Source organism: Panthera onca, chromosome B2 (assembly GCF_046562875.1).
Source record: "Panthera onca isolate mPanOnc1 chromosome B2, mPanOnc1 haplotype 2, whole genome shotgun sequence".
Classification (NCBI taxonomy): Eukaryota; Metazoa; Chordata; class Mammalia; order Carnivora; family Felidae; genus Panthera; species Panthera onca.
This window is the reverse complement of record NC_138343.1, coordinates 17,196,885-17,485,242: the sequence shown is the minus strand read 5'-3', so window position 1 is coordinate 17,485,242 and position 288,358 is coordinate 17,196,885. Positions and strand designations below refer to the sequence as shown.

General features: G+C 43.6%; 2 protein-coding genes and 2 long non-coding RNA genes across 7 annotated transcripts; 3 read left to right on the top strand and 1 right to left on the bottom strand.

Annotated features, from left to right (window-relative positions):
- Positions 1–4,600: 4,600 nt before the first annotated feature.
- SMIM13 (small integral membrane protein 13) lies at positions 4,601–32,507 on the top strand. The gene is made up of 2 exons (XM_060614807.3): positions 4,601–4,706; positions 28,129–32,507. Exons 1-2 carry the CDS (start codon positions 4,631–4,633, stop codon positions 28,314–28,316), a joined length of 264 nt encoding a protein of 87 aa, XP_060470790.1. The 5' UTR covers positions 4,601–4,630; the 3' UTR covers positions 28,317–32,507.
- A 41,522-nt stretch (positions 32,508–74,029) lies between these two features.
- On the bottom strand, positions 74,030–256,190 carry NEDD9 (neural precursor cell expressed, developmentally down-regulated 9). Of its 4 annotated transcripts, none has more exons than XM_060614802.3 (8): positions 255,993–256,190; positions 190,333–190,518; positions 102,269–102,715; positions 82,877–82,978; positions 82,046–82,147; positions 79,868–81,103; positions 78,436–78,525; positions 74,030–76,362 (listed from the first exon to the last, which is right to left on the bottom strand). In XM_060614802.3, the coding sequence occupies exons 2-8, from the start codon at positions 190,342–190,344 to the stop codon at positions 75,853–75,855; spliced, it is 2,499 nt and encodes an 832-aa protein (XP_060470785.3). In that variant the 5' UTR covers positions 190,345–190,518; positions 255,993–256,190; the 3' UTR covers positions 74,030–75,852. The 4 variants fall into 4 exon arrangements, with proteins under 4 accessions (XP_060470785.3, XP_060470788.3, XP_060470789.3 ...); XM_060614805.3 differs by having other exon boundaries at positions 190,333–190,451; XM_060614806.3 differs by lacking the exons at positions 190,333–190,518; positions 255,993–256,190 and adding an exon at positions 126,187–126,310.
- On the top strand, positions 160,039–165,789 carry LOC144616354 (uncharacterized). Its single transcript, XR_013555506.1, has 2 exons — positions 160,039–160,092; positions 165,737–165,789. It is a non-coding gene; the product is annotated as an uncharacterized LOC144616354 (long non-coding RNA).
- LOC132666743 (uncharacterized) lies at positions 166,321–199,900 on the top strand. The gene is made up of 3 exons (XR_009604817.3): positions 166,321–166,405; positions 198,203–198,276; positions 199,709–199,900. It is a non-coding gene; the product is annotated as an uncharacterized LOC132666743 (long non-coding RNA).
- Positions 256,191–288,358: the final 32,168 nt, after the last annotated feature.

Here is a 288,358-nt window from a genome sequence, read left to right as displayed (position 1 = left end):
CCGAAGTCGGATGCTTAACTGACCGAGCCACTTAGGCGCCCCTTTATCTATTTTTTAAAGTTTATTTATTTTGAGAGAGAGAGAAAAGGAGCAGGGGAGGAGCAGGGGTTGGGGGAGGGGGGGAGAGGGAATCCCAAGCAGGCTCCACACTGTCAGCACATAGCCTGATGTTGGGCTCCATCTTACGAACCGTTAGACCATGACCTGAGCTGAAATCAAGAGTTAGAAGCTTAACCAACTGAGCCACCCAGGTGCCCCATACTTATTCTATTTTTGTATGGCTACTGGCAAGCTCAGTACCTGGCACAAGGAAGTCTTTGGTAAACACTTAATTTAGAACTAGGTTTTCCTTGAGGGCAGGAATCTTAGTTTGTATCCATTGCAGTTAGCATAATCCTTTTCACAATACTTAGAAATCAAATGACTAAAATTCAGGCTTACTGCCATGCTTTAGAGATAAAAAATTTGGACCAATCAATATCTGACAAGCACCTACTAAGTGGTAATACATACATGCTGAATTCATGACCCCTTTTCTTAGTTATCTTAAAAACAGCATGGGATTGCTGAGACGGAACAATGAACAATGTGGTTCAACTGAGAAATTAAAAAAAAAAAAAAACCAACAGTAAGACATGTGGAGGCCAAACGTCACCTTTACTAATAATAAAGACTAGGTCAGAGAACACATAAAAATGTGAGAGCCGGTCAGGCCTGCTAATTAAACCCTAAGTTGAGGCAATGCTGAACTAGTGTGGCCCTCCCTATGCTGAAAGCCTACACAGTTATGAGGCTTAAGGCAGCTCACACCCTAGAGGAATGTGGGAGGAGCCAAGCTCAGCAAACCCACTTTATTTCTCCTAAATGCACCAATTAGATAAGTCACTTCTCCCTGGACCAGGGACACAGGGAATAAAAGAGCACAGAGAGACTGGACCTATTATTACCAATTGAGCTTCCTCCCGTATGGAAGGAAATGGCAGGGGAGGAGTAAGTGTTCTTTTCTAAGCATCAGAATGTACATATGCATATGTGAAATATTAAATACTATATATGTATACTTTAAATGCTAAATATATAATAATATAAACAATCCAAGGAATATCATAAGGTAAGTACTTAATTTATTTCTGAATATAGTTTATGCCAGTGTTTCTCAATGCTGACTGTGCATCAAAACGTAGAGGATGTTACACAGTTACAGACCCTCTGTACCTCCCTCCCCACCTTTCATATGCCTGACATGAAACCAGAGAATCTGTTCCTAAAACTTCTTGGATAACTCCAACGTGTAAGTAAGGCTGAGAACCACTGGCTTAGAGGAGCTAGACGGACAAGTGACTGGAATAGGAAACCAGGAGGTCTTACTGCATAGACCTCCTCTTACTGAGGAGGAAATTGGACCGACATCTAAGGATAAGTAGGTCAGAAAGGAAGGGGCGGAGCATTTTATACAGGGATGAGAACAGGAAGTAGGAGGGCTCCAGAAATGACTGTGGCTCAAGAGTAACCTCAAGACCCTATACCTGAAAATCCTTACAGAATTAATCCTTGAAAATACAAATCAATGCTAATATAGCAAATGAGGGACCCATGGCAGCATGATTTAGTGGAAAAGCCCTTGGACTTTTGAGAGTTAAGAGACTGGTTCTTGGTTGTGTAATTTTACCCAGTCACCAACTACAGCCTTTGCCCAGGCAGTTAAGGATTGTTTGTAAAGACAAGAGTCCGTAAAGCATTCTGGGGAGATGGCTGCATCATCTGACCTTTCAAGAAAGGGCACATTCATTCACCTAGAAGCCCAGGCTACAAACCCAGAAATCATGTTTGATTTCTTTTCCTCACCTGTTTTCACATCTAATTAATGTATCAGCCAATCCCGATGCAGTTCTCCTTCTAAAACATATCCTAAATCTTTCCACTTTTCACTGACTCCATTGATTATGACCCTTATCATATGATTAGGGTCATAATCAATGGAGTCAGTGAAAAGTGGAAAGATTTAGGATATATATATATATATATATATATATGATTAGGAAAGATTTAGGATATATATATATATATGTATGATTAGGGTCATAATCAATGGAGTCATATATATATATATGTATATATATATTTATTTATTTATTTATTTATTATTTTTTTTCCTGGGATTACCCCAGAGTTTTGGGTTAATAGGTCTGGCTGAAGTAGGTCCTGAGAACTTGGAGTTCCAACAAGTTCCCAGGTGATGCTAATGCGGCTCTCATTCTTTGAGAGCTTTAGAGCAATGGTTAACCACGGGTGCACATTAGAGTCACTGGGGAGCTTTTAAAAAGTACTATGCTTGGCACTGACCTCTAGAGATTGAGTCATTTGGTCCGGCCATTTGTAAGTTTTAAATCTCCCTAGGTCATTCAGAATGTGCACCTGGGGTTGAGAACTACTACCAAGGTCTAGAGGAATGGCTGTTTGTTTGCTCCTTGTGGTTTCTGTACTAGTTGCTCCTGTTACCTAGTACACTCTAGGTATTTCCATAGCTGGATCTTTCTTGTCATTCAGGTCTCAGATTAAATGTCACTTACTCAGATAGGGTTTCTCTGATGCCCCCCAATCTAAAATAACACCCTTATCTTTACCCCACTGTCCTGCTTGTTTTCATTATAAGAATTAGCGGTTTGAGATTTCCCTATTTATGCTTATTGTCTGTACCTTCCAATATAAGCATCTTGAGTATAAACGCCTTGTCTCGTTCACTGCTGTGTTGCCAGCATTTACAAGAGTGTCTGGCATCTATTACTTACGTATTCAATACACGGGAATGGAAAATAAAAAGCTTTACATTCTTCCAGTTCTTGTGTTATTTCAACTATTTAATTGGATTTTAACACATAAAATATTTATGCAATAGAATTAGACCATCTATTTTTTAAAAAAAATCATTTTTTTTTTTTTTTTTTTTTGGCAAATGCATCATAATTGCACTGGATTCATTTTCTTCATAGGAACCCTGTATTAAATCTTCCGCAAAGTCATTATCCCATAATGTATTTTCATATGCAGTATTTGTTCATAATACTGCTGCTTAGGGAATAGTTTACAGAGTGAGACAGCTAGGTTATGGCCAGGATATATTTTTTTATTTTTTTGGCCAGGATATACTTATTAAATCAAGAGATTTCTGCTCAGATTTTGCCGGCTTGTCTTTGGAGACAGAGAACAGGAAAGGAATTCGTGGAATGGAAAGGTACTGCAGGAAGCAACAGAGTGGCAGGAAAACGGGAAGGCTATTTACGGTACCCTCTAAAAGTGGGCTACGTATTTATCCTCTCCTCTTCGGGGGGCACCTCTTTAACGAGTGAATATAATGGGGCGGAATTGAGGAGATTTGATTGCAGGTAGAGACAGAGTACTTGAGATGATTAAAAACTGTCTTGTTTCCCACTGATTTGTTCAAGCCATTGCGGCAAAATCTTCAGCTCTGGGTCCTAGGTCGCTTGGTTTCAAGGAAGCCCCTGAATTAAATTTACAACTCAGGTGAATTAAGGGCTAAGCAGATGTACTGAAGTCCCTCGCGCACCACTTTTGAATACATTACTCATGAAAACATAGACCAACATCTGTTACAGGAGGAAAAGGGAGATTCCGTTCTCTGGCTCGCCTGTCTGGCACTGACGCGGGTATTTCCTCAAAAGCCCAAGTATCCAACGTTTCCTCCCAGCACTGGGGCTAGGTCCACCTGCAACCAGTTTTCCAGGCAGCTGCCACCGCTTTCTTCCCTTCTTCGTGCTTCGTCGATCATGGTTTTAAGGAAAAACGATTTCACGTGTGGAGTAATGGTTGCGATCACCCTGGCGCTGCGCAGGAGAGGCAGCCAACTACTCGCATTCCGAGAACACCAACCCGCAGTCGGTAGACGGAGGCGGCGGCTCGAGAAAAACCGAAGGCAGAGGGGGCGGCGGGGAGGGTGAAGCAAAGCTGCCAAATGGGCGGTGCATTCTGGGAGTTGTAGTGTCCGCGGGGCGTCCTCCTCTAGCCTCCACCGGGCTCTGCACTCCATCTCCCAGCCGGCCCCGCGCCGCGGAGGAGACGAACGGTGGGCGTGCTCGCTGCCGGGCTGCTGCTGGGGGAGGGGACTGGGGTCGAGAAGCTGCGGCGGCCGCCTTCGGGAGACGTTAGGCGCCGTCCGCGCCGGCTGAGGGACCCCCCCCCCCCCCCCACTCTTCTCGTACCACTCCCCGGGCGGGTGACGACGAGGGTCGTGTGTCCGCCGCGCGTCCCCGTGCTCACCCTCTCTCCTGTCCCTGGGCGCGCGGCGTCCGCCATGGAAGCACATCCGGCGGTCGCCGGAGTCTCCGGGCGCCGCGTCCTCGGCTCCCCCGAGCGATGAGAGGCTAGAGGCGCCTCTCCGCGCGCTCCGCGGGCCGGGGAGCGAAGGAGGGTCCGCCGGGCGGGCCGGCCGCTGTGCCCGCCCCCGCGCCGCCCCGCCCCGCCCCCTGGGGGCGCTGCCGAGGGGCGTCCGCCGCCCATGCCGCCCCGGCGCTCCGCCGCCCCCGGCGCCCGCCGCTGAAGCCCAGCACGCGCCGCCGGCCCGCCCGCGCCCGCCGCCCCGCAGCCCGCCTCCGACCGCCGTCCTCTCCCCAAGATGTGGCACAACGTCGGGCTGACCCTGCTGGTGTTCGTGGTCACGCTGCTGATCGTCCTGCTGCTGATGGTGTGCGGTGAGTGGGGCATCCGCCGCGGGGCAGTTCCACACGGCGGTACACACGCCCGCGCGACTCGGGGTGCTCGCTTGTTTTCTCTGTCCCTGTCTCTTTCTTTTTTTGGTTTTAAATGTCGTGGATGGACAAGTGTCTTAAAATCATCCGCTGCCCACGTCGCTCGGGGGAGATGTGCCCCTGACCCAGGACAGGCCCTCTGGCATCCTGGAGAGGGAAAGAACAGGTTCCAGGGCTGGGCATCCTGACTCGGGGTTAAACCAGATACTGCTTGCTTCTCGGGCAGCGTCTGCTCCTGATTGCCGTTCTTACCACTGTCTGCCCAGATTTTAACCTTGGCCTGCATTCGAAGGTGAAGTGATTGGTTTTTCCTTGTCCTTTTTTTTTTTTAGAGGTTCGGGCCCTGATGATAATGAGAACTTTCCGTTCCTTCATTGAATCAGGGGGTGGGGACAGAGTTGGGTATGAAACCCTCCGTGAAATTGTTTACTTTGAGTTCAGGCTCAAACTAGATTCCCGACAGAAATGTCTAGGCTAGGCAGAACTTAAAAAAAACCCCGGCTATATTAAACTTCCAGGGTCAGGTAACCTAACTCTCAGTTTTGTAATAATGGTGCTGTTTAGTTTGCTGTGATTTTTTGACTTTCTTGGGTTGAGACGACATAAAACTTTCTTCTCAGGGTAATATTAGCGTCATTTTAGATCTTCTTGACTTCTGTATGTACAGTAACTGATAACCACAGGTCTCTGAGCAAAGTGGCTGAGCAGTTGTGAAAATTTGGGAAGTAATTGAGAACCAGATGTCAGTAAGTTTAATTTTTCATAATTCCAGTATATTGAAGAATGGGTTCAGGTTGATGCAATAACTAAGCAGAAATAAAAATAAATACATTCATTACATGATGTACTAAATGCTCAGTATCAACTGTGTTTGGAGAAGATATGTGTGCACTAATGCAAATGCCTATATATGTATTTGTTTTTTTTTAATTTTTTTTTTTTTTAACATTTACTTATTTTTGAGACAGAGAGAGACAGAGCATGAGCAGGGGAGGGTCAGAGAGAGAGGGAGACACAGAATCTGAAACAGGCTCCAGGCTCTGAGCTGTCAGCCCAGAGCCCGAGGCGGGGCTCGAACTCACGGACCGCGAGATCATGACCTGAGCCGAAGTCGGACGCCCAACCTACTGAGCCACCCAGGCACCCCTGTATTTGTTTTTATATACGTGTGTGTATATTTTTAGTTTTCTTGCTTTAGGAAGGAACCGGAGTTAACAGCCTTTCTTTTCTGATGATAAAACAATTGAAAAGCCTTTCTCGGTTTCCTGCTTGCGACGTCAGGATTTGGGGCTAATTGTAGATACGTGAGATTCTGGAAGTAAAGAAAAGCAGATCTGTGTGGTTTGTTTGCAGGTGGGGAAGGAGGAAAGCATGCAAGCATATGCTTTCTTTTCCAATCTGAAGATGTGAGCTGCCTGCAATTGGGGATGTGACACATAGACTGTACAAAACCTTGGGTAGAACGTTTGCCCAACTGGGGGCATCAAAATTCCCGATTGTTACTACATCATACTTGCTCTCTCAGCTCCGGAGAGCTATTTAACTTTGATTTTACTCATTTTTCTGAAAATATCTTGCCTTTGGTTTCAGAAAATAATTGTGGAATGAGAGGTGAGGTGTGGTAAGTAAAAAAGAACATCTTATTTTGATTGGAATGGTCCAGAACTAATAATAGCTTTATGAAGAAGTAATTCAAGCACTTTTTTTTTGTTGCTGTTGAGAGAGCTAATGATGCTCTAGCTTCATGGTTTGACTAGGATGGACCTGGGGGGCTTGGGGAAGGATGAGAGGTTGGGGGGAAGGATCTGACCAGACTTGAGGCTCGAGAATCTCAGGCCTTGTATTAGTTTGCAGGGATGCCATAGCAAAATACCACATACACTAAACAACAGAAATTTATGTTCTTACAGTTCTAGAGGCTAGAAGTCTGAGATCAAGGTGTCAGCAGGGTTGATTTCTTCTGAGGCCCCTGTCCTTGGCTTGTAGACGGCTGTCTTTTCCCGGCTGTCTTTTCCCGGTGTTCTCACGTGGTCTTTTCTCTGTGTGTGTCTGTGCCCTAATCTTTTCTAGTAAGAAAGCCAGTCATATTGGATTAGGGCCTCACCCTTATGAATTCTTTTAACCTTAATTAAGTCTCTAAAGGCCCTATCGCCAAATACAGTCAACATTGGAGATTAGAAACCTGTGACTGTCCCAAGAAACTGGTAGCCTACTTTATTTTAAAACTCTGACTGGCTCTTTCACATAGTGAATTCTGATGTTCAAATTTCAGGTTCCTGGGGAGGTTTTCTTTCTCTTGTCTGTATTGGTTGTATGTACTTTTTTGCCTCTCATCCACGCTAAAGTGTTTTCCACTACCACTGTTCACTGAAGTGGCCCTTGTCAAGGTCAGCAACAAATGGTCTCCGTATTACCAAGCCCATGGTCACTGGTCACTTAGTCTTAATTGTATTTAACCTCTCATACTCATTCCATATTGGTGAGCATTTCTTCTACGAAGTATTTCTCTTGGCTTTTGTACACTATACTTTCATAGTATTCTTCCGACCACAGCGCCTAATTGTTTACCTTTTTCCTGGCTTCTCATCCCCTAGAATTTCTGAAATATTTTGGATCACAGTCTCTGATAGGAAATACATTTTACATTATTCCCAGTACATTTATAAGTATACAAATTACATATGCCAATCTGTTTATTTATATACATTTATCTATCTCACTATCATCTTTCTGTCTCTGAAATAAAAATTTTATGGACTAGTACTTGCCCTTACTCTGTGAAATAATGCATGCTATTTTCTACTATATTTCTGTATTATAATACAAGTATGTATTTCTATTCCTTTTTCCTTCTGGTCTTTCCCTATGATAACCTTATCTAGTCCTGGAGATTTAAATATTAACTGTAGCTAATGACTCAAATTGATTATCTCCAGCTCTCACTTTTTTCCTGCACCCAAGGCTCATGCATCGAATAGTTTTTCTTAAAATTTTTTTTTTTTTAATTTTAGAGAGAGAGAGAGTGAGCTGGGGAAAAGGAAGGGGAGAGAGAGACTGAGAATCGTAAGCAGGTTCTATGCTTAGCGCTGAGCCTGATGCAGGGCCCCATCCCACGACCTGTCATGACCTGAGATGAAATCAAGAATCAGACGCTCAACCAACAGAGCCACTCAGGCACCTCAAGTATTTTTTCTTTTCTTTTTCTTTTTCTTTTTCTTTTCTCTCTTCTTTCTTTCTTTCTTTCTATTTTTGAAAGAGAGAGAGCAACCATGAGCTGGGTAGGGGCAGAGAGAGAGAGAGAGGGAGAGAGAGGGAGACAGGATCCAAAGTCAGTCATGACCTGAGCCCAAGTCAGACGTGTAACCAACTGAGCCACCCAGGCGTCCTCCCCCCGCCCAAATGTCTTTTCTTAATAGCACACTTGGATGTCTAAAAAGAATCTCAAACTTAATACAGCTAAAACAGAACCCCGCCCTTTTTTTTAAGTTTACTTTTGAGAGAGAGGGAGGGAGAGCATGCCAGGAAGAGAAGGAGAAAGGATCCAAAGCAGGCTCTGGGCTGTCAGCACAGAGCCCGATGTGGGGCTGGAATCCACAAACCATAAGATCATGACCTGAGCCGAAATCCAGAGTCAGCTGCTTAACTGACTGAGCCACCGAGGCGCCCCTTCTCAAGTGTTTTTAACAAAAGAAGCAGTTTCAAAAGTCAATAGCACTAAAGGCATAAAGTAGTTCCCTTCAGTCCTCTGTTTCACTGTTTTGCCTATTTACTTTCATATTCGTAAATAATTTATTCATAGCTAGTTCTTGATTTTGCAACGTAGGCATTATTTATTAACCATGGTAGAGTCCCCACTTCTTTCCTTGCATGCCATTGGTAACGACAGCCTTTGGCTCATTTGAGAGTCAAGATTTATATTTTAACTGTGTAAATAGTCCCTGCTGGTCAAATGATGTAATATGACTTCACTTCCTTTCTTGTATGGTTCTTCATTTTTCCTGAAGTTAACAGTTGCCTTTTCAGTTTACCTCCTAGTCTTACTTTTTTGCTGTGTGCACACTGTTTTTGCCCCTTGGTCTCGCTCTGCCATCCAACCCCAGAGCTCTCCTTCCATCTCGCCTCCCCTTGACTTTCTCTGCTGGCACCCTGGTTTTCTGGATCTCATGTCATCATCATTCTCAATTTATAATCTTGTTTTGCAGGAGCACATTTTCTGGTCGCTTTCTGAGAAAAAAAATGCATGGAAAATAACCTTTTTGAGCTAATAATGCCTGCCTGAACATATCTTTCATCGATGTCAAAATGTCTTTCATTGATGTCAAAATGTCTAGACAAACTTTCCACCTTTATACGTGATTGATAATTTGAATAATTGTCAGGTGGTAGATAATTTTCACCCACATTTTAAAAATGATTATTGATTTCTAGCTTCTTAGGCCTGATTTTAAGAAATCGAATGCCCTCTGTTTCTTTGTCCTTATAAGTAACTTGGTTTCTGTCTCTAGATACTTTCTGGTAGTTTTTTCTATCATTGTTATTCTGAAATGTCATAATTATATGCCTTGGTATATTCTTTTCCTTCCATTTTTCTGGGTCCTCTCAGTTAAAAACACTTCTGTTAGTTGGATGTTGGACCTCATGGGCTGGTTCTGTAGTGTTACCTGTTTATATCCTATTTTTTATCATTTCTCCTTTCCCTTTTGGGATATGTTTTGGGTTTTATCTTCTATCTCTTATGTTTTTATTTCAGTTACCCAGTTTTTAATTTCTGAACTTGTTCTCTGATTGCTTCTCCAGAACCTCTTTTTGCTTTATGCTTTTATATTTTCTCTTTATAAGCATGTTAGTTATGCAGTTGACTCTTGAACACAAATCCCCATTGAAAATCCACAGGTAACTCTTGAGTCCTCAAAAACTTAACTAATAGTTCCCTGTCGACCAGAAGCCTTATTGAGAACATAAAGAGTCAATTAACACATATTTTGGGTATGTATTACAACTGTATTCTTTCAGTAAAGCAGAAAAGAAAATGTCATTAAGAAAATCATAAGGAAAAAACATTTATAGTACTGTATTTATTGAAAAAATTCTGTGTGTAAATGGACCCGCACAGCTCAAACCTGTATTGCTCAAGGGTCAACTGTAGTTTTTAATGAAGTGTTTTTCTTCTCCCTGCATTGTCTTTGTTTCTTCCATATCTTTTCTTTTGGTTTGTTTGCTTTGGATTCTTTCTGCGATTGGAGATTTTGACAAATGTCTACTGCTCTGTTCTGTATTCATGTTTAAGGGTGAGGAAGTAAAAGTTGGTAATCAAGTCTTAGTGTCAGTTCTGGCAGCAAGTTCTTCTTCTCTAGGAGAGTCCCCAATTGTTGGTGGCTGGAGGTCTCTTCTCCATGGGTATTCTGTGTTTTCCGAGGAGAATCCTCTCATTTTCTGCTTGGGTGCTTTACACTTGGCTGCCTGCGTGTCAGCTTTGCAAATAGACTTTCCGCCAGTCCTTTTTTCTTTCCTCCTCAACCCTCCTGTCTTCCCATCCCAAGTCCTGATCTTTTCCATAGTTCTTGAGTAAATTTTGGCTCCATTTGATATTCGTCTTTCCAGCCGTCCAGACTTTTGTTTCCTTTGCTCTGCCAGATCATCTTACCACCCTTTAGAAAATGTCACTCCTTGCTTAAAACCTATCCTCCTGTGGCTTCCCGTTTCCCTTGGAATACAATCCAGATCCCTTGCGGTGGCTACAAGGATCTGCCTGATGTGGCCCCTCCTGCTTCTCCACTCACCTCTGTTCTCCTCCCCACTGCTCTCACCTTTCTACCAACAGGCCAGCCTTGTACTCTCCCCAGGGCCTTTGCCCTCAATCTTCCTCTGTCTCTTCACGTGGCTGGTTCTTCATCCACGTTTCACATCCGCTGCTGTCGCAGAAGAGACCTGCCCCGTCCGCTTAGGGTAACTCACCCAGTTACTTTTTATCTCGGTGATCCTTGGTTTTCTGAGCTCTTAGCCCTTTCTGAGGTGAGCTGTTTTATGAGTTTGTTTTCCCCAGTTAGGGTATAAGCTCCATGAAGACAGGGACCTTGTTTGGCTGGTTCACGGCTCTGTCCTTGGATTTGAGAGTAGTGCTTGGCCTGTAGTAGACCCTCCTATATTTGAAGAAAGAACAAAGAAAGATTCCCCAGTATAAATTATTAAAACTGTTACCGACAAGTCTTCAGGGTAGTACAAACCAAGGTGGTCTCGAGATGGACAGCCCTCCTATTACTCAAAATGCACTGAAGGAACTCATTCATGTTCAGGTGCTGTGGCAGTGCTTATGGGTATCCACAAATTAATGAAGCATAATCCATGCTCTTGAGGGCCTTTTACTCCAACGGGGAAGACACTCATACAAGGTAACCATATTAGGGAAAGATAGGATAAAATAGGCAGAGAGGGAAAGGTCAGGTAGGACCTGAGGTCTCTGGCTGGGGAAAAACACAAATTTTGGAACAATTATGGGCGGGTCTGACCACAGCAGACTCCTTCGGGCATAAGGTTCCTCTGAAGAATGTAACAGACCACATACTCCCCCTACCAGGAATTTGACAAAAGACCTAGCTAAAAACGAGTAGTAGACCTTAAAACCTTATGACCCACAGGGAACAGGATGGCCACAGACCGCCCCTCATACAATAGAAAATAGCCAATCAAAAAGGAGTGAGTAGGCTTTTAGAGTTACCCAGGCAATAAAGGTGGCACCTGAGAAGAAACTCGGGGAAGCAGAGAGGCCTGAACAAAACCCTGTAAAACAAAGTCCCCTGCTTTGGTCACAGGCATTCACTTTCAAATGCTCCTTCTCTTAGAGAGCTTTCATACTATTCTTACTTTCTTGCACCCTAATAAACTTTTCCCTGCTGTTCATTTTGTGTCCACCTCTTTATTCTTCGAAGTGGCAAGACAGTGAATCCCAGGTATTGAAGTTACAAAAAAATCCTGCAATGTAACTTGAGTAAGATCTAGGCTTCTGAGCTCCAAGTTCACATACATGACTCTGCTCCTTTTTCTTGTTATTTAATAGAGCCCAGAATCTTTACCCAAAACAACTCCTTATTTTCAGTTTATGCACAAAACCTTAGGCATTGTTTTTACCTTTCTCATTTATTCCCATTTATGGTCAGATGTCCTATGCCCTTTCTTCCCTCAAATATTTGAACCTGTCTTATAAGCATGGTTCTGAGATACAAAGATAACTACCAAAAACCTGGTTCTACCACTAAATCACAAATTCTGGAAGAGGATACAAATTAGTTGTTACTTTCAGCAACAAATTTGTAAGAATCTAAGAAAAGGTCTAAGGTAGGCACACTGTATTTTACATGAAATTCATCAAGTTGGGTGTGTGTACTTATTCCCTGTTGTTACCTGATTTTCAAAGAGGAACAAATGTTTTCTTTGTCCTGTGGCTTGAAGAGTAGTCATCAACTAAGGAGTTCAACTCCGTGGGATAATAATATATTTGGTCTTTGTCCTTGGTCTCTGGCAAAAAAGTTGCCCAAACCCTTAGAATTTTTGGGGGATAGGAGCATCTTTCCTTATTCATAGCATCTTTGGACCATTGCAGGGAGGTGGCTGGGGGTGGGGCCTCTAGGTGGTTTGAGGCCAGGGGCTGGTCATTAAGAAGAACAAATGGGATTAGAGGGTGGCATGTTTCAGCTCCACCCCCTGACCTCCCCACCTCGAGGAGGGAGGGGACCTGGAAATGGGGTCATAAAAACTCTCCAACAACGAGTATAACAAGCATATCTAAAAGCGCATTCTTGATCTGGGAGCCTTCTCCATCTCAGTAAATGGCAACTTTGTCGCTGTCCTTCTAGTTGTCAGCGAGGCCTCCCTAACCTCTCTAAGATACCCGCCTTTCACACACCTGCCCCTTTCCCTCACAATACTTTATTTTTGCCTAGATTTCCTTATTGGGCCAATATGTTTCAGTAAAGATGGTGTTTGGCACAAGGCAGGTGTTTCACGAATATTCGAATGAATGAGTAAACGAATGAACGCTTAGTCCTTGAAGCACTGGCTAAGATGAGGTTGTAGATGGAGGCAGGAAGCACCCAGATTGTGGCATTTTATATGCATCGCCTGCAGAATTTATGCTTTCTGATAGACACTGGGGAGCTGAGAGTTTTTTAGCAGGAACTCAGAATTTTATAGGCTGTTCTAGCTACAGTGTGTGGACTGGGGAGGCTAGAAGCAAGGAAAGCAGGTAGGTCAGTATTTAGGGTTGGAGAGTTTGAAATCAGGAGGCCACGGTGCAGGGGCTGGGAGTGGTCGTGGCCTGACCGTGGCATGGCCTGACAACTGTGATGCCACTTCGTCTGCTCTGTCTGCCCGTGTCTGAAGAGCGTTTGAGATTTGAAGCCGTTAGGTCACGGGAGAGCCTCAGTGGGGGCCTGCAGGAGCAGAGAGAAGCAGCTGTCTGTCTCCGTGGGCACATTCTCCCTTCCCTAGGGGTTGGCTTCCTTGTGCCTCGTGGTTGAACCTGGCTCAGCAGACCCCAGACGGACAAATCTACAGGCCTGTCTAGTGCCCAGTCCCGGGTTCCTGCTGTGCTGTCTCCCTCGTCAGGGAGCTAGTGAGCGGAGTTGGACTCTGGCTGATCCAGCTTTAAAGGCAACCAGCACTGCCACGTACTTACTAGCTGTGATTTGAGCAGTGCACACAACCTCTACTTTTAGCCGAGTGCAAGTAATAGAATCTGGGAATACGGAGGATCGTATTCGTGAAGAAGTATGAATTAACTGATGTGTGGAAAATAGATTTTCAAAGGTTAAGTCTGGTCTTAGACACATAGACTGTCCTTAGATTGAGATGGATGATAATACACAGTTCAAAGATAGTGAGAGAATAAGGTAAAACATGTCTGTTGGTCACAGAAAAGGAAGGACGAAATTTGTTGAGTTTACAACAACAACATGTATACAGTAGTGTGACCACCACCACACCCAAGATACAGAACTTTTTGATCACTCCAGAAGGTTCCCTCATGTCCTTTTGTAGTCAGTTCCTCAAGCCCCTGGGAACACTTGCACTGCTTTCCATAACCATAATTTTGCCTTTTCTAGAATTTAATGTAAATGGAATCATACAGCATGTCTTTTGTGTTTGACTTCTTTTCCCTTAGCACAATGCTTTTGAATCCATCTGTGGTGTTGTGTATATCAGTGATTCAGGTTTTCAGTTGATGGATAATATTCCATTGTATGGATGTACCACGATTTGTTTATCCTTTTGCTGATTGATGGATGTTAGGATTTCCAGTTTGGGTTGATACAAGTATTACTATTATTATTAACATTCATTTACAAGTTTTGGTGGGGTATATGTTTTCATTTCTCTGTGAGAAACTGCCAAACATTTTCCATTGCCAACAGCTCTCTTGTCAAGTGTCTGTTTACATTTTTTGCCCATTTAAGAAGTTGCATTATCTTTTTATTATAAAGTTGTAACAATTCTTGTGTATTTGGGGGGACAGTCTTTTATCAGATACATGTTTTATAAATATTTGATGTGTCTTGCCTTTTAATTTTTTTTTTTTTAACATTTATTTATTTTTGAGACAGAGAGAGAGACAGAGCATGAACGGGGGGAGGGCCAGAGAGAGAGGGAGACACAGAATCTGAAGCAGGCTCCAGGCTCTGAGCTGTCAGCACAGAGCTGGACGTGGGGCTCGAACTCACAGAGCGCGAGATCATGACCTGAGCCGAAGTGGGATGCTCAACCGACTGAGCCACCCAGGCGCCCCGCCTTTTCATTTTTAAGTATCATTAGAAGAGCAAATGTTTTGTATTTTAAGTTCCATTGATCAGTTTCTTTTATATTTCATGCTTTTTGAATCCTAAGAAGTCATTGCTTACCCCGGGGTCACAAATACTTTTTCCTATGAGTTTTATAGTTTAGGTTTTACCTGTAGGACTGTGAACTTTGAGGTGATTTTTTTGTGTATGGTTTTTTGAGTTAAGGATCAGGGCCCTTTTTTACATAAGGGTGTTTTAGCATCTTTTGTTGAAAATGATGTTTTAGTGTCATTTATTGAAAAGGCAGTTGCTGACAATCAGTTGACCCTATATATGAGTTTATTTCTGGACTTTTCTGTTTCAGTGACATATATGTATCCTTATACCAATTGCGTAGGTTATGCAGTGTTACTCTTTTCAAAATGTTTGCTATTCTAGATCCTTTGCATTTCCTTAAGCTTCAGAATCAGCTTGCCAGAATAGACCTATTGAATCTGTAGGTGAAGGTAGAGGGATTTGACATCTTAAGGTTGAGATCCATGACCATATTGTATCTCTCCTCCTCCTCCTCCTCCTTCTCCTCCTCCTCCTCCCCCTCCTCCTCCTCCCCCTCCTCCTCCCCCTCCTCCTCCCCCTCCTCCTCCCCCTCCTCCTCCCCCTCCTCCTCCTCCTCCTCCTCCTCCTCCTCCTTCTCCTCCTCCTTCTCCTCCTCCTTCTCCTCCTCCTTCTCCTCCTCCTTCTCCTCCTCCTTCTCCTCCTCCTTCTCCTCCTCCTTCTCCTCCTCCTCCTCCTCCTCCTCCTCCTCCTCCTCCTCCTCCTTCTCCTCCTCCTTCTCCTTCTCCTCCTCCTCCTCCTTCTCCTCCTCCTTCTCCTCCTCCTCCTTCTCCTCCTCCTCCTTCTCCTCCTCCTCCTCCTCCTTTTCCTCCTCCTCCTCCTCCCCCTTCCTCCTCCCCCCTCCATCTTCTCCCTCCCTTCCTCCTCCCCCGCTCCTTCTTCTTCAGACTTCAATTTCTCTCAGCAACATTTTACGTATTTCAATATATAATACAATTCTTGCATTACTTTTGTCAAATTTAACTGTGAAGGTTTCATATTTTTGGTGCTATTGTGTGTGGTACTCATTTAATATTTGCTGCTGATATGTAGAAATATAAATGATTTTCGTATATTGACAGTGTATTCTGCAATACTGCTGAATTCATTTAGTTTTTGTGAATTCCATAGGATTTTCTACCCAGAGATTCGTATTAAGTGCACATGAAGATTATTTTACCTATTCTTTCCAGTATCTGTGTCTTTTTTAGTTTTTGCTTCATCGTACCTCTCTAGTATAGCATTGAAAGAGCTGAGAGCAGATCTTTCTCCCTGATCTTTCGGAGATAAACATGTAGTCTTTCACTGTACAGTGTAATGTTAGCTGTAGGTTGTTTGTAGATATTCTTAACATTTTTTTTTAACATTTATTCAGTTTTGAGAGACAGAGACAGAGTGTGAGTGGGGGAGGGGCAGAGAGAGAGGGAGACACAGAATCCGAAGCAGGCGCCAGGCTCGGAGCTGTCAGCACAGAGCCTGACACGGGGCTCAAACTTCCCGGACCATGAGATCATGACCTGAGATGAAGTCAGCCACTTAACCAACTGAGCCACTCAGGCGCCCTGTTTGTAGATATTCTTTATCAGGTCGAAGAAGAAAACTTTCCTTCTTTTCCTAACCTGATGAAATGTTTTAGAAATCAGAAATGGATGTTGGATTTTTTTTCAGATGCTTTTTCTGTGTTGAGATGATCATGTTCTTTAGTGTTTAAGTCTTAAGTCTTTAAGTGTTTAAGTCTTTAAGTGTTTACATGGTGTCTTACACTGAGTTTTCAATGTTAAAGCAACCCAACGTTCCTCAGATAGACTCTTTTTATATGTTGATGGTTATCTTTTTCATATGTATCTTTTTTGTGTATTGCAGAATTTGTTTCATGAGGAATATTTGTAGCTTTCTTAAATGCTTTTATCTGATTTTGTCCTGAGGGTCGTGCGAGACCTCATCAAAAGTGAGTGGGGAAGTGTTTCTCTTTTATTTCTTGGAAGGAAGAATTTACTTAGAATTAGGGTATTAGTTCTCTCTTGCTGCATAACACATTACCACAAACTTAACGGCTCACAAAAACATAATTATTTGTTCACAGTTGCTGCAGGTCAGGAGTGTGGGGATGGCTTAGCTGGGTCTTCTACTGTCCGTCTCACAAGTGCAGTCAGGGTGTTAGCTTGCCTCTTACGGCTGTTGGCAGAGTTCAGTTCCTTGTGACTGTAGGACTTGTGGTGGCTTGCTTCTTTAAGCCAGTGGGAGAATCTCTCTGATACCAAGGAAAGGCTCAGTGTCTCTTTTAAAGACTTAACACTTAATTCAGTTGGGTCCTCCTAAGATAATTTCCCTTTTCAGTAACTCAGAATCAGTTGATGGGGACCTTAATTGTACCTGCAGAATCCTTTTACATGTGTCTTAAAACCTCATAAAAGGAGTAACTATCCCATCACCTTTGCTGTATTCCGTTGGAAGTAGGACACACATTGTGGCCACACTCATGGGGACAGGTCACACAAGAGTTACACGGTGGCTTGACTTCTTTGAGGTTCCTAAGCTGTGTCTGCCACAGTTCATACTTTCTTAAATGTTACGTAGAATTAATCTGGGCCAGAACTTTTCTTTTGGGGAAGGTTTTAACTACAAATTCAATTTTTTAAATAGACATTGGGCTACTCTCGTTGTCTGTTTCTTCTCAAGTGAGCCTTTATAGACACAAAGTGGACATTCATAGAATGAGTATTCTCTCATTCTTCTAATATCTGTAGCATCTGTGATGATGTCTTCTCTTTCATTCCTGATATTGGTTATTTGTGTCCTTTCTCTCTTTTTTCACATGATTAGTTTGGCTAGAAGTTTATAAATGTTATTGATCTTTGCAGTGAATCAACTTTGGTTTCATTTTTTCTCCCTGCTATTAGTTGTCCATATTCTATTCCATTGCTTTATGCCGATATCTTTATTTTCTTCTACTTATCTTTTTTAAAAAGTCAATCAGCCTTTTTTAAAAAAGTTTTTTATATATTAATTTTGAGAGAGAGTGAGAGAGTGTGTGTGGCATGAGTGGGGGAGGAGCAGAGAGAGAATCCCAACCGGGCTCTGCTCTGTCAGTGCAGAGCTGTACGTGGGGCTTGATCCCACAAACAATGAGATCTTGACCTGAGCTGAAATCGAGTTGGGTGCTCAAAACTGAGCTACCCAGGCGCCTCTCTTCTACTTACTTTGAGTTTAATGTGTACTTCTTTTCCTAGTTTCTCATGGTGGAAGCTTAGATGATTGATTTTAGGCCTTCCTTTTTTTTTTTTTTTTTTTTTTTCAAATGATGAAATAAATTTCTTTTCGGGTATTGCTTTTGATTAAAAAAAATTATTCAGTTCAGACTAATTTTAGTTTCGCCTGTGAATTCTGGTTTGAATGGATTATTTAGGAGTATGTTGCTTAAATTTTGAATATTTGATTTTTTTCCATATATCATTTAGTCATCCATTTCTACTTTAATTTTTGTTATGGTCAGAAAATACATTTTGTATCATAAAATTTAAGAGAGTTTACTCTTGGGTGCCTGGGTGGCTCAGCCGGTTCAGGGTCTGACTTCTGCTCAGGTCATGGTCTCGCGATTCGTGGGTTCAAGCCCCATGTCGGACTCTGTGCTGACAGCTCAGAGCCTGGAGCCTGCTTCGGATTCTGTATCTCCCTCTCTCTCTACTCCCTGCTCGTGCTCTGTCTGTCTCTGTCTCTCAAAAATAAATAAATGTTAAACAAAAAAATTTTTAAGAGAGTTTACTCTTACATTTATTGAGACTGATTAATGGTGTATTTCGGTGAGTGTTCTATATACACTTGAAAAGAATGATTATTCTGCAGTTATTGAATAGAATGTTCTGTACGTGTTAGGTCAACTTGTTTGATAAGGTTGTTCAGTATCTTTAAGCAGTTCTGTCCACCTGTAACTACATTATGTAGTAGGCATCTTCAGAGCCGTGAAATGGGTTAATTGGTGAAAGTCATTAAACCCTTAAACTCATGGGTGGTTTTGTCTGTGTGTTGGGTGCTGAGAGGATGGAGGCTGGTTGATTTGATTTGTGTATCTACTCTTTGCCAGACACGCTCAAGACATAGGGAATAGAGTGAAAGACACTGATAAACCATACCATTTCCTTGTCTTAAGAAACTTGTGTCTTGGGGGGAATGAGAGACAGTCAGTTATTAATGCAATGAGGATGGAAGTGAGCCCCCAGTGTTAAAGCCGTCACCCAAGATAGCACCACACTGAAGAGACAGTGCAGTAGGAAGGTTTAAAAGTTATGTATCAATGATGCTTAAAACCCTTAATAACAGTGGTAATAGCCCTGCATCTATAGAGTTTGCCCTAGAGAGGAAGAGACTGGAGCCTAGGCAATAGTAACAATGGTAGTAACAATTCATATACGTTTATTATGTGCCTGGCATCTTTTTAGCCTACTGTATATATTCTTTTTATTATCAGTGTCACTCTCTGAGAGTAGGTACTGTTCTCTCCACTTCACAGAAGAGGAAACTGAGGCACGTAGAGGTGAACTGGCCCAAGTTGCAAGTAAGTTGTTGAGTTAGGATTCATGGCCAAGCAGTGCGGCTCCAACATGCATATGAGCTATAAGAGATTATGCTGATAATCCAGTTGGCAGATAATAAGTTTTGATCTGGGATAGAAAATGGCATTGGGAATGTAGAGAAGGAAACAGATGGAAGAGGGTTTATTGAGGTAGAATATTATATAGCACTGAGGTAAAGTAGAGGAGGGACAATGTGCTGAAAAGGAACTACTGCTCACCAGAGGGATGAGGAGGAGAGGATATAATACCCATTACAGAAAGAAGAAAATCAGAAGGAGCTGTTGTTCAAGCCAACCATTCCTCCCTCGGGTTCAAGAAAGGTGGGAGGCATGGAGGGAAAATTTGGTTATCGTTTGTAATAGAGGTAATATTTGGATCTGTGAGAGTGTTGTGGTCACCAACGAAGAAAATAGGAAAGAGGAGAGGTTTTAAAAGGCAACTTAAAAAATGTTGTGTTTATTGGGTAAAAGAGTTTTGAATGTGGAGGTATTGGTGGTTCAACCTTGTGTTGATTCAGTAGTGGTATTTCCAGGGGCTTATGACTTAGCGTTGCCCAGTGGGTCATTACCAAAGGGGCGGGCGGTAGAGGGAGTATTGTGGTAAGAGGTGGAAGAGCATGGCTCTATTTTTACTTAGCCTGTGTCCATGGCCTTGAATATATTATCTTAGAAGTGAGCCTTAGCTACCTTCAGATTAAACTAAAAATCAGTCATAGGGTTGAAAGTGGAAAAAAGCTTTGTACACATTGAGACTGGTATTGAGCCAGGTAGTTAACCACTTCGATACCATCACGAAGGTGAGATTATGCAACTCCATTGGACTGATTCCACCAAGACAAGAATTTGTGATTATACTGTAGCTGCGCTTTTGACCTGAAAAGATCTTGGGTGGTGATATCAAATTCTCATTCTCTAATTGATGTTTTGTGTTTAAATCTGAACTGGTGATTCTGTCCTTCGGCCGTACTTTCACCACAAAAATCTGTGATATTTGATCCACTTTTAAAATTCATTGCTCTCTTTTGCCTAGCTGGCTTTCTTCAGTGGTTGAGTCACTTTCTCTTATTTTCTTATCTAGAAAATAGGGGTAATGATTCCTAGTCTCATTAATTCAGAGTGTAATTGGGAGGATTAGAGGAGACGCTGAATAGAAAAGCACTTTGTAAAGGGAGAACTCTATAATTACAACCGTCCCTTGGGCTTGTGGTGTGTTGATGGTGTTGGTTCATCACTCAGGTTCATCTGCTATCACCACCCTTCTGCTGCCAGCACGTTTATCTTGCACAGGAAAACAACGTACGATGTGTTTCGTGAAATTCATCCTTTGAGCTAATAACGCTTAATTGTTGGCACACGCAAGAGAGTGCTCATTTGCTTGTCCCAGAATATACACCCTGTGTTGCCAGCCAGTGTTTCTGACATACAGTGCTTACCAGTGTGAGACCAGCAAGGTGCAGACTTGCCTTTGAAACTGTGAAAAACTGCAGCACTCGTTTTAACATGTACACATCTAATTGTGGACAATTCTCCGCCACTTCTTTTCTCCCTTCCTCCTTCCCATTTCTCTCTTACTAAATCCCAGGACAAGGCACAAGACACGCATCCCATAGAGTAAGGTTAGGTAGGGAGTTTGTGGTACCTACATATCAGGTCTCAGTGGGAGGGATTATATGAGCTGTACTCCCGGGAGAGTTCCTGTCGGCTGCAGGTGTGCAGGGTACAAGGGTAAGTCCTTTTCAGTAAAAGATAGCCTTCGTAGTGATTATTCTTCCTTTTATCCCACTCCTCCACGAAGATACATACACGTATCTGGTAGAAGTTAGTCACTAGGGCCCAGAGTCCAAATTGAGCTGGTCTATTAATATGGAAAGTCACAGTCGTAAATCTGAACTGTTGATTCTGTCCTTTGTGTCTGTGATGCCTTTCCACCTCCCGGCACACACTCCCCTCTCCTATTCGATACTGTCTTACATCAGTAACACGTAGATAGAGTGTGATGCTTCATTTTATGTTACGCAACTTCCCATTTGTTTTCTCTTATGTTCATAGTATACAACAGAATGAACTTCAGATTCGTAAGTGTTTCATTAAGTCATTCTGTTAACCGGGTCGTAACCGAATTCTACTTGGAGCAAAGGTATGATTGTTCTTTACGTCCAACTTCCGACCATCCGTTACATCCTTCATTACACATCCATCATCCTTCTGCAGCATCGCCCCCCTTACCAGCGATGCCTGGGAAAGTTTCTTTGTAGCTCCCCCTCATACACTTACTTTGTCCTATTAACGGCTAATGTGGCTCTTGTGGCCTTTTCTCAAGTGCGATCTTCTCTGTTAGATGGTCTGCTCAGCTGGTTTCTTGCCTCCTCCCCACTGCTGATCCACTGCTCATCTTTTTTTTCCTTTTCCTTGGCTCATCTCCATATTTGAGCTGCAACAGCACTCATGTGTCTTCTTCATTTCTTTTTTCCAAACCTGCATGTGCATCAGAATCATTTAGGGAGCTTTAAAAAAAATGAGTAAGCGCAGTCCTTGGGGTATGATTTATCTGGCATGAGTCTTTGGGAAGCTGTAATTTCTCAAAGCTTCCTAGCAGAGTGTGATGAGTGGCCAGTTGGAGTGATTTTGTTGTGAATGGCTGTAATGTGGTAGTCACCTATCGTTAACGAGGGTCATTCCATTGTATAATGAATGCTTTTGAACTTGCCTTGCATTTACATGTGTTCTTTTCTGTAAAAGGGAGAATATGACTCCCAGCCTTCTCTGATCTCACTCACCCCTCCTTAGGTAAGTAGTTTCTCATTTCAAGAGGTTGAGGACTTCTTGCAGTGTGGACATTCATTAAAGGTTGCACTGTGTTGCAGTTTAGAAGGAATCAGGGTGAGGAGATTGAAGGTTTTGAAGGAATCAAGGCAAGACTATTGAAGGTTTTGGCTAGACTTTATCCTTATCCATCAGAAGAATTGTCTGCCTAGCTCTGGGATGTTTTGTTTTGGAGTGACTCATTAGTGGAGACTGTCCTCCAGGACTCTGTTGCTAATGGAAGTAGAAGTGACAGCTTTACTGGCTTCTTTCTCCAGGCTATCCCATCACCCCCCTGCTGTCACTAAGATCACACAAATTCTACGTGGTAGGCCTGACAGCCACATTCACAATACCCAACTGAGGAGATGCACACTGGCCCTGGGGCTGACATGTGACCCAAGTTGGGATAGAGATTCCAGGGTTTTATTTTATTTTATTATGTTATTTTATATATATATATATATTTTTTTTTTTTTTTGACGGTATGAACTGAGAAGTCTTTCATAGAACTGGGAAGAAGCAGCTATGTGCAAGATAAGCCGAGAAGAAAGTGAAGCAAGTGTGTAGAGGGAAACAGATAATGCTGTGAGAACTACCTCAGTTCACAGGAGTCTTCTTGTTCTGTCCCCAGTAAGGGTGCTTCTTCCCATGCATTCTGAGACTCTCCTGTAAGCTAACAATAAATTCCCTCTTTTTGGTTAAGATAAGCCAAGGTTTCTGTTACTTGAAGGAAAAGCTGCTTTATTAACTTAAGAGGAGAGGAATGTGTATATGCCTTTCTACTTTGTATTGGTCGTAAGATCAGTACAAGTAAGGTGCTATAGATGAATAGGTCAGGGCCCCGTTAATCAGCTACCAGGAATACGTGAAGAAACAGTTTAGTTAAACTGAGTGACAGTTTGGCCATTAAATATGTGCAAAGCGTTTCCTTATAGTACCTGTCCCCAAGTCGGACAAAAAAAAAGTTAGCTAATATGATTTCCATGTCTAATTAACACAGTCAGTGACTATCTTGTTAGTTTTATCTGGCACGGTGATAGTACCTCTCTTAGTTTTTTGTTTGCTAAGTCATGCTTTTCCTGGTATATACCCACTGGGGTTTTAATAATGGTTCTTTTTCTAAAATAAATTACAGCCCGTGTGATTGTTTTTTTGTTTTTGATCAAATTGCCTGGAATTTTTGGTGTCATCCTTTGTTCAGACTACTAATACTCTTTGTAGAAGCATGAGATGTTACTATTCGTAAGTACTGTGATATGGAAACTCCCTTCCCCCACATCTGTCTTCAACAAATTCTATCTCTATCTCTGTAAGAACGTACTCATTTTACTTGGAGAACAGCTTGTTGAACTTCCCTCACTTTAGTGAATACCACCGCAGTTCTTATCAACACTGCAATTTCTCTCTTAGCTTTGCATTCCTACCCTGTCATTATAGTAGCCCCTGAAAAACAGGCACGGTGAGTATTTGTTCTTTGTGGCCGGCCAGCAGATGAACTCCGTATCTGGAATTCTCTACCTCACGATTTTTTGTGGGAAGCAGTGTCACTACCCACATGCTCCCCCCTCCACTGCCAGCCCTTGCATATCTTCCACCCAGACCAGAGTGGGGAGTTTTCTTTTCTCCAGGTTGGGGGATAAACATTAGAGGTGTGAAATTGAATGGCTTAGCTGGTGCGGGTGAGGAGGGGGTGCTGAGCCGTAACTTACTGCTCTGAACTCAAGCGTCTCGCTGGCAGCCACATTCTGAATTTTGACTCGAGATTGAATCCCTTACATAGGTTGTTGGCAGAGATTGAAAACATTTTTTTGTTTTCTTAAAGCTGAGTTTGTGATCTCGCTGAATGCTTTTGTAGCTTCCCGAACTGACTGTGACGGCTGTCTTCAATTCCTTATTTTGTAGATTTCTGTGCTAGGAGACTTCGCTTTGTCTTAACCGTCGCAAGGGCACTGTAGTGTTTCATGGTGGAGTTCCAGTCATGCCAGCCCTTCACTGTAGTCTCTTTTTAATAAAAAAATTTAAACCTGTAACCCTTACGTTTCTTTATGGTCGTTTTACACCTTGCAGCCACTGTTGGAATCTTTGTGTTTTATGAGGTCAAGACTGTCATCTTCGATAGTCACAACTAATCCAAGAGTTACGGGTTTTCCTTAGTATTTATTGAAATGAACTGGCTCTGTGATGGGCATTGAGGAGGGCACTTGTTGGGATGAGCACTGGGTGTTGTGTGTAAGCGATGAATCACGGGAATCTACTCCCCAAACCAAGAGAACACCGCATACACTGTATGTTAGCCAACTTGACAATAAATTAAATTAAAAAAACAATTTAAAAAATATTGAAAATAAAAGAAATCAACTGGCTTTAATAATTTAGGCCAATTAATGGCATTGGCATGTTTAAACCTACACATCTGTAGAGTGTTCATGATTTACTTATAGTTTCGGACTTGTTTTTCCCCTGATTTTCCCGTTTATCAAAACCCATGTGTGTCTGTTGTAGAAAAATTACATTCAGTACAGGGAAGTATTAAAAAACTGTGCAGGGCCTCCATGTCAGTCTACAGATTCACTGTAACCCCTATTAAAATTCTCACGGCCTTTTTTGCAGAAGTCCACAGTGCAATTCTAAATTCACATGGAAATGCAAAGAACTCAGAACAGCCAAGACAACCTTGAGAAGAACAAAGATGGTAGACTTTCAGTCTCAATGTCAAAACTTAATACAAAGCTACTGTAATCAAGACGGTGCAGTACTAGCATAAAGATACTGGTCATTTGACTTTTTTTTTTTTTTACCACCCCACCTCCTTATGGTCATTTGATTTTTAAAAAAAATTTTTTTTTAATGTTTATTTATTTTTGAGACAGAGACAGAGCATGAGCAGGGGAGGGGCAGAGAGAGAGGGAGACACAGAATCCGAAACAGGCTCCAGGCTCTGAGCTGTCAGCACAGAGCCCGACGCGGGGCTCGAACTCACGGACCTTGAGATCATGACCTGAGCCGAAGTCGGACGCCCAACCGACCGAGCCACCCAGGCGCCCCTGGTCATTTGATTTTTAACAAAGGTGCCAAACAATTTAATGGGGAAAAGAACAGCCTTTTCAACAAATGGTTCTGGAACAACTTGGTATCCATATGAAGAATGAATGAATTTGAATCTCTCACACCAAAATTAACTAAAATGGATCGGACCTAAAACTAAAACTTTTAGAAGAACACAGGTGTAAATCTTTATGACCTTGGGTTAGCCATTGGTTCCTTAGATAGGACACCACAAATAGAAGCAAACAAAGAAAAAATAAGTAAGTTGGATTTCATCAAAGGAAAAAAATGATAAATTAGGCTTCATCATCATTGAAAACATTTGTACTTCAAATGACATTGTCAAGACAGTGAAAAGACAACCCGCAGAATGGGAGGAAATGTTTGGAAATCGTATCTAATAAAGGTCTAGTATCAAGAATATATAAAGAACTCTTACAAGCTAAAAAGACAAACAACCTGTTTTAAAAAGTAGGCAAAGGAATTGAATAGATATTTCTCCAAAGAAGATACGCAGATGGCCAGTAAACACGAAAAGATGCTCAATGTCTTAGTCACAAGGGAAATGCAAGTAAAAGCCACAGTGCTACACCCACTAGGATGACCGTAATGGAAAAGAAGGTGGACAATAAAAAGTCTTGGTGAGGATGTAGAGAAAGTGGCGCCTCATGCGTTGCTGGTGGGGATATAAGGTGGCACAGCCACTTTTTGGAAGACGACTTAGCAATTTCACAAACGGTTAAGCACAAAGTTACCATATGACCCGGTAGTTGTACTCCTAGTTGGACTGTTGGGTGTCTAAGAAAAATGAAAACATGTCTCTTCAAAAACTTGTACACAAATGGTCCTTGCACCCAAAAGCAGAAACGTTTTTTTATACCAGCCCCAAAGTAGAAGCTACCCAGATGTCCATTCACTGTTGAATGGTTAAACCTAGTGTGATGTGTCCATGCACTGGAATACTATTCAACAATAAGAAGGAATGGAATGATGGTGCCTGTAACAACGTGGATGATGAACCTTGAAAGTATACGCGGACGGGAGGAAGCCAGACAGAAGACTACATATTGTGATTCCATTTATATCAAATGTTCAGAATAGACAAATCCGTAGAGACAGGAAAAAGGAGACAAGTGGTTGCTAGGGGCTGGAGGGAGAAGGACATGGGGAGTGACTGCTGATGGATACGGGGTTTCTTTTGGGGTCGATGAAAATGTTCTGGACAGACACTGACCACGGTGATGGTCGCACAACCTTGTGAATATGCTATAAACCACTGAATTGTATACTTTCGAAGAGGGAATTTTATGCTATGTGAAACATATCTCAATTAAAAAAAAAGATAATTGACAAAATAGAAGGCACCTCAGATCCCACTGCCCAGGGACTACCACAGCTTAGGTGCACGAAGCATTTTACAAAATGCTTACTTAGTGCTGGACTCCTGAGCCCTGTATGTACCTTCTCATTTAGTTCTTACAGCAGCTTTGTGAGTCTTCTGTCAGAACTGGGATTCCTGACTCCAGAGTTTTTTCTGCTAATTCTCTGTGCCTGTGTTTACAAAGAATTTTGGGTAAAGACAAGAGCACGCTACTTTGGAATTTTATTAAAATACTGTTTTACAGAGTTCAATGCTTAACTCACAGTTGGCCCAAATATATTTGTGGTGTGGTTTGGTTGGTTACCATTCAGTAGTTTAGGAAAGCGAATACTTGGGAAATAGGGTTAAATCCCTGAAGTTATTAGTCTTTTAATACCAAGGAGCTTACCTTGATCTTTTTTCTTTCTTTCTTTTTTTTTTTTCCTTCAGAGATTGCAAGAAAGTAACAAGTAGAATTAGAAATTTCCTTCAGTGGCCATTCATCCTGGTCTGGTGTAATGCTGGGGGTAGAAGAGGTGCTTGGATTTTGTTTTCATAAAATGCTCCTCATCAGGATATGCTGTGATCAATTGCTTTTCTGCTAGAGTGTATAAAGTGGAAGGCATAGTGAAAGGCACTCGCATGGAAAGCTTTGTTACAGTGGTTACTTTTGTTTGTTTTCATATACTCTTAACATTTCAGACCAACTATCATGGGTTCACAGGTTGTATCCTGTGCACTCATTTATTGATTGATCCTTATTCGTGGGCACCTAAAACGTAGTGAACTTCAAACTTCTCGTAAAACAAACAAAACTTGGTTAGTGATTTTTTTTTTTTATTTGTAAGTAGAGTTGTTCAGACTTTTTAATGACTCTGACATGAAAATGCCATGTTTTTAAAAACCTTGAGCCTCGATAGTGGTGCTCTGGCTTTATTCTTTTGTTGTGTAATGAAAGAAAATGTATTAATTTTCTTTGAAAGTTTATTATTTCTAGAAACTTATGAGTAGCTTGAGTCTGACGGAAGTTCATTTTTGTTTTATTTGTTGATTTTGAGAGAGAGAGAGAGCAAGAGAATGAGCAGGGAGGGGCAGAGAGAGAGAATCCCAAGCACACTCCCCACTGTTTGTGCAGAGCCCGATGCGGGGCTGGAACTCATGAACTGTGAGATCATGACCTGAGCCGGAACCCAGAGTCGGACGCTTAACCTACTGCTGAAGCCCCCAGCGCCCCTGACCAAAGTTCCTACTGAAGTGCGGGTGCCCCTGCCATGGCATGGCCTTCACCTTGCAGTTGAAGGAGACTTGGTTTTAGTAAATATTAGCACTGAGATGTGAATGTCCAAGGAAACGCAGAGTGTATTCTTTTTTCCCCAGAAAAGTGCTCTCAGGAATTTGACTCTAATAAAATAAACACTTGGACGTAGATATCATAATCTCATCATAATTTTAATGTAGATGGACCAAGCTTGGATTCTAAATTCCACGAAGGCAGAAACTTTTTACCACCCTTGTATAATGTAAGAGTTTATTCTTACTCCTTGTCTGTAGTAAATGCTTAGTAAATGCTTGTTATATAAAAATATATTTGTAATCACATATATATTGGTATTTTACATACTGTTTGGTGAAATACCCCCATGCCTATACAATTAACTAGAATGTTCTCAATTGATAAAATTGCTTGTAATAATTTTTCTTAATGTTTCTGTCTCTTTTTAGGTTGGTATTTTGTATGGCATCTTTTTCTATCGAAATTCAAGTTTCTGCGGGAACTGGTGGGAGACACAGGATCTCAGGAGGGAGATCATGAGCCATCAGGCTCTGAAACAGAAGAAGACACTTCGTCATCCTCACACAGGATCAGATCTGCTCGCCAAAGGAGGGCGCCTGCTGATGAAGGCCACTGACCCCCAGCCCTCGTCTTGTACTAGTGAATGATGAAAGGCAGTGAGGAGCCTCTGTCTTTAATGACTTGGCTTTGCATTTTTTTTACTTGGATTTTAAGTCCAGTTGGAAAAAAAAAAAAAGATTTATATGTAAGCCATATGAAAATAAAGGGAATTAAATAAAACCAAATCAGACCATTGCAAATTCCATCTTAAAGAATAATCTTTTGCTTCACTAGCTTTCCACTTACATACTTACTACTCTTTGCCTCCTGGGCTTATTTTCTTGCACTGGTGTGAATCTGGTAAACATCACAGGCTTGAAAAACCATATTTTATTAGTTCTATAATGTATGTTGTGTTTTTGTTTTTGTTACCACATGTTAACCTTGTCTGAAATTGGGATGTAGCTCGTGATTACCGTCAGCCGGGAGATGGTTATGATGGAGTTACCCAACCCGTGCATGTGTGCACGTACTAACAGCTTGTCCTAGACAGCGTCATCACTGTATCATCGGTGTCAAATGCGTCAGGTTTAAGAGGCATTTAAAAATGTCTTCCAAAAGATTGCACTATGATTCAGCATTGAAACGAAAAGTTATCGTGTACGCAGAAAAGCATGGAAACAGGGCAGCCGGGCGCACGTTCGGTATTAGCGAAGCCAACATCCGTCGCTGGAGGAACGACCGTGCTTCCATATTTACTTGTAAAGCGACAACAAAATGCTTCACGGGGCCTAAGAAAGGAAGATACCCACAAGTGGACGAAGCTGTACTATGTTTCGTTGGTGAGATGCGTGCAAAAGGATTGCCTGTCACGCGCCAGGCAATGCGATCGAAGGCGGGAGAAATTGCCAAAGCCCTGGGAATAGACGAAACAAAATTCAAAGCAACGAGAGGCTGGTGTGATCGATTCATGCGCCGAGCAGGACTGTCTTTAAGGCGTCAAACATCGTTTTGCTCCAAGCTGTCTGCTGACGTGAAACAGAAGGCCACGGTGGAACACCCTTTCAAGAAACGCTGCCTCCCCAGTGCTCTGGGTGACACCAAGGGTGCTGTTCTGTGGAAGCGAGCAGACCTCCGCGGCTGTGGTTGGAGAAGTGATTCAGAAGAGTTGGACTCAGAATATGAAGTTATAGTTATAACTTAACCAGTTAATTCATACACTTTCTTCAGGTATGTGCAAGATCGGTGTGATAAAAACCCGTTTAACTCTAGAACAACGTTTCAATAAATACCAACATTCTACATGCTGGGAAGGCATTGTGTCGGTTTAATTGCCTGGTTTTTCTTAGTGGTACACATGGTGCCTCCTACAGTTGATGGTATCTTAGGTTAAAAATAGTTTGTAAATTTACTTTTCTTTGTTGGATAGCGGTTATTTATTGGGGAACTTCGTCCTGACTCTTAGGCTGTTACAATGGTCCTCTAGGAGATACAGTTTTTTTTTTGCAACCCATTCACGGTTTTAGAGTAGTAATTTAGGCATCTAAGAACTGTCTTCTACTTCAGGAAGAGGATTAGTTTCTCCCTTTTGTGTGGGAGGACTTCATGCTCAAGGCATGCGTTGTGGAGAAAGTACTTCTTCACAAACGATTCAGTGACAAGACCTCAGAGGTCCTGGGTATTGAGGATAAAATAGAGTGGTGACCATGCCCGCCTCACTGGAAAATGATCTGCCGGGTGCCCGTGTTTGTCTTCACTGGACTTTGGACTGGGTGTTCACCAGGGAAGAGAGATAGGAATTCAAAGACCCTTCCCGTTCAGTGTTACCTGCTCTGTACAAGAATGAACTGCAAAGCCGGTGTCTTGTATTAATCCAAGTTCTTGTTCGGTTTTTCCCCTTTTTTTTTTCCTCAAGAACTAGTCATCATAGACGCTCCCCTCTGTTTTACAACCATGTGGAACCACGTCTGATACCTCGTCTTTCACGCCCATAGTTGGTTTGTTAACAGGCGCACTTGCTGCGCCCCAGCTTGTATTCCTGAGGTTTGCCTCTGCCGTCATTGTAGCCCTTTGGATAAACTGAAAGGGAATCTGCAGACCATAAGTGTAGTTTTCAGTATTTGCTAGGGGAAGATCCCCGGCAACCGAGAAGAGGCACATACTCTTTCTGTCATTTCCTTATTAGATGCAGTTTTCTGTTTGTGACTGTGGCGATTAACAGAACCGTGACACAAGTTGCAAGCATTAATTTTTGTGCTTCATACTAGCTGCATTATCACGTTAAAACGGTCATCAGCTAGAAAAGAATTAATGCCTAAAAGCTTCTTGGTTACTGGGAGGATATTTAAAATAGGTCTTTCATAGTCTAATATTTTGAGCTGTGGATTCTGCTTTCTAGTGTGTACCTTAGGTTTAGATACTAATCATAGTTGCTGACAAACATTAAGTAGCCAGTGAGCTTCTGTACTGTTTCAGTATTAAAGAGCGATGGCTGGTGTAACTTCATAAAATCTGCAGGGGTCATCCACAGGTGACTACAAATGAATCCATGTGAAGGTGTACATGTTGGTATTATTTACATTTATGCTTCAGGGATATCTTTTTTAGTAGGATTTAGGGAAACGGTCTGTTGAACTTACTTAGGAAATACATCCAAAAGCATATTAAGCAGCTTACACCCTACCACCTTTTAACTCTTCGGAGTGCAGAAAGAAATCACTGATGCCAATATGAATGTTTTGCAAACCAATTCCTTTGTTTAAAGCTTTTATCTTTTCTTGCATCCCTTTTCCCCTCGATACACTCACCGTAATACGTATTTCTAAGGCCGCCGCTCAGATAGGCGAGAGGAGTGTTAACACACAATTATTTGTGTGGGGTAATGTTTCTGTTCCCATTTCTCTGTTAGTGCTTTTGTAGCTGTGCTTAACCATCACTTCATACGTGCATTTTCATTTTCTCAGTGGGAGACTGACTAGCCTGTGGTTAATTTTGAAGCTTAGAAGGTTCCGAGCATTAAGAGTGCATTCAAGTATCCCATCTGGTCTGAATACTCACAGAGATGGTGACCAACTATGCCATCTTTTGAGGATTAATTCTAAAATTGAGGACTCTGATAGGTTGTTTCATTTCCTTCCCAATCAACCATTCCCACATCTTTTTTTGCCTCTGATGACACTTTTGTGAAAATCGCCTATATCAAGCGTACTGGTTTGCATTGCTCTGATTCCAATGCCAAAAAACACTAGATATTTGTGTGGCACTGTTCAGTGAGGTTTTTAATATTTACATCAAGCTAAAAATAGAATTCATCCAATGGATTTTGTAGTATTGTTTTCATGGTGGAAACATTAAATACCTAGTTTTTGGGTGAATAGCTAATTCGCCTATGTGCTGACCCATTTCTTTAGATGATGCTAGGCTTAAAAACAAGTTCAACTGTTATTTTGCTGAAAGGTGGGAATATATTTTGCTGGAAGATGGGTGAACCATATTAATGGCTTCACAAAATGTTACTTTAAACCAAAACGTGTTGAAAGATTTGAAAGTAGTGCTCTTTTATTTTTAGGAGCAACGTAGTTTGAAATTACTTTAAGTCAACAATGCAGTATTTTTTTTTAAAGTCCGTTTTTCTTAGAAGTTGTGTTTTAGTGTGACATGTAACCAATGTAACGTTAGATTTTTGACTGGTAAACTTCAGGTGCTTTTATATTTGAAGTTGACTTTTAAAAGCTAATGAGCAGTACTCAAAGGTTGTAGACTTTGGAGCAGCTAATGGAGTCTAGAATTCGAGTACCTAGTATCGTCTGCTTTCAAAGTATCCTATAGCTTTTAACTTAAAGCATAAAGAATAGCATTTTATCTTATATTACTAAAACTTCCATTTTCCATTTCTTAATGTACATGGGCTGCCTGCCTTATGACCAGTGTTTAACAGTAGGTACCCTTCCAAGTCAGTTCTGTGCATAACCATCCACCAAATATGGCTTCTCTGGTTTCTTAAAGGAAACATTTTGTGCTGTGCTATGATGCATTGCCATCCTGCTGCTTGACAAATAGGTCTATGTATAAGGAATTAGAAATGTGTGCATCAATAGTACCATTATATAATGAGATGTAAAATTAGAGTTAAGGAATGTGTGTAAATGATCATTCACTGTTTTTGTTTCAAAACTGGTCAATACTATATACCTAAAGCTTCTGTGGTTTGTTTGATGTTTTAACTTTCACTTTAAACTGCAAAGAATAAATTAAACTGAAAACAAAAGTTTGGTATGTGTCATTGATAAAGTATAGTAAGTATGAAGGGTACCTGGGGCATGAGGGGAGTTGAAAGCAGTCATTTTTCCCAGTGGTCCACGCTTCACCACATTTTTCACACTCTAAGAGTCTGTAAGAATTAAAGTAACCACGGTCCTAGTGCCATGAAAGTAATTGACGTAGAACCCAAAGGACATAGGGATTTGAGCTAAATTGCTTTGCCCATGTATAGCCTTTGGCTCTCTTCTCATATTTTATCCAACACCCTCAAGATTGTTTTGATATTCTGTTTACCGTAGGTCATGTCTCACATTTTTGTTGGTATTAACCACCCAGAGGACTGAGGACACGGACCAAAGCCCAGTAAAAAGATTGAGGAATGCCTTTGAAAACCAGTTTGAGATGGGAAATCATTAATTGTAGAGGCTAGGAGTCAGGTTTTTTAATTTTTCCTCAGTGATGCTTAGCTGCCAAGAAGGTAGAGTGGGGAAAAAGTGGTTTTTGCCAGGGTCAGGCTTCATAAGGTAGGAGTGTCTGAAGGGCAGGGCCATTAGAGATTACTGTAGATTGGCTGTGGATTTGGGCTGGGTTGTAAGAGAAGTCTGATCAGTAAGACACTGATAAATTGGGTGAATGGAAAGGGGTAGAGATTGAAGATAAAATGAGTGTGACATTTGTGTATAATGGATAGAAGGAAGTTAGGGGTGGAGATCAGAATTTTAGAGGTGAAGCAGTTCTGAGCAGTGTCAATACTGCCATCCAAAGGGAATCAGAACTGGGACTCATTCTAGGGGTTCTGGGGACTGTCACCACGGTCACTGTTACGTGCTGGCTGGAGTTGGGATCGAGAAGAGGGCCATGAATTGGGGATTAGTTCAGAGACTTGGGGTACTGATCTCAAGGTCTAGGATGTTAAATGGCTCTCAAAATGTTTTTGGAGAGCTCTCAGAATGATTTCTCTTCACTCTGGCCCCCCTGGCAGCTCCACAGGCCAGTATATGATTGTTGCCTGCAAGTTCAAGTGAGTACTTCAGTTATAAAAAATGATGCTGTTTATGGAGAATGTTAGAGGGTGGGGGGAGGAGCATGGAGGAAAGGACAGCAAAAGCTTCTCGAAAGATCTTGGAGGAGTGGGAATTTTCTGGGTAGAGGAGGAGACGAGGAATTCTAGACAGAAGAAAGCATGTGCAAAGTCAGAGTTAGGGAAAGCTGCTTTGTTTGGAGAACTGGAGATGGTTGGTTATTCCTGGAATAGAGAGTGGTTAATAGGGCACAGTGGTTTTTCCCACAGAGGTGGGAAAGGTCTAAGTCACAAAGGACCTTGTATGCAAGGGCAGGGGCTTTGAAGTGCATGCATTTGTGATGGACAACATTGAAATACTTGGAATTGAGCGAGAGCATTGATTCACTTGTTTAACGTGTATTGAACGGCTATTCTTTTTTTTTTTAATTTTTTAATTAAAATTTTTTTTAATGTTTATTTTTGAGAGAGAGAGAGACAGAGTGTGAACAGGGGAGGAGCAGAGAGACAGGGAGACACAGAATCAGCAGCAGGCTCCAAGCACAGAGCCTGACGTGGGGCTCGAACTCACAAACCACAAGATCGTGACCTGGGATGAAGTCGGACGCTCAACCGGCTGAGCCCCTGCTTTTTTTTTGTAATATGAAATTTATTGTCTAATTGGTTTCCATACAACACCTAGTGCTCATCCCAACAGGTGCCCTCCTCCATACCCCTCACCCACCCCCCATCAACCCTCAGTTTATTCTCAGTTTTTAAGTCTCTTATGGTTTGGCTCCCTCCCTCTCTCTCTCTTTTTTCCTTCCCCTCCCCCATGGTCTTCTGTTAAGTTTCTCAGGATCCACATAAGAGTGAAAACTTGGGGTATCTGTCTTTCTCTGTATGACTTATTTCACTTAGCATCACACTCTCCAGTTCCATCCATGTTGCTACAAAGGGCCATATTTCATTCTTTCTCATTGCCACGTAGTACTCCATTGTGTATATAAACCACAATTTCTTTATCCATTCATCAGTTGATGGACATTTAGGCTCTTTCCATAATTTGGCTATTGTTGAGAGTGCTGCTATAAACATTGGGGTACAAGTGCCCCTATGCATCAGCACTCCTGTATCCCTTGGGTAAATTCCTACCAGTGCTATTGCTGGGTCATAGGGTAGACCTATTTGTAATTTTTTGAGGAACTTCCACACTGTTTTCCAGAGCAGCTGCACCAGTTTGCATTCCCACCAACAGTGCAAGAGGGTTCCCGTTTCTCCACATCCTCTCCAGCATCTATAGTCTCCTGATTTGTTCATTTTAGCCATTGAGTGGCAATTTTTCCAGGCACCTGGACTGAGTACAGATGACTCAGGAAGCTCATGCTAGCTGTCAGGGAGGGCTACTTTGGAGGCGCAGTGGAAACGGCATATCTTACTGTAGTCCAAGTACGAAAATAGGAAGCTAGTGGAAAGAAGTGACAACCATGGGAGTCAACAGGACTTGAGATTGGACTGTGAAGACAGGTGAAGAAGAAGGGTAAGTAAAGGATGGTTTCAACGTTTGAGTTAGTTTGAGCCTGGTGACATTGAGGGATGCAGATGGAAGGAGTAGGTCTGTGGTCGGCCACGGGGAGATCGAAGACGAGAGTCCTGTTTTGGGTGTCTGTATTTGAGTTTGATGTGCTTATGGGCCATTAGCTGGACAGCAATACTGAGCAGTTGTAAAAATGGTCTGAGGGGCTGGGTTGAAAACATAGGCTGTGATCATCAGTGTGAATGCAGTGAAAGCTGTAGGCAAAAATCGTATCTACTGGGGGAGGAGGCTAGCGTAAGCAGAGGCAAAGAAGTGGCCCTTGAAGAGCACCGATATTTAAGAGTCTGGCCGAAGAAAAAGAGACCATGAGGACATTGAGAAGGACTGGGGAGAAAACCAGGAAGCTAGCTGGAGGAAAGTAATGTGCTGGAAGCAAACCAAAGAAAGAGCTGGAAAGCAGTGCAAGCGTTCAACTGATACATATATGTAGAATGATATTGCTCAGATCTGCCTATTAAGAAATTGTGGCAACAGGAAACTTGCAGTAATCCACGCAAAGGATGCTGTGAATCTGTGCAAGGCTGCTGGTAGTGGAGACAACTTGAACAAATACCCACGGGAATTGATTTGACTGGGGTTGGTATGTGAGTAGATATGGGAGGTGAAGGATAAGGATGAGCCAGTGGTGGGTGGCTGATGGGGGATGTGGATGGGGCACGTTTGGGGAAGAGTCCAGTGGAAATGGCCCATCTGGAACTTAGGATACAGTCAGGAGAACTGATTTCCTACCTTAATGCTTTATCTTCATAGTTGGTAGTTTATTTAACCTATTTCCTGATCTGCTGAATAGGAATGATAACATCTAGGATTATGGTAAGGAGTACATTTTTAAAAAATCTGACTCTCTCTCTCAAAAGTAAATAAACATTAAAAAAAAACAATATTTGGGGCACCTGGGTGGTTCATCGGTTAAGTGTCTGGCTTCAGCTCAGGTCATGGTCCCACGGTTCGTGGGTTCTAGCCCTGCGTCAGGCTCTGTGTTGACAGCTCAGAGCCTGGAGCCTGCTTCGGATTCTGTGTCTCCCTCTCTCTCTGCCCCTCCCACTTCTTTTCTGTCTCTCAAAAATAAATAAATGCTAAAAAATTAAAAAAAAAAATCCGAGCGAAGCATATTCATTAATGTATGGTAGGCAACCCATAACTTAACCTCCCTCTCTTCTTCTTTCTTATTCATTTTGGAACCATAGAAACCTTCTGAATGCCAGCTTGGTCTAAGAGTTGGTCAGTCCATTGAAAAAGTGAGTTGAAACGGGAAATCATGAAAACATATACATTCATCCTACAGTATTTAGGGTAAGACTAAGGCGCTTTTTGTTTTGTTTTTGTTTTTTAGTGATTATTGATCCATTAGAGTTTCAATCTCATTTTCTTTCTTTCTTTTTTTAATGTTTATTTTTGAGAGAGAGAGAAAGAGCACAAGTGAGGGAGGGGCAGAGAGAGGGAGACACAGAATCTGAAGCAGACTCCAGGCTCCTAGCTGTCAGCACAGAGCCTGATGCGGGCTTGAACCCACGAACTGTGAGATCATAACCTGAGCTGAAGTGGGACGCTCAACTGACTGTGCCACCCAGGCCCCCCAACCTCATTTTCTTTGTAAAAGCTTAGCCTTAATAATTCTATGATTTCTCGTTTTGTTCTCTTAAAATTGGAACAAGAACAGAACCTTGCAGAACAAAGATTTTTACTATATTTTCCCATCTTTTATAATTGCCTCTCTTGTTCTAGATGGACAGGATTTTTAGCATCTTGGCTTTATCAAATAAATTTTCATAAAACATTCAACCAAGCTTACACAGAAATAGCAATCCTTCTTTTACACTTCTACTTCGTTGCAGCGTTTAATTATAGAATTACAATATCAGAGACAACTGAAATAAGCAGGTAGACCCCTCTACCTACCTGGAATAATCCCTCCTCTTGTGCTTTGGATCCTATTCTCCCCTTTTCAGCAAATTGACACTGTAAATTACAGTTGACTCTGGAACAATGTGGGAATATCCGCCCCCCCCATGCAGTCAGAAATCTGCTTATAACTTTTGACTCCCCCAAAACTTAATAGCCAACTGTTGACGGGGAGCCTTACCAATAACAGAAATAGTTGATTAACATATATTTTGTTAATATGTTATATGTATGCCATATTCTTATGATAAAGTAAGCTAAGGAAAAGAAAAGGTTGTTAAAATCATAAGGAAGGGCCACCCTCGGTGGCTCAGTCTCTTAAGCACCTGACTTCAGCTCAGGCCATGATCTCATGGTTCCTGAGTTTGAGCCCCACATGGGGCTCTCTGCCGTCAGGACAGAGCCCACTTAGGATCCTCTGTCCCCTCTCCCTCCCTCCCCTTCCCCCGCTTGCACTCTCTCTGTCAAAAAAATAAAACACTAAAAAAATTAAAATCATAAGGAAGAGGAAATACATTTACAGTATGGTACTGTATGTATTAAAAAAATCCATGTGTAGGGGGGCCTGGGTGGCTCAGTCGGTTGAGCGTACGACTTCGGCTCAGGTCATGATCTCGCGGTCCGTGGGTTCGAGCCCCGCATCAGGTTCTGTGCTGACAGCTCAGAGCCTGGAGCCTGTTTCAGATTCTATGTCTCCGTCCCTCTCTGCCCCTCCCCCACTCATGCTCTGTCTCTCTCTGTCTCTCTCTGTCAAAAATAAATTAAAAAAAAAAATCTATGTGTAAGTTGACCCACGTAGTTCAAATTTATGTTGTTCAAGGGAAAACTATTTCTTCTGTATATTCAGTCACTTTGTCAACTGGATCATTCTCTTCAACATTTAAACATATTCATTAAGCATATTATGTCTCGGGAGAAGAAAAAACCTGTTCTTTCTTCCCTCAGCTGCCAGCCACCCTTCCCTCTCAGCAACAGACTTCTCTGGGCAGTTACCTCTAGGACCCCTGACACAAGATCTGAAGGGCATTTTTCCAGTCCTCAACTTTGCCTGACCTCCCAGCAGCATTTGTTGTGGCTGCTCATCCCTTCCTTGAAACATTCTTCTGGTTTCCATGATACTAAATTCTCCTGGCTTTACAGGTTTTAATACTGTCTGTCTGCCCCCACCCCCTTTACCTCGTTTACAGTTATTCTGCAATTAAATGTCCGAGTTCCCCAGGGCTAGGTTGTAGCCCTCTTTCCTTACCTGTGCTATTTCTTTACTTGTCACTTCAATTACTATCTCTTCCACCAGTGGGACCACATTCCTGTCTCTTGAGCCAACTGCCTTCTCAGTATCTCCTCTTGATGGTCTTAAACACTGGTCAAACTCAACACCTGCAAGGTCAAATCTGTAGTCCCTTCCGAGCCTGTGTTTTTCCAGTGTCCCTCTACAGTTGCCCAAGTCTACAGCCTAGGTACACTGGAGCTCCCTTTCCGGCCCCCTATTTAGCACGTCATGTCTTGTTGGTTTTACTTCTGAAATAGTCCTGAAACCATCTGTTTTTCTCCATTTTCTTTTTACCATCTGTAGGCATCATAGTGTATTGATCATCAGGGTGGCTTCTGGAATTAGACTTCTCTGTGCCCCATTTTTTTTTTAATCTGTAAAATGGGTGTAGTCATAGTAACTATCTCATAGGGTCTTTGATAGGAATGAGTAAATCCACGCAAAGCATTTAGAACAGTGCCCAGCATATACTGCGTGTTCCCTACCATTGTAATGGTCACATGGATCACTGCACAGTGGTTGTCTTAAATCCATTATAACTCTTCACAAGTCTTTCCCCCTTGTCACCAGAATGATCTTTCTGAAACTCAAATATGACCCTGCAGTCTCCTTGCTTATAACATGTAAATGGTTTCCCATGGCTCCTTCTAGAAAATGGGTTCAGAATCCTTAACACTCCCAGTGATATGTTGCAAGATCTCATTTACCAGTCTCGTCTCATACCACAGCCCCCTCACTCTCTATCCCTGTGGCAGTGTAGGCCAACCCCCAGTTGCACAAATACCCACCTCCACCCCCACCATCACTGGACCCTTGTCAGGGCTCTTTGCCTTGACTTGAACACTTGCCTCACTTCCCCTTGTCCCCTGGTCATTCACCAGATTTCAGCTCACAGGTCACTTTCACAGGGAAGCTTCTCTGAACACCACCCTTCCCCTTTCCAGGGAGGTCATTTGTTACATAGACAATCTTCCTCTCCTTCGGTGGCCCCACGGAGAATTAAACATTCACTGGTGGATTGATTTGAGTAAGCAGCCTCATCCTCACTGAGTTGAATTAGTCAGTATTTCAATATAAGGCAGAACCTCCATCGAAATACCATTCTAACCCACAGGCTGCATATATCCCATCTTTTAGTTATAATCTGAGTCTAAAATCAGAGGCCTAATTCCTGCCTTATCTACATCTCCTGAAAATGGTTACTGTTTTCTTTCAGGGAGAGCACCAAAGTGTATGTTAATGAGATGCTTATTTTGCAAGCCCCTAATTCTTTCCCGGATTCTGTGTGGGTTTGCTCCACAGTCCCTTCTGAAAAGGTCAAAAGATCTTGTGGGTGGAATGGCTTTTGACCACAAGATGGCGACAGATTTCAAGCATTCGGTGAGTGTTTGCTGTTCCCGTTAGGGGTGTGCTCCTTTAGACTAGTGTCCATGGGCTTGGTAATTATGTGACATCCTGTTTTACAGCACAGGTATTTTACTTAATCCTCTTTACCTAAAGCAGCCAGGGCGTGAACATAAATTAATCAAACTGGAACACTTTAGAGAGTGAAGGGGAGAGGGCAGTTTATTCATCACTGGGCCAGGACCACAGATACAAACCAGGGCTGTTCTGGCCACACAGGGACATCTTTTCTCTCCATCTGAAGCTGAGGAAACAATATTTATAGTCCCTCCGATTCCTACTGATAAGGACTTGAAGTCAGAGAAAAAAAAGCGCTCACAAATTTGAACTTCACTTCCCAGTTTCTGACCCCAGAAATAGGACCATTTTAGAAAACCAGTGATGGATTGGTGAGATGTTATGGAAACACTAAGCCTTTGTGTTCATGGTGCCTTCAATGCACACAATCCTTTTTTTATATTTTTGCTTTCCTCGAACCCCACAGCTTTGCGGGGCATGAGGAAGGCAGGGGAAATATTCCCTTTACTTCACAGGTAAAGAAATTGAGGTTCAAAGTAGCTTGGCCATGGGCATGGTGAACACCACACCCCAGGCTTCTGCCTTGTTGGTTAGAGAAAGGAAACACAATTTCTTTGTTACATAAAGCACCGAAACAAAACGAAACAAAACAAAAACCGAACAAACAAACCCCAATCGCCTTAGGTCATTTAGCACAAAGGGAAATGGATACGTGTTTGAATGCAAACACTAGGTGAAGCCCTAATTTTTGTGAGCGTACACGGCGGGATAAATTGAGAAAGTCATGGTGTCTGTTTTCTCTGGTTACCTCCCCAACCCCCAGTAGAGCTACGGGCCCCTGTGTCCTACAGTGCTGGGTTTCCCTCGCTGTAGCAGGGACTCAACAGGTGTTGGCCCATGGGGGTTCCAAACCTGGATGGTCTGCTAGGGAGCAGCACTTTGCACAGGGTTGGTAGGGAAAAAGACATTTAGGGAAAGTGACCCAGGGGCCGGTGGAGAATGCAGTTGGATTGCCAAGGATTGGGAAGTAGAAATTTCACCCTCTTCTTCCAGGGCCCTGGGAGGTGGCTTGCAGCTACTTGGGATTTGATGGGGATGGCTTGCAGCTACTTGGGATCTGAGCTCTAAGCTCTGGCTTTGAAAAGTGCAGCCAGGTTTTCTGTGGTCCAGAGAGTGATGCCGGTGTGGCTCTCACAGGGGCTGAATGATAAGCATCTCAGAGGCAGCCCTGTTGGACTGAAGGGCAAAGTCTTTTGCTAGCTTTTCTGGATTGCGTAGGACCCTTTGGGCTCCCAGGGAGGGAGATGTGTTTGCCAATAATGACTAATACTCACCAACCCTGGCGAACAGATCCAGAGGCACAGTTCATTTGATTTAGGCACAATACAATTCAAAACAAAATACACAACAAATCTTGCACCCAGTGTTGTCGCGTTAATGCGTCCTCATTCATGATGGTATGTGAAAACAGGCTTCTTAGCGCTCCTTGGCAGACCCAGAAGGGGAGCACAGAAAGAAAGTCAAGGCCCTGGCCTCTCTGACCTTCCTCTTTATCCCAGAACATGGATTCTTTAGCCCTGTGCTCTGTGCTGCTGCAAACACCTGTCACCTTGTCTGGAGACCTCTGTCCTTCTTCTCCCCCCTCCAAAGCCACCTCTTCTGTCACCCTTCCCTGCACCCTGTGCTCCTGTGTCGTTTCCTCTACTGGAGCACTTCCCATTTGTGTGTCCTGTTCCACCTTTATTGTTGACAGGGACAATCACGTGGATGCTTGCTAAATGCAGATTCTTGGCCCTTCCTCATTTTAGTCCACTGAATCAGAATCTTGGGAAGGTTGGAACTAAGAATCTACATTTTTAAAAATTTTTTTATTAAAAAATTTTTTTTTAATTTATTTTTGAGACAGAGGGCACAGGCAAGGGAGGGGCAGAGAGAGAGGGACAGAAGATCTGAAGCCGGCTCTGCACTGACAGCAACCAGCCTGATGTGGGGCTCAAACTCATGAACTGTGAGATCAGGACCTGAGCCGAAATCGAGAGCCGGACTCTCAACTGACTGAGCCAACCAGGCACCCCAAGAATCTACGTTAAAAAAAATTTTTTTTAACATTTCTTTTCGAGAGAGAGTGAGTGAGCAGGGGAGGGGCAGAGCGAGAGGGAGACACAGAATCCAAAGCAGGCTCCAGGCTCCGAGCTGTCAGCACAGAGCCTGATGTGGGGCTGGAACCCATGAACTGTGAGATCATGACCTGAGCCAAAGTTAGTTAAGTGTCTGACTTAACAGGCGCCCCAAGGATCTACATTTTTGACGGATTTTCCCTTTAGGGTTTTTTTAAGCCCCCCTGTACGGGGTCAAATATTTCTTTCCAAAATTCCTGTCCACCTGGAGCGTGCACATGAGACCTTTTTTGGAAGTGGAGTGTTTGCAGATGTAATCGTGCCAAGATGAGGTCATACTAGATGAGGTCGGGGCCCTGGTTCAATGACTAGTGTCCATGTAAGAAGAGGGACATTCACACACGCAAAGGCGCAGAGGCAACACCATGGGAAGGTAGAGGCAGAGATTGGAGTGATGCATCTACAAGCTGAAGAACGCCTGGGACTGCCAGCAACCTCCAGAAGCTAGCAGAGAGGGAGGCATGGAACAGCTTCTCCCTCCGAGCCAACAAAATAAGAAATCAGGCCTGCTAACCACTTCCTTTCGGACTTGTAGCCTCCAGAACCTTGAGAGAATGCATTCCTGTTGTTTTGAGCCCTAGGAAATGAATAGCACCCTCCCCTTTCCTACCTTCCATTGTCTTGATGAAGTGGCCTCGCTTCCCCTTCCCCACGGCGGGAAGTTACACTTCTCACGCAAATGATTTTTGTGTTAGGGTGCGCTTATGTGAGGTTGTTCACTGGGCCCGTGGGGGCATCTCTTGGGGGATCTCAAGAGCCCAAGTCTCTCTGTAAAAGTGAAAGAGCTCCCTCCCCCCTGTGCAGCTTTCCTGTGTAACATCCTCACCACCGGGGTGGGAGCTCGTGGCCCCATGGAGCCCCAGGAAGCCCTCCCTCTGGGTCAGCGGTGTGATTCCCCCAGGAGCACCGGCAGGGGCTCCGGGGTGATGCAGATGATGCCACAGTGAGGGCAGCAGTGTTCTCACCCGGCCGGCTCTGCCTGAGATCAATCTCTTTCCTGCTCTTGTCAACCCCAGTTGGTTTATGTGGGCATCTGTATTCTTCTTTCTTTTTCCATTTTTTCAAAACAAGGATGTTTGTTCAACAGATTCTAAAGATAGACAGTAAATTCCCTCCCCAGGGGCACGACCTTGGTAAGTGTTCCATCCGTCTTTCGTGTTATTGTGGTTGAGTAAATTACTATTAGCCACTCATTAATCATCATCGTTATTATTTTAGCTCGCAGCGTTTATGCGACTTTCGTTATACCAACATATTTACCGATTTCTTTAGTCTTCTTGTTCCTTGCAATCCATTCTTCTTTCTGGCTTCAGTCTTTTCACCCAAGACCTTACCTCCCTCAGAAGCTTCCTCGGTGAAGGTCTTTGCGTGGTGTACGCTCAGTCTTTGTCCGAATGTATCTTTATCTTGCCTTCTTTCATGATGTGAACTGGATATAGAATTTTAGATTGGAGGTATTTTCCCTGAGCACTTTCAAGTTATGATTCCATTGTCTTCTGGCCTGTATTGTTGCAGGTGAGAAATTAGGAAAGTTATCAGTGATCATCCCTTTATAAGCTATGTGTCCCTACCTCCCCCAAACACACACCAGTTACTCTGCTGTCTTAGAGTTTTACTGCCACGTTCCTAGGGGTAGATGTGTTTGATTCATGTTGCTTGGGAGTTATGGAGCTGCTTAGGGCTTTCTTATTTCTGGAAAATTCTCATCCACTGCCTTGAAATCATTTCTTCTCCATCCTCTCTAGTCTTTCCTGGGCCTCTAAGTAGACCAATGCTGGATCCTTCAAATTTTTCTACTCTTTATCTATGTGCTCCTTTTTACTGGATTTCTTCATAGTTCCCCGTGAGTTTATTAATTCTCTCTTCAGCTGTGTCCAGTTGGTTTGACCTGTCAGTTGAGTTCCATTTAAGTTGGATTTCATTGTCTGTTTATATGCATACACAAAATTATATTTTATATAAATACATAAATGTGGCCTTGTCAAACGTGTATGCGTGTGTGTGTGTGTGTGTGTGTGTGTGTGTGTAATCTTTTTTCTTTCTCTCTTTTCTTTGGCTCTTTCTTCCAGTCTTCCACTTTCTTTATCCTCTCCCTATTCTATGTAACTCAGGTTAACAACGCAGTGTATATTCTCTCATGTTTTTGCCTTGGTTAAATCATCTTTTTAAAAAAATGTTTTTTAAATGTATATTTTTGAGAGAGAAAGAGAGAGAGAGACAGAGTGTGAGCAGGGGAGGGTCAGAGAGAGAGAGGGAGATACAGAATCTGAAGCAGGCTTCAGGCTCTGAGCTGTCGGCACAGAGCCCGACATGGGGCTCAAACCACGAGCTGTGAGATCATGACCTGAGCCAAAGTCGGATGCTCAACCGACTGAGCCACCCAGGCACCCGTCATCTTTTTTTTTTTTTTTTTTTTTTTTAGGGAGACAGAAGTTTATAGTTACATTATCTTAAACTAAGCCTTTATATACAAATATATTTGACATATAGATTGGTTATTGTTTATTTCATGAAAGTAGAATTGTACATATGCTTCTTGATATATTATTCAAAGATACCTCCTGGAAATCCTTACGAATCGACTGGTAAAATGTTAATTCATGTTTTTATTTTTTTAAATATTCATACTGTTATCTAATAGGTTTTTAAAAATAGTTATTTATTTATTTATTTTGAGAGAGAGCAAAAGAGAGAGAGCACATGCACACAAGCAAGGAAGGGGGAGAGAGAGAGAGAGAGAGAGAGAGAGAGAGAGAGAGAGAGAGAGAGAGAGAGAAAGAAAATCCCAAGCAGGCTACGTGCTGTCAGCGTAGACGCGGGACTCCGTCTCATGAGCCATGAGATTGTGATATGATCTGAAATCAAGAGTCAGTTGTTTAACTGATTGAGCCACCCAGGCACCCCCAACTCATTGCTTTTAAGACTTACTGTTCCATGGTATGGACATATTACAATTTATGCAGACACGTTCTAACAACGGACTTTCATTTTGTTTGTCCTTACAAGCGGTGTTCCAATATACAATGCTGTACAAAAAGCTCTATAGACTTGTGCTTTTATTTCCATGGGATGGAGCAAGGGTCAGCAAACTTGCCCTGAAAAAAGCCAGATAATAAATATTTTAGGCTTGATGGGTCACACCATCTTCTCTGACCCCTGCTTTTGCCCTGAAGCAGCCATAGATAATATGTAAACAAACGAGTGGCTGTGTTTCAATAAAACTTAATTTGTAAAGCCTGGTAGTTGTTTGGATTTGGCCCATAGCCATAGTTTGCTGGCCCCAGGGATGGATTATCAGAAGTGAGATATGAAGTATAGTTTTAAAAATTGTAATAGTAACTGCCAGATTACTTTCCAATAAAGCTGTAATAATTCACATGTTCCTGAAACCATCTCTTTTCCTGAATCCCAACAACAAATAGGTATTATGAATATTTAAAACTTTTGCCAGTCTGATGGATATGGAGTAAATAGCTCACCGTAAATTTAGTGGGCATTTCCAATGGTATTAGTAAGTTTGCCCATTTTTTCATACGTTTGTTGGCCATTTGAATTTTTGTCACCTGTCAGTTATCTCCATATTATGTGTCCTTTTTCTAGTTTTTGTTCCGTTCTTGTTACTCAATAAGGAATGCTTGTATACTGCAGTTACTAACCTTTTCTCCTCTGTATTGACAGAGTCTATTTTTGTTTATTAATTTTGTTTATGCTACCTTTTGTCATGAAGCATTTTAAAAGACTAGAGAGCCAAATGTATATCAGTCTTTATTAAGTAACTTGTGGGTTTCCAGTATTGGTTAAGAAGATCTCTGCCATCCTTACTCTAAATGCATAGTTGCCAAGGATTTTTCTTTAATTTTTATATTTAAGCCTTTAATCCGTTTTGAACTTATTTTTATATGGTCGAAGATAGTGCTATGGATTATGTTCTTTCATACCCACATATGGAAGATGCCTGAGGTTTTTGATTCCTCAGGGTAGTATTTTCCCCTACCCAAGATGCATAAATGACCAAATTTCTTGTCTCTTTCCTGGGCCGATGTGCAAAAACTTCTAGTCCCCCTTTCAGAAATGAGGCTTAGTGATTCATGCCTCTGCTTGGTTCCAGTGCCTCTGCCCCCTGCCGTTTGGAGCCCACGTCTGCTGCCCGCATTGTCAGGGTCCCAGGGTCTTTGTCAGGACCCTGTTGTTGGTGGGCCTCCATACCCCAGTGCTGCCTCAGCTCCCTCTCGCTTCTCCAGTTTTGATTTCTGTCTTGGTTCCTGGCTGCTAGTTATCTCCCCTTCTTTCTTTGTAGCTGCATTATGAAATACCGCAATTAAAAACAACTATTACATCTGACGGTTCTATGTGTTTGCAGTGAAAAGGAAGGCTGGTCTGCATCACCTAGGTAGTCTTTTGTGTTGCCAGAAGAGATCCCTGGTGATGGATGTATATTTTGAACGTTGGAAACCAAATATGTAGCACCTCTGGGCCCTGCCTGAAATGGGTCCATCTCTCCTTCCCTCCCTAGGTTCCCTACGGTTGCTGCCTTCAAGGGCTGTTTTCTGCATTGCCAGTTCTCATTCAGTGTCAGATCCTATGCCAACTATATTAGCCAACCTGCCCAAGAGACTCGTAATCTTCTGGGTAGTTGCTTTTTAAACTGTTACAAAAGTATTTGGTTCAAATTCTTAAGTATGGTTGTTAAACCAATGAGTCATGCTTTTGAGCTCCTGAAAGAAATGAGATCGAGGAACTTGGGGATAGAGTCCCACTGAAGTACGTGATCCAATCAAGAGATCTCACATCATGTTATATTTGGCGCAGTGGTAAAGGAACAAAGAATTAGAAATGCCTTATGCTTTTTCTGTTGTTGTTTTTTTGTTTGCTTATTTTTTTGCTTGTGCATGGGAAGAGAGTGATTTCCATGGAAGAATTTGCTTAGGCAACAGATAAGAATCAAGGAAGAGCTCAGCATTTTCTTTCTTTCTTTTTTTAATGTTTATTTTTATTTTTGAGACAGAGAAAGACAGAGCATGAATGAGGGAAGGTCAGAGAGAGAGGGAGACACAGAATCTGAAGCAGGCTCCAGGCTCTGAGCTGACAGCACAGAGCCTAATGCGGGGCTCGAACTCATGGAGTGTGAGATCGTGACCTGAGCCGAAGTCAGATGCTTAACCGACTGAGCCACCCAGGTGCCCCGAGCTCAGCATTTTCTGAGCGTTAAGTGTTTTATAACATCTCATGTGCCTTAAGATAAGCCTAGGAGAGCTTAGAGGATGTGTAAATTACATAAAATGTAAGGTATGACTATGAGGTTATGCTACTTTGGGGGGCATGTTGTGGACGTAAATTTTGTTGTTTTATTACTTCTTAGTCATAAAAGGATATCACAACCGTGAGATTGTGGCCTGAGCTGAAATCAAGAGTCAGATGCTTAACCACCTGAGCCACCCAGGTGCCCCTAAATTAATTTTTAAAAATCTTTTAATGTTTATTTATGTCTGAGAGAGAGACAGATCGCAAGTGGGAGAGGGGCAGAGAGAGGAAGACACAGAATCTGAAGCAGGCTCCAGGCTCTGAGCTGTCAACACAGAGCCCGACATGGGGCTCGAGCCCACGAATCATGAGATCATGACCTGAGCCAAAGTTGGACGCTTAACCCACTGAGCCACCCAGGGTCCCCTAATTTTTAATTTGTTGTCATCAACTAGGTGCGCTGGTTTTGCTAACAGAGAACGAGGTGATTCAGACCAACCTTCTTGCTAAAGATAAAACTAAAGCTAGATAAAATATAAATTCGGTTTTAAAATCATCAAAGAATTAAGGTAGTGAAAAATTACTGGTCAGGATCTGGGAGAAGACGGAAATCAAGAGTGAGCTTAGTGTTGGGGCTACTCTTGTCTGGGGAACATTTGCAGATCTTGAACAGGGAACTGAAATATTGAGCTACACTTTTAAAAACTTCTTGAGGCTATGAGAAAGAGTTCTGGGTCCAGAGCTTGCCAAAGTTGGAGACCTTGGGACATACCCTGTACTTTGGATCAGAGTCATGAAGAGCTGCCCCCTAAAAGTAGGGTGGACTGGAATTAAATGGGCCCCCTTATGGAACACAGCCTCTTTTCAAGTCATTTGAAAGGGCCAGAAAATCTAAAACCTAAAATTAGAATAGGATTAGTCTGGATTATTAATAGTGCCCCAAATTATGGCATAAGCAACAAAAATTCTCTCTGGAGCAAACTATATCATCCTAGGCCTCATTTCTACAAATAATTTTTCAAATGCAAATGCCCAGCATATAATGAAAAAAATAGCATGGCAATACTATTTTTAACCTAATAAAACTGTGTGTGTGAGTGTGTGTGTGTGTGTGTGTGTGTGTGTGTGTGTGTGTGTGCATATCAGTCCAAAATCCAGCTTCCTATGTGATTGTCAAATGTCAAACACTTTAGGGAGGCATCTCCTCAAAGTCAGGAAGAAGAGGAGGATACCCACTACTTCTCCAGTTGTTTAACATTGCATTGGAATGTTAGTTACTCCCATTAAATAAGAGAAAACAATTAGATTCCTGAGAACTGGAAAGGAAGAGGCAAACCCTTTGTTGGTAATGTCTGGAAAAAACCAAAGGATACGAATCAATGGACAAGTGCTACCAACCATAAGATAATAAACTAGTATGATATAAAATGAGAATACTGGAATCAATAGCCTTCAAATATATGAATGATAAGCAGTTTGAAGATACAATGGAAGAGAAGACCCTGTATACAACAAAAATTTAAACACCTACACAGAAACCTAAGAAGAAATATGCAAAAATAGTAAAACTGTAAAGCATCCTTGAAAGATATTAAAATAGCTTTGAACAAATTGAAAAAAATACCTATCCTTCAAAGGGAAACTTAAGATCCTAAAGATGCTATTGTCTCCCTAAATTAGTTATTTAATTAATGCAACCTCAATAAAAATTTCCTCAGACTTTTTTTTTTCCAGAACTAGGTAAGTCGATTATGAAGTTTATGTGGAAGAATAAACAACAGAGAATAGCCAGGAAATAGTTGGAAAGAATATCTAATGCGTAGCTAATCCTCTTAGAATATACCGAGACACTTAAAATCCTCTAAATTAAAGCAGGAAGGTACTGGCTCAGGGAAAGACTTAGAAACTAACACATTGCCCAGAAATGTAATTAAGAAAAATTTAGTGTGTTACAAAAGAGGCTCTGAATCAGAGGGGAAAATTAACTTTAAATTGTGGTGGAGCAAATAGGTAACAGCAAGGAAAAAGAAAAATATTAGATCTTTTTCTCGTAAAGTAGTCCAGGATAAATTACAACTGTGTTAAAGATCTAAGTGAAAACAAAACAAAAATGGGGAAAAAAAAACACCCAAGTACTGGAAGAAAACTATGGGTGAATCTTATTGTATAACCTGAATGGAAATTTCTAACTGAAAAAAAAAAAAACAAAATCGATTCAATAAGAGAAGAAATTTGACAACAGTGCAAACAAAACAAAATAAGTGGAATCACAAGATAATTACAAATTGGGAAACATTTTGTAACTTACACTAATATGCTCAATGTAATAAGGATTTCCTAAAAATTGAGAAGAGAAAGATACACAACCTGATTTTAAAAATAAGCAAATGTATGAATAGAGAGTTCACAGGAAAAGTACACTAATAGCCTTCATTCTCAATAAGAGAAATGCGTGTCAGAACTACTGGGAAACTGTCTCTTATCTATCAGGTTGAAACAAAATCTCCAAAGTTTGACAATGTAAATTTTGGCAAGGCTATGTGAAAACAGGTGCTTTCACACAGCGTCGGGTAGGGACACAAGACAGTACAACTTCTGTGAGTGAAATTGAACAGCTAGCAAAATTTTATATGCATTTGTCAGATACTCAACTGCATATATATGGAGATATATGCAGAAGGCTATTCACTGTGAATATTTTGCTTATTTGTTATAGCAAAAGGCTGGGACAACGGAAGTGTTTTTCAACAGAGAACTGGTTAAATAAACTCCAGCATATCTACAAAGTGAAGTACCACACAGTTGTCAAAGGAAACGGAGGGGCAACTCCCATTTCCAGATATGATGGAGTAGGTAGCGGAAAACTGCTGATTTTCACTGAGAACAACTGACAGAGATGGACACAACTGAAATGGATCTTTTTGAGTTTTTCAGGGAGCCACTGGGACAGCCTGGAGTGGAAGGGTCAAAGGATCAGAGAGAGGGAACCTCACTGAAGTAAGCCCAACATCCTGAAAGCTGCTTTTCTCCTCTTGGCATCGATGATCCTTGGCATTGAGAAAGAAGCTGAGAGATTTGGTCGAGGGGGGGCCGCTAAGAGGCACAGAAGAGGCAGAGCCCTTGGCAGTCTCACAGGTCTGAGGAGCTAATGCTTGGAGTGGGTTCCCAAATCAACCAAGATTCTACAAGCCCAGGTTCCAGAAAAAAGGGGAGGTGCAGAGAAGTGAGCCTGATATGTGGTGGTGTTCTCTTTGAAGGACTTGGGGATTCTTAGTCCATAAAGTGAAAGGCTATGAAGGCAAGAAAAGCAGCTGGAGTGCAGAGTGGAATTTTTAGGTTGTTGTGGAGATACAAACTGGAAATCAGGATCTAAGAGGCAGCAAGCATCTAGTAAATGCCCTAGACTTTCAGTTGAGACCCTTATGAGGGGGTACATTAGGGTAGAGCAAACCTTGTTGCAACTCAGTCCCCCATCGCGTTGAGATAAACTGTCCGTACTCTAGCTGCCTGCCAGACCATAGATTGAATTCTTCCTGCAGGAAAATCGCTTCATCTGGAGCCTCTACACTCTTTCAGGCACAGTGATTAGCGTTCAATCTAAAAGTAGTAGGATCTAAGAAGTAGGGGCAAGAGGAAAACATAATAGAAATATACTCAGAGGTGTTCCAGATGATTACAGTTATCAGACACAGATTTAAAATAGTTCTAATTAATGTGATCAAGAAAATAAATGGAAAAGGGAAGAATTTTGTTAAAGGACAAGAATCTAGACATTTAATAATAATATAGAAATTTTAGAACTGAAAAATATAGTAATCAAAATTAGCATGTTGGTTTAACATGCATGTTGGACACACCTGAAGAGAGAGCTGGCAAGCTGGAGATAGGGTAGTAGAAAAATCCTGACCGAAGTACTAAAAGGATAGAAAATACAGAAAGGAGTATAAGAGACATAATCTATCATATGAAACATTCTAACACATGTAATTGGAATTCAAGAAGGGAAGATAATGTGGCAGAAGTAATATTTGAAGGGACAATAACCAAGACTTTCCCAAAAATGATAAAAAATTTTGAGTCACAGAATCAAAAGTTACTAAGAACCTTAAGCAGGATAAAGGCAAAGAAACTACACACTTGGCACATCATAATCAAATTGTTAAAAATCAAAGGCAAAGAGGAAATGATAAAGGCAAGTAGAGAAAACAAGATGCAGTATTTTCAAAGAAGCAACAAGACCGAAAGTTAACATCTCAACGGAAATTATGAAAACCGAATGATGGAATGACACCTTTAAAAGGCTGACAGGAAATAATAGCCAGTCTAGAATTCTATATCTGGTGATAATAACATTCTAAAGTAAATAAAGGTATTTCCAGAAAAACAAAAGCTGAGGGTATATATTACATATGTCACTGGTAGACTTAGAAGAAGTATTAAATGGAGTTTTCATGTACTGCATCACAATTGTGGTGGTGCATACACGAATCTATGTGTGCATTAAGACTCAGGGGCTCCTCAAGTGGCTCAGTCGGTTAAGTGTCTGACTTCGGCTCAGATCATAATCTTGTGGTTCGTGGGTTTGAGCCCTGTGTTGGGCTCTGTGCTGACAGCTCGGAGCCTGGAGCCTGCTTTGGATTCTGCGTCTCCCTCTATCTCTTGCCCTCCCCTGCTTGTTCTGTCTCTCTCTCTCTCTGTGTCTCTCAAAAATAAGTAAACATTAAATTTTTTTTAAAAGATTAATAGAAATATACATCAAAAAATCAATAATTATTGTTAAAAAAGAGTGCCTTCAGCACAAGGAGAAGAGTCCCAGATGGAAATGAAGATATGTGAAGGATTAAAGAGCAATAGAAAAGATATATAGGTAAATGTAAGTGACTATTGACTATACAGCAATAATAACATGACTTTAAAAATTTACATTGAATCAAAACATAATAAAACATAAAGAAGGATGGGGGTAAAGAGAGAAAAGTGTTCTAAGGAATGAATATTTTGGGGGAGTGTAAATACTAATTTACATGTTGCAATCTCTAAGATACTCAGTATAACTATAACCTGAGAAATACATTATGTAAGAATAGTAGAAGAAATGCTTCGTTTAAGAATAGTAAAAGAATGCATAACTGAAAAGCTAATGGAGAGGTAAAAGTAAATGATTCTTTAAAAGAAGGGAAGAAGGGAAAGAAAAAGAAACATAAAACAGGTAAACTACATAAACAACAAATAATTAGTGATTACAGTAAATATAAATGTACTAAACACTCCAGTTAAAAGACAAAGATTGTCAGAATAGGTTTAAGAACAAAACATAACTCTATGCTGTTTTGTTTGGGTTTATTCCACGAACAATGCTTGGTTATTATTTTTAAAATAATTAGTTTAATTCACCACATAAAAGGAATGAACAAAGAAGAAACACTCATGAACTCTTTTTATGATGCCAGCATAATTTGGCAAGAAAATTGCAAGAAAGGAAAATTACAAGTCAGTCTGTCTTATGGATATGGATGCAAAAATTCTAAACAAAATTTTGGCAATTTGAACCTAGTGGTATAGGAAAATGGTAATATAATACAACCAGTCTATTGGGTTTAGACAAGAATGCAAGGTTGTTAACTATTGCCTTTTCTATACTGTGTGGGGATAATTTTCAAAGGAAAAAAAGTTACTTACAGGGGAGTGAGGGAGTAGGATAGAGGGGAGATGGATGGAAGCAAACCTTTTGTGAAAATATCTTCTTCAGTAGTTTTGATGTTGGAGAACTATAAATGTTCTATGTAATTAAAATACAAAAATTAAAAAGGAGTGAAAGCAAGCAATAAAAATAGTAAATGAGTGGAAACAAATAAACCTAAGTGTATATCAAGTTGGTACCATAATCACAAAGAGAAAAGAATCTCTAAGTGACTTTACATTATACTAATTTGTCTGTACATCTCTCATGGGATATATTCTAGCGACAAAAATAACTACCAAAAAACCTCAAAAACCTTGAATGGTATTCAGTATTTAATTTTCAGTAATACTATTGATGTTATTACTTGGAAGCTGTTATATTAATATTATAAGATAAAACAAATATCTAATTATATCACCCTTAAAAGGGATCAAGATTTTCAGTGTAAGTGAAATGAGATAAAAGTGTACAAAGAATTTAAGTAAAACCTTGGAATTTTATATTTAAATTAAAAATATAAATGTGAATTTGTGACTTTTTCCTTTATTACATAAAAAAATCTTATTTCCTAGTTCTGTCAACTATAGGGACTAGAAGAAATGATGAATCATAGGAATAGTTACCCCTTATGCCCAGACTGTGGTCTCTAAATATCATTTCCCACTTAAAGGAGAGCATTTTTAGAAAACTTGATGATTCCAGGACCAGGGAAACACTAGTTGGATCCGGGACATCTTCTTATATCAGAAAGTGAGAAAGCAATCAAAGGCTAAAGCCTTTGTTAAAGGTATTTGTTAAAAGCCTGTATTAAAAGTTCACAGGAATTAAGTAGAAATAGACTCCCACTGACCAAAAATGGGAAAATTTTAGCTCAACAAGAGAATAATGGCTACAATTGATAGAAACACATCATATAAAAATGTGTAAGTTCAGAATAAGACAAGCTTGTCCACTCTTGCCTCTTCAGTATTGTACTAGAGATTCTAGCCAGGGCAAATGGGGGGGGGGGGAGAAAGAAGGAAGGAAGGGAGGAAGGGAGAGAGGGAGAGAGAGAGGAATGAATGAAGGAAGAGAAAGAAAAAGAAAAGGAAGGAAGGAAGGAAAGAGGGAGGGAGAGAGGGAAGGCGGGAAGAAAAAAAGGAAGGAAGGAGAAAAGCATTCCTGTTGGAGAGAAAGAAGTAAAACTGTTTTTATTCACTGCTAAAAAATGTTAGAACTAATAATCAGGTTCAATATAAAAATGCATTTTTATATAGTAGCAATAAACAATCTGAAAATGAAATGAAGAAGATAATTTCCTTTACATCAGCTACAAAAACAACAAAATACTTAGGAATAAATGTAACAAAATGATGCAAGAATTGCACACTGAAAATTACAAAACAATGTTGGAAGAAATTAAAGAAGATTTAAATAAATGGGAAGACATCCTATGTTAACAGATTGGAAAAGTTAATATTGTTGAGATATCAATATACCCATTTTATCTATAGATCTGACACAATCCCTGTCAAAATTCCAGGTGGCTTTTTTTTTTCCAGCAATTGATAAGCTGATCCTAAATTTGTATGGCTATGCAAGAGAATCAGAACAACCTGAACAATCTTGAAAAAGAACAAAACTTGTGCACCTACATTCCCAAATATTCTCAAATCATATATCTGATTAGGGACTTGTATTCAGAATGTATAAGGAATTCTTACAGCTCCATAATAATAGACAGCCCAATTAAAAAATGGGTGAAGATTTTGAGTAGACATTTCTCCAAAAGAGATAATGAATGGCTAAAAACATGTAAGACCATGCTCAATATCATTAGTTATTAGAAAGATTTAAATAAAATTAATAACGATATATCACTTCATACCCACTAGAATGGCTATAACAAAAAGGACAATGATAAGTTGATGAAAGTGGGGAATCTGGAAACTCATATGCTGCTAGTGTAAGTGTGCAAAGTGCTGTCACTTTGGAAAAGAGTTTGACAGTTCCTCAAAATGTTAAACACAAAGTTACTGTATAACCCAGCAATTCCCTTAGGCAGTTATCTGCCCAAGAAAATGAAAACATACGTCCACATAAAATCTTGTATGCAAATGCTCATACTAGCATTATTCATAGAGCTAAAAGTGAATACAACTTAATGTCCATCAACTGATGAATGAATCAGCAAAACGTGGTATATCCTTACAATAGAATATTATTCAGCAATAAAAGGACTGAAATACTGATACAGTATTGGATACAGTACATGGATGAAACTCAAAAATATGTTGCTAAGTGGAAGAAGCCAGTCACAAAAGACCACATATTGTATGATACCATTATATGAAATACCCTAAGTAGGCAAATCTACTGAGAAGAAAATATGTTAGTGGTTGCCTAAGGCTTGGTGGGCAGAGACCCAGCAGAATGTGAATGATTACTAATAGGTACAAGGTTTCTTTGGGTGATGATGAGAATATTCTACAATTAGATTATGGTGATGGTTGCACAACTCTGTAAATATACTAAACACCCTTGAATGTTGTAGTATAAATTGTGAACATTATGGCATATGAATTTGTCTCAAGCTGTTTCAAAATTTCGTGAGTGTATATAATGCTATACATTTAAAAACAATGATTAGCGTTGGAGATTGCTAGGGTATCAACTCTTACTCTAGGAAGAATAAAGCATTTTTCCTGTTTTTCCTTTCAAACTGAGTTTTTATGTAACAAAATAGTTGGTGAAGGGAAAGTATTCATTACGGGAGAATTACAACTAATAAAGGCAGAAAGATACAGAAATAGAAAATCACCATATTGAAACTCTCATCAGCAATTTCAAGAACTGAGGGGTGCCTGGATGGGTCAGTTGGTTAAGTGTCCCACTCTTGATTTTGACTCTGGTCATGATCTCATGGTTCATGAGTTTGAACCTGTCCTCAGGCTCTGTGCTGATAGTGCAGAGCTTGCTTGGGATCCTCTCTTTCTCCCTCTCTCTCTGCCCCTCCCCCACTCACATTCTCTCTCTCCCTCCCTCTCTCTCTCTTTCTCTCTCTCTCCCAAAAATAAACTTAAAAAAAAATAAAGAAGGAACTGAAAAAAATAACCATATTTTAAATTCACAAGAAAAATTAATGGAAATTACAGAACTGAAAAATAAAATAACTAAAATTAAGAACTCAAAATAGTATAGATACAGCTGAAGAGAGAATTAGCAAACTGAACAGCAAGGCAGAATGATGCATAGAAAGACAAAAAAAAAAAAAAAAAAGAGAAGTACCTCCCAGAGGGTAAGACACATATATGATCAAATGAGAAAGTCTAACAGACATTTAAATGGTGTTGCAGTAGGAGGGGAGAGAGAGAATGGTGCATAGCAATATTTTAAAAGATAATGGTTGAAAGGTCATACAGTTTTTAGTGCTGAGGCTGCCATTTGGAATAAGCATTGTGGATCATATAGAAGTAGATGAGGTAGTAGATTTTCTGAGGACGAAGAATGAATAAAATCTGGGATCATGCTGCTTCTAGAGAGACAGGCAGATATTTAAAGACAACAGTTCGGTACAGGGATTTTTTCAAGTCTTACTTTTAGTCCCTTGTGATGTCCATCTGTATTTCCTATTCTTTGGTTTCCTTAATCTTTATAATAAATCGCCTTTCACTTAAGCTTTTCTTGTTTAAAGTAAATTTTTAAACTCAAAACGAGTATCTTCTTACTGCTTTATTGCACTGGTTAGACATCCTTCTCTTATTTTGTACCTTTGTGGAAATGACACTATTGTTTTATTAACATGTATGCTCTTTGCTTTTGGTTTCAGATTATGGAAGCATCTTTCTAGTCCAATATACAAAGGGCTTTTGTATGTTAGGAATGGATGTGGGATTTTATTGGATATCTTTTTTGTCTTTATAGAAATGGTCATATGGATCTTTTTTTTTTTTTTAACTTATTTTTGTGGTGGTTTACACCAACAGATTCTCTACTGTTATAGTAGCCTTATCTAACTGGACTAACCCTTACTCAGTTATGGCACATGATTCTTTTAATGCACTAAGGTATGCATGTCTTTCAATTTATGAATATCCTTTTAGAATCTGTGTCTGTTTCATTCGTTTGGACACTGGTCCTTATTTCTCTTTTTTTCTCTTGTTTTGGAATCAAGATTATGCAAACCTTGTAAGATGAATTAGAAACTCTTCATCTTTTTCTCTATTCAGCAATAGTTTTAATTCACATCAGGATTATATATGTCCTCCTCTGGACTTTGATAGGACTGTCTTCAAAATCTATCTGAATGCAGTGTCTTATTTTGGAAATAGTGCTTTGAAACTTTTTCATTTTTTTTCTCCGAAGGGTTATTTTTCATGAAATTTTCTATCTCTTTCTGGTTTTTCTCTGATGATTAAAATTTCCAGGCACTGTCCTATTTCATCCAGATTTTCAAACCCACTCACATAGAGTTGTATTTAGTAGTTTTTCCTCTATGCTATGATTATATCTCTCTTTTCACTTCTAATGTTATAGACTCATGGTTCTTTTTTTTTTTTTTTTTTCTTTTTTTCCTGCACACAGGCACTGGGAATTTGTGTTTTTTGCTGGACATTTGAAAGCCAAAAATCTTGATTTTACTTATCGATTCTACATTTTGTTTGTTGTTTAATTTTCATTGCTTTTTGCTTTTATCTTTATAGAGAGATGAAATCCTCTTTCTCCACTTCATTTTGGTTTATTTTGTTCTTTTCTTCTTATTTTTGAATGCAAATTTTAGTTTAGTTAGTTACTTAATTTCTAATTGCTTTATTTTGATGCTGTTCTTTATTTAAACATAAGTATGAAGACAGACACCTTCTCCAGAGAACTGAAAATTCTAGCAGTGGCTAACATAACTGTAGTATGTTATCTTATTCGAGGAATCAATCTGAGAGAATTCATATGAAAATATGCAGTTAGGGGGCTCCTGGGTGGCTCAGTCGGTCAAGTGTCCGACTTCAGCTCAGGTCATGATCTCGCAGTCTGTGAGTTCAAGCCGTGCATCAGGCTCTGTGCTGACACCTCAGAGCCTGGAGCCTGCTTTGGATTCTGTCTCCTTCTGTCTCTCTCTAACAACCATCCCCCAACTTGCACTCGGTCTGTCTGTCTCTCTCAAATATAAATAACATTTAAAAAAATAAAACAAAATATGCGGTTAGATCTGCAAGAGAGAAAAGATTGTTGTTAGTCTCGTAAATTAAAAAGATGTCTTTCTATGAAAACATAAAGAAATTTGATGACCATGTTTCTCTTTTCGTTTTTGCCACTTGAGCTTAGGATTATCCAAATTCCCATTTCCTAAAACTGCTAATTCAAAAAAGGTATGTTCCCCCAAGGAGCATCTTTCTTTTAAAAACCTCACCCTGCTTAACCAAAATCTTTATTATTAATATTATTTGACAGCTCTCATTTCTTTCTGACCAACCAGTTCTCCAAGTTCAACCAACTTTCTGCATAAACATTTAAAATTTTTCATAATGTGGAAAAGTGATTCATTTTAATTGAAGAGAGCTTGTTCAGAATTTCCAAAATGAAATTTGAGCTTACACAAAGAAAGCCTCAGACTGAAAGGCTAATTTTTCATAAACTACTGAAAAGCGGACACAGAATGGATGTCTGTCTGTGACCTTAGCATTTGTGGTTTCTGCTGCTGAGCTGAACAGCCATTCTTTATTGTTCTGTGACTCAGCCCTTGTGCATGAATACTTACATAAAACAGAGGCACACAGCAGGGGAGTTCTTCACTAGTTTAAATTGTTTATGGTTTCTTTTGTACCTATAATTCACAATTTAAGTATTCTAAAGTGCATTTGTTTATATGTTACTCAGGCTCAACAGTGAGGCTTTTGAGAAATTCCTATGCACTATTACCCTATGAAATGTCTGCTTAGCATGGAAAAGAAGGCAGTGGGGGGATGGAGAATGTGACTTTATGCCCCCGGAACATGTTCAAGAAACTCAGACTGTTGATGGGAATCTGAGGAAAGAAATGATTCTTGGAAAAACTGAAAGAGCAGTGTGAATCAGGTGCTCCAGTAGTAGAGAAGATGTGCAGGAGGAAAGAGCCTGGGCTTAGGAATTGGACGGAGGCACGAGTAACTCCCGAGTAATGAAGAATTAGGCCAGTGAAGAAACGTGGCAGTTGTGTGCTTGGTGGAGAACTGGAGTGAGCAAAGTTAAGAAGGTGTAAAATGGCGTGAAGAAGGGCATGGCTGAGGCAAGTGTGGGCAGGACAGGGTGCAGGAGACGAGGCTCCGGTCAAGGAGGACCTTGTATGCCACACCAGGAGGACACTGGGGTGTCCCCGAGAGATGACATAATCACACTGGAGTTGGAAGAAAGTTACCCTGAATGCAGGACGGAGCGTGGATAGAGACGGGCAGGGTGCACGCAGGCAGATCATTTAGGGGGCCCTTGCCGTAGTCTAGCTCATGAAGATGGTCCCTGGCAATGAAGGACTCGCCATAGGAGTGGCAATGAAAAGCAGACAGGTTCTACGATACTAGAGGCCAAATCACTCTGGAGCTTGAAAGAATGGAATGGTTTTTGGCTTCTGGCTTCACCAACAGGGTAGGCGGTAGGTAATGCCATCACTGAACAGACCGTGTCTACAGAGGCTTCTGCAAGGTGCAAGCTACATAGTTACGCATCATGGAAGGCGTGAGGAAAGTGGAGAAGGCCTGAGCTAGCCACCTGCACAGTGAGTGAGGAGGCTGGCCAGACGCTTGTTAAGCAGTATTTGTGTCCACCTGCAGGTGGGAACCACGAAGGGAACTGTGTACGTGGTTGTATGATTTTTTTTTCCCTGACCTTTGGAAAGAAGTGAATGCTGACCAGTGCCCTGACGTGGTCAGATGACCAAAGCAGGGAACACGTAGGTGCAGAAGTGTCCCATCTGACAATAAGCAAGGGACGGAAGAAGCCCAACTGGCTTTACCAACGGATGAATAGATAAACAAAATATGGCACATACATACAATGGAATAATATCCAGCCTTATGAAGGAAGGGAATTCAGATGCATGCTACAACATGGCAGGACCTTGGGGACATGATGCTGAGTGAAATGAGCCGGCCACAAAAAAAGAGAAATACTGCGCACTTCCATTTATATGAGTTTCCTAGGGTAGACAGATTCATGGACAAAAAGCAGAAAGGTGGTTGCCGGAGGTTGGGAAAGGTATGGGAAGATAAAAAGGTTCTGCACAATGTGAATATACTTAGCACTAGTGAACTGTGCACGGAAGAATGGTTAAGTTGGTAAATTTCGTGTTATATGGTGTGTTTTGATGTGTGTGTGTGTGTGTGTGTGCTTGCCACAATTAAAAAAAAAAAAAAAGACATACCATAAGCAATAAAAACGTTTAGCCTGATTTACAATTTAAAAAAAAAAAAAAGGTTGCCTCATCTGATGAGGCTGAGCAGGGTCAACCCACCCGCTCCTGTCACCTCGTTCGCCTTCGCTGGTCCTGGGGCCAGCTCAGCCTGGTGTCTGCTCCCTTAACACCTGGTAACTGACATCGGCCATGACCTGAGGATTCACACTGGCTTTCTGCAGCGCACTTTATTTTTCTCATGGCCTCCCCAGCACTGACTCAGATAGGGAGGGTGTTGGGTTTTGTTCTCAGCAGCTTGTGGTTGGTGAATGACACAGGTGACTGATTCCTCTTGTTAACCACACAAACCTATCTTGTAACATTTAGCAGAAGTCCACCTCCATGGTTCATTTGCACACCACCACATTTTATTAGGGGTTGAGGGAAGCTTAGTGGCGCATGCAAGCCCTTGGCACCTACTGTTCAAGATGAGCAAATTGGTGCCAGAGGAAAATGAGGAGAGAAGCATGAAGAAACTTCAGAGTTAAGGATGTTTCCCCGAAGCGCATGCCGGAAGGTCTGGTGCGGGTGGGAGTGCGCCTCGCCTTTGACTCTGAAAGTACTGGGGATCCCAGCTGTGAGAAAAACGCATGGTTGCAAAGTCTACCGCGTTCCTAAGACTCTTTCAGTAAATACTTATTAGCAATTATCGTGCTGCAGCCGCCATTTGGCTCTGAGAACACAGCAGTGGACAAGATAGGAGGGGTTTCTTCTCCCAGGGGATCCCATTTTAGGTGGAACTAGAGAAAAAAAAAAGCAAGAAACAGAAAAGCTAGTAATAAGGGTTCTGAGAGGGTTAAGAGAAGTGAATGTGCTAGAAGGTGGCTGGGAGGGGACATTCATTTGGAAGGTTAAAGCCCCTGAGCTCTGGACAACCACAAAATGCCTGATCTCAACCATCCGGCAGGGAGCCTCAGGGCAGCAGGACCGATGGTACCAAGGAGTGACTTTAGCTTATTTGAGGAACAGAAAGGAGGCTCCTGTGGTTGGAACGTGGGAGGCGAGGGTGAGTGCGGTCTGAGCTGAGGTCAGAGGTCAGCACTGGTCGTGAAGGGCTTTATAAGTCAAGGTTTGAATCAAAGGGCAAAGAGGAGGACTGCAGGGCAGCAGGGGGAGGGGGGGTAACAGGATGTGATTTATGTTTCTAAGAGGCCGTCCTGGCTGCTGTGTGATAATTGCATTGTAAAAGGCGAGTATGAGAACAGGGAGGCTCATTCGGGGGGCATTTGCTACCATCTAAGAGAGAGATGACTCTCGCCTGGATTAAGTTGATGGGGCTGGGTCGGATCCCTTAGGGAGAAGGGTAGGGCATGGGACCAAATGCTGGGCCCTTCAACAACCAATCCCTTACTCAGGAGACCTTAACCATTTCTAGGTCTGAGACCCAAGAGAGCAATTTCTCAGGGAGGCCTTATGAAAGGGACACTTGGGAACAGCAGAATTCTTCTCAAAAGCATCACTGCGTTTTCCCTTCTTCCCCCGGCCACCCCCTGTCTGCCCCTCCTGGAGCCTCTCTTGTGCCACAGCGACTGGAGAGTGTCCAGCACCTGCCATGGCCGATGCAAAACCCAAGGCAGGGTTGAGACAGGGAGCGGGGAGACAATTAATTTAAGGAGGTGGGGCAGGTCGTTCTGTTGGGGATTACGAGGAGTGAGCACTAGCCAATGAATAAAAACCTGTGAATGTCAGGGTTTGTCACTGAGGAAGATCAAATTCCAATTTGATGGGCAATCAGCGAAACCAATGCACCTGTGCGGTGGAGACAAAGGATGACAATATTAAGTGATGTGCTCCTTCCCTCCAGAACTCAGACGAGAAGCCATTCTCAGTTGGAAAAGGGTGGTTCGATTCCACCACACCCTGACTTGTACTCCGTCCTTTTCCCATCTCCTTTCTTTTGTCGTACGTCAAGTAACTGGCTTTTGTGACCAGGTTTATTGTGTTATTATTATTTTTTTTTACTAAAGGGTCATTGATGTATTCTGTTGACATCCAAAGGAAATGGAGGGGAGAAAAAGGTTTCTGTAAAAAGGCTCATTCAACTTTTATTTATTTATATTTATTTATTTATTTATTTATTTAGTGTTTAGTGTTTTTTAGTGTTTATTTGTATTTATTTGGAGAGAGAGAGAGAGCAGGGCAGGGGCAGAGAGAGAGGGAGAGAGAGAATCCCAAGCAAGTTTCATGCCCAGCTTGGCACCTGACGTGGGCTTGATCCCATGATCTCAAGATCATGACCTGAGCCAAAATCAAGAGTCAGATGCTTAACCAACTGAACCAGCAAGGAGCCCCACAACTTTTATTTTTATATGCCATTAAATTATTTTGCTTTCATTGTTTGGCAAGCAACAACAACAACAACAAAATCCTTTGCATACTTTATCTGCTTAGAGAATTCCAATGGATTTCCTTTATCATTGTAAAACCAAGGACAACTTAAACATTTTACAGTCTTTTGTACATAGCTGTTACATGCGGGGAATCTGTTTTTAAGTTGGAATACATTTCTCGGAAGGAAATGAATCCTAAGTAGCTTTTCTTTTAACTTAAGTGTCTTATTTAAATAAACTTTTTGTTGAAAATAATATTAAAAAGCCCATCATTGCAGCAGGAGAATGGTGAGGCTGTTTTATCCTGGCTTGACCAGGATAAAGTTTGGCAAAGCGGGAAGTGTGAATAAGCTGCTTATCTCTGGGGTAGCCCAAGCGAATATTCATCACCGTCTCCACGCTGCAATCACCTTGACCTGCTGGGTTGGAGGCACACCATCCCTTGGTTGCTGTAGGTGATCATTGTTTTGGAACCCGGAGGATGAACCAGGTGGCCTTTTGAGGCACCTTGCAGCCCAGGGATGGTTGGAGAGAGAGCTCACTCGGGCCCTGTCGACAAGAGGGCTTCCTGACAAGAGTCTTGAGGAACTTTGCAAAAAAGTCTCCTAGTTGCCCTAACTCTGCTGTCTTCCAGGAGAAACAACAGTAGAGGCTGAAAAGAGGAGATTTTTACCTTTCCTTCATTGGGTTTTTGGTGTAATAGGGCATTCTCCTATGAAGTTTGAAATAAGTCATGGCTGTGAGGAGACCATTTCTGACTTTCTGCTTACTTTGTGTCCCCAAACAAGGCTGGACCATCTAAATTCTTTTTTTTTTTTTTTTTTTTTTTTTTTTTTTTTTTTTTTTACATTTACTTATTTTTGAGACACAGAGAAACAGCATACGTGGGGAGGGGCAGAGAGAGAGAAGAAGACAGAATCCAAAGCAGGCTCTGAGCTGTCAGCAGAGAGCCCGACGCAGGGCTTGAACTCACAAACCGTGAGATCATGACCTGAGCCGAAGTCAGACGCTTAACCAACTGAACCACCCAGGCGCCCCAAGGCTGGACCGTCTAGGATGTTATCGTATTTCCTGTCCCCCTTTATGTATTGGAAACTCAATATAATACTCAAATGTGTTCAGTTCAGTTCAATGAGTACTTATTTTCTCTGTTTATTTTATTTTATTTTATTTTATTTTATTTTATTTTATTTTATTCTATTCTATTTTATTCTATTCTATTTTATTTTATTTTTTTCACTCTTTTAAGTGTTTATTTTTGAGAGAGAGAGTGCAAGTGGAGGAGGGGCAGAGAGAGAAGGACAGAGGATCTGAAGCTGGCTGTGCACTGACAGCAGAGAGCCCGATATGGGGCTCAAACTCACAAACAATGAGATCCTGACTGGAGCGGAAGTCAGACGCTCAACTGACTGAGCCACCCAGGTGCCCGTCTCTGTGTTTATTTTAACTGAATATCTGATTTGTAATATATTTCACTGTTCTTATAAAAGCAAAGTTACACAAATAGCTTAGGCTCCCCCCGACCTTTCTGACCTTACTCGATGAACCGTATCTGTCTGATTGGCCACCTAGCAATTAACACACAGTTCAGGCTAAGTTGTTGAAAACACTGATGTATTAATTTAGTCAGTCAGTGGATCCTAAGAGGGGATATTTAGGTTTGGAAAAAGCTGTTTTGTGTGTTTGTTTTGTTTTTAACTTCAGAATTGTGGTGACACATTTTTTAAACAATTGCATGACGCTGACTGTATGCCAGAACCTGTTCTAAATGCTTCATAAACATTAAGTTTTAATTTCAGCTTTGAAACAAGCCTCCTACACAGCAACTATTATTATGCCCATTTTACTGACAAGGAGATCAAGCTTTGCAGAGAGTAAGATCACCGAAGATCCCACAGCTAAGAGGCAGAGATAAGATTTAAACCCAGGTTCTTTTGCTGAGGCCAAGATTGAGGTACTGTTGTTGTTTTTAAAGTGTTTTACTTGGAAATAATCCCAAATTTACAGAAAGGTTGTAAAGGAAGGTGCAACAAGGAATATCACACTTCCTGAGATTCTTTGTTAGCGTGTGTAACGTTCTTCTTCTGAGACGCAAATACCCACACGGTGGCCCTTTACCCTAGAATATGTCAGTGAGTATTTGCTAGGAATAGGGCTGTTCTTTTGCGTAATCAGCGCATGTCTCTCTTTCGTAAATGTAGCACTGATGAGATACTTCTATTCGTTTGCTGTCTATATTTCAATGTTGACAGTTAACCCAGTAATAAGGTCTTTTCTCATTTCCGCCAGGACGGGCTCCAGACTAGTTCTAGGTATTCTCGTTGTCAAATCTCTCTTTCCTCCTTCATCTGGACACATTTCATCCCCTTCCCGTGTCTTGTGTGACCTTGATATTTTTTTTGCAGAGTATGTTTCCCCTCCTGCCTTCAACAAAATAGAACAAGCATTCTTCATCTTGTGTTTGATGCCTTGTCGCGATTAGGTAAGGAGATTCAGTCCTACATAGGAGACGCGGTGACCGGCTCAGGATCTTATCTCTGGAGACACACGATATCTGCCTGCCCCTCGCTGGTGGTGGTGACTCGGATCACCATGCTCCATCAAGCGGTTGTCTGATTTCTCAGACAAAATAATTACTATTTTCCCCTTGCCGCTAATAAGCCGTCTGGGGGGAGGCTAAAGGATGTTCCTCTGCCACTTGGAGGCACCAGTCATAGGGAGACGCGTATGCGTGTGAGGGTGGAAGCAAGTTCTTCCCTTCCCTTCCGCGGGAATGTTACAAGCGGGGAATATGTGCTCCTTCCACCTGCAGCTGGAAAGTCCGCACATCTTTTGTTGTGATTTCCAGTCGTCACAGGGCATTTCGTTAGGGCTGAGTTACTGCTCGCAGGTAGAGCTTTGGGGCTTTGATGTTTCTGGGCCCTGATGAGTCAAGCTTGCATCTGTGAAATGATAAAGCGGCTGAGATGCCTCCCGAGAGAACAAGGAATGGGATCCTCACCCGTAATGTCTGAGACCACATTTCAGGAAAGGGCACCGGTTCCTTGAGGGAAGGCAGACAGCAGCAGAAATGGAAATCTGGACTGACTTCACATCCAAACCTGGGAGACGTTGCAACGAAGGATTGATTTAGGGTGTCGGAAATCGCCAGCGGATCTGGTCCCAGCCCAGAACCCTGGGCAGTAGGCAGAATGGCTGTGAGCCCAATAGGACTGACCCAGCCCATCCTCCTAGAGAACATCTTGACTCTGCGGAAGGAGAAGCAGAGCCCTGGTTCTTTACACACCCATGAGCATCTGAGCTCTTACACAGCCAAAATATTTCCCACGAATACATGTGATATTAAAGATAGTATGCTAAAAAGAGAGGATAACGAATAATCTAGGTAGAGAAGATTAGACGAAAAGTTAGAACCCATATACTCAAGCTGTAGGTTACTAAATAGTTACTAACACTGGCATCGAATTTGTCTCAGAACTTCTCTATGGGAAAGGCAAAAAGGAAAACGTGATCAATTAGTTAAAAAAATCTCACTTCCATGACAAAAAACTGATCAGTTACTCAGAAGAGACAAAACATTCCCGATGCTTAAACGTGAATACGTCTGTCTTTGCTTTGCTCTGCTTATTGGTAATAGAGCTTTTCTTGAACACTTAGCCTCTTGTCAATTTTCTCTGTAATTGATTTTTACTTCCAGGTCCCGTGGTTGAAAGGTCTGTAAATGCTGTGATGTCTAAAGATCTGAGTACCAGGATGGGGAAGAAACAGAAGTGGCGAGTCCCATCGAGAGAGCACATAAGGTAACGTAACAACACAGTTAATCCAAAACCACGGATTCTAAATCCAGGGACAGAGGGTTTGGCCTCATTACACCAACTTGCAAGGGAGTGCCCTGGAGCTGTGCCCGCAGGGAGCTAGGAAACAGGAAATCCCACCTCAGGAGATTGCTGGCAGCGAAATGGCAGTCACCCAGCAACAACAACCACCACAACAAGAAGGCACTAAAAGGAATGATGGAAAATCACTTACATGAAGGGAAACAATGCAACCGGAACTTATGAGTACTCTAAATCCTGCCCTTTGGAGGGATTTCAGATTTTATTTGTGATCTTTAAGGATCCTGCAAAGTCCTTTTGGTTCAAAGGGCTTCTCCAGTGTGGGACTGGTAGGAGACTTTCGGGGAATAGATTCATTCATGTGGTCAGTTAGCCAGTCAGCAAACATGACTTGAACTCCAGGCCATGAGATGGAAAAGAAGAACTCCAGATGCCCTATGTCTGAAATATACAATAGGATAGGGACAGGTGCAGGCAGAGAAATAAGAGCAGTGCTATGTGTTTCTAGAGCACTGCAGAATTCTTTTAAAAGCTTTATATTTGTAGGGCGCCTGGGTGGCTCAGTCGGTTAAGCGTCCGACTTCAGCTCAGGGCATGATCTCCCGGTGTGTGCGTTCAAGCCCCGCATCGGGCTCTGTGCTGACAGCTCGGAGCCTGGAGCCTGCTTTGGATTCTGTGTCTCCTTCTCTCTCTGCCCCTTCCCTGCTTGCTCTCTCTCTCTCTCTCTTTCTCTCTCTCTCAAAAATAAATAATAAAAACATTTAAAAAAGCTTATATGTGTAACATCGAACAAGGTCTGCGTTAGCATCTCCTGCAAAAGCAGGGTGATGGCAGAATCTGTCAGAAAAGCCAAATTGCCCTTCCGGACTCTTTGTTTTCCCAACTCACCACAGGGAGGTGCTGTGTGAGGCTACCCTGAGGGCTCCCGAGTGAACTCTGCTTTAGATCAGCAAAATGGTAGGCACTAAATGAAAAGCTTCAGAACCATCGTAGGTGGTGTCCAGATAAAGCCATTGTTACCTGGAGTGAATGAGCGTAGGCCATTTGCAGTGGCAGGGACATAAAGGACTCTTGGAGGGCCCTTTCCAATAAGGGCGGCTGCCTGGGAAGTGTAAACACGCAAGTCTGGTCCCCTTTGCAAGCGACAGGACATGCTAACTTTTCTCCAGAACGCTTTCCTCCACACAACAGGCCCCCACAGGCCCTCTTCTGAAGGTTCTTTGCAGACCTTTTGTTTTCTTGCTTGTTGATTTTCCTTTTGCAAACAAGACTGGGGGACCCATTATTCAACTAAAACCTTCTTTTGTCAACTCTTAGGTTTTCTCCCTAGTGTTGATTGGATGTCTAGACAGATAGGTGGAAATAATTGCCCAGGGGGAAGGACAACCTTAACTCAAGTGGTCCATTTACATTTTTACATCCTCCTAAAAATACACCACACCAACCCCTTTGTCTTGGTAGTTCAACGTTGTGCAAGACTCTGGAATATGTTGCTTCTTTTTGCAGTGTTTAAAATGTCCCGTTCAGAACCATTGTTCTTCGAGACTTCAACTTCTTTGATAGGGATTTAAATCACAAAGGGCTCAGGCAGTTCTGAAAAAACCCTCTGTTATGCTCCCTGGGTCATAAAGGAGACTCATAAACTGCTTTTGCGTGGTAACTGTTGTGGGGGAAGTGTAGATAGTGTCTGACGTCTGATGGTATCCTAACTGCCAGGCGGGCCGGAGAAAATTAAGGGTATGTTTTCATTTAACATCATTCCTTGCTGACTCTTGTCTCCCTGGAAAATTGTCCACGAGGAGACAAACGAGGGTGCCCTTTCTGTTAACTCAGTTTTCTTAATTATAGTTGGTAGGAGATGGGCTTAAATCGTGTTGTGAGGTATGGGCTCTGTCTTCCCTCCAGGCGGTGGAGGAATTTGTGTCAGAGACTGGTAACAGTAAACCCTGAGATAAAAGTCAGCCTGCCCAACTTTTTCTGTTGCCCCTTTTAAAGGTTTCTCTCCGGTGTTCTGGCCTCTACTCATTAAAACCCTTTCAAGGTTGTTTTTTCTTCTCTTTTCTTGCTTTCAAGCACAAAATAAGCGTGTGCCTACACGTTCAGGACCTGGGAGGAAAGAAGGGTGGGCTGAACGGAGTCTTCCCGTGGTACTGTTTGGGGTTTCTATGGCCTTGTTTATTCCCTCTTTTGCCTAGCCTCGGGGTTCAGTGCCAGGCTGGGATAGTGTTCACCCCAGGCTGCTTTCATGGAGACGTCCAGAACTGTGGTGCTTCCTAGTTCAGAATGGGTCCACATCCGTCCCGATGCCCAAACCAGAAACCCTCAGCATAGCTACCCCTGCATCAGGTGCCATGTGCAATTCATCAATCGTGTTGATTCCCTCTCCTATACACCTGGAGTCTGTCTGCTTCTCTCTCCCTTTTGGCCCAGGCTCCCTTCGCCCTTTCTCCTACACGGACACGAGGGCTTCCTAACTGAGCTCTCAGGATCCTCGAGGCCCGTCCTCACCGCCTTCCACCCTACCAAGTGCTGTGTTCAGAACACGGCATCTGTTATCATGACGGCCGCCTTTTCGAGAAGACTTCCCAAGTGTTAAGCAAATGGGAATCCTTAGAGCAAATCCCCGGACAGGCCAGGCAATCTTTGACTGTTCTTTCTCTTTCTCTCTGTATGGATTTCATTGTCCTCTCACTTTCTTGGGTCCCGTCTAAAAAGTACTTGTATTTTAAAGCTCTTCGTACAAGATTGACCTTCACTTGGGCTTTTGTCTGTAATCTGCCTTAAATTGTTTCCAAAGCATGTTTACTTTTGGCTTCAAACAAAGCAAAGCAGAGAGCAGGACTTCCATTTCCTTCCTGCCCCCGCTGGGGCACCACACATTTGCTGAGCAGGTAGAGACCCTGGCTGGGAGGCTGGGCGACTGCTCGGGCTGGGGCCGCCCTTGCCTTGATGGGCACAGCCGATCCGTGCTGTGGCGGCCAGGCAAGAAATGTTCAATGAATGCATGAATCCTTGTTTTTCATGTCCTCTGGTGAATGGCAATTTCTTTTGTCATCCTTCCTCAAAAACTGTGAAGAATGTGGATGTGGTATGTGGGGAAACATCTAAAGCCCAGACAGACTTTTAACTGACTAGGGGAGCAGGAAACTGTCTCTGTCTTCCTGGTGAGTCTTGAACTAGCCCAGGGTTGTCACTAAAAAGCTGAACTTTCTTATTTGCCCTTTTTTTAAATTTTTTTTGGGGAGGGGCTGCCAGCGTTTCTGGTGAATTAATTGGCAGTATTGGTTTGACAAAAAAATGGAACATTAGAATCAGTTGGGAAATGCCTTACCTCTTTTGAAAATCAACTTGATTGAGCTAGACGTACCTGTGATGACATGCACCCGTTTTGAGTAGATATTAACATTTCCATCGTAGAGCGCAGATATAACACATATGTATGGCCCTGAAATAAAACGTGTCCGTCACACCAAAAAGTTCCCTCGTCCTCTTTTCCGAATTATCCCCAACTCCCACCCTTGCAGGAAATCACTGATTTGATGTCTGTTACTGCCAAGTAGATCTGTGTTTTGTAGAACTTCGTATATATGTACTCTTTATTTGGGTGGCTTTTTCTCAGCAAAATGTTTCTAAGGTGGATCCATCCATGCTGTTACATGTGTTGTTAATTCACTCCTTTTATTTATTTATTTTTGTTTTGGTTGCTTTCTTTTTTTAGAGTTAATATCGCACTATGTTAGTTTCAGGTGTACAATATGATGCGCCAATTCTGTACGTTACGCAGCGCTCATCATGATAAGTGTGCTCTTAATGTCCTTTGTCTGTGTCGCCCGTCCCCACACTCACCCCCCTCTGGTAACCATCAGTTTTTTCGGTGCGTCTCGTTTTTGATTTGTTCATTTGTTTTGTTTCTTAAACTCCACATATGAGTGAAATCGTACGGTATTTGTCCTTCTTTGACTTATTTTGCTTCCCATCATGCTCTCCAGCTCCATCCATGTTGTTGCAAATGGCAAGATGCCATTCTTTTTTATGGCTCAGTAATATTCCTTGTATGTATACCACCTTCTTTATCCATTCATCTATTGATGGACATTTGGGCTGCCTCCATAATTTGACTATTGTAAATAATGCTGCAATAAACATAGGGGTGTATATATCCTTTTGAATTAGTGTTTTTGTATTCTTTGGGTAAATACCCAGCAGTGTGATTACTGGATAATATGGTAATTCTATTTTTAATTTTTTGAGGAACCTCCATACAGTTTTCCACAGTGGCTGTACCAGTTTGCATTCCCACCAACAGAGCACGAGGGTCCCTTTTTCTCCACATCCTCACCAACACTTGTTCCTTGTGTTTTTTATTTTAGCCATTCTGACAGATGTGAGGTGGTATCTCATTGTGGTTTGATTTGCATTTCCCTGATGAGAAGTGGTGTTGAGCATCTTTTCATGTATCAATTTGTCATCTGTATCTCTTCTTCAGGGAAATGTCTGTTCATGGCTTCTGCCCACTTTTTATTTGTTTTTAGAGAGAGAGAGAGGGAGCAGAGGAGAGGGACTGAGGGAGAGAGAGAATCTTAAGCAGGCTCCATACTCAGTGCAGAGCCTGACACAGGGCTCAATCCCACAACCCTGGGATCATGACCTGAGATGAAATCAACAGTCGGGTGCTCAGCCAGCTAAGCCACCCAGGCGCCCCTTGTGCCCATTTTTTAATTGGATTATTTGGTTTTTGGTATTGAGTTGTATAAGTTCTTTATACATTTTGGATACTAATCCTTTATTGGATATGCCATTTGCAAATATCTTCTCCCCTTCTATAGGTTGCCTTTTTGTTTTGTTGATTATTTCCTTCAGTGTGCAGAGGCTTTATATTTTGATGTAATCCCAATAGTTTATGTTTGCTTTTGTTTTCCTTGCTTCAGGAGACATAGCTAGAAAAATGTTGCTATGGCTGTTGTCAGAGAAATTACTGGCGTTCACTCCTTTTTATTAATGAATACTGTTCCATTGTATGAATAGACCACAATTTATTTATCCACTCACCTGTGGATGCCATTGGATTGTTTTCCTTTGGGACTATGATGAATAAAGCAAGTTAGTTTTTTGTGTGGACATACATATTTTAATTTCTCTTGGGTAAATATGTATGATTGGAATTGCTGGGTTATATGGTAAGTGTATGTTTAACTTTATAAGAGATTGCCAAACCATTTTCCAAAATGGTGGCACCATTTTACATTCCTACCAGCAGTGTAGGGAGTTCCAGATGCTCCCTGGAATAATCTTTACCAGTTATTACTGGTAATTGTTTACTTGTTCTATTAATTACTGAGGCAGGAGTATCTAAATCTCCACCTTTAATGACAGATTTCCCATTTTTCCTTTCAGTTATATCAGTTTTTGCTTCATAAATTTTGAAACTTTGTGATTAGGTACATACAAAATAAATAATTTTTTTTATGAGTTGACCCTTTTATCTTGCAGTGTCCTCCTTTGTCCTTGTTCTCAATTCTTTGTCTGCTAATGTAGCTGCTCCAGCTTTCTTTTTAAATCAGAATGTGCACGGTACATCTCTTTCCATCCCTTTGCTTTTAAACTTATATGTATATTTTCATTTAGTGCAGGTGTCTTTTAAATAGTATATAGCTTAGTCTTGCTTTAAAAAAAAAAATCCAGTTTGAGAATCTGACTTTTAATTGGTGCGTTTAGATCATTTAGTTTTTAAAAAGTCATAACTAACAAAAGAATAAATCATCTGTATTTCAGGTGTACAAACTGATGATTTGACAGGTGTATACCTGTGAAGCTATCACCATGATCAATAAAATAGCCATTTTCATCATTTCCCCAAAGTTGCCCTGAGCTCCTTTGGAATCCCTGTCACCCCTCCTCTTTCTAGGACACCACTGAGCTGCTTCCTGTCACTATAATTTGCATTTTTAGAATTTTGTGTAAATGGAAACATACCGTATGTAGTCTGTTTTGTCTGTCTTCTTTTATATGTCGCAATGGTTTTGAAATTCAATCATATTGTTTTTGTTTCAATTTTATCGTCCCTTTTTATTTCTGTGTAGTATTCCACTGTGTAGATACACAATAGTGGTTTTTTATGCATTCACACAGATGGAGATTTGGGTTGTTTCTAGCTTTTGGCTATTACAAGTAGAGCTGCTGTAAGCATTCTTCTTCAAGTCTTTGTATGGACATATGCTTTTATTTCTCTTGAGTAAATACGTACGAGAGGGTTTCCTAAGTAATACATTAGGCATACATTTAATTTTTTAAGGAACTGCCTATGTATTTTCCCAAGCGTTTGTAGCATTTTACACTCTCACCAATAGTGTATGAGGGTTCCATTTGCTCCTGTCTCGTCAACAGTTGGGATGGCTTGCCTTTTTAATTTTATTGACTCTATTTGGTGTGTTTACATTTCATTTACTTATTGCCCATTCGTAGGTCTTCTTTTGTGAGCTTTCTGTTCACATTTTTTGCCCATTAAAAAAAAATTTCATCATCTCTTCATTCTGATTAATGTCCCTGGTGGATTTATGTGATACTTTCTCCTGCAAATATTTTCTCCTGCTTTGCGGGCTGCCTTTTTGTATTTTTTAATGGTCTCCTTAGAAGAGCAGAGTTTTTAATTTTGGTAAAGTCCAAATTATCGATTTTTTTCTTTTATGATTTATTCATTTATTTAGTTATTTCATTACTTATTAATTTTTTTAACATTTATTTATTTTTGAGAGAGAGACAGAGACAGAGAGACAGAGCATGAGTTGGGGACGGGCAGAGAGAAAGGGAGACACAGAATCTGAAGTAGGCTACAGGCTCTGAGCTGTCAGCACAGAACCCAAAGTGGGGCTCAAACTCATGAACCGGAAGATCATAACCTGAGCTGAAGTCAGACACTTAACCAACTCAGCCACCCAGGCACCCGTTATTTACTTACTTATTTATTTTTCTATCTAAGGAACTTTTATCTACCTGAAATCACAAAGATTTTCTCCTATGTTTTCTTCTAGAAGTATTACATATAAGTCTATGCTCCATTTCAGTGTTGTGTAGGCTGTAAGGTAAGTCTTCGTTTTTTTCCATGGAGAGATCCAGTTGTTCCTGTACGATGTTTTCAAAAGACTTCAGTCCCCATTGAAGTGTCTTGACACTTTTCTTAAAACTCAGCTCATGTTTATAGATGTGGACAAAATGATACAAAATATATACAAATAACTTCATCTGTTAATCTCACAGTTAGGATACCTGTGTGAAAGAGGGGGCTAAACATTAAAAATAATTTACGTGGATACGAATGTCTAATTTTCATCAAATCTAGTTTTCTTTTAACTGTTTCTTTATGTCTCTTCCAAAATGAATTAAGCAACTCTCTTTGATTCTAAAACCTCACAAATGGTATCATCCGTATTATGATGGTAGAAATCATCGTACCCATGATTTAAATGGACAGGCTTTCTGGGGAAGCCAAGCCTTGTTCTAGATATTTGGGTTTGGCAATGTCCACAGATCGCAGAATTTTCTTCATATGTAAATACACTCTGAAGTGACACCAAGTGAAAGAATACACAACTCTCAATTCTCCTAAAAAAATCCAGATCTCTAGTATTGCTCTGTGACAAAGACAAATATGGAAAAGAAAGCCCAGTGCCTTTGGAAATCGAGATCTAAAAATTTAATGTTTTAAAAATAACCTTTACATACAAGATGGGAAAGAGTAATACAGACTGAATGTTTTGGTTTCGAAAACGTGAAATGTCACCATGTAGCTTAGAACAAGTCTGTCATCTCCTAAGAAATACACATTATTATACAATGGAATCTATAGGGACACTTTTGAACTCCTGCTTAGTTGATTTTCAGCAGTCTCCTTCCTCCCTACAAACTTACTTGTCATATAACCATACAACTTGTAATCATCTTTTGACAGAGAACTTGGAGAGCTACAATTACGGCTGTTTTCAAAAGCACCTTCTATGATGTTTCACTGATTTTTTTTTTTTTTCCATCACACTTAGATCGCACATTCTTCTCTCTTAAATCCCTTCCTGTTCCAATGATTTGGCTTTTAAAACAAGCAAGCTTAATTAAGTCAAGGCATATATTGCAAAATAAAAACGTTTTCCAATAGGCTAGACTAGAACCATTAAATAAGAACGGGACCAAAAGCCTATAGATAACATGCTTCCTGACTTGGTAATGTGAGAATACCTTTACCCATTGGGTAGGAAAGGTCTCATCTGCCCCAAGATGAATCTGATGGCTTGTGTTGTGTCTGTACTGTGCCAACACCATCAGGTTTAAGGGGGACGGACTTTGCTGAGCTGTGAGATGGCAATGGGCTGTTTACACAGGGCCGTGGGCCAGACAGAATTGTAAAGACTCGATGGGCTCAGTGTTGGGTCAGCAGCTGCATGTTTGAAGAAGGGTGCGAGATCAAGCAATGGATTCTCATAGAGTAGGATGTGGCCTGGAGGCTCTTAACCTTTAAGTGACTAAGAAACTGGTCAGTTTCCCTCAGGTACTGACGGTGGTAGCACCCAAGTGAATGTTGAGAGTCCAAAAAGGCCTCTACTTAAACCTGACAGAACGGAACCATCCCTTCTTTTTGTGGACAATTGTAGTCTGATATGTCTTTATGAATTCCTGCTGCAAATAATCTGGTCTTTGCAAATTTAAAACACCCTCTGGAAAGCCTCATGGCCAAATCACTCATAAACGCAGATGATCAAAAAGCCCCGGGGAAACATGTGCTCTCCTTTTATTGTGATGTCTTCTCTGTTTTGAAACAACCCAGCCCCAACTGGGGATATGGCCTTGAAATACTTCTAAAATATCGGTGCTTGAATCAACATACACTTCCTGAAACTTCTAACAGGGCTTCCTCCCTCAGAAGTGCGGCATTTTGCCACAATGTGCCCGAGAAGGTCAACTTTGAAAGGGGCCTCAAAACAAGAACAAGTCACATCATGCCTCATTATTGGAAGGTGAACATTTGCATGTATACGTGCTTCCCAGACTTGGAAGTGACAGGCTCAGGATAATTGCTAGTATACATATAGCAATATTACAACTAGCTGGTATGTTTTCTAAAAAAAAAAAAAAAAGAAAAAAAAAAGGAAAAAATGCAGCATTAGGAGGTGGTTACTAAGGTGCTTCTTAATTCATGTTTTCTAATGGAATGTCTCGGACAGACGTCTACAAACGAACGTGCATACACAGGCATACACACGCACATGGACACGTTTCTGTACAGCTGATGCCTTAGATGCTTACGTGTTTACATAAGAACCACACAGGAAAAAAAAAAAAATTCCCCCTCGAGCTCCCTGAATTTCTGAATGTCATCTAACCCCATCAAATGTTAAAATATTTCATTTTCATATAAAATTATCTACAAAAATAGATAACATTTACAAAAACCAGATAGCATTTCCAGTTTTCCTTGGTGGCGCGCTCAGCTCCCCCTTCTTCCTGCCCTTCTCAGAAGGTTGCCATCTCCAGCAAAGAGCGCTTGAAGAGCTGGGCGTTCCTGGACAGGTCTGTCACATGGTGCACCATCTCCTGCAGGGCCGTGGTGCTGGGGTAATGGAGGGCGGCCATCTTGGTCGCCATCACTATAGTCTTGAGCTGTTCGCAGAGCTGGTTGCTGGAGTTCATCACTTTGTGGCGAATGTCCTGGGTGGCCACCTGCCTCGTCAGCGTGTCCCCAATGAACACCAGTTTGTGTGCGCTCAGGATGACAAACTTGCTGTGGGCCACGAAGATGCGCGGGGGCTGCGCGGAGCTGACACAGCTGAAGAGGGCGTCGATGGCATTGAGGAGGGAGATGTAATGGGTCTCACACTGGTCATAGTAGAAGTAGAGCAGCTGCCTATCCTGAGAGCCCACGCTGCTGTTTGTGGTCGGGAGGCTCTGAGAGGGCTTCCACTTGGAGATGTCGTTCTCCACGGGCTTGGTAATTTCCTGTTCCAGCAGCTGGAACTGACTTAGCTGCAAGGAAGCAAAAAGCAGATTTCCTGAAGGGTAAGGCAAGTGCGCTGTGCCGGAAATGAACCCCGGGGCTTGGAGTTCAAGGACAGGGATTTTAATCCCCAACAAGAGTCAAGTGCTCATTAGATGGGAGGCCTTGGTCAGGTTGTCTGACTTTCCTAGAGTGTGAAACGTAGAGGATCCCTAAGGGATCGGCCAGCTCAGGCCCCTGTGACTGCGCATTGGTCTCTTCTGCCCTAAGGCTGGAAGGCAGCTCGCCCTTAGACTCAGCTCTGTTACCTGCACCTTTATGAAGGTTAAATGAGTTAAGGTTTACAGAGTGCTTAGAATGGTGTTTGGTTTATTGTAGCCTCTGTGTAAATGTTTATTGAACGTTGAGTGGTGGCGAGGGAAACTGAGAGTTGGTTCCTTCTCTGGGAAAGCCTTGACTCTGTCCCTTCCAGACTCTTAGATAAATGACAGTCTGTGACCCCTTTCCATTTCTCCTACTCTTTCAGTCAAGATCCGTGAATGTTATTATCCAGCACTACAGGAGAGACTAATGCACGTAAATACATGTACATTGTGGAGAAGAGCGTCTCTATGGGAATCTGAATAATTGTGCATCATACCATTTAGCTGCTCAGAGCTGTTGAAAGAAAAGCTCCTCACACACAGACTCAATGAGCTTTAGCTTTTTTCTTCCCTTCCTGCGTCCAGCTGGTGTATTATTTAAGCTGCAGTGATAATAATTTCATGCTATTCTACCAAATCTCAGGAAAGACCCTTCTTTTGCAGGTGAGGACTATTTGTGACCTTAGCTTAGTACTCAGTGATCTGCTCCAAGGTGGGGCTCAGTCAGAGTAGGGATAGCCTCGTCCAGCTTCCCCCACAAGAAATGCACAATGAGCTTTACTTTTCAACCAACTCTGCTTTCCTCTTAGGAATTGCTATGGTTTCAACAAGTTCCCCAAAGCCCTGCTGTCCTACTTGGCCAAATGCCAAAGTGGATATAACCAGGTACAACGTGATGTTTGAAGTTATCTCGTTTATGCTGTTGCAAATATGTTCATAAATGTATCATCTTATTAGATGGAGAGCTGGGGGTATCTTCTCATTTTATACATAAGTAACTGAAGTTCACGGAGATTAAGTGACTTGCCTGAGGTCACATAGTTGGCTGGTCCGAAAGCAAGGACATGTCTCTGCATGCCATTTCGTTTCAATTTAAAAGGCTTATAAGTCCTCAATCCATTGCTTTTTATTTTTGTGCCCAGTTACTAGCAATACCCATCATTATCAGCCCCACTCATGCCCAACTGTTGAGTGAACCTGCCCTGCCCAAATCCCTTGTTTAAGAGCTTGCATGTCATTTGAAAACATTTGATCCTGCCCTCGTTCTCTTCGATTGGACCAAGAACAAACAGCCAAGCCATAGGCTTGAGTTGTAGGAGAGAGAGAGATAGAGATGACCCAATTAGGCTCTTTTTTTTTTTTTTTTTTGAGGAATTTGACGAACCACAGTAGGAAACCATCAGCTGAGGAAGCTGAGACGAAAAGCCATCTGTAGAAAGGACTTTGAGTGGCCATTTATGGGTTCTGTAAAGTTAGAGGGGCGACAAATGAATAGATAAGCAAAGGGAACTGCTAGAAAATAGAGAAGGAAGCAGATTTAGAGAAAAGCAAAGGAAGTACAGGAGGAGAGAGAATTTATAGTCCTAGCTCTCATCAGACCTGGCTGTATCTGCATTTTCTGTTCTTGCATCCCCCTACTATAAAACCTGTTTGCCTGGGCTGGCTTGAGTGGGTCCTGCTCCTTGAGACCAACAGCTTTAACCCAAAGAGTCCTAATATGTTAGATATACAGAATTAGCCCGGAAAAAAATGGCTGTTTGGACATAATCCAGGAACACCAGCTGGATTACCAACGCTATAAACTTTCTCTTTGTTCTTATACCCTATTATATGCCTTAGAGCCTATTTATGCCAAAGTATGCTGGAAGGATCAAAACCATAATCTTTTGAAGTAACACCTTCCTTATTAAGTGGGAAATCTTTTCAATACCCACTAGGTTTTGTTCTGAGTGAACTTACCTGATGATGTTCCAGCTGCATCTTGTTCTGTTTGATGATATTTTCCTTTTCCAGCAGCTCTTTCTGTTGCCTCTCAAACTCCTCCTTGCCCTATTATTTTCCAACACAAAGAAAACATTACATCACCCCTGTGATTCACTTATGCTAACAATTTCATTGACAAACGTGTAAACACCCTTTCATTTTCCAATGCCTTGGTGATTTCCCACAGGCCCAGTTAGGCCCTGTGAACCCCAGGCCCTGGTGTGCTTCTCTGCCAGACTTCCAGAGTCACCATGTAGGTCAAGGCTGAAAAGTAAAGTCTGTGTCCATGTGAGAGGCCACCATCTCTGCTCCACTTCACCATTCTTGGAGACCCACAATCCCCTTCAAACCTCCTTAAGCAACACTGTTTCTCGGCGTTCTAATGGGATCCACGCTGCGCTCCAGGTTTCGTTGAATCATCTATGACTCTACACCAAGTCGGTATTTGCAACAGACAGAGCTGGACAACCCGCCATATGAATGGTGAACGCCCCCATCTACTCTCTCTCCACACCTTTCCTTAGCACTGGGAGATGGGGGAGGGAGGGCGGGCTCAGCTCTCTCCCTTCCCCAGTCTCTTGCACCCAAGGGAATTGTGGTAGTTCATCAGTTCTCAGGATAATCCATGCCTCTCAATCAAGTGAAATAAGACAGCACACCAAATTCTAAATAATGGACCTGGTAGAATGTCTGAATTCCCCAAAGTGAAAGGGATCCCAGGTCAGCTTCGTAGAATTTCCCACTTGCAGGAGGCCAACTCTGCCTGTCCAGCTTCCCATGTGCTGGTTAAGTTCTACGTCAATTGACAAATGCCCAGTGTTCCTTAAGGTAAGCCTGAGGTCGGGTTAAGTTTTTCTGTAAGTAATTAAACACACACACACACGCACACACACACACACACATTATAGAGCTGAAGGGACCTTAGACATGCTTTGGTATAGAGGTTTGCGTTTTTTTTTCCTTAACGGTGCCTCTCTCCTTTTTCAAATAAAATACCACGCAGAACTATATGACAGAACGCCAACAGAAGTGGAGAGGATATGATTATCTGGGGGCCCACTCTCCTACTTGGGGAGTCTCTTTCTGCTTGCCTGAGGCATATCAATGGATCGCTCCAACTCTGTGCTTCATTCATGTTGCAAATGAAGAAATTACAACCCTGGGAGGTTTGAGAAGTCAATCACACTTAGTTAGTGTCGGGGAAAGGTCTAGAGCCGGGGACTCAGGACTCTCCGGCCAGTGTTCTCCCAACAGTACGATATCGCCTCCACCTGTGAACTACTAATTTTGTTTGTGAACCAGTAATCATGTTCTCCCCTCCGGCAGTCCAGCCTACCAGTCGTACAGGTATCAATCCCAGGCTCTCTGGACACGAGTATAGGTGCTTTTATGGGTCTGGTTTCCTTACCTGTAGGTGGACGTAATCATAATCATCCATCCAGCTCCTTTCAGACCCATCGCTGCTGCTACAGTCAGGAGGCTGGTCCTTGCCTAGGCTCGGGGGCAATGGCTTGGTGAGGGCTTGGGCCTTGTGGTCCCCGGGATGCAGCAGCTGCATCTGGGACGCAGCGTGTGGGTACTCAGCGGAGTTCATGATGTTCCCAGACCCACTCTTCACGTGCGAGCTGCCCGCGCCTGGTCTAAAGAGGGCCTCCGCGTTGGTGTTGATGGTTGTGGTGAGCTGCTTGGCATCGTCGGGCACTGTCTTCGCCACCATCACAAACCGGTCCAGATCATCGCACTTGTTCTGGGGCTTGTTGATGGCCAGAATGTTCAGGGACCAGCTGTGCTCGTTTAAGTCATGGCTGGTCTGGCTCAGAATCTGGTGGGAGTCTTCCACTCTTTGGAGCTCCCGCTTCATTTTGTTATGGAGGACGAGTTCGGGGAGGCAGGAAGCGTTTGCTACAGCTCCCTTGGCAAAATGGAGGTAGTCCCTCACGAACAGCTCCACCTTGTCCACCGCGGTGCGGATCTCGTTGACGTGTCGTTCCATGTACCCGTAACACCGCCAGTCTGTGGTGACCAGCGCCATGAGGCTGGCGACGCCCGTCTCCAGGGTCTGCTGGAGCCGGTGAAGTCTCTCGATGGCTGTGTCTGGATCCAGTAAGAGCCTTTTGTCCTGAGACGGGGAGGCTGACAGTGAGGAGTCCTTGGAGGTGGTCGAAGACGTGGACATGTTACTCCTGGTGCTGCCCGTGCTGGAGAAAGATAACCGGTTGATACTGTCCACCACGTCCTGCGAGGCTTTGACATCTGCTGGGTTGTGCAGAGGGACGTCGTACACGCCGTCTCTTTCTTCGGGGTTTGCTTTCTCACCGCTTTCTGCCGCTGGCTCCAGAAACTGAACCCCTCGGGGGACATCATATGCATCGTTCTGGGCGCCCAGTGACTGTCCCAGCTGTGGGTGGTTCACCGAAACGCTTTGGTGTCTTCGTGTGGCCAGTTCAGCGGCTCCCGGAGCATCACAGTTATATTTTATGCGGAGGTCCTTCCCCACTGGCTTGGTGCTGGCTGGGGGGATGTCATAAACGCCCTCTGGTCTGACGTCCAGCCTTCCCGATTGCCTCACCGGAGGGGGGAAATCATATTCTTTTTCCCTCAGCCCTGCCTCGTCTCGGCAAGTAGCGGGTGAAATGGCATATACCTGAAAAGTAAAGGAAGCAGGAGCTGGTATTTGTTTGCTTGGCGCATACGAACATGCAGAAATGGAAAAGGACATTAAAATGAGGCTAGAATTCTCAGGCCGCCTCTCTGGCTCCTTGTTTTTCACCTTCCACCCACTTGACGGCCAGTGTTTCCCAAGGCTCTGCTCGGCTCTGTTCGTCCCTCATCCTTTGACAGGATCATCCCGCCCCGTGGCCTCTGTGCCGCCTGTGTGTGAGTTGTGAGCCTGGCTGAGTTGCCCTCCCTGGGTCCCAGTCCCGCGTTTCTGACCACCTCCCGGGCCTCCTTCCTCGGTTGAGCCGGGCTGGGCAGCAGACTACGTGTTAACACACAGGACTGGGTGTCGGGAGACCCAAGGTCTCTCCCTGGACCTGTCGGCCGTGAAATACTGCGTAAGTTGCTTAAATGTTCTGACACACAGTTCCTTTATCTGTACTTCTTGTGCAGGCATACCCCAGCAGATAACAGAGTGCATCAAACACACTGACCCCTGTCTATGGGCCGAGGAAGCTGTAACACTTTCCATAAATATGATATGTGTTAGTTGCTTGCCAAAGTGAATTATCGTACCTTCTTACTGGCTCTCCTTTACGGACTACCTCGTTTTTAGCACAGTCCCCTAAATATGGAATCCTCAGACTTATCTTTGAGGTGGTTTTTTCCTTTCACTTTTTTTTTTTTTTTTTTTTTTAAATAATCTCTATGTCCAGCACGGGGCTCGAACTCACGAGATCAAGAGTCGAGTGTTCTACCAACTAAGCCAGCCGCGTGCCCCTGGAATCCTTAGACTCATCTTTAACTATCGCCTTTCTTTCCTCTTGTTCACTCTCTCAGAAAGACTAGTTTTTCCCCTTTGGTTTGCCCATCTTGTTTTATTCCAATAAACACACACACACCCCTTCTGGGCTGCTCTGTCACTTACCCCTTTTGTAGGAGGGATGTCATAGACTCCTTGAGGTTTTATTTCTCCCACTGGAACTGAAAACACAGGGACTTTGACTGATGATGGAGGGATGTCATATACCTGAAGAGAAACACTTGAGTTACCCATAACAGAAATGTCGCATACTTGTCATTTTTTACACTACTGAGCCTTTCCTTATGGATTTATTTGCCAGGTTATGTATACCTTGGCTCTTTAACTGCATTCTACATAAGAGCTTGATGGAATTTTGCTTTTTATATTTCATAATTTTCGACCCAGACTGCATATAAAAATGACATTACGTGAAATATCGACACTGTACTTTCAACTGTGGTTTAAAATTTATACTTCCTGAAACAAAATGATAAGCAATAAAAGCTTTGTCAAGTAAAAGCCTATCAGGATTTCCTGATAAAGCAAATCCAGAAAACATAATTTATTAAAAAATTTTTTTAATGTTTATTTTTGAGAAAGAGAGAGAGACAAGAAGGTGAGCAGGGGAGGGGCAGAGAGAAAGGGATACATAGAATCCCAGAGCAGGCTCCAGGCTCTGAGCTGTCCGCACAGAACCCGACGTGGGGCTTGAACTCACGAACTGTGAGATCATGACCTGAGCGGAAGTCAGATGCTTAAATGACTGAGCCACCCCGGCGCCCCCAGAAAACATAATTTACATAACATTGGCTAAAATGGCTTCTGGATGGGTGAACTTAATAATTCTTCACGTGAAACACACCTAATCTGTGAACTTCCCTTTGCTCTGTAGCTTTGAAGGAATACCACCCTGAAGTGGTCCCCTCTGCTGGTGACCAGGGCCCTGGTACATACCCCTTGAGTGGTGTGGGAAGGAGGGATGTCGTAGATATCCTTTTGGTATCTGGACGGGTACTCATACACGTAGCCTTGTCCTGTTCTCACGGGGGTTATCACCTGTGGGCAAGAAGACACAGAGGTGTAAACTTCCGAGCCCCCGTCCTACTATATCTCTTAGCCTCTTAACCAGGCACTCCTCCCTCACCTCTCCCCCATAAACAAAGAACGGAAGACAGAAAAGGAGGGAGACAAGGAGACATCAAGTCAGAACACTTTTAAATCCCCTCTTGTATCCCAGCAAAGAACAAATCCCTGAAATAGCTCCAACCCTCTTCCTCATGGTGACAAATCATCTCAAAGTAGGTCAAAGTCTCAATTCCCAGGATGCAACTTAAGGGAGAATCATTTTTAAATTATGAAGGTCCTAGATCATCCCTTTGGAGCACCAAAACCACAGATAATGGAAAAAAAAGGTGCACTTTTTTTTTTAAAGGCTCTGAAACTATTTGTAAAGTGAATAATGCAAATAGAGAGTTCAGCTACTTAAAATTCCTCTCATACCTTCCCCAGGATGCCTCTTCATGTGACATTATTATTATTATAACTAAAATTCCATAGGTCACTAGAGCACTTTTATGAAAGTAACGCTCAGACAGTGGTGCTCTCAGAAGCCTCCAGGAACTTTCAATCTAACCTTTGGAACAAATGACAGATGGACCTGTGAGCCACCCGGAACAGAGGTCATGTGTCTAATCATTTTCTTGTTTCCACCAGGGAAGCAGCCATCCCAGACAGTACCTATGTCCAAGGGATGTGGGAAGTCAAACACACTCATCACAACTGTGGCATCTGGAACCAATGCCAGTGAAAGGAATCTCACCCGACAGGCTGGGATTTTTGTATCTACAGCCTTCCTTGTGTCCTAAGCAAGGGTAGAGAAATTATTTTTGAACTTCAACTCATTTGGAAGCCTATTTAGTCCCCCAAGGGCTTCTAAATTACCAGGGTCTTGTTTCTGCCTAACCGCGCCCCCCCCCCCCACCCCCGAATGACTAATAGCACCCACCTTAGCATCACCCATGATGGTTTTTTTAGAACACTTTGTAAATTAGGATGAGTTGGTTCTTCCCTAAGAAACCATCATCTTTTATCCTTTCTCTAATGTGAACATTTCTGGCGTCAGGCTGCCTACAAAACTATGTGAAAAATGCTCACGTTCATCTTATGCTGAAGTGGGTGGAACTCAGCCAAATGCATCAATACCCTTCTCCCCGGGGGAGCTCTAAGACGCTTAAATCCCGGTGTTTGCAGTTGATTACTGCTCGAGATGAAGGTAAAGGGGATTAGTACACAGTCACCATCCCATCAAATCTCTCCGCCGCCTTGGGTTTTAAAAAAAGAATCTATTGCTTTAAGGCTTGTTGGCATGGAGCATACAGAACCATTTATAGAGTGGCCACTGTATTGTGCATAGCAAATCTTCCTTTTAAAAGCGGCATGCCCTTTGCTCAAGAAAAACACACTGTGTTCCTAGTGCCCTTAGATAATTTTTCCCCCCCACTCACTATTGTCCAGGAGAGAAATGAAGTATCTTCTTGGAGTCTATCTCATCAGCCTCTCTATTTATAGCTCTCTATTTTGGCTTTGTAATAGAACCTGTGCAACAACACAGCTTTTGTTCAGTCTGAAAGTTGCTCAGAGTGGATTCTGCCCAAGGTTGCCAAGATAGTAATAATGCTAATGGAAAACCAAGGCTGGTTATGCTGAAGGCCAGCTGAGTGGTTCCATCTTTAGTTTAAAGATGGGAAGGGGGAGCTGGGAGATAGAGGGGGGGTGGTGCCGGTGTCTGAAAATAGTCCCGGGTGAAATGTAAACGTATGGCAAGACGTCGGAAAGGCAGGGTCATAGACAAAGCTTTTCCTTGCCTCTGTGGATTTTCCCTGGCAGTGAGCATTAGTGCTTCCCGGTATTTAACATCTCACTTCCTGACAAATGTCACAGAACCTCAACTCGCTCTCTCTTTCTCATTTAGAGGATGCCTGTGGTCATCTGGTTTTTAAAAACTTTGCATTCCAAACCAGTCATTTGCCTTGTTTATGCATTAAAAGAAACAGATGGTGAAAACCACAGGGGGAAGAAGCCAACAAAATACAATCTCTCCCCCCATTCCAGCATTCCCCATGGTACCATCTAATTCACACCGGTCCACAAATAGCCTTTAAATGGGACCCGCGTTCTGCATCTGGTCGGACACATCCACGGCATACCGCGACCCACTCTGTGACGTCTGCAGGAACGAGGAGCTGGAAGTCTTCTACTTTTGGACACTGTCCTCCTCAACCCGTTGCTTGGGCGACTTTGATGCCAATTGTGTGTTCTCTCCTCGGAGGAAAGTGCTGACTGTTCTGTACCTTACAAAGTATCCAGTTTTGTGGTCATAAGACCTTTTCTTCCCGCTTGACACAGTACAAAAAAAAAAAAAAAAAAAAAAAAAAACAACCTTTCTAGGGCCCCAGAATTACTGAACCTCAGCCTAGGAGGAACACCAAGGTCTAGCTAAGAGGATGTGAATTTCGGAGGCACACTCCTGGGCATTTGCACGGCAAGGCTTTGATGGACAATGGGCACAAAGGGCACATCAAAACTATTTTCCTCAATGAAATGAAGTCAGGCTTTTCGTTTCCTTTTTTTCCTCCGTCAGTTTTTCTTTTGTGCATTCCTTTTATTCTGCACATTTATCTCTAGTTACAAGGGCTTAGCCTCAGGAGCTACCCAATCGACCCCTTAGTTCCTTAGAGTTGATGCAAACGGGGCTAAAAAGGGGAATTCTGGGGCTCTCTGACAATGGCTACTGCCACCCCTTTCCCGATGACCTTGGCAGAGGATTTGCATTTCCCAACTACGAATTTTCTGTCCCATGAGGAATCTGATAGCTTCTCAGCTGTTAGTACTCAGTTCTTGTCAACTAACTGAAGAGTCTGAAGGTGGACGCTTTGAGAAGAGTTCTGAGGCAGAGAAGAAGGGGCAGATGTAGACAGTTAGGAAAGGAATAGCCCGTTTAATAAATCTCCCAGGCCGGGTCCTAGCAGGGTGGTATCCAAAGTCCAGGGACTGGGGTTAGGTTCACTCTCCAATGAATGTGCTTTGCATAAAAACAAGCAAACACAGGGCACACCCCACCCCACACTTTGACCCGTTGGATTCACACCGTTTTCAGCATCAGATCCTGGGCGCCAAGAGCTGCTTTCAGAGATGCTGTAAGTACCTCCAGGTCTCATAATTTTGAGAGCCATGCATGCTGACGTTTTAGAGCAGAGGAGCCTGTGTTTGGGGTGGCAGCAAGGGCCAGGGAACACTAACAACCAGCACGTGTGAGTCAGAGAGCTGGAAGAGGGGTCCTTGGGCAGCGCCACTCACACCTGACAGCCTTTGGCGTGGGCTTATTCCTACCCCTGTAGCCAACGAGGGCCTCACACTTAGATACCTGCGGGGCTGAGCAGGTGTGGTGAAGGAAGAAACAGGCTGGGATTCTGTGCTGGGGAGACAGAACTCACGCCCTCCGGATGGAAAGCGGCCATTGCTTGGCTCCCACCAACCGCCACCCTGAAAAAATGCACCCCACGTTGCCGAGTCTCTCGAATTTTCAGGAGAAGCCGGAAGTCTGGATTATTATTTTTTTTAACGTGAAATCCGATTTCCAGAATTGGCTCAAATATTTCAAGCGGCGTCTTGGCCAAGCTAAACATATCTCTGGCCCCCAGGGGGCCGCTCTTGCCTTCATCTGTGTATTTCTGCCATCTTCCCTTTAATATCTTGAAAGCCTCTGAGCGCAGGGCCCAAAAAGCTCTTCACGGACTCCATGCCTCGGCAAGACAGAACCACACCGTTTCGTACACGTGCCCTGCGTGTCGAACCTCTGTGCCTTCACCCACGCTGTATCTTCGTGCCAGGTGTTCTCCTTCCTTTCCTCAAGTTCAAATTTCATTCAACCTTCAAGGCTAAGCTGAGTGCCTCTCCCATCAGGGCTTTCCAGACGGACATAATACCTCCCTCCTGAGAACTCCCCAAGCATGTTATCCATGCGTCTCCTAATGGTACTTATCACTCGTGGTCTGTTTCATGGCACCTCATTTCCTCTCTCAGCACGGTGGAGACTGCAGGGCCTGTACAGGGCCTTGACTACAGCAGGCCTTGGATAAATGCATTGGCTGAAGATATTAACAAACTACAGGAAAACTCAAGGCTTTTCTTAAGCAAGATGGTGTGGAACTGGCCAGGGCAGAAAACAAGGTCTGCCTGTATGGGATAAGGTTGGTGTCCAGGTGAGTCAGCTCGAGGATGAGTGGGACTCATGGGATAAGGGGCAGAGCTGGCTGGATCAGCCATGCAGTAACGTCAGGCAAGTGAAGAAGCCAAAAAAGCTGAGTGAATCTTAGATCCAATCGAGAAATCAGAAACCATGGAAGAATGATCGCCTACACCACTACTTGGTACAAACCACAACTGGAGGCCAACAAGGACTGCTAGCTGGTTTCCTTTTCCCCGGTCTAGAGCCCGTGTGTGACATGAACATCTGCGTTCTTCTCAGCCACATGCTAGAAACATATGGCGGGTGGAGGGGGGGGGAGGTCTGGCAAAAAGAAATCAAAACAAACTCTGCATTTTACCTTAATATTGGAAGGAAAATACAATGGAAAGGAACAGGACTTCTGACATGTGTCACGAGAAGCTGAGTGTCAAAGGCCATGGCCACACTAGGTCTTTAGCTCCTTGAAAGAAGGATTAGATCTGATGGGGGGAGTGACTGAAAATATAAGCTGGACTCAGGCAGGCTGACTCTAGCACACGTGAGAGCATGACCAAGGCATCTGTCCATTTGAAGCCAGTTTCCTTATTAGTAGAATGGAAATAATAATACTTATAGCCTATTAGTGTATTAAATGAGATCAAGGACATAAGGTACCCGGCATAGAGTAAACCCCTTAAGCCTTAGTTGTTTTTATTATAATTGTCACCTGGATTATACAGATTCCACTTTTGGACTTAAATTGTGGACTAGGGAATTCAGATCAATCATCCTACTGAAGACAGCTTTTAAAAAAATGAGGAAAAGATACTAAAAATCTTCTTAATAGCATTAAAGCACTACAAGATAGTAAAGAGTTATCAGGTCCAAATTTGGGAGTAGAGAAGGAACTCATAGAGGTAAGCCCCAATTTTTTTTTAAAGTTTATTTATTTTTGAAAGAGGGAGAGAGTGCACGCATGTGTGCATGCACAAACCAGGGGAGGGCAGAGAGAGGGAGAGAGAGAATTCCAAGAGAATCTCCAAGAGAGAGAGAGTTCTACGCTGTCCGTGAGGAGCCTGACGCAGGGCTCTATCTCACGAACAGTGAGATTGTGACCTGAGCCAAAATCAACCATTGGATGCTGAAGTGGCCCCAGAGGTAAGCCCAAATTTTGAGGCTGCTTTTTTTCCTGGTGGCATTTGTTGATCTGGGACAGGCGTCGGAGAGGCCACAGTGTGTCTTTTCACTGCTTCTTTGGGTGAGTGGGGTATCAGACTCTAGGGCTCACCAAGGATGAGACTCTGATACCCATCCCCTCTTTGGGTTGGGATCCTAAGGGCTGCATGTAAAAGTCAGAGTTAACCCAGAAGGGAACCCACCCTTGCACCAGCTAAAGCCAGGTTTTCACTCACTGGAGTTGGTAAGAACATTTCAAAGCCTGAAGTTAGATTTATGTGTGGCTGTGAGGCTGGCAGAAGGAAAGAAAATCCTGTCTGGAATTAGAGAACATCTTTATGGGCTTTAAATTATTCCTTACAAATATTCAAAAATACAATGTCCACTATGCAAAGATAACCAGGAATACAGGAGACAAGACAATGGAAGAAGAGAAACAACAGAGGATTCTTGCTTTCTTCCTTATATGATGAGGATGTGGTCTGTGTCTTAGTGATCACAGACTTCGAGGCTGTTTGCTTTCACAATGTTTTATGATTAAACCACGGGAGCAAACAAGATTTAATCAGTGAGATATAAGTCAAATAGAAATAAATTAATCTTTACAAAGCATAGACTGTTCCTAGTGAGGTCTATGAGGCAATGGGAATTTCAAATCAAAGCAATAAGTGACAAGAGACTTTGGTTCTTGATGACCATCAGTAGATTTACTTGGGTGACCATTTTACTGTGGTCATATCAGTATTGTCATTGTCACAGTTATCACCATAACAGCCCAAGACACTTCAGTGGAGAACCCCAGGAGAAAACACGCTTTATGAGACTTCAAAATAAACCTACTATCCAAGAGAAACATGGAGGTCCCAAGCCCAGGACACCTTATTGAATTTTTCTTCAGACAAGGTCTTTTCAGTGGAAGATCACAAGCCGGGTTTATCAAGAGGATCTCACCAAGAAGTAGGGCACATTCCCAACTGGAATGTCTAGAAGAAAACACTTTCTCTCAGAACAACTCCTGCTCACATGATATCAATAGGGCCAAGGTCTCAGCCAGTCTATTTGGGCATCCACTCTACCCCCTGAAAGGGGAGCCAGCTGGCAGGTGCCTGGGAGTGGGGCGTAGCTGCTGTGGAGGCCCTGGGGTGAGGGAGATGTTAGCTTCTCAGCTGCAGGCCACCAGTTCATTGGCACGCCATGGGAGGCAGGAGGGAACAGGCTGTGCCAATCATGAAGGCAGACCCTCCTCGCCCTGAGAATCCTATGGGAGCCGACTAATAGGGTCTCAGTTCCTGCCATGTTCTGCCATGCTTCCTTCTGACGCCAGCCCTACTGCTCACCACTTATGGCAACTTCTCATCTCTCTCCTCCAACACTCAACCCTGTTTTGTTTCCTTCCCTCCTGTCATGCTACCGGCAACCATAAGGAAGAACAGAAACAGTGCAAAGGAAGCGGAAAAATCCTACTGTTTGACAGAAAGAATTGGGTGGAACAGATGAGGGACTGAGATAGGATGGGGAGGAGCACAGGTGAACTGTTCTGGAGTATTATTACCAATATTATTGCTCATACTTCTGCATTTGAGAGATGCCTGTTTCAAAAGTTACAAAAATCACAAAAATGTAATTTTGTATAGCTTTAACAGAATTTTCTTTTTCACCTTTTCTTTTTGAAATGTTTATTTATTTGAGACAGAGAGTGAGCATGGGAGGGCAGAGAGAGAGGGAGACACAGAATGAGAAGCAGGCTCCAGGCTCTGAGCCATCAGTCCATAGCCCGACACGGGGCTCGAACTCACGGACCGTGAGATCATGACCTGAGCTGAAGTCGGATGCCTAACTGACTGAGCCACCCAGGTTCCCCAACTGTAACAGAATTTTTAAAGAATAACAGGAAATCCCGCGTGGAAGGGGAGGGAGGCATCTTTTGTAACTGTCCTAGTTGCTGTGTCCCATGATTTAATTCTCTGGGTCTAAGTCTCTACATTCCAAAGCAACATCAGCAATGGCCAGAATGACACAATCCTTTCTCCTGATATCCAGATAATGCCTTGAAAATTGACCAGTGGAGTTTTCCCATCAATCTAGCAGAGCAGGAACGTGTGGAACGGGCTCCTGGTGTTCCGCCCCAGGGCCTAGTCAAGAACTAGGCAACCCAGGTGGTGCTCAGGAAATATAATGAGTAATCGAGGAGAAGTTAAAAAGTACTGCTGTGCCATAATAATTACACTACAGATTTATAACTTCACCGTTAACAGTACCTGAGGTTGTCTGAATTCAAAAGTAGGCCTCACCAATTAGCAGTCAGCCATTTGCATTTTTTCTCTTTGTTTCGGCTTATGTGGAAAGCAAAATTAGATTGCTTCCTTTCGAGCTCTAGTCTCCCCGAGCCCCCTGTTTTATTTATACTATCTCTGGGTTTCATGCATTAACGAGAGTCTTTAGATTTCTCAGACTGCTTGCTGGAAAGGACTTCTTTCACGTAAATGCCCTTAAAAAGCATGAACAGAACCCCCACAGTATTTATGAGATCTTATAACAACCTCTTTGTCTTAAAGCCCATGAACTGTGTGACCCTTTCCCTTTAAAGAAAACCCTTAGGAAGAGAAACATCACTATTATCACTGCCTGCCCATTAGAAGTTGGATCCAGGTTTCCGAAAGTGCAAAGTTATAGAGGTCTGTCTGTTTAAAATCCAAGATTACTAGTTTCTTTTCTATGACGGGAGGAAAGACCACATGTTGCCTACACTGGATTTATTAATTCTCTATAAATTCTCTCTGCCCAGCTTGGGTGTAGCAGTGAGCTCATTTATTATTCGCACAGCAACAATATAATGAAAACGCAGTCTGGCCTTAAAACTACACCCTCACGGGCCAAGTGCACAGGTTACCCTTCCTAATGCTTCTCTTGTGCTCATGGAGGTTTCTCCCCCTCTGTATTTGGGCGGTGATTTACTTTCCTTTAAAGGCATCTCGACATCTGATTTCATGCGAGAACCAAGCCTTTTGCGAGCCAGTCTACGTCGCGGCCAGTCTCTTTTTCCAAATGAGGAGAAAGTCACGACCGAAGGCTCAGAAGTGGAACGGGGCTCTTGGGTCACTTTCATTGGACACAGCATTGAGGAGGCCAAACACTCAATGGAAACAGTGCCCCGATTGTCAAGCCTCTAGCATGCCTCCCCTGCTGCTTTCTGGAAGCTCTTTGTGCAGCAAGTGCTAAAGCAATATTTAGTTATGGAGGGACCAAACGCCAAAGAGCAGCTAGAAGGATTTAACGTGAAAGGACATGGTGGGAAGTGACGTCGGGGCTCCTCAGGGGCTGAGGTCTTCCTCTGGACAAAGCCGAACGTGACCCGTGACAGAGCTGGGTGCCCCAGTCATTTTTTATATGCCGCGGACCGAAATGCTCTTTGAGAACTGTAACGGCATGGGCATTCTGGTTCTTTTGATGTCCAAATAAATGCAACAGGCCACTGAGCACTAAATCTAGATTTTGAAATGCATTTTATTTATTTTATTTATTTTAAAAAAATTTTTTTTAAATATTTATTTATTTATTTTTGAGAGACAGAGTGAGACAAAGTGAGACTGGGGAAGGGGCAGAGAGAGAGGGAGACACAGGATTGGAAACAGCTCCAGGCTCTGAGCTGTCAGCACAGAGCCTGACGCGGGGCTCGAACCCACAGACTGTGAGATCGTGACCTGAGCCGAAGTCGGACGCTCAACTGACTGAGCCACCCAGGCGCCCCTGAAGTGCATTTTAGAGAGATGCTCATAGACCGCCCTGAAGAGGATGTGATTATGGAAAGGGATCAAGGCATGAGAATTTCTAGACCCAAATGCCTAGCGCTCTCGGTTCCTCCCACGGCTTCACTGGGAGACGAGATGCAATGGCTGATGGAACAAACCACGCACGTGGCAGAACTTGGTTCTGCGGCAGGGATGTCGCTTCGAGAGACACCTGACCCACCAAGGGCCTCTGCCTTATTCGAGAAGATTAAACACAGGAAAATGGGAAGAAAATGACAAAGTCTAGGATGAAACACTCTCTTAGCTTTTGGTAGCAAAGCAGGGAAGACAGTTCTCCTTAACAAGACGCTCTCTGGAAATGTTCCCACGTAGGGGGACAGGGTGAGAACTCTGATTCTCCCTGGCTCAGCATACCCCTACCCTCCCTCCTGTGTTCCACCTGTTCCCTGCCTTCTGTCGCCACAGCTCAATCTTCTAGAGGTGACTGCGATTTCTAGATGGGAAGGTGGACTGCCTCCTACAGGAAGAGTAAAAAGATTGGCCAAAACGTAGGGAGTCAGCTCGAAATTTATATCAGTGCCTGCGTGTCTTGTTTTTGTTGTTGTTGTTTTGTGTTGTGTTTTTTTTTTTTGTTTTTTTTTTTTAACGTTTATTTACTTTTGAGACAGAGAGAGACAGAGCATGAACAGGGGAGGGGCAGAGAGAGAGAGGGAGACATAGAATCTGAAACAGGCTCCAGGCTCTGAGCTGTCAGCACAGAGCCCGACGCGGGGCTCGAACCCACGGACCGTGAGATCATGACCTGAGCTGAAGTCGGACGCTTAACCGACCAAGCCACCCAGGCGCCCCTGTTTTGTGTTGTGTTTTAAAGAATCTTGAGGTCAAGTCATTTTATTAAACTTTTCAAGTGACTCTGGGAAAGAATCAGATAAGGATATCTGGATCATAAAATTTTAGCAAAGACCATTAGAGACAATTCAACCCTACTCCCCATTTCACAGTTCAGGGAACTGAAGTTCAGAGAGGTTATTCAGACAGTTAATGACAGCAAAGTAAATGAGAACCTGGTTGGCTGGGCACATACTACTTTTCTCAGTGTTCCTGTTGCTGACATTAGCAAGACAGATTAGAAATTTACTAGGAATTTAGTACTTTCCCAATTTCACAAAGAAACTCACTTCCTTGCTTGAGAAGCAAAACTTGAAATCTGGGTATCTTAAATTTTGGGGGGGGGGGTCCCCTCTCCCTGGCAAGACCATTCTGGGAGATTTAACTATACAGCAGTCTCCCCTCATCCCTTGTGAATGTGTTCCAAGACCTCCCCCCCCCCCCCACTACCAGTGGGTGCCTGAAACCATGCTTAGTACCGAGCCCTATATATATACTATGTTTTTCCTGTACATACATACCTATGATAAAGTTTAATTTATCAATTTGTCATAGTCAGAGATTAACAACAACAATAACAAAATAGAACAATTATAATGATATGCTATAATAAAAGTTATGTGAGTGTGGTCTCCTTCTCTCAGAATATTCCTATTGTACTGTACGCACCCTTCTGAGAATGATGTGAGATGATAAAATGCCTACGTGAAGAGATGTCAGGTGAGGGGAATGTCAGTACGTGACAAGGAGGATCATTTGCTTCCGGACCGTGATTGACCATGGGTAACAGAAATCGTGAGAGCAAAATGGTGGATAAACGGGGACAATTGTGTCTGGTTACATGAAGTCCTCCATTTGGACCAATTTGAAGTCATGTGACAAGGTGGTATTTCCAATGAGAGAGAAATCCAGCACAGCAATGTTCTCGGTGGTACCACGGTCTTTACATCCCCTTAATCATCTGCTCAGGACTTCTGGATCAGCCTGCCATGAAACTGACCACTGTACCTGGGTGGTGGGAATTTCCCACCTTCCTAAACCCACATTCCCTCAGCACGGAGGCTACTCTCCTGATCTGGGATGGGAGCCTTCCAAAGTGCCTTTCATTCTTCCTGGCCCAGTGGATGCTGTTTAGCACCCAGGACTCTGATGAGCTGGAACTGCTGATAAAGTGTCCTAAACATGCCTTCCTATTTTAGGGCTGGGCAACATCAACCGTTAGCTGGACAGATGTGAGTTCAAATATCAATGCTGCCTCTTACTAGAGGGATGTCCTTCAACAAGTTAACTAACCTCTCAGACTTCAGATTCCTCCCCTGTAAAATGAGGTCATAATGAACATCTTATGAGGCTATTGAGAAGATCAGATGAGATTATGGATATAAGGTCCCTAACAAGGAGCCAGGGCTCCAGGGCACTTTTGGGTTACCCCCACTTTAGTTCTACAACTATCTTGAAAAATGAGCCACTTGATAGCATGCTAAAGGCCATGCAGTCAGTTGGTGGTGCATTTGAAAATAAATAGCTATTATGATAAATAATTCGTTTAAGCACACTCTGCTTTAAGAAAACCAAATAAAATTTACTCCGATAAATCAGATGTGATTATGGCATTGCCGAAGATTCTTTGCTTCAAGAATGGACCTTCTCTGGAGTCCCTTTAAACAGAGGATTCCTTGGCACTCTACAGATATTACTGGAGTTACATAGAACTTTTAGAGGAGACACATTGTCCTAAGTGAGTCACACCCTGACTCCTTCAACAGGAGCAGCATACCTCTCTAGAAGTGTCCCTTGACAACTGGGTGGGTGGCACTCTTGAGAAGCAAGTGTACTTCTGACGGCATCTAGCTTTTTCCACAAGGCACCCACACGAGGCTGTTATTTTTTAAGTTTATTTATTTTGAGAGAGAGAGAGAGCAGGGAAGGGGCAGAGAGAGAGGGAGAGAGAGAGAGAGAGAATCCCAAGCAAGTTCCTATCTGTACAGAGCCTGACACAGGGCTTGATCTCGCGAACCATGAGATCATGACCTAATCTGAAACCAAGAGTGGGACGCTTAACCGACTGAGCCACCCAGGCACCCCAACATAAGCCTGCTTTTAAAGATGCGTTCAACCAATATTAAGTCTCGGTTTTATCATCAAATCAAATAAACAAATGCATTCTTTCCTTTCCCTCACAAATACAGCATTATCCACTCAGCCAGACATCATACCACACACAATATCTGACCTATTCACTGTGATAAGCACATTCACATAGCATGAAATCATTGAAAAAGGAAAGAAAATTACCTTTGTTTGCTTTGGTGTGGGTTCCTAAGGAGTTGCTAATGCATTCATAGAAATATATACTATCTCTAAGCTTTGTGACAAACTGCAACTGAGTTAGAAGGCCTTGGCATTGACCAAACAAACAAAAAAAAAAAGACCTTTGTACATTTTTAGGGAGGTGTTACAGTTTGCTCATTCCCCTGGCGTGGGTGGCTCGGCTGGGAGGAGAGACTTCTCATTTTCAAAGTAAGCTCATAAAGTCCTGCCCCTAAGTGCTCAAGGACCTCCAGTTCTGTGTAAGATTTAAAATTCATCTTGACCCTTGTGGGTAGGGATTTTAGATGAACGTTCACTTCTCCACACAGACCCTGGAGCCATGTATTGAGGGGGAAAATCGTTTAAATTTGGATTATCTTTATATAGCAATGCACAATTCTGAAACATAGTCATACTTCATTGAGTTTATAAATGAAGAAACCAGATGTACCTAGTGCCCTGTCAAACTCTGATTCTCCCTGCTGTTTTTCAGGGTGTGTGTGTGTGTGTGTGTATAAGAAGGCAACAAAGGAAAGTGAGGTGAAGTCAGAGTTTATCTTCCTGGGGAGATTTCATTTCCTCTAAATCTATTTTTACTTGTTGATAGACAAATCATACTGCTAATATATAGGAGTTAGTTGGCTGGTAACGGAGTGTTGCCGTGAGCAACCAGATTTCACAATGCTTCAAATCCCAATATGGGAAATCCTCGGTTCCCTAACCAATGGCTTTGGGTTAGAGTGTGTGTGTGTGTGTGTGTGTGTGTGTGTGTGTGTGTGTAATTCATGATGACTCAGTGTCTAAGAAGGTACAAATATTGTAGTGAATCTATTTCTGGTTCTTATGTTACCTTTCAGGAATGGACCCGGAAGACCTGGCTAAAATCTTTTCATCATCTCCTGCCAACATTCAGCCATGTCCCATTTTGGGAGGTAAGAAATGGTTTTTAGAGATGATGTAATGGGGTCTAGATAAACCTTAATGTTACTTGAGTTTTCTTTAATTTTTTTAATGTTTATTTATTTTTGAGAGAGAGAGAGACAGAGACAGAGACAGAGTGTGTGAGCAGGGGAGGGGCAGAAGAGAGAGGGAGACACAGAGTCTGAAGCAGGCTCCAGGCTCTGAGCTGTCAGCACAGAGCCGGACGCGGGGCTCAAACCCACGAACTGCGAGATCATGACCTGAGCCTAAGTCGGACATTTAACCCACTGAGTCACCCAGGCGCCCTGTTACTTGAGTTTTCTGAGTGCTACCACCAATGCATTACTAGCTCCAGCCTAGCCCATCATACACATTGTGATGGCAGGCCATTAGTGTTTTGATGAACCCATGAGCTCCCTTGAGATTAAGTGAAAAGTACAACATATTCTGGGGACCACAGAGGAGGGAGAAAACTGCTGGTGTGCAGAGAGGACGCTCCGTAAGAGGAGATGAACCTTGAAATGGGCTTTAAAGGATGAACAGGAGTTTACAGATAGAATAGAGGAGGGAAGGCATTCTCAGTAAGTAACAGAATTATGCAAAGGCAGCTCTACTCCTCAGTAAAAAAAAGTGCAGTTCTCCTCTTTAGGTGAGGACAGAAGCGTTAACTAATCTTGTCTCCGCTGGGCAAAATGTGTAAAAGCTAGGCTCTCAGACAAGCTGAACTTCACATCATTCATGCTTTGAATGCTCACTTGTTGTGTATAGATGGTTATAATTCCAGAAAAGAGATGGTGGCATTCTCCAAGACACTTCTAGGGGGAAAACTACCATATGGAATCTGACACATAATCACCACAGATGGTAATGAGCTGGGTGATAAGACTTGAACAGTGCGTGATAGTCCGATGGGTGATAAGATCGGAACCGCTTTTCAGATTACTTAAAAGTCAACGCAAATTAGACACTTCGTTTCTTGCTTCCGCCTTGTTCATTCGTTCAGTGGCTGTTAGCTGTGTGCTGACACTTGGCTATGAGCTCAGCCTATAGCAGTAAATGCTGTATATGTAAATGACATAAGTAAATGGCAGCCTTGAACCCTGCCTGCCTTTATGGAGCTTATAATTTAGCTCAAAACTGATCTTCAGAAGGATGCAAAACAGACCTAATTCCATCAGTTGGGAATAAAAGCGACATGTCCAGAAAGTAATCAGAAACACGCATAGTTCTCGATTCCGATCAAGGCACAGAATGGACCAACTCAGATGGCAGTTTAACTGATCTGTGAAGCAGAAAAACGAGGCTATTTTAGAGGCTTTTAGACGTGTGGGGGCTCCACTCCCAACCGTAGTCCCTTATTAAGTAGAACTGTCACTTGTAAAAAATTGAGAACATGAAAAAATACACACAGTTTAGCTTTCCAAATGATTGGACTATGAGTAACTCATTTAATTTAAAATTGCCTGTGAGTTCTTGGCAATCACAGGGCATATTTAGAAATCTTCGCAAAGCAAGAAGAATCTAACCTACAAATTGTTTTCAAATATAATCAAATAGCTATGAGCCGTAAATGTAACAATTAATGAGGTTGACCTTAAGTGGCTTTCTGCACATTTGTGTAAATGTTTATTGATTTACACTTTGCAGTCTTGGTGTGTCATACCTAGGAGTCAATTTTTTTTCTTTTTTTTTTTTTTTTTAATCTGAGCTCTCAAACATTCTTGTAGGCCCTGGGCATTCTGCCCGCAATGCCTCATGGATAAAACGGCACTGCACACAAACGCAGAGTGAAAAAGGCCAATGAAATTAAGAAAGGTGTCAGTGTATATGGTTTCCAGATAACTTTAAGCGTTCTTTTCTACTCCGTGCAAAATTCTTGTAGAACCAAAGAGAGAGCCACGCGCTCAAAGGAACAGCATATGTGCTAGCAATAAAGTACGTGCCCATCTGATGTACATTCAGAAACACAAACAGGGCTGAGGCCCTTCGAAACAAAGTCTGAGAAAAGGAAAGACAAACAAGGAAGAGGAACTGATTTTTTTAAGCCCCCTGCTATGTTCAGCTCCGGGCCAGATCCTTTCTGTAGACTGTTGTATTCAATTCTCACAAGAACTCTGTGGGGCAGTTGTGATTGTTCCCATTTCACAGATGGAGAAACGAAAGCCTGGGGAAGTTGAGTAACTTGCCAAGGGATGGACAGCTATGAAGGAAGAGAGCCAGGGGTCAGTCTAACGCCAAAGACCACGCTCTTGGCACAACACGGATGCTGTCTTGTTTCGTAAAAGGGTGGGGATTATATCCTTATCCTTCTTTTTCTAGCCCCTGACGTAGTAAGTGGTGCATGTCGCGTAACGTCGTTGGGATGGGTAGAGGTTTCTTAGGTGGGTGGAGGCTGCAGGTTGCCAAAGAGCAAAGCTGAAGTGATAGAAGGCAGAATTTTGTCTTTCCTCTCAAATGATTCATTAGTGGATAAAACTCCTGAAGCCCATATTCTGTAGCAACATCAAGGGAATCTTTAACTATGGAAAGTCCCGCATCACAATCAGATGGGAACACAGCCAACTGCCCTCATGGTCACTTCACAGAGTTTCTCAAAATGAAGTCCTGGATCCCCTCTCTCAGAACTAGTGGAGGAGCTCACCCCAGGGCAGATCCCAGGCCCCAGGAATAGAATTCCTGGTGAGGACGGCCTGGAAATCTGCATTTCAACTCACCTTCCCTACCTCTCCAGATGATTCTTTTGTTCCCCAAAAGCTCTCTTTAGTGGTTTAGAATAAGCTCCACTGCCCTCCTCTTTTTCTTCTGGAACAGCTTTTAGGGACCATCGCTTAAACTACCAGAAACGTCTAGTGCTAGGCTCACCACCCTTTAAAAGATGGGAAAGTAAAGAGAAAACTTGTAGCGAGTCAGCTACAAGGAGAACTCAAAACAAAGACAAAACAAAAACAAAACCCAAGAAGCCCTCCTGATTCTTGCTGCACTCGGATTAACTCCTGGGGCCTTGGCTTAAGTCAGTACTGTGATTCTCACCCACTGATAAGATTCCTACAGAGAGGCGGATGTTGACAGAGGTTTTTCAAGCAGCTATTATTGCCTAGAAGGTTAAAATTATCTTTTTAGAGCAGCCAAGCCATCTCCACCAGGAGGGAAGAAGGAAGGATGGAAGGATGGAAGGATGGAAGGAAGGAAGGAAGGAAGGGGGGAAGGGGGGAAGGGAGGAAGGAAGGAAGGGAGGAAGGAAGGAAGGGAGGAAGGAAGGAAGGAAGGAAGGGAAAGAAGGGAGAGAGAGAAACAGCAGGAGCGAGAGCAAGCAAGAGAGAGAAGGAAGGGGGAGGGAGGGAGAGAGAAGAGGAAGGAAGGAAGAGAAGGAGAGGAAAGGAAGGAAGAGGTTCTTCCTCCTCAAGCCCATGGGGGTTCACGCCAGTGGCCCAGTGGACAGGATGGAGGCAGGCAGTGTAGGGAACCAGAGTCACTAAAATGACTTTCAAGGTGAGGCCAAGATATTCTGTAGAACACTTGGTGTTTGTCAGGGAGAAGCCAGGACTAGTCCATCTGTGTGGCCACGTTACCACTTCAGACCCCCACTGGTCGAAGCTTAGCACTGCAGTCATTGTCTACTCCCCAGTTCTGGTAAGGTCTCCCCACCCCCCGTCTGGTTGCACCCCCTATATGAACTGGCAGAGGTCCAATTCAGAAGCTGGCTTCCTCCTACCGGAATCGCCTACTTCTTGCTAAACATAAAATGTCCCACAGATTTTGGAATTAAGCAAACAAAACTCTGAGCTCAAGCGCACACCCCAGCATCAACCCAAGGGAAGGCGTGGTCAAAGTGTCTCCCCTTTAAAAGGATGCAGGGCCAGGGAGCAGGTCTGCAGTGCAGTTACAGCAAATAAAATGGGAAGAAGTCTGAAGGACTTTTCAGACTTGGAGCTAAAAAAGGTTGAGTCTAAAAAAGGAAAACATGTCACCTTCCTGCCAAAATAAACTGTGATGAAAGTTTAGACCCCACCACCTTTCAGCCAAGCATTTCCTGTTTCGGCCTCCCTTGTCCGCCTCAAGCTAGCTCAGATGAGGGAGAGCTATTTTTAAGGTGCAAACAACCAGGAATAAGAATGAGAGAAGCTATTTATTTAGAGTTACACCTTTCAACTGTTCTGTTTTTCCCTCTGGAGCTGGAGGCTTGGTTTGGCTTTCCCTTTGAATCTAAAGCTCCTGGGGTAAGAAGGATTTTGAAAGGTCATGGTGAAGTCGCCATGCCTCCAGACAGCGATCATTGTCTTGGAAAAGACAAGTGCCCACTTCTTGAGGAATTTCTCCTAATATACAGCTACTCGGCTTATGCAACACAGGTGCTCTTGAGCAGTGTTTTTGTTTTAATTTTTTTTTACTGTTTATTCATTTTTTTGAGAGAGAGAGAGAGAGAGAGACAGAGCGCGAGTTGGTGGAGGGGCAGAGAGAGAGGGAGACAGAGAATCTGAAGCAGGCTCCAGGCTCCGAGCCGTCAGCAGTGTCTGACACGGGGCTCAAACTCATGAACTGTGAGATCATGACCTGAGCCCCGCCACTTAACTGACTGAGCCACCCAGGCGCCCTTCCTGAGCAGTGTTTTGTAATACATTCCTTTTGTATAAAAGGTGATTTGGAAATACACTCTTGGCTTTGTTATTTATGGAATCCAACAGTGATTCTCCCCCCTTTTTTGTCCAACAGAGCATTCCATTATCATGCAAATAGACATTCCATAATTTACATGGGTTTTAAAAGTCTTTGTATTAGATTTTCTTGAGGCAGGGGACACGTATACGTAGTGTTCTTGGAGCCAGCAAGCTCGTTCTGCTATCTAACTGCGTCTTCCCTTATTTCTTATTCCACTAAATCAGTCCATTCTTAATACCAAACCTCAAAGGACCCATTGTAGACCCTTGGAATTTGCCAGTAAAAGAAAGAGAAAAGCCTCCGTTGTACTGTTTACATAAGCGTGGCCTTGGTATTGGCTATCACCCCCATAGTTCACCAACATTATTTTCTTTCCCATGTGTATTTCCACCTGACATTACAGTTTTTTTGTTTGTTTTGTTTTTTAATTTGGGCTCTACAATGTAAGCATCGTGAAGGCTTTGTTCACTGTTTAATTCACCAATGTATCACAAGCATCAAAAATATACTAAATGAAAGGAGCATGTGACTCTTGATCTCGGGGTTGTGAGTTCAAGACCCACACTGGGTATAAAGATTACTTAAAAAAATAAAATCTTAAATACACACACACACACACACACACACACACACACACATGCTAAATACTTAAAATTAATTCGGTTAACAAATTTCTATTTATCTCAAATTATTGTGGCATTTTGAATTATACAGAGTGCTGAAGACATCCTTCCTTCCTTCCTTTTTTTTTTTTTTTTTTTTAACATGATGCTTTCCTAAAAATTCTAGCTCTCCTGTTTTCGCCCACCGGCTCAAGCATTATCATAGGAATTACTTGAAGGACAAGAGGATGTCTCCTTTCTAAATTCACTAGCATTTCTGTGTTTTAAATGGGTCAATCTGGAAGTTAACAACTCTGTGGGACAAGTAGGTAGGTATGATCTACTTCCAGCTCCTTTGCTCCCTTTACTTCTGGTGGGTTCTTTGTGCAGCCAAGCAAACAGGGTCATGATTCAGCTTTTGGTGAAAGGAGAGTCCTTTCTGCATCATTGTACTTGTACAAAATTTGGTGCCTTGTACCACTCAAGGAAGAAACAGAAAAGACTGGAAACAATTTGAGTGCAGAGCTTAAGTATAAAAGCAGATCTATCAGAAAGAGAGAAACAACTGAATGATCCAGTATGATCTGGAATGATGCATGAACTTATCACGACACAGGAACAAAGTTTAGCTGACCAATGAATGGAAAATGGCGCAAAGCTGGTGCCCGAGATCAGGCATTGAGGTCTACTTACTCTTTGGAAGACATACTTCCTTCTTGGCAGTTTCAAGTTCTTGTTTTGGGAACATTTCAATTTCTCTGAGTGCAACGGAAACATAAATAAATAGGAAGAAAAATCCAGTTGGTCGCTCACTCACCTTTTTGCTTAAGTGGGGGCCGTTAGCCCCCCCAGTGCTTCTCTGCACGGATGACGGTAATTGATACACATCCTGTTCCTGGGTACCATGGCTAGTGGGGACTTGGTAAATCCCCTGATGTTGGTAGGAAGGTGGCACTTGGTAGATTGTGTCTCGAGGGCCGCCATGTGGGTTTGGCGCTTGATAGAGCTTCTGTTGGCCAAAGGTCTGGTGCGTGAGTCCAGAAGTAGGCTGGTCCTGACTGGAGGGGGTCTCCTGAATGGGGCCGATCAGAAGCTTCACCCGGTTGCCGGGGACAATGCCTTGTCGACCATGTAAGGAGCAGAGCCACCACCCTTCCAGTCCTCCTGTGTTCTGTTCTATAACAGTCAGGATATCTCCCTTGCGGAAGGCCAGCTCCTCGGCACACTCCGGGACGTTGTCATATAAGGCCCTTGCCATGAGATTCTAGAAGAAGAGAACAGATGGACATCGCGTTAGAATTCTAGCTCGGTCCTTTTTCACACCTAAATCCCACGCTTTTATGGAGAGGCACACTTCCTGGAAAGGAGAGAAGAATGAACGTGAACAATAGTCTGTAAGGAGAAGAACAGATGGTGCAGACAAAAGACAGATACATACGTACTGCGTCTGCCACCAATGACATCAGACTGCCTCCTCGGAAAAGCCCAGAACACCACAAGAGTTCTTTCCTCTAGCGGTAGCTGCTGTGCCAAGGAATTATGGGCAGCGCCGTTAAAGAGTTCACTATGCAAAACATTTTTCTTCCTTTCTTAAAGCCAGCTTGCAGAATAAAATACTCCAAGTGCTACAGCGGACGCTTCTCATTTTTTTCCCTTCATATATTGGAGGCAGAAAGAGTCAAAGAAAAGCCCAAATAACAAGCAGTACGAGTGGCATTTCTATTTGGTGTGAAAATGGAAACAAACGTACAGTCATATATGCCTTGCCAGCGCTTAAAAATTCTTACTCTCAGTTGATCAAGAAGTCCTTGGATACAGGGAGAATCTACAAGCAAGCGTTTTTGGGTTTTTTTCCCCCCCATGGAAATCGAGCCTGGTGCATGGCGTGACAGTAGTCTCCACCTCTATATTTGATGGCAGGGAGTGATGGCAGAATTTGCCACACGTAGGTGGATGCCATCCCTTTCTTTTTTGCTCTTTTATTTGTACCTTTCCTGAAGGCCTCTCCTCACGCTGCCACTTTTTCCCCCACTTCTTGAATCTCGCCATTCACAACAGAAACGCTGTGCCTTCCCCTTTCATGGGCCCAAAACACTCTCTCCCTTTGTAAGAAGGCCTGTCTGGCACATTCAGTACTAAGCAGACAGCCAAAGTAGGCATTCAGCAGAGAGCGGGCAGGCAGGACGTGCTGACATTCTTGGAAGCCTTTCAAAGGCTCCGAAGATTTCATTTCTTGGCGTCAGTAATGTTTCGCAGTACGATGGCAGCCATCGCCACATGCCTGCTCCTTCCCAGCACAGAGAGGAGTCGGGATGCTATAAATTCATCACGAGCACTTGGAAAACTAAAAGTGATCTCTCTGGTGCTTCCCTAAAGTGTCTGGATGCACTTGAGTCACTGCAGTGGTGATCCTTTGTGGGAGGAGGGACAGCCTATTGGGCGGATCATGTTTGGGACTTTACATATTCGTGGAATTTTTGGCAGTTGTTGTTTGGATTTCTGCCCCCTGTTTGCTTCTCTAGAAACATGGACTTGATCTTTCAGCCTCGTGCTTTTCATTCCTTTAGAACTGACATACATTAATCATCTCCCCCTGTACTATGCCTCATAACCACAGGCTTGTGCTGTATGCTGGTCCTCTCCTCTGGGGGGCAGGGGGGCTGCGTTATGTAAGGCACCTCCCCTCTGGTCAGTACCTGGGAAGGGGTCTTACTCTTGCTGTTAATCCTCTTAGTGCAACTATTTAACCTAAGAAAAGGAGGTCAAGCCATACCCAGGAAGCTTGATGATGCTTTTTAAGAATAAGGTTGCAGGGGCGCCTGGGTGGCTCAGTTGGCTAAGCGTCTGACTTCGGCTCAGGTCATGATCTCATGGTTTGTGGGTTTGAGCCCCACATTGCGCTTGCTGCTGTCAGCACAGAGCTTATGTCCCCCTCTCTCTCTGGCCCTCTCCCACTCTCAAAAATAAATAAACATTAAAAAGAAAAAAGAAGAAGGTTGAAGTTCTTGTTCTTGGATCAGCTTTGAGATCCAAGAAGTCTGTGGTGTGGACAGGTGAGCAGTCAGGGAAGCTCAAGGGAAACTGGGGGGGGGGGGGCGGGGGTTGTGTTCTAGGTGAAGGTTTTACTTAGAATTTATATGCTAGGAAACTTTGGGATTTTTTTCTAACAATTAGAAGTCCACATACATAGAGATAGAATCATGCAGCATTTTATCCTGGCTTGAGGAACCATTTCAGGATGTGTCATAATCCCCAAATCTCTGTTTCTCTTCTTCCGTCTTTGGGTGTTCTGTAACTTAGAAGAAAAGTCGTAGAGTTATGGATGATAAGATTCTGGTCCTTTGTACCAAAATAATCTGAAGGAGATCACTCCACCAGAGTTCTATGGTGATTATAGGGTAGGGAGAGAGCCGAGCGCTCTCATCTCTGTCCCTTGCTCTGGGGACCATGCAATGACTGGGGATGGTTGGTACGAAAGCTCCAAGATAAAATCAGAAGTGGTAGAGTTAGGACCAGTTCTGTGGGAGCTGAGGGTGGATAGCTGTATGATTCTAGCGGCTACAAAGAAGGGAAAGAAGAGAAACAGAAAACTGTCTCTACTGTACTCTGTAGAAAGGCAAAGGACTACAGACCTAATCAGCATAAATAAGCTCAAGGCATGTAGAGCTGGGTCACTGCCATGGGACTCCATGAAGCACTGAAGTGGAGCATTGGACCGTGCTTGATTAGAAGCAGATAGAAATCCCCGTGTGAGAGCCGTTCTGGATGTTCTTTGTCTCTTATCCCAGTGACTTTCCCACCACCTGGTAAGCACCATGCTAATGTTTCAGATGTGTCTCAAGAACAGTTTCTCTGGGGCAACTTTCAAAGACTGTTGTCTTCGCCAACGGAGGCACCAGGGGTGAGTTCTCCTGACTCTTTGTCCGTGATTCCCCAGCAGGCCTCCTGCTGCCCACACAGATGAGGATTTAGGAAGAAAGCTTGGCATGACCATTGATGGCATGCACCCCAGTGCTAGCCTGACATCTCACACACAGATATTCTCAGCCTTGGCTGAACAGGAGTGAGTTGCTTAATCTCTATACAAGCTATATAGAGAGAATCAGTGTCTACACCCATCACTCTCCCATACAGAAGGTTACATACAGTTCCAGAGACCTTTAGCAATGACCTGAACCCAGTGTCCCTGTTTTATAGATAAAAAAACAGGTCTGGGAGGCCAGTTTATCATTTGCCCAAAGCCACAATATTGGTGTCAGAGATGGGAATGGAACTATGGTCTCTTGGCTCAATTCTCTTTCCAGAACTCTTAAGCTGTCTTAGCTCAACTACACGCTGTCCTCCAAACTGGGCTCAATTCCATCGTATAGTGAGTTCTGAAGATGACAATTCTTGTCATGTCTATAGAATAAATAGATCATTTGCCTTTGTGCCCTAACTTCCTCATGTGTAAAATGAGAGTGAGGGTAACACTACCCATCTCACCGGTTTGCTATGAGGATTTAAAGAAGTGAATCCAAGTCAAATACCTTAACACCGCTGGAGACTTAGGAAGCCGTTATGACAACTTATTTAATTTGCTGGGTGGCACTTTGGTCTTGGAATCTCTCCCCACTTGGCCTCCTGTCATCAAGGGTTGAGTTCTGCTCTAATGATGCTATTATAGATATATTTATACATAGCCGATCTTTCTCTTGTTCAGTTATATATCAGGAGAACTGTATCTGTCAGTATTTCTCTGAATTAATAATGAATTGTGGACACTTGCAGCCTCTTGTGGAACATTTGCCTGTAAATAGCAATAACGGAACTGTTGGTTGCCCTCAAGAGACTGAGACAAAACGTTATTATTATTACTACTACCCTGATTATTATTACTGAGTGAATTATGGCTACATGTCTTGAGATTCCAACAGGATACAATCCATCAGAGAGTGGGGGGGAAATGGGTGAGGAGCTCGGCTTTTGAAAATACTTGGCATTTTGGGGTCAAGAGTTCATTCGAGAAGATAACAGCAAAATGAACGTCATCCAGAACACAAACCATCTCATGCAAAAGTGCACAGAGTTGGTGGCAGATCAAGAGTTAATTCCTCTGCCTAGGAGAAGGTGGACAGACCGCCTCCTTCAGTGTGGGAGGTGTGATTCCTTAAGGCCACAAAGTCAGAAGAGTGATTATCTGAATATCTTAGAAAAACCCAGAAGAAGCAGTTTGTCTATTGAAGATCTCCTCTTTCTCCCACCCGCCCCAGGATATTTATCTCCCAGGCAGGAAAGGTCAACACAGAAACAAACCCAGGAGAGATAAGAGAGCTATGTCATTCTATAGCCCGTTGGATGGTTAGCCTCCGCAGGGTGGCAGTTAGAAATGCAGCTAGGGCTTGGCAAAGTGCCAGAGCAGTTGGGGCACTGAAGTTGAAAGCCAGAGGAACTTCAAAAGATTACACTCCAGCTCCTTCACCTTACAAATGAGAGAAATGAGGTTTGAGGAGTTAATGATTTGCCAAGACACCTGGCAAGAAGGTCATAGAGGTGGAGCAAGAATTTAGGTCTCTTGTCTCCAGCTCCAGAATTGGGACAGTATTTAACGAAGTCAAATGCGCATGCTACCAAAACTGTGGTTCTCATTAGGATTAGAAATCAGCATTGAGAGTTATAAATCCCATTTGAGGGAACCCTAATTGTAACAGTCTCTAGCACTGACCCCCACCCCAATCCTTCTTGAAACTCTCTTTTGGCTTCCACGCTTTCATGATTTCCATGAACTTCACTTCCTGGTTTCTTCTCCACTGTTGTTCTCATGACCACTCATCTTCCTTGTTCTTCACAGACTAATCATGTAGCAAAGGGATCCCCCCTGTGTTCTTTGCTCTTCTTTACATGCTCGCTCTCTATGGAGAATCTCATCCAGACCAATGGCATCTGAACACACAGATAACAGATCCATAGCTCCAGCCTAGATAGTTCTTCTGCACTCCATTTCCGTATTTCCAACCAGCTAATGGGTATCTTCACCTCTAACGCAACAGGTACAAAAACCCCTTTCTCCTGCTTTATCTCTCTTAGTTAACAGCCCAGACACAGCTGCCCAAGGTAGGAAGAAGCCTCAGAGGTTTGCTGAGTCTCTTCACAATCTGGAACCCAATCAGCTTCGACCCCGCCTTTCGCCTCACTGCCTCTCCTAGTTCAGGCCCCTCAACAACCTTTTATTGGGAGTACACAACTGCTCCCCAATTGGTTCTCCTCCATTCACCCTCTTCCCCTTCAAAATCCATCCTCCATCTACCCAGAGGAGTTGTCTTTCCAAACCTATCCAGTTGTTTCCCTTTCCAGTTCTCCGTAATAGTATTTCTTATAGTATGACTTGTATTATCTCATTCACGATTGTCAACTCCTTAAGTTCAGAGAGGCTGCCCTATTTTTTTTTTTTTTTTTTTTTTTTTTAGCATTTCCAGAACTTCAGTCCAGTGTCTGAAGCAAAATGCACATCATTAAATGTTCGCTAACCTAAAATGGGCTCCGGACTCTGTATTCCTGGTTCTCCTGGGTGAAATTGTTTTCTAGAGAACTGAGGAGAATATTTGGTTAAAATTTTATACGGACTTGGGAAGGTGAACTAACGAAGCCTGAAAGATAAATAGCATGTCCAGACGTCACAGCCAGAGAATGTGGGAGATGGCAAGAAGGATAGTGCCTGCCCCTCCCTATTAAACAGGATAATGACGTAGACAGGGAGCTTGAATCTAGTGTCCACAACCACTGAGCAAACAGGAAGGCCAGGAGGAACTGACCATTAAATGATTAAATACAGTCATCTCTGGAAGAGCTTTTTCTTCCTTCAGTGCAGCGACCTCCATCTGGCAGCAGGTGACTGAACACCATTCATACTTTGCCAGGACGTTGGGTTCTGCTGTTCCTGGTTCCCAAACTATGTCTAAGGAGTGGGAATAAAATACTGGGCAACTAGCTAGTCACTGGGCACAGAGAGCTCTAGGTCATGTGACAGCTTCTACACCATCCCCCACTCTCCCCTGCCTTTTTTTTTTTTCCATTGCTATCAAAATGTCAAGAAAGCTTATTACTCCTACTGCCAGGGAAATGATCTGCTATTCCAAATACAGAGAGGTGTGACTTATAATTTCCATGACCATTCATGCTGTTCTTTGAAGAGAAATGCGACACAATGGCTGATGTGTCACCCCACTAGGACTGATAGCATCATCAATGGCCCAACTTCCTCTTATTATTTTTACTTCATTCTATATTTATCATGTAGGAGTTCCTGCCAAAGACCTTGGGGCTGCCACATGCTCAACAACATGCCTTTCCTGTACCCAAGTTCCCAAGCTTTAGCCCTGGACTCTGGTAGGGTGCATGCGTGCTCGTGTGCGCACACACACACACACTGGACAGATTCTGAAAAACAGACACAGTAAAGAAGGAAATGGTCATTGTCAAGGAAATCAGTCCTAAAGGAAGTAGCTAAGGAATGAGCATCATCACGGTCAGTCTCAGGACACACTGGGGAAGAGAAAGAAAGGCTCATGTGCTTTTGTGCCTGCTGACAAAAATCAGCTGAGGGCGATCAAACTGCTTCGGCTTTCCCCCATCGTCACGTTTGGGATATAGGGAAATGTGGGATTTCCTCAAAGCAGGTAATAGTCAGCCAACGTGGATATCTATCTACAAGTGTCTGGATTTCAATTCTTGGAATACTTGGTTTACACCTGGGTTTTTTTCATTGGATGATCTGGACTGTTGAATGTTTGGAGTTGAATTCTCTGGAGGCTGTTTAGTGGCAGACATAAGACTTTCAAGTTGAGGCGTTAGAAGATATGATACATATCACTTCTGGGGTTTATTTCTCAGCAATATGTGTCGACTGCAGTCTGACATGGTGTTTGTTATGGGATTTGAACAACCCACGGCAACGCAGCAGCAGAATTTCCCTAGTTATGCTTCTGATACCTTGTATGGGGTGACGAACATATGCCACAAAGATCCCTCTGGCACCAAGACCACATTTCATCCAATGATATTCATTTTCTGGAAAGTGCTTCTAAACCCCTATGGTGGTCACAAAGCTTCCATGAGTGTCTTGAGCTTTCTGAACATTCATGTCATTTACTCTGCCCCAAGTCCTCACATTTTCTTAGATTTTCTAGCCTTGTGAACTCTACCCATAGCATTCTCTTTTAAGCATTTCTGAATGGAAGATGCTTGAAGAAATCTGACATTAGATACCTGTCTCCCAAAGGTACTCTTTGACATACAGCAGCCCTGACAGGCACCTTGGGGCTGCACCCTGTGCGTGGTCACCCCAAGGCACCCAGATTTGGGAATCTTAACGTCTCTTCCTTCCATTATTGGCCTATTCCCATTTGATGAGGCATCATTTAGAACCCGTATTATTTTGGTGGTTCAGTACCAGAGTGATACCAATTGACGATTGGTGAGAGAAAATGTGAGCTTCTTTGCCAATTTGGATATTTGGATCTCAGAAAGAACTTTCCATCTGACCAGATTTGGTCACATCATATGGACAGCATAGCTGTGATTTCAAATCAGTGTTTCTTCAGATGCTAGTTTCTCTTCCTTCCCTGCGCTAGAATGAATGCTACCTATTTTCCCTTGATTTAAGGTTGATATAGGAGAGAAACATCCATAGGACAGGATTTGTTTATCATGAAGCCAACAAAAGCCTGGAGCAAATCCTTTGTTTCATCTAAGAAAAATTATAAATGGGTTGTTAGGGAGGCATGCATGCGTGTGTGTGTGTGTGTGAGAGAGAGAGAGAGAGAGAGAGAGAGCGAGAGAGTGAGAGAAACTTCATAGTCAACTTCTATTATTTCTTGGCCAACTGTGGAGGATGAATTTGAATCCTGACAGTTATTTGAGAAAAATAGTGAGAAAGGAGCATTTCCTCACAACTCTGATGATCATAAATAATACATGTGTCTTCAGGAGCTCAATTTTCCATCCTCCGTGGTCTTTGAGATTGTTTAAAGCAACTCCAGAGGGTCTTAAAGAAGGTGGAAGGGAACCTTCTATGTCTTAGAACCAGAAGTCACCCATAGCTTGACCAGAACCAATTAGACTAGAATTTTAGACTAATAAGATTCTAGAGATCATTCTAGAATCTTGTTTTACAGCCCCTGGAGTCACCTATGATATTAGCAGCAGAGCCAGAACTAGCATCTGGTTCCCCTCTTAATCTAGGATTTTTTCCACTGGACCAGGATGTGCTTCCCGAGAACCTTCTCCATCTTAGAATTTAGTACTGTTGCTATTAAGCCTTGGAATTTATAAGCATTTGTCCCAGGTTGCCTGGTTTTGATAGATTTAAGTATAGTATATTGGCAAAGGATCAAAAACATGGGGCAGGCGCAAACTCTTTTCAGGGTTCTGTCCCTAGATAAATCTGACAGGCGCCATATAATGATGAAGGCCTGACACCCACTCACCCAAAACATAGGTTTTATTAACAATAAAACAACCATCTGGATTTCAGCCAACATTACAGTGTTGGCACGAGATCACATCTATCTGCCTGTCTAGACAAATCCGTTCAACATCCAGGTACTTGGGGGGAAGTGAAATGAGAATTAAGTTATAAAGGAGTAGGAGACGCCAGTCCACTATATTATCACTATTATAATACCACTATTATATTAGTTGTTTATTTCCCCAAACAGGATCATTTCTTAAAAGTCAAAGCACAAAAGCTATCACATCTAATAAATTATTTGAAAGAAGGGAAAGGTCTTACCATTTTTTACATTCCCACATATCTTCCGGCACCAAGGGATGCAGCTCTCAAGGTATGATATCTAAACCCACCAATACAAATATGTACACATTCTGGCAACTCTGGTCTGTCTCCCAGCTAGAACCCAGCTGACACCTCGGATGCCCCTCTCGAATCTTTTAGATGTCACCTCACCTAGGTCAGCTGCCTGAATGCTATTATCCCACTTCACGTGCGAGGTCCTCAAAGAGTTTTTAAAGATGGATCAGTATACTTGGCTGAAAGGGTATCTACAACCATATGCTGTCAGCATTGCACCTGCAGAGAGGTCTCCAGAAAGAACCTTCAGATGCTGTAGCTTCTCAGCTAGAACAGAGAGGAAAGATGGCAGGAGCAAATGGAACAGAAGAAAACCTCTAAATGAAATTCTTCAGCGGCTAGGTATATAGACAAACACCTACATGTATGTATTATTTACCAGTTTATTAGAATAAGAGAGCTTTCTTCAAGGTTCAGTGCTAAATGCATGTTTATTATTATATATATGTCAACATAAAATGATACATATGCATTATATACACATGCGTGTGTGTGTGTGCACACACACACACACACACACACACACACACAGCAGAGGAAGCCTTCAGAGAACTAAAGTTGTCTTAGAGACAGTCTGATGGCTTTATATATGGCCCGAGTGAGACCCCGTGCTTCTTAGTATTTGATGGTATTCTCATGAACAGATTGCGGCTACGAATTTAAGAGGAAGCTCCCTCTTGCTTAGGACCTCTTACATGAAGCGCAACCCCGATCATGGTAAAATTATGGCAAACAGTTCTAGGGCTGTCTTTTTGTGCTTCTGTCACATAAAACCAGTAGGGCAATTATTTTTAAGCAGAAGGGAGGAGGGGAGATTAGACTGGTGATTCCTAACTAGGGGGATTTGGGGATCTGGCAATGTTTGGCGACATTTTTGGTTGTCACAATGTGTGTGTGTGGCTGGTAACCAGTGGGTAGAGGCCAGATGCTGTTAGACATCCTGCAATGCACAGGGCAGTCTCCCATAACAAAAAATGATTGAGCTGTAAAAGTCAACAGTGCTGAACGGAGAGCCCTGGATAGAGGAAGGGACACTCACTGAACTGAAGGAACCTAGTCTCAGGCCTCATACTGTGAGATCAATGGCAAGGAAATCACACCTTTTGTGCTTCTGTCTCCCCACCTGCAAAATGGGGATAACGAACATATTCTTGATATTATGAGAAGTCACGGAGTCATATATGCCAAGCGCTCTGATTTCTTCAGAAGAAAGGCTCTGTCTAAAATCAAAGCACAGTTATTATCACTGCATTATTATGAGCTCATGAAATGGTGTCTCAAGAACTGTAGTCCTCCCTCTCAGAAAAAAAAAAAAAAAAAAAAAATCCTCCGGGAAAAGAAAACAAACCAGAAATGATCTCATCATGATTACACCTGCCACACCAAAAAACAGACATAGTTCAGAGAAACTAAATTCTTTCCCTGCAGCAATGAAATAAGCTGCGTCTGTAATTAAGATCTTAATAAGGGAGGCAGGAGGATTGATGCAGACACTGCAGGCTATAAGGCACAGAGCTACCTGCCAGGTTTAAAGCAAGAACAATTGAAATACAACACCCCTCACTGCTTAATGCTCCCAGGTGTTCTCAGTACAAGTCCATATTTCAAAAAGGGTTTTCCTTCATTTCTAGAGATGCCTGTTTCTGCAAGGAAAGAGAAAAGAACCAACCAATTATTTATAAGTAAATATTATTGATGACTCTCTGTGAAAAAATGTGTCTGAATTCACTCTAAAAAAAAAGCACCTCTTAGATAATTTCCTGTCAAAGGGCTGACATAAGGGAAAAGGGATAATGCCTTCAACAGTTGATTGATCTCTGGAACAGCCCATGTTGACTGTCTCGAGTGACCATGTGTTCCTGAACTTTCTAAGACAGTCCCAGTTTCAAATATCTTTCCCATTGTCAGACCATATGTCCCACGGTTGGGTGTGTGAAACATGGATCCATATCCACAGAAATTATATATATTTTACACTAAAAATAAAAGATAGGCATGCAAGTATATACCTTGCTAATGGGTCTGCCTTGGTTGAGTTTAGGATTTGGGAGGAAAAAAAAGGTGCCGATAAGAGGCTTTGATTCAGTCAATGGACATCTTCTGTAATTGACAAGCTGATCTTTATAAGGAAATGAGATATATTCCGAGGCCATCTGGGCCTCTGTGAGATTGTCTAGAAATCTGGCTTCCCAGCGAGTAGGGTTAAGAGAAGGAATGCCGTTGGGCTGACTGTATTCTTTTTGCTCCTTCCCCTGACTCCCATTTAAAGTCACGCTCGGGGCGCCTGGGTGGCTCAGTCGGTTGAGCGTCCGACTTCGGTTCAGGTCATGATCTTGCGGTTTGTGAGTTTGAGCCCCGCGTCGGGCTCTGTGCTGACAGCTCAGAGCTTGGAACCTGCTTCAGATTCTGTGTCTCCCTCTCTCTCTGCCCCTCCCCTGCTCACGCTCTGTCTCTCTGTCTCAAAAAAAAAACAAAAAAACAAAACATTAAAAAAAATAAAGTCACGCTCAACACACTTAGCTGTGAGTGCAGAAGGCTGGAGAATCGGAGAAGAGCACGTAAGTTCTAGCCCAGAGGGGCACTCAAGGAAGAGAGGACTTCAAAATTTTGCTGTGCCAATGCCGTTGTCATTGGTAATGCAGTACTGATGGCCCACTATAGCCCATTTCTTGCCAAGCTTCGACCCATAACACAAACAAGTAGTAACCAAAAAACAAAAACAAAAAATCATCACTGACCTGTCCTGATAGACACTAAAGATTCTGAACTCCAAGAAGGCTGGAGTGTTTAGAAGTCTACTACACTGGCTTCCCAGTGTGCTGGTCTTGCTTGTTATGGTGATTTGGGGGTCGGGTGGGGGGTTGAGTTCCAGCTCATTCTTTTGGTAGAGTGCAGGGCTGGGCAACAGAGAAGCCTAGATGAGTCCTGAGTTAGCCACATCCCCTGTGGGAGTGAGGTGCTAAGTTAAGAATAACGGACTGACTACCACAAATCAATGAGAATAAGGCTAATTCATATAAGAGCATAAGGGTTCCACGTAACTAAAAAAAAAAAAATCAGAAAAAATATTAAGGGCACATCATTGTGTCTAAATACATATTGCTTTAATAAATAGAAAGATCTGGTTTAAATCTTAACCTTATATGCTTTTTGATTGCCGCAACTTTCTGTCTAGCTTCACAAATAATCCCCCTTCAAACACACACACACACACACACACACACACACACGAGTAAAGAAAGGAATTAAACTCAAATTCAGAAGATCGTATCAAACATTTTTGTGCCATGCTTGCATTTTTACGTATTCACAGTTGCTCAATCCTTATTTCTGGTAAGAATAGGCATCAACATGTCATTAAGGAACATTTCTGGTAACGTAACTATTACCTTGACATGTTAGAAATATCAGGAGGAATTTTTATTTTGCAACATACACACCATGATTTACGAAGAGATACGACATCTCCAAAGCCAGGCTGAGTCCTTGGAATGAGGGTCCTGAACTGTCTATTTAAACACCATTTAGCACCATTAATGGTGAGGGAGGAGGTTGGGAGGAAAGAGATGAGCTCTTCTTTAAGAATAAACTGGCATTTAGGAGCCCATGACAGGGTCCAGGCGGATGTGTTGGAATGCACGTTACCGGTGATTTTAGCATCTCCCAGGTCAGCTGCCCCAGTGCCACTTCACGTATGAAAAGTCACCGTCACACATCATCGCAACTCACGCCTCTTCCATTTCCCTCGGAGTATATGTCTCAGTCCACCTCAATCTCATTGTCTACTAAAACTACCTTCTAAAAGAATCACTCTTCCCAGTGGATGGTAGACAAAGTTCACCACCAAGGCCATTTATCTTAAAACGAAGATTCTTCAGGAAGATAGTCTTGCAGCCAGGCCATAATGTTCCCCAGGCGTGCCTCGTCCTCATTAACCAGTAAGAATGACCGCGGGGAGATGACTGGAATGCTCTAAGTAAATACGATGGAGGGGATGCCATTGATGGAGTATGAACAGAGGGTTTTTTTTGGGGGGGGAGGGGAGTCCCCTTCCATGCCCATATTCTTTGCAATCATCCATCACCTAGGAAACCAGCAGCTATTCTCCTGCACTTTAAGTGGGAAATACAGTACTTCTTCCCAGTGGCCCTTCTTTATCTCGGCAAGGAGGCTTGGTAATTAAGTCTATATGTTCCTGCGGGGTAATGCCAGGGGCCCAGTGGTTGGCATTTCAAACCAATTTGTTTACGTTTCTTTCTACCCCTAAAATGATCCCAAAACAGATCACCAAGGCCTCTTACTTTACATCTACATCACTAAGTGGCTGCAGTGGGATGAAGGATATAGTTTCCCCTGAACTTCTGTGTCCCTCCAATCACCTCCTTCACATTCTACTGTTGATTTTGTACACTGATAACTTTCTCTTGTCCTGTGGTATTTTTGGTATGGATAAGCAATTCTAGTAAATGCTTCCTCTTAAAATTTATCTGTATAATGTTTCTATACCTATATATTACATATGTCTTATAATGCATATTATAATAGCTGCCATTTTCAAGTGCCTATGGGCTAAAAACTAATGATTTCCATATATCATATCCTTACCGCTATCCAGTAAGATGCGTATTATTACTTCCATTTTATAAACAAGGAAACAGAGGCCTGAAGTAGCAAAAGTGGGATTTGCAGCAAAACCTGGGTTCTTTCTGCTATGCCATACGGCATTAAGACTTTTTTTTTTTTTTAATGTTTATTTTTGAGACAGCACAAGCACGGGAGGGGCAGGGAGAGGGAGACAGAACATCTGAAGCAGACTCTGTGCTGACAGCAGTGAGCCCGACGTGGGGCTTGAACTCGTGATCTCATGACCTGAACCAAAGTCAGACACTCAACCGACTGAGCCACTCAGGTGCCCTACATGAAGACTCTTTTTAATGGCTCTTTGTATAAGTTTGTTAGGTCACTCAACATCCAGTTCAATGTTTCTAGAGTATTGACTATGAGCAAGGTCCTGTGATCTCAGGAATATCAGTCTTATGAATAACAATGATGATACCAAGTCATTAATTAATTAATGTGCAAGCAGGCACATAAGTATGCTGGTAAATCCCTGTGGCTGGCATCTGTATTTCATGTAACACCTCCAGGCCCATGGAGCACTAAATAATGCTCAACCACCTTTACCTAGTAACTGGGGTTTTGACATAGTCTTGTCACCGAGTCTTGAGTCCACACTATCCTTTCAACATCCATCAGTGCAAAGAGAGCGGAGGCTGACTAGCACTGTCTACTTACTACATGCCAGGAGCCAGGGTAGGTCCTTTACATGCATGTATTATCTTACTTAGGCCTTAGAACAATAGTATGAGACAGTTACTCTCCCTGTTTTACAGATAAGAAAGCTGAGGCTCAGAGAGGTTAATTTGCCAGAGGCTATATAGAGCAATGAGTCACAAGAAACAGAAATGCCTTTCTCCAAAGCCCACATTCTATCTTGTATCTACCACAAGAACATATAAGATCAAGGCTGTGCCCCCTCCAGGCTGTAAGAGATCCTAGATCACACTTTTTATTCAAGGACTTACTTGTCTAACAGTCTCTCTCTACCCACAAATAAAGGGTGGGTCTCTCATTTTCAGTGGGGCTTACCGAAAACTAGACAGCCCCAGTGGGCAATCTATGGGAGTTAACAGCTATCGTTTAGATAGCGATTTGATTAAAAGGGTTTAATAAGTAAGGACGTGCTAACAGAGCAGGGCAGAGGTGGAAAACATAAAGCCTGTTGTAGGGATTATAGGACAGTCAAGGAGACGAAGCTGTAGGCTTTTGATGGTTTTACAGAGTGGATGGATGAGGAGACCCGGCTTGTGGGAAGTTGACAGACTAACCAAGTCAGGTAGGCGCAAAGAGACAGGGACAAACGAATGGGAGCAGCAAGAGACCAAGATTTCCCACGGCAGAGTCAAAAGAGAGAAGAGAGGTAGGGGGTACAGGGTGTGCTTAAGAGCATCATGTCTACGTGGGTTGGGGAGGCGAGCCATACACAAGTCTGGTGTTAGAGCAGCATAAAGACTGCTTAAATGAGAAAATGAAAGAAGATGAGGTCATGAGGGCACAAAAAGGGGAGGGAATTTGTAAAGGGGAAAAAGTGGAGAGGAAGTTTTTTCAGAAGTCTGGTGGGACGAGTAGGGGCAGCAGACAGGAAGCCACTGATGAACTCTGAGAAAAGGGCTGACGTATGTTACAGTAAGGGAAGGGTGCCACACAAATCCTTGGCATGTCCCACACTGTGCTAACTTTGGTATCATCGGAACACCCCCAGTTCTCCAAAGACCTTCAGCTCTGTGCAGATTGCCATTCAGCCCCCAAAATGGGTTTGCCCAATAAATACATGCATCCATAAACAATTAACATCTTTTGGTGTTTTTTAAATTCGTAGATCTCACCTAAGATTTAAAAAGGAGATACCGTATGTTTTCACTCTTATGTGGATCCTGAGAAACTTGACAGAAGACCATGGGGGAGGGGAAGGGGAAAAAAAAGTTAGAGAGGGAGGGAAGCAAACCATAAGAGACTCTTAAAAACTGAGAATAAGCTGAGGGTTGATGGGGGGGTGGGAGAGAGGGAAAGTGGGTGATGGGCATGGAGGAGGGCACCTGTTGGGATGAGCACTGGGTGTTGTATGGAAACCAATTGGACAATAAATTTCATATTAGAAAAAAAAAAAGGAGCATGAGGCAGGGCACCCGGGTGGCTCAGTCAATTGGGTGTCTGACTCTTGATTTTGGCTCAGGTCCTGATCCCAGGGTCATGGGATCAAGCTCCATGTCAGGTTCCACGCTGAGTATGAAGCCTGCTTAAGGTTTTCTCCCTCTGCCCCTCTCCCATGCTCTCTCTTAAAAAAAAAAAAAAAAAAGGATCATGGGAGACAGGAGTCTCTGGTTTGGATTGAGCACAGCAAATCATATCCAAGGGAACAAATAACCTAAAACCAAAATGTCAAAGCAAGGCAAGAATTGGTAATTATACAAGTCACAAATGACCACGTTGATTTAACTGAAGTCCCTTGATCATCTCTTCTCAAACTAGCTCGGGAAAATAAAAGTATTTTCAAAGTCCCCCCAAAAGCTTTTAATAGGACACACTTTGCCCGCATCCAGCCAGAACACAGGGCTCAGAATTTCAGCATGTAGGTTTCTTATTTGTATCATGGGTTCTACCTATTCTTTTATCTTCACTCAAAACGTTTAAGAATGAATTTGTTGTCAACCATGCTTCAATTAAAAAAAGAATTTGTTGAACGGGAGACTAGATACATCATTTGGAATTTTCGTGTAGGCACACGGGGTTCAGAAATTTGGCAAAGCCGAAAAAGCTGCTCAGCTATTAGAGATCAGACAGGCAGTGCCTGCTGAGCTCTGACCAGGCCTGGGCCTGCACAGAGTGGGCGGGGTCTCAGGCTTCTGCTCAAACACAGCTGTGCACGGATCCTTCCATCACCCTCCTGGCAGACAGCAGCAACAATCTGCCTCCAGACCCCTCGGAAGGGGAGCCTTCACTGAGCAAGCCACGGCCATTGAGGCACAGCTCCTTCAACGACCCTCCCACCCCCCAATTCAGGACATGCTTTTTGTATATTCCGAAGAGCTTGTGGAAAACTCTTAATAAGTGAAGGGCCTGTAATTTACTATCACAGAACCTCAAACTGAATGAAGCCTTTTAGGAGAAACGGAGCATTAAGTGCATAGGAGACAGCAGCCTTCCCATGAACAACAACCACAAAACATAAAATGAAATAAGGCTAGACTAGTTGTTGCTCACCAAAAAGTTTATAAGGCATAGCTTACGCTCCCGGGTTCTCCAGATTATTATAAATGCATTAACTGGCTGGCCTGGAGCTATGTGTCTAAGTGCAAATGAGTGGAGGTTAGCCTGTCTTCTGGTTACGATTCCTGAAGTAGCCAAACCAGATAATCTGGTTAAAAAAAATCTTATAGTGGCTGAATTATAAATCTCTTGGTGAACAGAAGTCTGACTGTGCTAGGTTTATAGTGTGTAGAGCAGCACAGTGTTTAAAAGATCATTCCTGACTCCAGGATTTTACAATCTAATAACTATCTGGTTTTATGCCCTAAGTGGCTCAGATTAAACAAATAACTGCCAAACGTGCAATTCACTTTGCTTTGTAGAGTTTCTATGTTAAAAAAAAAAAAATCAATCCTGCAGAAATACTTGAGATGAAATTGTTTTAAACTTCCTGGGGGACAAAACCACCAGTCACACAGAGCATTTTAGGGAGGTCACAGATGATTCTTTCTTTAAGAGTGGCTTAAAGTCACAAGTTCTGGAGCCTGATCCCCTTGGGTCAATTAATAGCTCCACCATTTTTTTTTAGCTGTGTGGCTTTGGATAAATTACTTAGCCTCTCTGGGCCATAATTTCTACTTGAAAAATGAGTATATAATAAAACCCACCTCAGAGTTTTTGGAAGAGTGAAATGTGACGATCTTGTATTATCATGGTAATTCTTAATTGATATTATTTACCACTCTTCTACCTTTGCATCATTTCCTCTACTTAAAATGACAAAATGGTCTCCTGAAATAGAGCTGTGCATTATTTAAAAAAATTTTTTTTAAACATTCATTTATTTTTGAGAGACAGAGAGAGACAGAGCGGGAGCAGGGAAGTGGCAGAGAGGAAGACATAGAATACAAAGCAAGCTCTAGGCTCTGAGCTGTCAGCACAGAGCTGGATGCAGGGCTTGAACTCACAAACCATGAGATCATGACCGGAGCTGAAGTTGGGCGCTTCACCGACTGAGCCACCCAGGCGCCCCGAGCTGTGCATTATTAACTAGAGAGAACCCAGGCTTTCTAAGAAAGGGACAGCAGATTGCTTCAGCTACTGGTTTATTGTATAGTCACCACAAGGTGTCAATCTGACATTTGGTCGGTCAGAGAAGTCAGTATTTTTTCTGGTGAGCTAATAAAGACCCTATATTCACATCACTCGGTAAGGGTGTTCAACACTGGTAAGACCCAGCAAAACAGGAGGGTGAGGGTTTTTCCGTGAATGCCAATCGCAATTTATTTCGTCCGTTGCCATGCTTTGTTTCCCTAAGAGCAAAATCAAAACATAATGAGGTCACTGAATAAAAGTGACTTTAGACTTTGTCACTTCTGTCACTTTCTAGATTGCAGCGCTCAATATTGATTTCAGCCATTTATACTTTCCAATAATGAATGTATGAACCTATTTTCTCTTTTATTTTTTCCCTGCAAGCTGGTTATTATGAAACTAAAGGCATTCAGTAATAGGGACCGGAGGGAGCAAAGAACTACTACAGGTTAAGTAACCACTATTCTAAACAAGAGACTGTGGAAATACAGGGCGAGCCACGTCAAGAATGGGAACTTTCCTGCCAGGTAGAAGGATTTGTTTCTGGTCGCATCCTAAAGTCAAAAGCATTAGGAATCGTTAGGATTATTCATGCCTCTGATCTTCCCTCTGGAGGCAGATAATGGAAAGCTAACAGTACAGTGATAACGAATACCTGTGTCTTCAGACAGTTGTAACCTTTCCGAGGAGAACCAGAACTCATGCATTATAATAAAGACTTTCAGCATTTAGAGTTAGAGCTTTTGAACAAGATTTATAGCTTTCGAATAAAAGATTTATCACTGAGGTTAGCCAGTGGCTATTAGCTGGAACCGAGTATTTACAACCTCACATTAAAAAAGGATGGGCCAGAAGCTAGATAATTCAGAAAGGAAGCAAAATAACTCCCAGCTAGCACAATCCCAAAGGTCAGACAGGTAATACAAATTGTCAGTCCAAAGCATAGCCACCTTGCCAACATTCATTTTAATAATAGCACCGTTGTTTAAAATCATTAGGTCTCAGGTCTCTTCTAGAAGTCACGCCCAACTCACTGCAATGTGCTTCTAAGTACAGTGTCTCTGGAAGCTGCTTGCCTGATTCGATGGGGGTGCCTTAAACAAATGGGATATGCCGAGCAAATTATGATCCTTTAGCCAGGAATACGTAAAAACAATGGTGCATAACGCATGAGAAAATAATGTATCCTGAGCCTCTGTACGCTTCGGGGACAATAAGCTGACTGGACAATTCAGACTCTCAGCCCATTCAAACGCCGCTAGAAGTGTTTTAAAGAAATGGCAAATGCTCATTCGTTCTTACATCCAGGATTCATTTAAGGACGTCAGCATGCTCCATCATGGGCTGCATAAGAGTACCTCGGGCTTTTAATTTCTCCCACCAAAAGTGCATAAGGCAACCCGCTTCTCTTACCAAATGCTTAAAGCAAAGGCTGAAAACTGCCTAAGAGCCAGTCTGAGGGGACTCAGCAGTTCTGATTCCTCTCTCATTACGGCCCTCGGCCCGTGGAGGCCAGGCCTAGGGGAGCCGCAGAGTCTTAAACTCCGCTCCAAGTTAGACAACCTCTGAATGCCAGTGGCTCCAGTGGCGGCTCCGATCAGACTGATTCTTAGTCTTTCAGTGGAGATGGGCCCGGGTATGCTGTGCCCTCCCGGAGTGGGTCTCAGAGACTGGGTCTCTGCCTGCCTGCTTGTATGCCAACCTCGGTGACTGAGACCCCCTCTCTCTGGGGCACAGAAGGGGTCCCTGCAGAGGAGTTGTCACGGTGGGCGACACACACACGCGCGCGCGCGCCAACCTGACGGAAGAGGCACCCTCTTACCTTATACTTCATCTCGGCGGCGGTGGGTTGAGCCGTTTTCCTACCCTAGTCAGCCTGCATCAAGCGCTGGCGTGTCCGCCCCTCCATGGAGTGCAGTGCTAAATGAAAGTGAGATCGTCCGGCCCCGGGCGGCTTTGCCAGTCGCAGCGCGCCAGCTCCCGCACAGCCTCTGAGCTCACTGTTTTGATGGAGCCCGGCCGAGCCCCGACCGTATTTGCATATCGCCAGCCATTGGCTGGCCGGCGAAGGTAATGTGGGGCCCCGCCCACCTCTTAACTTCGGAGAACTGACAAAGAACTTGTAATGTGGTCATTTCTTTTTTACAGGAGCCCAAAGGGTGGAAAATAAAACGAAGTGGGGAACCGTCTCGAACGTTACTCCCCATCCCCTCAGCCCCCCCCCCGACACCCCCCCCCCCAAAAAAAAATCCCCGGGCAAAGGAGATTCTTTTTTAAGATTAACCTAAGTTTTAAAGAAATTGAATTCACAAAGCAGTCTGACAGTCGTGCTTCCTGTGACCTAGCAACTCCTTCATAAACCCATTTCATTTCAAAGCCATTCACCTCCCAATCTCTACATGAAACGAATTCGGGGAACAAAAGGTTTTCTGTCTCCGGGCCCCTTTTTACTAACTACCCCTGCTGATATCTCTCTCTCTCTCTTTCTCTCCTCCCTCCCCTCCCCTTTTTTGTGGCTGTTTGCTTTTTTTGTTCTTTTCAATGTTCAAAGTACTTGCAACGTCAGTCTGCGAGGAGCCAGAATACAATTCTCTCTGTGAAAAGGGACTCCGCCAGCACAGGCACCAGGGCTTTCCTAGCCGGCTTCTCACCAGGGCCTCCGAGAGTTGAGTGTCAGCCACATTCAGTGATCTCCTCTGGCTTTGCTGAGGATAAAGGTTAGATGTGACCCCTTAGATGAGGCTGGCCGGTGCATGCCCTATACATCATGGCTGCCCACTGAGTAGTGTGTTCTTTGATGGCTGGCGTTGCCAGCTCCAGCTTTGAACACTGCAGTGTTTTTCCTTCTGACCTCTCTCCTGAAGATGACCCATTAACCCACCAACACTTATTATCGGGGAAACAAAAAAAATGCCCACTGTTTGAGGAGCCTGGTTTAAAAGACCAGTCTCTCCACTGAAGCACAGAACATTCGGTTCAGCCTCATGATTTCTATAGAGAAAGACATCACCCAGGAGAAGACAGAAAGGGTCACCTTTAGTGACTCTTCTAAAGGATGAAGCAGAGAGAGGGGAAAATTCCTTTTCACTGGGTCTCAGGATTGAGACTCGGTGATTTCAGACAATAGCTGTCCCTGAGTGGGATGGACTCCAAGCAGACTACACGACCTGGATGGAAAAATCATCTCTTTTTTTTTTTTTTTTTTTCCTGACCTAGTTGGATCAGAATCAGTTTGATTCCCCTGCCCCCAAAATTCCCAGTGAATTAAACTTTTACTTTTATGATCCAAACAAATAGAACAGGGGAGCAGCTACCCTGCAAAAGTGGCTTCCAGATACAAGGCTCCAGATCACAGTTTAATAAGGCACCGATTCCTTGGACGTGACCCCCTCCCCCCGCCCCACTGGTCATAATGAGGTTGATACACCCATTCAGGCCTCAGACTTGGACTTTGCTTTTCCTCATTTAGCTCAATAAGCCCGAGTGATTTTGCAAGGTCTTTCTGAACACAAATTAAGCATGCAGCATATTGTACTACAAGGATCTTCCTAACAGTCCTACCGTCTTATGGGAGAGTCATTAGTTTGCAGGAAATTGTTTTTGGTGTCTGCCTGGATCAGTCAAAGTCCTTCCCATCTGTAAGATGAGTCTTGTGGCCTCCAGAAGATCTAGATAACATTCCTTTGGCTTCCTAAGCAGTAGGGCTGAATCTGCTTTCTGTTCTGTTTGATGAGTACCACTGAATAGGCCAACACTATCTCACCCCCAAATGCTTTCAGTTTCCAAAGCATTTGCTAGGGCTTTTTGTCATTTCATTCTCTAGCTAGAAAGTTTAAATCGTACTAAGTGGCCCCCTTGCTTTCCTGCTTCTCTCCTCTTCAGTAGACACTTGGAATCTACCTGAAGTTCATTTCAGGGGAGTTTGGATCAGCGTTAGTCACACCGCAGTCGGGTATACTGTGATAGTCTCAACAAATGTCTTAACTTCTTGATTCTGGTGCCCTGAAGTATGACATGGAGAAAATAATAATGCCTACCTGCTAGGTTATAATGAGTATTAAATGAGATAGTGTGGATAGAAGTTAATACTACCCAGCACAGAGTAAGATCTTAATAAATGTTCACTTATTAATGTTCCATTATTAAGTATTGTTTTAATATCTAAATGCATCATATATTATTTTATTACTATAGTATATGACATTATTATGATATGTTATGTAAGCATTAATATTCACTTAATTTTTAATTGTAGCTGTTATTACTATTAGACTCTTGTCAATATTTTAAGTGTGGTAGGCATTGAGAAAAAGGCAGACGGGTGCCCTCATCCGTGTGTCATTCTTTCGCAGGACACTTTGTAATTTAACAAATATCGATTGAGCACCTACCACGTGCTGGGTACCGTTCCAGGTGGGGAAGATACAGGAGCCGCCCACACAAAGCTCCTACCTTCATGGAGCTTACGGCTCACTGGGAGTGGAGGGCAATAATTAAATGAATATGTAATACAGTTTGGAGTGATAAATGCCACGAATTAAAGTTAAGCAGGGAAAATTGCTAGAGGGAAACAGAGAAGGGTTAGCAGGTGTGTGTGTGTGGGGGGGGGTGTCTTAGTTTAGAGCGTGGTCACGTAAGCCCCTCTAAGGAGGTAATATTTCTGCTTCAATATGAAGGACATGAGGGATCCATTCAAACATCTGGGGAAAGAACATTCCAGATAGAGGAAAGCGCCTGGAGTGGAAATGAGCTGGGTGTGTTTAAGAACAGCACAAAAGCCAGGGCGCTGGAGTTGGGCTCCTGGGGGGATTGGGAAACGGGTGGGTGAGACTCAGACAGGTAGGCAGTAGCACTTGGATTTTCTCCTGACTGCCACAGCAAGGCACTGGAGCGATTTGAGCAGAGAATGATGTGATCTGTTTCTCTGTTTTTACCCTTTGTTTAAACACTCAAGGGCAGCAGGCTATTAGTTAAAATATTGAGCTCTGGTCTTAACACAGCTTACATAATGCAGATAGTTGTCATGACTTTATTAATGTTTAGCTGCTTTATTAGTACTTAGTTATTTAATATGTTTCCTTCAAAGCCCCCTGGGGAAACACAAATTCTCTCACTGAATAGAAAACAGCCCCATCCCCGCCTATTACCTGAGATTTTTGGATGCCAAAATCACTGTTTAACCTATGCTGTGTAAACATTGCCGATTGGTTTATGGGACCGCCCTCATACCCCCACGGGTAGCCTCCTAAAATGGGCCGGGATGCTGGGGCTCGGGTCCTACCCTGTGCTCGCCAATACTGTGTCCGCCCGTCAGCCTTGCCACCCGCCTGCTTGTCTGTCAAGGGCTCTATCTCCCCAGACACTGATACAGGCAGGAGCGAGGGGGAAGTGGCACCAGATGCTGTCCAAATGATTTTCCAGCCGCCATGGCCATGGGCATGGATATAGCAAAAAATCGTGTGGATGCTAGAGAGAAGAGATTCTCCTATGCACAACTTGGGGGGAACCCATGTGGCTGCTCTCTAAAAGTAAGGGCAAAGTCAGAACAAGTGAGGGCAGGAAGTGACCTCGGGAATCTAGCACAGTCACCTCTAAAGCGGACGAAACTGCTGCTCTGAGGGCTGGGTGCCTCACACAGGGTGCCTCCAGGTTGGCCGGCTCGTAACAGCGATCAGCGTTTCAGGTCCATTCTCTGTCTCTCTTGTCTGATCTATTCCAGTCATTCCTTTGTAGTTTCCCCGGCCCGCCATCTCTCCCTGCTGGAATCTATATTCCACGTTGCTACCTGTTTACTTTCTAGAGTACAGAGCAGGACACGTTGCTACTATGATTAAAAACCGCTGGGGATACTTCAACGCCTTTACAAACAAAATCTGCAGACTTTTTGGCCTGGACTGTGATTTGGGCCCACCCTTCCTTTCTGGCCTCATCTTCTCCCATCCCCCCTACCCCACATCCCACACTCCAGCCAAACAGGGGGGACTCACCAATTCCAAGACACCCTTGTACTCTCCTGAGTTTGCACAGATGGGTTCCTCTGCCTGGCAAGTCCTCTCTTCTCACTTCAGCTGTCAGGCGGAGCCCCCACACGAACCCTTTTGTGGTTCCTTGCCAACCGCCCCCACTCTGCCCACGTCCTCCTTTCAGAACTAACTCCTCCCTCCCTTCGCTCTGCCCCCATTGTACTTGGAACACAGTCCTCTTATAAGGCCTTTCCACATTGTGCCATAATCCTGGTTGATCTCTGCTGTCCCAGCTTCAAGGCGAACCCCCCAGGGACAGGGTGGTATCTTGTTCATCTCTGTGTCCCCTGCAGGCTTCTACTTTGCAGGTACTTACATGCCTGCTGAGTGAATGAATGAATGAATGAATGCGAGGACAGAAGTAACATCAAAGGATGTGTGTTATCTTGAGGTTCTGTGTGATGCTCAGGAAAGGAATGGAGAAAACTTTGAGGGCAGTCGTGGGGTTTGCATTTGTAGGAAGTGGAGCTAAGATGCAACTTTCCAGAACCAGTTCCAGGCCTATTGCCAGTTCTGGCTCCCGGACATGTTTTGGTCTGAAAACTATAGCTTGTAGGCCTCCTGTCTTTGTACAACCAATGAGCTAAGAATAGTTTTTACATTTTTCTATGGTTGGAAAAAAAAAATAGAAAGAAGAATGTTTCATGAGATGGGAAAATCCTGTGAAATTCAAATTTCAGTGTCTATAAATAAAGTTTTATTGGAACGTGGGCACCCATTCCTTTACATGGTATCTTTTGAGCTCTAATGGCAGACTTGGGTGGTTGTAAAAGAAGTGGTAAAGGCTTCAAAACCAAAAAAAAAACCCAAAAAACAAAAAAAAAAAACCCACTATTATTTGCCTTTCCACAGGAAACGTTTATTGACTCATGCCCTAGAAAAGTGCAAGATATATCTATCCTCGGGTTCAGACTGGAGTAGAGGTCCTTGTATATCCACAGAGAAACAATCTAGAAATACCCATTCTAGGGCCATGTTTCACCATTTCTAGTTTGCTATCGGTTAAAAAAAATTCTACAAAAAACAAAGTTATTTCCAAAAATAATTGGAGGCAGCAACTTTTCAATCCTGTAAATCTCCGGAAACCTTCTCAAACAAAAGATGAGCCACGGAGAGTTTTCCAGCTGACCTTTCAACCTTGATTGTTGAAACCCCCCACAGGTGCCGGGCCCTATGCTATATATCACAAACGTGATTTCATTCCATATTTATCTAATAGGGCAACCCTGCGAGGTAGTTTGGAGCATCCTAATTTTACACGTAACATAACTTGAGACCCAGAGAGGTCATACAACTTGCACAAAGTTACAGGCAGATGAGTACAGGTCCTGTACATGGAGACAGGCTCTCGGGCTCCCGAGTCTGCGACCTGAACCACTGTGCATACTTCTCCCCAGCATCCTCTAACCCCATTTGTCAGTCAAGTCACTAAGGTAGCTTCTTCACCAGAGCGGGACTGAACCCAACTGAGGAACGATCTGTACATTCGAGCCCCACTTGTGTGGACTGTCCCCCTTTATCATTGTGTTTCTCTAGATCCCATCTTTACCCCGGCTTGTACCCTGTCTCCTTCATGAGACCTTTCCTTTCCAGTGTTGATCTCTTCCTCACCCCACTCTCTCTTCCCTCACCTGTGCCCTAGGTTGCTACTTCCCTAACCTGACCTCCCTGAAAAAGCAATTATGAAGGCTTAGAGATTCAGTGGACCTGAGGTGGGGACTTGGAATCTATCCATTTAAAAAGATCCTCAGATGATTCTGTACATAGCTATATGGGTACCGCTTGTCATTTAGTGCTTAGGTACTGCCTTTACTGTTTCTCCTGCGAGGAGGCACTTCTTCTCCACAGTGAGATTTCAAGCGACTTGTAAAAGGGGATCCTGTCTTGTTTTTGCTGTCTCCCCTTCTGCATTTATGCAGGTAACTGAGTCTCATCGTACGTCTTCTCAAAGCCCTGAATCATTTCCATGCTCACAGCCTTTACTGACGTCAACGTGGAAAAAATAAGTCACTTTTCAGCAGGCAGAAGAAAGAACATCTCTCACTCCAGGCAATCGCCCTTTTTTTATCTGTTGAGCTGGTCAAGCTCTTGGAATGAATGAAAGTCTATTATTAGAGAGATGTTCCAGATACAGTTTCTAACACTTGCTTCTTCGTGGGCTGGGGAAAGGAGATCTCATTCACTTTCTCTCCACTAATAGTCGGTAAAAGAGACTCACGAAGGCCATCCCATCCTAACCCTTCCCCCCACTCCCCTTTAACAATTATTAATATTATTGTTATTATTATTTGAAGTTTCTCTTCCTACCCCCCCCCCCTTTTAACAATAGTGTCTAAGAGATCCCCAAACTACTTCTGACTTGGTGCCTCCCTGACTTATTTCTTCTTCTCACTCAGTAACGAGCCACCTGGGATGGGGTGGGGCTCTAAACAACAGAGAATAGGAACGATTCCTCTAGATTTTCTCTTTATTGCATGACACGGTGGATTCCCACACTGTGACAGCTTTACGAGGTCTCACTGCCCCCTTTTATTCAGCCAAGTTTATAAGTGTGTCATTGTTATTGCCCTTTTAAAAATATGCCATCCTCTCCCTCCCCCCCCACCCGCTTTTCCCACTGCCTTCTGCCCTCCATCACAGATTCTTTGAGGTGGCTTTTAATTTTCCCAAGGGGGAAGTGCTAAAATGGAGAGTGTCTTAGACCCCAATCAGTCCTTGATAAAGCATGAAAAAAAAATACATGTAATCCTGTGTCACTCACATGCTACTAAAAACCTACAGAGACCCCTGTATATTGCCCCTGGCGACTAGACTTTTGAAAAACTGTGTAATTGTGACGCTTTTGGTGTTTTATACATATAGACATAATAGTGTTATTATAACTTTGGAATCCTTAATTACTAACCCCCCCCCCCCCGCAAAGAACTAAAAAACAAAACAGATTAAATTACATGTCAAGTCAACTTGCTCCACTGTAGTAAAATATGACGAGCAATGATGAGGCCCTGCTTGAGCATTTAGCATTTTCTTTACTCGAAGGATTTGGGGGGTTAACTCGGGGGTGAAATTATGAGAAAACCAAGTGGGCAAAGGTTTACATTTCTACTATTTATATGTATCCCGCTGGGCACAGGAACAATGTTCGGCGGAGCAAAAGGACTTTATTAGTTAAGATTGTGCAGACTGCCTGGCACGGCGTTCTCCTGTTTTCTCTACCCGCGAGGTATCCCCTTATCGCAGGCTTTGGTTCATCCGAACAAACAATTTGTTGTCCGAAACTGCCCCGCGAGTCTCTTCTGCTGGTAGAAACTGCAGCCCGTGGATCTTTACAAAGGTCAAGGTGATCTGCCACGACCCAATAGACAGAAATCCCCTGCCATGGTGGAGGATGGCCTGTTCTTCCTGAAGGCACCGCCAGACACAGTAACATTGCTCTGTAGTTCGTATTCAGTAAGAGGGGACAAACGCACCAGGCTTCCTTCTTGCTCGTGTCTGTTTGTTCTTTGTTCTTAAGTTTGAAGTCTTCCTGTCCTCTCCTTGCATCTGTATCTAAGATGTGACGCGATGTGCTGGCGCTTTGCTGTCCCCTCTCCCCTCTCCACTTTCTGCTCCTGTCCAGGTGTGGTAAACAGAGGGGCTTGTGGACCACGTGCCTGGATGAGGCTGGATGCTCTGTTTCCAGTCTACTCTTCCAGGCACACGGCCATTAAGGTTCACCTTCCACATCCGGCATCCAGCGTGGCTCCAGGTGGAGGTGGGGGCTGGAGATGGAAGCCGAGGTGGGGGAGGGGGGGAAAGAATCAGGGAGCATGGCGGGAAGGAAGGTGTTTTAAAGACCAGATACCCGGTATTGAGGAGGGCACCTTTTGGGATGATCACTGGGTGTTGTATGGAAACCAATTTGACAATAAACTTCATACACTGAAAAAATAAATAAATAAAAATAAAGACCAGATACCCACTTTCCTGGAGGCACAGGGGAAACTATTTCTTCAGGGTTTGGAGATGCATTTCCCCCTCCCCCCCCCACCCCCACCCCGCACTGGCCCCTTAAAAGGGACCAGCTGACCCAGCCCTCCAAGGAAGCCGGCCTCCTGTCCCTTGCTGCCCTCACCAGCTGAGGCCAGCGAGTGGCCAGTGGGCCCCGTCCCAGGGCATCGGGCCTGTCTGGCCAGCCCAGGCGGCCGCCAGCTGGCGCTGATGAGTGAGGGGAAGGAATCTGAGTAATGCAGGGCCTTGGGGGGTGGAGGGGGGAAGACAGGATAAGAGGAATGTGGGGACACAGCTCACCCGGCACTGTTCAAGCCAAGCTTTTGAAGAGCTTGATTCATTTTAGAAAGCAAACAAACTTCTCCAGTTCTCAGCAATCTTTTATTTTGTCTGCAAGACGAATGCCTCTCCAGCGTGGGCGGGGCACCGGGTCGTGGTGGCGGAGACGAAGGCGTCCACCCTTGCCATGCGGCGTGTGGACAGCGCGTTCGTTTCCGCCCACTGGGGCTAAGAAATGCAGAGCAGCTCTCTTCCTGGTACGAAAAGCCGAAGGGGAGCCCTGCTAATCAATGAACGTGTCCAAGACCTTAAGGCTCACTTGCTCGCACCGCTAGGGTTTACAGATGTTGAGTGTAAGTTCCCTTAATTTGCTTGTGTCCTGGCACCCTGTGACTTCCAACTAGGGAGTGGAGAAGAGGGGGTGTTGCAAAGATTTCCTCGAATGCCGGTGCCTGCGGTTCTCTCGATTCATGCTCTAACCAGCCTTAGGAGCTGCTGGTCTTCCGAAGGGTGGAGAGCCAGGGGACGAAGCAAAGCTTCTTCTGCAGAACCATTTCCCCCGCTTTAGATTTTGTGGTCTCAGAACCCCTCTGCATCTTCAAAAGCCATCTCCCGTGCAGTTTTGGTCGCTGGGAAGACAAGTATCTTTGCTCCTTACTCGGACAGCGCTGGGCATTTTCTTCTCTTCCAAGCCCACTCTGGGACTCAGCTTCCTGCTCTCCCTTCTCTCGTCTTTACCCCCAGTCTTTCACATCCTGCTCTCTACACACACGTTCAGGTCTTCCTCATCCCAAAGACAGATCCACAGTTCCTTTGTTCAAAACCCTGGAGGTCAGACGAGTTTGTGGAATTCTGAATATTTCAGGTTTTAGAACCAGACTTACCTATCCCCCATACTACGCAACTCCCGGTGAGACCTGGGCCAGCATCCAGTCTGCAAACTCGTTCATGTTCCAGCAGGAAGACGTACATATATTCATGCCAACTGGGGTAAATGAAGAATATGCACTGCCTCGGGCCGATCCAGGTCGGGTATTGCCACCAAATGAGTTATGAAAGAACTGTAGACCTTTATACCTGATAACGGTGGATAGGCGAGTGTGGATACAATCCAGTTCCTCCAAATCTTCCCTTTGGCACCTCTCCCTCCCCCAACATCAAGCCGGGCACTCTCTCTCTTCCACCTGCCACAACCAGAGGGCCAGAGTGAGCAGTCTGAGGCCTGGCCTCCCGCCGGACCTCCTCTCCTCGGCCTCTGCCATCCATCCCACGGACCACCCTTCAAGCCGGCGCCTCTCAGGCCGTCCACAGAGAACCACCCGTGCCTCCCATGTCCCAGTCCATCACGGGTCAGTTGGACTGTAAAATACTTAACGCGTCATCAGAAAAACGGAGTACAAGAGACATACGACGTACAAGCCTTGTCCGTTGTCTTTATAATTAAATCTAACGATATAAATGGCCCCCGTCTAAAAGCTGTCAGGGCTGTGAAGTACTCGCTGGCCGCCTCACTCTCGCTGTGGACCTGTGCAGTGTGCGGCCTGGCGGCTGGGGGTCTGCAGGTCACATTTGGAGGGCCCGTGCAGGGGGCCCTCCTGGGCCCTTGGCCTCCCCTAGCTCCTGACATTTCCCGTCCCCTCCCTCCCCCCACCTCTCTTGAAGCGGCCTCCTCTCCTGGCCTCCACGGCAGCCGGCTCTTCTTCCTCTTCTCCTTCCCTCACCAACACTTCAGGCCCTTTTCCAGGTAGGCTCTCCCCCCCAAGTTCTGTCCTCACCCTGCATTTTCCCATTTTCTATCTCTCGTTCCTACGTAGATGAAAATCACGTCTCCTGACCTGTGTTCTGAGTCCCAGAATCTCACCTCTTACCGCACCCAAATAGTCCAGAGGTACCTCACTCACTCCTCCAAGTCACAGATTGCGATGGTTACTTTTATATGTCAACTTGGGTGGGCCACAGAGCCTAGATACTTGGTCAGATAGTAGTGTAGACATTGCTGCGAAGCTATGTTGTAGACGAGAATGACATTTAAGTCAGTAGACTTTGAGTAAAACAGGTTACTCTCCATCCTGTGGGTGGGCCTCATCTAATCAGGTGAAGTCCCTAAGAGACAAAGTCCCCCTGGGAGGAGGGAATTCTGCTCCAGCCTGCCTTTGAACCTGAGCTACAGCATCAACTCTTTAACTCTTCACTGGGTCTATAGCCTGCCGGCTTGCCCTGTAGATTTTGGACCTGTCAGCCTCCACAATCACGTGCCTGTTCCCTAAAATCCATCTTTCTCTCTCTTTCTCTATCTGCACACACACGCGCGCGCACACACACACACACACACACACCTTATTGGTTTATTGGTTCTGTTTCTGTGGAGAACTCTGGCTAATATTCATATGAACTTGCTATTGAAACAATGTCCGTTTCCAACTAATCTGCCTCTATTTATGATGCTGCTTTTGTCTAAGGTGCCTAGAATTGAAAGTTCAGACTGATCTTTTGATTTTTTTCCCCACTGTCTTCGCACATCCAATCAGCCCTGTCAGTTTTACATCCTCAATATTTATGGCATAAATACCCTCCTTTCCATTTGTCTGCTAATGAAGATTCCCCAACAACCACCCAGACCTGGTCTGTCATAGAAGATATCCTCCTTTCCACAATGACAGGCCCAAGAAATTGGCATGTGATTCACAGAGTCAATCTGAGATCTTTGAGATTTTGCAAATGAAGCTTGGGAGATAGGGGACCTCTCTTTCTTTGGATCATAGTCTGTAAACCTAGGTTTGGTAGTGAACTTCTTTTCCTCATTGTGCAGAGTGTCTATAGTAAGGGAGTGAGTCCACATGAAAAAAGAAGCAAAGATATTTGGAGTAGTGGAATAGAGAGAACCCTGATGCTGTTGTCTCTGCCTCTGGATCAAGCGATACCTGATGTCCATTCTTAGACAACCCAATTCATAAGGCAATAAACACATTTTCTCCCTAACCTAGTTGGAATTGAGCTTCTTTCATTTTCAATGACAGTGTCCCGATGAACCCTTTTGCCAGAAAGTATCCTCCTAAAGGGCGACGACTATACCTTATTCATGTGTATCCCCTAAATGTGGCACCACATTTAGGAACATCTTGGTCTCCGTGTTGCACTGATTCCCAGCTTGTCCTTCTTAAGGTACCAGCTACGTTGTGAAATTGTGTGTGAGAGGAGAAATGACAGAAAGGAACATTTTCTGTGGCTCCTATGATGGCAGAAATAGAACAGAGACTTATAGATGAGGAACTTCCCAGGGTGATGGTAGCTGGGGGCGTGGTGGCCCAAATGAGAAGCAGATCCACCTTTTGATTTTAAATTCATTGATTGAGATGCACACATTTCACTATGAAAGGAGAAGCAAGATATATTTTTACTGTGAGGTGTGGGGTATCAGTGTTTTGTCTACCTACAGATCCGTATAAATATTTATTTTATATTGCCTTTCCAATTAACTTGTACTTGCTAATCACTGCTGCGATTTCACTCATCCGTCCACCAGTGCTTACTAATTGCTCAACAGAATGCTAGGCATCATGGGAATTACACAGATGAATAATACCCAGACGCTGCCCTTCCTTCTTAAATACCTATTACGGTAGCGGCCAAGGGAACTTCATGAAGATAAACTTGTGTAGAAAAGAAAAATCACACCGTAAAGTTATGTAAGTTTCTATTTTAAAATCATCTGGTTCTAATTTACTAAATTTAATGCTTTAGAGTCAATGCCAAAGTGCTACATTTGATTTATGGAAATACTTTAGCACATTTTTCCATCGCGCTCTTGTACAATACATTTACCGCTCTTTTGTTATGGTTAGAAAGATTATGGATCTTAAAAAAAAAGCCCTCTTTATGAGCTTGCTGATATTTTATTATAAAATACCATAAGATGGAATAAGCAGTCTAGTAAATAATAATACTGACTTAGGAGCATTTCACATGGTTTAGCTTTATTTGTGTGTGTGTGTGTGTGTGCGTGTGTGTATATATGTATATATGTATGTATATATATATATATATATATATATATATATATATATAAATTTATCAGAGAGGTCTGGAAAATGGGTGTTTAATAACTTTGACTTTATGCTAAACCACTTCTTTTCTGGGTAAACAAGTACTTGGCGGGGGGAGGGGGTGGGTAATATAAATGGCAGTCATACTCTTACTACACCACTAACAAAATAATAATGTTAATACCGAAGGATACAGAATGTCATAGACTCAGACTTCTATCACCCCAAAGAAGGGGCTTACCAGATATCCCAGCCAAATGGAATTTAAGAATATGGACATAAACACCATTGGTGTCATTGACCCAGGGTCCCACACCTGCCAGCAGGGCAGTGGCGTGAGGTTTCAGGAGATGCCAGCTTTCTCTGTTTCGTCTGCCCTCTCTGACATGTTCCCCCACTGAAGAGGCAAAGATAGATCTGCCCCAGGTTCCGGAAATGAACCACCTCTATGTGGCCTTCTGGGCTCTGGGCTCGACCAGCTCATCCGGCATGGCAGTTTGGTGACTCCCCTGTGACATTTTGCTGAAAAACCAAGACTTCGTGTGTCAGCCTTTTCCCTGAAGCCTCCCAGACATGCCAGCAAAGGCTGCCCTGGGTCTTCAAGGTGGTATTTAAAGCCCGGGTATATTCATTTTGTTCCCGCTTTACCCTGGCTTCTCTCGGCTTGCAAAAAATGAAGGTTTTTACACTTCACACCCACATAAAATAAGATGCCTGCCTAGGAATTCCCCCTGCACCCTGCAGCTTTGTATTTCTTTAAAACAAAGAAACCTCACTTCTCTCAGAGTTTAGTCACCTCTCGTAAATGAAGAATTGCAAAGGCCAGGCCAGTCAAAACGTTTCCTTTCCAACAGGCGATCTTTACGTCGTTATATCGTGGGCCACAGGGGTTCCAATGAGTCGGAATGAATGGCAGGTCACTGTCCAGCACGGCTCAAGGGCCTCGAGCTCTGTCCTGCATCCTCCTGCGTCCAGGCAGAGCTTGACTAGCAAGAAACGATCGAATGTGGCACTTCCCTGTCTGGCCAAGACCTGTTCTCCCCTGTCCTCTGCCCTGGTGTCAGCCTTCCCATCTCTCCTTGAAAACACTATAATAAGAAATGAAATGAAAAAGACAACAACGAAGCAAAGAGAACAACGCGACCTCTGACTCCTTCTGGAGGCTTCTCTGGAGTGTGTCTCACTTTACCTCTTCAAGCCTATCAATTGCTCCCTGACACTAAGCTCAAGCCTCACCTTCTCCTTGAAATGTACTCCAGCCTCTATGGATGAGACCTTTTCCAGGATCCGTGCTACGTTCAAAGGTGGGTGTGACACATCCTGGCATCACTGGGTATCACTTGGGAATCCCTAGCTATGCCTTGCTTGGTGGCAGGTGCCTCACATCTGCATGACAGTTGACCTTGGAGGTAGGCAATCCCCTCTGTCACTTAGCCAATAGTCACAGGTTTTTACTGACACACAATTCACATACATACAATTCGCCATTTTAAAGTGTACCCTTCAGTGATCTGGGGTATATTCACGGAGTTGCAGCACCATGGTCACTGATTCCAGAACATTTTTTATCACCTCGAAGAGAAACCCTCTCCCCACCAGCAGTCACTCCCCATTTCTCTCTCGTCCAAATCCTGGCGACCATGACCAGCCATCTAATTTCCGTCTGGCAAGAGCAAGTGATAACTGACTTCATGCATTTTTTTTTTTTTTCCAGCACAATTCCGAAAGCTGGCACAAACACGAGATTGCTCATTAAAGTCTCTGTCTGCATTTAAAAGGATTGCTTCGGTTGCGTGAACACATACATATTTAATACTTGCAAGGGAATGTGGAGTGATAACAACCAAAAAATGGTAATTAAATACAGAAAGGGAAAGCAGAAGTTGGGAGGGGGTGTTGGTGAGTCGAAGAGAGTTGGGGAGTGAAAGCTTTGGAGAGAGGAGAGAAATAGGTCTTGCAGAGACAGGGAGGTTATTCTCTTTGTATTTACAACGTAGGGTCTGATCATGTGCCAGATAAGAACATTATCTAATCTCTGCAACGATCAGGCAGGAGTTCAGAATCCTAGGCTATCGATGAGGAAGGGTCCTGATGTTCAGAGAGGTGAATGCTTTGCCCAGCACCACCCAGCAAGTGGTTCATCAAAGCTTGTTGGCTTCAACTCTCACGCTCTTAATACTTTGTTATTTCCTTTGAACACTGTGGGTCTACGGATCTTCCAACTGGTCCTAAAAAAGTACCCTGATGAGAAAATTGCTATGCTATGGAAAACAGCCAGGAAACAGGGACAGGTATGCAAACATTTTCCCAGCCTGCACAGGAAAGGGCGTCAGCTGTTCTCTTAGGCTGCCCAGGTCCTCAGGCTCTGTGGCCTCTGCAGAAAAGCCATCAGAGCTTCTGGCCTTCTGTATCCCTGAGGCCGCTCTCAACCAGAAGCAGCTTCTTCTGGGCCCCAAGACCAGCTCTCTGGTTGGCACTAAGCCTCCTGAGTGCCAGAGTTCCTTGGATTTGCTCCAGCTCTGCCAACTTACTTGATGGGACACAGAGGTCCCAGCTTGCCCCTTGGGTGGCCCAGCTACCTGCACGTGGCTCTGCGATGGGTTGGTCTCTGAGGACTTGGTCAAGTGACATGGCGGTCTCTCCTGCCAGCTACCTGCTGTCACCTACACCTGGCCATTAAATAGTGATGCTCCTCAGGGCCCTGCCTTTCTCCCTTTGTTTTCTCTCCCCGGACAAATGCCACCCACTCACCATGCTTCCGTAGTCACCTAACCACACGCCAGTGACTCCCCAGTTCTTATCTCTGCGATGGGTAATTTTGTATGTGAACTTGGCCGGGCCACCTCGTCCAGATATTTGGTCAAACATTATTCTAGGTGTTTCTGTGAGAGTGTTTACGGTTGTGGGTGGGGTTCATGTAATCATTTGAAGGCCTGAGTTGAACAGAAAGCCTCCGTTCCCTGGGCAAGAGGGATTTCTAAGACTGCCTTTGACTGCACTGGCTTTTCCTGGTTCTCAGCAGCTTGTCTATGAGCTTGAACTACAACTCATTTTCCTAAGTGTCTCCCATCAGATTGTGGCCTAGCCACCCTCCACAAACACGTAAACCAAGTCCTTCAAATAAGCCTCTTTCCGTGCACACACACATCCTATTGGTTCTGTTTCTCTGGAGAGCCCTGAGGAGTGCAATCCCCTCGCACGTATCTTTCAAACTATTCACATCCCTTTGCACTGTCTGTCCCCAGCCATACATCCCAGGCCACCGTCGTCACTCCCTGACAGCTTCCCTGAGCCTCTGTGCATCCATTTAGGCCTTCTATGCGTTCTCTTCACTGGGGCCACCGAGACTTTTTGAAATGGCAAATCCCACTACGCTTTTATGCTTAAAAGGGTCACATCCCAATTTTATCAAGGAAAAGTAACGACACAAAAACAAAACAGAACCTAAATCTCTAAGCTGGCCTGTAATAGTGCTTCTCAAAGTCTCTCAGGCACGCCTGTGTCCCACAGCTCTTGTTTTAACGTTTATTTATTTTTGAGACAGAGAGAGACAGAGCATGAACAGGGGAGGGTCAGAGAGAGAGGGAGACACAGAATCCGAAACAGGCTCCAGGCTCTGAGCTGTCAGCACAGAGCCCGACGCGGGGCTCAAACTCACGGACCGCGAGATCGTGACCTGAGCAGAAGTCGGACGCCCAACCGACTGAGCCACCCAGGCGCCCCCCACCCCCACCCCCGCAGCTCTTGTTAAAACGCAGCTCTGATTCCACAGTCTGGGGGAGGCCCAGGAATCTGCATCCCCCACAAGCTCCCGGGGGATGATGGAGCTGTTGGTCCATAGACCACTCTTAGAGTGTCAAGGGCTCAGAAGACACAACATGGTCGGGCCCCTGCCTGCCTCTTTGGTTCCCTCCCTGTGCCTCTCCTTGAAGGCAGGGCTGCGGACATTGGCCGTTTTCAGTTCCTCCGGTGCCACACGCTGTCTCTCATTGCAAGGCTTGAAGCATTCTGTCTCCTGACTCTTGCTCAGAGTTCCGGATCCATCTGAAGTACCACTCTGCACATTGTGTTGGAGCTTCCTGGTTATACACCACCATTGCACACCACGCTTCTCACGTTCATCACACATATTTCTTGTTCAAAGTCAAGCTTTCTTGCAAGGTTATAGGCACATGAGGGCTGGAGCCATGGCTGTGTTATTATGGGGTGGGGCTTAGCATAAAGAGCTAGGCACCAAGATATATATATATATATATATATATATATATATATATATATATATTTAATCACCCAGTAGGTCAGTTGGTCACTCAGTGAGTATTTATTGAGTCCTATAGCACTAGGTTTGACTGTGAGTGACAGAAAGCCCTAGAAGGATAGGCTTAAACAAAGTAGAAGTTATTTTCTTCTCATTTATTAAAAGTCTGGAGGCACCCAGGTAGCTCAGTTGGTTAAGTGTCTGACTCTTGATATCAGCTCAGGTCATGATCTCACGATTGTGAGAGTGAGCCTCGTGTTGGGCTCTGTGCTGAGTGTGGAGCCTGCTTGGGATTCTCTCTCCCTCCCTCTCTCTCTGCCCCTCCTCTGCTGGTTCTCTCTCAAAATAAATACATAAACTTAAGAAAAAAAAAAAAAAAAGATCTGAAAGAAAGCAGCCCAGGGCTGGTTGAGGGCTTAAAGACTGCAGGGACTCAGGCTCTTCCTATTTTGTGCTTTGCTGTCCTCAATAGAAGGTTCAAGCTTGCTCAGCTTCTAGCCATAGATCTGCACTCCAGTCAGCAGGAAGGGAGAAGGAGGTGAAGAAAATGTGCCTCTACTCTGGAAGATGCAAAGGGACCCTCAGCTCATATCCCATTAGCCAGACCCTGATCCCATGATAACAACTACCTGCAAGGGAAGCTGGGAAATGTAGTTTTCATATTGGGTGGTCATTCCATGACAAAGGAAGAGGAGAATGAGCATTAGAGAAAGACTGTTAGTGTCAGGCACAAGTACCTACTGCATAATTATGTATAGTAGGTGTTTAATATCTATTTGCTAAATGTGTATGCGTCAGGCTTTGTCTGCCTGTCAGGATAGCCCTCTGCTCATGACAGATAGTCATACTGGGTCAGTAGGTTGTATGTTGCATTTCTTTCCCCCTGCCCAGAGGTTGTGTTCTTTCTGCTGGTGTGGGCTTCCTCTTAGCTCCTACCACTGGGTCTGCCTTCCTCGTGCACAATGTGGTGAGTGTAGGCATCATGGTGAAGGGCCTGTCTGAGGCTCCAGCCAGGACTGGGTCTTTCCCAGCTTTTTTTCAACCTACAGTGGTGCCTGTGCCATGGCCAGCTGGGTCCTGATGCGGGCCATGAGCCCTTCCTCTTCCCGTCCTTCTACATGAAGAGAAGTACAAGTGGATTTGGTGTGACCAAAGAGTAGCCAAACATCCCACTCGTATGTGTTTCACAGATAGGAAGGGAGGGAAAAGCCAGGACTTCAAGAGGAAAGGGCCCCTGCTGGTCTTTTCCCCAAATGGCCATTATTCTTGGAGGTCAAAGACGGTGTCAAGTTGTAAAATTTTGCAAAATGTTGGTTCTGGATGACAGGTAAAGCCCCGTGACAAGCATAGTACCCAAATCCTAAATTCAGTTTGACACACCATGAAAAGAAAGACAATTGTGTGCTATTCCTTGTTGGAATCTCCACCTGCCACCCACCATGAGTCTCCTTCTCATGGTGGGCTCCATCAGGTCCCCTTTTCCTTAGCACATCATGTGCGTCCTTAACACACTGAGGAGGAGGGAGGCTGCTAGTGCCTAGAATCATTCGGAATCTATCAGAGGGTTTTGCTGCCAGGCTTAGGCCCACAAGTGCTCAGAAGCCTCCTCCCCAGCATGCTGACATTCACCCAGTGGGCGGCCCTCCTCCCCAGGTCCCCAAGAGAGATCTGCTGCTGAGTCCAGCCACAGTTCGTGAGTTTGACAATGATTATTCCCTGGGGGTAAGTGCGTTGAGGAATTCATTGTGACTTTAGCTCCGAGATTCTAGAAGGTTCATTCCCACCTCTGCTCTCCCAATCCTCTGAGCACTGAAGCCTTTCTTTCTTTCTTTCTTTCTTTCTTTCTTTCTTTCTTTCTTTAAAAAATTTTTTTAATATGAAATTTATTGTCAAATTGGTTTCCATACAACACCCAGTGCTCATCCCAAAAGGTGCCCTCCTCAATACCCATCACCCACCCTCCTCTCCCTCCCACCCCCCATCAACTCTCAGTTTGGTCTCTGTTTTTAAGAGTGTCTTATGCTTTGGCTCTCTCCCTCTCTAACCTCTTTTTTGTTTCTTCCCCTCCCCTATAGACTTTTCTTAAGTTTCTCAGGATCCACATAAGAGTGAAAACATGGGGTATCTGTCTTTCTCTGTATGACTTATTTCACTTAACACTCTCCAGTTCCATCCACCTTGCTACAAAGGGCCATATTTCATTCTTTCTCATTGCCACGTAGTATTCCATTGTGTATATAAACCACAATTTCTTTATCCATTCGTCAGTTGATGGACATTGAGGCTCTTTCCATAATTTGGCTATTGTTGAAAGTGCTCCTATAAACATTGGGGTACAAGTGCCCCTATGCATCAGCACTCCTGTATCCCTTGGGTAAATTCCTAGCAGTGCTATTGCTGGGTCATAGGGTAGGTCTATTTTTAATTTTTTGAGGAACCTCCACACTGTTTCCCAGAGTGGCTGCACCAGTTTGCATTCCCACCAACAGTGCAAGAGGGTTCCCATTTCTCCACATCCTCACCAGCATCTATAGTTTCCTGATTTGTTCATTTTAGCCACTCTGACTGGCGTGAGGTGATATCTAGGTGTGGTTTTGATTTGTATTTCCCTGATGAGGAGTGACATTGAACATCTTTTCATGTGCCTGTTGGCCATCTGGATGTCTTCTTTAGAGAAGTGTCTATTCATGTTTTCTGCCCATTTCTTCACTGGATTATTTGTTTTTTGGGTGTGGAGTTTGGTGAGCTCTTTATAGATTTTGGATACTAGCCCTTTGTCCCATATGTCATTTGCAAATACCTTTTCCCATTCTATTGGTTGCCTTTTAGAGTTTACCATCCCTCCACGTTTCAAAGTTCTCATTTGCAGATCAGTTTAATAAGGCCTTTGGCTCAGCCGCCTGGTTAACGACATTGAAATGGCCCTTCTTACTAGATTGAGGAATAAAACCACACACCTGCAAAACCACACACAAACTTTAACTCTGACTATAACTGTGAGTCCACGTGCTGTATTCTAATTCTCTAGGTACTGTGCCCAGATCTTCCACCTGCGGAAATGTCTCCAGAAATTTCCCACTCTAAGGACATTTTAGGAGATGATGGGTTATATGATAAGTGTCTCTTTAACTTGGATTTTAAAGGAATATAACCTATGATGGGAAGAATAAATGAAATCCTGTAAAAAATAAAGCCCTACAAGAATTGTCTGGCTATTATTCCATTCTTTCAATCTGAATTCTGCCAATATGAAAAAGTTAATTCAAGCTTAATTAATTAATTCAACCTGATTCGAATGTTTCGGGGAGGGGGGAAGGTTTTCAAGTCCAATAAAGGAGTTTTGCTGTTATGGTTGTTGTTTTGTTTAAATCACTTCTCTCGGTCTGTTGCCTTCTCTTAATGGGACACCTATGATGGGGACTGATACTAACATCGGGGTCCAGGGTAGTTAAATGAGGAGCTCAAGTCCATGCTGGAGAGGAAATAGCTTCCTTCCTTGTGAACAAGTTACGTCCGGAAGCACCTTCAGCTCTCCAGGTTCTGTCCTCCCTCCAAGGTGGGCCAGACCCGTATCAGGAGCCCAATTTTGGGGGGTCAAACAGCTGAAGGCTGCTCGTCCTCTGTAGCATTGATTTCCGCAGGCAGCAGGGCCGGCTGGACCCTGACTCTACGCTTCCCAATTTGGGTCCAGTTCCCTCCTACTCAGTAGGTTCCAGTGCCCCGTGAAAGTACTAAGCCTCAGAGACAGGCATTCACCTCTGCAGGGATTCAGAAGCAGAGCTGCAAGGGGAAAACAAGGCAGAACTGGGAATAGGCCTGGTCTCATGGAAGAATATGGTCCTTTTCCCAGGTGTTTCCACAAAGAAATGGCCCTTTGTATATTCTAGACGTCCCAGAGTCCCCCACTAGTTTCTGTGACCCAATTCCAGGGGTATGTTTGCCGTGGGCCCCATGATGCTTCCTGCCTCAACACCAGCATGCCACATGCGTGCGCGCATGCACAGGTTCATGCATCTGTTTGTGCAAATGTGCATGTGTGTGTGTGTATGGGGGGGCGAGATGAGGGGCACAATTCTCTCCTTATCTCCTGCTCTCATTTCACACAAATGCCTTTCTCATATTGTGTGCTTCCTCTCTGCCCCTTGGTTTGAGGCTGTGTTATTTGATTCCTGTCAATCACAGGTTGCATTTCGATCTCCTGCCCTGAATTAGAGCCTCATCCGCTATCCTGGCCGTGGTAGGACCACCTCTGCCAGATCTTCATTTCAGGTCTGGCCTGGGAGCCTTGGCAGTGGCTGTCAAGGCCTCTCCAGAGACAACTGGTATTCTCATTTTCTACCAGCCCAAGCATGTCGTGAACTTTCCGGCCCGGTGGCAGCTGAGAATACAGATGAACACAAAAATCAAAAAAGGTCCTTGGACGCTCTAAGAGGGTGCCAATCAAGTAAAGGGGCAGTTGGTTCCTTTTGAAATATCTGAGCCAGCTCTCTGGTCCCTACCTCGTGGTAGCTCATTTATCTCTGTTTATTTGGAATGCCTCAGCAAACCTGTGCTAATACAATTCTTTGAGGGTCTGAGTGGGCCAGTCTCTTCCTTTAAAGGGAGTGAGACAAATTAACACATGCACACAGGCGCCCCCTGCACCCCACCCCACCCCCGCCCCAGCACACACACAATCACAGATACGCACTAAAACATGATTCATTGCAAATTGGCGTTAAAGACCCTGGAAGTTATGGTTGACCTTTCCCAGGCCTCCTAGAAGCACCCCCTCCATGGTCAAAGAAACTCTATAGAGAAATAGACATCTTAGTTCCATGCCACTTACACTGTTTAATTGTGCAGAACCTTCTACACATGCCAAGCATTGCTACCTTAATATGCAAAGTTGGAAGTGACAAATATTGAAGAGAAACTCATTCCTAGCCTGGCCAAGTTCTAATTTCCAGAAAAGAGCTCTGTTTCTCAAGTACATGGTTTGCTTTTGTGTGTAAATTGGCTTTGTACTCTAGGGTCAACATATGCTTGAAAGAAAAAGAAAGAAAGAAAGAAAGAAAGAAAGAAAGAAAGAAAGAAAGAAAAGAAGGAAAAGAAAAGAAAGAGAGAAAAAGGGAGGGAGGAAAGAAGGAAGGGAGGAAGGAAGAAAGAAAAGCTAAAGACAGAGATGATAAGAAAGAAAAGACAGAGATGATAAGAATACATTTCCCCCCTCAATTTCAACACAGAAATCATTTTTTTTTTTTTTTTTTTTTTGGAAAACTGGTCTTTGAACTAGATGTTTTTAATGCTAGCTGATGGTCACCTAGGAGCATTATCTTCTGGGGAAACAGTAGGAACACAGGAATGTTTAAGATTGTCTTAATGATCTAAGATTCTTGCGCACAGCTGAGTCCCAAGGAAGCCGGGACATGTTCTTTCAAGAACCTGTAGACAAGGATCAGGTTATAGTCAAAGAAAATGCACCGACTTCAGTCCTAATAAATTCTCATTTAGTTTCTCATCCAGGCAATGCCCTATTTTGGTTTTTGTCACATTCACACATGAGTATGGTCACTCAACTCACAAAAACTTGTCATATCAAACTGAGTTTTAAGTCTTGTTAATAATAATTTTAAAAATGTCTCACCTTGCAGGATCATAAGGGAGGAAAAGATAAGATGAAATCAAACAAGACCTCCCCAATTGTAGGAACATGGCCTCCTCCACTGAGGTTGTGAGGTCCACTGTACCAGTTGTGATTTCTGAAGGACAAATTTGATCAGGGTAGACGGCTCCTTCTTCACTTTTATTTCTTCCTCCCTGAGAAGTCTTAGGTCTCCAGGAAACTTGCTGGAGAAATATGCTTTTTCATTTCCCTGCACAACCCCATGTTCTGGGACAAACACAAGTGATGGTGAGCTACATTGTGAATATTCGTGCTCACCGACCCAGAATGTTCAAAAGTGGCTTCCACTTTTCCACTTTTTTTAATGTAAAATTTTGCGTATGGGAAACTACGGGATGATTTTGGAATTTAACTCTCCATCTTCTGGAGGAACATTGTAACAACAATCACCAAAGGCTATTCCCTCCTCTCAGACATAATAGGCAGTGACCTGAGTATGCGTTGAGTGCATATGTAAATATGTCATCCTGAGGATTGTATACAGAGAATAAAATAGGTCCATTACCCTCCCTTTCAGACAATGGTGATTCAGGCAGGTGATATGGCAGCCATGGTGAATAAACATTGAGAAGGATTACATTCATCTGATCACTTTGTACTGGTATTGATTTTTTTCATGGATTGTCATTTGGAAGCACCCGCTAATACCATGGAATCTTCGACCGTATGTTAAAAGCATACAGTAAGGTTGTTAGATAAAATACAGGATGACCAGTTTCAGTGGAGTTTCTGATAAATTATGAACAATATTTTAAGTGTAAGTAGATCCCATTTAATATTTGGGACATATTTATGCAAGAAAGTATTTATTGTTTACCTGAAATTCAGACTAACTGGCAGTCCTGTATTTCTGTTTGCTAAATGTGACAAGCTTACATGCAGAGAACCAGTGCTCTGCCATGACAGCCATCTGAAACAAGAGGAGAAATCCCACGGGGGCCTCACAGATGATAGAAACTTCCTGGTAATCAGAAGACGCTCACAACATACCTAGTCTCTCTCCTGCCGCAGGGAGAGAACTTCTTCTCATGTCTGTTCTGTATCCTGTGTGAGTAGCTGAGTGCGTGGATCAGCACTGGCATTAATGTTAGAGTTGCTACTTGTGATTATTCCTGTCGCCAGAGCTTTGACAAGTGGCATTTCGGTTTACCGAATACTTATTGAGCACGTACAACTTTGCAGAACGGTGTGCTAGGAGGAGGCTCTTTTCTCAAGGAGTTTAGAATCCAAAATGAAGGGTAACATGTTGACAACTGATGCCAATTTAAAGCAACATGTGAGGAGATACAGAGGAAGTGTGATGGGGATGAGTAAATTCTGTGAGGAGTGGGAGATGAGAGAGGGCTTCATGGAGGAGAGTAGGTGAACTGAGCTCATGGGGAAGGAAGAATCTTGTGTGGGCAGATGTAAGCCAACAACCTCCAGTGCCGCGAAGATAGAACCACTAAAGAGACAGAAATAGGAATGTGTGGTCAGAGTCCCTATTCCACCCGAGGAGGGAATGAGTCATTCGTTTGTTGACTAGATCTTTATTAAACACCAATACATACATTAATGTAAAATTGCACTTGTGTAAACAGCAACGAAGAAGAGACACACGGTCCCAGGAAGGGTAGCGTAGGAGGAATGACCCAGTGAGGGTGGTCGGACATAGTCTTTGTGAGGGAGACAGTGGTTGAGTTGAGCTCTGGGAGGAGAATAGAATTAGCCAGGTGACCAGGGGTGGTGACGGCCTGGGAGGAAGAGGGTACACGACAGATAAAATAGTATGTGCAAAGGCCCCGTGACAGAAGGAAGCGGGAGGCATTCAAAGGACTGAAAGAAAGCTGCTGTGTCTGGAGCATAGAGAGCATGGTGGGATATTATGCCTGCCAGGGAGTAGGTAGCAGCTGGATCCATGCGAGGCATTTTGGAATCTTTTAGGGAATTCTATCATAACCCCCTGAGCCCTATAGAGTCATTCTATGCTTCAAGTAGGAATGTAACATAACTGATGTTGAGTGGGAAAGAATGACTGGCTATACTGGTGAGAAGAGACCGGAAGGAAACCAGATAGCTGTGAGGAGACCAGTTAGGAGAATACTTTAGTAATTTGGGCAAGAGTTGAGGGGAACCCATATACCCCAGCTTTCCTGATGACTTTTTTCTGCCTCATTTTCAGAGGAATCAGAAATAGCAGCATGAGGCCTCCAGTCAGCATGGCCACAGAGCACATGGGGCTTGATGGCCCAGCAAGGTGGGAAGAATTCCACAGGTCTCCACGTATCATTACTGCTGGAGGTAGGGCGTGGGGTATCATAACTGAACAGTGGCAGTTCAGCAGAGTCCCGAGTGGATATTTTAGGTCTCAGAGGCATCGGCTGTTGGCTGTCAGAACCACCTTTCCTAGGCCAAACACCTGCCAAGGTAGAGCCCCAGGTGCTTACGCTGTTGAGCCTCCTGTTGAGGCCTTCAGAGTCCTAGCACTTTGCCTCTCCCATTGGTTCCTCTCTTCCCAGGTGTGTCTGTGGCAGGAGAGCGGGATGGTTCTATGACTCTTGGAACCTCTCCAGCCAGTTCTAAAAGCACAGGGGCACCTCTGCTGTTCTCGGCCTTATTCACCAAACACTGGTGATGCAGGAGGCATCTCTTTTGCAGCATCCTTGGATAGGTAATTCGTACATTACATGCTTGTTACAAACTCTGGGAATTCAAAAGAACCCCTTGAAGTAGCCTTTTAATATCCATAAGCATGAATTGATGTAGGTGACATCATGTGTTGTTCACACTCGGAGCGGCCCCCGTGTGGGTGACATATTTGCTGACCTCCCAACTTTACCACAGGCCAAACCTCCCTTTGAGTAGCACTGGCCAACCTCTGGCTATGTTGGACTTGTGCTCATGAATACCAGGAAAGAAGGCAAAATTTGTTAGTACAGTGGGTCACATTGGCTCCCGGGCCCTTGGAAAAAATGCAAAGTATGGCTGTTAGACTGCTGGTTCTGGACAAGTCCTATTTTGGGCGTTCCATCAACCACATGGATCTTACTAGAGGTTAACAGACCCTTCGAATGGTGCAGCCCAGAGTTTTTCAATGTTGACACTAGGACATCCGGGCTGGGTAACTCTTGGCGGTGGGGCTGTCCTGTGACTGTAGGGTGTTTGGTGGCATCCCTGGCTTCCTCCCAGTTCTGACAACCAAAACTGCCTCCAGACATCAGCAAATATTCCCGAGAAGGCAGAATTGCCCCTAGTTGAGAACCCCCATGTACTCTACCTTCCTCATTTATGCCACGGGAAAATCAGGACCCGGAAAGGGAAGGATAGCTTTGGAGGGTCCACCATTCCGTAGAAACAACCCTGGAACGAACCCACAGGTCTCTGGAATCCTAGGCGGGGTCTATCTCCAGGGCCCCCCAAACAGATGATTATTCTGAACAAGGTTGTGTATTTCTGTCCATGTCCCCCCTCTGGACACTGCTCCTTTCCCCTTCCCTTTTGTCCGAAAATCTTCTTGTGTCCTCTTGCTCCTGAGGTCTTACTGGAAGCAATGAGATGTTCGCTAAGTTGAATTTCAACCCGACAGAAGAGTAGGTCCCAAGTAACGTTCCAAACAGGATGAGAACCGAATCCTTTCATCTCTGCCTTGCCAGCAGTCCAGCAGCCCACCAGGCACAATATAGCTGCCGGGTGTGTACTTAGTGTGTGTGTTTTGTGCGTGTGTGCGTGCGTGTTAATCGGCTAGCATGACAGGTTATCTTTATATTCCTTGTCTCGTATCCTGGTGAGTGAGATCTCGCGTGTGGACAAGTGTCCTTCTGTCCGTCTTTTGCTTTTAGAACTGACTCGTGTAGTCTTTGTTCACACGAATGTATAAATAACTGGCAATAACTGCAAGTGATCATTTTCTACGGAGTTGGTATATCCCAAAAGAGGAAGTGTACAACTTCCAGTGGCGCACGACCGCGGACCTTTTCTAAATGAATCATGTCAGAGCAAAGCCCAGGGTGAAGGCCGACAAACTCAGACTGCACTGCAGCAAGCGTGTTGCTGACACAACAGTCCATTTCTTGGTGTAACCGCATTTTTACAGGACTCAGGGCACGAGGCTATGGGATGCTCTGAGGGTGCTATGTGCCGAGCAGGGAGGCTCAGGGGGTCGCCCTGGCCACTACTCCTCGCCTCTCGGCATTTTTCTCATGTCAGGACCATGTGAGAAAGGGGCCCCGGCACCCCAGATGGGCCCTGCTCTAGAAGGTGTCATTGCTCTTCTCTGAATTTCACCAAGAGCAGGCCTCACTTAATAATCAAACACGTTTGCTATCCAGAAGTTGAAGGGAAGTGGTTTTGTGGCTTTTTGTGCATTCTTTACATTTAAGTTTTGTGTCACTTGGTTATTGACATGAAGAAGCGTTTTTGCTGTTTGACCTCTTTAGAAGCTCGTTCGCTCTCTGTGTGCTTCTCCCAGAATCTGGACCAAAGGTTGAAGGTTTGGAACCACCTGAAGCCATGCAGGCAACGTAGGACACCCCCTTGGTGACCGTGCCCACACTTCCCAACCAGGGTGAGTGTGAAGCCGACTGAGGTCATTAAACTCTCAGAAGGGGTAATGTCTATTCAGATTGCAGGACACAGAGTCATAAACCTTTCAGTGCTGATTGTGCCTCAAAGTAACGTAAAGCTGGTGACCGTCTGGGGGAAAGGTTATTTATTACTTCATAGGCTTCTGGCATCGCCGATGTTATTTCTAGAAGAGCTGCAATATGAAACCAGAAAACGCACACCTCATTTCTCTCTGTTGGCACTTGGTGCTGCTGCTGTTTTTTTTTTTTTTTTTTTTTTCTGGAGGGGGGCGTCCAGTGGAGTCTCTTTGTGCAGGATGGAGGGGGGACCTGGAAACACGACCCAGATCTGGGCAGTTTGTGTGAAGGAGCCAGACACGGGAAGGAGGTTGGGAGGGAAACATGCTTGGCCTTTTGTGCTCCTCCAGGTAGGTAGGGTGTCCCTTCCTCCCCTCTTCCCATGTCCCCAGGCAAGCTGAGAAGCCTTACAAAATAGAACCCTCTGCCAGCCCAAGGGATCCTCCCATTACCTTTGCTCTGAGAGCCTTGCAGGGAGTGCCGTTTCTGCAGGGAAGGTATGTGTGGAAGGCGCTCTCTCCCTGGAACCCTGTTACTCAGAAACATTTCCCAGTTAACCCAAGTTTAATGACCTTTCTGCCCCGAAGGCCCGCCTGGAAGAGGGGCAGAAATGGCAAATCCCAAGCTTTTCAAAAAAGCAAATTATTGGGGCACCTGGGTGGCTCAGTGAGTTAAGCATCCGACTCGGTTTCGGCTCAGGTCATGATCCCACGGTTCGTGGGTTCGAGCCCCACGTAGGGCTCTGTGCTGGCAGAGCAGAGCCTGCTTGGGATTCTCTCTCTCCCTTTCTCCCTCTGCCACCTCTCCCACTTGGGTGCTCCCTGTCTCTTTCAAAATAAATAAGTAAACTTAAAAAAATTTAAAACAAAAGCAAAAAACTTTTTCAGATTCTTGTAATTCAAGTATCTGATCCTTGAAAACAACAGAAACCCATGAAAGCTCGGTGTGATAGGGCAGACTTTGAAGGTGAGTTTTTAGTCCTGTCCACCCCAAAACCAGCCTTATAAGGGAGTGCCTCTGTGAATAATGTTATGGGTACATACAGTAATTTAATATTAGAGCTGTAGGCATGCTTTTCTATTAGCAAAATCGACTGTATATACAATGGAATTTTGTTTGCATGCTCTTACTCAAACCAAAAAAGATACCCCACAGAAATAACACGCAAACATGTGTGGTCTGAAACACATCCCCTCCCCTTTCCGTAACACTAGGAATAATCGACATAATTTCTGATTTGCTGAATGATAGGGGCAGATACTATTTTAAGACATACTGAGCAAATATTAATATTAGCCAGCCATTTTTACGTTTAGGATGAGGACATTGAAAGCAACACCAACATGTCAAAACTTTGAGAGGTCAGGTTGGATGGTCACCTAAATGGTGTGGTGTTTAGGAGCAGGGTTGCAATGATGGCCCCTTTGAAACAAACAAAAACAAACAAAAAACCCCATAGAAACAAAGCTTCTTCCCTATCTGCTCGCCTAACTGTCGGGGATGGTACCATTAGGAACTCTTTCATTTAGCTCTTCTTTTATTTTTTATGTTTATTTATTTTTGAGAGAGAGAGAGAGAAGGAGAGAGAAAGAGACAGAGCGTGAGGAGGGGAGGGGCAGAGAGAGAGGGAGACACAGAATCTGAAGCAGCTCCAGGCTCTGAGCTGTCAGCATAGAGCCTGACGTGGTGCTCGAACTCCCAAACCACAAGATCATGACCTGAGCAGAAGTCAGACACTCAGCTGAGCCACCCAGGTGCCCCGATTTAGCTCCTCTTTTAAAACACAGGTAACCCAGGGTGCCTGGGTGGCTTGGTCGGTTAAGCATCAGACTCGATTCTGGCTGAGGTCATGGTCTCTCATGATCATGATCTCACGGTTATGAGACTGAGCCCCACAACAGGCTCCAGGCTGAGCATAGAGCCTGAAGATTCTCTCTCTCCCTCTGCCCCTCTCCCTCACACATGTGCTCTTTTCTCTCTCAAAAAATCGAAAGAACAACAACAACAAAACAAAGGTAACCCTATAAAAGGGCTAGTAGTCACTTATATTGTGGAAATACCGAGTTCTTTCTATTTCTCCAGGCCTAGCATAGTCAGCCATATGTACCCAAGAGTTTAATACGAGGATTAATAGTCATGATCACGAACAGAGTGGAAGATGTACATTGAAGAGCTCCCCAAAGGCCTTCTTCCCCCTTGCAAATCTCTGCCTTAGCAGACCCCCAAACTGCCCTGTGGTAGAAACACCTGGGAAGGCAGTAGTAGAGCGAGGCGGACTTAGAATCAGGTGGAACAGGTTTTCAATCCAGACTCTCTGCTTAAAAGCTGTGTGCCTTTGGGTAGAAGATGATGATCTCTTGCCCCACTCACTGCCTGCCCCGCTGCCGGCTTTGAGCAAAGGGCTTGCATCAACCAACTGACTGACAGGACTGGGGCAGGCATGGGAACACGTCTGGAGGGTTCTTGACCCCTTGAGGACCTAGGCATCTGGAAGTGGTGTTGAAGAGGAAGAAGATGCCGTTGGCTAGTCATGGAATATGAACTATTTCTCAGTTATCCTGGGGGTGGGCTTTCTTCACACCTATCAGCAAACATTCTCAGTGCTGAAGGATATGTGGTATTGGGGTGTGTGTGTGTGTGTGTGTGTTGCTGAAGAATTCTTCCTGGAGTTGGTGCTGTATAATTTCCAGCATTTGATTGTGCCCTGGTTGTCTCACTGCGGGGACAAAGCATGCAGTGTTATGAGTTGTTTCTTCATTATTATAAAAACAAAGCCAGTTGGAAAGTTCAGACACAGCCTGAGATTTGTTGGGGCTACTAGCTATGTTCTTTTTGATGAGATTTGAGAAGCTGAGCACCCCGGGGGTGTAGGACCGTGATCATTAGTGACCATAATGATAAATAATGATAAAAATTTTTTAAACCCATGATAAAAAGTTTACATTTGCATTCCTCTTTTCAAGTCTCCTAGCATTTTCATTCAGTGTCTTGTTGGTTTGTGTAACAACTCTGTAACATAAGCTCAGTAAAGGAAGTTAGTAGCTCCATTTTATAGATGGGAAAACTGAGTCTTTGGAAGGCTTAGTAACTTTCTCAGTAGTGCTTTGCAGGGCTAGGATCAGAAGCCAGATCTTTGGATGCTTAGTTTATGCTAAAAATCAGTCATTGAGGTAGAACAGCTTATTCATTTTTTAAATCCTATGTTCATTCAACATATATTTTATTTGCCACAGGTCATATAGGGCATTAGGAATACAAAGATAGGGGCGCCTGGTTGGCTTAGTCGGTTGAGCATCCAACTTTGGCTCAGGTCATGATCTCACTGTTTGTGAGTTCGAGCCCTGCATGGGGTTCTGTGCTGACAGCTTGGAGCCTGGAGCCTGCTTCCGATTCTGTGTCTCCCTCTCTCTCTGTCCCTCCCCTGATGGCTCTCTGTCCGTCCCCCTCTCACAAATAAATAAACATTAAAAAAATTTTTTAAAAACACAAAGATGAATGCGTCACAATCACTGTCCTCAAAGAACGGTTAAATCGTATCCTCTCTTTTATAAACCGTACCTGGTCTATAACTTTAACTTTCCTAATTGAAAAAATGGAGGCCGACTACCTGGCAGGTTTGTCTATTTTGATGGGAATGACTGGAGAGATTACATGGACATCGGTCATGGAAGGTCCAGGATATGTCGTGGTTGTTGATAACTCATACCTTGTTTTTATCTCAGTTTCCCTGCTTCCCCGAATTCTTGCTCCACTCAAATCCCCAAATGGGCTAAGTGTGGGGAAGGAAATATCACACCAGCTCAGGGATGAGGCCTACAACCCACCACACAGCCACTGCTGTGATCCGTAAGACTCTTGTCTCGTCCTGAGGACGTCACATTGGGAGCTCATCCCCTTGGAAGACACCTCCACCTTAACCACCTCCCCAATTCCTCAGCTTCATCTGACTTTGAAGCATTTCTTTTAAAGAAATAGACAAAGCAAAAACCTTCAGTATTCTGGAGAGTTCCCCAACATGGAAAATTGGCAGCAAATATTTGCCCGGACCAGATTTGCAAAGGGCTGTGGTTTAATGAGTCCCTTTGCCTTGCAGCCCGCTGGCCCAGATTCTGTTTGCTGTGAGTCCATGGTGCCTAAGCTCTGGCTCTCAGATGTCCAGGGTAGGGCAGGAGGAAATTAACGAGAAACTTCCCAGAAGAGAGAACCAAAGGGGCTTTGCTCTGAAGATTTCCTTTTTCTGCCCCTTGAAAATTTCTGGCGGCTACATCGCTGACAGGCTTGTGGCAACATTCTTTTGGCCCAGGTAAATGTTTGCTCTCTTTTTTTCTTCCTACTTTGTGCGTTCAAGAGCATATGGGTCTTGATTCCCTCCCTGCCCTTAGGTGGAAACACGCCGTCTACCCTCCTTGAGTGTAGAAGGAAAACATAGACTTTGTTCACTCCTCAGATTCTCTGCTTGAAGCAAGTTTCGGAATGTATGTGTGGTTAAGACTATTCTGGAACCTGGCTACCATTCCACAGTTGCAATTTGGCTTCAATTGTTATCTCAGGATAGTGTTCTTGGAGAAAAGCATTTCCATCCACACAGCCCAGAAAATCAAAATAGAAAACTGTTGAGCTAAACACAATATAGATTTGTTAAAATAATAAAATAATTTAAAGCCTAGCAAATACATGGAAAAGAGGTTTGTGGAGGAGCGAAGAAAAGTGACACTCCTGGACTTCAGATAGATGTGGTTTTGTAAATCATGACATCTGCTCTATCTGAAGGTCATAAATAAAATCAGGTGACATTTTAACATATAGAATCATCCATTAAAGTGTAAACTCTGTGCCAGATTCTCATCCAATAAAATTAGAGGTAAATGATAATAGAAAATAAGTTATTCCATTTTTTCCCATTGTATTCCTGATGGTGAAAATCTTGGATAACTAATAGCGGAGCAGGAAATCTAAAGGAAATGAACAATAAGTCCTTGGCTAATTTTTAATTCTCATGATTGCATGATATGCACAACGATTGCATTTTTGGTTTTGAGGCCATTTTAAAACGATTAAACATATGCTCAGTGTGGGGCATGTATTCCAGATAAACCATTGTTTCAATGTTTAAAATCATTTAAATCAGATAATCAGGCAGGATTTTGTAGCTTTTTTTTCTTTTTCTTTTCTTTCTTTCTTTCTTTTCTTTTTTTTTTTTTTGCAGGGGGTGGTGGTGGTGGTTCTGATTAAATGTAAAACAATTCAAAGAAGTTCAAGAGTCTGGTCTGCATGATTAATAGTCTGCAGTGGATATTAGAAATCCAGACAGACTAAAGGCAAAATGCCTTCCTCTCGTAGACAGACTGTATTCTAACCTCCAAGGACCCTGCATATTTAGTCACTCTCTCAATTCAACTGCCTTTTGCCAGCCCGGGCTTCACTGGATTAGAGAGTAGTGGAAAAAACCCCTCCCAGGAGTGATCGTATCAAATTCCCCGAGTGTTTAATCTGTCTGGCACATGGATGGCCCTCTTGGGCTGTGGAGAATGCACAGCACAGAGCCGTCTTGGGCTGGCGTGCTTGTGCTTGGAAAGTGAAAGCAGGCTGTTATTTTCTCCTCCCCAACTCGCATTCCTGGCCTTCGACATCATGAGGCCATCGTTTGGTTGGAATGGAAGAGTGTGCGTTAAGGTCACACGTGGAAAGGTTCATTTCTGTCTGGGACATTTACACAGGAAGCCTCTAACCAACCTCTTGTGGTAGATGGAGGCCTGTCCTCTTCACAGAAAGGAAGCTCATTAGTTCTCACCAAAATTTTAATTTATGGTTCCTTACGCCTGTACCCTTGCAAACCGTAGTCAAGATGAAGAGCAGCCCATTTTCCCCAAAATAGTCCACGTAGAGCATCTCCTACTTTTAATGGGTTCAGGTCTAGACTTTGCCGCTTATTAGCTCTGACCCTGGGCAAATACCTTGATTTCTCTGTGTCTCAGTTTCCTTATCTTTCAAACAGGGACAATAACAGGACCTCTGTCCTAGGGTTATTGTAGAAATTGGACAAGACCACTGTGGGTACAACTTAAAGCAGTTGCCGTGTACGTAAGAAGCGCTCAGTTAATATTTATTACTATTATTATTAAAGCCCTATATCCTGATCTTTCACTTACTTTTGGTATTCCCTTACGCATCCTTTCGTGAGCCCTGGAACATATTAATAGAATTCTCAATATATCCCCTTTATCAATAAATATTTGCCAAATGCCATCATGCGTAGGGCATTCTGTTTCGAGAGGCTTTTGGACACAATCTACCAAGTTAACTATTCATGCAGTCTGGCCTTTCCGTGTGTATGGTAGATCGAAAGACAGTCAAAATTTGGGGGGGAGGGAGACAGTAGGCAAGAGTAAACCGGGTGACACTTGAAGAAGTTGGGAGTTATCTGCCCTGAAGGAGAAGAGCTTAATACTGGAACGTCAGTATGGAATCATGGGATAAATAATCCTTGGTTATTTCATATGCACATATTGGGAATGAGTGGGGATGTTAAGAGTATACAGGGGGACCTTTTGGTACCCATTAGAGTAATGAGGTGCACCCAAAGGGCGGAATTCAATTACAGGTCCTGAGTGGGGAAATTAAGCAGAAGGAAGACTGGAAGAGACAGAAATGTTGGCTAGGAAAGGGGAGGAAGAGATGGTCCTATGCCTTCTAGATTCCATGGGAAGAGAATGGGAAGAAGGGAAAGAGTGGTCACCAGTGTTCCTTGGAGGTGAACAAAGGGCGGTGGGAGAGGAACTACGGTCTGCTCCTGTTGTCACTGTCAGAGATGAAGAGGTGACTGTTCCTGGTACGGGGTAGAAAGGCAAGAAGAGACTGGCCCCAGAGCCTGCAGGCTTCCTACACCTTCTGAATGGCAGCAGTGACCACTAGGTGATCACAGCAGGTGTGGGCTCTGTAATTGACTCCCTGAGAGAAGGAACCAGGGTGCTGGGTGGAGCCATCCGTCCCCAGCATCCAGCATGGGCTCAGAGTAGGAACCAGCCATCTACTCCGGTAGTCATCACAGAATGGTGTCTGTAAAGCTTGAGGGCAAGAAACGGTCACCCAAGAATTGAATCTCTGGCCAAATTGTCCTTTGAGTATGAAAGCAGCAGGCAGAGATCATCAAGGGTTGAAAAGCTCAAGAAATACAGCATCTGTGGGTCCTTTCTGCAAATAAAAACTGTGTCTTGAAAACCAATCCAGCCAAATAAAAAAAAAAATGAATCAAAATAAAGAACTCAGGAACTGAGAGGCTGTGGATTCATTTAAAATAGAAGCGAGACCAAACAACCGTAGGAAGTATGGCTAAAGAATAGAACTAAAAGATCACAGGTAAATATTATAACTAATCCAATTGGGGATGGGAGGAAAGGGGTAGGAAAAAATATGGTAACTTCTTTTCTCATCTTTTCTGTGAGGGAATCAGTAGGTGCGACTTCACGTTGGAAGGGACAGCTTAAAAATAACAATAACATCAGCTCTTAAAATTTTGCATAAACATTTTCTTAATTTAGGGAGCTCTTTTAAGATGGTGAAGAAACATTGATCTGAAATTCATCAGCCACTTCAGTTTTTAGTTTTTCATCTGAAAACTCAATCGAATCCTTTAATTTAAAACTGCATAAGTATAATCTCATTTTGTAAACGTCAATGTGGAATCATGGGATAATTTATCCTGGGTTATTTGGGATACGAACTTCCATATATTCATCTGGCTTTATACCTGTATAAGTACCTGGAAAGATGTCTGGAAGAATGCCCACCAAATATCACTAATGGTGATTTCTGCCTGGGTAGATTTTGGGTGATTTTTAAATGTTACCAAAATTGTTTCCTACATTACTTGAATTTTTCAAGGGTATTTGCTGGACTTTAACTTGTATTTCATTCTTTCAACAAACCTCTACAGAGAGTTTTCAATTTTAGTTCTCTAGTGTGTGTGGATGGCAAAACTTTTGTCTTAGAGCTATAACCTGGGATAGTAATTTCAATCAATTAATGTGTTGTCCTTATGACCAGTCATGTTGGCGGGGAAGTTGTTTAAACTAAAGCTGGTCATCTTTTTGTAGAACAAGAGGCAATTCCTTTGGAGGGCTTAAGAATAAGAAATTGGGGGAGAGGTGTCATTGGTACAGATGAAATGTATTTACTAAATAATGCCCTAAACTAGGCATTGTTCTCAACTGGGTATGATTTTGCACTCTCTCCCCTCTGGGGAACATTTTAGATTGTCATAACTGAGGTGGGAGGAATGTATGGGGTCCAAGGATGCTACTAAACATAAATGCACAAGACAGCCCCGACAACAGAGAACTATCTGGCCCCAAGTGTCAATAAAGCCAGCATAGAGAAAAACCGCTCTAAAGTCTTAGAAAAGAAACCGTTATACAGACAACTAGTTCACTCACAAGAGTGAGCCCAGAGGCAAAGGATCCTATTTGAAGATGAGATCTCTCTAAGAAGCTAAGTTGATTCTTTCTGGCCACTAGAGTTTTTAGCCGAAGTACGTTTATTAAAAACAACCTCTCTGCTGTTTATTGGGCCCTAATTAATCCTTAATTACAGTATCAATTTGTTTGTCACCGAGGGATGAGAAATTGTCATTGTAATCACGGGAGTAAGTCTAACCAAGGGTCGATGTAGTTTTCAGTGGTACCTTTAGTACCAACTCGACTGAGCCGGTCTCCGATCTTAATCTTTACAAGCCGAGCAAGCCCAGCCAGGCTATTGAACATCTCTGTGAAAACAGCGGATGGTCCAGATCGGTTGCAGGAAGCAGGAAGTTAATGCAGGAAGACTGGACCCATTTTGATATACAAGCATACCCTCTCCTCATTCGCCATAAGGACGAGCCATCAACAGATGGAAGCAGGTTGGCATCAGTGGAGTAGAGATTCTGCTCTCAGCCCAACAGCTCTTACAGCACCCGTGCCAAAGAAAACCTCTACATGTTGGAATTACCTGTCTGGCTCGTGACTACAAACAGCCCTCACAGAAAAATCTCAGCATCTCTGGCTGCTGTTCTCGGGACCTCTTCCTGAAGTCAAGATTCCTTGAAGTCAATTCCTTTATTTGAGCCACAGTCATTTCTCTCTGGCCAGTGCTTCCTGCAGATGTGTCTTTTCAAGAAACTAACCCCGGAAATGGCTTGTGACATACCGTCTGACTCTCACGAGCAAAGAACAAATTGGCTCTCGGGCTCGTTAGATGCCAGATGAACTGATGAACTGAGTTTTTGGTCTGAAGCCTTGATAAGGTCAGACGTCTTTGCAAAAAATAAAAAGCTACCACTTCCTTGGCTTCAGGCAGGTGGTTTTCAAAGATCTTTTCATAATGCCTCCACACCTATACATTGACTCAACTCTATCGTATGTAGCTTAAGAACATAGACTTGGCTTTATGATAATATAGAGTCCTTTGGTACTGGGGAGCAACGTGGGTATCCAGGGTTGTCAGAGGCATTGGCTTTCAGCTGCATATGCCGATTGCTATGTACACTATCAATTTACAACAGAGGTCCTAGGGGGCAAGAGCATGGGTTGGGGGGGGGGGGGGTGGGGGCAGCACTGAGGAGCCAGGACAAGAAAAACATGCAGCTATTATGATCAATGATTATTGAGATATGGGTCTTGTCTGGGGGGAGGATAATTGCTTTTTTTCAATTATCTTCCAAAAACTGATCCTATCTGAATATTTTATCTGAGGCTGATGATAAAGCTTATTTCTAAGCATATGCCACAACCATAGATTGCATTTAAGTAGAGAAACGTAAGAAGGGTAAGGGGCTTTGCCTTACAGGAGTCAGTGCCCTCGACCACAGCAGTGAGCCTCAACTCTACAGTCCCTGAAAACATTCTCAGTTCACCCTGAGCCGATGAGGCTCAGAAGACAGACAGTTCCGAAGACAGAATGAAAATTAATTTAGAGCAAGAAATATTATTGCGGAGGAAGTCAGGACTCTAATCACATCTGTGCTCTGCTAGTTCGTGGGTATGTGTAGCTGCGTTTGTTTCAAAACATTACTGTATTTTGGCGGGGGGGGGGTGGTTACTACAAGTGTATTTTGATGAGCCTTTACTATTCTACATTGTATTTTGGCCCTCTAAATGGCCTTTTGGGCACGCCGTTTAGACATTAACTGACTAGCACACCCCAGGCTACTGCATGAGGATGTTGCCTACCTCAGCTGTTCAGTTTTGGTGGTGTTGTCTTTTTGCACTGATACTTGTGCAATTGTTTGACTTTTTTTTTCAGTTTCAATCTTACTATTTTACGAAAAGTGGAAACTGAAGCGATACGTGACATTTGAAACTAGGAGCCACACACATAGATGTCGTTAACCTAATGCAACTGAGTCTTCGGACCAAGCGGGCACAACTTAGGCTTCCAGTAGGCACTTGCCATGAGAAAGAATGAAAACAAAGAACATGGATGAAATGCTGAAAATATGCTGTCAACTACCGGGCTAAAGGATTTTCATAGTAAACTTTAGCTGCTTGAGAACAACTTGCTCCTCATAAGACAGAAGTCTAATGTTGGGAATTTTGCAGGCAATTTTTAGGAACAATTATATTATGGGCAAATCTTAGAGCTTTCTAGGATCTAAACAAACAAACAAACAAACAAACAAAAAAAGCCCCTTCTCCCCTGAAAGTTTTCTCCCATACTCAAAAGATCTGAAAAACAGTGGGATCGTATCCCTCTAGTCATATTTCAGACAGAAACCTTAAGACAGATTCTTAGGGCATTCTTTTCTCTCCGTCCAGTATACTCCCTTGCCCCCCGTGAATGGACAGGGACACATTCTTCCACTCCCTGTATCCAGACCCATGAATTCTACCATTCTTTTGCAGACTGGCCTTTCCCCGGCAAGATGCAATGTAATTGCCAATAGTTGCAAAGTGATATTTCCTGGACAGACTTCTGTATTTCCTAAGTCTCCCTTAGCACACATTTACAGCCTCACTCAAAGATGGTTATTCCTGGTCATGGGTAAGTACAAGCATTTTGTGTTGGTTTTCACTAGATTTTCTTTCTTTGTTTCTTTCTTTGTTTCTTTCTTTCTTCCTTTCAAGTTTATTCATTTATTATTTCTGAGAGAGAGAGAGAAAGCACAAGCAGGGGAGGGGCAGAGAGAAAGAGGGAGACACAGAATCCAAAGCAGGCTCTAGGCTCCAGGCTCTGAGCTGTCAGCACAGAGCCTGATGTGGGGCTTGAACTCAAAAGCCACGAGAGCATGACCTGAGCCAAGTTAGACACTTAACTGACTGAGCCATCCAGGCACCCCTTCACTACATTTTCTAAGAGCATCACCTTTCCTGACTTTATCCTTAATTTGGATTCATGTATCATTGTTCTCTCTGGCCTGACTAGTCCCGAAAGAAATGTTAGTTTCCTACTAAAGATGGAAAGTGCTTGTAACATTTGGAACCTCAGATATTTTATATTATCACTAACAAAGACATCAGTTATCACTAATTATATTACATTTGTGTAGCACTATATTATTTACAAATCATTTTTTAAAGTTTATTTATTTATTTTGAAAGAGAGAGAGTGAGCGAGCAGGGGAGGGACAGAGACAGTAAGAGATGAGGGAGAGGGAGTGAATCCCAAGCGGGCTCTGCACCATCAGCATGGAGCCCCATGTGGGGCTCGAACTCACGAGCCCATGAGATCATGACCTGAGCCGAAACCAAGAGTCTGACACTTCACCGACCGAGCCACCCAGGCGCCCCACGAATCATTTTCACAGCCAGGCCTTCCTGCTCTCTGATTTTGTATCTGGGTACAGGGAAATGGGAAAGAGGCAAAATAATCCCACCATTCCCTCCAACAGTCCTGGTGTTCGTACCAGCAAATGCCCCTGCCCTCGGGTTAGGCAGTCATCCCTCAGCCCCATCTAGCTCCTCTTCCAGCAGCGGTGGGGAAGAGACAATCTTACATGGCATTTTTGAGCTATTCTGCTGAGTCTAGAGAACCTAGAAATAAGCATACTTTCAAGTATTCTGGATTCTATGTATTGATCTTATAATTTAACTCTCAGGTGGAAACCTTCTTTTTCTGATTTTCCAATGAATCTAGGGCACCTTTCAGGAGATCCCACATACTCGAGACATAAGCCAGTATGTCAATTTACTAATTTGCCATGTTTTTATTCCTTTCTCAGTGACTTGTCTATTGTTTGGGGGCATCCCTTTTTCAGAGTGGGGTATGTGGGTGGAAGAATCAGGTATCAGGGACATGTATGGAATTGGGGAAAACAGACTTGATTTCAGGCTCAGAGAGATATTTGACCTGAGCCTTTGAAAAACTTAACGGGAAACTCTTGAGCTGATAACATACCTCTCCAATGCAAAAACACTTGAAAGAGATCTGTTCAGAGGGCCCCATGAAGGATGTTGATTAGTCTTAGAGACTTAGAAGAAGGACAATCAGAAGTGTGATCCCATGGGCTTGCCCACTGTCTGGGGGAAGAGGGGAGCAGCTGGGCACTCTGGGACTTTTCAATTGCAAAGAAATCCATAATGTAGAAACAGCTAATGGGAAGAGTATAGTTATTAGACTCTATTTTTGCCACTGTTGGTAAAATTATTCCTATTATCAGATGGATGCCTTGGGATGTTTTGACCCAATTCTATTAACCTTCCATTGATTGAGGCCTCTTGTTCTGATTCCCAGGACACCCATTCCCCTTCTGGTTAATACTTGGCTTTTCCCTGTAAGTTTTCAGGTAGGGATGATGTGAACGGCCAGCAACCTGTTTCTTATGGCAACAGTTTCTCAAGAGGAACCAACAGATCGGCTTCTGATTGTGGCAGAGCTTCCCATAGAGTCCAGGGAGATAATCACACCCGTGTGGTTGCTTATTCTGGTCCATTGTATTTTTAGTAAGTTTGTCATTCTAGAGGATACCCTAAGCACATCTGCATTTTGGTTGATGTCACCCACGAACACAGATAGGAGCAAATTTCTGGGATTTCAAAGCAGAGCACCAGCTCTTTCTGGAGGTACCAACCATCGTGGGTTCTACCTGACTTTCCCACCTATTATTTTTCAACTGATTTCTACAGGTTGTGTGTCCGTCTCTTCTCCATTTGGTTAATCTGAGTAAATTCCTGAGGGTCGGGTTTGTCCTGGAACAAAGATGAAACTTTTTTTTTTTTTTTTTTGACTTGTAGGACTTATGGTCGAATGTGGTGACCACACCTGGAAACCCGAGGCCAGCGCTGGGCTGGCTGGCCCCTCCCCCCTCATTAGCATCTCTGTTTCCTTGACCTCTAACCAAAACGTGGCAAATGAAAAAAAAAAATGAGAGGACATATTTTCTGGGACACACATGGCAACAGGAGTAACTTATTTTGTTTGCTGAAACATGGCAGAAAATTAAAATGGATCTTCAATTAATTGGCATTGAATTATTTTCTGATTTATAAATTATCTGGTAGCAATTTAAAAAAATTTTTTTTTAACATTTATTTATTTTTGAGACAGAGAGAGACAGAGCATGAACAGGGGAGGAGCAGAGAGAGAGGGAGACACAGAATCCGAAACAGGCTCCAGGCTCTGAGCTGTCGGCACAGAGCCCCACGCGGGGCTCAAACTCACGGACCGCGAGATCATGACCTGAGCCGAAGTCGGACGCTTAACCGACCGAGCCACCCAGGCGCCCCTCTGGTAGCAATTTTAATGTAGGTTATCTATCAGTGAAGGTAAAAGGTAGCAAATATACATATAAAAGGCATTCTGTTGTGAACACCAGAGAAATAAAAGATCATACATATAAAATAAGACTGGGTTAAAGCTGTTGCCTTTTAAGGGTAATAAAGAATTTTCCAGTATTTGGGAACAGGGGCTACATTTACATTTATTGCAGCTGGCCGAAATGGGAGTAGTCTATGGTATCTTAGTTCCTTAACATAGTTTCCTTTAAATCTACTTGAAATTAGGAAAAGAAATTTTACTTGTTTATGACAAAGTTCAGTGAAGTTGAAAATTGACATTAAAATTTACAAATTTAAAGTAAAGGCCCACATTTCTGAAATCCCTTGTCACATGAAAGTGGTGCTCTCTCTTCTAGCTTTTGAATGCTTTGTGTAAGCCTGGGCCTTTGAATTTCACTGCAGTTCAGCGAATCTAACCCATTCATTACCAAGGGTGTCCTTTGGAGGTTTTGGACCGGGATGGGGGACAGTCAGGAGGTGGGGGTGGGCATTAGCGATGACTTTGCAGGGTAGACCTTCTGGCTTCTAAACAGCCTTCAGTGGAACGCCCGTCCTGCAGTTCTGTCCTGTGCTCTGTCTGGTTAGGTCATGGGCATTCTTCTTGCTGTCGGGAACAGTATGGACAGTCAGTTTCTGACCTTTGATGTCTTAGGCTCTTTAGAGGGCTGGTGAGATCTTTGGGAAGAGGATGGAGAGAACTGTAGCTGTCCCAGTTATTTTGGTCCGTTTTTATTCCCAGGGATACATTCAGATTATGATGGCAAAATGGATTACTTATTAATTGGTTTGGGCCAGGTTACATACTGAGATCATGCTCAGGACAGATGACTGGAACTTTCCCCCAAAGACTTTCCTGAGAATAATGTCTTTGCTTTCTCTCATTGAAACCTAGGGTAAGCCATAAAGAAATAAACAAACACTCCCTATTGATAAACAAAGAGAAAATATGCCCCTGGCGTAAGGGGCGTGCCATGAGGCTCTTTCTAGCATTCTGTCAACTTCAATTAACAAGAAAAGCTACAGTGTTCATTACTCTTAGGTTACAAAATGGAAAGTGATTATTAACTGCTCTTAAGGGGAACTGTAATTACTGTATCACCAAATGCAGATAAGAGTATGCTGTTTTTCCTCCGCCTTCGCTTTAATGTGCTGGAGATTCCAACATATCTTCACACTGTTCTAGTTTAAAGAGTTTCCAGTGATCCACTATGCACCCAGGAACAAGAGCAGCACTTCTCTACCTAAAATAAACAAGTAGACACTCTTAGGAGTGGAGTGGAGACCTTGAAAGGTCTTGACTGAGGCTTAGTTTTAGTGACCCAGTGGTGAAGCCAGGAAACTCTGGGGCACTTAACTTTATCCTGAATAGCAATCAGTGTCACGTCTGCATTCATGAGCTCAAACGGTCCTAGAGACTCAACGAGCTTAAGTGGTCTGACTAATCAGGTGACTGGGAAGGGCTCATTCACCCTGGCTGCGGTCACCCTCGTTATTCATTTTGTGTGAGGGAGACACGGATGTCTGTATAACTGTGAACCGAGCACGTCAAGAGTGTGTTCAGTTCACATCAGTGTCTTTGCATTTTGTTGTCGCTGTTAACCAAGAAGGTATAATGTGTTTCTCTGCTGAATATCCCAGTTAAACTCAGGTAGTGAAATAACTGAATTTGGAGAAATCGCCAAAGTACTCCTGTGTTAACACCAACTTAACAGCCTACCAGACTCTTACTCGAAGGGCTACTGAGGAATCCAAAGAGGGAAGTCAATGCAAGAGGGCTGCTTGAGGATTTCAGGAAAGGCTTCTAGGAGGACGACAAAGAATTAGGTAACAAAGGGGGGGTGGGGTGGGTGAATGAGGGGTGGAAGTCATCCCAAGCCAAGGTGATGGTAGGAGGAAAGACAAGCTGTTAAGAAACAGCAGTGGAGCAGTGCTCTTGGTTGACGTCATTTTAAGAGTTCAGAATCCTGGAGAGCCTGGGTGGCTTAGTTGGTGAAGCATCTGACTCTTGATTTTAGCTCAGGTCATGATCTCATGGTTGGTGGGTTTGACCCCAGCCTCAGGTTCCATGCTGACAGTAGGTAGCCTACTTGGGATTCTCTCTCTTTCTCTCTCTCTCCCTCTCTTTCTGCCCCTCCCGTACTAGCTCTCTATCACTCAAAAATAAATTAAGAAAAAAAAAAAGAGTTCAAAATCCTTTGCTGAACCATTTTCCCTGCTTTAGCAGCCTTTGGCAGGGCAGAAAGTCCTGCTCAGGCAGTGTGAGCCTGTCCCAGGTTGCAGAGGGATTTAGTAGCATGGCTGGATCTGGGTCATAGCAGTTAGCAGGTGCAATCTCAGCTCTTGCACTCCATGGGGGGCAAGTGTCCCCCAGGAGAAGAGTCAACGGATGCATTCTAAGCAGTTACAAGTTTGCACCTCCGAAATAAAACAAGGGCCCCATGGGGAGGGAGGGGGCAAATACAGAACTTCGAGAAATCAAGGTAAAACTTTTTTTAGCTTTATCCGCTTTATTTTCACCGTCCTGTTTTTTGTCCACCCTCACTCTGGGTTGAGAAGAAAAAAGGCAGAGCCAGTACACTTTGACAGCAATGACATATGACGGTATCTAGAGCTTCATTACCAAGGAAGCTAGTTATAGGTTGTCCATTCTGGTGTTTGGATTCCTCCCCATCCTCCTCCCCTCCCTCCCCCCCATCTCACTTAACCGTTTTCTCCAGCTGTTGTTGGTAAGGAAATGATAAACACGTGCATAGCTTAAGTATGACAATATTATACAGAGTGCATTTTTGCTGCTGCTAGATAAACTAGGCTCATGTATTGTAAAACCACAATGAGCAAGACACATCCCTTCCCTGAAATCGCGTATTTCCGTCTGGCTCTCTTATTGAGATATTTCCTCCTGCACTTCCTAGGTGGCCCCACCACAGAAGGCGGTTGCCATATCAAAGGACAGTTCAGTGAAGAGCTGGCATGCAAAAATCCGGAAGACTGTCTCCTTCTGTGTTCTTCTACTGGCCCTGAACCTGGGGACCCCGTCTACCCTTCTCTCTGGAAGCTGAGACAAAGGATCTCCGCAGCTCACGGATTGCTCGCTTCGTGCACGACACAAATCAGATCTAAGCACTCCGTCCACCCTCAGGTCTTTCTTCGGCCGTCACACACTGTGGCTCCTCCCTTCTGCCAAAGCCAGGTGGAAGGAAGGCGAAGCTGGTACCAGGTGTCACAGTGACATTCAGCACTGAATAGAAGATACACTCACTTTTGAAATTTCAACAAAAAGATCCTCTCCTATTTTTCAGCCTTTTTGCTCCGTGCCCAATTGAACGCAAGTTGATCTGGATTGGCCTTCTTAGTTTGCCTTTCACTGCCACGTTTCAGATTAAGGTTGGATGTATGAGCACGGGACAAAAAGAAGGAGAACACCATTGCCTGAGGCGTTTACTTCAAGATGGTTAACTGGGCAAGTTCCATTCTTCACTAACGGCGGAAGGTGTGTTGTTATCTCATCCCTCCCTATTTCTGGGCTGCTCGGATCCTTGCACTGGCCTGGCACCGGCTGTGGCTTCCCCTGGACGCTGGAGGTGGGTGACCAAGGTGCAGAGCCTGAGGAATGAGGCTGTGGAGGGGGCTCCAAGTTCGGGAGAGAAAAGCCATGCCTGGAAACTGCAGTTGAGAGCACCATTTCTGTATTTCTGGCTTCACCCTCTTGCACATTCTTCAGCGTGCAAAGGGGAGCATTGTTTATCCACGCACATATTGGACTCTTGTTCCTCTGGTCTTCGTAACTGTCTGCTCGATTTTCATTTCTCTTCCCCGTAGTTTGATTAATTGCTTCTCTCTTGACCCTGAAGACATGGGCTTGTTCATGCCAAAACGCTGACCCCCACAGCGATGTGCCTGGCGGATGAATAGATCTGCCACACGGTCCTCCTTATCTTGGTTAGCGACAGATCATCAGAGGGACTGTTGGCTCTGTGCTGTGGTGGGAACAAAAGACGTCCCTGTTGCTCAGTTGTTGTCTAGCTCGGTCAAGGAAGCAGTTTCTTTGGTGTAGGCAAGGTGAAGTTTTATTGAAAGAAGTATCCAAGATTACAATATTGTCAATTAAATAGTCATTTGATTGCTTATCTGCCTTTCTTTATAAACGTGTACTTGGTGATAGATGTATTCCTGAAAAATGTGTATTTTCGAACTTTAAAAAAATTGAGGCACCTGGGTGGCTCAGTCGGTTAAGCGTCTGGCTCTTGATTCCAGTTCAGGTCGTGATCTCGTGGTTTGTGAGTTCAAGCCCCACATCGGGCTCTGTGCTGGCAGTGTGGAGCCTGCTTGGGATTCTCTCTCTCTCCCCCCTGCCCCACTCTGTCTCTGCTCCTCCCCAACTCTCTCTCTCTCCCAAAGTAAATAAATAAACTTAAAAAAAATTATTATAACTACTAGCACAGAGGTGCTCTTTAAGACTGGTTAAATGAAAAAAATTTAAGTGAATAGTCCCTCTTTAATTTAGTTTCTAAAAAAAAAAAAAACAAGTATACTAAAGGTTAAATTTGCTTAAAGCAAGGACAACCTGAATTGTGACACGTGTCACGTAGCATCACCAAAGCTACGAATACTTTGGAGGTGCGAATACTCCATGGCTGTGCTTATCTGGGTCTATTTACTCAGGCTGCGTTTTACACAGTCCCTGAATGCGGTCAACCAGCTACTTCTGTCCTGCTGGCAGATATCTCCTGCCAGTGACTCAGTATGACTTTATTTATTTGAGGTTTGGAGTAAATGTTATCAGGGTTCAAATGACTCGAGGCATTGTTCGTCCGACTGGAGGCAGAATCGACGCCCCGTGACCTTTAGCACACCTACCTGTGAGTAGTTCTTAGCACATCATTCAATACAAGGTTGTTCCCTGGAAAATGACTCTGTCCATTTAGACACACTTTATCTTCATGGATGTGACTCCTATGTCTGATGAGGGAGAAGTGCTGTGCACAGGGCACACTGTGGTTTGCTCATGTTGGATGGGTTCCTGCTTCATTAGCATTTTGCCAGGGTGAGCCAAGAGAGGAGGACGACAACATTAGTGACACTTCAACATCCAAATGCGCTTTGCCTCCTTTCTAATGATGGGATTTAGCCACGGGCTCCAATTAAATTGCAAAATGCTACGGCACTTATTGTCCTTGACAATTTTCTTGAAATGTGTTCCAAGCAAAATCCAAATGTCCCTTTGAGACTAAATTCTTTGTCTCTTCCTATGTCAAACCCGAGAACTAGGTTAGAATTGGAGTAACAATTTGTTAGGAACTTTTTGAACCTACCCCAGTTTACCCATAACGTGGTCTTCCAGTTTTACGGGAGTAATGACAGAGAGTTTTCTTAAAATGGGACGTGATGAAGGGGCTAAGTAATCTGGTCCTTGTCTAGGATGCTCCATCATCTGGGAGGGTCTGTGCCGTGTGTTCCGAAGGGTGATGAAGACTGTGCCCCTGAGATCCTTCCCAGACCAGAAGGGACACCCCAACCACCAGCTCAGTCATCAACCCTCAGTGCAAATGGTGCTACACTCTGGGGTGTGATTTTGCCAAGGAAGGTGAGTGGCCCCGTAGACAGTGCTTCCTGTCTCAGAATTACTCGTCGGTCCATTCCTGCTCTCCAGGAGTATGAAAGCCTATGATTTCCCATTTTCCATTAGTTGGTTACTCAATCAATTCATTCATCCACATTTCACTGGGCCTGCTGAGCCCATAACACTGTGCTCCATGTTGGAAATGCCAAGCCGAACCCTGCATGTTCTCTGAGAGTGCACAGTCTAGCGGGATGAGGCATCTGTGTGTGCAGGCAGCAGGCACAGCCTCTTTGAGAAGTGCTGTGACAGAAATATGGACATGGCATCAAAGCAAATAAAGCAGGTGTCATTATGATGAACTAATGGTTGATTTGTATGCCGACCACTATGGGCTAGAGCTGAGACATTCTTCAGAATCACTCATTGCTCAGGATTGGACTTTGCCTTTCCTATGCCAGTGACACATGTGGACAGATGTGGACAGGAGGAGGGGGCTGTTCTTGGAGGTATTGGCTTTGTTATAGTGTCTACCCTGAAAAAAATGAGGACTGAAGATACAAGGCATACACCTCATCCTACCTAAATGGGGAGTTATTTTTAGACAATTTCTACTTTAAGGTATTTAAATCTTAAGGTATCATCTCGGAGCACCTGGGTGGCTCAGTCGGTTAAGCGTCCGACTTCAGCTCAGGTCATAATCTCACAGTTCGTGAGTTTGAGCTCCGCGTCGGGCTCTGTGCTGATGGCTCAGAGCCTGGAACCTGCTTCGGATTCTGCGTCTCCCTCTCTCTCTGCTCCTCCCCCACCATGCTCTGTCTCTCCCTCTCAAAAATAAAATAAACATTAAAAAAAAAAAGACATCATCCCAAGACATATCCTTAGATATGGACGGATAAATTGTTAGGAAATTTGTGGATGTGTCATGAATTCAGGATGTCAAACAGTACATCCGAGGATTTGGAAGTGGGAGAAATTTTTCAGCCACCAAAGTTATGCATATGGAAACAGAGACACACGAGGAAATATAGTAAAAATCCCACCAACATCAATTGAAATGGAAATCACCTGGGTAGAAAGAGTCTTAATTAAGGGAAATGCCTGCATTACAGATTAAGAAAAGTTTTTTCACGTTTATTTATTTTTGAGAGAGAGACATAGAGTGTGAGCAGGAGAGGGGCAGAGAGAGAGGGAGACACAGAATCCGAAGCAGGCTGCAGGCTCTGAGCTGTTGGCACAGAGCCCAACACGGGCCTCGAACTCACAAACCGTGATATCGTGACCTGAGGCAAAGTCGGTGGCTTAACCGACTGAGCCACCCAGCTGCCCCTGCATTACAGATTTTAAAAATGAACCCAATTATTATTATTTACGTACTACTGAATTGGCATTCATCCTTTGCCAGCCTACGTTATCGGGGTGGGAGCGTGTTGCACGTGTGTGTGTGCACATGCATGCACACTGTGTCCTCCCTCCTTATCTAAAATGCAAGCTCCTGCATAAGGAATACAGTCAATGATACCGTAACAGCCATGCAGTGGGACGGATGATGGCCATACTCCTGGTGAACAGGTCTAGACTTGTCCAGTCGCTAAGTTGTCCCCGTGAAGCTAACATAACCTTGTGCATCTGCTACGTTAAGAAAAAGTGCAGACCTTAACAAAAACGTACAAATAAATAAAAATAAAATGTAAGCTCCTCGAGGGCAGGGATTCATCAAATCCCTAGGACCTATGTGTTGAGCGAGTGCCACTGTTCCTGCTGCAGCTGCTTTTGGCCCCTCTGAACCCAAATCAATGGTTAAAATCCTGCCAACTCAGACCTGAGCAGGTGTCTCTTCACTTCCATCCCCAGCTCCTTCTGGGGACATTAGCACATCATTATGATGCTTTTGCTCACAGGCCCCTGAGTACTGGGAGGAGGACAGGAAGGGTTTCATCTTCTCTCTTGCCTCAGAAGAGCCCTGTAGTAACGTCTTCCAGGCTTCTGAAGGGGAACAGAGCCGGATGATGGCTGTTATGATAGCACAGTGTGTATGTGATGGAAAGCATGAATCCAAAGGAATTTGGAATGCACATAATGGAGTAATAAGGATGAATAGTTCAATTTAATCTGGTAAAGGAGCATCTAGTCGGAGGATCTGGAAAAGGCTTGATGATGTCAATGAAGACAGGGTCACAGCAGGGTTCCCAGGGCAACCAAGTACATGTATCAGCACAGTATGAAAAGTTGCCAGGGCACCCGGCCGTGAATCCAAAAGTTAATCATTTTCATTTGCAATCAGGTGCAGTGACAAAACATAAAGGGCAGTCACACTGCCTAGATGTTTATGGGGAAAGCCACCAGTCCCCGTGAGCACTGCCTCTCACCCCTTACACTTAGAATGGAAGTTGCCGGAAGACAGGGGCTTCTGCTTCCGCTCACGTCACTCAGTACTTGACAGGTAGCGAGACTCAGAGGGTTGGGGGGGGGGGGGGTGGTTTCGTAGGGCAAACGCAAACACAGCCGAGAAAGGGCCACTTGAGTAGAAAGTGGGAAGTTGGAAGACTGCTGTCTTTATTGGACAAAAGGTCAACATTCACGAGGGAGGGGAAAGAAGTGGTGTTTGGGGGTGGGGAAGGGATGGAAGAAGAAATTCTTGAGCTGCAAATCAGGCTCAGGAATGTGGCTCAGGGAACAGAGGGAGTGAAGGAGGAGCTGTTTCTGACACTTTCAGGCAGGGGTGGGAAAGAAGCTGAGGAGAGCAAGTGAAGTGAGGGTTCGGAGGGCAACACTGGCAGCTCCACAGGGCTGAGGGCGGAGCAAGACCCTGCAATTCCCATCAAGCTCATGCCAGTGCTCTGATTGGACTTTCGCCCGCAGCCATGTTGAGCCACCCCAGTTTGGTGCTGAAGGCCTGTGGTGGTGGCACCTTTCTTTCGGAACGAGTGTGGCTTGAGGGGCGGCACTCTGGATTCTACAGCTGACGCATGCTGAGTAGATGCACTCCCTCTAGGGCAAGGAGGACTCTCTCTGGTGACTTCCCAGCTCATACAACAATTAGTAACAGCAAACTGTGCTGGTTATTCTCTCTCGACCTCCCTGCCCATTCTGATTATCTCCTTCCTTTTGTGCTTGGCTGTGTGCCGCAGGATGCTGACCCCGCCCCGGAGGGCCTCTTCCCTTCCACTATCTGGGGCTCAGCCAATGGAAGGCAGCGGGAGAGAGAGGTCGGGGTACTTCTTCCCTGTTCCCTCCCTGCTCCTTCGCCTCCCCTTCGGCAGTTACCCTGTGTCTCCACAGCCTTGGCTTGCACTGGATCCTGGCAACACCACGTCCTTCTCCCCTGCTGGCCTGGGCTGGTAACAGCTTCCTAGCATCGCCCTTCTCCGGGAGCTGCAACACCCCTGCTTTGTTCCCTTAGCCCCGCCCACATCTCATGTCTCCACTTTGACTACCTGAATGCCGCATCCCGAACTAACAGCACTAACTTTGTGAAGTGTTATTACCTGCCAGGCTCTAGGCTCAGTCCTCTGTGTGCACTAACCCCCTGAATCCTCCTGACACTTTATTTTTTAAAATTTAAGTCCAAGTTAGTTAACATATAGTGTAATAATGCCAGCACTTTACTGATGAGGTTAAGGCCTGGAAAGATTAAGCCACTTACCCAAGGTCACAAGTAAATGGCACAGTCAAGGTCTGATCCTGTGCAGCTGCACACGAGACACCCAACACTAACCCACCGATCCATTCTACCCCTCCCCCTCCTTAAATCACTTCCTCGGAGCACAGCTAAAAAGGAGAACACGAGACCCAAAGAGCTCCAAAACACATCACAGAAAGGTTCATGTACTAAAGCTTATTCATAGGAAAATCATTCGGATCATAATTCACTCTTATTTTCTGCGTCATTCTAACAGGGTAGACTATTCCTGTTCCGGTGGGTCCCAGCTTTGGCCGCACAAGAGACTCACCTGGGGGCGGTTTAAACTATCCCCTGGCCCAGGCCATGCCCTAGACTAACGAAATCACAACTCTGGAGATGAGACTCAGACGTGGACGATTTTTTTAAACACCCAGGGGATTTCAGCATGCTGCAAAAACGTAGCCCTCGGCAGCAAGTGCTAGAAAGCAAAGCCTATGGTTGAGCAGGCCTGGTTATATAAATAAAGAGTAATCGCTGACAGCTGCCTGTAGGGAGGGCACAGAGGAGTTATGGAGGGTTTGCACAAGAACCAAAGCAGGGCAGTGGGGTGGGGGAAAGCATGATCTGGGTTCATCTAACGCCTGGGCAAAGTGATCCAAGGTCTGAGAACATCTTGTTTTCTTATTATTATATTAGAGTAATTGTCCTGAGTCACTTGAAAGGCTAGAATTATTGTCAATATGCTTTGTTTATCAAAGCAAGGAAAATGTATACCGTTTAGAAAGCTTTCCACCCCTGAATATGCCAGCAGTAAGGTTATTCTCAAACAGGGTAACTACAGGTATCTGGAAGACTCACTTAAAATACAATATTTTCGATTGATCTGTAGATGCCAAGTGAAAGAGGAATCGAGGTGTGACAGAACATGTCCATCAAAATACATCCGCTGACCTTTAGCAGAGGCTAAGTTCACCTGCTCCTAATTCATGGTCCCGGCTGACATTTTCATGTGTTTGGGTCCTATCGTTGGTGATTGCATAGAGAGGAGGGCTCCTCAGGCCGTGGTAAGAACACAGGACGGGGCCAGTGGTTAGTCCCCTTGGAAATGGTCTTGGCACGGGGAAAATGCAGGCATCGTGTGGTTCAACGTCAGACGCGGTCTCCTAATTGTTATTGTTGGTTGTTCCTTTTGGACTGGGGTTAGGATATTCCAACAATCTGTTCTTGACGGCAGACCAAACAACTTTTATTTCTTTCTTATGTTCTCGCGGTTGGCTTTCTTGTTTATAGGCTTGCCTGTGAAGAGCGGGTGTTGGGGTGTGATACAGCTCGCATGCAGCCCCACAGCTGGTGGGGGTCCGGTGTGGCCCGTGGGCTCGCTGCTCCCCGCCATTGGCTGGGGGCTGTGCACTGACTGAGAGAAATTCAACAAGGGCCATTCCTCTGTGAGCACAGAGCCCCTCCTCTCTCTCCCGCCTCTCCCCCCAACCCCTGCAACTCTGCTGCCACCAACCCCTTCCCTCCCTGCCCTCAAAGAACCCTGGTACTGTTTTTATATTAGCTCACCATGAAACCAAAGATTTCGGCCCAAGTGTAAGGGGAAACTTTGGGCTGTGGCCCCTCGGGAAGGTCTTACACCAGCTAAGTTTCTCTCTGTGGCACGTCATTCCTTGTGGCGGTTACTGCGCTGTGCCTTGTGGGATGTTTAGTGACATGCCTGGTCTCTACCCCCTAGATGCCAGTAGCACTCCCTGAAGTTGTGACAATGGAATCGCCAGTGTCTCCCACTGGGCAAAACTGCCTCTGGTGGAGAGGTGCCGTGCTAAGGAGAAGATACATGGAGACCCCAACCTTCCATCTCCAGTGGACACTGGGGTCAAGGACTAAACTATACTTAATGACTTTTGCCCTAACACCTGACTATGTCTTCCATCTCAACTTTTGTCACAGGGATGAGGAATTAGGCCTGTTCTATATAGATCCACCCACCCCTTCCCTGGGTTGACTGGGATATTTCTAGAAGCCAGAGTTTCCCTAGGTGAAACGAGTGGCCTCAGAGTGGCTGATCTTCCTTATGGGGCAAGCCAGATATCCTCTGTTTGTTCTTCCAGAACCTTCTCCACTCTTTTCTGTTTTGTGCCTCAGGGTCTCACCTTTGTTTTCTAGTTGGAGGGAGAAAGGGGGTGAGGCAGAGCATTTATTTCCTAGCATCCTTCATCCTTCTAGGTGGCTGTGGGTTGGCTGGCTGTGCCCCTGGACCAAAGGTCTCAACTCCTATTGGGATGTGGGAAGGGAGGCATCTCTCATACTAGCCTGGACTGATGCACTATCCCGTGGTTTTGCTGTGTTCTGCTCTCACTCATAGCTGAGGCTGGCATCAGATCCTCTGAGTTCCTTCTAAATTAGGATAATTTGGATAGGTCCTATACTTCTCCCTGGAACCTTGTCTAATGCACAAAGTCATGAGGATTTGACATTGGAAATACATGAACTTTCCAGATCTCTTCTACCCCCGGAGTCTATAATAGTATGGTTGTATACGGCTATGTGCTCCCTGCTAAGATTTGTGTAGGCGTGAGTTTGTGACCCATTCTGGTTTAGTTGAAGAGGGAATTCTGTGGGGAGGCTACTGGTAAAGTTTCCTCTTAAAAAGAGACGAAAAAGGTTGTTCTCTTTATCCCACCTGTGGACTGTGTGAGAGGATCTGGAGCTACAGCAGCCATCTTGCTGTTATGAGAATAGCAGAGTCCAAAGATGAAGGAACCTTGGATCTTCTTTGTTTTTTAAGTTTTTATTTGCTTATTTTTGAGAGGGAGAGAGTGGAGAAGGGGCAGAGACAGAGGGAGACAGAGAATCCCGAGCAGACCCTCCACTATCAGTACTGAGCCTGATGCGGGGCTCCAACCTGTGAACCATGAGGTCAGGACCTGAGCTGAAACCAAAAGAGCCTGGCTCTTAACCAACTGAGCCACCCTGAGGCTGAAGGGGTCTTGGTTCTTGATGACATCATTCAGCCAATGAATTAACCAAACTCAGAACTACTCTTCTTCCAGAATTCTATTATGCAATAAACGTTCTTATTGTTCAAGCTCATTTTACTTGAGATTTCTGGTACTTGGGGTTTACCCTGAAGTACTCCAATGCCCTGTTTTAGGTGTCCATCTCATTTAACCCACTAATAAACTGGAATCTTTTGTTTGGACCCCCCTTTTCTTGTTGGAATTCTTTTCTTTTCTAGCAACAGTCACCACCCAGGTGACGCCACTTGCTGCTGTAAATTCCATTATCATGCAGACACTCATGACTCCAACCCCATATACACAACTGCCCACTTGACCTGCCCCTGGCATAGCTAATGGACGAGCCCAACTTAACATGTCCCCAACAAACTATTGGTACGCCCTCTTCTTCCTCAGCCTTCTGTATCTCAGTTAATGTCATCCTCTTCTTCTCCAGGCCAAAATATTAGAGTCATCTGTTACTCTTTTCTTATTCCTTTGTTTGAAATGCTTCCCCTACATCTAATTGTTTAATATTATGTTCCAAACATTTGTTTCTTACCTGTCCTGAGCACGTCAGCCCGAGTGAGTGCTCAAAAACAAGTCAGATCTTGTGACTCCCCTGCTCCAAACCCTGCAGTGACTTCCGTGTCCCTTAGACCACACACACTCTCCAAAGTCATCATGCTGCCCTGCAATGCCCCATATGTGTTGTGCCCTAGACCCCTCTCCAGCTAACTCTTTACTGCAACCATATGGCCTCTTTATTTTCCTCAAACACGTCGAGCAAAATGACCTTCACACTTACCACTCCCCATTCTGGAATATTCTTCTGCCAGCTTGCCTCACATCACCTCACTTACTTCCTTTAGGCCTTTGCTGAATTGTCACTGCCTCCGAAAGAACTTCCTTTGCCACCACCTAAATTAGCATTCCTTTTCATTCTCCGCCTCTTTGCTCTGCTTTATTTTGATTCTTGCAATTCACCACCCCTTGACGATTTATTACATATGTGTTTACTGCTTATTATCCATCTCTCTGACTTGCATATGAACTCCGTGGGAGCAGGGATTTCGTTTTGCTCACTGCTGTGTCTTCTGCACTTAAGACAATACGTGGCTGTGGTAAGATTTGCTGGGTGAATGAGTGACTCAAATGGCACCATCCCCTTAGGGTACAGCAGAGAGCTTAAGTGGAATCTTAGGTTACAGAGAAGGGAGAAGAGCAGCTAAGATTAGAACCCAAGACTTGACTCTTCTGGTTTGGGGCTCTTTCCATGACGTCACACTGTCACCTACATGAATAAGTTCATGATCATTTTTTTTCTTCAAAGGTAATTTGCAATTTTACAGGGAACTGAGTCATCAAGTGCAGACATGGGTTTCCAATTAGGCAGCTTGTGTCAGCAAACTAGAAGGGGAGATTGTGTGTGTGTGTGTGTGTGTGTGTGTGTGTGTGTACAGGGGTGGAAAGTAGTGGTGGGGGGTGACGAGAGGTGCACGGGGCCTTCCTGGGTTTTGAAATCAGATCACATCATAAAACTACCCCATAGAACCAGTCTATATGTAACCTGGACACTTCTCTGCCCTATAGCAAGGGTCAGGGGTAGAGTAGGTGTATCATCAGGAAGGAGTCAGCTTTCTAAGGATGTTGGAAGTGGTGAGAGAGAATGATTTATACAATCTCTTTCAGACTTCTAGATCTCAAAATGGGTGGAAGAGAAATTAAGGAAGCTAATGGTAAAGCTAGCTGTGGGAGATTTGCCTACATGTTGAGATCCTGTGTTGGGTATGTCTGAGGCAAACTCTCAAATATGACATTCAAAGAGTAGAAAGGGGAGTCTGTGTTCAGTATCAGGGTCAGGTCTTTTAAGAACAAACCTCCTAGAGCACCTGGGTGTCTCAGTCAGTTAAGCGTCTGATTCTTGACTTTGGCTCAGGTCATGATCTCACAGTTCATGAGTTCGAGCCCTGCGTTGGGCTCTGTGCTGACACCATGGAGTCTGCTTGGGATTCTTTCTCTCCCCCTCCCCTGCTGCCTGTCTCTCTCTCTCTCTCTCTCTCTCTCTCTCTCTCTCAAAACAAACATGCTTAAAAAAAAGAACAAACATCCTTCCAGCAAATTCAATTCAGCCTGTGATACTCAAATTGATGTGAAGCATATGTGAAGGTGTTAACCAGGTAGCCTAGTTTGTTATATAAGCTAATAATTAAATCTACCCTTTATCGGTTGCTTACTATGTTCCAGATGCTGTGTTAAGTGCCGTTAATGATAAAATCAACACCCATTGCTAACATTTATTTTTTGCTTAAAATATGACAAGATATTTCTAACTGTTTAGCAAGCTCATCTTACCCTCATGAGGGTCCTTATGAGGGAAGTACTAGTATTTTCTGCATTTTGCTGATCAAAAAGCTGAGTTGAATAGGGATTGTGTATTTCCGAAGATTGCTCAGCTCTCAATGGTGGACCTGGGATTTGAACCCAGGCAGTCTGAACCATGGCCTGTGCTATCTTAAACTGTATACTTGTGCTCTCTCATTTAATGCTCAAAATTCTAGGAAATAGGTACTATCATCCCCTCTTTATAGTCCCTGAATTGTATTGCTGTAAAACAATACTGGGGCTTAAGACTCTGGTGCCTTTAGCTTGTCAGTCTTGAAGAAACTGGTTGTTCTCCTTTATAGTTTGTGACTGAGAAATGTTTACAGTTCTCTATGCACTACAAACTAAAAAAAATTCTGCCAAGAAAAATTAAAGAAGATATAAATAAGTAGGAAGATAGAATTTATTCATGGATCAGAACACTCAATATTGGTAGGATGTAGTTCTCCTCAGACTGATTTATAGAATCAGCACCATCCCAATCAAAATCTCAGTAAGCCTTTTTTGTAGAAATTGACAAGTGGATTATAAGCTTCATATGGAGACACAAAGGACCTAGAATAGCAAAAGCAAAACAAAACAAAAGAAAAAAAGAAAAAAAATTTACAAAAGAAGAATCAAATTTGAACACTGGACTTCAAGACTTATTAGAAAGCTACACGAATCAAGACAGTGTGTTATTGGCTTAAAGATAGATAGTTAGGTCAAGGGAACAGAAATAACATATATGGACAATTGATTTTTGACAAAGGGGAAAGAAAATTAGGTGGGGAAACACGGTTCTTCCAACAAATGGTGCTGGTACAACTGGATATCCATATAGAAAATAATGAATTTCAATCTATACCTTCCATCATGTAAATATTAACTCAAAATGCATCAGAGATAAATGTAAAACCTAAAGCTGTGAAACTTCTAGAAGAAAATATAGGAGAAAATGTTTGTGACCTTGGATTAAGTGAAGATTTCTTAGCCACCACACTGAGAGGCATAGTCCATTAAAAAAAAGTTAATAAATAGGACTTCATTACAATTAAAAATGTCTACTCTTCCAAAGACAATGTTAAGAGAATAAAGACAAGCCAGACACTGGAAGAAAATATTCACGGTACATACATTTGACAAAGCAATTGCATCCAGAATAGATAAGAAACTCTTGACACTCAATGATAAGAAAACAACCCAATTAAAAAATAGACAAGATATATGAATAGTCATTTTATTAAAGAAGTCTTCCAGAGGTCAACTAAGCACATGAAAAGATGCTGAATAAAACCATAGGAAGGTATCACTGTGCACCTATCACTGTACGACTGTATGGATGGCTAAAATCAAAAGAAAAATCGAACCATACATAGTGTTGGCAGGGATGTGGAGGAACTAGACTAGAATTCTCATGTACTACTGATGGAAACATAAAATGGTACAACCACTTTGGAACACAGTTTGTCAGTTTCTTCGAAAGTTAGACACACATCTACCATGGGACCTACTCATCCATCCTAGGAATTTGTCCAAAAGAAAACAAAGCACACCCAAAAAACAAATAATCCAGTGAAGAAATGGGCAAAAGACATGAATAGACACTTTTCCAAAGAAGACATCCCGATGGCAAACAGACACATGAAAAGATGCTCAACATCACTCATCATCAGGGAAATACACATCAAAACCACAATGATATACCACGTCCCACCAGTCAGAATGGTTAAAATTAGCAACTCAGGAAACAACAGATGTTGGCAAGGATGTGGAGAAAGAGGAACACTTTTGCACTGTTGGTGGTAATGCAAACTGGTGCAGCCACTCTGGAAAACTGTATGGAGGTTCCTCAAAAAATTAAAAATAGAGCTTCCCTATGACAGGGCAATTGCACTACTAGGAACTTACCCAAAAGATACAAAAATGCTGATTTGAAGGGGCATATGCTCCCCAATGTTTATATCAGCATTATCAACAACAGCCAAATTATGGAAAGAGCCCAAGTGTCCATCCACTGATGAATGGATAAAGAAGATGTGGTATATACATACAATGGAATACTCTCGGCGATGAAAAAGAATGAAATCTTGCCATTTGCAACAACATGGATTGAACTAGAGTGTATTTTGCTAAGTGAAATAAGCCAGTCAGAGAAAGACAAGTATCATATGATTTCACTCATATGTTGAATTTGAGAAACTCAGCAGATGAACATAGGGGAAAGGAAGGAAAAATAAGATAAAAACAGAGAGGGAGGAAAACCGTAGGAGACTCTTAAATACAGAGAACAAACTGAGGGTTGCTGGAAGGGGGGATAGAGGGTGATGGGCATTAAGGAGGGCACTTTTGGGGATGAGCACTAGTGTCACATGTAAGAGATGAATCACTGGGTTCTACTCCTGAAGCCAAGACTATACTGTATGGTAACTAACTTGAAAATAAATTAATGAAAAAGAAAAGAAAAAAAAGCACGTGTCCATGCAAAAATGTTTATGCAAATGTTTATAGAACTTTATTTCTAATTGCCTCCAACTGGGAACAATCCAGGTATATATCAACAGGTGAATGGATAAACAAACACACTGCAGTCCACTCCTACAAGGAATACTACTCAGCAACAATGAGAAAATGAACTATTGATACGCACCACAACATGAATGAATATCAAAATAATTATGCTCTGCAAAAGAAGCCAGGAAGAAAGGGCATATATTGTATGTTTCATTTATGTTAATATCTAGGAATTGCAAACTAATGTATAATGGCAGAAAGCAGATTGGTGGTTTCCTGGGGATGGGATGGGAGGTGGAAGGGCAGAAGGTGGGATTATAAAGGAACACAAGAGGGGCACCTGGGTGGCCAGTCAGTTAAGCATCCAACTCTTGATTTGGGCTCAGGTCATGATCTCACTGTTCAAGAGATTAAGCCCCACATCCAGCTCTGTGCTGACAGCATGCAGCCTGCTTGGGATTGTCTCTCTCTGCTCCTCCTCCGTGCATTCTCTCTCTCTCTCTCTCTCTCTCTCTCTCTCTCTCTCTCAAAATAAACAAACATTAAAAAATAATTATTAAAAAATATAAAGGAGCACAAGAAAACTTTTGGGGATCATGGATATGTTTGTTATTTTGATAGTGATGATGGTTTTACAACTGTATATGTGTGTCAACATTATCAAAATGTACATCTTAAATATGTGTAGTTCATTGTATGCTAATCATACCTCAATAAAGCTGCTAAAAAAAAAAAAAAAACCCAGAGAGTTAGCACTTACAGACTTAGGAATATACATGTGAGGACACAAGAGTATACAAACCCTTCCCTAGGTACACAGGGAGACACAGACACACACATGTGCACACACACACAAATCTAAAAACTCGAAGAGACTGCGGATAATGCTCTCAAGTTTTCAGGCCATATTCTTTATCCTCTTCATTCCTGCCCTCTGTGTATAGTTTTATACATAGTTTTATTCCTAGGTTCTGTAGTAGAGCCTTCTGACTTTATTTTCACTTCAAAAGGCTTTGTGTGAAATCTAATGCCTTGAGTGCACAAGACTGCAGACAGAACTGTGGGGTTGGGAGTGGAAAGGGACAGGGGTAAGATGCTAACCTATCACCCAGCAGGTGAGAGGTGCCACCTAACCTTTCAGCTTCTGGAAGCTGAGTTTTGTAATGAGCTGTCACTGTATTTATCACCTAACAATTACTGCAATTGGATAAGGTGCGAGAAAACCTGGAAAACATTACTCTGTCAACTATTCGGTATCTTTGATGAAGCTGTCTGTGGCAGGGTCCCAGATACAATAGAAAATCGGCACGCGGCCTGTTAAAGTGGTTTAGGTTCTTTCCTTCCCTTTATTCTGCAGGCTGCTTCCGGCTTACAATATGGCAATTGTTCTGTCAATTATTAGAACATCCTGATCTTGACTTTACGTATGCTTCCGTCAAAATTGCATGGGGCTGGTTCAGTGACAGTTCAAGAAGAGCAGAGTGAAGCCTGAGCTGTGGCTACGTAACAGTACTGCATGCCCAGGTGGACTCCAGAAGGTGGTATTTACCTTGAAGAACACATCATGGTCTCAGGTCTCTCAGGTTCATAAAAGGGATTTGGTTGGCGTGCTTAGGGTGGGACCAGCTCATAGCCATCAGATACAATGACAGTAATTTAAAATAATAATTACAACTGGCAGATAGACCAGAAAGCATTGAGACAGTTCTGTCATGAGGAACCAAATTATCACAGGGTTGCCTGGTGTCTACAGAATCAGAAGAAAAGGGCTCTTAATTGATCTTAGAATGTTGCTGTCAATGGCTTGGGCACTCTTGCTCCTAACAGAGATAGTCTCATCAAGGGAACCATAATGCTTTGGCCAACACTGCCAAGACTGTGTCTTCTTTAGGTGCTTCCATGTTGATGGACTGTGCCATCCAGAGGGCCTCTATGACCCTCTGGCTCTTTTTCCTGCTCTTTTGGTTAACCAACTCCTTCATTCACATAGTCTTAATCCAAACAGTTACAATGCAGTTAGTAAGTTTTCTGCTTACTAACTTATAATCACATGTGCATCCTTCTCATTACCGTACCCCCAGATCAGTGGGGCTGAAGTCTGAGATGCTTTTACCCCTTCTATTTTTTTATATATATAAATGGATGGTTTCTTGGCTTCCTTCCACAATTGGCCAATTACGTCCTTTCTGTTTTACTAGGTTTATGCACTTTATGTATGCCTTTCACTAGTTTAACTCTGAGAGCTGCCTTATTTCCAAGTTCTTTGGAGGTACCTAACAAGCCTGCCTCCATTTCTCTTGCTCACCATGCTGACCATTGATCTGAGTCCAAGCTTTGCCATAAACTATCATGGGATTCAGCAAATCCATTCATCTCACTCGCTTCATTGTGACTGTTAGTAACGTGGACACAAGGACACAAGTAACGTGGACATCCCAACTCACAAGGATGAAAAATTTTTATAAAAAGGGGGAAGTATTGAGAATGAGGTAAAAAGATTGAAAAATAAAAGCACATGTAATTACATTCTGCACTATTTTTAATACCTTATCTGTGAATCTAGGAAATGTGATTGTGCTTTGGTTAAATGAAGTAATATAATTTGGCACTCACTCTATAAATCTAATTCTATTATTACTGTTATTTATGTATTTTATGTAATAAAATACATTATGTGTAATAATGTTTAGTTTAAATCAGCTCCTTAGTTTCCAGCCAAGTGGCATGTATTATTTTTATTTCTTTTCCTTCCCTAAAACTGATGAAAACTAACATAAAGCCTTTAACGACTCAACATCAGAACTCCAGGTGAAAATTTTAAGATTCAGGCAAAAAATCCAGATATACAAACTTTGCGATGATAAAGTCAGACTTAAAAAAATAGGTATGTAACTGAGGGATCAATAGACATTGATATAGATGGTCAGAAGTGTGGCAAAGGTTCTGGGGTGCCTGGGTGGCTCAGTTGGGTAAGCATCTGACTCTTGGTTTTGGCTCAGGTCATGATCTCGCAGTTCATGAGATCGAGCCCCACATCGGGCTTTGTGCTGCCAGTTCAGGGGCCTGCTTGGAATTCTCTCTCTCTTCCTCTCTCTCTTCCCCTCCCCTGCTTGTGCATATGCTTAGTCTCTCTCTCAAAATAAATAAACTTAAAAAAAAAGAGAAAGAAATGTGGTTCATCCGGATTCCCACACAGGAGTTCTTTCCACTCGGGTTTTCCACTGTTCTCCAGATAGTGTTTAGAACCTGTCAAAGAGACCATGCCTGCACCCATTTCTTTATCCTCTATTAGGTATTTTCTGGAAGTCTCTGTCTCTTCTCATTTGAACTCAGCCGTGGGGAGGAAATCTTTCAAGACATATCCTCCATGAGCCAACATAATGGTTACAAACCAGGCTGACCCCATCCAGACTTTCTCTCCCTATCAGCTGTCTCCACCCTGTAAGCTATCTTGACAGAATCAAGAACAATATGCAAAGCTTACTAGGTGACTCTTGGCCTCTGAAGAAAGCTTTACAGTGTATTCTGTTTCTATTTTTCTTGACTTTCCGCAAAGTAATTTTATATCCTTAGGAGCCAAGAAGCATTTCCCATAATTAGGGTTTGCTACTGGTGCTTCCTCCTTGAAACATTCATCTGTCCAGCTCTCAGATGGACAGGACTGCATCGGAACTGTGGGTTTTGGAGCAGGGTGGTCATAGTCCTCCTCACCCTGGAGTCCTGGGTAGAAAGCTCTAGAAACAATGCTCCAACTGTATCTTGAGATTTTATGAGCCTTTTTATACATTAATTGGAACTAATAGGAATGGGCAAGAGGCCTTTTGGCCAGCACTGAATTGAGCTGTCACTGATTGGCTCTGTGTAACTCTGGGTCTCGGTTGCCTCAACTGGAAAACACTCGAAGGCATTGAAAGCAAAGGGGCATCTAAGGACTCTCTGAGACAAACACTATTAGCATCTGTGCACTTGTCAACATTTGTCAGCCATCTCTGGATCAGTGGAATGCTGGTGGACCAATTCTCCACTTTCCTGGCCTGTTTGCTAAAACGTCCCATACCTTTTCTCTTTTTATCTATGCTGCTGGAAAGGAAGGACTCTGAGATGGTGGAGCCACATGGTGGAAGACGCCCAGATGCCTGAGGATAGCTGCCCAGGAGAGCCAGTGACGATCACAGGAGTGAGAACACAACTGTATTGTGCTGCAATGCCAAGGTTATAGGGCTTACTCATTACTGCAGCTCATTGTAATACTAACCTGACTAATGTGTTCTTCCGGCCCTAAAATTCTGTGTAGCTAAAGAATGGCAGAGTACAGGGCTGAGTCAGAAAGAGATGTGAATACAAGAGAGAAGCACTAGATGTAAACCTACTACTTAATTGGATGTTGTACTCAAAGATGCTTCTCTAAGTGAGCCAGGGAAAGAGCAAAGGACTCTAGGTAATATTTAAACGTTAGGGGATGCATGGTTCCTCTAGTGTAACGAGGACTCAGTGTGTGTTACAAGGCCCTAGTCAAACCCAGAGGAATACTTTTTAAAAGAAAATAAAGGCAAGTTGTAGGGAACCCTCCTTCATCGATAAGAACACAGAGTAGGTCTAAGGATAGAAGAAGCTCACCAACTCCCGGACTTGTGGTGTTAGTATGGAGACAATGAGCACAGAGCCGTCTTGGACTTCTCGCTGATCGTAATGCTTCTTTTGTGCTACTTCTAGAATTTTTGTTGTTGCCATAGGGAAAGGGACCACTTCTGGGTGGCTGCTGATGGTTTGGGAAAAACAGACCATTTCTCTCATGTTCTCAGTTTAATCCATTTTCAGAATGGATCCCCACAGATAACGCTTTCATCTTGACTTATTTTTACTGAGTGAAAGTACCATTTTCAAGAAACCCCCAAAGCTTCATATTTTAGAACAAATGAGGCCTCATTCTGTGGGAAAAGAAAGCCACAGAAGACACTGGGAAACCACATGGCCCCATGTTAAATCAGGGGAAGTCTGGTAGGGATGTGAAAGCCCGTCTGCGCTCAGGGGTCACTTTCTGTGTTCCAGCTCCTGTTTACTTTCTGGACCCCGGTCAGGTGTCTTTTTGACAGTATAATTTCTGCAGCACAGATGGGCTTTGTGATCCCTAATCAAACACAGAAAGCCTTTAGCAATCCCATCCAGAGGAACTCCATTTACCTTGATTTAGATGAGAAAGTTAAATCTCTGTCCAGACGGAGCTTCTTTACAGGACACGCAGCTCTTACACCTGCAACTCTGAATATGCTTCCCATTTTCCAGACAAGCTCAGGGGATCTGCATCCCCCAGTAAAATTCCTGTCTGCACTAAATTGCCTTGTAGTAGTGATTTATACCTCAATAAAACTACATCTTGAAAAGGAGAATTGGTTTGATTCTATAGCTGACATAATTTATGCATGTTTTAGCTTTGGAATGCACAGTATTTGTACAAGGGGAGAAGTCTTTGTGATGAGATGTGTACATCTACATCCACAGAACTAAATGACAATGAAGACAGCGGAAATGTCCCCAGGCATCTAAGCACTGAACTCCCATTCTTACTGACACAACACCCACAGCCTCAAGCAGGGGGCCTCAAGATTTTCCAGGTATCAGAAACCCCCATGGGGCTTGCTAAAATTACACATGCCTGGTCTTCACCTTAGACCTCCTGATTTAGATTCACTGTGAATGGGATCCAGGAATCTGTTTTGACAATCTTCACCAGTGATTCTGATCACACCAGAATTTGAGAAACATCACTTCTCAGCCTTTTGGCTAAGATCAAGTGCAGAATTTGAGAAACATTTTCCCTCACGTTAGGAGATCAAATGTCTATTTCTGGTTTGAAATTGGTTACCACCGATTAATTATGTGCTTAAAGAAAGGGAAGGAAACGTACGCTTTTGGAATGCCTTCTTTGTCAAGCATGTGCCCGACACCCTGAAGTGTATTTTTTTCTTTGAATCTTTCCAACAGTCTAACAAAGCTGGCTTACTTATCCTCATTTTGCAGAAGAGACATTGGAGATTTGGAGAGGGTAAAGAGTATTAGTAAATAGTGGGGAAGAGAGTTGAACCCAGATCTCTTTGTCTCCAAATAGCATACTTTTCCCATGAGGCCATATACCCTGACCATTCTGCTGGGCATTTTTGATGCACCCAGAATTGGGCCAAGTGTTTTAGGGTTCATAATAGGTCACCGTTTAAACTACTGAGAGGTATTATGAGAAATTTCTTAAGAAGATGATGGTAAATCTATTCATTCACATGGGGAACCTCTGCTTCCTTATACTGTAGACACCCAGTGTACCGACCAGAGACTCCACTTGACTGAGCAATCCTCTGTCAGCTCCCAAAGACCGGGTGATTGGCAACTCTCAACTGAGTCTGCCTGAGATTGTCCTCAGCTGAAGAGAGCCTGTTCATGAATATCATGCCTCTTTCCTGGGGGCAGCCTACACCCCATGACTAGTCCTTGCAGGAGTAAAATGGCCTAGTGCCCTTGCTTCAATTCCCAACAACTCTCCACATGCCTGGAGAGTTCTGTGGTCATCCTGGGCCTTGACCATGACTTCACTGCAGTCCCCTTATGCCTAATTCTGCTGTCTTCATTGCTTGTAGGTTTTCCTGAGAGCATCTACCATAAACCCCTGCAGGCCAATCTCTGTCTCTTCAGAGTCTGCTTCTCTTAAGAACGTGACCTGTGATGTTGTTAGATCTAATTTTCCTTGTGGATAAATTATGGTTATGTTCAGGCAGAGTAATGGGCTTAATCGTGTCCCCCTCCAAATTTATACATTCAAGTTCTAGCCCACAGTATCTCAGAATGTGACTATATTTGGTCTTTTAAGACGTGGTTTGGATATAGGGCCTTTAAAAGAGCATTTAAGGTAAAATGTGGGTGGGCCCCAATCCAATATGACTGGTGTCCTTATAACAAGAGGAGATTAGGATGCAGACTCACATGGAGGGAAGACTGTGTGAAGACATAGGGAGAACTTGACCATCGACCATCTGTAAACCAAGAAGAGAAGCCTCAGGAAAACCAGACCTACTGACACCTTGATCTTGGATTTCCAGCCTCCAGAACCATGAGAAAATAAATTTCTGTTGTTTAAGCCATCAGTCTACAGTACTTGTTATGGCTAGCCGAGCAGACTAATAAAGGCAGATTTAGAGGTACTTCTTCATTTCAGTCCCTATTCTTTCATCTTCACTCTCAAGGAACAACCTTGGAAATCTGAACAAGTTAAGCTGTCCTTTAAGTGTTGGGACATAAGGTATTCATTCTCAGTACATAAAGTTTTCATATTCCTTAAAATATGTTAGAATAATCAAAATACTATTTTTAAGGGCTGAAAAAAGAGTATGTGAATTACTCCACCTCATTGCATCTCCCTTTTTGGGACTTTACAAACCTAGGGCAGGTGTAAATGCAGTTTGATGACTATTTTAGACCTGGGGTGAACGTGTATTTAATCGGAAAAAAAGGACAACATTTTCAAGTCCTGTCAATCGATACATTTTGACCATCCGTGAAACAATAGTCCACCTGGATTTTTTTAAGAGTATTTATAAGGTTAGCACAGGTTTCCCCGAAGGATGTTTCTGGCCATGACCTCACAGTGTCCTCATTGTGGCTCCCCAAACCAGAAGATCACAGCAGAGGGGGTTCAAAAGAGCAACCAAATCTAGTCTGACCCAGATTCCTAGAGGCTCAGTCTCTCAAGGCCTTTTTTACACTCTGCTTGCCCCATCTTCTGCCTCTAGTGATTTCTTTGAGCCGTGTAGACTTTACTTCCTATGTGCCGTAGAACTCTGAGTTTCACTGGAAGCCTCTATTGAGGGTTTAGTATGTGCCAAACATATTTGTAAACAATTTGCATGCTTACTCATCACAACAACCCCTCCCAAAAGGTGTTATTTTCACCCATTTTATAGATGAAGAAACTGACGCACAGAGAGGTTTAATAGTTTGTTAATAGTTTGTCCTACTCCTTATTCGTGACAGGGCTGGGATTCAAATCAGGCGGTATGGCTTCAGATCTGGATCTTTAGCCAGCACCCTGTCCCCCAAAGACCAGTAGGGATATATCTTTAGAAAACATTGACGACAAGGAATCAATGCTCTTTTTTGCTATTAGGTGATACTAATAATTGCCAAATATTTCCATTCTACCTAGTCTAGTGTGAAGTTACATGTAAGTGTGTATGCGTGTGTGTGTACATGTGTGTAATATTGAAATACAGTTCAATCATAAAAAAAAAAAAAAAACAACCCACCCAGAAGTGATGGAATTAAGGATCCAAAAGGACCTTGGACTTTGAACAGATAGTTCTAAAGCAAATTAAAGACTTCAGGTGGTCGAATTATCTGGTTTTCAGATCTAGAATACCAAAAGTTGAGAATCAACATGTATTTGAAATACCACAGTGCTAATGTTCATTGCAGGGACTCAAATGGAATGAAATACTGGCTTGCTTTAGAGAATTGCTAAGTTTTTTTTTTTTTTTTTCATCTCAATTGAGTGAAACTGAGTAGGTCTAAAAAAATGAGGAGAAACTAGTTTTATTTCATTCTTCATTAAGAAATTATTTTTTTTTATTTAAAAAAAATTTTTTAAGTTTATTTATTTTGAGAGACAGAGAGAGCAGACAAGGGCCAGAGAGAGAATCCCAGGCAGGCTCCATGCTGTCAGCACAGAGCCCGATACGGGGCTCAAACTCACGAACCGTGAAATCATGACCTGAGCTGAAACGAAGAGTTGGACGCTTAACCAACTGAGCCACCCAGGCGCCCCAAGAAATTAATATTCATGCCTGTGACTTGAGGAATCACAAATAAGTGTAATTTGCTCCAGTTTGAATTCATACAGTAGTCTTCTCTTTATCCATAAAGAATATATGCCAAGACCCCCGGTGGATGCCGGAAAACACAGATAGCACTGAACCCAATATACACTATGCTTTTTCCCATACGTACAGGCCTATGATAAAGTTTAATATCTAAATTACGTACAACAAGAGATTCACAGCAGCAGTAGTAACACAGAACAATTATAATGATATACTGTAATAAAAATTATGTGAATGTGGTCCCTGTCTCTTACTGTCCCTTACTCACTCTTCTTATGATGATGTGAGATGATCAAATGCCTAAGTGAGATGCAGCGAGGTGAATGACGTAGGCATTGTGACAGGGGTAACTACTGACTTTCTGATGACACTCAGAAGGAGGGTCATCTGCTTCCAGAATGCATCATCTGCACTTGACCGTGGGTAGCTGAAATTATGCAGAGCAAAACCCCGGGTAAGGGGGGGACTACTGTAATTCAGTTTGGTTGACGCTTCTGAAATGTCCAATTCTGTGACAGAATTCTGTATCATAGGATCTTAGGACTAGAGGGACTTTTAAGAGATCACTATTTTAAAAACAATTACAGTGATATGGCCATTTGGTTTTTAAAGACTCCCCTGCAAATCCTTTTATTTCTCATCAGAATGTTTTAAAGACACATTTGCCATTTTACTTGACTTCTAGCCTTTCTCCTGCAAACGAAATACGGCGCTTTTTGGATTGAATGACTGCCCAGTTGCCTTCTGTTTTGTCCTGATGGTCAGTTCTCCATGTGATACAGACAGCAGATTGTGGATCCCAGCACATCAGGGAATTAACCTTTCTTCCTCTGAGCACACATTGCTTCATGTGCGTTTTCTCATTTAATCCTTAGGACAACCTTCCTGTGTCCATTTTATAAATTCAGAGACAAAGATTAAAAAGAGTCAGGCAACTTGCTCCCGGTCACTCTACTGCTCAGCATAAGAGTGACAGAAGTCCAGCTCTGCCTGACCCCAGGGCCACTGCATCATGCCATGTTGCCTGCTTCCAAGTCAATGAACAGGGGCATCACACATCACTTCTTCGACTTAATTTCCATAAAACTTTTAGGAAGCCTTGGTTAGATGGGCGAATCAACTATTTTAACCCTAACCTCCACCCCAGGCCGAATTGACTTTCTTGTGGAATGACTGTATGGAAAGGGGATGGTTTAGCACTGATGGGCAGAGAGAGAATGGAGGCACCAGAGACCTGGCTAATCTAACCTAGGTGCTCAACTTCTGGGTTGTCAGTGAGTGTAACTTTCAGACTTGCTTGGGAACTGGTTATACTAGGGGGAATATTCTGCCTTTATTCCAGAAGACTGCCTCCCTCGAGATTTCTGAGTGGAAGAGGATTTCCTGTGGGCAAAAGATCCATCTCAAAAGATTCACCTAACAGAGCAAAATCCGGTGACCTGAAATTAGCCCTTTAATTCCAAACATAAATTACAATCCTGAGTGAGGATGGAACACCATTTGGATTATTATTTCACAGGAATGAGTCTGAGTTGAACTGGACAAAAAGGAAGTGCATGAAATGTACGTTGATTCCAACACTACTCACCCTTGCCCACATTTTCGCAGGTGCTTCTCTCCGTGAAGCCAAGGAATGTTGGAGTTCCGGATCTTGAAAAGGACAATTCCTGTTTTAGTCTCCTGACCAGCTTCTTTCTTTTCATAACTCTGTTTAAAGAATACACGATATTCTCATGCCAGTGTGTGACATTATGGAATTCACAGCTTCTTGAATCTGAAAAGAAGTTAAAAATGCGAAAATGGGTAAACCTTGGCAGAGGCTGAGACACTTTTTATCACTTAAGGATTGCATCATAGCAGTTGGAAAAGCCAAATCCATACTCCCATGAATGAAATCCATCATTCGTTCATTCATTCATTCATTCATTCAATCATGCAACCAAGGAAAACATTTATGGGACCCTCACTACGTATTGGCTGGAACTGCAAAGAGGCATAAAATATGATCCTGTCCCCAATGACCCCACAGTCTAGTAGGACAAACCAAAAATATATAGTTCCGTAAAATGCTACAGTTACTTTGATACAATATGAAGTGGACCTGGTGAGGGCATAAAGGAGGGAGAAGGGAAACTTGGGGTGGAGTCTTGAGTGATGGGTAGATATTTGCCAGGTGTTTCATATTGGGACAGAATGGTAGAAGTGAGTGAGCCTTCATTGTCCGTCGTCTACAATTTTAGTCCTGCCATTGACTGACATTGACTTCACTTGTTCTTCCACCCCCCCACCCACTGCTTCATTATCCCTCTTTATGTTGTTGCTTTTATCATATTGAAGCCACCACATGTCCCTGACTCTACCTCTCATCAACAGCTCGAGAAGGTCACTGCAGCCATATGCTTTTCTTGTTTCCCTAAAATGAGGAAAACTGGCGCTTTGGCAATGTGGCTTTTAAACAGCTTAGATGCAAAGCCCAGAATTTTGTTTTTTTGGGGAAAAAAGTTGACTGGGCTTTTGGTTGGTTAGTAGGGGCCAGATTTTCACTTCCCTTTCATCATCTCACTGCTATAAAGTTCAGTTTGGGGATGGTGTGTGTGTGTGTGTGTGTGTGTGTGTGTGTGTGAATGCGTGTGTACCCATATGGACCATAGTTGAAATATATATTCTTAGAAAAGTCCTGATATTTAAACCACATGGGCTACACAGAAATCTCTTTGAGAACCGGGAATCTGAATCTTTGTGAAAGGAAAGTGTTTTTCCTATCAAGGATGAAAAATCAAAACCAAATGGGTGTTTTGAAGCGTGGAGCAGAAAAATAAGGACTGTGTCTGGCACATAGTAGAAGCTTAGCAAACTAATGAATTTATCCAGCTGCCCTTATGGGGAAGGGAAGGCTTCTTAGAACTGCTTTCCAAACAGAGGATAATTGGGAGTTGGTCTCTTTTCACTTCTGCTAGGATGGGACTAGCTTCCTGTAATTTCGGTTTGATAAACACAGTATTTAAAATCTTGGTTAAGATGGGGAAAAGAGAATTTTCCTCTGAGGCGTTCTGCAGTGGCTAGGCAAGAGGACATGGCCCCATGACTCATGTGCACTGCCCGAGCCCATCCATGGTCACCGAAGTATCTGGGCCCCAGATGGTGGAGAAAACCAGCAGTGAGAGTTACTATGTTTCCAGAATTGTCTCCATTTCTCCCTGAGGTATTCCTGCCTTGAGGCATTTTAACTGTACAAGGTGTCTGAGCTTAAAGGCAAGCATTCAGAGCTGATACAGAGGGATCTCATAAATGACAGTATCAGAAGCAATAGGTGAATAGGTAGATAGACAGATAGACAGGTAGATAGATGATAGATAGATAGATAGATGATAGATAGATATATAGACAGATAGGTGATAGATAGATAGATGATAGATAGATAGATAGTAGACAGATAGATTTCATTAATTCTTTATTGTGAAATGTAACACACATACAGAAAACTATATGAAACAAATGTAGAGCTTAATAAATTGTCATAAATTGCCTTCCAGGTTAAGGCACAGCATACTGCCAGGACCCCAGAAATTTTTCAGGTCGTCTTCCCAATACAACCCCTTTCTTTAGAGGTAATACTACCCTAAAACCCATCCCATGGACCTTATGTTGAGCCTTGTGCTTTTAGGCTTCTAGATTTCCTCCAGAAATATTGCTTTCCAAGGAGAGAGGAATCTTTGAGGTCAAGAGGCCGTGTCCACCTGGAACCTATGTCTCCCTTTCTAGACCATTCACCAAGCACTGGGACATTGGGATTCCCTGTCCAAATGATTCTGAGTCCACTTTCTGGCCTCTTCCTCAGGCCCATCTTCCCAAAAGGTGGCCTAGGGGCAAATATGTGCGGGAGGCTGCAGATGAACATACATGGACACAGGGGCCCTTGAGGTATGGGATGGGGCAGACATGGAAGAAGACGGACAGCCTGGGAGTCCGAAGGCCACCTCTTCTTGTGCCACACGTTCCAGTGACAAGCTCTAAGCAGCCCAAGAATCCTAGGGTCCAGCCTGGTCTTCCAGATTGCCATGAAGATGTTATTTGTCAAGGTGGAGGATAAAGCAGCTTTTATTTCATATAGTGTTAGTTTAACTGACTTTAAAATATTTAGGCCTAGGACGATGATCTGTAGTTCTCTATTTAAGCCCCACAAATGTTAGGGGTGATCCTGCTTAAAGGTAACTATCCTGACTATCATGGTAATCCCCTCCTTGCCTTTCTTTAGACTTTACCCCTTAAATTGGCATTCCTATACACTAGAGTCACTTTTGCCTATATTTGAGCTCGGAAAAAATAGATCATACAGTATGTATTCTTTTATGTTAACTGCATCCGCTCAGCATTATGTTCATGGCATTCGTCCATGTTGTTGCCAACAGCTGTAGTCTGTAATTTTTATTGCCATATAGTATTCCAGTGTATAGATACCTATCCATTTTAATGTGGAGGGACAATTGAGTCATCTCCAGTATGAGGCCATTGTGGATAATACTGCTATGTAGACCTTTATCTATTTCTGTTGTCCATATACCTAAGAATGGAATTTTCTGGATGATAGATAGGCGTTTATTTTATTTACTGGAAAACAGAAGCGGTTGTACTAATTTATATTCTCACCAGTGGGGTGTGAGGGACCCCACTGCTCCTGACAATGTTTGGCATTTCTTTTTAGTTTTAACCTTTCCGTACTAGGAATATTTCAGTGTCCTACTCAAAAGTTTCTTTTTCTTTTTCTCCGCAGTGATTTGTTTCTGAAAATACTGAAGTGATTCTAGGAGCTTAGGGTTTCAAATTGAGTGCTAATAACATCAGTAGAGGTATATAATAATACCAATGATATGTGTAGTAATATCCACAGTTTTTATTTGAACTATGGCAGCTAAGAGAAGATCTGTGCCCTTGGAAGATTCACAGCAATGAAATCCAAACCAATAGGGATGGCCCACTTTAAAATAGCACTGATTAGCAGACTGACCCAGGGGCTGAACCAATACACTAGACAGGCAGGTGGTATTGACCTCTTCCTTCCATAGAGGCACACATGTCCCCAGAGCATGCTCTGACAGTTGTGGCAGCACTGGGCACAAATGACCCAGCTGGGGCCAGTTAGGACCACCCTAGAGGAGGAAGTTCAGCTGGGGGAGCCCATCAGCTTGTGGCTCGTTAGCATGTCACATCTGGCAACATCTGTTCCTCCAGGAGGCAGCAATAACCATGTGCTCTGGTCAACAGAAAGCAAGGGACATACACCAGCCTCTTGTGCAGAAATGAGCAGAGCCTCCTCACTGCACACTTTCTTCTTCACCTACTCGCGTCCCTGAGCTTTCTCAAGTCACCTTCCCCTTGCTCATATCCTCGACCTCCTTGCCCCTTTGTCCTTGTAATGCACCCTCCTGGACAAAGCCCAGCTCTGGATGTACTCAACTGTTTACTTTCTCTACATCAATCGCCCAGCTGTTGAGCATTGCCGAAAAAAACCACACACCCTGCAGATGGTGCCACTATAAACTTTGGTCACCCATGCCATCTGGGCCCTTGTTACTGTCAGGCAGCCCCTTTCTGTTCCCCCTGGTTTGCTCACCCTCTCATTTCCCCACCTTTCTATTCTAGTAATAGATCCCTTCCTGTAATGATGCAGTGGGTGCATACTCTAGACACAGCTGGCTCTGGTCCATTATGCACAGGACTATTTCAAACTTTTCTCCACTCTCCTCAAGTCCCTGTTTCAGTGCCAGTCCCTCTGCTGAACCCTAGTTCCTACTGAGCTGTAGTTTCCACCTCCATTGTCAGCCCCAGCAGGCAGTGTCTTCTCCTGCTTCATGAAGAAAGCTAGAACCACCTCAGGTGAACTCCCTCGACTTCTCTCCTCCTCATCTGCTGATTCATTTGGTATCCAAACTCATCCCTTTCTCCCGCCCGCCTCCTTGTGACAATAAAGGAAGTGTCTCTCCTCTTGTGCCAAAACGTATCTCTCCATCTGGCCTCAATGCCTACCCAGGGACATATCTCTATGTGCCTGACATATCTCTTTCCTGACTTCTTCCCAGTAGTTGTCAACTATGCTCACGTCTTTCCCTTAAGGAACAGGTATCAGAGACTTCCTTGTTTGGCCAAGAACATCCAAACAGGACAAGAAGCAATGCTACGGATTAGATTGTGTCCCCCTCCCCTACCTTCCAAATTCATATGTGGAGGAACTAGTCCCCAGTATTTCAGAATGTGACCTTATTTGGAAATGGGGTCATTGAAGATGTAATCAGTTAAAATGAAGCCATGCTCTTTCTGGATCTCACTTTCCTCATCCGGGACAAGAGGAGTTGGTAGATTGTCATTTCTGTGGTGTGCAGAGATTGTCATTCTGTGGTGTGCTCCCAAAATCTGTGGGAGCAGAGGTGGCACATGAGAGAGGGAGATAAGAAGCAAGGGTTCTGAGCTCTGCACTTCTCCTTTGGCCACAGCCATTCCAGTTTTAACTGGTTTCAATTTGGGGCTCTTGGTGATATTTGGCTTTAAAAAAACACTTTGCTGTTTAAAAAATGAAATACAAAATTTAAATCTGCTGGCTCAGGTGATATCTCAGATCCTTTCTCACCACAATAGACTATGATTATAAGATTTTGCAAGTCAAAGCTTATGGGTTCGACAAACGTATTGCACAGATTTTTCTCAAAAAGGCTTGATTTAATGAAATCTACTTCTTGTCAGTAAAAGAAACTTGATAAAAGACTTACTAATGCAATTTAATTTCTAAGCCTTTTAAAGAGGTTCATCTAAAACTTTACACATTAGAAAAGCAATCTTGGGCCACCTGGGGGGCTTAGTAGGTTGAGTGTCTGACTTCGGCTCAGGTCATGATCTCACAGTCCATGAGTTTGAGCCCATATCAGGCTCTGCACTGTCAGCGTGGAGCCTACTTGGAATTCTCCCTCTCTCCCTCTCTGCCCTTCCCGCCATTCTCTCTCTCTCTCTCTCTCAAAAAAAAAAAAAAAAAAAAAAATAGAAAAGCAATCTTATTTTGAGCACCATGTGTTGGAATTTGGGGGTTAAAAATATGCTCACTGCCCACCTGGGGCTGAGCCCTGTGTGCGAACAAGAGCCTGTGCACGAACAGGATGTGCAGCTAATGAGTTCTTGAGGGTAATAACTGTGGCTGCCCCATCTTTGTTTCCCCAGGACCTAGTTCGATATCTGGTGCACAGTAGGTGCTCAGTAAGTATTTGTTGACTGAGGCCATATGCTGAAGTAAACTCCCTGAAGCTCTGTGAGAAGTCTTGGTGATAAAAAACAACAACAACAACAACAACAACAAAACAGAACTTCTTTCTAAAGGAAGGAGGGGGTGAGGTGGAATCCACCAAGAGATTAAGAGGGGGCAGTGCTCTTGACCTAGGCCTGGGTAAAATGGCAGGGTTTCTGCTTGTAGGACAGTTACCTGCGGGATGGGGTAAGCACAGTGGAGGAAGGCAGTCCTGTGACTTCCTCAGACCCGTCTGTCTTAAGTTCCCCGTTTCCGGGCAAATAGTTTCATTTCCTATATGGAAGCCAGTGGGCCCCCGAGTCTACATTTTTCTTATTTATCTTTGGATGTTTCTCTATGTGGTATCTGAACCTTATATGGAAGGACCTGAAATGGAATCCTTGAGGGGAAAGGACCTGGGGAGCTACTAGCAGAAACCAGGTTCTCCAACCTTCTCTATCTCCCATGCCGCCATATACAGCTGGCGATGTTCGTGGTAGGGAGTGCCCTGGAAGTCAGGAGGCCTGGGCCCTAGTCCCCATTGTGTGTGACTTTGGGCAACTCAGCCATTTCTCTGCCTGTTTCCTCATGTGCAAGATGAAAAGCCATAAAAGTGTGTGCCCTCAATTCCATATGTCATATAGGTTATCACCTGGATATGTAATTGGTCGGACACCAGGAAAGGCATTATTGACCATAAACAGTATCTTTCTCTCTCCGTCTGCATGTCTCAGTCTATCTCTGACCCTGTCACCCTTGGTGATGTTTCTACTTTGCTGTGCCTTTTAGATAAGGCCTTGGAGGTGCCAGTGAAATTGCAGCACTATTTAATTAAAAGGCACAGAAGCTAAGCATTTATCAGTTGTGAACATCAAAGATGTTATGCCTTCACCACCTGGGGAGTATCCTGAGGTCAGGCTTAAGGGCAAACGTGTCAGAAAGACCCTCATCAGGAGACTGGGCAATGCTCCCCCAGAGGAGGAGACCTGGAGAAAGAGGAACAGAGCAGGGGCTAAAACCAGCCGGGTGCCCCTTACATTTCCGCGTAAACGCGATTCTGGAACTGGGACGATGCATTCAGTGGAGCACACTGGCCTTCCACTGTCTGGCTGCTGACAGCACCTGAAATAGAGGCCTCTGGAAACTACGCACTTACTAAGTTGTCTTCCTTGGGAGTTTTATGTCCCTGGGCTGTGGACCCTTTCTGAGATGTTGCTTGCCAGCTGATGGAGGCCTTCTACCGTATTGGGATTCACATAGTTTATTTGGGTAGGCAACTAAGACAGAAAGAGTTAATTAAAACCCTTCATAAAACAGTCCATCAGCCACCTGCTTGCAGAGCAAAAAGTCAGATTCTTTGCTGTGCTTTGGCAGAAAGATTGTGTGCCTCAGCTTGCCCTTGGGCCTCATTCAGGATTCTAACCAGGTTACCTAAGAAACTTCTTTTTAGTTACGGTATATATTTTTTCCATTTGTGTCAAAACGGTAAATAAATACCCGTGATCTCGTCAGGCCATGCCGAAGAGGAATTTGTCGGGGATTTAATACCCCAATGCATCGGACACACTGGCATTTGGCTAAACATTCAAACTGGGTGGTTTGGCCCAGTTGCAGCCATTTAAATGTTGGGGTGTAGCCTTTCAAGTGACCTCGGTTCTTTCAGAATGATCCCTGCAAGGGACTGGCTTTTAAGTGAGTTGGAAATTCCCAGGTGTGTTCTCGAGATCTACGAAACAAGCCTTCCCTTTGTTGCAAATGGGTAAGACTCAGTAAACAGTGGGACGAACAGGGCTGTGGGTTCATCCAAGGGCACATCCACACGTGCACCCTGGGGGCATAGCAATGAAGTAACACGTGTTTTAAGATTTTTTACAAACATCAAGATACTCCAAACTGAGGCCAAAACCCTGACCAAGAAAGAGGGCATGGCAATGATCGTGAAATAAACGAGGGTGGAAGTCGGAGTTATGAGGTCCTTTAAACCCTTCTGCGCTTAGGTAATGTCTTGCTGAGCTCACGGCCCTGATTCTTTTCCTGGTCTCTGCCAGCAAATTTTCAGGAATCTCTTAGCAGAAGAGAGGACATTGCTGCACCTTCCACTCCTGTGGAGTTCTTGGATGCTGTTTACAGGGACTTTCAACTGCCTTCTTTCCCCATCTGGTATTAATTTTTATTTCTTTTTCTTTACTAGGCTCTGACTCATCTCCACCCAAACTTTCAGGTTTCCTGAAGGCTTGGTTCCCCAGACGTTGGCGCCCCACCCAGGTAACGCAACTGGCCACGAAGAGAGAACAGTGTCTGTCCCCAGTCTCGGAGAACGGGACCGTGATTTATTCAGTCATCCAAGTCAGAAGCAGAGAGGTTTTCGTCAGTGCTTTCTTTATGGTCACTGCCCGCATCGCCTCAGCAATGGGGTCTTGCCCTTTCTATCTCCTTAAGGTCTCCTTCTCACTGTCCCCTGCTCCCCAACCTGCCATGCCAGCTCCCACTGTCTTAACTCTTGCTGCTGGACCACTGAAATTTTCTTGCCACTTTATCCTCAAGGCAAAGGGGAAGACTTTGAAAGCTTTTAACTGGGAAGTAATGCGATCACATTTCTTTGTCATAAAAATCACACTGAATCCAGTGGATGAATTGGAAAGGTGGCTGGTGTGGAGGTGGCGAGAAATCCATCACAGAGCTTTGCTAAAATCCAGATGCAAAACCAGAGGGTCCCCATTAAGCTCAAGACAGAAACAATGACGAGCAAGTAGCTATTTAGGCAGTCGGGGGATAAAGTGTAATATCCGATTGGAATTCGAAGGTGAGGTTGGAGGGAACGTTTGTAATAATTGTCTCCCAGATAGAAGTGGAGGAGATTGGGTGGATGATAGCATCATCCTGAGAAAGAAAATTCAGAATTAAGTCGGGGAGCAAATGATGAACTTAACACTACATGTTAGGTTCCAGGGTCATGTGGGGAAGGTCATGTGGGGAGAAAACCCATAAGCAGTTATATATACAGCTGACGTTTGAACGGACTGCAGACCTTTGGATTTGTTCCTCTTCATATTTATATGAGCCACTTCCTTACACTAAATCATAATATCTATAGCTATATATCCATGCTACTACTGCTGTGTCTGTGGAGGACCCTGACTAATATAGCACAGAATGGAGAAGAAAAGAAAAGGAACAAAATAGGAAATAAGGCAAGAAGGGAGAGCGAAAGGCAAGTGTTGGATGAATGAGGTCCATGGGAGCCTACGTGCTCTGAAAATGCAGGGAGAGGGCGGGTGACTGTCTAGTTGTCTGTAATATCTGATGGCATCGGTGACTCACGAACGTTATGTAACCAGAATTAGCCTTCAGACTTTGCTGCCTTGGAGGTTATGTCTCATAAATGCGGGACTGCCTAGCTTGGCTTGTTTTCATGTTACTAAGGGGCCGTTGCTAGCATAAGTTCATACTCAGAAAATGGAACCCTCAATAAGATTACTCAGAGTCTTGGCTGCCTTCTCCCTGGTCATTTTATCTTTAGGTTGAAAAAAGAAACAGCTCACTTTCCTAAAGTGACATTACACATCACTTTGAAATATGCCCTATAGGCGAGCCCTGAAATCTGTTGGGTTCTTTTTTTTTTTCCCCGATACTCATGAAAGAGACACTTTTGTTTTAAAAAATGTAAAAAACTTTCTCTGTTTGCTTTACTCTACAGATCTTCTTTGATACGCCAGTTTTTAGGAAACTACCTGCTGAAGAGAACCTGAGGCAGAGGTGAAAATTTGCCCAGCTCACCCCGTTTTATTTCTGACACAGCGATGGGATAACCTCAGAAGCCAGGGAGGTGATTTCAATGAGAGGTTTATTGGGCACAGAGAATTTATTTGGTTTCTGCTCTATTTTTATGATCTTTTTTGTTATTAAATTAACGGTGGTCAGGGCACCTGGGTGGCTCAGTCGCTTGAGTGTCTGACTTCGGCTCAGGTCACGGTCTCGAAGTTTGTGGGTTTGAGCCCCGTGTTGGGCTCTATGCTGACAGCTCAGAGCCTGGAGCCTGCTTCGGATTCTGTGTCTCCCTCTGTCTCCACCCCTCCCCACTCACAGTTTGTCTCTCTCTCTCTCTCTAAAATAAGTGAATATAAAAAAATTTTTTTTAAAGTAATGATGATAAGCCATTTTGTTTTGGGGTTGTCACACACGCCATTTGAAACATCTCCCCAGCTCAAATAGACACCCTTGGTTGTCCTGTTCACTCAGAGAGGTCGGTTCCAGATTTCCGTTTGGGCAACATGGTTGCACATTACTGTTCACAGCTGCCTGGACCTGGGATGAATGCCTGACCCAAGTTTAGACTCAAAAGTCCTTCATACACAAACATACACACACGCACACGCACTGAGTCACTCACACAGCCCCTCTCCACATGGGAACTTGGGAGCATAATGGCATTTCTGCTTCTGGTACCGTGAGATCTATCCTTGTCCTGACAATGACCACCTCCCTCCCTTCCCCACTATCCTGTGAAATATTATAAGAATGAGACTGGAAATTCCTTCCCTGTGATAAAGTCTACTCTTCCTCAATACTCAGCAATGGAGAATAGGCCTAAAATGTTACTGTGTCTGAGGCAGATAGAAAACTGTGACTCAAAACTCACACTAAGGTATAGAAACCTCAAACTGTGGGGCTCCTGGGAGGCTCAGTCGGTTAAGTGTCCGACTCTTGATTTGGCTCATGATCTCATGTCAGAAACTCAAGTCTGCAAGTCTAACCTGCCTGCGCCGTTTTTTTCCCCCTTAAACTAGATCTGAACCTTGGGAGATCCTCTGGAGCATTTGCTGAATTCTAATGGGAACTGAGCCCTCCAAATATTCTTCTTCTTATGGTTTGCTAACATTTTTTTTCCTGGAAACACATCATACTGAGATGTCTTGTAACCCTTGTTTTCCAGACTATTTGAAAAGCTAAAGTATGCAGACATCCAACTTCCGAGCTGATCCAGACTTTTCATGATCTAACCAGGGTAGGCACTGATTCCAGGGAAGGCCATGGATTTAGACCATCTGCATTAGAATCACTGGGAGCACTTGTTTAAAGTCCTGGTTCTTGGTGGGGAGGGGTACCTGGCTGGCTCAGTTGGCTCAGCGGCCCACTCTTGATCTCAACTCAGGTCATACCTCATGGTTCATGAGTTGGAGCCTCATGATGGGTTCTGGGCTGACAGCGTGGAGCCTCCTTGGGATTCTCTCTCCCCCTCCCCTGCTCATGCAAGCTCTCTTTCTCTCTCTGTCTCTCAAATAAATAAATAAACATTAAAATCCTGATTCTTGGGACCTGTCCTAAAACTATCTTCTGAGTCTCTGTGGAAGAAGGCCTGGGAATCTGCATTGTTCACGATCTCCACACCCCTCCCCTGCCCATTCCCGGTGATTCCTATGTGCAGTAAAGTTGAAAAGCATTGGTAGAAGTGAGAAGGTCTTAGATTAGCAGCCAAAAAAACTGGAGTTCAAATCCATTTACTACTGGGGTGACTGGGGTGATGTTGGGCAAGTTACTTCGTAACTGCCAGCCTCATTTTCCCATCTGTAAAACTGGATATGGCATTTTATAGGAGTTATCTATACTTTTTCCTTGAGGATTAAATGAGATAAGACATATGACAAGGCTAGCAAACACTGAGGTCTTGCCAGGTATTCGTACACCATGCCCTAAGAGAGAGAAAAAAAAGGGATGGTGAGCTTCCAGTAATCTTTGCAGACCTTGAGATGCATGTTTTGCAGCAGTTTGCAATGGCTCATGTAACTCCTTCTGGATGGACAAGAACAAGAAGACTTATCCATTAAGTGGCTTTACTGCCAGCTAAGGCCCTATTAGCATAACCAAGGGGGGGGGGGATATTGTGCTCTCAGGAAGATGAGACCCTAAAGAGACGCTTTCAGAAAAAAAGATGCAAGTTAACAGACAAGTGGGATAAGTCAGGAGCACCCGGGTGGCTCCGTCGGTTAAGTGGCTCAGACCATGATCTCATGGTTTGTCGGTTCGAGCCCCACCTTGGGCTCTGTGCTGATAGAGCCAGGAGCCTGCTTCAGATTCTGTATCTCCTTCCCCGCCCCTCCCCTGCTCACACACACTCTCTCTCTCTTTCAAAAATAAATAAGCATTATAAAAAAAGGGTGGAGTAAGTCAGCTAAGAGCACATAGTGAAAGTGATGTCTTTGTAGGTGTGTTCCTCAGCAGGGGCCACATACTCTAAGTCACTGACTCACTAAGGGCGATTATGCGCCCTAGGGGACACGGGGCAACGTCTGGAGACATTTTTGATTGTCACAACTGGGAGACACTACTGGTATCCACTGGGCAGAGGTCAGGTGTGCTGCTAACCGTCTAATGGTGCATAGGACAGTTGCTCACACAGGGGATTATCTGGCTCAAAATGTGAATATTGCCAACGTTTAGAAACCCTGCTGTGAGTTAACACAGATGACTGAGTCATGAATGACAGAAGGAGGCCTGCAGGTGGCTTACACACCGCCCAAGTGACAGTCTCCAGCTGCTGTTATTGCAAAGTCTTATGGATGCACCACGGGACCCAGTGGCCTGCGAACTGACGGGTCACCATGACCGCGTTCCATGTCACACGTTCCACGGGGCCAGTTTCCAGCTTGTTTCCACAATGAAGCCATGGGGACAAGCATTCCTAGAGCTTTGGAGAAGGGGAAGGGATTGCTCTCTGCAGGAGCGGGAGAGTGATTGTCTCATTTTCTACCAGGAGGTTGGAGCGGTGGGAAGGATCTGGGAGGGAGGTTGCCCCTCGCCGGCCCATGACAAGTACCTTCCACACTTACAGGGATGCCACTGGGGCGCTCAGCATTCTGGGATGCGATCAGATCCAAATGGCCACTGGTTTATGATAACCTTTGCTGGTATCTTGCCCCTCTGTGTGATCCTTGGCTTTGTTTCATGGACTTCTCCCAGTGCCTCCAGTTTAGTGACTTGGGTCTTGGCTAACCAGAGCTCCAACTTTGTTCCCTCCACTTGATCCCCTGTCTCTTCTTGTCTCCTCTTTCCTGACATGCCTTGTGCTCTAAGGGCTGTAACCTCTGAGAATCAGTCTCTTTGTTTGTTCTGGACTCCTCCTGCACTAACTCCCCTGGGTGCAGGCCCAGCCTCCTAGTTTTCTTTCTCTGGGCCCCACCCATGTGCCCTGGAGTCTCTTTAGCATTTTCGTACATGCTATCTTCCTGCTTGCCGGGTCACCGTCATGGTATGTGTGACCCTTCTCAGAAGGACCCCAGGCTGGGTTTAAAGGCTCTGTTGCCACCATATTAAAATTCTTAATAGTGTTTTTCTTTGAACTTGTATGTTGTAAGTGAACTCTGATGGGACAACAGAGCACGCACAAGAACACGAGAGATGCATACAATATGAGTGTCTGCCTTTTCTCATGACTCCGTGCTTGTAGCGAGTTCGCCGGGAACCGGGATTCCAGGGGACCCACATGTGCGGCAGTTCCTGGCGATTCAGAAGGAACACCACTGGTGGTCTTCCACCGGTTAAGCTGGGAGAGGGCGGGACACTGGCCGCCCCCAGAGGCCACACTTTCCTTCCGAACCAAAACTTGCTTCAAACACAGAAAGAAAGGAATGACATGCTAAGACATACCAATGACCAAAATACCCTTCGTCCATTCTTACTGACGTTACGTCCCTTTACTAGCTAACCCTGAGCTCCTTTCCTTCCTATCCTTCTTTACCTTCTAAGCCAAAGGTGGCGACTGTTAGTATAATGGGCGTGATCAAGAAATGACATAAAAGCAGCTGAGTTAGTTTTGCGCAGCTTTTCCACCCTGACGGTGAGAACAAAATATGCAAATTGGGTAATTTTGGCGATGAGCATATGAGTTAAACGCTCTCGTATTTGCATTTACAACCGGCATCACACAATGTAGAGATGAAAGGTAAAATTCACGCTAATAATTTAAAATTTAAATGTCCCTCTTCTTAGAGCGGCATGAAATAGCAAATTAAAAAAAAAAAAACAAGCTGTGACAAGTGAAAAGAGAGACTGTGGATGAAAGGGAAACGCTTTTATTTCAGTACCTCTAATGGCATCTTTTTCTTGCTTTAAAAAAAACTGGGTGCCTACATTTCCATTTTGCACTGAGCTCTGCCTGTGTGCTTTTATTTTCTAAGGCCAGAGCCAGTGTCTCTTCGTGGGCGGGCTGTGCTAAGGCTGTAGGGATCCATTGGCCTGTGTGCGCGGACAGCAGGCAGGATGTTCCCTGGGAGCAGTGCTGACCCAATGGCTGAGAGATTCAGAGGTATAAATACGGCAGCTCCGGTGAACCCCTCCAGGACACTGAACCCAGGCTCCCCTGGGGGTTACCAAGCCAGCCGCTCTGTGACTTCCTTTGGTAGCACCCCTTTGCCTGCTCCTTACCTTCATGGTCCCACTGCCTGGCCAGTTTTTCCTAGGGAGATCTCTGAAACGGTCACTTTCATTCAACCGAAAACAGCATCTCTACGTCTCCTGAAACCCAGGACCTCTCCAGCTGAAACATTTGAGTGCGCTGTGGGCAAGCTCACCTATCCTTCCCAGTTCTATGATTCTCTCTGCCAAGGCCACGGGTTCAGTAAGGTGTCAATGATCACGTGCCTCTGATCAGGTGGTGGGGTAGGAAACAACACTACGGACATGCCCAAAGGAGCCCGTTGTATATGTTGGTTTCTGAGGTTTACACTGGAACGTTTGACACACAAAAAAAATTTCTGTGCCGGTCAGAGGGCATTTGGAAAGCACTTTGGAGAGCTGGCCCATCACGGACTACTCTGCCACCAAGCAATGTTCCAGGCAGATCTGGGCTGAGACCCAGATGAGAGAAGACTGAATGGCTCGGACCTCAGGGGGATGTGCTCTTTTGACCTAACGATCTTCTCGGTGCCACAACGTCTCCAGCTCATCGTGTTTGCTGGGAGACAGGGGAGCAAAACTTACAAACAACAGGCTTTGTCCTACCTTTTTAAATTAGTCATAATCCACGCTGTGGAAATCAGGCTGAAACTAAAACAAAAGTTTACCAGTGGAAAAAAGACAGTCTCTTTAACAAACGGTGCTGGGAAAACTGGACGGTGACGTGCAAAAGAATGAAATTGGACCACTTTCTTGCACCATACACGAAAATAAACTGCACATGGATTAAAGACCTAAAGGTGAGACCTGACATCATAAAATTCCTAGAAGAAAACAGAGGCAGTAATTTCTTTGACATTAGCCATAGAAACATTTTTTTCTAGATATGTCTCCTTGGCAAGAGAAATGAAAGCAAAAGTCAACTATTGGGGCTACATCCAAATAAACAGCTTTTGCACAGTGAAAGAAACCATCAAGCAATCTACAGAATGAACGATATTTGCAGATGATATATCTGATAAGGGGTTATTATCCAAAATATATAAAGGACCTTTACAGCTCCACAACCCCGAAACATGGGGAAAGGACCTGAACAGATGTTTTTCTGAAGAAGACATACACGTGGCCAACGGACACATGCAAAGATGCTCAACGTCACTCATCGCCAGGGAAATGCAAATTCAAGTCACAATGAGATATCACCTCACACCTGTCAGAATGGCTACACTCAACAACACACAAAACAACAGGTGTTGTTGAGGATGCGGAGCAAAAGGAAGCCTCGTGCAAACTGGTGCAGCCGCTGCGGAAAAGAGTATGGGGTTTCCTCGAAAAACTAAAAATAGAACTACCATAGCATCCAGTAATTCCAGTCTTGGGTATTTACTTAAAGAGAATGAAAGCACTAATTCATTGATAGATGAATGGATAAAGAAGATGTGGAATCCATCTTGGAAGACATATTCCATACATACGTACAATGGAATATTATTCAGCCCCCCCCCCCCCCAAAAAAAAAGAAAGAAAGAAAAGAAAAGAAATCTTGCCATTTGCAATGACCTGGATGGAGCTAGAGAGTATAATGCTAAGCAAAATAAGCCAGTCAGGAAAAAGACAAATACCGTATGATTTCTCTCATATGTGGAATTTAAGAAACAAAGCAAACAACCAAAGAAAAAAGAGACAAACAAAACCCAGGCTCTTAAATACAGAGAACAGCCTGGTGGTTGCCAGAGGGGAGGTGGGCGGGAGGATGGGTAAAACAGATGAAGGGGATTCAGAGCACCCTTACCATGTTGAGCACTAAGAAATGGGTAGAACTGTTGAATCACTGTATTGTGTCCCTGAAACTAATGTAACACTGTATATTGACTATACTTCACAAAAAGTTATCCTCTTTTTCTCCTCATCTAGGTACATGGTTACTTGAGCCATCTTGGAATGCCTTCTTACCCTCTCTGCCTGGAGAATTTTTATCCACCTTCGAGAATTCACCACAGATGCAAATAGCCTCTCCTTACGTGCCACTTAACGTCCCAATGTAAGTATTTGTGTGTATATTTACTACCCTTAAGTTAGAAAGACCTTGATTCCGAATCTTTATCTTATTAACTTTTGAGGTCCCACAGCCTTGTGCAGCACTTGGCCCGCGACTGAGCTCAAAAGGCTCGGAGTAGATAACCATAACGGCCGCTAATATGAGCCTGGCACTATGATAAGTACTTTATATGCATTATCGTCTTCCACCTTTCACACCAACACAATTAGTATCTGTAAGGTGGAGGCTGGTATCCTTATTTCACAATTGGGGAAGCTGAGGCCAAGGAAGGTTAAGTCACGTGCCTGAGATCACACAGCCTTCTTAGGGATACAATGGAGTCAGACCGAGGTTTGCTAGCACGGAAGACTGCGTTGTTCACTGTGGAGTGAATGAAGTCCGTGAAGAGGTATTTCCAAGGCTGTCAGGAAAAGTACTCATTACAAAGACTTGTCAGTACAACAGCCTCTTCATTAAAGAGTACAGCCAAGTTCCTTACGTTAAAAAGAAGCCATTTTTACGGCCCACCTCTGCATGGAGAAATTTTCATCATATCTAGCTTCGCCCAAGTCCACCGAGCTTTGTTATCAGAAGGCCTTTTTTTTTTGCACAAGTATTTTTAGCTCCCGTGCAAGTTAAAAGCAATATAGTAAACCAAGCACAGCTGCAGAACGAGGCTGCCCTCAGCTCATGATCACAGCTTGCTGCAGGGCCCCACCAAAATTGCATTGTGTGCTTCCAGCACATAAGAAATTCCTGAGGGTGGTCCCGATATACCAATTAAAGACGCTGGTACTTTTGGCCCCGTGGGGCAGACGAGGAAAAGGGATTGATTTTGTTACAAGAAACACTTTCTCGATTCTTCCTAACTTTTATTGTTCACTGTATTTCAAAGTGTTATCAAAGAATACGGATGCCATATTTGAGTTATCTGAACGTGCTGCACGTGCACAGCCTAATGGGTGGTGTTTTACAGTGTATTTCTTTTCAATCCAGTGTGGATTCATTTAAAGCAAAAGTCAAAAAAAATTCACCAGTTTCCCTGCTCCTGCCCCCCTCCAGCCTTTGTCATTGAGAATGTGGGAGCATGTGGGTAGCTGTGCATGGCTTGGTCAATATCAAGACTGTGGGTTCGCCTGGGCCTGGTTGATCCTATTCTTGGGGTGATTTGCTTCCTTGTCCACTCAGGAACGAAAGGCCCCAGAGTTCAGGCAGTCTGGACTTGACACTGTGATTTATACCCACCCAAACTTTGAGGATCACTAGATTGCAAGAACACAAGAAACGGACTCAGATAGGAGGAAAGGTGTGTGAGAGCCACAAAAAAGAGAGAAAGAGGAAGGTTGTGTAGCAGAAAAGTAATAAATTGATGGTTAGGAGACTTGAGTTTTAGGTAGGATGACCACATCATTTATTATCCAAACGGAGACTTTTTTGAGAGTGAGAGGGATTACTGTTGATAAGTGTGCTAGGACAACAGACACAGATGGACACTGTCCTGGTGTGGTGTGGTCACAACCAATCTAGGCCACTGGCTAGCTGTGTAACCTGCAGCAAGTCACTTAGTGTCACTTAGTATCTCTGGGTCCCAACTTCTTGCAATGCACTCAGTGGTGGTAGAGATACCCCCTAACTGGTGCTGGGAAATGAGTGTGTTAGGAGGCACCTGGTTGTGACAGTGACTGAAGGCAGTCACCCCTAGAATTTTGTGCCCAGAATCTGGGAATGCTAATATGTCCTGTTATAACCCTTGAGATCACTGTCGCGATGAACAGTCAGCCCACTCAAAGTGTTGAAATTATCCCCACTGGGAAACACCAACTACCAGAATGGCTTTTAATTCTTCTTTAAAAAAATTTTTTTTTAACATTTATTTATTTTTGAGACACAGAGAGAGAGAGACAAAGCATGAGCAGGGGAGGGGCATAGAGAGAGAGGGAGACACAGAATCTGAAGCAGGTCCCAGGCTCTGAGCTGTCAGCACAGAGCCCGATGTGGGGCTTAAACCCACAAACCGTGAGATCATGACCTGAGCCAAAGTCAGATGCATAACCAACCCAGGCGCCCCAGCCTTTAATTCTTCTATATAAAGAATTCTTAGACATGGAAGAGGGCTCAAGTCACACTGGACAAACTTCCATGGTGTCAGGCCATTGGGCAGAAGTTCCAGATGGAGCAGGTTAATTTTGATAGCCCCTGGATAAAAGCAAAGAGCATAGGTCACCCAAGAAGACACTGTGCAACTCATCCTCACCCCAAGATAAAGTATAAAAAGTATTCTATGGGGTGTTTTTTTTTCTTTCCATGTTGACAGAACTGTTGAATAATTGTCTTCATTTATTTATGAGATGGTTGACATTGTCCCTCAAAACAGAAAAACAATTGGAGCAACATTAAAGCCACAAGTAGGCAGCTGACATAGTGGTCCTTTGTCTCTGCTTTGCCTTCTGTGATAAACTTGGACTTCTCCTGAGCTTGGTTCCATTCATTTCAGCTAGAAGTGTGTAGCAAACAAACTTTCCACCGGTCTTCCCATGGAACGGTGGATTCAGCTTTGCTGTGAGTTAGTGGCCCCAGGGGGGAGAAGGCCGAGGACTCCCTCTCCAGAAGATGCCTCTTAAAAGGAAAGAGGTCATTGACAACTCACAAAGGAGGCTGTGGCCATAAATATTACAGAATTTGGCTTCCTTAGTATCTTAAATAATGAAAAACATTTGCTTGCTTGAGACTTCTAAGTCCTCCAGTCTTTGGATTCCACCCTTAGTGTCTTGCTTCAGAATTCCATGGCGAGGCACAAGCATGCCATCGTGGTCAGGAGCAACGTGTACCACGTAAAGCATGGGTCAGAGAGAAGTGCTAAGCTCTCAAGAGGGCCCAAAGACAAACACATACAGGCGGCCTAGTGCATGTCAGAGATCTGCGTGAGGGCAAACATCTTTATGACTTTGGTCTTGGGAAGAGAGACCCGGCCTGGGATTAGAATTTACAGCTGACAAGCTGCTGATGAGGCAGTAATGGCCATTTAGTGCATGAATGGCCACTTTGGGAACAAGGGGCTTAGCACACCAGGCTGAAAATCTCAGAGTGAAGCCGGGGGCAACCCCATTCACCTTTGCTGGAATAAGTTAACTCACCCACAATCTGTCTCTTGGGCCTTTTCTCTGCCTTCCTTTGGATTTACAGCCTTCCCTGCAGTTCTTTAGAGCTTTGAAACACATGACAATTTAGCATCAAGGGAATTTCCAAGACCAGGGGAAGAATATCTTTCTTGGCTATAAACGTCACTCTGACATTCTCCTCATCTGTAATGTTTCAAGAGCACTTGAAATGTGCACAGCCTGCCCCCTGCAGAGTCCCCACCCTCTAAGAGCTCACAACTTCCTGCTCACAACTTTCCTTCTTGCTCACAAGAGTGCTTACAGATGTCTCCCGCTCCCCAAAGCATCAGCCAACTTTAGTGCAGTCATTCTCAACAGAGAGCAGTTTTGTCCCCTAGGAGGGGACATTTGGCCATGTCTGGATTATTTTTGATGGTCACAAGTGGGAGAAGGGTGCTACTAGCATGTAGGGGATGGAGGCCAGAGGTGTTTCTAAATACCCTACAATGTAAGGGATGGCCACCCACAACAAAAAAGGACCCAATCTACAATGGCAGTAGTGCTAAGGTTGAGAAATCCTGCATTAGGGCGGGAGTAGACCACCTCTGCATAGGCCAAGAAAGTAATTGTCTAAACTTGCACTATCCAGTGGAACTTTTGGGATAAGAGAAATGTTTAACATTGGTGCTGTCCAGCATGGTCACCACGAGACACGTGTGGTTCTTGAGCTCTTGAAAGGTGGCCAATGTGGGTGAGGAATTGAATTTTAAATGTTATTTAATTTTAACTAATGAAATTGTAATTGTCCTATGCAGTTAATGATTACTATACTGGACAGTGCAGGTAGGTCCATATAATGGGGGCTTGGAAGCACCGAGAGATAGCTGTCCTACCCAGTTATCTACTCTGCCGGTTTATAACTACAATTCTTCAGTTAGACACTCCTTTTTCAGCTAAGACTTTGACCCATACTGGTATCACGTTATCCTGGGAGGGAGATGACCTTTAACTTATAAAGAACTGGTGCTGAGTTTTAATATGACTAATGGACCTGCAAGATGTTTTGACAGGATCCCAGACAGCTGAAGGCTCTGACCTGAAGGAGGGGACACCATGAGACTGAGCGGCAGACTAAGAGGGAGATATCTAGGATAAACTGGAGGACGTGAAGTCATGGGCTAGAGGTAGCAAAAGTAACCTTTGCTCACTTTAATCATGTGCATTCTATTGAGAAGAGAAGCCAAATACTCACCATTCCCATTCAGACACGTGTTCTGTGAACACCAGGACCAAAGGGCAGTAGGAAAGACAAAGAATATGACAAAGACGAGCCTGTCTCCTGTTCTCCTACATGCTTTTAGTTCTTAGACCAAGTCTCCAAGTACTGAAGTAATATGGTGCCCCCTCCCGTATGTAAACCCAAACAAAAGCAATACTGAACCACAAAACACAACTTTTTTTTTTTTTGACCTGCTTACAAAATTCTGGATAAGTCCATCAAAACCATTTGTTTTGAATTCTGCTGGTGCCTTAAGCAAGCAAATCCCTCCTAGTTAATCTAGCCCTGCTTTGGGGATTGAGTTTTAGGGCCTATTTTTACATAATCCATTGAATGGCTAGCTTATGATACAATTTGCATACATGGAATATTGTGTACTCACTGTAAAAATTTCTACAGAAGTCACCGACCTCACTGGGTAAGCTACATCTATCTATATTTCTTGATATTGGGGGAAAATACTAAGTAAACTAAATCAGAGCGGGCCAAACCAAACCCTGTCTTCCTAAATGTTCCTTAGGGCTCAAGCTGGAGCTCGTGGTGGCATCCGTTTTGGTGATTCCCACGGGGGAACAATGGGAATCAAACTGAAAGAGTAAGTCTACCAAAGTTATATCAGAGATATGGGGATTTTGGCATAAAAAGAGCTAAAACAGCAACAACAACAACAACAACAAAAACAACAACAAAACAATGAGAATTCCTCTGCTCAGAAACACAGAGTTGAGAGAGATGCATAACCCAGAGAATAGATCGTTGTGAGTACTGATTTGTTCACAAGTCTCTAGTTTGCCTGAACATGGCAGAGGAGAAAGTGGTATGGTGGGGAAGGTAGGTATATTTAGGACAGTGAAAGGAAGTTTTTTTGTCCTAGTTCACATAGGTTATTATAACAAAAAATACCACAGTCTGTGTGCTTGTAAACAACAGAAAGTTATTTGTCACAATCCTGGAGTTTGAAAGTCCAAGATTAAAGCACTGGTAGATTTGGTATCTGGTGAGAACCTCTTTTTGGCTCATAGACATATTCTTTCTATGTCCTCGCGTGAAGGAAGGGACAAGAGATCTCTCTGGGGTCTCCTTTACAAGGGCACTCATCCCATTCATGCGGGCTTCATCTCATGACTTAACAACCTTTCAAAGGCTCCACCTCCAAATACCATCACACCGGGGATGAGTTTTCACTATATGAATGGGGAGGGTGCAGACATTCAGTCTTCAGCATTCTGCCCCTGTCCCCCTGAAATTTATATCCTCTTGTATATAAAATACCTCAATTGATTACAATAGCCTCAAAATCTTAACTTTATTCCAGCAGCAATTCAGAAGTCTAAACTCCAAAGTATTATCTAGATATCATCTAAATCAGATACAGGTAAGACTCAAAGTTCATCCTAAGGCAAATTCCTCTCCAGTTGTGAGTCTGTGAAATCAGACAAGTCTCCTGCTTTGCAAATACAGTGGTAGGGCAGGCATAGGATAGACACTGCCATTCCTATGGAGAAACAGGACAGAAGAAAGTGGTGTCAGGTCCCTTGTAAGCCCAAACTCTAATAGGACAAGCAGTATCAAACCTCAAGCCTCAAGGATAATAATCTTCAGCTTAGCGCTCTGCTTTTCAGGCCACTGGGGTGCCAACATCACTCCATGGCTCAGTGGGACAGCCCCTCAGTATCTCTCAGCTAGGGCTCCATCTCTGCTCCCGCCCCAGTTCTCTGCCGAGCCATGATCCACCATGGCTTTCTGCTGGATCCCAGCAGCTCTCCCCACATGGCCTTGTCCATGCCATGGTTCCACTGGATACAGCCCAAGTCTGGGGCTCTCTGTGGCCCCACCCTTTGAAATCACTCTGTCCCTCAAGGCTGTCGTAGGAGTAGTATCCCCAGTGACCTCTGAATTGTTTTCAGGGTCATCCTTTCATTGTCTTAGAGAACTACCCCTGGCTTCTGTTGAGATGGCTGATCCACACTAACCTTATCAAATAGTCACCTGGCCACACCTCCAGTGTTCTCATCTTTTTGCAATATAGATAGGCTGAGAGTTTTCTAAATCTTTAAGTCCTGCTTCCTTTTTGTTTAACCATCTCATCTTTAAATCTTTTCTCTCTTCTCGACTTTTACTATCAGCAGTCAGGAGGAGCCAAGCTGCACCTTCAACACTTTGCTTAGAAAAAGTTCCTCTAAATATTTAATTCCATCACTCACTAGTAGTACGTTCCACAACACTAGAACAAGAACACAATTCAGCCACGTCCTTTGCCAGTAGGTAATAAGGATGGCCTTTTTTCTAGTTTCCAATAACATGTTCCTCATTTCCATCTGAGACCTCATCAGAATGGCCTTTACTGACCACATTTCTACTAACATTCTGCCCATGATTACTTAGGTATCCTCTAAGAAGATCAAGGCCTTCTCTGCAATTCTCCTTTTCTTTCTGAGCCCTCACCACAGTCACCCTTAGTGGGACATTCTTGGCAACGTTTGCTTTTTCTAGCATGCACCCCAAAACTCTTCTACACTCCATCACCTGGTTCCAAAGCTTCCACATTTTAGCTGAATTTATAGCAGCACCCCACTGCTCAGTAGCAATTTCTGTGTTAGTCCATTGGGGGAGCAATAAGAAAAATCGTACATTTCTAGGGCATGCGGGTGGCTCAGTCGGTTAAGCATCCAGCTTCGGCTCAGGTCATGATCTCACAGTTTGTGAGTGCCAGCCCTGCATCGGGCTCTGTGCTGACAGCTCAGAGCCCAGAGCCTGCTTCGAATTCTGTGTCTCCCTCTCTCTCTCTGCCCCTCCCTCACTCATGCGCTCTCTCTCTTTCTCAAAACTAAGTAAACATTAAAAAAATGGTGCATTTCTCACAGTCGTGGAGCCTGGGAAGTCCAGGATCAAGGCAGATTTGGTGTCGGGTGAGATCTCTCTTCCTGATTCATAGACATCTTCCCACTGTGTCCTTACATGCTGTAAAGGACAGGGGAGCTCTCTGGGGTCTCTTTTATGGGAGTACTAATCCCATTCATGAGGACTCCACCCTCATGATCTAATCACCTTCTAAAGGTCCACCTCCTAATACTATTACATTGAGGATTAGGCTTCAACACATGAATGGAGGGGGTGGAGGGACACAGACACTCATTCTATGGCAATTACTTAATATAGTGTAATAGTGGCGGTAGTGCGGGGGGTGGGGGGTGATTTAAGAGCTTTTTATCCCAGTACCAAAGGCTGCAGAAATAAAGAGCTCAAAAGATGTTTAAATATAAAATGGCAGTTCCATAACGAATCCTTGATTAGAGAAGACTACGGTACTTAAAGCTAATTTCTTGAGGCAAGCACACAAAGGGGCTTCATCTCTTTCCCATAACGACCCCTGTGCCATTCTTCAAAACAGAACACTGGGCCAATCTTGCCACTAGCCTTTGGGTTTGTCTCCTCTGGCCATACATGCTAAACATCATAACTGAGTTTGAAATTAAACCATACTTGACACAAACAGCGTTTACAGGCTGAGAAACATGATACCTCCCTGGATGGAAGTGGGAGCTTCTTGGTGGAAGCAGCAAGCCCAGGCATATGGGGTGGGGGGCTGCAGTTCAAATGCACTAATAGCTGTTTTTAAACTGATCCACTCTAAGTCTTGAGAGTGTAATGGCTGATTATTGGGTCAACAAACATGAAAAGCTTTGCCATTGGCCCGTACTTGGACCAGAAGCGACATGTCTTTCATGAGCATTTAGGATGAAAGATAGAAGATTAAAAAAGAAAATGTTGGTAACAGTGAGCAGAATAGGAGGGTCTTTTTAATGTGTGTTTGCCTTCCGAGAAAAAGCAGAGCAATAAGGTCTATGCAATGTCCTTGATATTTTTTCATCTCAGGGTTATAAGCCCTGAGTTACCTTCCTGTTTCCGTCACCAGACCTGTGGGGTAGTGTTTCCAATCAGACTTCCAGCTTTTAGCTACATGAGATGATGTCGTCACTCATATGGAGTGGTGCACTGAACACTGGTTCAAGGCATAGTCCACTGAGTACGAATTTGACCATATAATTCCCCCTTTTTTAAATCTTTGAAATTCACCTGTGGTCTCCATTACCTCCAGGCTGGAGAGGGGAGCTCACTGTCCACATGTATGCCTCTGACCTTTGCTCCCATCACACTGAGATCTTTCTGGTTCTCCAAGGACTCCATGGTTTCTTATAACTCCACCCTCTGGCACATGCACGTCCCTCAGACTCATTTGCATCTTCTCTGTGACAACCTCAACAGTCCTTGAATTAGATTCTCTTCTGCACTCCATGTTTAACTTCATTGTAGCGCACATCGTGTCCTATTGAAATTACCCCGCAACTTGACTATGAGATCCTGAAGGCCAGGGGTGATGCTACAATGCAGTCATCCTTGGTTCCCCAATGCCTAGCACAGTGCCAGGCACAAAGGTAATATCAGGTTAATAAATGCTTAATGATGGAATGGGTGAGTTTCAGTGAGTTGTAAATAATAGAGGCCTTTTCAACCTAGGCACATCCCATATTTTCTCTTTGACAGAATAAATGTTATTAGAGAAGTTAATACTTCCCTCATATCAGCTCCACATAGTTAAAGATGTAGTTAAATCCCATCAAATAAAAAATGAAAGGAGAAAGTGAGAACAGAAGTAATTCATACATTTCAGTCAAGGAAGGAGGGATGGAAGGAAGGAAGGAAGGAAAGAAGGAAAGAAGGAAAGAAAGAAAGTTTTCCTTCTGAAAGTCCCTGTCAGATGCAAGAGAAGAAATTATTTATATTTTGTTCTGAGGCTTGATCCATGAACCAAAAAAGAAAAAAAAACCCAGAAAGTGATGGAATATATTATGTTCCATCCATGAGATTAGAAGAGGGATGTCTTTCAGCTCCCAATCCTTCAAAACACACAAACTGTATTTCAACCAGAAACCTTTTCTAAAGCAGCCCAGGAGTGTGGGAGTTGCATTAGACAATGGAAAGCAAACTGAGCCTAACATGAAGTGCCTGATTAATTAGTCTGTTTATCTCCCAATACCTCCCCTTTTCATTCCTCAGAAATGAATAAGCTTCATTATTCACCTCCTTTGGACTTACGGTGTCTCACCTGCAGAGACGCCTCTCTTGCAAAAAGCCACTCCTTCTCCTCCCGTCTAGCTGTGGAAAGACCAAGGGAGTGGTAAGACAAACAACCCCTCCCAGGATGTGGGGAAGACATCAGGTGAGTGACAGGTGCAGAGGCCGGGCCAGGGCCACACAGCCTGGAGAAGTTTCCCCTCCTGGCAGAGAAGGCTGTTTCTACTTGCTTCTTTGCTCAGATTGCTCATCAAGTGAGGCAGGGATTTGGGCAGCCCGCAGCTGTGTTTAGGAGAACATTTGCTTTATCTACCACATCCTTTGAGGATTTCATTGCAGACCATTTCATCTACCTTAATGAATGCTCTGGCAGTTTCTGAACATGGGGCTGTGTCTGCATGCCCCGAGCGATGGTTATTTTCACCACTGTTGAGATTGAATGGAACATACGCTCGCATATCCTTTTGCCATATCTTTTTCATGACATACCCTTCATTTCGGGCCACAACGAGCAGATAGCCAAAGAGAGAAAGGCTTTAGCTCAAAAGTTGGGGCTGTCCGGGTTTTCCTCCTTCCCCTCATACCCCATCAGCTAACCCATCACTTGCTGCTGTTATTTAGAATTCTCTAACACTTTTCAAATCTGGCTAGATAAATATGGCACATCCATTAGAAATCAAGTTGTGCACAGTCACTTCATGGAACGAGGAAATATATACAGAGTGGAGAAAGCGGGTTATAAAATAGTTTGAGGAAATGTTTTCATATGTGTATATATATGTATGACTTGGAAAAGAACCTAATGGGATATACACATAAAAATCATAACGCTTATTCCTGGAGTGGAGTTAAGGGTCATTTTAATTTTATTCCATCTACATTTAAAATTTGTTTTCCATATTTTTTACATGGAGCGTGTGTAGTCTGAAAAACTCATACAAAATGCTAAGAAAACAAAGATACATGCAAACTAAGTAGTCCTTGTACTTTCTAGTCCTGTCACTCCTACCAGAGGTTACTGCTCTTTTTATTTTCACCTAGAAATTTCTCCTTGCATGGCACCCTGTCTTTAGTCTCTCCCACCCTTAATTCACTCTCTCTCTTAAGGGTCTTCCTGAGAAGAAAAACTGACCAAGTGGCTTGGGGTTCTGTAGGACAAAGGAGTCCAAAATCCTCAGGCTGAAGATTAAAACACTTCAGAAGCTTGTGTGCATCCAAGGTTCAAATGAGACTCCTGGGTCTCCATTCCAGGCCACCCGAAGGCTGTCTGGGCCTTCTCCTGCTATGAGCATTGAATCCTCTGGGACTCTGGTCTCCCTTCCTCCTCTCTGCCCTGCCCTCACCCACATCATTTACTCTCTGACTCAGGCTTTCCCACAGGAAGCCTTCCTTGGCATCTCCAGGTAGAGTTAGGGGTTTTCTGTCTTGTTCACATCTCCACCTTAGCATTTTCCATAGCAATATCATTATTATGTTATGAGTCTCTTTTCTCCACCTGAAGGGCAGGAGGGTCTCTGTCCATCCTTGTGATCAGATCTCAGGTGAGTGCCACACCCGAGTAGGTGCTTCATAGACATTACAGAGTGAATAAACCCTTAGCTGGTGTGGACGGGGAGAGGGGAGGAGAAAGAATCTGAACTTATTTTCATTGATTTCTTGCTCTGGCTGTAGAAACTGTGATTTTAGTTAATAAGTTTAGACTCTCTCTTTCCTCAGATGAGGAGGGTAAGCCATGCCCAAATTTTAAGGTATTCAAATTGAGGCCAACATTTATCCACTTCCTCCATTTGGGGCATGTATCCCATTAGCTGTGCCTTAAAGACATACTGCAAAATGCTACCCCTCTGTGAGCAATATAATTCTGGATAAGTGAAATGTCATTTGGTGTTGTGGGTTGCGTTGTGCCCCCACAAAATTCGTATGTTGAGGTCCTAAACCTCCAATGCCTCAGAATGTGACCTAATCTGGAAATAGGGTTGTTGCAGATGTAATTAGTTAAGTTAAAGTGAGGTCATTCGGGTGGACCCCCTAATCCATTATGACTAATCCAATACAATGTTCTTGGGAAAGGGGGAAATTTGGGCAAAGAGACACACACACACAGGGAGAGTGCTATGTGAAAATGAAGGTGGAGATCATGATGGTGTTTCGATGAGCCAAGAAATGCCAAGAATTGCCAGCAAAGCACCAGAAGTTAGCGGAGAGGCATGGGTTCTTCCCCAGAGCACTAAGAAGGAACAAGCCCCATGGACACCTTGGTCTCAGACTATAAGCCTCCAGAACTGTGAGATAATAAACTTCTCTTGTTAAGCCACTCAGTTTGTGGTATTTTTTTAATAGCAGTTCTAGTTAACGAATATACCCAAGGGCCCTTAAGTGAAGTAATATCAGAGAGGAGGATGCTATCCTAAATGTCCTCTGTTGAACTACCATTGTGCTGGCCAGCGTCTGGCATGATTCTGGCTCTTTTCACAAATAAGGAAAAGAAGGTCCTATTCTAGCTGTTCTGACAATTAAATTGTGGGCATTATTTTCCTTTCTCCTATACTTTTTAATTTTTTCAACTGAAGAAAGCAAATTGTCTGAATTTAGGTATATTTAGAACTAATTTCAAAAGACACAGGATAGACTGAACAATAAGTCTTCTGCTTCCTGTCAGCCCCTGCCATCCACTCCCCCTCTCCAGAGGCAACCTCTTTTACGTCTATGCATATGTATATTTCATTTTTTACATAAGTGATCATACACTATAAACACCATTCTGCCTTGATTTTATCATACAATTATTAGAATATACAAACACGGCTTATTCTTTCTGATGACTGCATGGTATTTTTTTGATAGATATTTTCTGCTTGTTCTTAATAAATTTCTAGCTGACTTTTCTTAATCAATATAAATAGGAAGCATTCCCAAAGTTCCCTTCACAGTCCAGACAGAGTTGATCCTGCCCACTGCTCTTATCCCATTAAAGAGATAGATACTCTCTTTGCCACCAAAGTTTGGTAAATATGCTTTAAACTCTGGGAAAGGCTGACTTTCCTTATGTTGTATACAGATGTCTCCAAAGCAAAGCAGCTTGTGTTTGGCATGGGACTGGCCCATAGTGGCCCTGTAGGTCCTATGTCATCAAATGTTTCCCCTCCCGTGGGTTATGCTAGAAAGCCTCACTTGGATACATGTTGGGCCAGATGAAATGTGAGGCCACATGCGTTAATCAAAACCTTTGAGTAATGTGTCCATTTCCTTCCTGTGATCCATGCTACTGCACTGGGATTTCAGGAGTCACCTGAGTTCTCTCTGCTGGCATTTTTTTGAACATTACCTAAATTCTCACAGAGATAAATGATAAATGCTTCTGGTTCTGTAAGACTCTTCTTACACTTTTCACCTAATTTCCTAAAATTAGTTAATAAAGTGACTCATTTGTAGTATAACTATGTCCTACTTTATATGGTTGATCCTAACTGTGAACTTAAGGGGATAGTGACCATTTCTAACTCATTATTTTTCACGTTGAGTCTAAAAAACTCTTTAAAACATTAACCGTGGCCAAGATTCAAGTGACCTTCAGAAGCCATAACCTCATCCCCAGTGGGTCTGTGACTTTCAAGTAGGCCAGGCAGCACATATGTGTGATACACATTCATTCCTTTCCAGAATATCCATCCCATTTATTCTTCCAAGTCTAACTGACTGTCTTCCTGAAGTCTTCAAAGATCCCCCCAATGGAACAAATAGGTTTCCCTCTTCATTCAGGATCTGAAAATGTGTATCTCTACTTAGGTTTTGTTTCCTTCAGCGTTGTTTTAAGATATTGTTTCCATGCCAGTTTCCTTTACTAAGCTGCACGTATGCCTTTAGGACCAGAAATGGTCAGAGCAGGAAATCAGCCAATGTCTCCTGAGTGAAGAGATGACCATCACAATCACACATTCAAATTATCAGAGAGTGTTAGTTATCACTTATGGAGCACTCACTTAATACACATAAGTCACCATTTAAAGAATTGTACATGTGTTACCTAATTTAATTGTCTTAACATCCTTTCTGTGATATTATTATCTCCACTTTATAGAAATAAAGAGAGACATTTTAGGCCACTTGCCTAAAGTCATACAGCTAATTTGGTTGTAGATGATATATTCTTAGGCCCTAAGATGTCTATCTTTTCGTGAGCCCTAAATTATACAAACTTGACAAAAACCTGGCCATGAAACTTGTATAATACAGTATTTTAATTCATTTGCAAGTTTAGTCACTTGATTATTTCACTGGTCTTCCAGTGAAGCTTCTTGTCTTTTCCCTTGTTCCCTTGTGTTTGTCTTATAAGGTCTATGCTCAACAGACAGTGTTATCCTGTGCTAACTCAAATTAGTTCTTGGGCCCAAAACTTCTCAATGGCTTTCATTTCACAAGAGTAAAAGCCAGAGTCCTAATAATGGCCTATTACGCTAAACAAGTTCTTTCCCCATCCCACAGCCTCTCTGGCCCTATTTTCTACTCTCTCCTTTGCTCACTGTACTCCAGCCAAGTTGCTTCCTTGCTGTTCTACGAAGAAGTCAGTGTGCTTCTGCCTCACAGCCCTTCTCATAGGCTTTCCCCCTCTCTGAAACTGTCTTCCCCCCAATACTCTTCATCTCCTTCAAATTGTTACTTAAGAGGAAATTTCTTGGGCTCCTGACCATGATGATGGAACTAATTTCAGACTAGCTCATTTCCTATGAATAATTCAGAAACTTGACAAGGTAGGTGAGGTAAGATCACTTTTAGATAATGGAAAATAAACAGCACAAGACTTCAGTACCTGGGAGAAAGGAGTATGAGGTGAGCCCCACAGTTTTTCAGCTTTCTACCTAGAGAGCTGAATTTAAGCAAAGCACATTAGTCCCACTGAGCTGAAGAGGCAGGGATCAGAGTTTAAGCCAACTAAAAAAGCTGGAATCTCTGTAGAAAGAAAGCCCTAGAAGTCCGAGTATATCTGTGGGCAGGTCCTCCTTGAGTCCATGGCTTAGGGCTGGATTGTACATGTGCAAACCATCCAAGGCTTACTAAATACCAGCTACTATGGGCTTGATACTGATGCAAATACAATAAAGGTTGAGACGTTCTGGGGGTAAATGTATGAGTATTTAAACTTAAATGAACAAAAATTAAGTGAAATTTAAAACTCAGTTCTTCAGGGGCACCAGGGTTGTTCAGTTGGTTAAGCCTCCAACTTTGGCTCAGGTCATGATCTCATGGTTCATGAGTTTGAGCTTCACGTAAGGCTCTGTGCTGACAGGGTAGAGCCTGCTTGGATCCTCTGTCTCACTCTCTCTCTCTCTTTCTCTGCCCCTCTCCCCTGACCCTTTCAAAAATAAATAAACATTAAAAAATTTTTAAATTCAGTTGTTCAGTCATGCTCACATGTTCAATAGTTGCTACCATATTGCAAAGTGCAGACATAGACCACTTTCCTTAATTCAGAAAGTTCCACTGAGCAACGCTGATCTCGAGACTCTACAGTATAAAATTCACAGTGTCCAGTAGTCAATCATAAATCACTAGACAGGCAAAAACACAAACTAATCAGGATCGTGTCATTCACAGTAAAAAATAAAAGTAGTCAAAAGAAACTGATTCTACAATGGACCAAATGATGGACTTAGTAGATAAAGGCTTTAAAGTGTATATGTTTTATAATATATATTCAAAGAATTAAAAATATATTCATTAATTTTTTTAAGAAAAGATTCCAATGAGTGAATAAATAAGGAATCTTAGCAGAGAGATGGAAACCATAAAAAGAGCCACATGGAAATTTTAGAATTATGCAAGACCTAAAGTGAGTCACTCATCGAGGGACTTGAGATTGCAGAAGAAAGACGCAGTGAGGTTGGAGACAGATCAGTAGAAATTATCAAAGAGAGAAAAAATATTAAGGAAAAATGAACAGCAGGTCAGGAACCTGTGGAATAGTATCAGTTTAACACATGTGTGATTAGTGTCGCAGAAAAAGAGAGTGAGAACAGAAAGAAATATCTGAAGAAACAGTGGCCAAGAACTTCCCAATTTTTTTTGAAAAATGACTTATAAATCCAAGAAGTTCAGGAAGGATAAAGATAGAGCCCCACATAGGTACATCATAGTCAAACTACAGAACACTAAAAATAAAGACAAAATCTTGAAATCAGTCAGAGAAAAAAGACACATTACATACGGGTGCACAAAGTTAAGAATGGTTGTTACTTTTTCATCAGAAACAATAGAGGCTAGAAGACAATAAAACAACATCTTTAAAGTTTTGGATGGAAAATCATGTCCCTCCAGAATTCTATAATGAAGAAAAATATTCTTCAAAATCAAAGGTGAAATAAAGTCGTTTTCAGGTAAACAAAATCTGAAAATTAATCACCGGCAGACCTGAACTGCAAGAGATACTAAGGGATGTCCTTTAGTCCATAGGGAAATAATACCAGATGGAAACTACAGAAAGAATGAAAAGTAACAGAAATATCAAATAATTGAGTAAGCTAGTTGTGGCACATGCATACAATGGACCAACAGTAATAAGAAAGAGTAACTACTAGTAAGTGAAATAACATGGATGGATCTGACTCAAAGAAGCCACACACAAACGATGTCATGCTGGGGGCCCCTGGGTGGCTCAGTCCGTTAAGCATCCAACTCTTGATTTCAGCTCAGGTCATGATCTCACAGTTTGTGAGTTCAAGTCGCACATCTGTGTCTGCGCTGGCAGTGTGGAGCCTACTTGGGCTTCTTTCTCTCCCTCTCTCTCTCTGCCCCTCCCCTGCTCGCACGTGCTTTCTCTCTCAAAATAAATAGACAGAAACAAATATTAAAAAAAAACCCAAAAGATGCCCTGCTGTATGATTCCATCTGTACTGCATTCTAAAATAGGAAAAATTAGCAAATAATGATATGAATAATATCTGTGGTATCTTGGGGTGGGAGTATGAGATTGTGTATAAAAAGGTAAGTGGTAACTTTCTAGGGGGCTAGAAATTTCCTATAGCTTGATTAGGTAGTAGATGTGTATACTACTCAAAAGTCATCAATCTGTACACTTAAAATGTGTGAATTTTACAGCAAAAAATTATATCTTAATAAGGTGGGTTAAAAAAAATTTAAGTTACCTTCTCTGCAACCTTTCCCTGAGCACCCTATTTAAAACTGTACCCCACTGTTCCCCTTCATTAGTTTTCTCCTTAGTATGTATCACTAACATGCTACATATATATATATTTAATTTTTTAATGTTTATTTTTGAGAGAAAGAGAGAGATACAGAATGCAAGTGGGGGAGGGACAGAGAGAGAGGGAAACACAGAATCCAGGGCTGACTCCAGGCTCAGCTGTCGGCACGGAGCCCGACGTGGGACTCAAACCCACAACCCGCGAGATCATGACCTGCGCCAAAGTAGGATGCTTATCCGACTGAGCCCCCCAGGCACCCATATTTTTTAAATTTAATTTGAGTGTTTTTATTGAAGTATAGTTGACACTATATATTTTATTCGTCTTATCTTATCCTCCCTTCTGGAACGAAGCTGCCAGATGCGCAATGGCTTTTCTCATTTCTTTCATTGCTGAACATTGCCAACAACAGTACAAGGCACATAATACCTGCTCAATAAATGCTCCATGAATGACTACATGAATCAACATATGAATAAATGAAGAAATGAGTTGACTTTCTTTACTGGTATCAAAAGTAAGATCGCATACGTACGCTAGAGTGATGCTACGCTAGTATGTCGTGAAACTCAAGACACCAGATTTTAGTCCAACTCAAAGAAAGAAGGGAGGAAACGTAAGTAAAGAAGGTGTTACACACCGACTAAGTACATGAGCAGGAGTTGGCTTGTCACGTGAGATGCTTTACCCAGGCTCTCCCATGACTATGGATGTTTACAACAAATACAACCACTAGACGATAGAGATGTATATAACCAGGGAGTCAGGATAATAAGGAGGAGGGGAGTGGGGTTGTAGTTGGCAGGGACATAGGCGGGTGGCCTGATATTTGTCACTCCAAGACCCACACCACCGCAAGGCTTCTTCCTGTTTTGCTTACTGGTTTGTTGTCATGGTGTTAGTAAGTGTAACTCTCCTAAGTGTATTGATCTTGCGATGGCTGGGCCTGTCCCATCTCTGGCTACCGACAAGTGCTGATAAGCACTTGCAGTGGACATAATATTAGAATATGAATGCGGCCTCAATTCCAAAGATTAAGGCATCTCGTTTAGCCTCAAATTTCAGACAAGTGAGAAAAATCCACCTCGTTCTCTTCCTATCGGAAGGTCCACCCTATTGAAGAGATTTACCTTGAAGAGAGAGACTTCCATCAAGGTGGCCCAAAGTTCAGAAGGGGGTTTACACAAAATTCCAACAGCATCATTCTCCTCTCCTGAGCATCACACCCTTCCAAAGGAAAGGGAAAACTGGATTCCTAATTTCAGGTAAGGGTGTGTTTATGCCATAGTTGATGAAATAAGATTCCAACGTACAGAGCCATGTGGATGGCTCTGACAGGTGTGACCTCAGTGCCACTCCCTCCAAGGCAGACTCCAACCTCCTTCTGCACTGCTTTCCACTGCACTTAGATCACGTAGCACACGGTCCAGCATGTGACCACATTCTGCCGGTGCGCTGGCCAGTATTGCATCTCCTTTACCCACCCCAACGTGAATATCAGTCTCTCCAGCTCCAAAGTTCAGAAAACAGCTACCTTGTCTCCCCTACTTTGTTTATTCTTATCATTGAGCAACAGCAACACATTTCTTCTCTTCTTTTTTATCCCCCACTTTCCCCTACTCCCGTCCCTGCCCCCATTAGAGAATTAGTACTCAAAGAAACTGGGGAGAGGGACTCAGGGGTGGGGATCAGAGGGGCATAGTCATACTTCTCATTCCGTGTCCTTCTGACTACTGGAATTATAAGTCCCAAGAGGCAGCCCTTTCAATGGAAAGAAATAGAATCTGAGGGCATTCTTGTGGGAATGGAGAAGATATCAGAGAAGAAAGTATTTTGTAAAAGATCCTGTCTGGAATAAGGTGGCTGGGAAGGGGGCCTGAGAAAGGGGACCGAGGTGATGCAGGATGGGAAGAGGGTAAGAGTGGGAGTGAAAATAAACATGAAGATACTGAGAAAAGAAAGAAGGAGAAAATATCCACCCAAGGGAATATTGAAGATTTGATAGGGAGCTGCTGGGGGAGAGGGGTGGGAGGTGGAGAAGATGAGCCCATGGGTGCTTTGAAATCAAGCCAAGAAAACTGAGTGACAAGAAGCCATGACATTTATGACTTATTTTGACAGTGTGAAGCTTTGGACAGTGTGAAGGAATTTCAGGGTTTTGTGTTACTTGTGTATGGAGTTATCTCGATTCAGGACAGCGGTGGATGTGATGGAGAACCAAGGACCAAGACAGCAGGTGTGTGCGTGTGTGTGCGCGTGCACACGTGCTGCCTTTGGAGACCTTACAGGAGACTCTCTCCTTCTGCCAGCTTTAGCTCTGCACACTGAGTGAGGATCTGTCTCCCTCCCGTACTGTCACAGTCACAGAGGGTGATGGCTCCATTTCCCAGTGAACTTCAGACCATGCAAGATTGAAGCTGCTCTTAGTCCCCTGTCCCCAGCTGCCGAGTTTCCAAAGAGGTTTTCCGAAGGAGAGCTTATCTTCTGTTCAACTCCACAAACAGGTTTAGAAGATTTCTCTCTGAATAGGAAGTGCACAATGCACCATGTGTTAATTGTAGGTACCAATACAGTGCTGAGCAAAGCAGCACTACTGAAAGGTATTTTTATCTGAGATCAAAAGGCCCAAGCCAGTGTGATGGATGAGGGCATAACCGATCTCCCAGCTCGTCTTGTACCACTGTCCCTGGCTCAAGCCCTCCAGCCCCACTGGCCTCTGGCTGTTTCTCAAGCACAACTTCTGCACCTTCTCTCTGCCTTAAGGCTCTGACCCCAGCTCTCAAGGGTTATGGCTTCTGAGACCTCCATATCTAAAGTGTCTCCTACAATGCATCACCCACATTCAGTTTCCTTATGGCACTCCCCACCTTCTGATATCATCTAATATATCTATTTATTTATTTGGCTGATTTGTGTCTGCATCATTAGAATATAAACTCCATGAGAACAGGAGCCTTGTCCATCTTTTCCAGTAGCAAAGATACTGTCTGGCACATGAAAAGTGCACAATAAATGTTCATTGAATGAATAAAAATGCCCGTTAATATAATATCTGTATTTTTTTTTAATTACATAGAAGGTATTTTTTTTCTGCACTGCATACTGATTCAGTAGACTCTCCCAGTCCTACTATTCTATTCCATGATGGGTACAGTCTTTAAAAGACGCAAGAATGAGGGGACCAGTTAGCTGTTAAGGACCCAGTGAAACAGCAATGCTCTTAATTAAAGAAGCAAATGTCTGTGGTTACTTTTGCTGTGTGGTCATAAGAAGGCTCAGAGACCCCCGTGTGACTTCAAATCCCTTCTGTTTACTGTGGCAGAATCAATCTTATTAGGATGCACATATTAGGATTTGCAGGCAGAGAGGGCTTGACTCTCTTTGACTTATCTCTACATTTTCTGTTTGTGGCCAGGGCGACTCTCCTTAAGGAACAAGGTTGGGGCTGGGAGCACTGGTGTTGCAGAGGGGATCTGGCCTGTTTGCTAACTGAGCAGCTACCCACCTCAGCTTTTCAAGACTCCTCCACTTGCTTTGATCGCTCAACCCATTAGCTGCTGCAGGCAGCAGTTTGTGCTCAGTGGGGTCCCAGCTCTTGGGTCTTCATGTAGAGAAGGTGTGAAAACCTTTTTCCTCTGTGGGGCCCACACTCAGCCAGCTTCAGAGCCCAGAGCTACTGAGTCAGTGCTGACCCAAAGCTGAGTTGTGAAGGGTCAACCGATCTTTTCTATCCCCAGTCTTCCCAACTGCATTTCCATGCCTCCACCCCTTCCTCTCACCCTTCATAGATCCCCTTTTGGGTTAAGGGGCGCTCAGGGTATATTTTAGCCAGCCTGCCTTGCACAGCCCAGCCCTACCTCCAGCCTCCGGCTTCAGTCCAGGGAATACCCCTCTCTGCCAAAAAAAACAGGGCTGAGAGGTACAGTGTGAGGAGGGGCACTGTGGAGACAAAGATGGGGACACCTGGCTACTTGTTTTCATCTTTCTGAGCTGCAACCTGGGGCAATCCCTTCTTTCTGAGACTCAGTTTCTTTCTTTGTAGATCTGTGATGAAACTCCCAGTTTCCCTGCCTCAGAGTATCTCTACATTCAAAAGAGGTAACAGATGGTGCACAGACTAAACGTCTCACCCAACCTTGTAAACTGAGAAGATCACACTAGAAACGTTGAGAAGTAAATGGTTCACAGCTCTTCAGGAGCTAGTCTGGGCAACACAGTTTGATCTACAAAACAACGAATTCATTTATAGTTGGGTTTTAATGGCAGTAAGGGTTACACCACGTAGGTAATATATTTTCATTTATATTCAATCTCTTCAATTAAATGCAATCTTAAAGAAAAATCATTTAAGGTGAGGATTTCAGGTGTCAGGCTGACCTCTAGAGGCAATACCTTGAGGGAGAAGGGGCTTTTAAACACTCCTGTTCTAATTTTGATGGTTATCCTCTTGGCCCGTATGCAAAGCTGAGCATGCAAAGTCTCAGGTAATTTGGACAGACCAAAGATAGTCTCAGAGGTTGCCATCACCTTTACATAACTAGTTATTTTGCAACTCTTGCCTCATCAAAGCTATGTTTTTCTCTTGGTTTGGTTTCTTTTTCAACTGATTCCAAACTGCAAAGACCAGGTGGACCTGGGCAACCCCAAACAGAAGTCGCGTCATCTGGCTTTGGCAATGTCCTCTCTATGACTAACTGTGGGAGTAGAAATAGACTCACAGACTTTGGAGAAAATGGGAACCTAGAGGTCACTGTGTCTGACCTCCCTCAATGTCACCAGTCAGTATGCCTACAGAACACCTACTCTATGCTGGATGCTGGAGTCGGTACTGGAATGGGTAGGACCAAGGTGCTGAACTGGACACTGTGGCTAACCCCTCAGAGAAAAGCAGACAGGAAGATAAGAGACTGGGATGCACAGATAAATACAGTGAAGCTGAATGCTCAGGCTCATGGACTGAATGTCACCCAAGGTTGGGGGGGGTGGAGGGAATCAGAAAAGGCTTTTCAGAAGAGGTAGAGTCTTGAAGGAAGAAAAGGAGTAAGCCCAAAGAAGATCAAAAGGTGGCGGGGAGGGAAGAAGTTCTAGGTAGTTTATAGCATGTGCAGGGCAGAGAGATCAGAAAGGAAAAGAGCTTGGAAGAAGAAAAAGAGAGATGGAAAGGCAAGACAAAGACATAGGAGAAGACCAGGCAAGATCAAGGGGATGTGACCGAGCTTGTTGCCCATTTAGGCAACTGCCAAGAGCCCCCCTCCCCCCCACTGCAGTGTGAAGGTCCAGGTGGGGAACGGTGGCAGTTGAGGCTGGACCAGTAAGCAGGGGTCAGATCAGGAGGAGGCTTCTGGTCCTTGTGAAGGAGGTAGGAAGGTAGAACTTCATCCCAGAGATGACAAGGTAGTCTGAAGGTTTTAAACAGCACGGTGCATTCTAAGTTTTCTTCAGTGGTCCCCCTGGCAGGCAGTTCATTCCACCGTGAGGCAGGTCAACTTGTTAATAAAATGTGTGTCCAAGTGGAGTCCAAAGATGGACTCCAGGAACATCAGCCTGGTTCTGTCTCACTGGTCTGCCTGCCCTTCCTCCTGCAGTGGTCTCATACTGGAAGACTTTTTCTTCTCCCACTTGCATCCCATATTTCCTCCTTTTCAGGGTTAACAAGCTGACCCCTCTACCTCTTCTCATAGATATAGAAGAGCTTCTCCTTGGAAACGTGGGACTTGGAAACTCCGTTTTTTCCCCTCTTGCCTCTCTAAGTGGGTTGTCTACACCACAGATGCTCAATCGGCCATCCGGGCACAGATGACGCAGATGAGTCCTCTCCTGGTGGCAGTAGAGATGTCTACACAGACACTGGGCCCGGCTGCTTTGTCTTACAACACTCAATCTCTGGCACTGCTTCTTTGACTAGCTAACTCTCCCACTGCCGCTCACTTGGCTCACCACTTTCTCTTCACTCTTGCCAGTTTCCCCCCAAACGGACTCTTGGTGCTTTGTTTTCTTAAGCTTCACTTATAATGATTCAGTTTCTTCTTGCTGAGGGTAGATAAATCTTAATCGGGATGCCTTAGCACTCCCCTGGCAACGTGGCATAATGGTAAGAACGGTCTTCAGAGTCAGAAGGATCTGAGTTTGAACTCTGGCTCAGCTGATTAACACCTGTGGGACTTACAGGCAAATGACCTAGCCTGTCTGAGCTTTGATTTCTTCATCTGTATGATGCTGACCGTATCTATCCTTCAGAACTATGAAGATCTGAGATCATTTAGGTAATGTCCTCTCTACAAAGTGGGTACAGGCCTGCAAGAACTGATGGCTATTAACAATAAAGAAAAACGGTGATCTGGCTCTTCCACTCACAGCTGAATGCCCTGGGTCTACTGCCTTACTTGGAGCCTCAGTTTTCCCATCTCTTAGATGAGGACATCAGCAATTCTTTGGTAGAGCTATTTGAGGCTCCAATGTAATAAACATGTGCAAAGCACCCAGTAGGCCCTAGAGCACAGGTACCTGCTTTTTTCTCTCTGAGGGACCCCTTTCCTTTTAGCCATTATCTCCATCTTTAGGCACTCTTCCCTCCATCTTGGCTGTTCCTGTCAGGGGCCATAAGCTTTTTCTGGTTAAATAGTCTCTGAGAAGTGAGGTTTTCCTTTTTGTTTGCCTAACGTCAGAGTCATTTTTCTGTCCCTTGTTTTTCTCTTTTTATCTCTTTCTGGCCTGTTATGGATTGAGTTCTGCATTCCCCACGTCTCCTGGGTCAGGGGGCGGAGGGAAGTATGTTGAGAACCAACCCTCAGTACCTGTGAATGTGACCTAATTTGGAAATCAGGTCTTTGCCGATTTAATCGAGTTAAGATGAAGTCATTAGGGTGGGCTCTCATCCAACATGACTGCTGTCCTGATAAGAGGAGAACACCATTTGGAGACACGAACACAGAAGACAGTCTGTGAAGACAGAGATTGGAGTTTTGCCATCACAAGCCAGGGAAGCTGGGATTATAGAAACTGGAAGAGGCAAGGAAGGGTCCTCCCCTAGAGGTTTGGAATTAAGTATGGCCAATACCAAGATTTCAGACATCTGGTCTCCAAAACTGTGACAGAATGCATATGTGTCATTTTAAGCCACCTGCTTTGTGATCCTTTGTTACAGCAGCCACAGGAAACTGACACCCTGGCCACATTGCTGGTTAGAGTCCACTTGACTGAGAAGTTCATCAATTTGTGAAATAAACATTCTTTAAATTTTTTTGATGTGTATTTATTTTTGAGAGAGAGAGAGAGAGAGACAGAGCATGAGCAGAGGAGGGGCAGAGACAGAAGGAGACACGGAATCCAAAGCAGGCTGCAGGCTCTGAGCTGTCAGCACAGAGCCCAACATGGGGCTCAAACTGACGAACCGTGAGATCATGACCTGAGCCGAAGTCGGACGCTTAACTGACTGAGCCACCCAGGTGCTCCTGTGAGATAAACATTCTTAAAGCACACCTTTAGAACTGGCAAGTTCTTTACCCAAATTTGGGATATATTATGCGATTACTTGTGAAATAAATCGATAAAATGGAACAGGGTTAGTCGGATCCAGAAGGAACAAAGAGTCACTTAAGAGTCAAAGCACCACCCTCCTGATGAATAAGACAAAGCAACTTGTAAAAGTAGGGAAGGTCTAAAATGGGGGCCAAAGTGGCCACAATTCATAGGTCTCAGGAGGGCTGGCATTTTTGTGCCAATTTAATCTACGATTTCAACTTATCAAAGGATAAGGTTGACAGAGTAAAAATTAGCCACAGGGTGAAGCTTCACTCTTAGCTAAACAGAAGACTAAAGGCATAAAGCAAGTCGCTGTGTCAGAACTTGCAGGACAGTGTGAACTGTGGTTTGAACAAAGCTGAGTTGGCCTGAGTATGAATTACAGGAAGAAAGGAAGGAAGAAGAAGAAAGAGCTCTGGGCTATTTATTCCTTTTCTATGGGACACATTGAAGACAAGAATTGTCACATGTCACAGACCCAGCTGGAAGACGTGGGGCCAGAGAGGGCACAGGGGCATGAGTCACAGCTCCCAATTTTCAGAAGCTCCAAATTTGGAAACCCAGCAAAAGGCTCTTGATAGAGTCTATCTTAATAGAGTCCCTTTGGCTTGGAGGCTGCTGTGAGCTTCAGCCAAATGTTGTACAGGTCTTAAAAATTAGAACCTGTGATGATGGCCTTGGACTCATGCGGCATGACGTTTCAGGTACAACAGTACTCAGATCTCAGCTGGGTTTGGGATGGAGGAAACCAGCTGACACTGTTGATGGGATAATCAGACCTGATGGGGGTGCGGTGGCTCTTGACTCAGTTTTAAGACTACAGTGGACTTTCATCTGCCTAGTATGTGTTCCTCCCTTGCTTCTGGGAACCATGTTCTGGTGTTTCTTTGGGAACTCACTCTTCTCTCTTCTCAGTGCCTGCGACTAAGGGCTGATGAGTGCCCATGCTACAGCCAATTAGGATATTCTGTTGTCCTGGCCCCACAGTAATTGGTTTAGGAATGGGCGCATGTCAGCCCAAAGAGTCAATCCTAGGGTCTTTTACAAAAATGACTGAGAACAAGATGCAGTCAGCTGGGTTTCTGAGAGAAGAAGATGTGCACCAGGAGCTTCTGGGGGCCATCTTGGTACCATGTCGGAAGGACCTGTCTGAGTTAGCTCAGGGATGGAGAGAGAGTCCTGATGAGACTGAGCCCCTGTATCCAGCTGTGCCTAAAGCTCTTTTTTGTTACGTGAGCTAATAATTCTAGCCCTGTAGTTTCTTAGGCCACTAGAAGTTAGGTTTCTTGGAAACCTAAAGAGTTCTGACTAACACACAGACCTGAGCAAGGCAAAATAGGACAACAGAGAATACCACCAAAATATGTAGAAGACAGAATATACAAGATGTAATGTATGACATATTGGATCCAAGGGCTTCTAAAGTACAGATGTGAACATAGGAATAGCTTTGAAAGCATTTTAGATAATTTAAGAGTATTTCCAAATAGAAAATGATGGTATTACTCTTTTAAATTCTTCTGGAATTGGGAAATAAAAGTTAAAAAAAAAAGACCAGTAAACTGAACTCTTCTTGTAGTAATATGGAATCGTGATAATAATAAAATGACCATCCCAAAGGCAAGAAGTGTGGGTTTCATCTGGGCTCTGACCTAGAGCTACCAACTTGTCCTGGTTTGTCCAGTGGTACTGTCCCTGTTTTGAAATTGACAGTCTCCCATTCCCAGAATCACCTTGGCCTGGGCAAAACTGGATGGTCCATCAGGGAGTTCCAGGTTTTCATAGAGTTACAGTGGTCACTGCAAAAGGTAAAAGGGTGGCAAGCAATCTCTTCTGCTTTGGTCAGAGGAATCTCTCTTCTGCTAAAAAAAAAAAAAAAAAAAAAAAAAAAAAAAATCTGCCCATGGCAGTCGGTGGAGCTTCCAACTCTTGATTTCTGCTCAGTCATTAACCCAGGGTTGTGGGATCGAGCCCCATGTTGGACTCCATGCTAAGTGTGGAGCCTGCTTAAGATTCTCTCTCTCTCTCTCTCTCTCTCTCTCTGTCTCCCCCCTCTCTCTGTCTCTCCCTCTTTCCCTCCCTCTCCCTCTGCCCCTCTCCCCTGCTCATGCTCTCTCTCTCACTAAAATAAAAAAAATTAAATTAAAAAAATCAAATTAAACATAATTTTTAAAAATTTAAAATAATATGCCTGAGATTTGTTGGGGATAGGGAAACCTGCTCTTTGCAGGACCACCCTTTAGAATTCCACTTTAATATTCTTTGTTACAGGGCAAATGGCTCTTACAGACCATGGTTCCTGCACCTGGCTGATCATTGCAGTCACCTGGGGAACTTTAAAATGACATACATTCCTAGCCACCACACCCGGAGATTCCAACTCAGCCAGAATCGGGCAGAGCCAGAGATCTGTATTTTTTAAAAATCTTTGCAGGTGACATAGATATAAATTATTCACAAATGTTGGTATGTTAACTATCGTTAATAATAAATCACTTTCCACACACCTCACAAATGGCCAAGACGCACCATTGTTTGAGGTACTGTTTCCATTACATATTTAACTTTCCATGCATCAGGAGGGCTTGTTCAAACAGCTAGAGGGACCCCACCTGCAGGGCTTCTGTTTCAAGTAGGGCTGGGGCAGAACGGGCACTTCGCATTTCTGACGCGCACAGGTAGGCGTCATTGTAGACCATAATAAACTTAGTTGAGTGTCTTCTCTGTTCTCTTGAATGTTCGTAATCATTGTAACACCCCCTCTCACGTCCCCCTGGCATAGTACTGGGTAAATTATTGATGAAACAATGTGTGGGTAAAACGTTTCATTGATGACAGTGACCCTCCCACCACTTTCCGAAGAATACCGTGACCTATCCCCCTTAGCACGTAAGAAAGATTTGTGTTGGTTATCTAAGGAACACTGCCTCATGGGACCTCTGCTGAGGAGAGGGTGGGGAACAACAGGATTTCCTGCTCTGGGATTTAGGAGCTTTGTGCTAAATACAATGAGGTCACTGCCACATTCTGTCCTGGGGCCTCCAGCCATGCACATTGGACTCTCCCCAAGACTCCATTTTGCTTGCCTGTCACTCTCTTTCTGTAAGGCTGGCAGATTTGCTTTTCACCCACCAGCTCCTCTCTTTCTTTAGCTTATATGTAAATGTTCAATGTCTTTATATTTAAACCTGTAAATGGACTTGCCAGGACATTTCCTAAACATACTCTGACTGCTGTAACTCTTTCATTTCTGTGGGTAAACTTGTCATCATGTTGGAAGCCCAAGAATGACTACTCCAATCCCTGCTCGGGCTGTGCGGGGCCCCGAATCATGCCTGCATCCTTCGGCTTGTGTTTCTTCTCTGTGGTGCTGGACCAGCTGTGGGGCACTTGGCACCGTCTTCCCACCCATCCTCGTTAGTACAAGAAATGTTTCTTGTACTAAAGAGATCTACATGTGACCACAGTCCAGACCTCAACCCAGACACACCCCAAACAAAGTTTGGAAAAAAAAAAAAAAAAAAAGAAAGCCACTGACCACTATTAGCTGCTAAATACGGGAGTACACTGTCCAAGTTCTGCAGGAACATTCAGATCGTGTTTATGTGGCTTTGTACCTTGTACGTAACTACTCGAAGCAAGAAACAGAGCCCAGAAACCCACAAATAGTAATAATAATCAAATGTAAAGATTCCATCTCTTTATTTCAGACTCCTGCTACCATGATAATATTGCAGATAGCTGTTTAGTCAGTATACCGTCTAGTTACCCCAGAAAACAAGACTATGTGCCCCCAACGCAGGAAACAGAGGACCATCCCAGCTCCTCTCTGGAAACAGGGTTTGCTTTTGATCAGGGCATATCATTATGGAGAAATAATCCCTTCTAGGTCAGCTCTACAACAGCAGCCTGGCTAAATGGCCAAGTCTGGGGCAGTGAACAAAAGCGGCCTTCTCTGCCCATTACTCAGGCGGTCCCCATGGGCCTCAGCTCCAGAGGTGACTAGTCAGCAACTAAAAGGAGCAGTCACTCTGCTATTCCACAATGCCAACAGCATGATGGGAACGTTGCCTTTCCCCCCAATGCCATGGTGGCAGAAATGCTTGCCGGTGTGGAACAGTTCTCTGGTGCAAACTGGTCTGGCTTGGCCATGTGTGATCTGGAAGGCTCCAAAACTCTTTCAGTGTGGTAATGACATGGGTGTTGCAGGAAAAACCTCTGAACCTGACTGACAGGAAAATATCGTGTTAGATAATAATAACTAAAACTGAGGGCTGAAAAAGTTTTGACTTTCCCTTTGAAGAGTCAAGTCAGTCTAGAGGGAAATGGGGTATTTTTCTTACAGGCTTTCAGAAACACAGTGGGTGGTGGTGGGGAGGGGTGTGGGAGGAGGGAGGAAACATGGCCTGCAATTCAATCTTCATGAGTGCCTCTTGACTTTGAATTGAGATGTTGATAGTTTTTCAGTTCACAAAGCGTGTGTGTGTGTGTGTGTGTGTGTGTGTGTGTGTGTGTGTGATGGTCAGGGAAGGGTGTCGCAAGGAGAAGTTGAAAACAACTCCCACCATTCATAGAGACTGAAGAGATTCAAATAGGAAGAAGTCAAGTTCACACCATTGCAGGCAACAGAGTGAGAAGGTAAAAGTATCTTGGCTTAATGATGCATATTACCACTGCTAGGGGGGAAACTAGGCAGTCCTAAAAGTCCATCTTTTTTATGATGGGTCAGGATCAAATATTTTGTAAGAGACACACTAGTTTGTAAAGCTTTGAGGGACTTGAACGGGCTTCTGTAGATAACAGAGAGAATACAAAGTTCCTGCCATGTGGGAAGACAAGTCCTCAGCAACCTAAGTCAGATGACTTACAGGAAGAAAGCCAGCAAGGATTTCTTTTGCGGTGGGGGTGGAGGAGCACAGGGAGAAGGAAATATACATATATCTCGATGTAGGAAATTGTTGAAGAAGCAGACTGAAGTTTCCAATAGAGCCTGTTTACCCCTGGAATCCAGAAGCAAATGAGCCTTTGCTCAGGAATCTAAGAAGTCACCGATCATGTTCGGATTTCTCCGAAGAGAAATGGAGGAAGAGAGTGGAGGAAGTTTCTACCTAATGGTTCTGGCATTATGAAGACATACCCAATAGGCTTTACAGAACAAGTGCCTGACTGTTTATATTTCATCATAGTCCATATTGGTGAGTGAAACTTTGGTAAATTCACATTAAAGAGATAACTGCATATAAGCCAGTTCAAAGTTATCTCATAAGTTCCCCTCATTCTCCTGCATGAACTTGACTTTTACTCATGTCCTTCTGGACATATTCCTCCGTGTTGATGCTTGGTTGTCATTACAGCAGTTTCTCAAGAGCTGCTTCAACCATTGTTAGTCAGGGTTGAAAAATGTTCTGTTTCATAATATCCCAAATATTCCAAATAAATTGCCACATGTTGTTGACCCCAGGCTTTAGAGAGATCTATCATATAAGGTTGGCATCCAATCTGTTAAACACCATCTTTGTCATGAAGATCTCTAGTCAAGAGAGCTTACCATGTTGGTGCGCCATTTTGTTTCCAGATACCTACTCTGCTGAGACTTGTCTCATGCCACTGAGGGACAAACCACATCTTGAGGCAGTATGGGGGGGAAAATAGGCCTTATGAAATAATTTTCTGAAACTTCTGCTTATATCATGACAAAGGGAGGATGCTCTTCTATCAGCAGAGATGGGTGTGAAATTCACAGTGAAACTGCCCATCACATGTTAGGATTCTGCTGGCTTCAGTTGCCAGTGTGTCACAGAGCAGGGCAACACAAGTCCTTCCCAGCTCCAAGTTCTCTGGTTCCTGGGAACTGCTGTTGGAAGAAGCTTCAGTCTCCAGTGCCACCCAACAGAGAAGTATGGATAGATTAAGGAGACATCACGCAAAAGAAACCTTTCACTCCGGGTAAAGAGGGCATGACATATGAGAAAGGGTTAAACTACAATGCACACCAGATATCAGCAAAATAGCAGCCAAAGGAGAGCAGGATCAAGAGTCTGCTAACAATTTCAAGAGTCTGGGGAAGAGGAGGAAATGAAACAATCCTCACAAATCAGAATGGTGTGGTCACTGCTTAGCCAGGAAGGGGTACCACCCCATGCCTACGTGGATCTTTTGTGAGAAGCTGACATCTTCACAACAGGAGAGTAGTATGGCAGGAACAGAAAGGGTACACAGCACAGTTGCCCACTCAAAGTCAAGAGACTGGCCAAATCCTACTGATGTGTAAGCTTGTTTGTGTGTACGCACATGAGGCACTTTTTCTTAGTGCCATTTACTTTTGGGGTACTCAAGCCTTATTCAATGAAAGAGTGGAGGCATGATCTCCCGAATCAAGCTTCTTGGTCTGGAAAAAAGCAAGCCACCTTTAGCAAGCTTGGTTTTGGGTTTTGCTAAAGGAAACTTTTGTGCTTGGACGGCAGTACCATTGAGGTAGGAATTGGAGGAGAGGGGATCCTGGTTAAAGTCTGATCTAACCTTAGATGGTGCCCTCTTTTTACCCTCTTCACAGTAGATGGTTAAGAAATGCGTGTTGCTGCTGAGAAAGAAAAAAAAAAAAACCTGTCAGTTTTTGTTAAGAAACTTAGGGGAACATTGTGTGTCAACTATACCTCAATTAAAAAGAAATTTCCAAATCTAAAAAGAAGGAAAAAAAAAACCCATCATGTTTTAAATCACTGTAAACAATTAATGATGTAAAAGTGAGGTACTTTGTTTCATATGTGATAATTAAATGTTATAGTCAAAGATTCATAATGTCAATTATATGAAAAGATTTCATTAAGGAAAGAATCTTTTGTTGCTATTAAAAAAAGAAACTTCAAAGTGTAGCAAAAAAATTTATATATATAAATATATATCATCTCCACTGATAATTATATATGATCTAATTATATATGCATATATGTGCACATAAATATATAAAAATATAGTTATATATAAATATATAAGAATATTTATATATAACTATATAAAAATATAGTTATGTATAAATGTTTAAAAATATGTTTATATATAAATATATAATCTCCATCGATAATTATATATGAGCTAATTATATATGCATATATGCATACATGCATATATACATTTATGCATATATATGATCTAATTATATATTCATACATGTCTAATGTATGTATAATAGATTATACGTAATCTAAGTGTGACCCTAAGAAGCAATATCTAATATTAACAAGGGAAGCTGTACATTTGAAGGAGGGAGAAAGCACTGGGGGCTAGGGGCTGGAACATTCAAGAAAAGATGTCAAGAAAGAAGGAGTATGTGAGGTAAGTCTGGTACATGGGTAGAAAGCGGAAATTAGTCTGGACAATGGTGAAGACACAGATATTCAGGGGATAGTTGGGAGATTATATAGGAAGAAAAATGAAGTCTTGATGGATGGTCGTATGCTAACAGCCTCCCATTTCATCTCTCTTCCTGCTTTGTGTGCTCTAGGTCTCCCTTCTTCTCTGCATGTCTTAAGTCCTTCGGTAGCACCCTTGGGCCTAGCTACTAGCAACCAGAGCTGCAATGAATACTTTGACCTCGATGTTCTCTGAGCTTCACTTCTTTTTTTTCTGGGTCCCATGATTTATTCTTCAAATTATGAAAGTGAACAACCCGGGTCACGTTATTCTTTCATTTTAGTTTCCTTCTCTTGCTTGCTTTTCTCACTGGAGGAAGAGATTATGTAGATGTCAAAATTTGGCACTGGGCTGATGATAATCATCCAGGAAATACACACCTACACACTTGGGATATGTCATAAACCACCAAGTCAAAGGTGAACCTCTTTTATTAATAGCAATACATTAGGAATTGAATGTTAAAGGAACAGATCTTTACTGACCATTCACTATGTATAAATTCTATGCAAAGCTTTATAGGGGACAGAAATGACTAAGACGTTTACAAAAGCTTCATTTACTGGACGAGACAGATACATAACAACTGTCCTAATGTTGAAATAAACTATTGTGCCAAGACTCTTGGTTTCATCATACTCTATGATGATATGGCAATCACCATTGATAGTGCACTTTTTTAACCGAAAATTCCTTCCTTACAAAGTTTCTCTCATAGAATCTAACTATTGAGGCAAAATTCAAAGGATTCAGCTAGCCCTGACCAATTTCCAAATCCTTTTTTTGACTAAAATATCCCTCTCAATCGAGAGACTCTGTTTCAATACAGAGGTTTCTCTAGTTCAGCTGAATTAACTTGTGCCACAGCTGTCTACACTGCATTCACAGCCACCTGTGGGATACTCTCCTGCTCATCCCGTTTGCAGAGCCAAAGACATGAAAACTTGGTGAAAGATGAGGTAGAGGGAATTCTGTGATGTAAAGTCGTGATTAATTGCTTAGCCCTGGGAGGGGGTAGGCAGGGGAAGTTGCTTTGCCAGGATTTGTGTAAGCCTGAAAACGATGTACAATTGGATGACTTCAATTATCATGTGAAGATTCACCATCTAGAGGTCATAAAAGAAAACTCTTAGAGCATTAAGAATACATATCCTGAAAAAATAAGGGACATCAACAAAGTATAGGGAATTGAGTAGGAGGGAAGGGCTGTGGTAAGTCCAAACTATGCTCGTTTGGGACATTAAAGTACTAGACTCTAGGAGTATGTTTGACCAAGAAGGGCTCCGCATCGTAGTGTGGCATTGTGTGTATTTTGAGGAAATTATTTCTTCCAAACAGTCAGCTACACTTCAAGGCTCCAGCTTCTGTGGGTCTGAGAAGGGAGGGACTTATACCGCCCCCATTTCTAGCTGGGGTTTGAAGGATACTCTTTGGCTTATGCTAGTGTGACGTGAATAAATGCATGAGTGTTTTCTGGTCGGGTAGAAGTGAATTAAGATTCCTGATGGAATAATCTTAGTTTCATAGTTATTCTAAATCTTAGCAACTTTTTTTTCCCATTTAATAGTCATGGCTAAAAAATGTTTAGGGCTTCCCAAGTATAAGACAGTTGTGGGGCACCTGGGTGGCTCCGTAGGTTAAGTGTCCGACTCTTGACTTCAGCTCAGGTCATGATCTCAAGATTTGTGAGTTCGAGCCCTGCGTTGGGCTCCTCACTGGCAGTGGGGAGCTGGCTTAGGATTCTCTCTCTCCATCTCTCTCTCTCTGCCCCTCCTCCACTCACTTATCTCTAAAATAAACAAACTAAAAAAAAAGACACTGTTGTAAGCACTGAATGCATTTTACTTCATCTAAATTCACAACAATCCAATGAGATGATGTACAGAGAAGAGTTAACACAGCAGGTCTGGGGCTGCTATCCTTAGAAAGCCCTGTTTGAAAGGTTGGCCTTTGGCTGGCATCTAGGAGCTTGGATTTCACGAAGGTTTCCACCATTCCCTGATAAGAATGACTTACTGTAGCTGTTTGTAAAAACAATGTGGTTTGTGTTAACACCTGCTCCCCTTTCTGGGGTTTGAAATTTTGCTATGTTCCAGACAGAGGATGCCTAAGTGGCCAGCCCTCAATCAAAACTCTAGCCTTGAGTCTCTGATGAGCTTCCCTGGTAGACACCATTTCATACCTGTCATGACTCATTATTGGAGGAATTAAGCCTATCCTGCGTGACTCCTCTGGGAAAGGATTCTTGGTAGCTTGTACCTGGTTTCCTCTGGACTTTGCCCCATGTACTTTTCCCTTTGCTTATTTCAGCTTGATTCCATTGGGCATAATAGGTCTTAGCTGTGGATATGACTATATGCTGAGTCCTCTGAGTCCCCTTAGTGAGTCATCACATGGGGTGGGCTTGGGGATCCATGGCACACGTGTGTGACATTATTATCATCTCAGTTTTAAAGGTGAGGAGGCGGTTTCGTGGAGAGTTTAAGCAAACATCTTAAGGTCACACAGCAGGCACATGGCACCATCAGGGTTTGAACCCAGGCAGGATAGCTACAGAGCCCTTGTTTCCCCCTGGGGAGCCTCTAAACTTACAATAATAATACTTCCCTCATTGGTGGATTGCGAGTCAAAGGAGATATGCTTGCTCAGAACATACTAAATGCTCAATGAAACTATATCATATTATGAGGCACCAAGCCCTCTATCTCTTCTGCCCGCTACCCAGGAAAGCTACCATATGTTTCCCATAGCTCAATGACACATAGAATGTCTCCAAGAAATTGAAACATCCATGAGGAGGGAAAAGGAAGGGGAATGGTATGCAACTCCATGACTATGTTTTTAAATGTTTATTCTATTTTTGAGAGAGAGAGACAAAGAGAAAGAGAGAGAGGGAGAGAGAGCACAAACAGGGGAGGGGGCAGAGAGAGAGGGATACAGAGAATCTGAAGCAGGCTCTGTGCTGACAACAGACATCCCGATGTAGGGCTTGAACTCGCAAACTGCAAGATCATGACCGGAGCCAAAGTCAGACCCTTGACCAACTGAGCCATCCAGGTGACCCAATGACTATTTTTTAGACAAGAATGTTTATAACAAGACTTTTGCTTTATATGCCAAATGGAGCCTCTATGCTTTCTCTCCTCTTCCCTTGCCTCTTCTCTCTCCTTGGGTCCAGCACGGAGGGGCTGGACACTGTGGTGATAAATTCAGCAGAGCTGGCTGGGTGTTTAGGAAAACTGAAGCAGAAGAAGGAGAGAGGGGCTGGGCAGCTTGGGTTGAGCCCCTTTCATCATGGTCACCCTATTTTCTACCACCCGTACCCCAGACGGGAACACATTGTCTTGCAGCAGAATACCTAACATTCTGGTTGCTAAAATTATTTCTCAATCACCCCTTCCTACATTTCAACCCCCCTAGTTAATGTAGAAACATCCAGTCTCTTTCCATTTGAGGAAACGGAATGACCCTAGCATTCCACAGACTTATTCTTGCACTGCTTTCAAAGAAAAACCACTCTTTCTGTTCAATGCCTGTTGGCTATATGTCAGAGCAAATGTATGGCAACTTGTTGTGTTGCCCTAGTCGATAGATCCAGATGTCCTACTCAGAGCTGAGCTGGCTAAAGCTCACTACACCTGCATGGCAGAATTTGGACGGTAATGGAAGATGCCCTTGATGTAAAACCTCATCTTCTCCATCTCCTCCTCCGAATCCCTTTCAGTAGGGAAACAAACTTCCTATTTCGTAGGAAGAAATATGACTTACAGTGTAAATGGTGGGTGAGCAGTGGCCTGGCGATGCCGAATCAATGAGATCAAATCCTTCCCTGTGAGCACGTTTTGACAAAGTAAAATCGGAAGGAGCCCACAGATATTAGATAGCTGGAAAGAGGACTTGGTCACAACGAGTGCCAAAAGAAGGAGATGGGACCTACCTGTACAGCAGACGTTCCCATGGGAAATCTTGGCCCTTGCTGGTCAGCAGGATGTAAGCAATGTGGAAGAGGTGTAAATAAAGACCAAAACCTCCTATCTTGAAATAAAGTGTATTTTCATCTAAGAAAAATCAATGTCCTCACACCAAAGGCAAGTACACTGTCAGGATCCACTGGGAAGAGTTGCCTGGTCATTGGATAAACTCTTTTAAGCCAATGACTCAGTGAAAAAACCCGAGTTTCAGTCCTAGCTATATCTGGTGCTCAACCTGCCCAACTTTACATGAGTTACCTTATTGATTCTATCTCTATTTCAGTTTCATCATTGGTAGAGTGGGGGATATAATAATGCTCCCAGGATGCCAGTAGACATTGGGTAAGATGATGTGGGTCAATGTGCTGACTGAACTGTAAATTAGTACCTAAATGTTAGCTATGAATGTTTCGCTCCGATAACGTTAGCTATCACCAAGACTGAAGAGAAAAATCAAATGTGAAATAAAAACCTAGTTTTCATTGTATTGAGCATTCAGAAAGGAGGGTAGGTTACCTCAAGCGTAGAGCCTTTTAATGCTAAATTACAAATGGAAAGGGTATTGCAATAAACTCAGTTGTATGACCAATCAAAATATTAACTTTTCCTCATTGTAGCAGCTTAATCCTTCCTCCTGGGTTGGTCTGCTAAAAACCACACGCAGCGGTCTAAAAGGTGATTGGGCATCAATGAAGACTTAGGTCAGAGTCTCTGGAGTGGCCAGTGATTTAGTTTCTTGGATTAAGGAAGTCAACACCCTCACCAATGGCTGGATAAAAATAACATTCCTTTCTATTGTGATCATCCTACATCAAGGCAATGTTTGAGATTTAAGCAGCACAGTGTGATGTGCCTGCTACAGTTATTATGTGGTTGAACTTCTAAAACACAGCAGCAGCACAAATGTGTTTTATCAATCTTTGCTGTTGGTACGAATCTTGGAGAAAGCAAAGTTGCATCACTTCCCAATGCAGCTCACTCTAAAATGGATCATTATTCTAAGGCACTTATCATGCCTGTTAGATTCAGATTCATCTGCTCGGAGCCCTTCACGCCCCTCCCCTCCCCCCCCCCCCCCCCCGCTCTGCTCCCCATCATTCAAACACTCTGCGCTCTCTTCAAAAATGCTGCATACAGACTCATTAAGTTCAGAGTAAGCTTTAATTAGTAAGCCTGTCAGCTTCTCTTACAAGGAACTTATTTTTCAGTGGAAATTTTTGTAATGGTTCCTGTCTGATCTTTAACTCTTCCCTGGAGACCAAACTCCCCAGCTCAATTCTTGGCAGTGCGATCCTGAGAGTGAGTGATACCTCTTTGGACCAATTAATTACTGCAATTTCTTAAATTTAGCCACTAGCTGTTTGGCACCTTCCACACAGCACCCCTTGCAAAGAAATCCTGCAGAGCTCTGAAATGCCTGGCCCCCCTGTCTGTACCCTCAGAGATTTGTAAGCCTGGATCCTGGTCCTCAAAATGCCTCCTCAAGTGTGGTCAGGGGTAGTAAGCAAAAAAAAAAAAAAAAAAAAAAAAGAAGCCTCTGTGTTTCAGGGACTCACTTGCATTTATTTTACCGGGTGAGGGTGATGAGGTGATTGCCAATGTCTCCCAGCTCAACGACCAAGGGACTGCTTAGAACGTCCTGCGCGTCACCTGGATGTTGCTTCTCCCCTGGGCCCATGGGGCCATTTGCAAGTTGAGAAGCGGGGATAGGAATGTAGGACAACTAGGAATCCCAAGAGATGGAGTAAGGTTTTCAACTTAGAAGGCAAAGCAATGACGATCTGTTTAACTTACAGATAAAATAAACATTATGTCATTTATCAGTTCCTGGGATTCCTCACAAGCCCAGAAAATCAAGGGTTGTCTATGTCTCTAAAGAGGTAAATACAACGATTTTGTTTTTCTGTTTGAGTCACACGGGGGTAACCACTAAAACACTTGGGTATGTTACAAATCAACATACAATGAAAGAAATCATCCCAGTAGTTTTCTGACTTTAAGCCCACTTGAACAAAGTCCCATGCTGGCAGGGACTATTGGTACTATTTCCAACGTAGCTCAGCACGCTGTAGGGAATCCATAAATATTTGTTGACTGGTGACTGATATGCACGCTGATCTCCACGAGGACAAAGGATATCCTCCTTATATTTCATCTCAGTACTTATACCTATGAGCTCATGTTTATCATCTAGGTAATGAAATATCATTTTGACCTTCTTTACAGAGGTGGAGATGAATTTAATTGGGTTATTTTATTCATCCGAGAAGTGTTTGGGTTTTGTTTTTGCACGCTCTTCTCTTCTGGCGTTCTTCTCTTGTCGGACCCTATTCGCTCTTTAGGCCCCTTCTCTTTTATGAAAACTTATTCTCTCTTCTCCTCTTCTTCCTCATACTCAGTACGTACTGAGCATTTAATGTGTCAGACACAGCTCTAAGTGTTTTGCGTATATTGACTCATAGAGCCCTCAAACCCATGTACTGACTCAAAAGAACCCCACCGAGTGAGGTATTACTGCTCTTACCTCCCTTCTGCAGATGAGAAATGGAGAAACAGAAGGGTACAGTGGTAACCTCTTCAAGGCCACACAACAGGAAAGAGGTAGAGGTGGGATTTGAACCCAGGCCATTGGCTCCAGAGCTGCCCTCTTAAGTATTCCACTGGTTATCCAGTCTCCTGGATCTGCCCATTTCCTGAACTCTGATGATCCCTTTTGTTGTTGTGGTTTACAAGAAGATAGCTAATAGTCCTCATTTTATTAAAAATAGGCTAATACTCTATGCTCTATTGTATCTGTTGCTTTGATTTTAGTCCACATTTTTTTTTGTATCTTTGTGGTATAGATCACCTTTATTCTTTTTGAACAGTAGCATAGGGATGCCTGGGTGACTCAGTGAAATATCCGACTCTTGATTTCAACTCAGGTCGTGATCTCATGGTTCGTGAGTTTGAGTCCCGAGTCGGGCTCCATGCTGACAGTGGGGAGCTTGCTTGGGATTCTCTCTCTCCCCCTCCCCCTCTCCCCCCTGCCCCACCTCTCAAAATACATAAACTTAAAAACAATTTTTAAATAAACAACAACAACAAAAAAACCACACACAAAACCCCAGAAGCATAGTAATCCGTAAGTGTGGATTCCCAAATTATAATGAGGATCTTCCTGACGGACGTTGTGACGGTGTTCACACTTTCGATATCAGGCACAACTGCATTTCAAATCACCGCAAAATAAAGAAACACATGCTAGGTTGAAGTCAAAAAGAGAGTGTTGGGTCAGGTAGCTCTTCCGTGCCATTAAGAAATAAATTATTCAGCAGAGAGAAAATAAGACATAGATAAGGCCAGCACTTCTCTAAGTGGGTATTATTGAAGGAATATTACTGCTGCGCGTATTAACTCATGCATGTAAAAGCCCATTTCTCTGTGCAACACTTTGTTTAACTGTGAAATAGACATTTCGCTGTTGAATCAGGCTGGCAGGGACCCAGGAGGGCCAATCACGGGCCTGCTTGGAGGAAGGCATCACACGAAACAATTCCTGAACTTTTCCTATGGCTGAAGCAAGCAGCCAGCCATATTTTCTCTGAAGACTGCTCAGGCCCAAAACATTCTTTGCTCTGCTCTATCGAGATGAACTCTGCTTTTCAATCAGGCTGTTATTCAAATACTGGAACAGGTCCAAATTTGCTTTCCTGAGGAAAAGCCTGTCTCTGCCTCCAGCATGCGCAGTCCAAGAGGGCGGGCTCCTGGCCCCTCACCAGGGACAACCAGGCCCTGCCCCCATTCTTTCAGTGTGCGAGGGGGGGTGTCTCCTGCCTCTGCCCTCCCACCATCTGCACGCAAGTCAAAGGGACCAGCTTGCAGGTCCCCCAGGAGCGTCCTGGTGCACAGCCACCTCGATGCGCTGCTCAGACCGCCTCTTATTCCCCCTCACAATCTCCTCATGCTTTTCTAGATCTTTCCCCCTCCGCGAGGCCGGCCATCTGAGCCTCAGCTCTCCCGAGCAGGCTTCCTGACTCAAAGAACTCTCCTTCTTCATGGTGACACTGGCCTCTAACACTCACTTGGTGATCCACTCACTCACTCACTCTCTCCTTCGTTTATCCATCCATTCTTATGCGCCTATCAATGCCAGAGACACAGCAGTGAACAAAACTAAGTCCAGGGGAGTAAACAAAAAATAAGCAAATACGCAGGTATTTACAATGGCAGGTGGCGGTAAGTGCAGGTAATGGCGGGAGTGTTGGAGGCATATATATATATGTATAAATAAATGTATTTATTATATATAAATAATATATATTTATTATATATAAATATATATAAATATATAAACATATATATAAATATATATAATATATATTATATATTATATTATTATATATTTATATGTATATAAATATATAATATTATAATATATAATATATAAAAATATATATTTATTACATATAAAAATATATAAATATATAATATATATAAATATATATAATATATATATATATTTATTATATATAAAATGGTCAGGGAAGACTAGTGTGATAAGGTGTGACCTGATTGCTGAGGGAAGGGGGGAGCCTGGCAAGTAAGACTCAGAAGGTCCTTCCAGTGCAGAAGTCCTGAGTCGGGTGCATAATTGGCCTTTTAGGGGAACATTAAGGAGGCCACTTAGCGGCCTTTTAAGTGTGGTCTTTGCTTTGCAAACAAATGTATGGTTTTTTCCTCAACTTGAGGGTAAGCTTCCTGAGAGGGGGTGGATAATCCGTGATAAAGTGTCATGATGCTTTCTTTCTTCAGTAAAATTCCACTGTCTGAAGTATACCAATCAAAGTTTTTGGTAAGGGCTGGAAAGGGCACAAGGATACTTGGATAGGATTATAACCCCTAGCTTGTGGCCCTCGAATATCCCAGTAAAATACCAATGCTCTTAGAGTGTAAGTTATGCCTAGGCTCATAGGCCCAGAGCCACATACAGCACTTAGCAAGCAGGCACAGATAACCTCATCACTTTTTAAAAAAATGGATTCTCAGGGAGCCTGGGGGCTCAGGAAGTTGAGTGTCTGACTCTTGATTTCTGCTCAGGTCATAATCTCATGGTTCGTGGGATAGAGCCTTGCATCAGGCTCTGTGTTGACAGCGGGGTGCCTGCTTGGGTTTCTCTCTCTTCCTCTCTTTCTCTGTCCTTCCCCCACTTGCTCTCTCTCTCTCTCTCTCTTAAACAATTAAAAAAACTTTTAATTAAAAAATGGATTCTCAGCTCTAAATAAAATGAACTAATCCCTTTATTTCTAATAACTGCCCTTGCTTCAGACAAAATACCAAGAGTGCAATGAAAACAGAGGCCAATAAAGTAAATAACTTAAAGCAAACAACCAAAGGAATATCATCAAACAGTCCTAGCTGAGCCTTTCCAAATCAGTGCTTCTCAAATCATAACACCTTTATTAAGTGGTTCTTTTATCCATCTTGCCATAAAAATAGAGAAATATGAAAAAAAATCTATGTACAAAATAGTTCGGTCACTTTATTTTAAATACAACTGTATGCAATTGGTTAATCCTCACTGTCATTTATAACTGAATTATATGTACTCTAGAAAGCTGTACAATGGATAGCATGCTGTGTGTGATTGTTGAAATATGTTTATGGTCGTTCTATAATTTATATTTGAGGTCCCTCCTCAACCAGGAATTCCATGAAGACACAACCTTATTATATCCCAGCACCATATTATCAAGTAAATTGGATTTGATTGGCTCATGTTGTATTTGTAGTGCTTCTTGTAGGCATAAATCTTACAAGGGATTTTAATTCCTTGGGCATCTCTTCTGCATGATTTCCTTAAAGATGGGGATTTTGTCTACTTAGCTTCATTGTTGAATCCTCAGTACCCAGCAGTCCCAGTGTCAGTGTCCCAGTGTCAGTACCCAGTGTCCGCCCATAGGGGGCCCTTCACTAATGTTGAGCAAATAACTAACTGATTTTCTGAAATGAGATATGGTATCTGTGATTGCTAATATTATGCATCAACTTGGCCAAGCCAAGAGATCCCCATATTTGATCAAACATTATTCTAGATGTTTCTATGAAGTTACTTGTCAGGTAAGATGAAAATTTAAATTAGTTGACTCTGAGGAAAGCAGATAGCCCTCTATGATGTGGGTGAGCCTCATCTAATCAGTTGAAAGCCTTAAGAGAAAAAGACTGATTGCCCCTGGGGAAGAATTCTGCCAGCCGACTCTGCCTTCGCACTCAGCTACAACATCACCTCTTCCTCGGGTCTCCGAGGAACTTGCCAGCTCCATAGAAGCATAAGCCGATTCCTTAAAAGAAAGCTCTCTGTATCGTTACACATATACTCACATGCTATTGGCTCTGCTTGTCTAAAGAACCCTGGCTAATTCAGTATGCCTTACTCATTTGCTCTCTCAATGAATCAGTCAACACATGCTATTTACCAAGAATCATTCTCACTCACCGAGGCCCCACAGCCGCCAAAGCCAGACCAGTGACACAACCCAGATAGCTTGACACAACCCAGATAGCTTGCTTCTTTTTTTTTTTTAATTTAAGAGAGAGAGATAGAGAGTGACCAAGTGGGAGACGGGGGCAGAGGGAGAGAAAGAGAATCTTAAGCAGGCACCGTGTTCAGCGCAGAGCCTGACATGGGCCTCAATCCCACGATCATAGGATCCTGGGATCATGGCCTGAGCCAAAAATCAAGAGTTGGATGCTCAACTGACTAAGCTACCCAGGTGTCTCCCCACCTCCGACAGCTTTTGACCTTAATTTCTCCACTCTGGGTGGAGGACCAGAGAGCATTACCTCCTCAAAGTTTCATTTCTCTTGTGATGCAAAGCACCTGTACATCTCTCTAGAGAAACAGGTGCCAAGAGAACATTGTACTTGTCAAAGCTGTGTTGTGATGGTGTTATGGGAGGCACCAATTTACTACTATAATTTTAGGGGAAAATACTTCCCAGGGCGATGCTGAGACATTAATAGTATCACTTCCTCTAAATATTTCCACTCTTTAGAGTGAAGCTGTGGGTGGGGAATTTCCGTCATGGAAACTAGCCAAAAGGTTACAAAAGGTTCACGGACACGGTACCACTTGATGTGTGGCAGATAATTGGTCCCCCCATAAGGCTAAGGAAAAGACGAATCTAAAAATACATCAGCTGGAAGCCTCTAGGGGAGCACGGCATGAAATCTGGTTCTCTTGGGGATCTAGCAATGAGATTAGCAGCCACCGAGTCTATCTGTGGACCTGAGGGAGGATGCTTCTGTAGAGTCCATATTCACATAGACCCTCCCACTGAGGGTTTGTGTGGTAGGGGAAGTGGACATTGAGAGTGAAAGCCTTCCTTAATGTGCCTGCAGGAAGCACAGTTCACCCCTGGGAGTATGTTTTCTCTCTGGGAGTCATTTTTATCTCTTTCTTCCTTCCCCTTTAAGGCCCCTCCTCTCCTTTGATGTCTTTTTCCTTCTGGCTCTCGGTTCTCTAATTCATTTACCTCTTACCTCCAGTGGAAGCCTGTTTCTAGCATGAAGCCAGGCCTCACGCCTCTGCTGGTAGTGTTTTGTGCATGAGAGAGGGAGAGATCTGGGGAGCATTCCTGAAATTATACCCTGAGCCTTCATCGGTGGCAATTACCTAGCACTGTCAATGGGGAGAAATGATAAATAGACTGTCATATGTCCACTTGATAGAATGCTATACAGCCATCAAAATAACTCGTCAACACCAATTTGCATCGACGTGGATTAACCTTCAGAAACAATATTGAGCCAACATGTTCCAGTTATGGAAGGATATATATGGTATGATCATATTTGCTTAAAGTTACCAAACAGGAAAAAATAAACAGCATATACAATACACATAAATTACATATTAATTAATTTTTATATAAATAAATTTAGACATAACTTATAGTCCACATATGATATATCTGTACCTATAGACATATGAGGCATATCTAAAAAGAAAAGTAAGGGAGAATGATTAACACAAAATTTAAGAGAGCAGTTCCCTTTGTGGGGGGCATGGGTAGAAACTGATACAATTGGCTAGGGGCATGAATCAGGCCTCAAGGGTTGGTAAGTTTTATTTCTATTACTATTTAGAAGGTAGGCACGCGTAACATATGCTTCTTTGTAGTATGAAATGTTTTCCGATACCTAAAAATTTTTCCTAAAGTGAAATTTGTGCAGATTATTAATCCTCATTTATCATCTTCCTTGGAAAACGAAGGGAGGGGCTTGGGGGATAACAGCTGCTTATAAAAATCAAAGAGAACGTTAGCGGAGTTATAGACCTCCATTAACCAAAGCTTCCAGTTGGAACCGAAGGTGAAAAAGAATTGTGGATGTACTGATACCTTCACTTGTTACCTCCCTTCACCATTGCTTGACTTACTTCTGACCCCCCAGGATGCTTCCTTAGGGCAGAACCACCATGTAATGGAGCCGGGAAGGGTGTCAATTTCAAGCTATCATCACTGCCTGGATATTTGGGAGCTATCGTGGGTGCAGTGTTGATTTGAATGATCAAAACAGTCTGCAGCAAAGCGTGGCTTGGACACCCCAGCCTAGGACGTCCCTGTCGTTCGTGGCCCTGTGGCACGCACACATGGCAGGTGCTGGGTGGAATGAGACTCAGCTGTGGCCTTGAGGAGCTCCCGCTCTAATGAAGCTCTGCCAGTCTTCTCTCAAAGTCCTGCCTCCTGGTGTCTATCATGTCAGTTGTGCTCCCAGCACAATTAGTAACATGATTTTTTTTTTTCCTTTCAATCGACTCACTTTTTTTTTTTTTAACTTGAAGATATTTACTTATACTAAAAGAAAGTTTATACCACTCCTGCAGGTGAATAGCCAGTGCCGCTACAGTTAATAGAAGGTAATCATGGAAAACAGATGCAGGAAAACAAAACTATGCTGGTGAATTTTAGCTGGCTCTCGTTGACTGCTGATGGCTCATAGTCCAAGGCTCCCTTTCTCCTTGTTAAAAAGGTAAATGGCCAATGGTTAGAGAATGTTAAGATCAGGCCAATCTCAAACGATCAGGAGAGTGAAAATGGGAAAGTTTTCTGTGGCAAGGTCTAGTGACAGCATGATTGTATGCTATATCTGTGTATTGTGTACCATGTAAAATTATCCTGTGGTGCCCCACAGTTTGGAAACTTTGATCAAAGGAGTTGCCAGGAGACAGATAAGCGGAAGGAAAATGGAGGGCATTTGGAGTAAGGTGTGATACAGTTTTGCACAGGACATGTTATGTCTAAAGGAACTCTCCCTGGGGCGCCTGGCTGGCTCCGTTGGAAGAGCATGTGACTCTTGATCTCGGGGTTGTGAGCCGGAGCCCCATGTTGGATGTAGGGATTACTTAAAGATAAACTATTTTCATTACTTTTTAATGTTTATTTATTTTTGAGAGAGAGAGAGAGAGAGAGCAGGGGAGGGGCAGAGAGAGAAGGAGACACAGTATCGGAAGCAGGCTCCAGGCTCTGAGCTGTCAGCACCGAGCCCAACGTGGGGCTCGAACTCATGAATTGCAAGATCATGACCTGAGCAGAAGTCAGACGCTCAACCGACTAAGCCACCCAGGTGCCCTAAAAATAAGCTCTTTAAAAAAAATAAAGGATCTCTCCCTGTGTACCTGGTTCCTTTCTCTAAGCAGGATCTCATAAGGGGCTGAGGAGGACGTCCTCCATATGGCCCTGAATAGATATGAGGGATATCAAAATGCAGATGCCTAAGTAAACGGGGAACAGTGAGTGACATGACCTGAGTATGCACAGGGCTGTGTAGCAGCTTGGATTTCCCCAGAAGCAGACCCTGACTCATATTCGAGTGCATGTACTTTGTTTGTTTGTTTGCTTTTAAAGTTTACTTATTTGTCCCGAGAGAGACAGAGACAGTGCAAGTTGGGGATGAAAAGAAAGAGGAGAGAGAGAATCCCAAGCAGGCTCCTTACGGCCAGCACAGAGCCTGACACCGGGCTCAAACTCGCGTAAACCAGGAGATCAGGACCTGAGCCCAAACCAAGATGCTTAACGGACTGAGCCATCCAGGCCCCCTCAAGTGCGGGTAGTTTAACCAATGATCCCAGGACACCTTGCTGGAGAGCAGGAAGCCAGGGAAGAATCGTGAGAAGGGACGGCACATAAAAGGTCAGTTATCAAGCCGGCTACCCCTGTGGCAACTGAGCTTAAGTTCACGTGGAAACTTTAGGGAATCGGTAAAACATGCGTCTTAGAGTTATTCCACTCAGGCCTGAGGGAGCTGGGATGTTTACGGCCCACTCGAGAGTTGGATTCTGGGCCTTTTCATTTGCCTTTAAGCAATTACAGTGGCCCTACTTGGCTTGGAGAAAGCTCTCAGGTCCTGAGATAAAGACTCAGGCTGTTAGAAGTTAGTTCAGTCCTGATGAGGCCCAAAGGATGTAGGTAGGAAACTGTTTTCACTCCACCCTTCCTCTGCTAGAAACTTCAAAAACGTGTCATGCTTGACCCATACCACAGCATTCCAAGAGGGCTCTTTCCCCTCATTTACATACAGAGAAAGAGGCTCTATCATTTTAGGCATCATTTGCCCAAAGTCAGGCAGCCTGTGTTCTACACCCCTGGTTACGCCTTCCCGGTCGTCTTCTTTTTTAACATCGAGGTGAAATTCACATGACATACATTAGACATTTGCAAGAGGACAATTCAGCGGCCTTCAATATGGTCACAATGCTGTGCCAACACCACCTGCATCTGGCTCCAAAATACTTTTATCACCCCCACAGGAAATCTCCTACTCCGTAACAGCCACTGGTAGCCACCAACATGCACTCTGTCTCTACTGACTTACCCATTCTGGGTATTTCATATAAATGGAATCAAGTACTTCTTGTGCCTGGCGTCTTTCACTTTACACAGTGCCTTTGAGACTTAACCCTGCTGTGGGATGTATTAGCAGTTCATTTTTTCTTTGGTGGCTGCATAATATTCCGTTGCGTATGGACATACCACAATTTGTCTCTCCACTCATCTGCTGATGGACATTTAAGCTGCTTGCCATCTCAGGCTGTTGTGAATAGTGCTGCTAGCAAAGTGTGCACACATGTAACATATTTGAGTCCCTGTCTTCAGTTCTCTTGGATGCTTAACTAGGAGTAGAATTGCTGGGTCACGAGGCAATTTTGCATTTCTCTTTTCTTTTTTTTTTTTCTTTTATTTTTTTTTTATTTTATTTTTTTAACGTTTATTTATTTTTCAGACAGAGACAGAGCATGAACAGGGGAGGGGCAGAGAGAGAGAGGGAGACACAGAATCAGAAGCAGGCTCCAGGCTCTGAGCCATCAGCCCAGAGCCTGACGCGGGGCTCGAACTCACCGACCGTGAGATCGTGACCTGAGCTGAAGTCGGATGCTTAACCGACTGAGCCACCCAGGCGCCCCTGCATTTCTCTTTTCAAGGAACTGTGCTAGTCTTCTTGCGGGGGCTCCTTCTCCTCTAACTTCTATTTATTTATTTATTTATTTATTTATTAAAAAAACTTTTTTAACATTCATTTACTTATTGAGAGAGAGGGATGGAGCACGAGCAGGGGAGGGTCAGAGAGAGGGAGACACAGAATCTGAAGCAAGCTCCAGGCTCTGAGCCCGACGTGGGGCTGGAACTAACGAACCACGAGATCGTGACCTGAGCTGAAGTCGGATGCTTAACCGACTGAGCCACCCAGGCACCTCATCCCCTACCTCTATTTAAATGTTAGAATTTCTTGGGGCGCCTGGGTGGCTCAGTCGGTTAAGCATCCGACTTCAGCTCAGGTCATGATCTGGTGGTTTCCTAAGTTCCAGCCCCACGTTGGGCTCCGGGCTGCCAGCTCTCTCTCTGCCCCTCCCCCACTCATGTTCCTTCTCTCTCTCCCTCTCTCAAAAACAAACACTAAAATAAAATAAAGGTTAGAATTTCTTGAGATTCGATTCTAAGCCACCCTCTCCTTTCCCATTTGATACTTTCCCTCAAGCATGTATCACCCACAATCATGGTTGCAATTACCAAATCTATGCCAAGGATCCCCAGACCTCTCCCCTGAGCTCTAGATATTGGCCAGTGTCGAATGCCTGACTGACATCTGCATTTGGATCAATTCTAGAACTGAACTAACCCAAGCCTGGTCCCCACCAGCTTCCCCAGTCTCAGTGACTGGCTATAACAGCATCAAGATCCGTTTGAATGTGCAAACCGGGAAACTGGGGGTCATCTCTGACCCTTCCCCCCTCGCTCTCCTTTTCTGTCCACCACCAAGTGCCGTCGATTTTCCTTTCTAGCTGACTTTTAAATTTGTGTAATTCTGTCTCCACTGCGACCACTCTTGTCTGTATTCACGTAGATACACTTGCCTGGCTGACTTTCTCCACCTTCTGATTGGTCTCCCTGTCTCTAGATGTGGTCCCTTTCCATCCGTCCTCCACACCTATTCTAAAAGCCATGGAGAACCCCTCTACCTTCTCCGTGGCTTTTAGAATAAGCAACATCTTTCATGCTGCACTTTGGGCTAATTTGACCCACTATGCACTCGCCTCCCGCTACACTGGCCTTGATTTTGCCAGATAATTCTGTGGTCTCCTACCTCAGGAAACGGTCTCTGCTGTTCTCTCTGCCTGGAGCATAGCCTTGTGAACTCCTACGCCTTCTTTTCAATTCTAGTCTCATTTTCTTTCTAGAAACCTCCCTGCCTCCCAGACGAGATCAGCTTCCCCCACAATACGTTGTGATCCTTATCGCATTTGTGTAATTAGTAATTAACGTCTGCTTCTCCCCCGCGCCGTAAACTTTTTGGAAGCAGGGCAATGTCCGTTTTCCTTCATCTTATGTAAGTTTTGACTTAAAAGCAGCTGCCCCATGAATGAACTAATTAATGAGAAATGGTGGAGCTCCAACTCAAAGCTGATTTGTCATCCTGCCCTTTCCACTGCTCCACTTTGCCCCATTCTTAAAACAGGGATGTCCTTGCAGATTGGAAGGAATTTATCCCCAAACTGGAAGGAAGTAGAAACAAGGAGGAAAATCACTTGACTTGTTCCCAGGGTCCTGTCATGGGCTCTTCACACCCACTTCTGGTGGGAACCAACTTTCTTGGGGGGGGGGGGAAGCTCCTCAAACAGGGGTTAAGAAGACCAGAGCACACACCCTCAGCTCTCATCACGGGCACAAAGGGCAGAAAACCAGCCCGCCGACGTCCACACAGCTTTGAACAACATGCAACGCTTTTCGAATGGCATTCCCTTGAAAGTTGTCCGTGTTTTTCGTTTTGAAATGATTTCACCAAGATGAAAAGGCTGCCTCAATTCCTTTGTGGAAGAAACGCTACTGAATGAATGAATGACTCAAGGGAATTAGTAAATACAGAATAAAGAAAGGATGGAGAAGTTGAGGTGGCCCAGTGCAAACAGGTAGAACATAGTGTGATTTGTCCCCAAGCCCTTAGAGATGATGCTGATGACCAGTTCTCTGCAGAGCCAATCAACCCTGAGTCCAATCCCCAATCACCATTTCCTACCCCTCCAGGCTGAGTCCCAGAGGGACCGAAAATGACATTATGAATGATTTTAGTCCATCATAATGTGCAAGTGACAGCTCACACTTTGAAGTATTGAAATAAGTTAGGAGAAGCCAAAGCTCAAGGTTATCACAGGTATGCTCTCCGCGGAGGGCAGCAAGGGGGAGGAGCCATCCAGCTTACACACCCGGAAGCACCTCCCCAAGATGATTTCAAAAATAGAATCATGGAGGTTTCGGGTTGCTTTAAAGCCAGTGCCTGCGGGTCGACTGGAAAGAATCCTGGAGTCCCTCTTTCCACCTTTGGGACGTGTTGAGGCCCTCTCAGCTCCAGTTCAGGGGTGTCAACAGAGGGGAACACTAACAGATGTCTGATACCAGCTCAGGAAGTCAGAGTCTGAGTGAGTCCCACCCCCCGTCAGGCCACAACAAGTGTCTGAGAACTTACCCAGGGCAGAGCCACTGCTGCTGGATCGTCTGGTCTCACTGGTAGTCTCTCCCTCTCCCCAGTCAGGCAGGTGGGAGCTGGGAGCTCAGTGCTGCCTCATCCCGATGCTTGTATCTTGCCCCGGCCACCAGATTCGCTTCTAAAGGCAGCTGCAAGCATTTCCCTACTGAGCAACCACACACATAGACTGTGAACAGGGTTTGTGCGTGTTTTTCCTTCCGGTTGCTGCAAGTGATGTTGTCTCAGTTCATTTCCTCTCTGTGTCTTTTTTTTTTTTTCATACACTGGGGGCGATATGTAGTTTAGGGGCAGGTGAGAAATCTAGCTCTCATCAGTACTGCTTGCTCTTTTGAGAAAGAGAGGTGATCTTTAAATTATTGCAATGGCATTCTGCAGAGTGGCATAAACTCCTTTCTAGGCTGCCCGGAGGCAAACATTCAGCTATGTTAAGGCCAACCAAATCAGGGTTTTGTGGTTTTATGGACTTAATAGACTCTAAAGAATTCCCCTATAAGTTGACACGAAGCAACTTTTCATTCGACCAGTATTTTTTGAGTCTGTGCACTGATAGGCACCCTGCTAGGCACTAGGCACCCAGTTGGAGCATCCCAGTGTGGAATGGAGGCCTAGACTGAGCAAGTGGAAAGGACTTTGGAAGTTCCTTAGTCCCAAACCTTTGTCTTCTGGCTGTGCCTCTGGGTAGCCGACAAGTGGTCTGGTCTGAGGCTAACTACCTGGTGGTTACCCTTTAAGCGCCTTTGGTCTTTCTGGGCCTCAACTTCCTCATCTGTAAAAGGGGACAGTCATAGGATTGTTGCGAGAGTTAAATTAGTTACTATATGTAAAGCCCTCAAAGAGTGGCTGGCACAAGTCAGTAGGTAGGCAGGATATGAGCGTTTGCTATCATCACTGGTGGTGAGTTATATTATTATAAGCTCAGTCCTTTGGTTTTTCCTTCTCTTCCCACTTCCCATCCCTCTCTGGTGCCTAGGAAGGGACTGGGGGACAGAGAGGGTTGAGGAGAGAGGGAGATGGTTTGAAGGATCGATACTCCCCCGTGATCAGGTAGATTTCCTGCTCCAGGGTCAACACAAAGAAAAGCACTGCCCTTGACCTTCCCCCTCATCTTTGATCTCCACTCATAGTATCCACTGCGCTCTTGTGACTTCTGTTTCGTTGCCGTTTTGGGTGTCTTAATATCCTACAATACTTTTCTGAAATTCAGATCCGTGTCTTCTATTTTTAAGTGTTGGGCCGGCCTGAGTCATATGAAGGAAATACTTCACCCATAAGCAGATGCCATATTTAATTTTTTTAATGTTTATTTATTATTGAGAGACACAGAGAGACAGAGCATGAGGGGGGAGGGGCAGAGACACAGGGAGACACAGAATCCGAAGGAGGCTCCAGGCTCCGAGCTGTCGGCACAGAGAGCCAGATGCGGGGCTCGAACTCACAAACCGCGAGACCATGACCTGAGCCAAAGTCAGACGCTCAACCGACGGAACCACCCAGGCACCCCAGCAGATGCCATATTTAAGTAAAGAAACAAAACACTCTGCTCAATGCCTTGTGTAATTAGGACTTATAAATAAATCGATGACAAGAACATCCATGGTAATCCTTATATAAATATTGCATCCATAGGTGTAATTAGCAACATTCATGGTAAAAGTATCATCTATTTTTTCTTTCTCTCTTCTTTTCCTTAAAACACCACTCTTGCATACATGCTATATATCAGGAACAGTTCCAGATCTGAGATAGAATTATCCTATTCCCCAATTTTTATTTTCTAGTGCAGCATATCCATAACAAATCGAGCAGAGCGGAAGTCTAGACAGTACATATTTTTTCAAAGTGTCCCTCCATGCATTTCCCGTTATCCCATATCATGTGCTATTTTCTCCACTAGATATTTAAGCAGCATAAATTTAAGTGTGTCAATTTCGGAAAAAATAATTTCCAGTTATCCATAATACCTTGAAGATGAATGCTATCGAGCTGTCTCCATAAGTCAGTGACACCTTAGATATATAAGAAGGCTAAGCTTGGCCTTCATTTACATCAAGCACTTGAGATGGGCAACTTGATTATCCTTAACTCTGTTCTTTTGTCTACATCCCCATGGCTTTCTTTCCCACTGCACGTCCCACGGCTGAGGCTTTAAAATGGAGAGAGAGCATGTCTGTCAAGACGAACTAAGGAGTTCAGACTTTTTCCAAACGCAGATCACACTTGTTTTAAAAAAACAACTGAAATATTTTTTTTCCACTTGGAAAGATGAAGGTTTTCTATGTCTGTTTTCCTACTTACGGTCTTAGATGTTTTCCTTCTTCTCTTTTTTTGGGTTTGTTTTCTTCTTTTTTGATTAGTGGCAGATTATGCCATGCGTCAAGATTTTGACAGGCCCCAGATGGCTCTGATAAAAACAAACACCTGTAATTTCTAATCACTCTATCCAATGAAGATCGTGTTTACATTTTTGTCTTTATTTAAACAATCTTCTTGACTGCTCTAATTAACTTCTTCATGCCGGCTCAGTTCGCACCACTGCATGGTTTATAACTACCTGCTAAGCAGTAGCCAAACCCCAGGCAACTGTTTTGAATTTGTCATGGGTATTTGGTCCAAGGAGTGACTGTTGTATGGAGTGAAGTCTGAGGGGCAGGCGGGGGGCGGGGGGGGGGGGCAGAAGTGAGAATTTGAGAAGATAAAAAGTTTAAAAATCCATGGCCGACTTTGTGTGTGTGTGTGTGTGTGTGTGTGTGTGTGTGTGTGTGTGTTTATGATTCCCTATGCATGACTCATTTCCCTCCATGACTGAATACAGTATGAGCCATAGGGAATCAGCTACCCACAGAGGAATTTCAATGAACATGCCCCAGAGTTGGTTTGGCAAATTTCAAGAGCAAAGTTGTCTAGTATTATATTGTGTGCTTCATCCCTGCTCAAGAATGGCAGTCAGTCTTGTGGTTTTCATTTTTAGATGAAGAAATTAGAACTCAGAAAGATCCAGTTCGTTTGTCCGTTCAGTAGGTGCTGTGTTCCTACAAGCTCCTATGAGCTTTCCTGGGCATGTTGGTATGTCAGTCCCCAAGACACGGGACCTGCCCTCAAGGTGACCTGGTGAGATAACTATTCCCATTAATGGGTTCACTCAGCCATCAAAATCATTTATCGAGCAAGTGCTATGAAAAATTAAAAATGAACGAGAATCAGCTCCTTCCCTAAGGGACATTACAGGCCAGTAGGCATGGCAAAACGAACCTTATCCACCTTCCTCTTTTGCCCTTATGCCCCTCCTTTACCACTTGCAACCCTCCCTTTCTCTTGTTTCAGGACATCTTTGTCTTCCTCCTGTTCTCTCATCAGCCAAATCCCCAGTCCCGAATCCCAGAACCTCATGACCAGCTCTTTAAGCAACGCGCACGCATTAATGTCGATTTCCTTGTTCTTGTTCTTTTGGGTGTTTATGCATTTCCAGCCGTGAGTGGGAGCTCAGTCTACTTTCTCTCCTGCTCCACAGCTACCCAGTTAGCCGAGGCCGATTTGTTTCCTTGCAAATTCTCCCCCAGTCAGCTCAGCTAGGCCCCTCAGTCGCTCAGGAGTCTTCTCGTGCATCTCCCACGGACTGTCAAGTCTTCCTTTCATACTATTGCCCACCGTCCATCAACTATGCGCCCAGCCCTCACCTTGTGCCGCGCCCCAGGTAAGCGCTGATGTGAGCTTCTAGAGACTCCATAGTCTCTGCAGAACTCGGTTCTTCCATCCTCCTGCTCCTCATTCTCTGCGTATTCTCCAACCCTTTCAGCTGTAGCTTCTAGCATTGCCACTTGAGCAATCGCTACCATTTTTTGACGTTTATCCTTAGGAAGTAAGTGGCATTTGCAAAGATGAAACCATTCTTCTAGGTCACAGAACAGCTGTTTGAAGAAATGCAGGCACCTGGAAGGGCCAAAGGAAGAAAGGCCAAATTAGTTTTAAGAGAGCACTGATGGCAGATTTTCAAGATTGCGATCTTGGGGAGCACCTTGGGGAGCATTTAGTCATCTGTCAAACACCACGCACTCACTTCTCCATAACTTGTATCCTGTTCACCTATCCCTCTGCTGCACGGTAACCGTTTTTGGATCCCTTCCTATAATAATTGGGAAAATCTTGTTAGTGTTAATTTGTCCATAATTTTTTTAACGTTAATGTTTTAAAGGGGCACCTGGGTGGCTCAGTTGGTTGAGCGTCCCACTTTGGCTCAGGTCGTGATCTCATGGCTCATGTGCTCGAGCCCCGCATCCCGCTCTGTGCTGATAGCTCAGAGCCTAGAGCCTGCTTCGGATTCTGTGTCTCCTCTCTCTGCCCCTCCTCACTCATGCTCTGTCTCTCCCTCTCTCGCAAAAATATATAAACATTAAAAAAATTTATTTAATTGTTTTAAATCTACAAGTAATAATTTTTTATATTGTAAAAAAAAAAAAAAAAAAAACTAACAGTGCAGGTAAAACTAAAGTGCCTTTGACCATCAGCCTTAATTTCAATCCCCTCCCCTGCTTTGCCCACAGTGAACCCCTGCTATCTGTCTGGTATTTTTCCAAGACGTTTTCTAAGCGTTTACATCAATGTATGTAACCACTGTCAGTTTGCAATTGGGCACATGGGCTGTCTCCCCTTGAGCGTGCTTGTGCATACAAAGAGAACACGAGACTGAAACGATCCTATTACCCTCAGTTTCTGAGGGAACTGTATAAACTGTTATTCTGGTTTCACATGCAAATAGCAATTTGAAAACAACATCTCATTCGGGAGAATATACAAAATAAAGCAACGTTGCTGCCTTTGAGGGTTGAAGAGGTTAGACTCCTCCGTTTGTCTGGCGTCTGTTCATTTGTTTTCTAAATATACAAAAACGCGGATTTCGGTCTAGCTGGTTCGTCTCTGAGTTGAGATTCCCAGGTCAAATGCCAAAGGTCCAGCGGTGATTTGATAAAGTGAACTTCTGGATTTTCCTCTTCGCCCGCTTGACCACTTAGCCAGACAATCAAATCAAAATCGTGCTTCTCCCTAGGTTTGTCCTGCTGCCCCTGACTGTGACCCCAGCCCCAGCTAGGGACCGTCATGTGCTGTTTGTGATCATTTGTAGCCACCTGTCTCTCTACCCTGACTCTTTGTCCTCTTCCTTGAACATTGTCTTTCTGTTCAACCTCAGAACAGCCTCCATTCACAACCGCATATGGCGAGATGACTATTTTAAAGATTGAGAAATATATATATGTATATGTATATACATATATTTCCTGATTCCCAGTATTTAAAACCCCTGCACTGCTTTATGGTCCCTCCGGGTTTTATACAAGTATTTTACTCTAATACAATAAAATTTAAAAAATATAGTAAAAGCTCCAACTTATTCCTTCTCCACTTTCGGTACGACTTCCTGGTCTATAAAGCAAAAACCTTGAGTCGTGGAAGCCCTAAACTTCAGTCCCTCAGCAATGTCTACTTTCTTGCTTTGCCTCCTCTCTTCTTCCTCACAGGCTCGACTTTTCTGAGAGGAGTCGACATCCTGGGCCCCCACAGCCACACCTTCCATTTCCTCCTTCCTCACTGCATGCCTACCTCGATAACACCCGGATCCTACCCCAGGCCCCCATGGAGATTGTCCCTGTCAATGTCACCCAGGGCATCCTAGGTGATGAAGCCAATAGGCAATACAGAGTCTTTCCCTCTGTGGGCATTTCAAACAACTGATCACCTCTTCCCACTGAGAGCACTTCGTTCGTCTTTGGGGGACCCTACTTGGCCCTGGGTCGCCTCCTTCATGGCTCACTGCACCTTCTCCACTTACCATCCCCCACGTCTCACCATTGGACTGCATATGTTTTCACTCTCCTGCTGTCTCTGGGTGGGCTCATCAGGTCGCATCTGGTGTGGGGCAAGTCTTTGTCCCCTGCACTCACCAGTAGCATCGTTATCAAACCCTTAGTTTCTGTCTCAGTGTTGACTGCTTTCACAACATGCCACAGGGGCTGGGAAGCTTAAACAAGAAACAATTATTTCTCGCAGTTCTGGAGGCTGGGAGTCTGAGGGTCAGGGTGTCCGCGTGGTCTGGTTCCGGCTAGAACCCTCTTCCTGGTTTGTAGAGGCCCATCTTCTTGCTATACCCTCACCTGCAGGAGAGACAATCTCTTTTGTGTCTCTTCTTATAAGGCACTAATCTTATTATGAGGCCTCCGTCTTCATGACCTAATTACCTCCCCTCATCATTAGAATTACCTCCTAATCATCTCCCCTCATGATTAAAGGCCTCATCTCTTAATACCATCACGCTGGGGATTAGGCTCCAACATATGAATTTGGAAAGTGGGGGCCACAAACGTTCAGTCTACAGCCGTCTCTCTGCCCCCAAACACTGCAAACTTTCTTTTCCTTGCTTCTTCAATTTAACTTGTCACCAAATTCTTGGGGGTTTTGTTCGCGTGTTTGTTTTGTTTTATCTCACATCTTGTTGACCAATTATTTCTGTACACCCTCACTGGCACCACCTTAGACTTTCATTCCTTGGACCGTCACGACAGTTCCTAACTGTGACAACCCTTCCTTTTCTAGCCCCTAATACTTAGCACGCTGTTGGGCACAGGTTGCGTCCTCAAGAGTAAACATCTGCCCAGTGCTAGATATTCTTAAAGGCAGATTTCAAAACTTCCCCCAGCTCCCAATTGCCTGTGAAATAAAGTTGAAAGGACTTAGTGGTGAATTGAGATCGATGGTATCCTCCTAGATTATCTTCTGCTGGTCTGCCCCTAAGTGACAGTTACCTTCCCATCACCCTGAACTGCTCCTTGGTCCCTAATGGTTCATATACTCTCATGACCATGACCTTATAAAAGTTATACCCCTGCCTACAATACCCTTCCCTCTTCTCCTTGTGGCAGCCTCCTTTAAGACTGTATTCCCCTGGACAGATATCTTTCCTCTCTCTGTCACCAGGCTTCTATTACTCTGATTACACAACATCACAATGGTGCGTCTGCCTTCCCCGGACTTCAAGGCTCCTGACGGGAGGGAGCTGTTGCTTATTCATTTTGGGGACTAAACATTTTACAAAGTGGTCTATAGAGGTCTTGCATCAGAATCACCCATGAAGCTGGTTAAATACAGATTCCCCAGGCCCCACCCTTGGATTGCTGAACCAGTTTGCTGGGGAGTGACCTCTCCCAGGTAATTCTTACGCATATGAACATCTGAGAATAAAATTACAGTATCCAACAAATATTTGATGAATAAAGACATGAGGAAAAGTACTGAGATCCCTACTTTTAAAAATCTGGTCTACATCCTTCATTTATCTGGGGTTGTGTTTTGGCTGGAGAGAGGTCCGGGGAATTTGGCTCAGCCTTGGATCAAAGTGACCTAGTGGGAAACAGCCCTGCATTATTCTCTAATCAGGTCATGCAAAGTACCTATTGTCCTGTCCAAATGCCAAATGAAGTTTAGGGTCATTCAAAGCCCTGAAGATGGTTGGCTGTGATAAGAACTAGCAAATTCTTGCTCAAGTGAGAACTGGTATTACAGGCATGTTCTACATTTTTAACTCACCACAGCCACGTTCTTAAGCTTTAGTGGTTTACAAGTACCTTCTAAGGAGTCTCACTGTCTTATTTGCTGTGCTTCTCACCAGTGTCAATAACTCTAGTGTCAATTAGTAGCCCTCTCCTGTTGACATTGGGTGGACGATGAATGAACCCTAAGGGTTTTTAAGACTTTAGGCGAGACTGACTTGTGAAGGTAGGCAAGTCTTCTTTGGGCCACAAGGTCTCTAAAATGTTCTTTTTAAATTTCATCAGTAGATTTTGAGCTCTGGCAACGTGATCTTGAGATCTGTCCCAAAGCACCCTATCAGGCCTCATGAGGACTCATATGCATCATCTAAATGACCCCATGCCTACACAAAGTACCCTCCATAAATCTTTGTTGGATTTGTTATTTACCAAATAGTTAAGTATCTCCGAAGGTACATAGAACCAAAGTGTAGAAACACACCGATACCGTTAGGTAGTGAAATACAAACAAGCGTACCCGAAACATGGAAGTGAAATGAAAAACATCCAGAGTGACTGGAAATTGGTGGTCCTTTGTGGAGGAATTGAGACCTGGGGATAGCACCCAAGAAAAAAAGCAAGATATAGGTTGACAATTAAGCCATCTCCTGGGTCGTTCATACGATATCACACCTGGGCCGAGCCTTAGAAACTAATTTGTTTATATTACTTCTTCTTTAATATTTCCATTATCTCTTTATTACACAAGTAACATACACTCATTGTTGAAGGCTGAAAAAATAAGTAATTAAAAAAGGTGACATAACCAATGTTACATTGTAGTGTATACTGTTTTAAATGTTTTCTTGTGTATGTGTAGTGTGATATTATAGTACATTAATTTCCTATTGTTGCTGTCACAAATTACCACAGACTTAACGGCTTAAGTGAAAACACATTCATTATCTCATCGTTCTCTAGGTTAGAAGCCCAACACCAGTCTTATTGGGCTAAAGACAGCATGCTTGTAGGGTTGCATTCTTCGGGAGGCTTTATGTGAGAATCTGTTTCCTAACTTTTTACAGCTTCTGGAGGCCTCCCACATTCCTTGGCTCGTGTCCTCTCCCTCCACCTTCAAAGCCAGCAATATTGAATCTCCATGACCACTCTTTTCTAATCCCATCTCCCTTGACCGCAGCTGGGATGTTTCTTCTCTGATTTGCAGGGTCCGTGTGATTAGATTGGACTCTTATGGATAATGTAGAAGCTCATCTCAAGGTCACTGACAATAACATCTGCAAAATCCCTTTTGCCGTGTAAAGTAACATATTTACAGGCTCCTAGAATTAAGACATGGATGTGTTTGGAGCCATTATTCTACCTACAGTGTATAGAACTAAAACAAGCAAAGTGCATGGAAGTTAAGTGAGTTACCAGGGGTCACAAAGCTGGTAATTATCGGATCTATTAAACTCTTTCAGAGTGCAAGACTCTGATGCAGTTAGAGTCTCAGCTAATGGATATTAGTGATGAAAGGTGGAGGGAAGAACTACAAAGAATTTGAATGAATGTAGGACCAAGCTTCTCAGGGGCTGGCACTTCATTCTCAGTCTATAGGTGCCATGATCTTGTTGATTTCTCTCAAATCAACATGACACCACGTTGACATCAACAAAGCCACTGCCTGTTTCTGCTGCCACTCTTCACATTTCTTGGATCCTTTCTAGCTCCCTCCAATGGACTTCCTTTACTGCTTTGCTTCCTAGTTTCTGCTGACTAATCATGGCTTCTGCCCACTGCCTCCTTTCCATGGGTCTCTTGGTTTCTGTACCCTTCTGTCACTTGTAGTTTTCTGTCTGTGTGTCACCTTCAAGTTCCTTAAAGGAAAGGATCCGAGAGAGCCTGTTGGTCACTACAGGGCACAGGATACCTCTGTCCGATAGGGGGTTCCCACTGGGTTATCTCATTGGCTGCCAGCCAGTTGAGGGGTGGCTGTCTTCAAAAATAACAAACACTTCCTGGTTCCATCAGCCAGAATCAGAAGGTCAATTACCACAATCTGCATGCAAGGAATCACGTAGGTTACCTGCCTCAGAATAGAGCCACAAGCAAGTAGTGCAAAGAGATTCTTCTCCAAATGCTAAAATGTCTTCCCAGTGAACCCCTACATCCCTCCATCATACGCTGCAATTGAACCATATCTTGGAACTACAACTAGAATAATCTAGCTGAATGAAAGAGTGTAAGCCAGGGAAAAACGAGAGGAGGAGAGTTGTGTCCAGAACTATTATCGAAGACGAACATTTTGAAAAGGTTTAGGTAACTACTTTCAGTACTTGAGGGCTCTAATTGCTGATCTTGAACAAAGAGGCCACACGGGCTTCTGAAAGTTCTAAAATTATATCATTTTTATCAGTTACTGGGACCTCAAGTTGCTCCCACAAATCACACGGGGTCTTATGAAATACGGCTTTGGAAAGGGGACTCTGCTGTTTCTGAATTTTGTACCCATTTGTTTCTCCGGCTACATTTGCTCTGAAAGGGGAAAAGTGGTCTCAATAACCTGGAAAGAATGAGTCTGAACAAGTTTCAGGAGGAGAAAAGCTCTCTTGGGCATGCCGAACCCTGCCGCCACCACCCACCCCCTTCCTAACGGAAGAATGTTGCTCTAGAAGTTTCATCTGATATTCCCCACAAAAATGTGTGCTGTGGTCACAGCTCAGCAATGCCAACACAAATCTCAAACGCAGCCACCTCCTGACTGAGAATACAATCTGGGCTGTTTTGGGTCTGGACCACGGTGACCAGGGACAAGAGTTGATTTCAAATTTCAATTAATTACATGGGAGGAAAAGGCCATCTGACAGACAGGGTCTTAGCATAAATGCTTTTTCCCTGGTGTCGGAGTATTGAGGTGTTACCGTATAACATGGCAACCAGGGTTTTTTCTTTGTGGTATGGTATTTTTCTCCTCTTCTCATGCTTTTAGAGAGAATGCCGATGGCATGTTGCTGTCTTAACTTTCCGCACGCTATAATAATACATTGAATTCATTCATTTTTTTTTTTTTTTTACTCTGAAATACAGAACATTCTTTAGGCAGTCAATCAAAACATCGTTTCTGAGCTGCTACCACTGTGTTGGAGCTGGGAAGAAACTAGTGGGTAAAAAAGTAGGTAGCGTATTGTGTATATTGAACACTTTGGCTACAAATAACACAAACATAGAATCTATAAAGGTTTGGGCAACAAGTTATTCGTTGCCTCACCAAACAAGAAGTCTGGAAGTAGAGGCTGGTTAATTCAGTAGATCAATAAAAGCCTCGTGTCAGCTTTGTTCCCAGGTTTTTGGTCCCCTCGTGATTACAAGTGTCTGCAGTAGCTCTAAGCAGTGTATTCTCAACCACGTCCAAATGCAAATAAAAAAAATAAATAAAGCCAAAATAAAGACACTCCCACTTTGAGTCTCTGCCTCTTTTTGAGGATGATCCCTTTCCTAGAAGGCCAATATTCCCTCTCCCCCGTTCCCCAGCAGAAATACCTTCAAGTCTTAAGAGGCAGAATCGTGTCTAAGCCAATCAACAGCAAGGCAAAAGAAATGGTCATAATTACCCTAGACCAGCAAAACCTGGTTAGGAAGGGACTCAGTCTTTCCTGAAGCACACAGCAGCCTGCCGCCCCAAATGCAATCTCTGTCAGCAGGAGAAAGGGATTAGTTACAGGAAACCAACAGGTCTGCCTCCGTGTGGGACTTCAGATGACCCAGAAGGACAGGCAAAACACTCTCCATGTACGCATTTTTCGCATGGAGTCTAAAAGCACCACGTTTCAGTATCTGCATCGCTACGGAGTAGTGGCAAGACCTCAGGTTAGTTGAAGCTCTCGGAGCCTCAATTTCTGCATATGTAAAATGGGAAATCATCCGTATCTCACTGGGTTGCTGTGAGCATCAAATATATTAGGATACGCAGAGTATCTAGCACCATGGCTGGCCCATAGGAATCCCTTCCTCAAAGCTCCTAGGCTGCCTGCAGTCTAAATTGCTGGGTGATTGTTGGCTTGTATTCTGATCCATAAGCACTGTGATCTGAGTGTGTACAGAGGCTTTCACACCTGCTAGGAATCACTGAGGTTCTTGCTACATGCAACGGGCCCTTTCCATTTTCCTCTCTTTCTGCCCCATTGTTCCTCTTGACAGTTCCCTTTGTGAACTCTTGTTTTTCCTGCATTCTGTGACAACTTTCCCTTGGTTTTACCTCTTATCTCTCTAGCTGTTCCTTCCCCTGCTGCCTTATAGGGTCCTCTTTGCTGCCTGCCCCAGAACGGTGTTCTCCTCCTCTGTTGCGATCTCATCTGTCAGAGGCAAGACTTCATCCTTTCCTATATTTTCCATTTCTACTTGTATATTCATGGCACATATTAGATGTTCAGTACATATTTCTTTAATCTGTTATTCAATCATTTGTTCAACAAGTATAGATTGAATGCATACTATATGCTGGGCACTGTTCTTTTGGCTGGAGATAAAGCAACAAATAAAACAGATCAATCCCTGCCTTTATGAATTTACATTCTAGTAAAGAGAAAATGAATAAATAAACATCTCCTATGTTAGATGGAGTGAGTGCTGGGGAGAACGTCATGCTGGGTAAGTAGAACGGGGTAGATCTGAAGTCAGGACAACGTCCTTTAGGGTAACTAAGAATGCCTCTTTGATAACAAATTTACACAGAGACCTCATAGGAGTGGGTGACCCAACCATGAACCTTGGCAGAAGAAACAAAGAGCACAAATGCCCTGGGGTGGGATTGTGCTTGGAATTTTCAAGAAATCCTCATATAGTCAGAATGAAGTGGTCCCAGGGAAAGGGAAAGAACCAGGGGGCGGCAGGGGAAAGTCAGGGAGGTCCTTATGGTCGGTCTTAGGTCTTTGGGAGTCAAGGCTGGTTTCTAAGATAGAAGCATTATAATCCAACTTACGCTCTTAGAGGCTCACTCTGACTGCTGTGTTGAGAAGAGACCTAGGAAGCCAGAGTAAAGGCAGGGAGTTCTGTTAAGAGGCAACTGTTAGGAGGCATCTCAAGACTAGAGATGATGCGGGGTTGGCCATAGATGACAGCAATGCAGTGGCGAGAAATGGATGAATTTTGGTTCCACTCTGAGGTGAGGCTAATAGGATTTCCTGTTGGATGTGGGGAGAGAAGGAAAGAAATCAAGGTTAGACCCAAAGATTTTGGGTCTGGCAAGAAGAAGGAGTTATTATTTTCAGAAATGAGGAAGACTGGGGGATGGAGATGAAGAGTTAGACTGGAAGCTCGTAGTGCAACTGTTGACAAAGGTCAGATATACAAATGTGGAGTTCCAGGGAGAGCTCTGGGCTGGTGACAGAACCTGGGGGGTCATCAGCATGTAGATGATATTTAAGCACTGGTGCTGGATGAGATCACCATGGAAAAAGGAAGCAAACTGAGGCCTGAGCATTGGACACACCAACGTGAAGTATGGAGAGAGGAAGTCGGGGGGAGGAGGGAAACCAACAATGGAGACTGAGAAGGGGTGGCCCAAGAAGCGAGGACCACCACCAATGTGTGATGTCCTGGGAGGTGAATGAAGAGTGTCCAGAGGGAGGGGACAAGGGTGTCAGCTGCTGTTAGCAGAAGTGTAATGGGGACTGAGAACTACCCGATGGATTTGGTGATGTGGAAGTCATCAGTGACCTTGACAAAGCAGTTTTGGTTGGGTTGTGAGTGCAAAAGAGAACAGGAAGAGAAGTTGGAGGCAGTTATATAGACGATTCCTTCAAGGGGCTCTGCTGTAAAGCAAAAGAATGGGGTGAGATTGGAAGGAGGAACCAGAGTCAAGGGAGGCTCCCTTTTGTTTTTAAGATAGGAGCTTTGATACACTTGAATGATCATCAAAACTCTAATAGGGAAAATTTTATGAGACAGGAAAGAAGGGAGTGAACTGTTGGAACGAGGTCTTTGAGAAGGATAAAGGGATGGGAACTAGGGTACAGGAAAAGAAGCTGGCTTCCATCAGGGGGTTAGCTCAGCTGCTCCACAGTATTACCGCCTCAAAAATCATTGTTGTTGTTGTTGTTGTTGTTGTTGTTAAGTAAGTTGTATGCAGAGCTTGAACTCATGACCCTGAGATCAAGAGTCACGTGCCTTACTGACTAAGCCAGCCAGGTGCCCCTTGGCATTCATTTTGATTGGCCAGGCAGCCAGTATGGGCCTTGAACTGACACTAGCCCCTCATGCAAGCACATACCCTAGATAGCAGCCCGCAGAGTCACAAGTGAATGCAAGTTCCTGCTATGACTTCCCCAGTAGCCCTTGTGATCGAGTCTCCCCCACCTCCCAGGGCCTTCCTCTTGTGAGCTCCTTAGATAAGACCCCCTGGAACTTACAAAACCCTATTCAGTTTGGTCTGAACTGGCCAATCTCTCCTCTGCTTGACAACCCCAAAGCACTCCATCCCAGACCCCAGGTTCTGTCACTCTCTCCGCCTTGACCTCCCTGCCATGTGCTTCCCCCAAGACCAATGAGTCATAAATCTCTCCACTTCATTGTCTCCCATGGTCTTTTATCAAACCTTGGCTCACCATCCTGCACCCTGTGTTCCACAGTAACTAATGTTAATTTGACAAAGTCATACAGAACAGCTTCTCATGAAGACTGGAAGACTACTGGTATGGGGTGTGAGTGGATGCGGGACCCCTCTGACTGCTTCTATTTGCTCTGTGAAATAGGAAATAAGGTCATCAACTAAGACTGAAGTCTAGAGGGGAGGTGTTGGATGTTTAAAGAGAAAGGGTAGGGTGTGGGATAGTCATCTTGAAAAATGAATGACTTGGGGGATGTGGTAGGATCACTGGTCGGTAAACCCTTATGAATCAACATTTTCGGCTATTGTGTGTTGGCTCCTGATATCCCTCCTGAGTTCCAAACTCCTATATCCACCCACCTCTTGGCATGTATCCCCTGTCTTCTCCCGGGAAAATTAAACCTATTCTCTCTCTGCCCACCTCCACCCGGTGCTCTTACGCCCCCCACTTCCAAAACAGAATAATAAAACCTTTGACTAGCTCATAAACTGGTGTAAGACAATATATATTTTTTTATTTCCCAAGACTGAAAACACTGGAGGAGAATCGTGGCTTTTGGGGGAATATTATTTGTTGAGTTTTTAGACTTTGGACATCAGTCAAGATATCTGTGAGAGATCCCAGTGGGAGTGGTGAGTAGTTTAGCTGATGCACATCAGTTTACTGACTACCTGGATTGATATTATTCCTCTGGCAATTATGAGGTATGTGGATAGCCCAGTGTGCACCTGATTCACCTGAGGATCTTATTAAAATGCAGATAGTGATTTAGTTGGTCTAATGCTAGGCTTCAGATTCTGTAGTTCTAAAAAAACCTCCCAGATGATACCAATGATACCAGTCCACAAACCTCGCTTTGAGGTTTAAAGGTGAGGAGACAGAGGGGTGCCCGGGTGGCTCAGTCAGTTAAGCGTCCAACTTTGGCTCAGGTCATGATCTCATGGTTGTGGGTTCAGGCCCAATGTTGGGCTCTGTGCTGACAGCTCAGAGCCTGGAGCCTGCTTCAGATTGCGTCTCCCTCTCTCTCTGCCCCTCCCCCACTCGCACTCTGTCTGTCTCTGTCTCTCTCTCAAAAATAAAGAAACGTTAAAAACAATTTAAAGGTTAAGAGACAGAAACCTGTGCAGATCATTTCAATCTAATGTGTTAAATGCTATAATAATAAGGGAGCTGTATGAACATAGGTTAGCAAAGAGATTAAGGCAAAACCATGGAGATTGTTCACTTGCGAACCAAGGAGAGTGTTCTTCGTCCTAAGAAGGATGTAGACCGTGGAAGGATTTGAACATCAGGGTGACAATCCTTGAGCATTTGTCATTTGAGTATCGGGGGTGCAAGATGCTAAGTCAACCATGTGTCAAATCCATCCAGGCAACAGACATAAGGAATGAACAGCGAACTGGGCAACCAGGGTCTTGTCTTCAGGGAGCTTACATCCCGGAGAGGTTAGACAGGTAGTAGTAAGAAAACAAATAAATAAGGTAATTTTAGATTGTAGAAGTGTTGTAAATAATAATAATAATAAGGGTTAATGTGATGGAGCCTCAGGGGACTGCTCTAGTGGGAAGTAGTTGCTAAGCACAGAACTAACCATGCAGTGGAACCCGTTCCGCAGGCCATCTGGGGGAAGAGCATTCTGGGCAGAACGAACAGCACGATGGTGGCCTTGAGTCAGGGGTGAATGAACAGTGAGGCAGGAGAATCTACCAGATCAGTGTGACTAGAGCCTAGTAAGCAGGGGGAAATCATAGGAGATGGGGTCAGAAAGATGAACAGGGGCATGTAGGGGCTATAAAAGATGTCCCGAAGAGTTCGCATTTCATTTTAAATGTGGGACTACAAGATAACTCTTGCTACCGTGCAACCAATGCAACCAATTACCGTGCAACACTGTCGTGCAACCAATTACGGAAACTTTTCTATCTAGCAAAACTGAAACTCTATACCCACTGAAGGACTCCCCATATCCCTCTCTCCCTAGCCCCTACCTTCTGTTTCCATGAACTTGCCCCTCTAGGTATCTAAGTGGAATCAAGCACTATTTGTCTTTTGGGACTGCCTTATTTCACTCAGCATGTCTTGCTGTCCTTTTATGCCTCATGTCAAAGCCTGTCTCCAAGTTGTACTCTGTCCTCACGGTAGTTCCTTTGTCTTCACGTACTGAACTGTCTCATGTAATTTTAAGTACGTCCTCCAAAAAGTTTTAAGCATTTCCTAAGAGGCTATAGGAGGCACATGTTCTCTCTGAAAGAGGCACATCTCCTCTCTAAAACATCAATGACTTACATCTATACCAAACCCACAATTTTTCTTACAAAACTGTATAAAAGAGAATAAATTAATAACTTTGTGCCCCTTCTGTACACACTTTCAAAAAATCAGCAAATCTTCCCAATTCATTCCTCCACAAATTCATCCCAGCCACTCCTAATAGCTGGCAACCTATAACGTTTCTCCTTTCTGGTAGACCTTACTTACAAAAAAAAAAAAAAAAAAAAATGGGGTTGTTGAGTATGCCCATGGGTCAGGGGCAGCGTGGATCCCTGGGGCATGCTCAGAACTGTGCTTTAGAAAGAGGACTCGCTTAGCAACATGTAAAGTAGCTCAGAGAGGAAAGAGCAGCTCTTCCGAGATGTCTGCAATTGACATAAGGAGAGTGTGAACAGGGGAAGTCAGACTCACGCTTCCAAAAGAGGCTACAAGAAGTGAGATGAGAAATTCAAATAATACCCAACTCTCATAAGCCAGGCTCAGAGGCTACAACTTTCTCACTAATAATATCCTCATTTTTTTTTATTATTTCATTTCATCATTTCATTTCATTTCATTTCATTTCATTATTTCATTTCATTTCATTTCATTTATTAGAGAGAGAGAGAAAGTGCACGAGCGGGGGAGAGGACAGAGGGAGACAGAGAGAGAATTTTTTTTGAATTAAAAATTACTTTATTCAGTATTTACTCACAAAGTGCGAACTGAGGAAAGCTCCTGTTGTGTTTCTGAAAACCGCGGCGATGAACCCATGATTCAGGAACACTGGCCAATCGCACTACAATTACCACTGCGGACTTCAGCTTAGCTAGGGAATTTTGTTTTAAGATTTTATTTTTTTCAAGGAATCGACAGACAGAGAATTTTAAGCAGACTCCGTGCTCAGTGAGGAGCCCCATGAGAGGCTTCATCCCAGGACTCTGGGACCATGACCTGAGCCAAAATCAAGAGTCGGATGCTTAACCAACTAAGCTACCCAGGATCCCCCACTTTTGAAAATTTTGAATACCCTCATTTAATCCTCTCCACAACCCCACAATGCTGGCTGCCAAAATCAGTTTCCAGGGTTTCAACCCAGACCTCCTGAAAGAGAGATCCAAGGGCATCCGGTTGTCAATACACAAATGCTTCGGGTGATTTTAAATTCAACGGCAGTTGGAATCACCATGTGGGGCTGCATCTTTCCACTCAAAGGAATGGAAACAGCTCTCCCTAAGCCTTTGGAGCTTTCTTTAAGCTCTGCTCATTAATTGACAGCCCAAGGAGTGACATTTCAGGAATTCCAGGATGAATCCTTCTGGAAAATGCCCACCAGCCAGGTTAGGGAGCCTGCTAAGGGAGCCTCTCTGCTGCCTTCTGGGGTTGGTGTGAAATGTTGCCGGGGATTTTAAAGTAAAGGCAAATCTTGGGGTAGTGTTTAAGCTGCAATCCACATTTGTATTTTAATGTAAATGAGTTTCAGATCCTTCTTGAGAGAAAATTGGGGCTGGGAAAGGATGGACGGTGGTTCTGGGCCCAGAGTTGCAGGGTAAAAGGCTTGAGGGAATAGAACAAGGAAGGGGAAAGGGGAAGGAGGCAGAATCGGAGCACTGAACTTGACTTCCTTTCCCCCCACCCCGACGGCTGAGAGCCCACCCCCTTCCTGAGCAGAGGGCTCCTAAAATGCTGAATGAAGAAGAAGTAGGATATGGTTTTATAACTTTGCATTATCTGTGCTTGATTAGATTCTAACGTGATCTGTGCCTCTGGTTGGTTGATTTAAAATATGCATTTAAAAAAAAGGGGGGGAAACTCTGATCTGCATTTTAACTGCTTTCCCTCCTAGCTGCTGGGCTCTGTTGTGCCCATGAGACCAGAAAAGATTTTGTGTGCACAGCGGAGCTACAAGGTAAAACAGGGATGGCTCACTGACATTCAATTTCAGAGAAACAGGGAGATGACAGAAACAGGAAAGGAAGGAAAGCCATCACTGAGTGCCAACTGTGTGCCCAGGGCTGTGTGGATGCTTCTCGTGAACGTTATCTCGGGGGCTCTTCATTTTCCTCTGGCTCTCCTTGCATCTCCAGTATTGGAGATCCGCCCCAATGGTGACCACACCTGCTGCTGAGTCATTTGTGTGACGATTAGTAATAACTAATATCTATCAAGCACCTAACACATGCCAAGCATTTTACGGGAATCCCCCCCTTGAATACTCTCAAGAGATGGGTCTCCCTTGCCGCCTCCTTTTCAGATAAAGTGACTGAACCCTGGAGATGCTAAGGGATTTGTCCGGAATCAGCAGTGCACAATCCAAACCCATGTTTGGTCATTCAAACATGGCTGCGTGTGTAGCCATTATGTGCTACTGCCTTTTACTTAGAGAGGAAAGGCGCAAAATTACACCTGCTCTGGGTGTAATTTCCTTCTAAGTTTAGGTTTGAGGTCTTCGGCCTCCTTACTCTTCGCCCCCTTTTTCTCCCTAATGGCTTCCCCTCTTCATTTTAGGTTTCCACAGCCTACCTATAATGTTCACACCTCACTATGGCTACCAACTCTTTCCTGAAAAGATTACCCAATATCGTTCACTCATTCATACAAATACTAGCTGTGCCTTCTAGACAGAAATACATTTGGAAACTTTCTTTAAGTATAAAGAGTTGTTTTTTTTTTTTTCCTGAGGATTTTCAGCTCTCATCTCAGAGAAAAAGAATCTGTTGTCTCTTTTTATTAAGTATTCTTTTTTAAGCTTATTTATTTATTTGAGAGAGTACAGGAGGGGCAGAGAGAAAGGGAGAGACGGTCGGAGTACAAGAGGGGCAGAGAGGCTGGGAGAGATAGAATCTCAGGCAGGCTCTGTGCTGTCAGCACAGAGCCCGAAGCAGGGCTTGAGCTCATGAAATGGTGAGATCATGACCTGAGCCGAAAGCAAGAGTCAGATGCTTCACCGACTGAGCCCCCCAGGCGCCCCTCTGCTTGTCTCTTAACTGTGGTTTGGAGATGCCTCGGGCTGGCGACTGAAAAATCTGGGTGTGAGGACTTATTCTCAAGGCCTTTCTGCTTACCTGGAGAGGGTGAGCTCTGGCTCACCAGATACCAGAAGTGAGTTCTCTGAGCGATGTGAGGTTTTAGGAACAGATGTCCTGGCCTCGTTAGCTGCGTGGAGCTGTAATTCTGAGAACTTGAGCCTACTGCGACTGAGCACTCACTTCTTCACTGATCAGGTAAGCATGGTCACTTGAATTGGCGCTGGAGACACCCTGATAATCAAGGCTGACATCGTTCCTGTGTCCACAGCATTCACAGTGCAGAGGAGGAGACAGACATTGGTAAGAGGCTTCAAGAAAAATGTGCGAATTTCATCTCCTATTGGTCCTTTTCCTTTCTCTTCTTTCCTTATTCCACTGACATTGTAATTTCTCTCCCGTCCCCTTGCCCCAAGGTTCCCAGATGCTGTGCATGTAGAACTTTCCTTCTTCTCTTGTGCCAATATCCTGTCTTGGACCTCCCTCTCTCACTTCTGCCTAGTGGGTGATGATCATGTTTGGCCCAGCTCACTGCCAGCCAGGAAATCCATGGCTCCTGGCCCGTTTTTGTCTGTCATGAGCTTTTTGTTTTTTTTCGAGACACATGGAATTAAGAACAGCTATAAGAACAGGAACTAGTTGATGGTCAAGTTCATATTATCCATCAATTAATTCATGTATTCATTCAGTAAACATTACATAGCTTGTATCTTCCAGGGATTGAGATGCAGGAAAGGAAAACACATGGCTTCTGCACAGTAAAAAGACTATAAATTTCCAAAGGTAAGGGGCCCCATCTATCTTCTGCATGCCTCCGTCTCTGGTATTTAACTCCTTCACACCAGCTAGAGACTCAAGAAGTCTCTAGACTTGAGCTAGAGACTCAAATATTTGGGAAATAAAAGAATAAATTCACATTTTTATGGAAATGATGAAAATACAAACTATAATAAAATGGATGACCATCCATTCAATAAATATTGATTGAACATTTTCTAACTGCTAAGTACTATGTCAAGCAAGACAGATGCAGTCCTTCTCTGAGGAACCTTACAGTTAAAAATCCACCCAAATAAGTATTAGAGTTGTTTTAAATGATGTGAAGAAGTTCAGGGTTTAGAGAGCAGAAACCAGGTAGGTTTGCCTGGCTTACGCAAAAGCCTTGCAGCCCAATAAAGCTCAAATTGCTTCTGAAAAACCAAAAGATTGACGTGGTTGAAACACTCTCAGTTGGGGGAAAGGGGGGGAGTGGGAAGAAATGAGGCTAGGAAAGAAAGCAGATATTGGATTCTCAGAGCCAGGAGGGCAAGTTAAGAATTCAGGGTTTATCTCAAGAACATTGAGAAGATTTTCCATGATTTTAAGTGGGAGAAAGGTATGGTGAATTTTAATTTTTAGAAAATTACTGTGCTTTGAGGATAAAGAATGGGGGGGGGAGGAAATGAAGAGTAGAGAGTAAATAGACTAATTAGAATGGTATTGCAGTAATATAGGCATGAGAGGATATCCACTTGAACTAGGAAGGTGATTTTGGATACAGAAAAGAATGGATGGAGGTGGGGGGTGCCTGGGTGGACCAGTCAGTTAAGCATCCAACTTTTGATTTCAGCTCAGGTCATGATCTCACAGTTTGTGAGTCAGAGCCCTATGTCAGGCTCCATGCAATGGAGCCTGCTTGGAATTCTCTCTGCCCCTCCCCTGCTTGTACAATTGCACATGCTGTCTCTCTCTCTCTCGAAAATAAATAAACTTAAAAACGAAAGTGGATGGATCCAAAATATATCTTGGCTGCAGAATCAGTAGGTCATGATTATTGGATTGCAGATGGGGTGGTTATGACAGTAAGGATGATGGTCAAACATACCTTTTACGTTCCTTGCCTGAGCTAACCCATAAATGCTCGTATTATTTTCTGAGACTGAAAGTATGGGAGGAGAGCCATGCACGTTAGAGGAACATTATTAGTTAAGTTTTGGATGCTATCACTTTGAGATACCTGTGAGAGAGCCAAATGGAAATGTTGAATAATTTAACTGACACACGTTGTATGACTTCCTGGCCCAACATTATTCCTCTAGTAATTATGAGGTGTCCATGTGACCCAATCATAATGCCTTGACTCCAAGGCCACATAACTGATTTGTGGAAAAGCCATGTAAACTTCACTACACCAGTCAAATTCCTTCTCTTAATCTGAGTGGGCAGAAGAGAGACTTTTACATTCTGGTTTTAGAGCTGTGAGGCTAAGTTCAGGGCTGTTGATGAATATGGCCCCTCTGTGGGAATTATGTTGGCTAAAAAAAATAAAGATAATATGCAAACAGAGAAGAGTAGAGGAGAAAGGATCCTGAGGATACCGGAATCTTCTTGCTTCTGCCCCTGGTTTGGTTACATGAGTTAAAAGTCTCATATCTGTCATATCTATTTTTTAACCAATCTCTCTCTTCCTCTGCCTCTCTTTCTCTATGTTTTCCTTTGTCTGTCTGTTTTTGTTTTTTGTTTTAATTTTTTTAACGTTTATTTATTATTGAGAGACAGAGAGACACAGAGCATGAGCAGGGGAGGGCAGGAGAGATGGAGAGACACAGAATCTGGAGGAGGCCCCGGGCTCCGAGCTGTCAGCACAGAGCCCGATGCTGGGCTCGAACTCACAAACCGCGAGGTCATGACCTGAGCCGAAGTCGGACGCTTAACCGCTTAACCGACTGAGCCACCCAGGCGCCCCATGTCTATTTTTGTTTTATCTTAGCTAGTTTTTGGTGGGATTTTATTGCTTATAAATCATGACAATGCTAGCTATCTAAGTAGGCAGCTGGATTCACAATCTACAACCCAGTGAAAGAAATCACTTGTAGATATATTGTTGAGAGTTGTTGATATAGATACAGCATTTGAAGACAGGAAGTGGGCAAGATCACCAAAACAGATAGGAAAGGAAGAGAAGAATACTGATATCTAAGCTCTGAGGAACTCTAACACAAAAGATCCAGGAGAGAAGGGTAAACTCGCAAGGAGATTGAGAGAAATGCCTTAAGTCATTAGAGGAAAACCGGTAGTGTGGTGTCCCAGAAGCCAAGGGTGTTCCAAGGACATGGTGGTCAACTATGTAGAATGCTCAAGATAGAAAAGTATGATAAAAACTGAAAATCAGCCAGGGGCAGCATAGAAGTCATTGGTGCATTAACCAGACATAACCTCAGTGAAGCAGAGACAGAGGTCAGGAGCCAGTTGGAGTGACCAAAGACTAAATGGAGATGAGGAAGTTAAACCAGACTATGGAAACCATTCATGGAAAACAGTAGTCATAAAGGGGAGGAGATAGAGAGGATGGCCCTGGAGAGGGAGATCAGAAAGGGACATGGTTTATTATTATTTTTTAAGATGAGAGAGACTAAAGCAAAATTATATTTAAAGATCTGTTAGAGCACAGATAACTCTACCTGGATGAGTGGAGAAAGGCCTTCCCCAAGGAGATGGCTTTGAGCTGGATCTTGAGTAAAACTTTTCCAAAGGAAGAAGGCATTGCATGCAAAAGGAAGATTGTAAGCAAACAAGCAATGGTGTGTTTGGAGAATGGTCAGTAGCTCAGTGCATGGAAAATGTTGACCCTGGATTCTGTTAGGAAGAAAGGAAAACCCACCCAAGACCTTTCTCTACCTTTTGTCTTTGTTCTCAATTTCATTTTTAAAATAATAGGTTAAGCCATATTATCTTTAAAGTCTGTTCCCGTATTAAAATCTATAGTGAATGGGGATCTGTCTTCAGTGTTTTGTTAGATTGATAATAAGTTCCCCCCAAATGAATATTGCACCAGAGATCTTTCCTGTCCTTATATTTTACATTGTGTGGTGAGGGGCTTCCAGGAGGAGGCTCAACCAAAGTGGCCCACTTAGAAAAAAAATAATCCTAAAATATCTTTGAATTTATTTTTTAACATTTATTCATTGTTTGAGAGACAAAGAGAGAGAGACAGAGTGAAAGTGAGGGGGTGGGCAGAGAGAGAGAGGGAGACACAGAATCCAAAGCAGGCTCCAGGCTCCGAGCTGTCAGCACAGAGCCCGAGGCGGGGCTCAAACCCACATACTGTGAGATCATGACCTGAGCCGCAGTCAGATGCTTAACCGACTGAGCCACCCAGGCGCCCCTCCTGAAATATCTTTGAAGTCCGCTATGTTTTACCTTAAAAGTTTATGCGCATGCTATTCCTTAATATAGTTGACATGGTTTTATTATTAAAGTGTTTTATTATTATTCATTAATGCTCAAAGAAGATGGGCCAGCTTCACCCTTTAGGTTTAAATATTTGCAGATAGTTACTTCTATAAACTCTGAGGAAAGATGAAAGTCCTTAGCTGGCTCCTATTTCCTGCTCCTTTTTCCCTTGCCCATTCACTGGCACCTTCAGAGAGGTGGGGGTGGGGGGGGGTGGGAGGGGGCGGTGGGGGAGAGGGGAGCTGAGCACCAGCTCTCTACACAAGTGAAATATGGTGGAAACTGAGGCAGAGAAGAAGGGCTCTTTAAGAGTAGTTTAGCTGAATTAATTGATCTTTATAAATGCCCTGGGCCAGGGGGACCCAAGTGATTGCTTTATGAACCTTAGCCTCTTAGCTACTCACATATCATATTATTCACATCCGCTTGGCCATAAGAATTTTCTTTACAAAAGAGTACAAAATATAAAAGCCACATGAAATTGCCTGAAAGGAAACACACTCACACACACACACACACACATTAATTGGATTCTTGGCAAATGAGTGCAAAAATGTCCCAGAACTGATGACACAAGTTATATTTAGATAACTTTGCCCTAAAATATGTTGGTGCCTCTGTGAATGAGTTCATCACACATGCTACAGATCCCTTTGGCCTGATCCTTTACAAAATATCTTCGTTTTTCCTTTTTATTACGTGCTCAATCGGAAGTTCTTTTTTTTCTGCTTCTGTCTTCATGCATGCCATCCTTCATACGGGCCCTTTTATGCATATGCCCCGCTTGCGTAGCCTGAATGTGTCAATGGAAATTTAAGTTCTGTCCACCATTCATGTAGTATTTTAGTTGATCTCTTGATCTCGGTTTTAGCCCATGAGCTCACCCTTAAGATTCATCAGATTTCCTATATACTGCAAACCTTTGCTCATTCTCCAAAGACCAAGTTGAAGACAAGCACTTTATATGGCATCGCAAAGGAAAGCTAAAGCCACAGAGATCTGACTCTGTGATAAGAGACCTGCCAATGATTAGAAGACCTCACCTAGTTGGCCTTAAAATGGAATTAGCCCAGATGGTGACAACGGGAATTAAGGCACGGCATGGTCCCAGAGCAAACACAATACCTGTCGTTTGGATGCTCTTAATCTCAGAGGCAAATGAGGGAAGTAAGGCTTTCTGAGGCCTAGCCATACATTCCTCAGTGATTATAGTACCAAATACTCATGATTCAAAGTGACTGCTTATCAGATACTAGAAACATCTTTTATTTCGTTAAAGGATTTAAAAGCGTGCTTGAGGGCCCCATGTTATTGAAATGAATGAGTTTTAAAGTCATTTATACACATTTTTGAGGCTGCATCTACAGAGTTGTCAACAATGCTGGCCATATATATCATTGGAAGGAAAAGCAAATTTATTTCTAGAAAGCACAGCCTGGATACAGGTATATTTCCTTAGTGTATGCTGTTTACTTTGCTCACAGAATCTCTACCACATGTATATATCCTGGACCCATTTTCGGAACTCTATGCAAACAGGCAGACTTACAATGCTCACTTCTTTGTTTCTAGTAGCCTAGGATTTGGCGTAAGAGTTAAAGTAGATTCTTGGTGTATGTACTGCTGTTAGGGGCTGGGATAATCCAGAGCCCCTGTGTACTCGCGAGATGAGATCTTGTCCCATAAATTATTTCCTATAAAACTCTCTGATGACAGAAATGATCAATTTCTGGGCTTCAGGTATAAGCTTGAATCTCTGGTAACATGCACAAACTCTGATTGAAACTTTCTTTATACTGTTATCATTTGATTAGACCTTAATGGCAATGAAGATTCTGAAAGATTGTGATGCAGAGTGGAGAAGAGAGCTCAGGTTACCGGGACGCTCTGGGTGATAATGAAGAAAGATTCTCTGAAGGAAAAAATGAATAAACCCTGATTTTTGCTTAATTCCGTAGTCGTGTGTGGGATGGCCTTGCCCTCAGGATGACACTAGGGTAGCTTCTTCAAAGAGGATGAGTTTTCAAACTTTGAGTATTTTTTAAAAAATTTTAATGTCTATATATTTATTTTGAGAAAGAGAGAGAGACACACACACACAGAGAGAGAGAGAGAGAGAGAGAGCAAGTGGGGGAGGGACAGAGAGGGAGAACCTTTGAGTATTTTTTTCTGTAAATAGGAATGGAATCCATGGTGTCACAGAATCCAAGAGCAGCTCCCATTTCTGGAGGCCCCTTCTTGCGGGCACGCGCCCGTGGATGTCAATGTGGGCAAATCAACATGACTTCCATTCATCTGTGTCTCTCACACATCCTTCGTGGCTGACTTTCCTGCTGCTGCTTACAGATTTGACTCTTGAGGCGAGTGATACAAACGCTTGCTGCCAGAGTTTTCTTTCCTTCTGATGTCTTTGTCTGGTCTTGCTCTCAGGTTAATAACGGCTTTATACAAGGAGTTGGAAAGTGGGCTCTCGTCTTATTTTTTGGCAAAGTTTATGAAAGATGAGTATTTCTTCTTTGAACATTTAGGATGCACCACTGAAGCCATCGGACTTGGGCTTTTTCTTGGGGAGTTTCTTTGACTATGTGTGTAGAGAAGAAAGTAGTTTGTGGGTTGTCTGATGACCGTTAGGTAGTGACTGATTGCCTAGAGGCTGCGAGAGAACAAAAGTCTTCTTTGTAGGACGATGAAAATATTCTAAAATTAGATTGTGGTGACGGTTGCACAAATGTGTGAATATACTAACGACACTGAGTTGTCCACTGTGAGTGAGCTATTTGGTATGTAAATTTCGGTGACGTTGTTTAAAACATATGATTCTGTTCATCTCCCAACACTTTGTCTTTTCTGTATACTACTGATTTCTGCTTTCTGTCCTTACTTTTAATTTCTTTGGGTCAGCTCTTCTTTTACTAGCTTATTAAGTTGCCTCCCTCTGGCCCCTTGGGGCTGGCTGACCAAATGAGTCTTATGCTGCAGGTTTGGAGCTCACATGCCTTAAAGATCATGGTCTCGAGGATTAAGGTTGTTGGCCAGTCTGGTCCTACAACCAGCAGATAGCTGTTTCGGATCCTGGAGATGAGGCTGTTTCTACGTGCTACCATTCAAGGAGGCAAAATTCCCAGGAGACAATCAGCAGAGATTTTTTTTTTCCTCAGCTTTTTTTCTCTTATCAGGGGGTTTTCCACCCACTCTCCAGCTCGATTCCCATTGCCACATTGTATAGAATAATTTTAGTTACCACAACCTCAGATGAGCTAAACTGCCAGATATTGGCACCAACTTGCTGCCCCAGAAGCAAGCTCAGATCTTTGTGCTGTGTGCACGAAATTGTCTTGCTTTTCTGGCCCATGTGCCTGTCCATGTAGATGCTTATCGTGTTTTGATATATTGTTTTACTTATTTATTTATGCTGTGCCCATCACTGTTCTTGTTTGAAGAGGGGGATGGCCATACAAAACATGTACTTACTAAACCCATCTTGACGCCTCCTTAGGGTGATTCTTGCTTAAATACAATCTCCCAATTGCTTTAAAAATAACTGAAGACCAACTGAAGTAAACCCTTTCTTTGTGTTTTCTTAAACTTCAGAGCAGCGTTGTCCAATAGAAATAAAACACAAGCCACATATACACTTTTAAATTTTCTAGTAGTTACACTAAAAATATAAAAAGAAACAGGCTGGGTGCCTCGGTGGCTCCGTGGGTTAGGTGACCGACTCTTGATCTTGGCTCAGGTTATGATCTCGGCTCAGGTCATGATCTCATGGTTTGTGAAACTGAGCCTCACATCCCACTCTGTGCTGACAGTGTGAAGTCTGCTTGAGACTCTCTCTCTCTCTGCCCCTCTTTCTTTGCTCCTCCCCATTTGCACTCTTGTTCACTGTCTCTCTCTCAAAATAAATAAATAAACTTAAAAATTTTTTTTTTATTTTTTTTATTTTTTAAAATTTTTTTTTCCAACGTTTTTTATTTATTTTTGGGACAGAGAGAGAGACAGAGCATGAACGGGGGAGGGGCAGAGAGAGAGAGAGGGAGACACAGAATCGGAAACAGGCTCCAGGCTCCGAGCCATCAGCCCAGCGCCTGACGCGGGGCTCAGAGCCTGACGCGGGGCTCGAACTCACGGACCGTGAGATCGTGACCTGGCTGAAGTCGGACGCTTAACCGACTGCGCCACCCAGGCGCCCCTAAACTTAAAAATTTTTAAAGAAATAGGTCAAGTTAATTCTCATAATATATTTTATTTAACCCAATACAGATCTTCCTCAACTTATGATGGGGTTATATCCTGATAAACGCATGTAAGTTGAAAATGTCACAAGTTGAAAATTCATTCAATACAACTAACCTATGGAACATGGTAACTCAGCTTAGCCTACCTCAGACGTGCTCAGAACACTTACATAGCCTACAGCTGGACAAAGCCATCTAACACAAAGTCTCATTTATAATAAAGTGGCTATCTCATGTAATTTATTGAATACTGTCCTGAAAGTGAAAAACCGAATGGTTGAACGGGTGCAGAATGGTTGTCCGTGTATTAGTCGTTTACTCTCCTGATGGGGTGTTCAGGGTATCGGTTGTTTACTCACCTGGGAGGCGTGGCGGCTGCCCATGACAGATTATCATACCGAGTATCACTAGCCCGGGAAAAGGTCACAACTGAAAATGCAAAGTAGAGTTTCTATCAGATGTGTGTCACGTTTGCACCATCCTAAGTCAAAAACCGTACAATTGAACCATCGGGGACCATCTGTATGGCCAGCACGCTATCATTTCCACATAAGATCAATATAAAAACCATTAATAAGATATTTTTCATCTTCTTTCATACTAAGCCTTTGATACCTAGTGTGTATTTTATACTTACAGCACATCTCAATTCAGAGTAGCCACTTGTCAAGTGCTCGATAGCCATATGCGGATAGTGGCTCCATATTGGATGGTACAGATGCACAGGGTGTATGAAATGATAGTAAATTGAACCAGTACCACTACACTTTGGACTTTTTGGGACCTTTTTGTTCTAAGAATTTCATTGAGCAATTAAAACGCACAAAGCCAAACGTAGATGGCCTCAAAGGCTGTATATTCCTCTATTATACCTGTCCTTTGTGCTAGCATATTTGGAGGACTTTCCTTATTTTCTCTTTTTGAATTGAGGGAAGAGAGCAAAAAGCCTTTATGGGTACAGATTTCCAGTAGAAACAAGACTCTTTATGCTATCAATCTCGGAAAAGTGTTTTCTGAAAAATCAAAGTTTTGGTGTTTTCGAGTTACATGAAATGAGAATATATAAGGCTTGAAATACTTGTTGCATTAATTGCCTATAAATTAATTAAGGAGTTAAACTCCGTTTACTGTCAAAAGACATTCAAAGGTGCTGGAAAGATCAGGAAGACATCAGAAGTGTCAAATATGACGGAGTTTTATGGGTTATACGAATTTTTTTTGGTTGAGATTAATTTTCAATTCCCCCGTGACAAACGGTATTTGGTTTTACTGAATGTTGTAGTAATGGTTTTGATAGGCTATTTACAGCCTGACACCCCAAGCATCTAAGGCAGATAGGTAGATCTGTTTAAATGCAAGAACTTCTTGTCCTACATGTGGGTCTTAGCAACCCTTGCTACTTCTGGGGAAAATAATCCTCTCAAAGTATATTGTTACATTATTAAATCACTTGTCTCCTAAAGCATGAGACCACCTTCTCTCAAGATCTCTAAATAAATCACATTACTTTATCAAACTGCTTATTTACACAGCTTAGAAACACTGATAGTTCATCAACCTCCTGATTTTATGGCCAATCTTCAGACATGCTAATCTGTCACATCTTTTGAAACCCCTTCCTTCGTGGGTAATAGTTTTCCCCAGGAATTCCCAATCATGTCATATTTAATGAAAACAATACCAGTAATCACATTGGTACGTAGCCCTTTCCTCTTGGGAATCTCCAAATGGTTTCCAGATTGGTGGGGGTCAGTTTTCAAAAGCCCCTTGTAAAAAAAAAAGGGGGGGAGGGGATTAGTTCTCTATCAAGGTGGAGGGGGGAGTAAGGCTCCCAACGAGATTGAATCATTACCCGTGTCATTCAGTCCATCTGTGCTGTATCATTTCCTTTTGGACCCAATGTTCCAATAAGCTGAAGTGCACCTATTTGGCAGGGACCCCTCTTATGCTGGCCGGGGAACCATCATGCTGTCATCACAGCTGGATATGACAGGTTCCAGGAGTTTAGAAATTGTTCTTGACATGGTGGGAAGTATGTTCATGTCCTCGCATCAGGAATGCGTCATTTCCTACGTAGGTGGAGCTGCCCTATTCCCAGCCCTTTCTATCCGGTTACCACGGTTTATTTTCCCCTATGGCGCTTACCACCACATAACGTGTTACATATTTGTCAGCCTTTGCCTTTACCTACCAGCATGTAACCTCCATGAAATCCCCAGCTTTGTCACTTTCGTTCACAAGTGTGTTTACTGCCCAGGAACTTAGTAGGAGCTCAGTCGATGGTCAGTGAATAAAAGAACAAATGTACGTGCAAGAACTTCAAAATGGCACGTGCACTTCCTTTCAAATAGTTAAATGGAGTCAGAGATGCCTAGAATAACATCACGGCGTTGCAGTCTATTGGCTGTGAGATCTTGAGAGAGCTCCTTGAGCCCTCTGGTTTCTTGGGGCTGAAATAGAGTAGTAAGGACCTTGCAGGTTGGTTGAAGACTAGATATAAAATGCTCAGCTGAGCATAGGGCCTGGCTTGCAGTGAGAATTCAGCCAAGAGTGGCTATCTGAATTTTGAAAAAAAGGCATTATTGTTCCAGTGGTTTTTTACCTGGAGGGTTGTTAGATCTCAGAACCCTAACTTTAACCATGGAGGTTAAGCCTCAGGGCTAGGTTCTATTCCTTCAAGGGTCCAGGACAAAGACTTGGGCCTAGTTACAGGTCCTGGGGGGGGGGGGGGGCTCTAGGGCAGCAGGAACATGCTTTGCAGGGTTTTCCAGCAAATCTAAATACAGTCTTCAAGGATACCCTGTTCTACACACAGGGGCTGCAAGCCAGCTTCATATTCCAGCCCAGTAGGGACCGTTTCTGAGAAGGGGAGGGGGCTCATGATGCCCCACAGCAGGTGGCTTTCAACTAACAGAAGGGGAAATTTGGTTTAGGCCCCTCTGGCTGGGGGTTATCAAGTTGTCTTTGCTGAATAGTGTCTTGCCCTTATTTGGGCAAGGAGGGAAGTGGGGGGCGGTTAGTGGGGGGGGCGTTCATTCCTACACCCTGATTACCAGTTCCTTCCCAGCCCTAGTGTGGCAAGAGCAGTTAGAGTGACAACAGCTGACTCACCCAGCACAACCCGTCACCTTCTGGGGAAAAAGAGATACCGGCATTCTTCTCTGGAGGCCCTCCTGAAGGACACATACCTCTGAAAGCAAGTGAGTGTTAAGTGCACAATCTTATCTGCTTCTCCAAGCACAGAAAGAATATTTTACCAGCCATTTAAAATAAGTGGCCCTGCAAAAATGCAACATTACTCGGATAAGCATTCCCGGCACCTCCAGGAGTGGGGGAGGAGAGCCCTTCCAAAGAGTTAATAATATAATGTAACAAAAGATAGAAAAAGCCATTTTTAAGTTGTTTGCACTTTTACACATTGTTATCATCACTCAGACAACATTTTTCACGTTAAGAAAAGGGAGGGAAAAGGATTTCAGAGACAGAGCTTGCAAATAAAGATTTCTATTAAAGTATGTATGTGTGTGCGTGGGTCTGCTTGCACACACGTGCACACACGCATGTGCACACACACTGACTTCTCTCGGGACTCCTGCACAGAGTGGCCATGTGGGAGCACTGACCCTACAGACTTCGCCAGTTCCCAGCTCCTGCCACAGCTGACCCCCACCCAGGAATGCTAGGAATGTCCTCCCTCACCTTCCCTGCCCCCCACCCGCCCTGGCTAGCCCACCTCCCCAAATCCTGTTCAGTCATCTGGGCTCCAGCCCCAGCGCCTGGAGAATACTCCCCTACAGATTTCACTGCGGTCCACATTCTGCTTTCTCTAAACATCTGTGACATGTTGTGCTAGCCCGTTCTTATACTCGGAAGTTTGTTCTTGTAGCTGGACGAGTGGAATAAACAATCGCGTGGTTCTTGCACAGAAGGGTCATAAATCCTCATACCCCCTCTTCTCCTAATGGAAAGTCTCTGAGATGCCTCCCCAGGACAGGGATGGGACCTAACACACTGCAGCAGCATTTCAAAGCTTCTGCAGTGGTTCCTGTGGCCCCTCCGTGATTAGATGGTCCTGACTGAGCCTGGGTGTCTTAAGCAGGGACCAGGGGCCCAGAGGGCAGAGGGGAGAGAGTGGGGCACTGGGGTGGGAGGGGTGGATAACGCTGGACACCATTCAGTACATTGATGTAAGGCTCCAACTGCTTAACATAAAATTATACCGTGTTAGCATGGAATGGATTGTGCCGTATTCAGAAAACATACGGACTCCTGGGTATTGAAATAGATCACACGATTTTAAAAAGTAATGGTTATTTTTGGAAGTGTGTGTGTGTGTGTGTGTGTGTGTGTATGTGTCTGCACGTGCACATTTGCAATGGATTCCAGAGTTATCTGTGGGATAATCAGCAAAGCCCTCCTTCTGCGGCTTACGCTGCTTCAAAGCCCCTCCTGGATCCCATTCAGTCAAAACACTCATTGAGCACCTACTCTGTGCCAAGGAGT

Bases quoted from the DNA above. Each gene is read 5' to 3' on its own strand.
- NEDD9 (XM_060614802.3), bottom strand. The intron at 81,104-82,045 runs GTAAGTGACAGA...TTTACTTTTCAG, and splicing joins ACATCCCTCCTACAAAAGGG to GTATATGCCATTTCACCCGC. The intron at 76,363-78,435 runs GTAAGTTCACTC...GCTTCCTTGCAG, and splicing joins TGCAGCTGGAACATCATCAG to CTAAGTCAGTTCCAGCTGCT.
- SMIM13 (XM_060614807.3), top strand. From the start codon at position 4,631: ATGTGGCACAACGTCGGGCTGACCCTGCTGGTGTTCGTGGTCACGCTG. The intron at 4,707-28,128 runs GTGAGTGGGGCA...GTCTCTTTTTAG, and splicing joins CCTGCTGCTGATGGTGTGCG to GTTGGTATTTTGTATGGCAT.